The following is a 288,358-nucleotide window of genomic DNA, read 5'->3' as shown; positions in this document are numbered from 1 at the left end:
AAAGACTGTGACACAGATTACTCCAGAGCCACTTGCATACCCATGTTTATTGCAGTCCTACTCACAATAGCCAATTTATAGAAACAGTCAAGATGCCCCGCTACTGACTAATGGATTAAGAAAATGTGGTATTTATACACAATGGAATTTTATGAAATCTTATCATCCACAAGTAAATGGATGGAACTGGAGAACATCATTCAAACGAGGTTAGCCTGGCCCAAAAGACCAAAAATCATATGTTCTCCCTCATATGTGGACATTAGATCAAGAGTAAACACAACAAGGGGATTGGACTTTGATCACATGATAAAGCGAGAGCACACAAGGGAGGTACGAGGATAGGTAAGACACCCAAAAAACTAGATAGCATTTTTGCCCTCAATGCAGAGAAACTAATGCAGGTACCTTAAAGTGACAGAGGCCAATAGGAGAAGGGGACCAGAAACTAGAGAAAAGGTTAGTTCAAGAAGAATTAATTTAGAAGGTAACACACATGTACAGGAAAGCAATGCGAGTCAACTCCCTGTATAGCTATCCTTATCTCAACTAGCAAAAACCCTTGGTCCTTCCTATTATTGCTTATACTCTCTCTTCAACAAAATTAGAGATAAGGGCAAAATAGTTTCTGCCTGGTAGCAAGGGGGTGGGAGGGAAAAGGGAGGGGTAGGTAAGGGAGGGGGTGGGGGAGAGGGGGGAGAAATGACCCAAACATTGTATGCACATATGAATAAAAGAAAAAAATTAAAGAAAAAAAATTTTTAAATAAACTACAAAACTGGATCCGCTGCTCTTGGAGTTCTCTATGCTGCCCCCTAGTCACTGTGATGCTTGCCTCTTAAATCCTTGTGGTAACTAGTAATCCTTTAAGCTCCTCAGTGTCAGGACTACATGCTGAACACTCAGAGACCTACTATATCCTGAATCTGGGCCACACCGGGGTTTCGATACTCTTGTACATTTTCAGCCTCTGGAAATATAGCTCTGCCCAAGGACTGAGGTCAACCCTCTCCACTCCCCACTCCCTTCCTATGCAAGCAGTACAATCTATCCTTTCCCACCCACTTCAACTCCCACCCCTTCGGAAAAACCAACTGCCTTCTATCAGAGATCTGAGTGCGGACACAATGAAGCAGCCTTTTAAGACACAGAAAAGCTATTTATTTCTCTTTTGGGCAACAAACTTGCAGCACACAAGTTTGGCATTACATACTTAAAAATTATGCTTTTATTCCTTTGCTTATTCTTCATTAATGAGAATTAACATGTACTAAGGTCTTATTAAACTATTCTGGTTTGTATATTAGTAGCCAAGTCCCAGAGAAATTAAGGGGCTTCCTCCAGGTCCCAGAATATTCTTGAAAAGAGAATAAGATACTATGTAATGCCTTATCCCTCCCTCTCCCTGCCCCACCCCCAGCCTTCACCTTTCATCTGTCTATAAGCTACTGCATATTTGTGCACAAATTCATAGAGATCCAAACATTGAAAATGCATTGCAACTACAGTATAAACTGGCAGGTTGGAATTTGATTACTAAGTCGATCACAGTCTCTGTGGCTAGTGGAAGCCCCAGTTTCTTCCAAATAACGTAGCCTCAGGCTTTGGAGAGAAAAGAGTCCCTTCTCAAATATGTAACTTAGCCCAAGCTTGAAATTCAGTGGGTACCACCTGACATCAGTGGATAGAAAGTTCTACGAAGTTTAATTGCCTGTCTTCCCCTTTGATGTGTAATCTCCCTCTATATTTTCTTTTCTTTTTTTTTAAGTTTAGCAGCTCAGGGGAGGAATGATGCAAAATGGGGCTTCAGCTGTGGCATTATAATTCTGGCTTTTCCTATCGATCTTCTGGGCTCATTATGTAAGTCCATTTCTTCTGCGGATACAGGAGCAGAAAACAGCTGACTTCTGACTTGTTTCCTGTTACACTCAGTTGTCTAAACATACTCAGACATTCAACAATACATGAACAGGCAGTCATTTGATCTTTCAGCCAAGAAAGTTGTGGCTAGGGATTGCTTGAGAAAACTATATACTTTGATCAAAATAAAATTCAAACTGCAAACCAATATAATTCATTGCCTATAATAAACTGTGTCATAATAAAACTATTAGAGTCATAATAAAACTACCAGCTTCATGAGTCAACAGCTCTGTCTCTTCTCTTTCCCCCTCATCCTCACTCTTGTTCTCATCATCTACTTTAAGAGTGAGCTAACAGTTTCTGTATTTTGAATGTTTTCTTTAAAGATATTCTTTCTATACAAGTTAACATATTGTGTCCCTGAATTTTATTTTCATATCTAAGAGAGAAGTATGTGTATATAGAAAGTCAGACAAGAAAACAGTTATTTGAGTCAGAATATGTCCCTCTGGCTGTTACCACTAAACACATCTGTCTGGCCAGGAGAGCTCAAGATTTCTCCATAGTCTGTCTCTGTCACATTAGTACCTGTGACCCCTGTCTTGGACCACTCATTGTAATTGCAGATTTTAGCCAACTCTAAAACCAGACCCTGAGGTTAAAATCCTAGCTCTATAATTGCAATCTCTTTATCTCCTATGTGTAAGTTACTTTTTTCTCAGTTTCCTCACCTGTAAATTGGAGATTTAAAAGAAAGAAATTATATCTAGAATTGCTAAGAGGTTTGGGCAAATCAGTGAGTATTCCTGAATTTGGAAACTTGTAAGCACTGGATTAAGATTAGTTTTTACTAGCTAGCTTTTTGAGAGATTTCTGTTCTGTTTTACTGAAGACTAAAATACAATTTATAAGGAAAAAAAAAAAAGTACAGTCCTCCCTCCATATCCATAGAGGATTGCTTTCAGGAGTGCCCTGCCTTCAGATCATCAAGTCCCTTAGATAAAATGAAGTAGCAGATGCAAGGTAAACACTATGTAAATAGTTGAATTGCTTAGGGACGAATGACGAGAAAAACTGTATACATACGTGTTCAGTACAGAGGTAACGTTTTCCAAAATATTTTTTATTGGAGGTTGGTTGACTCCCTGGATGGAGAACCTGTGGATACAGAGAACAGACTGTGTTTCTTATTTGGCTCTGTTAGGAATACTAATGGAAAACAGTAATATTCTTTCAGTTTCCTGGATAAACACGGTACCCTTGTTCTGGAGAATATGAGATTCATCTTAAGAAAGTGTTTTTATTCATTTGTGAGTTTTTTGAGACAAGGTCTTGCTATGTAGCCCAGGTTGGCCTCAAACTCATGATCATCCTGCCTCAGTCTCTCAAGGGCTGGGATTACAGGTATGTGCCACCAAGTCTGGCTCAAGTAAGGAGTTTGTTTTGTTTTGTTTCTTGCAGTACTGGGGTTTGAACTCAGGGCCTGCACCTTAGCCACAACACCAGCCCTATTTTTGTGAAGGGTTTTTCAAAATAGGGTCTCATAAACTGTTTCTCCAGGCTGGTTTCGAACCATGATCCTCCTGATTTCTGCCTCCTGAGTAGCTAGAATTACAGGTTGAGCCACAAGTGTCTGGCAAACGTGCAAGTAGTTTTTGAGATCACTATAGCTTCAAAAATTCATCAGATCATCTACATTTCCAACCATTTCTTTATGGTTTGGGAAGAAAAAAGATAGCAGGTAAGAATAATGGACCTAGTTTAAGAAACAAGAAGTTCAAATCTAGACTTTATTTGACTGTATAAAACACCTCAGATTGTTTCCTCATCTAAAGATGAAAGGTGTCCTTTTGAAGAAGGTATCTTGGAAATAATTCTGCTGAAGCACAAATTCATAACATAGACAACTTTAAGTCCTAGATATATGAAGAGTTCAATGGGGCTGGTGGAATGGCTCAAGTGGTAGAGCGCCTACCTAGCAAACATAAGGCCCTGAGTTCAAACCCCAGTACTGCCAAAAATATAAGTAAATAAATAAAGAGTTAAATGTAGAAACAAAACTGTTTATGTGTCAACATGGAGCACAGTTTCACATTTGATATTGGGGTGAGAAACATCTTCATAAAAAAAATTTCAAAAGGGAGAAATTTGGTGGATTATTAAAATATTTTTTAAACTTCTATAAACTAAAAACTTGAGCAGATATAAAGGAAATAGTACAATAGCACTGGTATTTTTGATAGTGTTTCAGGGAAATATGTGTACTATATAAATAATTCTTAAAAAACAATAAAAAAGATGAAAGCACCATTATAGACTGAATAAAGGAATCACTATGTGTGGGTCTTACTTAGATCTTGATTCCAGGAAACAAGCTGCAAAATAACTAGAGGCAGAAGACAACTGGAGATTTTAACACTTGATGTTTAGTGATTATTATTATATTATTATATTTAGTGATTATTATTATTTAAGTAATTATTATTCATTCTTTCAAGGTTGACAATGGTACTATGGTGTGTTTTAAATAGTCCTTATTTTTTAAGATATGTTCTGAGACACAGATGAAACAATATGATACCTGGTATTTCCTTCAAAATTATACAGGGGTGAATGGGTGAACTGAGACTGTAATTGAAGCAAGAGTGGCCATGAGTTGGTAATTGCTAAAGACACAGGTAATGAGATCATTATTTCTGGTTAACAAGAAGGACATGCAGAGTACAATACTGTATTGCAATGTAATACTGTAATACACCATTCAGAGCAGTGTTTTCATAGATACATGGATGTATGAATTCTGTCCATACATGCACCTGTGTGTGTAAAAATTATCTCGGGTGGGACCCAGAAGAGGAATGTGACTAGGGAGTAGTCAGTCCATGGAGACATCAACTCTGTTGCCAATTTTGTATTGCTTAAGCTGAGTAAAACATAAAATAGTGACTGATTGACTGATTATATTATTCTTTCATTTTGTGCATCTTTGTTATCTCTTTATATTCTTAAAAACTATTATTTTGAATTTTTTTAAGTACAAAAACATGTTTTCTAGCAAAAGAGAAAATACAACTAACCATTAGCTATTAGGAAAAATGTTCAATCTTGCTTTTAATAAAAGAAATACAAATTCAGATAAGATACCAGATTGGACTTTCCCCTAGAAAATTGGAAAAAATAAAGCACTATAATCACCATTGTTGGCTAACACAGTGAATTAGATGCACTGCCGAAAATAAAAATTATTCCAAATTTTCTGGAAGGCAAATTGATGTACCAATCAAGACAAAGTAATTCCACTTGTAGGTATTTATTCTGTAGAAATAACCAGAGAGAAACATAAGATTTTTATTATTAAAGGATACTCATTGCAATTATGTTTTACAGGAAAATTGGAAACTTTCAAGCCTAATAATAGAAATCTAGTTGAATATATGACAGCATGTTCGTGAAACAGAGTTCAATACAGGAATAGAAAAATCACATTTCTAGTGACATATAATAAGTGCTTGGCACAGTATTAAATTTTTAAGAGAGATAAAAACTATGCAGATAATGTGATCCCATTTCTATAAACAACAAACAGAATGTGAATGGGGGGCAGGGCAGTCTCCACATGACATTGTGTGTCTCGCCTTCTGAGAGGTAACAAGTCTGGACAGGTCTAAGGAGCTCATGGGTGACCTTTGGGGCTTCTTTCTTTGCTTGAGGAAACAAAGGAACCTCCTAGAAAATAAGTCATTCTAAGCAAAAGGGGATTTGAGGAAAACAAATTAGACTATCAGACAAAGCCTTGGGTGGGAGTTATATAATTCTGAGTCCAAGGATGTCTGGAGCCTGATCTGACTGGCTCAGCCTCCAGAGTCTCAGAGCTGGTCTTGTGAGACAGAAGACTCTATGCAAAAGTAGGAATAGCTTGTAACCAAAAGCCTAGTGACCACTGGAGCACCACACCTTGGCAGCGTGCAAGCGATACAAACATGAAGGGAAGCTTTCTCTGCTGCTTTTCTGTTGGCCTGCTCTCAGCTTGGAGCCTTGAAAGCTTTTAGCATGTCAGGTTCATTCAGTGCAGACAAGCACTGCAGACACTGACCTGGGCCTGTGGTCTGCCAAGTGGGAGCCACCTGGGCAGCTGTATGATACCTTTTAGAAGCCACAGAAATACTCTGGGAGCAGGCAAGAGTTTCAAGGGACTAATGTCCTGTATTTTCAAAAAGCAGTCAAACAGAGGTGACACACTGAAGTGATCTTATATTTAACTCCACACTGGGGTGGGTTAAGGAAGCTTGGATTAACCATATGTGTATAGGTCCAGAAAAATAACCAAAGAAAATAAACCAAAATGTTATTAATTCTTTTTTTATAGGTGATCTCAAGTTCCCTATTTTGTGTGTTGAGTTGTGGTGACCTCAGTCTAAATACTTTACTGCTAAGATTTAGAAACAACTGAGTGTGCCTAAAGAACGTTATGGTGAATGGTAACACCTGTGTATCATGCTTGAAGCCCTGGGTTAGGTCTCTCATACCTCAGAAAAAAAGCAAGAAAAGAAATTTTACTCTAAAGAAAGAGAAGGCATATTTGATTTTATTTCCTACTTCTATCAGGAAAATATTGAATATGATATGTCCATTTCCTTTTAGATCAAGTATTTTATATGACTTTATAATCCTGCGAAATGTTTGTAGTTCCATGATTAAAGACCTTTGACTCATGTAAGAATACAAGCGTACAATAACTTACATTGTACAGGTTAAATTTTGCTCACACAGTATTGTTTAATCACTTGATAGAGTTCACAAGAGTACGCATGAAGACCATTGGTCATATAATAGATTCAACAGCTATAAATGTCTATAGCAATGAAAAACAACAAAAGAATTTACTTAAACTGTGTTTCTCTTTGCAGTAATCTTGTCAATCTCTTGTATACATTGGAAAAGGGTCTGTCTTTATTTTAGCAACTGATACATAAAACTGTAGTCTTCCTTCCTTCTTTGCTTCCTTCCTTCCTTCCTTCCTTCCTTTCTTCCTTCCTTTCTGTTTTCCTTCCTTCCTTCCTTCTTTGCTTCCTTCCTTTCTTTCTTTTCAGTACTGGGGACTGCACTCAGAGTCTCTTGCATGTGCAAGGCACCTGAATTATGCCCTGAGCCCTTTTTGCTTTTAGTTTTTTTTTTCAAATAGGATCTCAAGTTTTTGCCCAGGCCAGCCTCAGACCACGATCCTACCTCCATCCTGAGTAGCTGGTATTACAGGCATGAGTCACCAACTCCCAGAAGAAACCCATTTTATATTTATGAGCTGAACAATGGAAACTATGGTTTTGTATTTATGAGGGAAATATATCTGACTCAACAAGCAGTTTCAAGTGATTACATATGATAAATACATAGAGGTTCTCAATGGGTAAAGATGGATCTCATAAGTTAAAAAATTTGACAAAGGCAACTCAAAAGGGACACTAATAACACACATTTGAAAGATACAAAGCAAAATATTTAAGATATATAAAAATACTCACAATCTATGTCCAGGAGTGCATCATAGTCAGAATCTTTTTACTTTACTAGTGGAGATATTTAACTTTTAAAATATCTGTCAATTATGGAAGAACTGGTCTTTTAATTAAGAGTATTCTTATATCATTCCAAAATTTTTCAATTGGCATAAAATATTTCATTTTTAATATGACAATCAGGTTTGTTTTGGTAGATAATGGTAACTATGTTTCAGTAGTTTCCTTTTATCTCTATTTTACATTTAGCAGTAGGAGGTTCTTAAAGACTTTAAGCATCTATGATATACTCGTGGATTTTCTTCTCTAATTTATTGAAGTAGTGGTTATATTGAAAGGTATCCTGGTTTCAAATCATTCACACCTTCCTAAAATAAATTACTTGGTTGGGTAGCATTCTTTTGAAGGACTTCTGTTGAATTTGTTAATCATTTGTTTAGAAAACTTGCAACTATACTTAGGGAATTTGGCCTATAGGATATTTGTTTGTGTTGCTATACTATCTGTATTGGGGATTAATAATAAATTGGCTTCAGAAAATTAACTGAGATTTTTTTTTCTTTCTCCTATGAATTGGCATAGTTCAAGTAAAATTAGCATTATGTGTTATTCAAATGTTACCATCCACTTGAGCCTGATGCTTTTTTAAGTATTTACATTTCACTCCCTTTTCAAAATGCATATAGAGTTCTTTTTTCTATTCAAGTTTTTATTGATTCTTGATCAAATGCTGCAGATGTATTCAACAAGATAAGTTATGCCAGATTGCTGTAACAAAAATGCTAAGCCTCAGAAGCTTAACACAATGAATGTTTACTTCTGGTTCACAGCACAATCAGAACTGGGGTCAGAAACTTGACAAGGGATGGGTTGGAGAACTGTCCTCTAGCTTACTGGTATGCTACTTGGAATAAGTATCTTCTAAAACTATCAGAAAAGAGAACTAGAGGAATGAGCAGGGTATTTTTAGGTGCAAGTCCCTCAAAGTGGCTTTTATCACTTGTATTCTCACTCCTTAGGCCAGATCTCAATGTCTCAGTCTCAGTCTGAGAAGGAGTGCCTGGGTCCATGAAGAAGATCGGCTATGGTAATATACTTTGTCAGTAAATCATTCAGTTGCTCTGGATTTTCAAATTCATTACCATAGAATTGCATACAGTGGCCATTTACAATCTTTTTTTGGTGAGGGCTGGTACTGGGGTTTGAACTCAGGGCCTCACACTTGCTAGACAGGCTCTCTATCAGTTGAGCTACTCCGCCAGCCCATGATCATTTTAAATTTAATTGCATCCTTATCTCAAATTCTATTTTCTTGGTCATTCTTAATTTTGTATAATTTATTTTACCCTTTTTGCCTTAAGGTGACTTACCTGATAGTCAATCATTGATCTTCATAGAAAATAAGTTTAAAAAAAATTTTTTTTTGTTTTTTGGTGGGACTGGGGTTTGAACTTCTTAATTTATTTTTTGCACTTATATCACAAAACTCTATTCAGCACTATTCTAAGTAAACACTTTGTACCAATAAACAAAAGAGAATCCCTGTTCCCGTGAAATTTACAATCCTATGCATTCTTTCGATGCATTTCATTGTTCTTATATCATACGTTGGATGATTTTTCATTTATCTTTAATCTCATTTTTAATAAAAACTCCTAAGGCCATAAAATTCCTTTCAATGTTAATGTATTTCATAGATTTGAGCATTAATGGTTCTTATCTTTTTTTTGAGAACTTTTTTCTTTCTTATGGTTTTGATTTCTTCTTTGATTTAGGATTTTCTAAAACATAGCACATTTCCATTTCCAAGGAGTTAATTTTTTTGATGATTATATCTTTTTTTAATCTCTATGTGGAATTATTATTAGAAAATGTGGCTCATAAAATCTCTACTTTTTAGGATTTATTAACTTTTTTCTCGTGGCCAAGAATGTGATTGATTTTCCTAAGTGTTCCATTGGTCTAAGCAGAGAATATATGTACTCTGATGCAAGATAGTGTTTCCTACAGCTTGTTGATTACATTATTAAAATAATCTATGTCCTTACTTATAATTTATCTTCTCAATCTATCCACATCTAGAAAAGATATATCAAATTCACTCACTATATTTCTTTAGGGATTGAGCAATAGTTATAGGACCTTTTCATATTTTTATATCTATGTTGTTTTGTGCATAAAACGTGATGCATAAATTAGGAGAGAAGACTTTTTTGAGACCAGTTGAACTGTATTCTCACTTAAATAATGTCTCAGCTCTGTTTAATGTTTTTTATACTTTAACACCTGCATTTTATTTGTTTGTACTAACTGGTATATATTTGTTTATATTTTCCATTTCAATATTTCTTTTCTAATTTGTTTTAGGTGAGTCTCATTTTAAAGTCTTTTTGTAATATGCCATGTTAAAATTTTAGTGAGAACTGATACACTTTATTATATTCTTTATTTTACATATTTTCTTTATATTTTACTAGTCTGTTATTGTTTTCTCCCTCCATTATGCCTTCTGACTAAGTCAAGTTTTTCCTCATTGTTTTTCAAATTTCGTCATTTGGAATTTCTTTTCTTTTAAATACCGATGGTGGTTAAATCAATAATGCAATCTATACTTATCTATTATAATATCAGAATATAACAACATTTCCATCAAATCAGTGATACCTGTTGAAACTATTCCATGAATGAGGAGAGGGAGAGGTAAAGGAGAGTGGTGGAGGGGGTGAATTCAAGGAGAATACATTTGATATATTGTAGAAACTTCTATAAATTTCACAATGTCCCCCCACCCAGCACAACAATAAAAAAAGAGAAAAAAATTCTATATGCTTTATTTATAGCCCCTCAAGAATTACAGTGTTTTTACTTCCTCACTGTCATATGCTCTGCTCTTCCTGTCTTGAATATTTTTATTCTTTGGATGAAAGAATTTCAATATGATAATCAAACTCTCTCTAGGCAGTAAGTGGAGATGTTCACAGGGCTCACCTCTTTTGATTTTTGTTCTCCGTGGTCACCACTGTTGACACACATTGGCTGATTTTCTACTTATTTAATGTCGGACAGTAAATCTAGTCTCTAATTTCAACACGGCCGTAAGTAAAAAGTGTGTGCATTTTTTCTAAGTAAACTTTCCTAAAATTTGGTCTGCTCTATTAATTTGTATACTCAAGTCTCTTGCTATTTAGAGACATTTTCTGTCTCATAATTTATTTTTTTCCTTCCAATTTGCCTCCATCTGAGTTCCAGCAGGAGTCACTCATCTAGAACTAATCCCTTGTTAGGACTCCTGGATCCATCCTCCACTTTTTTTTCCTTTATTAATTCCACCTCTTGGTATTTTGCTCTGTGATCTGACATACTTTCCCTGTAGAATTTCCACTCTACTTATCTACTTCTCAACAGTAAACATAGCCTTAGGAAAACTGTTGGCCTGATAGTTGCTTTGGGTTCCCCCAGCACCCATGCAGGTCAGGATGTAGGATTGTGTGAGCAGTGACAGACCATCAAATGGTGAAGGCAGAGTAGAAATTTTCTGTCTTGGGAAAGCAGCAATCAACCCCTACCCCCTGCCCATGAAGAATAAAGAGAAACACTGGACAGCTATCGATTTGGAGGCATTAACTTTTTCCTGAATTCTCATAGTGTACAGCATTGTGACATTAAACTTTGGACATTAGACTATCTTAACTTTCTTGGAATACTCTGCTTCTGAAGATTCCAGGATTAATGCTTCACTTGCCAAACAGTTATTAAGTGCCTGCTTTTGCCAGGCACTATTTTAGTCACTTGGAAAATGTTGATGAACAAAATCCTTGCTGTATTGACACAATCTAAAGAGGAAAGACAGAAAGTAAAGAAAACAGTGTAGGGACTGGGGATGTAGCTCAGAGGTAGAGCGCTCTCCTATCATGACCAAGTCCCTGAATTCAATCTCCAGCACCACACACACACAAATGTGTATTTGGAGGTGTGATAATTCCCCAGAAGAAAAATAAAGTAACAATGAGCATATGGGATTGGGTGTGTTGTTTAATTTAGGATGGTCATAGAAATCTTCCTTTAGTGGAATCCCGAAAGAAGAAAGGGAGGAGAGTGATATAGGTATTGGAGAAAAAACTTTCAACCAGAAAGAACAATTTATATGATGGAGTGAGTAGTGGGAACTACCAGGAAACTAGCTGGGCCAGAGCAGAATGGTAGGAACAAGGTGGGAAGTAACAAAGGTGAAAGCAGGAAGCAGCTGCAGACCAAGAATGCAAGGTATGCTCTCTACCCAGCACAAAGTAGACTCACCCTGGAGCTCCGTACAAAGAGAGTCTGGCTTAACCAGTCTAAGGTGGGGCCCAGTCATAGAAATCTTTTTAAAAATTTCTCAGATAATTCAGATGTACAATTGGAATTTAGGTCATCTGATGTACAGTTTTATAAAAAAATTTTAAAAAGAATAAAGTATTGTGTGGTAAGAAAAATAAAACTCAAGCCAGGCACTGGTGGCTCATGCCTGTAATCCCACCTACTCAGGAGGCAGAGATCAGGAGCATCTGGGTTCGAAGCCAGCCTGGGCAAACACTTCGTAAGACCTATCTCGAAAAATCCCATCACAAAAAAGGACTGGTGGAATGGCTCAAGGTGTAGACCCTGAGTTCAAGCCCCAATACAGCAAAAAAAAAAAAGAAAGCTCAGAAAAGGAGCTTTCTCCTTTTAGGGGAGGTAATCTGTGGAAGACTCAAATCAAGTGAAAAAATTATTAAATAGCCCCCAAATTGAAAATGATTCAAATGTCTACTAATGAGTGGATAAGCAAATCAATGGAATATTATCCCCCACCCAAAAAAATGAAGGAAATTCTGACAGAGACTACAACATGGATGAATATGCAAAATGAAATAAAATGGATGCAACAGGATTAAATATGGTGTGATTTCACTTACGTGAGGTTCCTAGAATAGCCAAAGTCATAGTGACAGAAAGTAGGGTAGTAGTCACAGGAGGCTGGGTTGACGGGGGTATGGGGAGTCAGTGTGTAATGGGTACAGGGTTTCAGTTTGGGTGATGAACAATTTCTGGAGATGGATGAGGGTAAGGGTTGCATAACAATATGAATGTATTTAATATAACTGAACTCTATACCAAAAATGGATACAATGGTAAATTTTACTTTATATATGTACCTGTATATATAATATATCATCTGTTTTGTATATTTGTTTATTTTTGGTGGGACTGGGGTTTCAACTCAGGGCTTCATGCTAACAAAACAGGCACTCCACGACTTGAGCCACTCCTCAAGTTTTCAATTTATATTATATATACATTCCATATATGAAGTTTACAGAGAATAAATGCAAACTCTGTACTTTTTGTTTTAATGTTGCTGTGAGCCTAAAACTGCTCTTAAAAGTCGCCTTTAAAAAAAAAGAAAAGAAAATATACCTAAAATTTAGGTTGCTGGTGTCCAAAGGTATGCAGCGGAGGACCACAGAGGACAGACATCTGTGTAGGAAGAAGCCTGGGTATTCTAAAACAATTAAGGGAAGGGGAAAACAAATAAAGGAAGGTTGTTATGCAGCTACATGGTCATTCAAGGCTATTTGACATTGTTTGATGAAGATAATGCCAGATCCCTTGTATGAATGAAAAAGAGAGCAGTACTAAAATGTGTTTTCCTGTCAGCCTGCAAAGCCCCCCCTCAGAGGTGTTGACCATGAGGCCTCTGGAGACTTAGCAGTAAGCCTTGACAGCACTAGGCATTGATAATTCCACTATCTGTCTGAGCAGAGCTCCAGCGGGTAGGGGCAGAAAACAAGGTTATTCCGCCACCCCTTCAAAAAGTTCTTGGCTTTTTCTGTCACTCAAGTCATATTCAGTGATAAGAGCAAACACATTTTCATAGGCAAAATGTGCAGTTTAATGTAACATGTGTTCAAGCTTCAAAACTGAAAGCTTCTCTCCAACACCAGCCTGGGTCCACTGGGTTATAGAGACCCCAATCCCTGCCCTTGTTTTTCCTTTCCTCTGCCCTGACTAAGTCACACATCAGCCAGGAGTGAGGAGAGGCCACTGAGGAGGAGGTAAGGAACAGAATATCCTGCTGGACTAAAAGTGGTGTCAGCAGGCACGGGTGAGGCAAATTCTCATGCTGATTCTTCCTCTGATGGGATGATTTCCTGCCTTGAAGATTCTCCCTTCATGGTCAGTCCTCAGACATAAGTAATGTCTCTAATTGTCAGGCTACATATACTGATTCCCTTCACCCCTGCACATCAGCCAGACTCCCTTCCAAACAGTGCTCTTGATCCTGATTCTACAGGGCTGCAAGCTGGCTTCTCCCCACATGGTCCAGGTGTAGTTCACTATGAACCACTCGTCATGCTTGCCCACCACCACCAAAGAAACGGTTTGTTCCCAGTGCATCCTTTCCTTCCTGAACCTTGTGCTGCTCAAGCTGAGGATTCTCTGTGTATTCATGCTCCCCGCTTCAGGAAACACAGATCAACTTCAAGTTCAGTGAGTGGTTGCCTTGAAGCCCCTGTCAAGCTTGGTTTAAGCCGTCATCCCCTCCTCTCACAAGGTATAATCAGGGAAACCCCAAAATATTTCAAGGCTCTCCAAATAATTCTATGCTCTCCTGCCCTCTTCTTTTTTCCTCTCCTCTCCTCCCCTCCTCTCCCCTCCTCTCCCCTCCCCTCCTCTTTTCTCTCTCTCTCTCTCTCTCTCTGTCTCTCTCTCCCCCCTTTAACTTCAATAAGTTTATGCATACAACTGAGTAATGGAGAGGGCTTTGTACAATCAGTTTCATAGGATGGTCTAGCACCTCTTCTGAAAATATCAGGATTCTTAGAAATCACTTTTGTTGTTGGTCCTGTGACTTCAGCCCAAACTAAGATGTTCAAATTCTATTAACATGTTAACACAAATTCTCTCCACATTAAGTAAAATGTATTAGTATTTCATTTTTTAAAAATGATTGACTCAGGTGATATAATTAAAATCATGTTACTATCATTTCTGCCTCCTCTCTTCCCCAATAGTTTTTGTAGCTTAGTAAATGACTGAAAATTGAGAAAAGTAACAGAACACTAATCACGTCATTGTAAAAGAACAAAAACCCCTTTCTCTCTAGCTTGACAAGTTTGTGAACTCTCTCCACTGTCTTAATAAGAAGAAAATGTTGTATTAGTAAATACAAACATAAAGCGTAATTAAATCTTGCTTAACTGGAACATTTTAAATGAGTCTCTTTGCTAAATTGAATGTTCAGGTTAAGCAGCAACTCTTCTGTGTGAATATTTATTATTAAATATCTTCCTTAAGTTTCTCAGCTGCCTTGAATTCCTTTTGGAATTAAGCAGCATATATGTGAAGTCAAATTTAAATAAATGGCATTTTCTGCCTAAGTAGGGATTATAGGAAATTAAATATTTGAAAATTATAAGACATGTTAGGTAGTCCTTGCACCTCTGGCCCTCCTCCTCTGGGCTTATTTCACAGCCCTGGGACTGGGGAGACCCACACCACATAGGAAAGTGAAAAAGTGGGACAGAGGGGCATCATGCCTGAAGAGCTAGGACTCAAATGCTGAGTCTCCAGCCAGGTTCTGCTCTGTGCATGGGAGCACAGGAACTCAATTTGGAAGAGGGGCCTGGATCCCACCTTCTTGTTACAAGGGAGACTGGGCAAATAATATACTAGATAATAATTTGTCTATGCTCCTGTGTTCTTTTGCCCTACCTAGGCTTTTTAATTCCTCAGTGAGGGATTTGGGTAGAAGATGTTGAGGTCTACAAATTTTTGGTAGTGCTCTTTGGATAGATTTTGTGGTAGAATTATAGGAAAGGGGCAGAGTGATTCTGAGAGGCTCATAGGAATGGCAGGGTTTTATAAATTTTGAAGGAGTGAGGGTCTCTGAGTCTGGCATTGCTCAGAGGAGTGACCATCTAAAGAGGTGGCTGCCTGGTGTACATAGGGAGGAGAGGTTATAGGCTGGGATGTCTAGCTTAAACAAAGATGCCTGCATATTGTCTATGATAAAAGTAGAACTTTTGAGCAGAATGGGACCATATAAGTGAGAACAGTGAACATATCTAACAACAAAAAAATACCATCTAAAGATTGGAAGGGTTTTTATGTGCCATGTATCACTCGAGACCACAAAACCTTTGTTAAACTTGATGTACAGTATGTGTAGTCAGAAAAAGGAGTCAGCAAGGTGAGTAAGCCTAGTAGATAGACACTTAGAGTCAGAATTCAGTAGTTAGAACTAGGACATTTGGTACACACTGAGTGTGGGGGCGAAGATTCCTTTGATCCCTGTCTCCAAGTTCAATGGGCCAGGGTCCATGTTTGCTTTCATTCACCATTGAATCCCCAGTCTTGGAACCTGGAAAGTGCATATGAAAGTAGAAATACATAGTTTCCATTAAAATCTGTCACTGTGGGTTGGAGATCACTCAAGCAGTAGAGAGCCTGCCAAGGAAGCACGAGGCCCTGAGTTCAAACCCCAGTACTGTTAAAAAAAAAAATTAGAGTTGTGCCTCGCGATGTTTTTGGTTAGCTCTACCGTGTTCTACATTCATTTCATGGTATTTGAAATAGCACAGTGTTTTAAAATTCATAATTTCAGAACAAACCTGTGACTAACTTAATGTCTTTGGACCTAAAGGTTATAAAAATAGTGATACTTTAATACATCACTTGTTGCCAGGAGAAAGAAATTTTTAGTCTTTAAATAAAGACACTTATGTCATCATAGCAAACATAAATAAATAAAATCTGCCATTGTGTGGCACTGAATACAAGGCCTATTCATTTTCTTCATTTAATTTTCTTATCCTTAAAATGTTAAAGAGTTTTTAATCTCAGAAAGTTGTAGTAGGGGTTAAATAAAAAAAAAGTTCATTAATCAGACCATGCAAGTTTCCTTCCTACCTCTGCACATTCTGTGACACGTTAAGTGTTTGCCTTGTCTGTGACCACTTCTGAAAGCTTCACAGTACAACAGAATCTCACGATTATCCATCTTTTTCTAGGTTTCCCTAGGTGATCATTACTGCTGCAAGGTTCTGAGGTAGATGTCAAAATGGCCACCTGTATGACTATATGGTTATTCTATAGTATGTGAGGTGCCTGTTATTACATCCAATACAGGAGCACCTTATACTGGATGGTGACCAACTAAGCCAATTAGATCCTGTGTCTCGGGGATTTTAAGTACAAGGTATAAGAGTCACTATTAATAGTGGACATAGAAATTCATCCATTTGTTTATATAACATATATGGCACTCATACATTTAGTGGAGTATTTTCCAAATACTCTTCTGGATAATGAGAAAAGGCCAATGAACAAAACAAAGCAATTATTTTCTGTCCTCCTAGTGCTCTCATTCTGGTGGAAGAGGATACAATAAACACATTACATTTAATTGGTTTGAAGATATGCATTTTTTTCCAGTTTCAGATCTCTACAGAAGGAATGCATCTCATAGCTACTGGTATCTTCCAAGAACATTTGTCCAGGTATCACTCATAGAATTGTCTTACTATGGTAACTTAATCATAGCTGTTTATAACTACAGATACAAATTATTTGTAGTTAGTACAAATTATCTGCATTGTTAGTACCATATAGCTATAGTTTAAATACTGTTTAAGATAATTTTAAAAGATGGTATTCTTATATGACTGAAAAAAGAAAAGATATGTAGACTAGCCAGGCTCAGAAACAGAGCAATGTACCATAAATTTCATATTAGGAAGGCAGGTATCACCATTTGAAGAATGACCACAATTCCACATTACTTGCTTTATGGATCTTAAGAAGAAAACATACTCACAAGCAGATGAAGCTAGGCTGCATTTTATTAGTGAGAAATTGTGTGGAAATACAATGACATTGACAACTATTAGTTGAAAAGTGAATCAAAAAATTAAGCTTTAAATGTAAAGATGTATTAGGTATAACTTGACTTATTTTGCTTATATTTTCCTATTTTGTATATGAATGATATATGATTTTTTAAAACCACATCTAAATATGTTTAGAAGAGTACCTTCAATGAGCATAAAATAAAAATTCTAAGTGATAAGCTGTCAATTTTATTTGTCAGAGTTTTTTCTTGAAGGCTGTGCAAAATAATAGCACGTTTCAAGTAATAACATCTCAGAGTCCATGAAATTCAGTAGCTATATAATCTCAGCACTTATATGTAAGTTCTGTAAGGAAAAATAAGAGAGTAGAAGTCAAATTATGTAAATTTTGTATGTGGTGTTCAAAGAAGGCCTTTCCACTTAAGAGAAAGTTAAGCAGAAATTGGAAGAAACTGAGACAGTGAGTATGCAGATATCTAGAGGAGAGCTCTTCCACGTGGCAGGAACTATAAAAGCAAAGTTTCTAGAGAGAGCATGTGTGAATAGTTTCCTGCAGTTGGGACAGCATGAGTGAAGGGGAGAGTGATAGTAGCTGGAGTCAGAGGTAGTGGTGAGGCAACTCATTATGGAAGACCTAGAAGGCAAGGTCCTTGGTCAGGACCTTGGATTTTATTCTTGAAGTGATGGAAAATCACTGAGAATTTTTTAAGACTAAATATTTAACAAATTTAAATGTAAGTGGCAAGTTAGGAGATTATTACAACAATCCACGAAGACATGATGGCAGCTTGCACTAAAATATAAGTGGTGAGGTGATGATTAGATTCTTAGTATTTTAGAGGTACAATTCATAGTCAGTGATGCGTTGTACATGTGATCATAAGAAATAATTAGGTATAGCTATAAGGTTAAATGGTGATAACCCTTATTGAAGTAGGTAAGATTCCAGGAGAATAGAATAAGAGAGAGAATTAATAGAGTACGAATGCAAGCATCTAAGAGAAAAGGTAAATATACAGTCATATGTAAGATTCTTTGGTCAGGGGAGAAACTTGGACTGTAGAAATTCATTTAGGAATCCTCAGAACATGAATGGTACAGTCATCAGACAGAGTGAGGCCATCGTGGAAGTGGGCCATAAAGACTAAAACGAGGAAGATGGACAATGCATTGGGGGTAGAACAGGAGAATATCGAAGCCAAGTACAGAAAATATTTCAAGAAGATTAATTATGTTAAATGTTGCTGAGAAGTAAATCAGGATGAGACCTGAGAACTGACCATTGACTGATGGCATTGACAAGACCCACTTCAGTAAAGAGGTAGAGTAACTGGAAAGTGAAGAGGATGAGACTGAGGGAAGAGATAGTGCAGGTGACTATTTCCAAGGGAAAGATAAACAGGTCAATACTGGAGGAGATGTGAGGTCAAGAGTTTTTTCCTTTCTCAATTTTTTGTATTATGGGAATTATTACAACTTGAGTTGTGGTTGATGATGATGTGGATTATACAGTAAAGAAATTAAAAAGAGAGATGTCCAGGAGTGGGCAAAAAGAGGTGGGAATCTCATGTACAAGTTGACAATTTATGTAGGAGTTGTAGAAAGTCTGTGACTATGGTGCAGCTCAAGTAATACTGGAAGACAACTTTCTACGGGTCTCTCGTGGCTTTGCACAGCTTGCAAGTAGAGGTACTGATTCCTTTGATTTCAAACTTGCTTTTTAAAGATGTTGGAAGAATGAACACCCTTGGTAAATGGACATATTATCTCCTTACAAGGTTTTGAAGATCATGCCAGTGCAGAAGCAGACTCACACTGGCCAGCAGACCAGGTTCAAGGCATTTGTCACCACTGGGGATTACAATGGTCGTGTAGCTCTGGATGCAAAATGCTCTAAGGCGGTAGCCTCTGCCATCCAAGGGGCCATCATCCTGGCCAAGTTCCCATTTGTCCCTGTGTGGACAGCAAGAATGGCAAGCCCCATACTGTCCCATGCAAGGTGACAAGCCACTGCAGATGTGTGCTGACGCTTCATCCCTGCCACCAGACACACCAACATCTCAGCTCCTGTTCCCAAGAAGCTGTTCAATACTGGTAACTGCTACACCTCAGCAAGGAGCTTCACTGCCACCCTGGGCATTGAAGCCACCTTTGATGCTATTTTCAAGACCTACATACAACTCTCTGACCCCTAACCTCTGGAAAGGGACCGTGTTCACCAAGTCTCCCTTATCAGGAATTCACTATCTTGTGAAAACCCACACCAGATTCTGTGTGAGTTTTCCCACACAGAGGGTCCAACTGTGAATACAATAGAGAGCTTTTATATAAGGAAAGTAAAGTGAATTAAAGCAACAAATACACACAGGTCCCTAGTCTTAGGGTTCCTCTCTAGTACATAATCTATGGCATATGCAAGGATCTATCTGAATTCATCTGTGAAAGACACAGGTGTAGGGGAACTGCCAGTAAATATGCTGATGCCTGTTGCTTGCTGTGCAATGAGTTAGAATATTGTTGTCTGTGACCCTGGAGTCTTGTAACTTCTGCTGCCATCTATGAAATTATGTTAGACTAACATGCTAGCTTGCAATAACAGTAAGATCTCAGCCCATTCACAGTCATTGTGTTTGCTCTGTCAAATCATATTGGGCACATATATGAGGATTTTTTATTAAATATAAAGTAAAAACAGTCCACAAATCATTCTCTTTTTTTTCTAGACACTTTCAGCAACTGGTGTGTAAAAGGGTTTGGGTTTATTCAAGGTGAGAATGCTGAAGGGAGATCCTGGTGGGCTTGAAGAATTGAGACAAAGGGTGTGAAATAGAAAAGATGAAGATTGGTTTAACAGTAAGATGCTTGAAATTGAACTTATAGAAGTGACACCATTATGGGCGATTGGTCTCTGTATGGATATTGATATCACTAAGAATGAAGACCAAGGTGGTAGTGGAGAGAAAGGCAGTTGGGATAAAACATCCATGAGTGAGAGGAATGCTGCAGATGACAACAGTGAGGGTGTTGTATAATCTGACAAGGGCGGCCACCACCCCACCTAACATGTACCTTCTTTGAAATTACAAAAATTATCCCTGGGCAAATGCGACCTTGCTCAAATGGAACTTGGAAAATGCTTTCTTTATGTCTTGTGCAAACTAAAAAATGGGGCCCTTCTGTTACAGTCTCATCCAACAGCCTAGTGCATGTCCTACCGCACACCACTATGTGGTAGTCTTTGGTAAGATGGCAAAACCCCCCCAAAGCAGGGGGTTTTTTTGTGGGGGAAGTAATTTTATATTTGTGCTTGTTTTAAGGAAGAGTGTGAGTTTTTTTTTTCTAGAAATGACAAGGGGAAGCGTGGATAAAAACTTCTACACTACCTCAAGACAAAGTGGTCTATGGGTGCAGAAGACAACCCTCATTTGTAAGGACCATAAGGGAAGCAGAGCTCTCAAAAGAAAGTCAGAATGTAGGGAAAGAAACTCAGAAACCAGTTCAAAGACATAACGTGTTTACCTGAAGACACACAATAAGTGCCAAAGGGTAAAATGGGTAGATGGATCTGGGAGGGTGGAAGAGTGGGCAAAAATAGAAACTCATATGCAAATAAGAATTCCAGAGATAATAAAGGATATCTCAAAAGCTTGTGTTGATGATCTCTCAAGGTTTTCTGACTATAGTTACACTGTTTTACATTGTGACTCAAAACACACACACACACACACACCTACATACACATACACAGACCTGTAATAAATTTTTTCTATATGCAATGCAAACTTTATTTTCTACCAGTTCTAATTATTTTCTACCAAGCTAATATTTTCTACTAGTTCTATTTTATCACTGTAATAGCTGATCCTCATGGGGCCCTTTAGGCCAGGAGTAGGAGATAATAAGCAGAAACCCAGAGGTAGAGGTAGAAAAGGAGTAACTGAGGCTTAAGCACCATTTCAACAGCAACTGTTCAATCACCAGAGCCTCTGGGAATGACTAGGATGACTGCTGGATCTTAGAAATACCTCCAGCAAGTCTCCATGAGGCCCATTGTCTAGGATCTTCCTACCTTTTTTTTTAATCCCTTCTTTCCTTCCTTCCTTCCTCCTTCTCTTTCTTCCTTCCTTTGTAGTCTTACAATAAACCTCTCTTATCTAAGGTAGATATAACATACCTGTGACCTTTGACAATAGAAAGGACCTAATATACAATGACAGTAAAGCACAAAACCTCACGTGTATTAGTAGTTCATAAATGGTTAACAAGCACAGTAATGAAATTGGCCTGCTTGAGAATCAGGATTTATTTTCTCTAGAGCAGTGTCTCTAACTTCAATATGCATATGGATCAATTTTATTTATGGACACTAAAATTTGAATTTCATAGGACATTTACATCACAAAATATTTTTTGTTTCACCTTTCAACCATCTAAAAATGAATGGCCATTCAAAAATATTTGTTAAGCTCAATTGGACCTATAGGATGTAGTTTGGTGACTCTGGAGGTTATCAGTTTTGTAAGCCCAGAATCTATTGTACTTTAACATAAACACACCTCCATTTGGGGGAGATGGTGGAGGAAAACTACCCTGCTCCCCACATCTCACAGGAGTCATATCTCAAGCAAAGGGTGTAGGCACATGACCCAAGCTAGGCCAATCATGGATTCTCTCCCAGGAATCTGGCTGTTGGGTGATGTGACCTAAGATTTATGGAGCTAAATTCTCCTATGATATTGCCAAAACAGGAAATAGTTGAGGTCATTCCTTTCTGAAGAATTTTGACCCAATGCCAGGGTACACACATCTCAAGTCATCTATGTATAATCTATGCCAGTTTATTAGCACCTCAACTCCAAACTGGTACTCTTTTGCCAGCTTCATAAAAATGGATCTGGGCCCTTACATTTTTTTTTTCTTTTGCAGCTGATACAACATTAAGTTGCACTAGAGGGTGATGAAATGGCATTGCAAGAAGGAGTTCTCTTCTTGGTACTGGTATGCCAGCTTGGCAAGCTCCAGTGTGGGCAGCTTTCTCAGCACCTGGTTCCTGAAGTATGCACAGTTTCTGCATAGACTTCTGCAGTGTGTGGCAGCCAGCAGTGCCTAGTTCCACCAGCTGTCCCTGGAACGCCCTTTTCATGATTTTGCCAGAGTGGGCTGGTGAGATATATAAACCACTTTCTTCAGCTCATAGGTTTCAAACAAATACTGGACAGTGGATTTCCAGCAAGTTCTACTGGCATGGCATCACAATGAGTTCTCAAGCACCCAGTCAACTATGCCATGCCCTCACCAACATGCTCTCTCAGCAGTGAGGGATGGGAGTTCTTCCTTGAGCATCTACCTGCACCACAAGGGTAGTGGCTACTCCTTGTATCTGATATTCCTGTGCTCTTTAGAGTATAATTCTTATTACCAATTACCAATTGTTGCTGTCATTCTATGCTAGAATTAATAATTCCTTTTTTTTTTTTTTCACCTTGAACCACTCCACCAGCCCTTTCTTACTATTTGCCCAGGCTGGCTTCGAACCAATATCCTCTCGAGTCGCTAGAATTACAGATGTGAGCCACTGGTGCCTGGCCTAATAATTCTTTATGTTGAATATTCTCTGTTCAAATAACTGTGTAGTTTATATGTATCCTATTTGAACTCAGACTGACACATAACCAGGTTAATCCAAAAAGGATTATACCAATTCACTAGTTCATATCACAATGTGTGAGAGTTTTCATTTCCTTAACCCTTTGAATTGGAAGAATTTTAAAGAGCACCCATCTAATGAGAGAAATTACATCTCCTGGAAGCTTTAATAAGGTTTAGCATAGTTTTTCCTGGGCCTCTTTTTTCCGATGTCCTGAAGAAGTCGCCTCACCATGTTCTTCTTTATCAACCAGAGGGCTGGATCCTCTAGGCTTTAGCTGAATTGCCCTGGACACTGGGCCACACAGTGCTTTGAAGCAGTGAGCCACTGTCTTCACAAACAGAAGGTTCTAGGCCTAAGTCTGCTTCCATGTCACACGCTTGCAGCTTCCTATGGCCTAAACTTAAAAACCTCAAATGCACCATTTTTGTTTTCTCATACTTCTTTAGCACACACGTTCTCTCTCCACATATGTATGTATTTATGCTAATAGGCATGCATATGGGTATGTACACATGCATCTCACTGCTATTTTTAGAACAATTAAGAGTAAGATGCAGGTGTCATGTCCCTTTGCACCTAAATATTTCAGTGTGCATAATTTCAAAACAGATAATACCTCCACTGATCATAGTACAATTCATTTTTTTTTAAAAATCAAGGAAATTTAACAGTAATTTTGTTTTGTGACACACAGTCAATATTTAAATTGTCCCATTTCCCCTCTTATCCAGGATCTCATACAGGATCCTGAGTTGCATTTAATCATTATGACTTGCAGTTTCCTTTAATTTGGAGCACTTTCTCAGCCTCACTGTACTTCAAAACATTGATATCTTTGAAGTACACAGGGCAGTTGTTTTATACATTGTTCATGATCATGAGTGTATCTGACATTTCCTTATTACCAGGTGCAGGCTGTGCATTTTTGGCAGAAATGTCACAGAAATGATATTGTATTCTTTTCAGTGCTTTGTAGCATGAGGTACATGATGTTGGTTTGTCTCAATATGGTGATATTGATGATGAACTCTTATTTCATGGAGTTTCTGTCAGTTTCTCCATATAAAGTTATCATTTCTTCCTTTTGTAATTAACAAATAGCATGTGGGGAAATATTTTAGGACTATGTACTTATCCTTCCTTTCCCCAATATTATTTTTAATATCCCCCTTCTCCCACAGTAAGAGCCCTGGTTCCCAACAAAATCCTTAAACACAGAATTTCCACACAAGGCCACTAACAGTAATCCATAAATTTCTGAGTAAACTTCAAGAATTCTTTATAGTTTTTTTTTCCTAGACTGTATCCTATTGAAAACACAGAGAGTACTGTATCCAAAGTTTCTTGAGGTATGTTTTTCTGTGTGGTTATTTTATTGTTTTGGTATATATTTAGGTTTGATGTGTTCTTTTTTTCTCAAACAGTATACTATGAAAACTTTTCTGTATGTTACACTTTTCTTTTAATTCTATTTCATAAAATTCTTTTTAGGTTCATAAAGATCTTCTCACTATTTTTCATAGCTTCAAAACTTTTCATTGCCATTGTGTGGATGTATCATAGCATATTCAACACATTTTCTATGTATGGGCCTTTAGTTCATTTCAATATTTTGCAAATACAGACAATGCTGCAATAAAAAGTATACATATGAATTTTGGTTTTTGAGGGGTAACTTTGGGGTAAATTGCTAGCAGTGGTATTTCTTCATTAAAGCACAAATGTGTAGCTCATTTTTAAAGATGTAGCTAAATTGTCTTTTATGAGGCTTGTACCATTTTGCAGTCCCATGAGCAGTATGTGAACATGTCCTCAGCCAACCTTTGAGGCAAGTTTCTTGCCATCACCTAAAACATCTAGTCTGTTAAAGAAGTCCAAGGAAGGAAGAAAGGACATGCAGACTTCTCATGGTGGTCTCTCACTATGAGTCTCCATAGTGAATGATGACAAATGAACAGTGAAAAATATCAGAAACAGACCAATGTATTTGTTGAGCAAAAAGTAAGTAAGATATTTGAAACCTCAATAGATAAGATGTATTTTTTTAAAAACGTTGTTAGGAAAGTGGTTAATCACTTCTGGAGAGTAGAGATGGGATCCAGAATGTAGTTTGGGCTATTTAGATCAACTCCTGATGGAAATAATTGAAGAGCCTAGAAAAAATGCTAAAAAAAAAATCTTAAAAATATAGATGATATAATGAGTCAGAAAAGAATTGCTAGGCCCAAAATGAAGAAAATAGAACACAGATAATTCCATTAATTCAAATGTACGTTTGCATGAGAGTACTTGCTGATACTTGAAAGACAGAATCTTGGTTTTTAACAGTTTATGGAATGAGGGAAAATGGTATAAAAACTCATAACTCATTCAAAACAGGCATGCCGCCTACAATAAGGTAGAACCCCAGTGAGCTACAACATCAAGGTAAGGGTGAACCAAAGTTAAAACAAACTCTAAAGTAGAACCAAAACCTAAACTCAGATTCTTGAATTGGTTTAATACAGTCTAGTCAGGGAGTGCCCCCATGTGTCTGACAGAAGCAAATATAAATTCTCCCCAGAAAGAGGTACCCTCATCACAGGCCTCAGATAACTTCCACAAAATTTTGCAAATACCATGTCCAACACATAACCAATGATGAAGGGACAAATAAGGACATGCCACTCTGTGACTGAGATCCAACAGAAACAACAAATGGCAGAAACATATGCACAAAGACTTCAAGTATTAGAATTATTGAACAAACGATATAAAGAAATAAATGTTCACTGTTTTTTAAAGAAAGAAAACAAGCTTCAAGATACCATAGAGAACAGAACTAAGGGCCTTCACCTTGAGCCACTCCCACAGGCCCTATTTTTGTGAAGGGTTTTTCGAGATAGGGTCTTGCAGAACAATTTGCCTGGACTGGCTTCAAACCATGATCCTCCAGGATAACAGGTGCCTGGCAAAAGATTTTGTGAAGTTTGTTTAGCATTTACTTACTTATTAATATTTCTTTTGGTGGTACTGGGGTTTGGACTCAGGGCCTCATGCTTGCTAGGCAGGTGCTCTACCACTTGAGCTACTCTGCCAGTCCTTATTTCCATTATTGACTAATTAACTATATCTCCCCGCTGTTTAAGAAGTTGGTCTGTGATGTGTTGTAAGAAAATTTACAAATGCCACAATGTACCCTTACCCAGCACAATAGAAAAACTCAAAAAACATTGAACAAATTAATAGAATATAGTTTTACCTAAAATAGTACCCTTCCATTTCCCTCCCTGACCTTTGTACTATTATCATACAATTAGGTTTTGCATGTGGTAGAAACTTCAGAATATATTGTTATTAGCTTTACTTTAGTTAATTATCATTTAAAAAGTCTTAAATTTACTGATATTAACAGTTTCTATCACTTCATTCCTTTGTATAGTCTAAGTTTGTTTGGTGTAGATATACTACTGCTGGGTGTAGAATTCTAAGTTGTTAGCCATTCATCTATTTCTCACTTTGTTAACTGTCTTGTTTAGTGCATATATTAATTGTGCAAAACAAAGAGCTTCACTATGACATTTTTATACATGCATATAATGTACCTGATCTTGTTCATAACCCCTTTTACTCTCTTGTTCCTTAACCCTGTCCCCTTCTTCTTCTCTTATAGTCCTCTTTCTGCTTTCATGATGCTTAAAAAAAAAAAATCTAGATTCTACATGTGAGAGCAAACGTGAGATCTGTTTTTTGGAGTCTGGCTTATTTCACTTAGGATAGTGACTTCTGGTTCCATCTAGTCTATACACAACATGATTTTGTTCCTTCTTATGGCTGAATAGTGCTCCATTCTATATATCTGTACATTTTCCCTATCAGTTCAGTCATTGGTGGGCACCGAGGGTGGTTCCATACTTGGTTGTTGTGAACAGTGTCACTATAAACATTGGTCAGCAGGTTATCTGTATTGTGTATTGACTTTGATTCCTTTGGGTGTATAACCAGGTATGCATAGCTGGATCATATGTAATTGTATCTTTTGTTATTTGAGGAATCTCTGTATTGATTTCCATAGAGGCTGGACTAATTTACATTTTTACCAAAAGTATGTAGGGTTCCTTTTTCCCTTTATCTTCACCAACATTTATTGTATTTTGTTTTCTTATGATAACCAGTCTGACTAGAATAAGATAGAATCTCAGTGTAGTGTTTTTAAGGCCAAATATTACATGTATATACATATATATTCATATACATACATATATGAAAAATTCTCATGGTTTATGCATGTGTATGAATATACAATATCGTACAAAATAATGGGATTCTTATGAGATTTCCACACATGCATGCAATATACTTGAATCCCATTCACCCCCCCCCCCCCGCCACATTACCTTTCCTTGCTCTGCCCGCCTCTCTAGGTTCTTCCTGGCCAAATAGTGCCCTGTTTTGGTTCATGTCTTTTTAGGTAGTTTTTGTGTGTGTGTGTGTGTTTATGGAACTAGATGAGAGAAAATGTGATATTTGTATTTCTGAGTCTGGCTTATTTCACTTTACATGATTATCTCTAGTTCCACCCATTTTTCTGCAAATGACATAATTTCTTTCTTTTTCATGTCTGAATAATATGCTACTATGTATATATATATCGCATTTTCTTTACCTATACATTTTGTAGTTTAGATTTGCATTTCCCTGATGTTTAGAGATATTTAATATTTTTTCATATATTTTTGGCCATTTGTAATTCTTCTTTTGAGAGGTGTCTGTTAATTCATTTTACCATTTATTGATTGGATCATTTGTTCTTTTGGTGTTTAATTTCATTAAGTTCTTTTTTTGGTGATACTGGGATTTGAACTAAGGGTCTTGTGCTTGCTAGGCAGGTGCTTAAGTTATTTATATATTCTAGATATGAATCTCCTGTCAGATGAATAATTGCAAAAATTTTTTCTCATTCTATAGGCTCTCCCTTTACTCTGTTAATTGTTTCCTTTGACGTGCAGAAGCTTTTTAATTTGATATTCTTGCTATTTTTTTCCTGAGCTATTGGAGTCCTATTCTGAAAGTTGTTGTCTGTGTCTATATCTTCAAATGTTATTCCTGTGTTTTCCTCCAATAGTTTCAAAGTTTCAGGTCTTACATTAAGGTCTTTGATTCATGTTGGATTGATTTTTGTAGAGGGTGAGATTAGGGATTTATTCCAGTCTTGTATATGTGTCTTATACATTTGTTAAAGAGACTATTGCTTTGTTCATAATTGCTTTGACTATTCAGAGTCTTTCCTATGTCCATATGATATTTTTCCTTTAGGATTTTTTCCAGTTTTGTGAAGAATGTCATCGGAATATTGATGGGGATTGCATTTTATCTGTAGATTACTTTCAATAAATTTGCTGTTTTAACAATATTAATTCTGCTGATCTATGAGCCTGCAGATCTTTCCATCTTCTGTCTAGTGTCTTCTATAATTTCTTTCTCAGAATTTTACAGCTTCTCTCAGTCCCATCAAACAAAACAAAACCCCAGTATTTTACAGTTTCCATTGTAGTGGTCTTCAAACTTCTTGGTTAGGTTTATTCTTGGATTTTTTGGTTTTTTTTTTTTGAGGTTTTCATGAATGAGATTATTTTTCTGATTTCTTTCTCAGCATGTTTGTTATTTGTGTATAGAAAACTACTGATTTTGTATGTTGAATTTGTATCTTTCTACTTTATTAAGAGTGCTTATCAGATCTAAGGGTTTTCTGGTAGACTAGGGTGTTTTAAGTACAGGATCATATTCTCTGCAAATAGGATAACTTGACTTCTGATTTTCCTATTTTTTATACCTTTTTCTTTCTTTCTCTTGACTTATTGCTCTGGCTGAAATTTAGAGACTATTTTTAAGAAGTGTATAAAGTGGACACCCTTGTCTAATTCCTGATTTTAGAAGAAATGCTTTCAGTTTTTCTCATTCACTATAATGTTGGCTGTAGGTTTGATATCTATAGCCTTTCTTATGTGAAGATATGATCCATCTATTGTTAGTTTATTCAAGGCTTTTATAATGAAGGGATGTTGAGTATTGTCAAATGTTCTTTTGAACATGTTGAATAATCATGTGATTTTTGTCAATTGTGTTTATGTGCTGTATTCCATTTATTGCTTTTATATATTAAACCATCCTTCCATCTCTGGAATAAAACCAACTTGATCATGGTATGTGATCTTTTTAATGTGTTGTTGAATTTGGTATTTTACTAAGGCCTTCTGCATATATGTTCATCAAGGACATTGGTCTATAGATTTCTTTTTGCTGTTGTTGTTGGGTCCTTATCCAGTTTTGGCATCAAGGTCATTCTGGTTTCACACAATGAGTGTGGAATCATTTCTTTTCTTTCTATTTTATGGAATCCATCTGGTCCTTGGATTTTCTTTTTTTAGAGACTTTTTATTACTGTGTTCAATCTCATTACTTGTCATTGATTTGTGTAGGTTGCCCATATTCTGTAGTTCATTTTTGGCAGAGAACATAGTCTAGAAATTTATCCATTGTTTCTAGGTTTTCTAATCTATTGGAATATATTTTTAAAAATATTCCCTAATGATCCTCTGGATTTCCATGATGTCTCCATTGGAATTACCTTTTTCATTTCTGATTTTATTCATTTAGGTCTTCTCTTTCATTTGGTTAGTTTGGGTAAGTTTTTATCAATCTTGTTTATTTTTTCAAGAAAACAACTGTTTGTTTTGTTCATTTGTTATATTATTAATTTAGTTTTCATTTCATTAATTTCCACATTGATCATTCTTTCCCTCTACTAATTTCTGGCTTGGCTTTTTTTTTAAATTATTTTTCTGTGAACTTCAGGTACATAATTAAGTTACTTATTTAAAGTATCTCTGGTTTTTCTTTTCTTTTTTGTGATATTATTGGCATTTGAACTCAGAGCCTCATGTTTGCTAGGCAGGTCCTATACCACTTGAGCCGTAAGCCCAGTCTGAGATCTCTGATGTTTTAATAATGTTCAGTGTCCAAGTGTTTGTATGTTTGCTATAGTTTCTTTTGCTCTTGACTTCCAGTTTTATTCCATTATGATCATCTGATAAGGCACAAAAATTAAAACTTGTTTTTAGTCTAAAATCTGATCTATCATGAGCCACTAAGAAGAACGTGTATTCTTTAGCTGTTGGATGAAATATTTCTTGGTTTTCTGTTGAGTCCATTTGATCTGTGGTATAGATTAACTCTCAAATTTCTTTGTTGATTTTTGTCTAGATGATTTATCTACTGATGAGAGTGGAGTATTGAAGTCACCACTGTTATTATATCTGGCTCTATCTGTCCTTTTATATAAGTAGTGTTTTAAGAAATTGGGTGCATTAAAGTTCAGTATATATATATATATATATATATATATATATATCTTTACAATCATTGTCATCTTGATTGATTGGTCCCTTTATTAATATGTAGTGGCCTTTTTTGTGTGAGTAAATAATTTCCTCAAGCATATAGAAAGTGTGGAAAATCACATGTGTACAGTTCCATGAATTTTCACAAGCATAAATTATTTTTGAAAAGACTGGAGAAAGGATTTTTTTTCCATTTAGTGCATTCATTTCAAGCAAGGGCCACAGGTATTTGAAGCAGATTACATCATCTGTCAGCTGAGATACAGGCACCTTGGGTCAGGGTTTGGAGCCTTTCCATCATCATGCACCAGCTTCCTTTTCCCACCCACATCTCTTTCTTGTTTATTTATCTAGTCTAGTGAGATTCAATCCTGAGCTCTCAGGATTTTGTACATCTTTCTTCCTCTTCTGTGGGTAGTGTTACTGTTATTATGTTCTTCAGTGCTGGCTTAATGGTCACAAATTGCTTTAGTATATAGCTATCTCAAAATGTCTTTCTTTCTCCTTCAATTTTAAAGGATAATCACTGGACAACTAGTCTTGGTTGGCAGTTATTTTGTTTCAGAACTTGAAATGCATCAGTCCATGCTCTCTTGGCCTTTAGGATTTCTGCTGAAAAGTGTGCTGCTATTCTTCTAGGTTTCCCTTTGCAGGTAACTTGGCCCTTCTCTTTTGCAGCTTTCAGTATTCTTTCTTTGCTCTGTTCTTTTGGTATTTTAATTAGAATATGATGTGAAGAAATTCTTTTCTGTTCATGTTTACTTAGGGTTCTAAAAACTTCCTGTGCTTGGATATTCAAATATTTCCCTAGATTTAGGAAATTTTTTTCTATAGTTTCATGGAATCAGTTTTTCCTACCTTTAGTCTATATCTCTGCTCCCACTTCTACATTAAAGATTCATAGATTTGATCCTTTAATCATGTCCCAGATTTCTCAAAAATTGTGCTCATGACTGTTTGTTTTTCTTCATTGCTATCTGAATAGTAAATTGCTATTATTTACTCCCTGACTTCTGCCTTCTGTTCCATCTAGCCTATTGGTGACACTTTCCATTGAGACCTCCTTCTCAGTACTGGGGTTTGAACTTAGGGGCACTTGCTTGATAGGTGCTATACCACTTGAGCCATACCCCTAGCCCTTTTTGCCTTAGTTATTTTTCAGATAGAATCTCATGCTTTTTTTGTAGAGAGGGTAAATTCAACTATGATTATAAAAGTAAGAACTTTTGTAAATGTTACCATGTACCCCAAGAACAACAATATAGTAATTAAAAAGAAAGAAAAAAAATTTTATAAAAAAAATGAAATTATTACAAAAGAAAAATGAACAAACAAAAAGAATCTCATGCTTTTTGCCTGGGGCCAGCATTGGAATCCTTCTGCCTGATCCTCTTGCTTAGCTGGGATTACAGGCATGTGCTACCACACCCAGCCTTCCGTTTAGTTTTTAGTTAGATTTATTGAGCTTTTAATTTCTAATATTCAGGAAATTTCTAATACATAAGAATTCATTGCTGATTTCTCATCCAAGCCTTGAATTGACTTCTTTACTTCATCAGATTATTTTAGTTTTCCCCAATGATTTTAAAAAATGTACAAGCTATACTCTTAAATTGTTGGCATTTCAATACCTTTGGACTTAGTCTTTGAAATGAAGACTTATGAATTTTTGGAGGAGTCATGTTCACTTGGTTTTTCATATTTTGTGTTTCTATGTCACAATTTGTGAACCTATTGGAATGGATAGGTCTTCTTGTTTTTTATGGGGCTCTTCTTAGTAAGCAGCTTTCCCTTATGGGTTCAATTCTCAGTACAGCTCAGAGAGGAGAAAGAAAATTTCTATAACAGCAACAGCACCAAAACTAACCAGATATAGAAATGAAATTAAAATTAATTAAAGACAACTATTGTGCCAACAATAACCATAGAAAAGAAAGTGTCAAAAATAATATAGAATAAACTATGAAGTTAACCATTAATAATGGTAAAAGTAATAACAATAAAAGAATAAGGTATTGAAGAAGGCAGTGATAGGGAAAAAAGAAAGATGTGAAGTTAAAGAAAAGAAATAAAAAGTAGAAAAACCATGTGAGGCAGAGAAAAGAAAAAGATTAAAAATAGCATCATAAAATAAAGAAAAATATGAAAATTAGAGTAAAAAGAGTAACAAAAAATAAAATCCAAAGATTTTTTAAATAAAATGAAAACAATACTACAAATAATAATGAAAAGTAAAAAATAAGAAACAAACTCAAAGAATTGAAGCTCCTTTCCATGACCTCTGATATTCTGATTTGCCACATCTGGGGGATAGTAGGGTCACAGGTGGAGTCCATTGTATTTCCTTTCTCTTAGCAGTGTACAGGCTGGTGCTGTATGTGGGATAAGGGCTGGGCTGGTCTTGGGTATGTTGTCAGCATCAGGGCTCATTCACTTTAGGAACTTCCCCTCTTTGCATCCCAGGAACCACTGCTAACCCCAGTGAACTTTGTGGTCTGTGGGTTGGACAGTTTCCTACTCACTCAAGAGGCCCTCACTGTCAGTGCACCCCAAGTGGCAAATATCAAAGCCAAGAGGTGTCCTCTAAGTGTGCCAGAGAGGAGAAAACCAAACAGAGCACAGTTTTGCACTGGAGGGGAAGACCCCACTGAACCAGGCACTGTGCTTGCAGGTCTCAATGATTTCAGACCCTGCCCAGCAGCAAACCACCCTGTGGGAGGCAAAGGGCTGTGGGAACACAAAATAACTCAGGAAAAGGAGAAAAAGGCAAAGAATAGATGAGACCAAAAAAGAAGAAATAACATGACCTTAGAAGTAAATTCAATCATTGTTTTGATCACTTTAAATGTAATTATCTAAGTGCTCCAATTAAATGCAGAAACTGTCAGGCTGGGTAGAAAGCAAGACTTGATTATGCCTTGTCTATAAAAGTACACACTTAAATATAGAGACACAGGCTATAAACAAAAAGATCTGCCATGCAAACACTGATCATAAAAAAGCTGGAGTAGCAATATTAATACCAGAAAAAGTAGGTCCCTTGACAAAGAATATTAACAAAGATAAAGGACATTTCGAAATGATTAAAAAAATCGTGTTACCAAAAATACATACAAACCTCAAATGCATATGTAATATAAAGCTTAAAATGCATGAAGCCAAAGCTGATATATATGAAAGTATAAATAAAAACACATGAAAATGGAAGATTCTGAAACTCTTAGTAATTGATAAATCAAGTAGAAAGAGATTTAGCATGAATATAGGACAGCTGAATGCCATTATCAACCAACTTGACCTAATTGATACTTAGAGATTAATATATCAAACCAAGGCAGAATACACATTCTTTTCCAGTGTACACACAACACTTACCAAAATAGATCACAAACTGAGCCAAAAATTAAACCTTTGGGAATTTAAATAAATTGAAAACATATATACAGTGATTCCCACCCCCATCAGTGGTTTCCCTTTCTGGAGTTGCAGTTACACACAGTCAACTATGGTCTGAAACATCAAATGAAAAGTTCCAGAAATAATTCATAAATTTCAAATTGCATACTGTTCTGAGTAGTGTAATGAAATCTACCCCCATGCTGCTCTATCCTGCTCAGAATCTGAATCATTCCTTTGTCCAGCATATCCACACTGTATATGCTACCCACCTATTGATCACTTAGTAGCTGTCTAAGTTTTCAGTTCAACTGTCATGTTATCACAGTGTCTCATTCAAGTAACCCTTACACTACTTTATAATGGTCCAAAAGTGCAAAAGCAGTAATACTGGTAACTCATATATGCCAAAGGGAAACCATTAAGTGTTTCGTTTAAGTGAAAAAGTGAAAGCTCTCAACTTACTAAGGAAAGAAAAAAAAATTGTATGCTGAAGTTGCTAAGATCTATGCTAAGCATGAATTTTTTTTTCCACAAAATTGTGAGGAAAGAAAATGTGTGCTACTTTTGTTGTACCTCAAACTGCAAAAGTTAAGACCACAGCACATATGTGCTTAAGATAAAAACAGCATCATAGATTATTGCACTGGCTATCTGTGGGTTCAAGCATCCACTGCGACTCTTGGAAAGCATCTTCATAGATAAAGGGGACTGGTGCAATTATTAATATTTTTTCTAACAACATGATTAAATTAGAAAACATTAACAGAAATATATAGAAAATCAGAGTTATTTGGAAATTAGACAATAATAAATGTTAAAAATAAATCACAAAAGAAATTAAAATTGAGTAAATATATAAATAGAACAAAAGTTTATGTGATACAGCTGTAGTAGTGCTTGGAAAGAAATAACTTTAAATGACCATACTAGCAAAAACACACTAAAATTAATTAATTTTACATTAAGAAACTAGTTACATTAAGAAACTAGTAAAAGATGAGTCAATAAATAAAAAGCAAATTAGCAGGAAGGAATTAGTAAAGGTAAGAGCAGATGTCAGTGAAATAGAAAAATAATGAGATTACAAGGAAAACTGGTGAATCAAAAGTTGGTCCTTGCTTTCGTCTTTTGGCTTGGAAGAAGCAAAGGTGCAACTTTCTTTGGTCGTCCTGAATCTAGGTTCATCTGACACCAGCCACCTCCACCATGCCGCCAAAATTCAACCCCAACGAGATCAAAGTCGTGTACCTGAAGTGCACTGGTGGCGAGGTGGGCGCCACATCTGCCCTGGCCCCTAAGATCAGTCCCTTGAGTCTGTCTCCAAAAAAGTTGGTGATGACATCGCCAAGGCAACCGGTGATTGGAAGGGTCTGAGGATGCAGTGAAACTGACCACTCAGAACAGACAAGCCCAGACTGAGGTCTGCCTTCTGCCTCTGCCCTGGTCATCAAAGCCCTCAAGGAGCCACCAAGAGACAGAAAGAAACGAGAAATTAAACACAGGAAAAACATCACCTTTGATGAGATTGTCACAGATCATTAGCCAGAGAACTTTCTGGAACGATTAAAGAGATCCTGGGCACTGCACAGTCTGTGGGTTGCAATGTCAATGGCCAGTGGCTTCACCCTCATGACATCAACAGTGGTGCAGTGGTCACAAGATAAAAGGGAGAGCACACAAGGGAGATATGAGGATAGGTAAGACACCTAAAAAATTAGTTAGCATTTGTTGCCCTTAACGCAGAGAAACTAAAGCAGATACCTTAAAAGCAACTGAGGCCAATAGAAGAAGGGGACCAGGAACTAGAGAAAAGGTGAGATCAAAAAGAATTAACCTAGAAGGTAACACACACGCACAGGAAATCAATGTGAGTCAATGCCCTGTATAGCTATCCTTATCTCAACCAGCAAAAACCCTTGTTCCTTCCTATTATGGCTTATACTCTCTCTACAACAAAATTAGAGATAAGGGCAAAATAGTTTCTGCTGGGTATTGAGGGGGTGGGGGGAGAGGGAAGGGGTGGAGTGGGTGGTAAGGGAGGGGGTTGGGGCAGGGGGGAGAAATGACCCAAGTGTTGTATGCACATATGAATAAAAAAAAAAAAAAAACAGTGGTATAGTGGAATGCCCAGCTAGTTACTAAGTACAAAAGAAAATATTTCAATAAATCATCTGGACTTCTTAAAAAAAAAAAGTTGGTCCTTTGAAATGCTCAAAAAAATTGTAATCTACTCTGTAGGCTGAACTAGAAAGAAAGAGAAATTACAAAAATGAAAATGATTAGTATCAGATATAGAGGACGAAAAATCACTACACAGTCAACAGCTATTCAAAGAACCACAAAAAATACATTATGAGCAACTGTAGAACAAATTTGATAATCAGATAAAATAAATTCCATGAACGAGGCAAAGTACCAATCAAATCAAGAATAAATATAGATTCTAAATAGCACTATATTTGTTAAGAAATTGACCAAGCAATTTAGAATGCTTTCACACACAGAAAAACTATGGCCTGGTTGCTCCACTGGTAAATTCTATAAAGCTAAAATAATATTAATAATTAATAATGACAATAATAATAATAATAATACAATTCTACATAAGCCCATTTAGAAAACAGAAGAGGAAGGAACACATCCCAAATCATATGAGAACAGCATTCTCCTTTACACAATCAGATAAAGATATTGCCAGAAAACTATACATAAATTAAAAATATTAAAATATTTAACAAAATATTAGTAAATCAAAAAAGCAGTCATAAAAATAATAACTCATCATGACAAATTAGGATTATTGTCAGGAATGGAAAGCCAGTTTAGTAGTTGAAAATTAGCCACTCAAGTGGTAGAGCAATAGCCTAGCATTTGCCCTAGGTTTATTCCTCATACTGCCAAAAAAAAATAATCAACCAGAATTTCTAAGCCAATGCAATAAGACAAGAAAATGCATACAGATTAGAAAGATAAACTGTTTTAACTCACAGGTGACATGATTATGTATTTATTTTTGAAGAAAATATTAAGGATCCTACAATCTAAAAAGCAATATTAGAATAATAATTTAATTTATCAATGTTGCAGGACACATCAATATACAAATATCAATAAAATACATACTAGCAAGTACTATAAGAATTTTCTTAGAAATATTGTTTATAAAACATGAAATACTAGAGATACATTCAACAAAATATGTGTAAATACTTCATGCTAAAATCAATAAAACATTGTTAAGGGAAATGAAAAGATCTAAATATAAGAAAAAATAAACCATAGTAATGAACTTGAAAACCATATTATTATCATGGCAGTTCTCCCCAATCAAACTATCGGTTTAACTTGGTTCCAGTAAAACATTAAACAGTTCTTAAAAACAGAATTTGGAGGTGGGTGTGGTGGAACATGTCTATAATCTCCACTACTCAGGAAGTGGAAACAGGAAAATAATGAGTTCAAGGCCACCCCAGGCAAAAATGTGAGACCCCCATCTAAACACAAAATAAAAACAAAAGGGCAAAAGGCTGGGGGTGTAGCTCAAGTGGGAGAGTACTTGCCCCTCAAGCCTGAGGCCCTGAGTTTAATCCCCCGTGTTACAAAAAAAAAATATTGGTAAGCTAATTCTAAAATGTACTTGAAGGACTGGAAATGTAGCTCAGTGGTATAGTATTTGCCTATAATGTGCTGGGTTGGATCCCCAGCACCACACAACATAAACAAAATAAAATTTTAATAGAAATGCAAAGACCTAGAATTGCCAAAATAATTTTGAAAAAGAAAAAGAAAATGGAAGGGGTTTCACTTCATGGTTCCAAGATTTAGTATGTATCTAAATTACACAAAATAGAGAGGAATCTGTATGAGCATACATATATTGATTAATGAAAGAAAGAATCCAAAAGGATATTCCTACATATTATGATCAATTGATTTTCAAGCAAGTTCTCAAGGTAGTTCAGTGGAGAAGAAAGTCTGCTTAGGGGATGGTGCTAGAGATACTGAATATCCATGTGAAGCCAAAAATGAGATCTCATCCATTGCTTGCACTATGCACAGAAATTAACTTGAAGCAGATCACAGAAAAGCCTAAAGCAGAAAACTTCTGAAGGAAAAGATAAGTGAAAGTCCTCACGATCTTGGAATAGTCAAAGATATCACCTACACGATACATGTCTCATTGACCAAAACCCAAAAATGAACAATTTAGATTTCATCAAATTTAAAACCTCGCAGGGGACCAAGGGTTCCCACCTGTAATCCTAGCTGCTCAGGAGGCAGAGATCAGGAGACTCTATCCACCTATCCTATCTCAAAACAAAAGCCATCACAAAAAAGGGCTGGTGGAGTGGCTCAAGGGGTAGGCCCCGAGTTCAAACCCCAGTACCCCCCCAAAAAACAAACAAATGAAAACTACCCAAGAACTCTGAAAAGTAAAGAATTAGAGAGGTGACTAGTGCAGGGAGAGTGTACCATGGTTGTTGCTGTTGTAGTTTTTGTGGTTGATTTGTAGTTCCCCCAAGAGACAGTCACAGTTATGATGCAGTGTGAACAGTTAAAACTCCCAGAGAAACCCAGACATATTCTTAGTAAAGGAAAGTTGCTTAGGCCGGTTGGAGAGTGAAGAGGAATCTTGAAAGGGAGGAAGCTGTTTCTGTTTATGAACACTCAAAACACCTCCACCAGTCGCCAGAACCACACATTCACAGAACAGACCTCTAACGGCAGAGCAAAAGCCCAAAGAAATACATTGAGCCTTGGGTCGCCACTCAAAGAAAGTTAAAAGAGGCTAGCCCCTAAACTCATTTAAGTTAATTGCCTACTAAGACAAAAAGTCAGTGCTCTCCAGAAATCCAAATCTATGCATTGTAAGAATCATAATGTCCAGGAAAAAAATCCAAAACTACTCACTATAAAGATACCCAGGTAAATATGATCCATTTTCAGGGGAAATGACTATCAATAGGTGCCAATCCTGAGATTATCAATATATTAGAGTTATCACAAGAACTTTACAGTAGCTTTTATAACTTTCAGCAAGGTAAAGATGAACATACTGAAATGAGTGAAATGAAGACAAACCTCATCAGAGAAATATGTTACATAAAATAATCACATGGAAATAGTAGAATTAAAAACATAAGAAGTAGGGGTACAGTTCGGTGGTAGAGTGTGTGCTTAGTATGTTTGAGGTTCTAGGTGCAATCCCCAGCCCCAGAAAAACAAAATAAACATTAAAACAGAAACAAAATTTGCAATGGATGAGCTCAAAAGCAGAATACAGATGGTGGGGGAAAAGTTAGTGAACTTTGATCTAGAGAAACAAAAAGTTTTCAATTTGAAAGACAGCAAAAATCATTTTTTATATTATTGTTGCACTAGGGGTACATTGAGACATTTACAAAAGTTCTTACAATATATCATGGTTGAATTCACCTCTCCCTCATTCTCCCTCCCCCTATTCCTGGAATAGTTTCAGTAGGTGTCATTCTTCCATTTTCATGCATGAGTACATAGTATTTGTACCATAATTGCCCTCCTACACCCTTTCCTTATACCCTCCCTCCCACACACTGGTACCAACCCCCAGATAGGACATGTTTTACCTTCCTAAAGGGAGCAAAAAATACTTATTTAAAAAAAAAAAAAGTCAGGCTAGCAGAACGGCTTGAGTGGTAAAGCACCTGCCTAGCAAGCTTGATGACCTGAGTTTGATCCCCAGCACCTCCAAAAAATTTAAAGAACAGAGCCTAAGTAACTTCTCAGAAAATATTAAAAGGTCTAATATACATGCAATTGAATTCCAAGAAGTATAAGAAAGAGAGACTGGGACAGAAAAATATAGAGGTCATGTGACCCAAACTTCCAGAATTTCCTGAAAGGCATAAATTGAGAGATTCAAGAAATTGAATCTCACAGAATTCCAAACAGGGTAAGTTAAAGAAAACCATGTGTAGACACAGTATAGGCAAGCCAATAAAAGACCAGGTTTTAAAAAAAAACCTTAAACTGGGTTCCAGTGGCTCATGCCTGTAATGCCAACTACTTAGGAGGCAGAGATCAGGAGCCAGTCCAAGCAAATAGTTTGTGAGACCCTATCTTGGAAACACCCAACACAAAAAAGGTCTGGCAGAGTAGCTCAAGTGGTAGAGCACCTTCCTAGCAAGTGTGAGGCCCTGCGTTCAAACCCCAGTACCATCAATAGTAATAATAATAAAAATAATTAATTAAAAATAAAACTTAAACATGGTCATAGGGAACAGCAGTGATCTGAATGAAGGCCGACTTACCATCAGAAACTGTAAGGGAAGGATGACCGGAACAGCACTTTGCAAAGGGCTGAAATGAAAAACTATCAGTCCAACAGTCTATATCCAGCCCAACACCTTACAGGATTTAAATAAGATACAGAATTGCACACAAAAGAAACTATAAGAATTTGTTGCCAACAACACTGCTCTATAAGCCACTTAAGGAAACAGTCATTGAGATGGAAGCAAATGTTAGGGGGAAATTTGGACTTCAGGATGAAACAGCAAACAGCAGAAATGATAACCAACTGAACAAATAATAATGGTTACTTTTTCCTCTGGGGTGTTTTGTTTTTGTCTGTTTGTTTTTGTGCTAAGGATGGAACCCAGAGCCTTGTGCATGCTGGGTAAGCTAGGTGAGTGCTCTACCACTAAGCCACATCCCTGAACTCTAACATTCATTTAATTATTACTTGTTTTTGCAGTGCTGGGAATGTCTTGGGTGTTTTAACAATATATATGACTTTTTAAAGCAAAAGTTATAATATTGTCATGAGTTACTTTCAATGAATATAGATATAACACATATGGCACCTGCAACATAAAGGATGGTAGGGGAGGGGAAGTAGCCATGTTGTTGAAAGAGTTTTGTATTTTACATAAAGTACTGTTATTGCTGCAATATGAAGCATCCCCCCCAAAATACTCATTTATTGGAGGCTTGGTCCCCAGCTGGCAGTGCTGTTTTTGGATGTTCAGGAAACTTTAGGAGGTAGGACCTAGAAAAGAAAATAGGGAAGGAGGGATAAAGGTGAATGATAGAGGGGGTGAGTTCAACTATGATATATTGTAAATGTCACAATGCACCCCAGTACAACAGTAACAAAAAAATAATAGTAAAAGAAAATAGGTCACTGAGGGCTTAACCTTATTGCTGCAGCTCTCTCTCTCTCTTTCCTGTCAACAACATGTCCTGTTGCTCACTGGGACTATGGACTAAACCACTGAAACTAAAGCTAAACTGAGCTAAAATAAATCCTCCTTTTAAGTTGTCCTGTCAGGTATTTTGTCATAGTGACAGAAATCTCACTTACACAGTAGTGAATACAATGTCAGTTTTAAGTAGTGAAGAAAAAAATACTTTATTTAGCCTGTAATTTTAACTACTCAGGAGGCAGAGATTGGGAGGGATCATGGTTCAAGGTCACCCTTAGCAAAAAGTACATGAAACCTCATCTCAACCAGTAACAGCTGGGCATGGTGGCATGTACCTGTCATCCCAGGAGGAGCACAGTCCAAGCTGTCCTGGTCAAAAAATGAGAGACCCTGTAACTAAAGCAAAAAGGGCTGGGGGGTATGGGTCAAATGGTAGCATGCCTGCCTAGCAATCACAATGCCCTGAGTTTAACACTTAGTACAACCAAAATAAGAAGAAGAATATACTTTAGATATAGTAATCCCTAAATATATAGTAATCTCTAGCTCTATCACAAAAAAATATGAAGAGAAATGTATCTTAAAATCCAATAGAGGTCAGGTAAGTGACTCACACTTGTAATCCTAGGTATTTGGGAGGCTGAGATCAGTAGGGTTGAAATTGAGGCCAGTTTGGGCAAATAGTTCACAAAGCACCATCTCCAAAATAACCAGAGCAAAATAGACTGGAGGAGTGGCTCAAGTGGTACAGAGCCTCCTTTGCAAACATGAAGTCCTAAGTTCAAACCCCTTTTCCACCAAAAAAAAAAATTAAATAAATAAAGAAAAATTTGCCAAATTGTACAAAAGAAACTCACTCACATGCTGCCTATAAGGGATACATTGTAAATGCAAAAACATAATTAAAAAATAGATGGAAAAATGTGCTGTTCAAAGAATAAGCAAACGGTCATATTATCAGATAAACAGTATTTAAGATGAAGCTTATTACTACAGATAAATTTCATAATGGTACAAGGAACAGCTGGTTAGGAAGAAATAAATGTACCTACACCTAATAACAGACCCTCAAAATATGTCAACATATAAAAACTTACAGCATCTTCATGCCATATAATACTACTTAGCAATAAAGACATACAGATTGCAGATAAACATATAAAAATGCTCACCATTACTAGTCAACAGGGAAATGGAAATTAAGCCACAATGCCTACTACCCCACATGTTCTAGTATGGAGAAAGTGATAAAGACCAATCATAGCAAGCATTAGGAAAGACATAAAGCAACTGGAACTCTCCTATAAAATGGTACAGCCACACTGAAAAAATAATTTGATAATTTCTTATAAAATTAAATATACGACTACTAAATGATCCACCAATTCCACTGTCATCAGCTGCCTACACCAAGATAGCACATGAATGATCACAACAGATTTAGTCATAAAACCTAAATCTTGAGCTAACTCAAATGTTCGAAAATGGATGAATAGAAGAAAAATTTATACATGTTAATTAAATATAATACTATTGATCAGAAAGGATTGAGCTACTGATACCTGCAGCATAAATGAATCTCAAAAACATTATGCTGAATGAAAAAAAGCCAGACACAAAAAAGTATATGCAATATAATTCCATTTATTTAGAATTCAGTGTAGGTAAAACTAATTTAAAATGACACGTGTGGTTGCCTGGAGCCAGGAAGTAAGACACGATGGATTTTTTTTGTGTGATAGAAATGTTGTATTTCTTGATTGGGGTGATGACTACACAAATATGCACATTTGTCAAAACTCATTAAACTATGATCTTAAGATAGGTGCATTTATTTTATGTAAATCATCCTCTATAAGGTTGATTTAAGCATGAAAAAAATAAGAGTTCTGTCCTTATAAACTCTAAGTTTGTTTTGGTTTTGTTATTGGGTTAGTTTTTAAGGAAGAAAAGAACCAGGCATAACTCTCCTCTTCCTTCTCTGTTGTCCCACCCAAAATTAATTTTAATCAGTAGTGTAATAAGTGGGAAATAAAACTTCCTTCTCATTATTTTGGGAAAGACAGCCCATGGTGGGGGAGTGGAGGAAGGGGAGTCTATGCTAGGGCTTCCCATTTGAATCTGAATCTATCTTTGATTTATTTGTTATACTCTGAGAAAAAAATTACTTAGTCTTTAGGAGTTCCTTCTTATCATAAAATGCTTATAATACTGACCTTGCTGACTACCAGGATTAAATGACATGAGGTATATAAAGTAACTAGCACAGAGAGGAAATTTGAAAGAAATGGTTTGTCCCTTCTTAAAAGAAACAAGCTCAATTCCAAACATCTTAACAATCCTCTAACACCATTCACATTATGAAATGTGGGGTTGGGGAGCGGGGGTTGTTGTTAAAAAATAAGTGAATATACTTATTCTTAGAAAAAGCGTATGGTTTATTTTAGTTGTTTAAAATAAACAGTTTAAGTCTGTAGGCCCCAGTCTACAGACTTAACACCCATAATGTGTCAAGAACACTTTTGCTCTTAGGGGATCCTGTTGAGGAGCTGTAGAGAATAACTTAGGTGTTCTCAGTTAGTACTACAGATAATCATTATATGAATGTTCTTGAAAAAAATACATATATATACACATACATACATACATGCAGACATATATACATATATACACATATATATTTATACTCATACTCCAAGTAAACCTACACACAATATACAATTTTGTAATAGGACAGCTCTGCCAAGACTGACATCAGACTGGACAACTAATTTAACTAAGATTTTCTTGTCTATAAAACATGAGATCTGAATTGTGGTTCTTTTACACTCTAACAACTTACATTTGCAAATAAAGCCCCTTTCCAATTTTCAGTCATTCACTGTATAAATTATTTGCCATATATATTTATTATGCTTACCACTAATTATGGTTGTACATTATTAAGTGATTATAAGTCTGTAAGTAAATAACAGTTTAGATTATGAATTATTATCTCAAACAAAAAGCTATGATTCATTTATTTTCTCATTAAACAAATTCTAAGTTTACCCTATATACATTAACTCTAAAAAGTTGGTATCAACACAACATTGGTCCTGACACCATGTAATTTATTAGGTGTAGGGCTTGAGGAAGAAGTTTTCTAATTTGGGAAGAAAAAAAAAATCAAATAGGCTAAGTTTACAGAACCTAAGAGACGTCCTTGCCTTACATGTGGAACTAGCATGTAAGACAGATGAAGGAGACATCACCAGTTAGGTAGTATTTAAACCATGAGCCTAAATGTGGAAATAAAGAGAATGAATACAGTAGAAGAAAAGAGATCTCAGGTCCAAATTTTCAGGAAAGAGAAGATTTAGAGATTAGGCATAGGAAGAGAAGGTAATAGAAGAATAAGACAAGATGGGGAACAGAGAATGAAAGGCAAAAGAGTATAGAACACCAAGAAGAAGAAATGGTCAACCATGTCAAATTATTAAAGAAGGATCCATTTGAATTAAATTAATATTCAAATTAAATGAGAGAAGGATCCATTGAGCCTGACAAAACTTAAGTCATCGATGTGCTTGGTAAATGCGGTTTTAGAGAGTTGGTAGAAGCAGAAGAAAAAGTAATGGGGGGTTGGGAAGAAAAGAGTGTGGACAGACAGAAAAAAGTTACAACCAGCTGGGCACCAGTGGCTCACGCCTATAATTCTAGCTACTCAGCAGTCAGGGATCAGGAGGATCCTGGTTCGAAGTCAGCCTAGGCAAATAGTTCATGAGACCCTATCTCGAAAATACCCACCTCAAAAATACCCATCACGAAAAGCGCTGGTGGAGTGCCTCAAGGTAAAGGCCCTGAGTTCAAGCCCCAGTACCACACACACAAAAAAAAGTTGTAACCAGGTGTGGTGACACACATCTGTATTCACAGCACTCAAGAGGCTGAGGCAGAAGGATTTTGAGTTTGAGTCCAGGCTGGGCTACACAGGAGAGGGAGGGAGGGAGGAAGGGAGGAAGGAAGGAATGAGGAAGGCAGGGAGCGAGGAAGGAAGGAAGGAAGGAAGAAGGAAGGAAGGAAGGAAGGAAGAAGGAAGGAAGGAAGGAAACCCCATGTGAGTGATAGTGGATATGAGTGAACCAGGCCTCTTTCTTCATGGCGACTGAAAACTTCAATCTCTACATCCCCTGCAGGAGGTAATTTGGCAATATGATTCACAAGATTTTATGATGCCAGTAACACAGAGGTCCTCAGAGAAGGGTTGAGATTGGTAAAGATGGGTGAGAAGTCTGCCCCTGGGCAAGGAGGTTAGTTACACTTGACTCCATCCCCAGTTCACTGATTGGTGAAACTCAGGCCTTCCCTGCTCCCAGCTAATTCCCAGGTTTACACTCCGTGGTACAGAACTGGCCTTAGGCTTGGGTGTTTGTATGCTGTCTTTGTTTCTCTATTTAACAACTCAGCTTCTTCACAAGCCTCCTTTCACAAGGAGGTGTGTATGGAGCGTGGGGAAAGAGGCTACATCCTTGAAGCACCAGTCTTACACCTTATTTTTTCCTCTTTTTCTCCCCCACCATTGCCTCTGAGGGTTCAAAGTTCCACCCTATTGTGCAGAACATTTTGGCTCTTCCAAATTTCTAATTCCAAAATCATACACAAAACCCTTCCAGGCATCCAGGAGAGTATTCTAAGGCCTATTGTTCTTAGATGGGTCATCAATATCAAAATTTTACTACAGCTTCAGCAATTCCATGACCAGAATTTACCTAAAGAAATGACCAAATACTCATTTCAGTAGCATAACCTCCAAAGCCTTGTAAATTTAAATACTCCACAAGAAGGGTTAATAAATCCTGTGGGTCATCTGGCAGAATATGATAGCTATTGAAATATGATTTAAAAAAACATTGAATATGGGAAAATTTTTACAATACATTTTTTAAAAATACATTGAGAGAGGCTGGGGTGTTGCTCAGTCATAGAGCTCTTGCTTAGCATGTTCAAGACCCTGGGTTCAACCCAGCCCTGCAAAAGTAAATAAATAAATATACTGTGGTACAAAGAATAAAACAACCAAGAAAGGGTAGGCTTTAATCTTCCTTCTCACCAACACTTTATGAAGGAAAAGTACACATATAAGATTACAAAATTTAGGGGCTGGAGATGTAGCTCAGTGGTATAGTGCTTGCCTGGCATGCACAAGGCCCTGAGTTCAACTCCCAGCACCACCAAAAAAGAAAAAAAAAAAAAAAACCTGCCTAGCAAGCATGAGGCCCTGAGTTCAAACTCCAGTACCACAAAAAAAAAAAAAAAGATTACAAAATTTAGTGCAGAAAGTTACAGAATGGAGGGTGACAAGCAGCATTTCTCTCCTTCCTCTGCCTTACTTCCTTCTCCAAGTAAACAATTGCTTATTATACTTACTAATTTTTAAAAAAGCATAAATCTGCATAAACTCACATCCATCTTTAATTTTACACAAGGGAATGCATTTACATTTGCAAGGAAGCAATTTACATTCTTTTATACTATTTTTACTTATGATATATTTTAGACATCTTTCAATATTAGCATACATGTATATACATATCCATTGTTCAGTATGATATAGATAATATTCCATAGTATTACATCATATCAATATATCCTAATTTATTTCACCAGTCCCCTATTTTGGAAACTCTGGATGCCATCTACCCTTCCAAACAATAGCTCCAATTTACACTCCAACACACAATTTTCCCATATTCTCATATCTATGCTGAGCATTATTTATTAAAATTCACCATATAAACTTAAAAAAAATCAATGCAAAAGTGTAAATAAAGGAATTCAAGTACCAGTTAATGAGAATCTACTATGTAAATTTAAAAAATCAAGTCGCAGTTCTGTACTGTGTACCAGAAGATGAAGATGTGGACAACTAACAATAAAAAGAAGAAAGAAGTCGGCATCAGTGGCTTGTACCTGTTAATTCTAGCTGTTTGGGAGCTGGAAGCAGGAGGATAATGGTTCAAGACTAGCCTGGGCAAAAATTTCATGAGATCCCCATCTCAACCAACAACTGGTGTGGTGGTGCACACTTGTCATTCTGGCTACTGGAGGAAGCATAAAATAGAGGATTTTGGCCCACACCAAACTGCATAATTTTTATCTCAAAAATAACCGGAGCAAAAAAAGAGTTGGAGATGTGGCTCAAACTGTAGTGTGCCTACCTAGCAAGAGCAAAGCATTGATTTCAAACCCCAGCACCAACAAAAAAAGAAAAGACAGAGAAGGAAGAGGAGGAGGAGGAGGAGGAGGAGGAGGAGGAGGAGGAGAACCAAACTGAAACTAAAGCCCTCACAGTACAGGTGCCATTTTCCTTGAGATTTAATCATTGTAACAGCTGCCATTGGTTGATGCTTATCATGCACTAGGCCAGGCTGATGTACTTAGATGCAGTTCTTAATTTAATCTCCATAACAATATGAGGTAGATGAGTTTTTCACAGGCATTTTATAGTTGTGAAACCTGAACCTGAGTGCGATTAATTGCTCTTAGCACATACCTTCCATGCACAATTCATTTCATTCTTGTAAAATTTCTGTAAGGTAAGTGCTGTCATTGTCCCTTTTACAGGTGATTAAAAAAAAAAAAAAAAAACAAGGCCCTTAGCATTGAAGTTACTTGTTGAAGGTCACACATGGAGCAGGGGCACAGACGCCAAACACTCTACTCAGAGCCCAGGTCAGTCCTTCACTGATCGGCTGTGGGAGGAAATGGGACACAGGAAGTGCTCTCTCAGAGGACAGAGCTGCAGGAGCTCTGCAGTGTGTGCAATGGACTGGATGAGCCAGGCCGTGGCGCGCCATAATGGAGTCACTCATTGGAGAATGGCCAAGATCAGTGGGAGTGAGGATGGAATTAAGTGAATGGAAATGAGACACGTGGCTGAGGTGAACTAGCGAAGTCTTGATGGCTAATTGGATGCTTCAATCACAGATCTCTCAGTCTTCACCTCTCTAAACTAAAGCGTTTTACTACTTTTACTCTGAGCTGCCAGTCAGCCCTTTATTCCTTTCCTTTTGATTATTTTAGGGGCCTATTTCAGGAAATGCTTCTGTTAGAAATGCAATCATTCCTGTATACTGTGGATTTGAGAAAGGACAATGCTAACGAGCATTACAGTTCAAAGAATACTCTTCCATTCCTCAATGATGCACCAATCAAATGGGACTAGGACAGTGGTTATCAAGTAGATTACAAAGACGGGCATCCTACCCTCCAATTGTCCAATCGACATTGTTCAGTGATCCTACCACTGCTTTCTGCAGCATTGGACTCTGCTGATTATTCCCTCTTTGAAATTCTCTGTCATTAACTCCTGCAATATCACCCTTGCTGATTTTCCTTCTGCCTCTCTGATGTGTCTTTCCATTCCCCTTAAATTTTGTTTCTTCCTCTGATGCTCTTACAGGACTGCATACCCCAGGGTTTGCTCAGGATTCTCCAATTCCCCTCTGTTTGCATACAGTACAGTCTCAGATAAATGAATTTGAAGTTTTCAGTTGTCAGTCTGAAGAAATAAGAGGGCCTAGTACTTTTTACTTATTTTGCTGTTTCTATGTAAGAGAACATAGTTAAGCTTATAACATTCCTGCAGCTCTGGGCTGTAACTCACTTCTGAAAAGTTCACATGGGTCAGCTTTACCTTCTTGCTCTTCTCTGTAGGTCTGATGCTTGGTGCTGCCTCTTTAGCTCTGATGCAGGCTGTGCTCCTTGATTATTTTCAAACATAAGTCTTTAATGACATTATTTTCAGCCAGTATATGTAAAAACTTCACTTGACCCAATCTAACCACCAACAATCTACACAAGTGGCTCCCAAATTTGTTACATATTTGATTACACTGGAGTTCTTTAAAAAATACCGACACCTAGCCCCACTCAGACATACTGATTTAATTGGTATGAGATAAACTTTTTTAAAATAGATGAACTTTTTAAAAATAGGTGTACAGTAGAGCTACTTTAAAATTGTTTCTAGTTTTTTGCAGTCTTATGATAGTATTATTGAAATGGTAATATTCATTAAAATTTTGCCAGCCAAACAGAAACAGAATAAATAATTTCACATAGGTCACAACATACAATTTGGAATAAATTCTATGATTCTGTTAAATGAATTTCCAAGTAGAATAATAACACTCACTACATGTGTGACATCACACTCAAAGAAGGAAAGTAGCAGCAAAAATTACAACATGGAGAATGACATCCAGAAGGGAATAGGAGGCTTCAAATACTGGGTATAGAGAGGGCAGTGGCGAGGTTAGGATTCCAAAGTCAAGAGCATGAAGCTGGGGAGATGGAATTGATGCAAAGAAGCGTGAAGGGATGGAGGTGAGGTTCAAATTGTAGAGTGCTTGCCTACCAAGTAAAGAGGTCTTGCACTCAAACCCAAGTACTGCCAAAAAAAAAAGTGTGAAATCAAGCACAGGTTCTGGGTGACTGCCATGACATACACAAAGAAGAATTCAAGATTTAGGAGTTCATTTTAAAAGTTATTTCTTTGTTTTTATTTAAAGATAATTTTTGTAACAAAGAGTAGAAGCTTACAAATTAAAAATATATTTTTAATATATTTTATATATTAAAAATGCAAAGATAGCCAGGTGTTGGTGGTTCATGCCTGTAATCCTAGCTACTCAGGAGACAGAGATCAGGAGGATCGCAATTCAAAGCCAATCTGGGCAAATAGTTCATGGGACCCTGTCTCAAAAAACCCTTCACAAAAATAGGACTGGTGGAGAGCTCAAGGTGAAGGCCCTGAGTTCAAGCCCAAGTAGCACAAAAAAAAGAAAGAAATGCAAAGGAGAAAAGTTTTAAAATAACTTCTAATCCTCTCACCAAGCAGTAGGCATTAATAGTAGAGGAAAATCCTCCCAACCATCTTTATACACATGTGTGCAGACAGGAACACCTGGGCTGTCACACTGCACTCCTCCATCATTACCATTTCTATAGAACGTATCAGAGACAACTGGACAGATGGATAGGTAGATGGACAGATGAACTTGTGTTACATGGTCTTGTTTTAAAAAGAAATTTTAATTTTATTTAGAATCTGAAAAAATTGAAGGTGTGGTTGAACTTCAAACATGTTTTTATTCACCATAAAATACATTGTTTCCTCTTTTTGAAAAAAACTCTTCGGTTTAAAAAACAATTAATTTTCAAAAAGTCAGTTATCCCAACTAAGTGTTTTGGTTTTTGACAGTTTAAATGGACTCACAGACTTGAAAGATGAAGACTTCAGCATGCTTCATCTGTCTCTCTCAATTTTGCAGGGTTTGAGAGTGTTTTTATCCTTATGTTATCAAGACTTATTGTAGTTATTTGCCTTGGGTATTTTCCAGTGTTCTATAAGAAAGTAGACTAATTTTCAGCTCATGGTGTGCCCTTCTGCCACCACTTATATCCATTCTTCATTTTAAAATTTTGATTTGTTTCTTAATCAACTGGATGTTGTCATCAAATTTCTTTTTCTTTGTAAGAAGAACTCAGTGTGTCATATTCCTTAGGTCTTTCTTCATCATGTAGATTTATTTCTCAGGCTTAGGAATATGTGTTTTTGTTTGTTTGGTTTTGGTTTTGTTTTCTGGGGGGACAGTGTCTTGCTATGTTGCCCTGGTTGGCCTCAAACTCCTGATCCTCTTGCTTCAGCCCCTGAGTGCTGGGATTGCAATCATTCCTCACCCTGCAGAAAATGTTTTTTAGGTCCTACTTTTTAACCTCACAATTTTTTTTTTATATTTTACAATCATCTCTGGCATTGAATAGTGCCATAGAGAAAAATATAACACCAACATTATTTTCTTATTTAGGTGACTATTGGTTTTTCTGCCTAGACATTGGACTGGAATTTGTGGTGACTCTGCCTTTTCATATTCACATCCAAGATGCAAATTCCCACATCACATGTACATAGTCAAGACAGGTCTGGAGGTCTGGAATAATTATTTCAAGACCTCCTGCTCTCAGAGCACCTATGAGATAACCTCACCATGTTTAGTCACTGGCTGCTCCCCTTTTCCTTCCTAAGGTACAATATCATCTTGATGGTAGTAGAGCCCTTACCAAAATGAGATGCATTATCTCTATGTGGGAGAAACAAATGCTCATGCTCCTTTATTCACCACAGAAGTGTTTTGCCTCCATAGATTCCCAGTCACTTCATCTACCCATTCAAGAAAGAAAATTCTTACCAAGGCAAGATCCCACTGAACAATAAGCAGACACTAAAACAATGAAGGACAGGAATGTAAAACAGGTCACGGGGTCACGTTAAGGGGAGGGTAAGAGCAGGAAGGGGAGGGTAAATGAAGAGGGTAAAGGAGGGTGAATATGGTTGAGATACTTTCTATACATGTATCAATATGTAACATGGAAACCTGTTGAAGTCATTTCAAGAAAGGAAGTGAGAGAAAATGGAGAATAATGGAGGTGATAAGCAAAACCAGGGTATAATATATGTATATATGGAAAAGTCACAATGAAACCCTCTTTATAACTATCACATACTAATCAAAATGTTTTTTTAAAAACTGACAAAAATCATACTGATGTACAAAAGAGAAAGTAAGAAAATTCTGTTCATTTTTATACTTCCAAGTTCAGTAAATGGGTGCAGTGCTCATGGTATAATGGTGAGCATAGCTGCCTTCCAAGTACAGAAGGTGGGCCAGACACGTCCCAGGATTGAGCCTGTCTTATCTAAATATTTGATCACACCTTGAGCTTTGGTTATTGCTCTCACTATTCTGGTAGTTAGGAAAAACAATCTTCCAGCAACTTTGAAAAGTTATGGAGTATGATGGCATCATGAAGAATTGCAGATGATCTCCCAGATTCTAGTTTTGCCTTCTAGGTCTCTTGCATTTGGTTTTTATTCTTTATTACAGTTGAGCAAGCCCTGTAGCTCTTCTTGAGTAGTTTGTAGTGATTCTATGCACTCAATAGTCTCTGGAAAGATGTTGATGTAAAGAAGTAATAGGAATAGAAATTATTGTTGTTCAGAGGAGAGTGTTCTTGGAGATTTGTAGTGAGTTCTGTACATAGCAACTGTGGTAGAAAAGATGTATTGCCAGCAAAATGAGTTTTCTAACATCCTTCTTTCTGCTTTGCTGTATAAATGAATGATAGGGTCTGAACAGAATTTTCTTTCTTGAATGAGTAGATGAAGTGCCTAGGAATCTATGGAGGCAAAACACTTCTGTGGTGAATAAAGGAGCATTTGTTTCTTCCACATAGAGATAATGCATCTTATTTTGGTAAGGGCTCTACTACCATCAAGATGATATTGTACCTTAGGAAGGAAAAGGGGAACAGCCAGTGACTAAACATGGCGAGGTTATCTCACAGGTGCTCTGAGCGCAGGAGGTCTTGAAATAATTATTCCAGACCTCCAGACCTGTCTTGACTATGTACATGTGATGTGGGAATTTGCATCTTGGATGTGAATATGAAAAGGCAGAGTCACCACAAATTCTGGTAACCCAGAATCCTAGAAGTACAGCACTTACTAGTGTGCAACTCAGGCTGGGACATATATTTTGTAATTTTGGTTAAGAAGTCTCTCTTCTGTACCTGAGCTACATTGGGGCAGGTGGAGGAGGGGGGCTGCTATTAGGTGGCCCTAGATACCGACCAAATGCTGTACAAGCAGGCACTGACTGGCTTCACATAGCTTGCCTTCATTAATTCTGAGGCTGAAACATCACAAAGTTTTTGCATTAGAATATCTCTCCTGGTGTGCTGGTATTTTGCCTGATAAAGCAGTGCATCAATGTGATTGCTTGAGTTCCTGTTTCATTAGTGATGGATAGAAAAAGAGAAGTTCCCTCTGATGTGGGCAGAGTCTGCCTGTGCTACTCACAGCCTAGAGTGGGGACAAATCCCAGCATTCAGAGCCCCTTAATTTAGTGTAGTGCCAAGATGCCTTTAATTGCCTGTAGTTCTTTTTACCTCTCTGGGGAGTTAGCCTTGGTTGAAGAGAGCTGCCCTGATGAAGAGAAATGGGTCAGCTATGTTGGAACCCTCTTTGAGCTCAGAGGGTAGTCACTAAGATATTAGAAAGTTAATTTCGACCAGAGATGTCAGGCTATAAGCTTGTGGTCTAAAATCAGTCCAGGGCACATTTTCTTTGGTCAATAGTGTTTGCCTATTATGCAATCTTTAAAGATTTTTTTTTCCAATCACCTGTTTTTATTTTTTTTTTATACTTACATGTTTCTAAAAAGAGGGAAATGTCCCATAACAATCCAGATGGCCATCTTCTCTTATAAAATGAAAGACATAATAATCACACTTGGTGCCTGTTTCTAAGGGCAGCATCAGATCCTGAGCTGTTACAGAGAGCTGGGGAGTAGTAACCTCTTGACATATGCCTGGTTCTCCAGCTCATCAGGGTCTCCACCAATTCTAATTATCCTCCAGACACAGAGGCCAGCTGTCACTTCCCACTTATTATCACACCTGAACTTTTGTTTTTCTTAGATGGAGTCAAGAGGAACATGACATACTCCCTACACTCAGCCTCTTGCATAAGCAGAAGCATGCAAGACACATTGAGAGGAACCTGGGGGTCTTTTCTTTGAGTGGGGTTACTCACTGACCATCATACGATGGGGAGTTCTGGGTATCTCAGTTTATCATTTGCTTTAGGTGATAGAAAGGCAAGATAATGGTGCTGGTGTAGTCTGTGATCAGAAGACTTCCAAATTCTTTGTAACCCACCAGAAAGAATCCATGGCAGGACATGTGGGTGTAAAGGGAGGTTATTTATTAAAAGCTAGAGATGAGAAATACAAAGAGAAGTATGGTAGTGCCCAGATGGAAGTCAGAAGTCAAGAGAGCGGTTCTGCTCTTCAAGTGCTTTTAAAACCTATGAGAACCTATGGGAAGGGGAGAATAAGGAGATTCCCACCTAGTAATTAATCACTGGGGAGCAGCATGGGTGGTTCCCAGCCAGGTGAATTGGCTCCTGAGCCAAAGCATGGTTAATCTAAAATGTAGTATTTTTTTCCACAGTCCTGAGCTTTCCCTACTTTAGCCTGCCTCAAGATGAGTCAGGTAGGTCAAGTTTAGGATGCAGATAAATATGTCTGTTCATTTATTGGAAAGGGGGGGGTCCCTCACAAGGGATGTTTACACAGTAGTTGTGTGGATTTATTGCTTAAAGGTAAGAGTGGGAACCTGGGTGGGCGGGGGTGGGGGGAGAGAGAAAAGTCAATGACAATCAGGGGCTATTAGATGTTCTTAATGATTTGCAATCACATAGTTTTCTGATTTTCCTCTCCCAGTTTTATTATCAAATTAGGGTGTGATTTATAGCAAGTTTCCACTTACTCTTCATGTCTGAACTATGCTAATTAGGCTTGTGTGTGAATCTAACCAATGACTCTAGGCTGAGCATCCTTGTGAGGTGTAGTTCAAAAATCATCTGAGCCACTTTGTAATTATGCAGTCATACCGAATACTTTCCATGTATAATATGTTATCTCCCCATTTTCCTTGGTCCAGCTTTCAAGTTACTTATGCTATTTAAAATCATATTAAAATTAATTTTGGAAAGACCAATACATTCCCTTGGTTCAAATTTTAAAAGTTCAAATTTAAAAAGTCAAAAGGGTCTGCAGTGAAATGTCTTCCTTTTTCTCCTGACTGCAATTATCCAGTGCTCTTCATTGATGATAAATAATTTTGCAGTTTCTGTTCTATTAGTCTAGAAATATTTTATGGTAATGATCCTCCATTTTTGCTGGAGGTCATTAAGATGTTTTGAGGGGGGTCCATGAGATCAAAACTATTTTCATACTGATACTAAGATATCATTTGTCATTTTTCACTGTTGAATCAAAAGCAATGGTGGATAATTTTTGATGTGGATCAAGGGTGGCACTGAACTATACTAGTAATCATTTTATTCTTCACTGCCATGCAGAGATGAAAACACTCAAATTTCACTTTAGAATATCCTTGATGAAGCAGGAAAAGTGAATAATTATATTAAATATTGACTTGAGTATCTGTCTTCTGAATATTCTGTCTGATGAAGCAGGAAGTACACAGGAAGCAGAACAGAGCACTTCTGCTGCACACCAAAGTTCTATGGTTGTCTCAAGGAAAATCACTTGTGTCATTGTTTGAGTTGAAAACTCAACCTGCCAAATGGAACAACCTTTCTACATGAAAGAATGACAAGTAACCTATGGTTACATGAATGTTTGGCAAATATCTTTGAAAATGAACAAAGTAAGCACTTGATAATATGAATCGCAAATGATAACATTTGAACTTTTTTTTTTTTTGGCAGTACTAGCATTTGGCTTTGTGCTTGCTAGGCAATCATTCTACCACTTGAGTTACACCTCCAGCTCTTAAAATTTGAGCTTTTAAGTTAAAAAAAAAAAAAAAATATATATATATACATACATATATATGTATATACACACATATATATTCATCATGTGAGTTCATCTGTTTCTCAATGCCTGAAAACTTGTCTGATGAAATTAGTGGTAATATTAAAAATGTAATTTTTTATATTGTAGAATGATATATGTTAACATTTGGAAGATCAAGATACCATAATAAATCAACATTTTTCAGACATCCAAAGCATGATCTGAAAAAATCATTCACAGTTAAAACATTCATTCAAAATGGCTGGCAGAATGGCTCAAGTGGTAAAGCACCTGCCTAGCAAGCTTGAGGCCCTGAGTTCAAACTCCAGCACCACATTAAAAAAAAGAGTTAAAAAAAACCCATTCAAAATGGAAGGAAAACAAATGACCTTTAATGTAACAAAGTATGAATAGTTTATTTCCTTCTTTCTTTTTTTGTTTTTTTTTTTACAATTTTTATCAGTATATATTAGTTGTACAGGGGAGTTTCATTGTGACACTTACGTACATGCTTACAATGTATCTTAATTAGATTCACCCTCTCCATCATTCTCCCTCATTCCCCCTCCTTCTTAGAACAATTTCAACAGGTTTCATTGTTCTATTTTCATACACAAATACAAAGTACATCAACCACTTTCACCCTGAATAGCTCTTTGATAAGATTTCAGAAACTACATGCAACTCACCTTTAAGATACTACTAACAATGCCTGCTAGCAAGAGGAAGGCCCTAAGTTCAACCCCCAATATCTCAAAAAAAAAAAAAAAAAAAAGGACACTACCCACACAATAAAAATACTTTGGATTTCTCATTACTCAGTTGAATACTTTTTTGGTATACAGTGGTCCTGAGATAAAAATTTTTCAAAAATTGAAATTTGAGAGCTATTTGGTGTGAGATCAATATGAAATACCCCTGATGATCTGAAAAGATTTAGAATGGGTCTCTATTTTCCAGCCTAACGGCTGTATAACTTTCTTCATGTACTTCAACCAGAACAATGTGGCACAATAGATTAAAGACAGAAGCTGGCTGAGAATACAGATGTATTATGGTAGTCATTCAAGAAATTTGCAAAAGTGTAACAATATAATATTCTTAGTAATTTTGTTTTGGAAAACTTATTTAGTTATTTTCATAAAATATTATTTGTGTGAAGGTGTAATGAGTTTATTGTTACCATCTTGAAATATTTAAATTTTTCCTGATTTTCAATTTCTTATTTGGAAAATATTAGTAGATATAACCCACACAATGAAAATACTTTGGATTTCTCAATACTCAATTGAGTACTTTTTTGGTATACAGTGGTCCTGAGATAACAATTTTTTAAAAATTGAAATTTGAGAACTATTTGTTTGTGAGGCTATTACCTTCCAAATGGTCTGTCTTTATGCACTTTATTTATTTATTTATTACAAAACACACTATACTCACTCTTCCTGGACCTTGCTTTTCTTAACAATGTGTCTGCAGAATTGTTTCACATCAGGACATAAAGAACTTTCTTGTTCTTGTTATGGCTACATTTTATCTCCTTGTAAAAATTTACCATAAATCTTAAACCAGTACCTTACTGATGAATATGTTAAAAGCTTTTTTTTTCTTCTACACAATCCTTCAGTGAACAACCTAGAACTTACATCATATCACACATGTGTGGTAAGATCCATAGGACAGAAATACAAATGCTGATTAAAGACTAGGTGTACTTGTGATTTTGATATATATTGAAATTTTTATAAGCTCATGCTTTTTTAAAAGTAAAGGTTATAATGCAGCTTTATAAAAATAGGTACATTAATATCATTTATTTCTTATCCTTGGTTTCTAAACCTCCTTAAACTAACCAAGAAAACTGAAGCTCAGGTTGTGGGGGTAACTTATCACTATGTTATAATTCTGAAAACCTTATCATGAGTGAAGTTACGATGAGCAAGGACAAAGTGAAGAGGAATTCTCTAAAGAACTGAGTTCCAGAAAGCCACTTCACTTATGTTGCCCGCCAAGCCAACTCCTCACCTTCTGTAAGGCAAAATCCTACTTGCTTCCTTTCAAAAGACTTCCCACTACACATTTGGCAATAATGCATTGCTCCCTCTTTTGTGCACACCCTTCATTCTTTCCCCATATACCATCCGGCCCTTGTGATTGACCTTGTGTCTTCTGATAAAATGTGGGCTTCTTGGGGGGTCAACCTTGGGTTTTGTCATGCCATCTGGCATGGTGACTCATGATGCTTAATAGATGTTGGTTGAGTGCCTTTGTATCTTGTATAGGGTCTTGCCGCCTGCTGTATTTATGGAAATGTAATGAGAGAACTAAGGTACAAAGTAGAAAGAGGAAGCTAGATAAGCTTGAAAATACGTAAAAGTTTCAGCAAAGACAAGAGGTTTAGATAAAGAAGATAAAAATCACTAAGAATATTACCACTTTGCTTAACACTGGGGGGAGAGCTGGCTCAAATCTCAACATGAATACTTAGATGTTTATAATCTTGGACAGATGATTTAGCTTCTCTAAACTTTAGCTTTCTCTAAACTTCTCTGTAAAGTGGGGATAATAATAATAGCTTCCTGTGTTAGGCAGAATTATAAGCTGCCCTTCCAAACTCCCCTCAACTGGTGTGTATACTCTCTGTGGAATTCCCTCTTCTTGACTGTGGGAGGGACCCATGATGGGATTTTACTGCTAAGACTAGCTTACATTCTGTGACTAAGGTGAAGGGATTTTACAGATGTAATTAAAGTTCCTAATCATTTGACTTTGGGTTCACAAAAGAGGATTAGTTTGGACAGCCTGACCCAATCAGGTAAGCTCTTTAGAGGAGGGTCTAGGGCTTCTCAGGAGGGAGAGATTTCAAGTGAGAGGTTTTCTTGCTCTGCTTGAAGAACTGCTATATTGGGAGAGATGTATGGATAGGGTCATGTCATAAGAGATAGCTAACAGCAAAAACAGACTTCAGTCTTAAAAACAGCAGGAATGGAGTTCTTCCAACAGCCATATGGGCTTGGAACAGGACTCTAACCCTCAGAGGACACCTGACCAAAGACATTGATTACATGTGCGACCCTAAGCAGAGGACACAGTAGTTGTGTGCAGACTCTGACCATAGAAGCTGTGAGATAGCAAGTGTGTGTTGCTTTAAGCACATACTTTGTAGTAGTGACTCATGATGCTATCTGGTATATAGCAATAGAAAACAAATATTCTACCTTATTAGGAAGATTTTTAGTTTATAAGCAACTGATCTTACCTAATTTTAAAGAGAAAGAAGCAGAATTTATTGGAACAAGATTTGGTCTCAGGGTTAGGCTCAGAGTAACTGTGAGGTTATCATTCAGGAAGTCTTGTCTGTGTACTTTGAATACATCTGCTCCCACCCTTCTCACTTGTCCCGTGATTCAGATTCTCCTCAGAGTTTAATTGGCCTCACTTCCAACGCCCTTCAATTCTTTGTCAGGAAGCTTGAGAATGAACAGGTGCTAGGACCATGTGGAATGAAGAAAGGAGCACAGGAAAAGTATGATGCTTTTGATGAAAGGACAAGAAAGAGATCTGGGGCAGACATGCATAAAAGAAGTCCACTTTGCTGCTTCATAGGGCTGTTAAGATATGAGGTAATAAATCTAATGAGATTAGCACAGTTCTGAGTACATAGTAATCACTCAGTGAATTTTAACCACAATTATTAAGCATTCAGGGACCTAAGCTTCATCTAGACAGTAAAACAAATTATGTTCATAAAGATTAAAAGATAAATCTTGGTGAGGAAAAAATTCCCTAACACTCAAGAAGATAGGTCCAAAAGAAGATAGGCTCCAGTGCTGGTAGATACTTAGATGACTTAAATTCATCAGATTAGGACGTTATAGATTCTCAAATGCTATTTGTGGTGATTATTACTATGTATTCAAAACAGCAGCTATGACATAGACTCCTCCAAATTCCAGTGGGTCAGAGATGGAAGCCAACTGATAGTAGCTACACCTCTTCACCTGGTTCTCTTAATGGTAGGCTTACTGTTCTGATTATAATATGCTGGATGTGACTAAGTCCTTTCTACCATGTTTAAATCATAGCTTTAAATTCGAAGCTTTAGAAAACTCATAATATTTGACCCATTCATATGTGACCTTATCCATAAAACTCATAATATCTGGTATTGAGTGATATAGTTGTTTTTGTTTTTAGTACTGGGGGTTAAACCCAGTGCTTTACACACGCTAGGCAGGCGCTCTGCTACTGAGCTACACCTCTTGGTCCCTAGCTGTGTTTTAAATTGAGGCCCTCCTTTTATCTTTTTGTTGAAAAATGCCATTGGTCAGTACACCCATTCTGAGGAAGGACTGTCAGGTATGTCATTTGTAGTCCAGAATATCACTGATAGCTGGACTTAACTTCCATTCCATTCTGTTCTACTCTACAAGTATTTATTGAGCTCCCATTATGTGCAATGAACTGTATTAAGTGCTTTGATAGATTAAAAAATGAATAGATAAGACAGAGCTCCTGACCTTAGGGTATTTTATTATCTCAAAAGAGAGACAAATGTTTCAAGGACCAGACACAATACAGAGCATGATATGACAAGTGCTAAAATAGATATGGAGATGGAAGAAAGCTTTAAATTTCAAGTGTGCTTACCTGGAGTTTTCCTGGTAGGAGTAGAAATTGAGCCCTTCCTAATGATAGGTGCCCCTCTAGGACCAAGAACATTTTATTTGTTTTTATATTCCTAGTGCCTGGCCCAGTCCTGGTCATTAATATGTGCAAGTAAAGATGACTTTATAAATTGTTTAAATTATAGTGAAACACAGCATAACATTTTATATTTTAATCATTTTTATATAGTCAGTTGTATTAAGTACATTCATGTTAAGCACACACACACACACACACACACACACACACACACACATCACTTTTTGTTTCTACATTCATCTATCAATGGGTATTCAGGCCGTTTCCATATTCTGGCAATTGTAAGCACTGTGGATGTGTGTCAATATGGACATGGCTATATCTGTTTGATGAGTTAGAAATTTTGATAGGTCAAGATGGGGCTGAGAGAGGACATTTCAAGCTTAGGCATGAACAAAAAGCCAAGACAGGTGACAATGCATTGGGCTTGCATAGTATGGCTTATTTGTAAGTTTATGGGGGCAAATTGCCTAAAAACAGAAGGGTCAATCGGTAGTCCTCATGAAGGGGACTAAGTATCATACAGGAGATAAACTTTCTCTAAAGTAAGGAGGAATCATTTAGGGAATGAGGCAAGTGAGTAATATTATCAACTCTACACTCCAACAATATAATTGTAGTAGAAAGATATAAATACAGGGTCATAATCTGGCATGGGACAAAGTAGGGCAGTGGCAGAGGAAATAGTAAAAGCAGGGAGGAAAGACATAGTGATATTATAGAGGAACAATCAATGGGATCTGTTGACCAACTGGATATGGGTGGCAGGAAGGGGAAGTTGTTGTTAAATTTGTGCTTGAGAGCACAGTGACATTCTAAATTGATATGAAGAATGCAAAAGGAAGAAGAAGCAGACAAAAGCAATAGCTAGTATTTATTGAGCTCTTACTGTACTGGGTACATCACACAGATTATCTCACTTAATGTTGATAATGGCCCTGGAAAGTTGGGATTATTGAACATGGGTAGAAATGCAGTTTATGTAGATTAAGCTATCACCTTATATCCAGTTAAGTGGTGGAGTTGAGATTCCACCCAGGTCTAACTCCAAGTTTCCAATATCGTTTTTAACTGCCATACTATTTAACTGTCTTCAAATACATAGACTATCCACATGGATTTAATCTCTTAAGAAATTGAAAGTGTCATTCTTGAAGCTCAGGAAAATGCTCATGATAAAGGTTGAATTCAGTTCTTCACACAAAGATGAATTCAAGTGATAATAAGAAAGTATACAAGTTCTCTCGAACTCAATTTCAGAAGCTCACTTTCTAGATAAAATCAATAAGGGTAGATGGACAGATAGACAGAGGGAACTTATTAGGGGAATTGTCTTAAATCATTATGAAAGCTGAGAAGTCTTATAGTAGGCTGTCTGCAAGCTGTGGATCCTGGGATGATGGCATGTGACTCAGTGTGAGTCTAAAAGCCTAAAACTAGGGAGGCCAATGACATAACCCTCAGTCTGAGGCCCAAGGCTTTAGAAGGGGGTATGCCTGGTGATGGTTTCAGTACTGGAGAACAAAGATCAAAAAGCCTAGTGTTCTGGTGTCCAAGGGCAGGAAAAGAAGAGTACACCAGCATCAGGAGAGGGAGGAAGCCGCTTTACCGCTCTATCTGGGTCTATAGCTGATTGCATGGTACCTGTCACATTGAGGGTGGATCTTCTCCACTTAGTCCTCCAACTCAGTATGACATCTCCTTTAGAAATATCCTCACAGGCACACTCAGAAATAATTCTTTGCTAGTTTTTCAGGTTTTTCTTTCTCTTTTTTTTTTTTTTTTGTGGGACTGGGGTTTGAACGCAGGGCTTTGCACTTGCAAACAGGCACTCTATTGCTTGAGCCATACCTTCAGTCTATTTTGTGCTGGTTATTTTGGAGACAGAGTCTGTGAACTATTTGCCTGGGGGCTGGCCTTGAACCACGATCCTCCTGATCTCAGCCTCTCAAGTAGTTAGGATTACAGGCATAAGCCATCAGTGCCTGACTTCCTGATACTTCTGAACTCAGTCAAGTTGACACATGAAATTAATCACCAAACTTATATCAGGTGAGAGGAGAAAAGTTCGAGAAGAATCAATTTAGAAAGTAACACATATGTACATGGAAGCAATACTAGGAATCTCCCTATATAACTATCCTTACCTCAACTAGCAAAAACCCTTGGTCCTCCTTATTAATGTTATACTCTCTTTTCAACAAAATTGAGATAAGGGCAAAACAGTTTCTGCCTGGAAGCAAGGGGGTAGGAAGAGGGAGAGGGAGGGAGTGGGGGGAAAGGGAGGGGGCGGGGAAAAGGGGGGAGTAATGACCCAATCATTGTATCATATGAATAAAGGAAATAAAAATAAATAAATAAATAAATCTACAGTAATTAAAAAAAAGAGAGAGACTTGGATGTGAGAGACAAGAGAACAACCAGAACAAAGAATTGACAGAGAAGGTGCATGAAAAGACAGTTTCCAATAAGAGATTAGTCAGCCCTGTCTAGTGCTTCTAGAATCTTAAGTAGGAAGTAGAGTGTAGCCAGTAGATTTGATATGTAGGAAGTCACTGGAGACTCTACACAGAAGAAAGCACATATGGCAGTGTACATGGATTGATGACTAGGAAGTGGAGAAGTAAAGAAAGTGAATGTGAACTACTTGCTCAAGAAGGTTAGATCTGGTAGTCATGCCTGTAATCCTAGCTACCCAGGAGGCAGAGATCAGGAGGATAATGGTTTGAAGCCCGCCTGGGCAAATAATTCTGTGAGAACCTATCTTAAAAAAAACCCTTCACAAAAAAGGGATGGTGGCATGGCTCAAGGTGCAGGGCCTGAGTTCAAGCCCCAGTACTGAAAAAAAAAAAAAAAAAAAAAGAAAGGATATAGAATTAAGAAAAGGTTTTCATTTTTTGGACTAGAAAGATAGGAGCATGGCTTTTGGCTGCAAATAAACAGCCAGTGGAGAATAACACATTGAAAATATTGGGAAAATGATGAAAACTTGTGGTCTAGAGAGAGGGTGTGAGCAGAACACTGTTGAAAGCATACCTGGAGGAAGAAATAGCGATACTCTTTCCCTTGAGACCAGAGAGTTTGGAAGTTGAAGGAAAGAACTGGAGCAGTTTGCAACCAGATAGAGAAACCACCATGTGAGGCACTGGGATCCACAGGTGGAGGCTGGCCTAGTGACCAGTAAACAGTTGGTCTGGTGAGGATGAGGGAGCCAACTAGGGTCCAGTAAGTAGCTGTCTAGCCTTACTAAAGGCTCCTCTGGTTCGTATTGTTTTACTCTGTAGGGACAGTGATCAAAACTCTGTATCCCTTTCAGACCAATGTTTTCCGACTTCCCTGAAACTCCACAGAGACTCCTGGTTGGGTCTGAGTGCTTTCCAAATCTCCCTAGCAAATGTATGAAGTTTGACCAGTTTTGGCTGTTTTCATCAGTGGTGTGCTGATATTTAGCAGATTCATTTTTCACTGCCCACATATATAAATCCTCCACTTACAGACACTAGGAAAGAGCTACTTTCTTGAAGAGGTCATCATATGAAACTACTGAGAGATGACTGAGATACAGTGGACTATTCCAACTTTGAATTTTAAAATTTTCTTTTTAAAGATATCAAGCCCATTGGGAAATCTCTGGTTTTAAACCTTTCCATTGATTCTAGTTTCTGCAACAGAACCAAGGGCAAGGCATCGCTAGGATAATGTAAAGTAACATACTGGCTCTCCCCTTCCAGTGAAGTTCCATTCAGCATTCTGCATGAACAAAATAATGTTTCATATTTTCCTTTTGTTTTGTTTTTTGTTTTTATTTTTTTCCAGATTTTTTAAAATACAGTTACCTTTATTGTATTTATGTGACAAATTCAATTTCAGATATAGGTATTAGCAATTGGAACCATGCCTCAGTTACCTCTCTCATGAAAGATAATGTAGGAATGTTATAACAAATATTTAGTTAAAAAACTGAAAAGGGCTTTGAAGACATAAAAGTGTAATATAAATGCTAAATAAAGATAATATATTCTGAACAGCAGGCTTCTTTGAAATAGGGTCTTTGAATTCCATTAGCGCTCTCTGTTTACATGCGTTTAGAAGGATGTTACCATGGACATGCCTGTGATATATACCTGTGGCTTTGTTACCAGCTGGGAAAAGGGGAAATAGAATAGAAATGCCAGAATTTGCTGAGTGCTGGTGGCTCACGCCTGTAATCCTAGGTACTCAGGAGGCTGAGATCAGGAGGATCATGGTTTGAAGTCAGCCCTGGCAAATAGTTCCATGAGACCCTATTTCAGAGGAAAAAAAAAAAAAGAAATGCAATAATTCATAAAAAAATTTCTTTGTTATGTAATAAATGTTTACTGTACACTCACTATTTGCAGGTACAGTTCTGGATGTGAGGAATACCACAGGGAACAAGACAGGTAAAAGGTCTAGTAAAAGGACCGCAAGAGGCATTTATCAAAAAGAATACAAATGGCCAACAGGGACATAAAACTCTCAACAAAACTAATCACTAGGGAAATGCAAGTTACCACCACAATGAGCTATTACTCCACACCTGTTTAGATGGCCATTATCAAAAAGATGACAGGTAAGTGTGGACAAAGATGTGGAGTATACCCGTGTATGCTGCTGGTGGGGATGTAAATGGATAAACCCAATATGTAAAATAGTATGGCGGTTCCTCAGAAAACTAAAAATAAAACTACCATATGATACAGTAATCCTACATCTGGGTATATATCCAAAGGATTGAAATCAGTATGTCAAAGAGGTATCTACTCTCCCATGATTACTGTGGCACTATTCACAGCCAAGTTATGGAATTAACTTGTGCCCATGCACCCATGAATGGATAATATATACATACAATGCAATACTACTCAGCCTTAAAAAATAGGATTAGCAGAGTGGCTCAAGTAGTAGAATGCCTGCCTAGAAAGTATGAGGCCTGGAGTTCAAATCCCAGTGCTGCTAAAAAAAAAAAAAAAAAGGAAAATATGTCATTTAAGACAACATAGATGAAACTGGACACATTATACTAAGTGAAATAAGTCACCTGGAAGACAAATACCAAATGTTCTTTTATATGTGGAATCTCAAGCAATCAAACCCGTAGAAGTGGAGTACAGAATGGTGGGCATCAGAGCATGGAATGGAGGGAATGTGGAGTTGCTGGTCAAAGGGTATGATGTTTCAGTTAGACAGGAGGAATACCTGACATATATCTGAAGTGATGGAGATGTTAATTAGCTCGACTCACACATTTCACATTGTAAACAAATATCATACTATCATTTCATGTCCTTTTGTGGTAGACAGCTTTTTGTTGCTGTGACAAAACACCTGAGAAAACAACTTAAAAGAGGAAAGGTTTACTTTTGCTCAGTTTCAGAGGTGTCAGCCCATGGCAGGCTGGCTCTGCTGCTTTGGGCATGAGGTAAGGCGGAATCTGGTAGGTGCATGTGGTGGATGAGACTGCTCGCCCCATGGTAGTCAGGAAGTAGAGAGACAGAGGAAGAGGTGGGGGACAAGGTATACCCTTCAGGCTGGGCGCTGGTGACTCATACTAGCAATCCTAGCTACTTAGGAGGCAGAGATCAGGAGGAACACCATTTGAGGCCAGTCAGGGTAACAAAAGGAAGACCCTATCTCAAAAATATCCAACACACAAAAGGGCTGGTAGAGTGGCTCAAGTGGTAGAGCACCTGCTTAGCAAACATGAGGCCTTGTGGTCAAACCCCAGTACCACAAATTTAACAAAAAAGATATACCTTTCAAAAAATCACCCTCCAATGAGCTACTTCCTCCAATCAGGCTCCATCTTTCACAGTTTCTAACACCTCCCAATAGTTCATTCAATAATGAATCCATCAATGGATTAATCCATTGATTACATCAGAGCCTTCATGATCCAATCACTTCCCAGAAGCCTCACCTTTGAACACTGCCTTCAGAGTATGTTTCAAATCCAAACCATAACACTTCTAGATATATACAATTATAAATTTGTTAGTAGCCAGTAAAAATAATTTAAAAAAAAAAGGCAAAAGACTGTACTCAGAAGCTGACATTTAGCCAGGCGCTGGTGGCTCGTAACTATAATCCTAGCTACTCAAGAGGTTGAGATCAGGAGAAACACGGTTTGAAGCCAGCAGGGGGAAACAGTACTGCAACTCTATATAGAAAAAACCCATCACACAAAAGGGCTGGCAGAGTGGCACAAAGTGTGGGTTCTGAGTTCAAACCTCTGCACCGCAAAAAAAAAGAAGCAGCTATGACCGCCAAGGAGTTCTTTTATCCACTAAATTCTCCTGACAACTCCTTGAGCTAGGTACTGTTCATATCCCCATTGTACAGTTGTAGAAATGGAGGCAAGAAAAGTTCAGTACCTTGTCTACAATCACACATTAGAAAGTACTGAAGTTGAGATATGAATCTTAAAGTCTGGCCTGTATCCTCTACTAATGAGAAAAAAAATGATTGGGTACTATTGGTTTGACTAAAGTGACCATATAACTTGGTCCCCTATAATTTTGTAAGGCCAAAATGACTGAGTCATACTTATTGCTTTGGGTCTTTAATTTTTATATTCAATTTTAAAAACTCCTCAATTTTCTGTAAGTGGTGGAGAATTATTGTGGGGATACCAGAGAAGACAGGAATTCTGTTATGCAGGCAGCTTCCTGATGGCAGAGTGGCCAGGCCTCTTACAAGGCAAGAGTGATGTTTGAGAATTAGAGGTCACATGGAGTCCAGAGCAACTCTACTGCTCTGTTCCTCCTGCCAGCTACTTTCTGCTCTACCCTCTGGTTTCTCCCTATGCATGGTTTATCTATACCTCCTATATTCCTCCTCTTCCCTCTCACTCTCCCTCTCTCTCTTCCTTCTTTCCCTCCCCCTGTTTTGAGATAGGGTCTCACTCTTTGGCCCAGGCTGGTCTTGAACTTCGGATTTTCCTACCTCCAGATCTACTTGCCTCTGCCTCTTGAGTGCTAGGATTATAGCAGTGTGCCACCACACATGCATCTACCTTTGTTTCCCTATGAATCATTAAGCTTTTGTCATCCCTGTCAACTAACTTTATTTCCAGGATCTCCGTTCCTATGGCCAAGTGTGAGGACATGATTGGCCATTCACACAGGCAAACCTCCCTGCTGACTCATAGGCTACCCCTGCTACTCCAGTCAGTTCTTGGCTTAAATGCACACTCCTGAACCAATTGGCTGTGGCCTGGAGGTCAGTTCAAATGGAAAGAGTATTTTAGAGCTAGGTTCTAAGGGAATTAGGGGATATTGTCACAGCTGTGTTCTGAAGTTTGACTTGTCCCTGCTAATATTATATAGTTATCAGGCTTTTGGATTTAGATTTTTAAGTGAGTGTGTTATGAAAAGTAAAAAAACAGTATTTCTTTTAAATTTAGAAGTCAGTTTACAGCCCTATATTATTCCACTCTTTTAAATGTCAGTAATACTTTGATTTCTACTATCTTTGTATCTAAATGAAATAATAAATATTCATGTCTATCTAGAGGCTTTTATATATTTAATTTTCTCAAGCTGTTTATAATATGGTACATATAATTGTTTCCTTTTTATTTATTTATTTATTGCACTACTAGGGTTTGAACTCAGGGCCTCAAGCTTGCTGGTCAGGTGCTGTACCACTTGAATATAATTGTTTCCTTACTTGATAAACAATGCACCCCTTTTCTTTTATCCTCAGAATTTCCTCCCTTTCTTCCTCCCTTCCTTCCTTCTTTCCTCCCTTCTTCCCTCCCTCTGTCCTTTTCTTCCTCCCTCCCTCCCTTCCTTCTTTTCTTCTTTCCCTCTCCTTTCCTTCCTTTTTCTAGACAGGATCTTGGTATGTAGATGTAGCCCAGGCTGGCCTCAACCCCAAGATTCTCCTGCCTTGGCCTCCTTACTGAAGGAATTATACGTGTGTTCCATCACTAACTTACCCTCAATATTTCAGTTACATTTCACTGTCACAAGCTCTGTACTTAGATGTGTCACAAGAAAGAGAATCAGAATTAAAACTAAACTACCTATATCTACTTTTCAGTGTTATCTAGAACACTGACAGGAATGATCACTCTTACAAATATCAATAATAAGAATCTTGGCCAAATCAATGTTAACACCATTGTTATACTTGGAAAAACATGGAGTACACAGTTACGTAGGCTACAAAATTCAGTAACTGGACTCATACTTAAAAGTAAAATAACACATTAAAAAGAATGATTTTAAGTACTGGTCATTTAGACAATTTTTCTAGAAAGATTCGTTTACTTTAAGACTTGTTACCAAGAGCACACATTGCAACATGGGGTCCTGGGTTAGGAAAGCAGTTTGTGGCTATGAAACAGATCAAATCTAACTAGCCATTGGGGAATGGAATCTATGGCCTTTATCTCATTAGTACAAGCTTAAGCCAAATGAATGAGCTATTCATTGATAATGCTCTTTTTTTTTTTTTTTTTTTTTTTTTTTTGAGACAGGGCCTTGCTGTATAGCCCAGGCTAGTTTCAAATATGCAATTCGGCCTCAGCCGAAGTCCCATTGATAATATTCTGATACCTAGCAGAGGGATAAATCTTCACTCCTTACTTAAAATCCCTTTCTCGGTCCTATGGTATTTGTACTAACATGTGACACAGTGGGAGGGGGAGGGAAAGACATGATTTTCAAAGAGATCAGAAATCAATTACTCTGTTTTCCTTGTCAGACTAGGGAAAGAATTGGGGTTCTAAAACATGAGGTGACCTGCTACATGGTTCCTGGTGGTGGTGGCAGAACTAACTAGATCAGAGTCCAACCTTCTTGGGTTTTACTCCTGGGCACTTTTAATTTGTGGATCATGGCGATCACAGGATGGAATACGGTCAGAGGTTCTGAATGACCTTCATCTGGGGGCTGATGAGCAGCCTCAAAAAGACTAAAGAGTGAGTATGGTGATTTCTTAAAACAGTCTCCATATAAGATGACATTAGGGTCGGCATATTTAGGAATGGAGTAATCTGAAATCATTTTGGGGGTGTGACAGCTTTGGCATAAATAAATAACTACAGAGAACAATAAAAGAGGGAGCTAATTCCTTAGTATGAGATGTGAAGGAAGTCGTAGTTCTGGGTGTGGAAGATGGATTTGCTATTCACGTGTGGTGGGGTGGAGGCAGGGTAGGATGAGAAAGGGGGAAGAGGGAGAGAGAATGATGAGATTAAATGATACTGGAAAGAAAAGTACTCATCATGAATCATTAACCAGCACTGAATGGGGGAAGGTGACGGTATGAGTAAAGAAGCTTCTACTAGTATATTACCATTTCAGGAACAGAAGGTAAAAGGTCTTGTCAAAAGTACCTATTTAGCAGGGTGCCAGTGGTTCATGCCTGTAATCCTAGCTATTCAGGGGAATTGAGGTTCAAAGCCAGTCTGGGGAAATAGTTTGGAAGACCCTATCTTAAAAAAAACCCCATCATGAAAAAGGGCTGGTGCAGTGTCTCAAGGTGTAGGCCCTGAGTTCAAGCCCCAGTTCTGCAAAAAAAAAAAAAAAGGTACACATTTATATGAAGAATTCAATGATGTTGTCAACATTCTAATGGTGTATTCTGCCTCTGTCTCAAATGTTGGTAAAAAGGATTCTTTGTAAAAAGAAAAAAAATTGGTAGCTTGATAGCAGCCTATAAAGTCATTATTCTTATAGGTGATCACTGTCAGAATCATATCTTGGGAACAACTGAGTTGAAATTTTAATGATGATATCTGGAGCAGAAAGACAATATATTATAGAATGCCTCAAACTATCCTTATTTGTTTTTAAATTTTTTTGGCTGTACTGAGGTTTTGAACTCAGGGACTTGCTTGTTAGGCAAGTGCTCTACCACTTGAGCCACACCCCCCAGCCCTTTTGCTTTAGTTTATTTTTCAGATAAGGTTTTGCACTTTTGCTCTGTCTGGCCTTGGAGTTCCTGCTTCTGCCTCCTGCATAGCAGGAATTATAGAGATGTACCACCATACCCCACCCAAGTCATCTTTATTTTTGTTGGTGAACCTCAGTCAGTGCAAGTTTTCAAACCTTGTTCTCTAAACCCTTGGGCCTTTATCTGGCATTCTCTGATTGTTTCCTCTTTTTAGACATCTTCTGGGAACAGGGGGAATCATACATCCTGGATGCATGTTCTTCACAAGTCACCTTAACCATCACTTCAGGGAAACACGAACTATAATATATACTACGATAACATTTAGCACAGCAGAATATAATGCCCAATTTACTACGGTCTCTCTCACCTGACTGAATTTCTTATGGCGAAGGCCTAGTTTTGATCATCTGTTTATCACCCCCACCTTGCTTAGAAAGGCAGGTAGGCCATTCATACATATTTACAGACTGTCGAACCAACAGCTCTAAAAATACACAGTAGAAATAATACCAGTAGTTACACAGAGTTAATAAATCTCACTTTTCTTTTTTTGGCAGTACTGGGGTTTGAACTCAGGACTGGGCCTCATGCTTGCTAGGCAAGTACTTGAGCCATGGCCCCCAACCCTCCAGAGAGAATAAATCTAAGATGAATTTTTAGAAAGAGAAATCTAAAATTAATTTTTGTTTCTTTTGGGGCAAAATCTGAGTTTAACACAAACTCATGGCCGTCCTTTCTTTCTCCTGTAGTTTGTCTTTGGCCATTTTGCTGCTTATTATTCAAGAGCTAGGAAGAAAAGGAGAGAAGTTGAAAATTCTAGCTGTTAATAAACTGCTTGAGAGCAGTGCTGGAAAAGGCTCGATGTAGTGGGCGAAGTCAGGGGTAACTGGTGGCTGGGATTATCTGCAGCTCTCACTAATTCAGCATTCCCTCCTTCCCACTCCTGAACCAAAGCCTGCATAAGCATATTCTACACGCTCATTTCAGTTTTGCAGGGTTTGTACCTTTGTTCCGAAGTACAGGTCAAGCCATAGGCCTTGATTTTTGGTTTGGAGAATTTGATCACTATACCAACAGAAGAAATAGTTGGGTGGTCTCTTCTTCTCTAGGGTAATTTCATGGTCCTGAGGAAAGAATTTAACAGTTTATTTTCTGAAACTGGTTCAAGGAACATTCCTTAAGTGAAAAAATTCAATCAAGAATAATATTACATTTTGGAAGAAGGATTTTTAATACAAAATTTCCATCTGTGATATATTTAAATTCTAGGCCTCAGGCAACAATTTCAGAAAAAGGCCTCCTTTACCCTTTATTAGATACAAAATAAATATTCCACTCTGGGGGTGGAGGCTTCTCCTTACCTTCCCACCTCTGCAAAGTAGAAGACTTGCTTCACCATTTCTAAAATCACAAGTGCTACTTTTTTTTTTCTCGCACAGGAAACTCTCCTATTGGCCTCACAATATTTATCACAACTTTAATTACTTGAATTATTTTGTCCGTATTCGTATGCAGGGGAAAAGGACAATGGTGAGCTGCCTAAGAAGACAAGACTGCAGTCAATAAGCAGAAAGCTGTCAATATTGAAATACAATACTCTCTTGATCTAGTTTGGACGCGTTGACAAAGGCAGGTTTTGCTCTTTAGGACGGCTCAGCCATCTTGACTGAGTACATTAAGAGGGTAGTCCCGGACCTGCTTATTGCTAAAGTACTTTAACGGTGATTTTTAAGTTCAGGTAGGACTCTGAGAGCATCTCTCACAACAGAGGCCTAACCTGTCAAGAAGCTGTCAATTACAGATCCACACCTAGGAAGCGGGAAGGACGTGTGAGTTTTATTTGCCTACTTTATTATGCATTCTTCTAGTCCTGAGAGAGGGAGAGATTGAACTCCGTAAAAGCTTCAAACTTTCTTATTTTTCATGACCTGTAGCATGTATTAAACCTTTGGGTAGCGTTGGTGGAAGACTGAGAGGCCCACTCTTTAATGGCTGAATGCATGCATTTAGCAGCACGCAGTGGATTATCTGCTCGGAGAAGAATTGCCTTGAAAAAAGTAAAGTGAAAAACAGACAAAGAAATCGATAAACCCTACGTCTTTCCCATTTGTTTGCACTGTTCTTGAACCAGCTCCGAACCGGTGACAAGGAGAGCGAAAAGATGCACCTGAAACAGTATCTGCGGGCAGCCGCATTTGCCGAGTGGCTTGATTGCTGCTTTCCAGCGGCGAAGGCGCAGCAGCAGTAACAGGGAAGCCAGCGCGAGCCTCCCCGGCAGCGGCGGCGGCGGCGGCGGCACCGGCACCAGCGCAGTTTCCCCTCTCCCCAGCCCTGACTCTACGCGCACATGCGCACTGCGCCCGCAGCCCTGGACCATTTGTCAGGACTACTCGTGAGACGGAGAAAAAAAAAAGAGAAAATTTGGGGGTAAGAAGCGGTTGATCGGATCTAATCTCTAATTAATCTGAAGATTTGTCCGTGCCAGAGCCATTCATTTATTTTTCTGGGGGAGGATGAAAGTTAAGAGGTCTGGAGAGGGAAGGAAGCGCACCCTCGTCTTGTGAAACAGATCAGGGGAGGGGAAGGACAGAAGGGGTTTCTCCCCCACTTCTCTGCGCCTCTGGGAAACAGGAGAAAACTTAATCCCGGGGAAAAAAGTGGGCGAGTGACTCGGAAACGGCTGGAGGGGGAGTCTCTGGGCATCTCACTCTCAAGTAGTGAGTGCGAGTGTGAAAGAGGAACAAAAGAGAGAGAAAAGAGAAAGGAAAAAATGGGGGGAGGAGAGACTTGTATTTTTTCTTTGCGCGCACACGGGGAAGGGTGTGGGGGGCCGTGCGGAAGGGAGCCGGGGCGAGGCGGCCGCGTCGGGCTCTCCCCGGCGCGCAGGCGGCGGGATGCGTGTGGGCCCCCTCCCCCGCGCCCCCCGAGCTTGTCACTTTGGTCGCTTTCATGACACCGGGCGCGGGGTGGGGGAGCGCGGCGGCGCCGGGGCTCCGCCGGGGTGCGTGTCCGGGTGGGCGCCGCGGAGCCGCAAGCCCGGGCGGCGAGCGCGGCCGCCGAGGCAGGGGCGCCGGCGGGGGGCGCGGGGGCGGCCGGGGCCGCGGATCGGTGCGGCGGGAGGCGCGAGCCCCGCGCGCCGCCCCTGCGGCCCCCTCCGCCCGTGTGGCCTTTGTGCCGGGCGCGCACCGGAGAGCGAGCGAGCGAGCGCGAGAAGTACAAGTACGGGAGACCGAGGCAGTGGGAAAAGAGGCCGGGCCACTTTCTCCCCGCTCGGGCTGCGGAGAATGGACTGGTTGAATGTGCAGGCGCGTCTCCCGGCGTGTGCTGTGTGTGCGCGGCGGAAAGGCCTCCCCGACTCCCACCGCGCACACGCACACTCACACGCACGCACACACACGGACCCGCGGCGGGGCTCGGCGGCCGAGAGTTTGCGTTTGCTTCCTCGCCGCCTCCCCCTTTCCGACCGAGTGTGTGAGAATTTCATATAGATCAGCTCCAATTTCCGCCATTTTGGGAAAGTTGCACAAAAATAAACCCTCCGGTTTATTTCTGCCCGAGGCAGGAAAGTGCTTCGGGAAGCGAGGCGGCGCGGGCCCGCGGCGGCCGTCTCCGCGCGGGGAAGGGCGCGGGCCGCGGGCCGGGGCCGGGAGCCCGCGCCGTCGCGGCGTTCGCCCCGCGCCGTGCCGTGCCGTGCCGTGCCGCGCCGGCGGGGTGCGGGCGCGGGCGTGTGTCGGGCGGCGGCGGCGGTGGCGGTGGCCACGGCGGGGCTGCGGTGGGGTGGGGTGAGGGGGGGAGGGAGGCGCGGGGCTGCCTTTCCTGCAACTTGTTTACGCCTGCCTTATATTGGGGAGGCGAGCGGGGCCGGGGTCGGGCCGCCGCCCGCCTCGCGCCGCGTGCGTGTGCCGTTCCGGAATAATGGGCTTTGCACACTCGCGTCCTGGGCCCGGCGGGCCGTCCTCGCGCCGCGGCGGCGGGGCGGGGGGAAGTAGAGGCCGGCGGGGGTGGGGATCGGGAAGCGCAGGAGCGGAGGCATCCGCCGCGCGCCCCGCGAGCCGGTGGGGGGCGGAGGAGGAGGAAAACTTGAGAGCCCTGGCAGGGGAGGGGGCGCGGTGGCACGGGCGGGGGCAGGGCGCAACTTCGGGACTGGTGGTAAAACTTTAATTACCTTTCAAAAAAATAAAGGGGCCCTATGATTTCAAACACCTCGTTCTGGCCAGAACACGGCCCACAGCGCGACCGTGAGAGAAAGTTTAAACGCAGGCGGTTTCCTCCCCGCCTTTCCCGCGAAGGGGTGGGGGTGTCTGTTTGTCCGGCTGCGCTCAGAGAGAGGCCGGGGGACCGAGCCGCACTCCCCCGGTCGCGTGGAGCAGGGCTCTCGCCCCACCCTTCCACGGGGAGACGGAGGTAAACGTCGCTTCGGTTTCCCTTCTCAGTCCCCCTGCCGCCACCACCCCGCTTCCTTTTCCTCCCCCCTCCCCGCCGATTTTTTTTTTTTTTGAGGGGACCCGAAAAACGGAGCCTTTTTCCTTATGCAACTTCCTCGGGCGCCGTGAGCACGGCCTCCCCACCCCTCTGCATCCCTTGGCCCGCTCCTTTGCCACCTCGGGGCCACCGCCAGAAAAATGCCTTCGAGAGCATACAAAGTGCATAGAAACAAAAATAGATTTTTAATTGTTCCAAGTTAAGGGAAACTGAGATGAGAAATAAGAATTTGGGGTTGGGGGTCGTCGGCTGGGGCGAGTGCGTCGAATTTTCATACTGATTTTCTTAGATCGTTGTTGTGATGTCTTTATGGATGTTGGGATCCCGGGAATCTCTGTACTGGCTATCTCGGTCGCGTGGATTTTTGCGCAAGTTTTTAGAAAAACACTGACTCGAGTAGAGAGCATTTCTCCGGAAAGTTTCAAGTGCAGCAAAATAGCGAACGTGCAAAACTGGCCAAGGGGAGACCTCTAGTGGTTAAACGCATCTTAAGTTCGCAAGGCCGAGAGCAAAGTTTGGCCTTTACTTGTAGCTACGTAGTCCGTTCAGACGTGGAAGTAATTAGGGGACCTGAGCGAGCAGCCAGATGTTGTGTGAAAGGGATGCTGATCAGAAAGTTTGGTAAATCCGAGAACAGTGAATTCTGAGCATTCAGGCCCCGTAGTTTCCGTCCTTCATTGCTTCTGTGAGAAAAAAACCACTCTGCTTATATTCTGGAATTTGAGGTTGGGCACTCCCTGCATAGTAAGCAATTGTTTTTGTGTTTACAGTTCACAGTTGTCAGAGTCTTTGATCAAGTTTTCAATCACGAGGCACAGCAAATGATTTAATTTTGAGTGTTAATAAATACAAAATAAAGTATGTTTTAAAACTTTGAAAAATGAAAAACATTTGAGATTTGCCTTTAATGTGAGCTGATCATTTTATTATTGATAAACATATCTTAAGGCTAGTATTTAATTTCTTAGCGATATAGTTGCATATATATACATATATGTACGTATGTATCTATGTACATATATGTATAGTCATAAAATAAGTAGTCCCTCAGTCATAAGAGCATAATTTTCTTTCACTGGGTAAAAAATTATTTCTGAATACTTTGTGTAATGTGTGATTTAAAATTCTTAAATATATAGGTAAAAACTGCTTACAAAGTTTTTTTTTTTTTGCTAGAGTTTTCTGTAAGGTATCTTTAATTTTAATGATAAAAAATGAGGGAAATTAAAGTGATTCCTGTACTACTTTTACCTGCCTGTCATACATTGAGGTTTTTTTTTCTTTTTTTTCTTTTTTGGGGCAGGCGCTCACTCTGTAGCCCAGGCTGGCCTTGAACTTACCATCATCCTGCCTTAGCCTCCTGAGTGCTGGTATTAAGCACTCTCAGCTACAGTGAGAGATTTTATGGGGTGAATTTAGGATATGGGTATGAGATGAATGATAAATCAATTTCCCTTCATTCAGAACTAGTTTGTTTTATTTTAGTATACAGAGTGATATGGTATGAAATTGTACACGTCAGTGTTTGAGAATGTAAATTTAATAATTGTGGATTTTGGATATGAAGGCTTTTTTATGACAGTACTTTGATTTTTACCTTTCCTCTTTTAAAATCTATGCTAGATCCTTAAAGAGAAGTCTTGGGGGTACAAAACAGTTGTGAAGACCACCAGACAGTTCTGTCTTTTGTCACCACCACAAGGTAAGTTTGGCTTTTGAAGATAAATTGCCTGATATACTTGAGCTGATAAAAGCTGCATTTGGAAATCAGGAAGGAGAGTGTGGGACAGGATTAGCAGAAAAACATGTTTGTGGGGGCTGCTTTGAAGGCCTGAACATATTGACACTATGTATGATGGAGGGTTAAATGAAAGACTAGGAAAAGTGAGACTGTCCTGGCTTACTTATTAGATTCTTAGTATTTTAGCATCTGTTTTCTATCAAAAGCAAATTGTATTATTCTTTGGAATTGAAAAAGTGAGAAAACTGCAATAAAGCAATTGTAAATAAATGTATCTTATGTAGGTATACAGTGATAAGGAAGATTCTGGAACTTTAAATATCTTTGCGGTCATGGTAAAGTTTTTGTAATTAAAATGAGAGATTTGGGGTATTTAAATAACATTTAAGGGATTCCTATGGGTTAAATCGAGAAGGGCCACATAGCAGGTCATAAGGGTGTACTTGCTTCCAGTGCATTAGCATAGACTTCTCAACTGGTGAACATATCTCAACAGGGAGTCCAGCTGTTGTCCAGTAATCTTTTTCTCATTTTGGAGGGTACTAGCTTACCTCCAAGTAATCTAGGACCTACTTTTTGGACAGAGTTCATTCTCAGACAGAGAGAGGGACAGTTATGTTCGGGGTAGGACATTTCAGGACCTGTGTACCACTTACTGCTTTCTATTATTTATGCCTTTTTTCTTTTGTCATTCCTTTTCTTCTGCTTGTTTTCCTACCTTTTCTTTGTTGAGTATAAAAGGGTTGTTTGGCAAAAACAAAAGGAAATGGAAATTAGCTTTCCTTTTATGAAGAGGACTAATTGTCCTGTTTGGGTCAGGTGTGGTCTAGAAGTCCAACTGAATAATATCCAGTATAAACATGATTGTTTATAGTGGCTTATTGTCATTTTCTGCTTGTTGATTGTCTTGAATAGTGTAATTAGCAAAACAAATAGATGTGGCTCATGCAGACAAGTGAGTAGATGGCACAGCAGAGACAGTGGGAAGACTGACTGGAAGACCACACAGACAGCAGTAGGGTTCAAGCAGAGTAGTGGCTGTTCTCGAGGATGGTGAGTTTCATTATTAGGCATGTCGAGTTGAAGGCAGTGTTTTTTTAATTCATTCAGGAAGTCCTTGTGGCTGAGGATAGAATGCTGGAATGAGAATCAGATGATTGAATTTTGTCACTTTACATTCTTTGCCTGGAATTTCTGTTCATCTGTCAGTCTGTCTTCTCTCTGCAGTGCTTGGAATTGAACTCAGGGCCTTAACTTTGGTAGGCAAGCACTCTACCATTTGAGCCATGCCCCCAGTCAGCCAGGGTTTCTCCACCTGGAAAATAGGAACAAAAACACTTTTCTTGGTTCTTTTTTTTTTTTTGAATAAGATTTTGAGAACTGTAAAGAATTCCTCATGTGTGTGGTGGTCATATTATCATTTTAACTTAGCCAGGCTTTGTAGTGCTAGATTGTCTAGGGCAGAACATGGTGATTTCATTCCTGACTAAAATGTTTAGATTGGATTCTGGGGTATGTATTATATATACTATCAAAACATCTCCACTGGTATTTCTTTTCTTGAGAAAAAGGTAATTTATCTTTGACAATAGTGGCTCCTTGGGGGGAGGGACCATGTTCTAACCTGGTGCTAGATACAAAGCCCAAAAGATATCCAGGTGAATCATATATAACTAGATGTGTTAAATGAAAGAAATATATGAAAATGATGTCTAATTGTGGAGATGGGAAGGTGATAAGTAGAAGAGTTGGTGTGAGGGGAATTCAGGTGCTGTAATTAATATTTTGGTTGAGTGAGTCTGCCGGGAAAAGAGTATGAAAAAATAGGTAACTGGGGTAGTTAGTGGTGGATTTAAAGTAGCTGGGGAGTGGACAGAAAATGATTCCTGGGAATGACTGGATTTAGGGAAAGGTCCACATGGGGCTTTTCCCATCTGGTTTTTTAGACTCTGTTCCTGCTGTGTGCTAATTATAGCCAACAATCTGAAATCTAAATAGAAAAAAATCACAAGTACTATTTGTCATTGTTTTCCATTTGATGATACCAAACATGACAAAATAAACCCTGACATGTTCTAGTTTTATTTCATATCTCTTATAGATTATCTAATCATTGTTCGAAGAATCCAAAAACCCAGTAGTGGAGGAAGGAAGAAATACATGCACCATTTAATTACTCTTTGAATATTTGAGAGTTGGTTCTTGAATAATTTCCATTGGTTGGTTTTTTTTTTTGGTGGTGGTGGTACTGGGGTTTTGAACTCATGGCGTTGTACTTGGTAAGCAGGCACTCTACTTATTGTTACATTTCCAACCCTTGTTATTTTATTTTTAAGAACCATGTGCTATTTCATCCAACACTATAGTAAATGTATTTATAATGGGAGAATATATAAGATTAGTTATTTTATGTGGTGTGGCACAAGGGTACCCTTGGAGTCCCAAGGATGGTAACTGAGTAATTCTTCCAGCAGTGTTTCTAGTTACTAAACCAGTTTTTTTTTTGTTTTGTTTTGTTTTTAGACACCATTACGTAGCTCAGGCTGATCTCAAACTCCCGATCCTCCTGAGTGCTGGAATTACAGGCACGAGACACCACACCTGGCTACTTAATCAGTTTTTAATGAGCTCTACAGTCTTAACTCCAAAAGAGTAGGTCTTTGCTCTTGTGGAATTCCCTGAATCCTTACCTCATGAGTAGACACAGCTCTGAGCTCTGCTAATAATATTAAAAACAATTGTGCATTGTAACAGTAGAAAAGAATTGTAATCATGGAAGGCAGGGAGCCAGGAAATGATGGTGTATAATGGTGTACATAGGGCACAGTACAGTGCATTCCATTAAATGCTTAGCCTTCGGAAGTGAGTAAGTTGCTTTCCAGCCTCTATCAAGGAGCACCTGATCTTTGTATCTAGCAAGGGTGATGGATTGGGCTCACTTTCTCTTTGACCATTGTATTCATAAGGTGAATTTCTGGTGAAGGTCTGCTCTATCACTGTCCATACTTACTACTGTTTTGAGACTCATTCTTCACAAGGATTTGGGGTGATTATGATATAGGTGAGGATCCTGTATTTAGAGAGAATTACTTATAATGTGCATGTGTCTTAAAGTTTAAGGGATCTATAAATGATTATATTTTGTAAAGGGCTTTCTATCCAATGGGAATATTCTCAGGAGTTTCTCTTTACTGCATTAAATTATTTCCTTGACACATGCAGATATTAGTCAGTAGTGGGAGATTATGAACTGGTTTGTATTGATTGTAGCTGTTATACAACAAGTAGATGAAAGATGTCAGGAACAGTTATATGTAACTAAATTTGATTTATGAGGTTTAGAAAATCCCCATCTAGGAGATAGGATAGTTTGGAAGAAAGAACAAGGATGTTTGAGAAGAACTTGAGTGAGGTTCGGTGATCTTGGATAGGAGAACTTTTTCTGATGAGACCAAGTTTCTTCCTCAGAAGTGGACTCGAAATTGAGACCTTGGGTAGTGAGTCTAAGGATTACATACATATTATATGTAATACAGTAAAATGCCTTCTATATCTCTTCTTTCTTTCATATACTATAAGCCAGTGTTTTCTGTTCAGTCAACATATTTATGGAGCATTTATTTTATGTAAATCAATATTGGGGAGTGCTTTATATAACCAACACTTAGATCAGTGTTGAATGAATAGATGTGTTGCAGCTACAAAAAAATAGAGAATCAAGCCTTGGCCTCAGTGTGTTCATAATCTAGTGGGTGATGAGCCATTCACCTGTAATGGTAATTTACAAAGCAAAGCCATGGCTCCGTGTGAACGAATGGTAGTGATCAAGTTGTAGGTACCATGGTGGTACCTCTGGATGTGGTATTAAACATGTTCCCGAGGTAAGGACAGGCACAGGAGCCCTGTGCAAGCACGACACTTGAGGTGATAATTTTAGTTCCACTTGTGCATTGTACATTGAGTATCTTCTGAATGCCAGAAATTAAGTTTTATGTTTTTATTCATTTATTTATTTATCAAAAAAAATCCTTTAGTGAGTACCTTCTCATGCCCAAGTATTGTTTTAGATACTGAATATTATCTTACTACTTTCACTAGCCTTGAATATCTAGTATGTTATTTCTTATTTATTTATTTATTGTAATCCCAGGCTAGCTTCAGAGTCACTGTGTAGCCCAGTCTGGTCTCAAAATTGTCATCCTCCTGCTTCAGCCTCCCAAGTGCTGGGATTAGAAGCCTGTACCACCACATATCTCTTCTAAAGCAAACTAGTGCTCAGAGATACTTAGTAACTTGTCTAAATTAATATAGTGCAGTTTGAAAAGGGTGGGACTGGGAAAAATGATACTGTTTTGTTTTACCTTCAGGTTTCTGGTTTTCAAAACAGTAATTCCTACAGTATTTCAAAGAAAATGTATTTCTAGTTTAATATATTTGCTCTTACACACTTACACAGCAACGGACAAGTATAGGAAAACTTGATGTGAAGAAAACTATTATCTTTTTACGGTTTCTTTTCTCTTTTTTAAACCAAGAATTTAGAAAGTTATTAAGTTATACTGAAAAGAACACCTTGGCCTGGTTCGTGCCCTTGAAATGACACTCATTGTCAGTAACAGTTAATCAGAAAGAATGGGGGCTGGAGATGTGGCTCAGCGAATGGGGGCTGGAGATGTGGCTCAGTGGTAGAGCACTCGCCCAGCATGTGTAAGGTTGTGGGTTTGATCCCCAGCATTGCAAAAAAGTATAAGAATGGGATCCAAGTTTTTACCAAAGTAGACTCAAAAGATGATGGAACTTACTCAGAAGCCAAGACTGTAGTAAGAATAAAGAAAAATAAGAAATATAGAAATAATAGTGGGGAGAAGCTGGGAGATGCAGTATTCTAGAATCAAAATAAAAGTTAAAATGGACAATGGCTAAGAAGATTCTTGATAGCAGTTTTTTAAAAAATTTTAAAAATTTTTATTTTTTGTAGTACTGGGGTTTGAACTCAGGGCCTATACCTTGAGCCACTCTACTGGCCCTTTTTTGTGATAGATTTTTTTTGAGATAAGGTTTCATGAACTATTTCCCAGGCTGGCTTCAAACTACCATCCTCCTGATCTCTGCCTCCTGAGTAGCTAGGATTGCAGGTATGAGCCACAGGCACCTGACTCAATAGCAGGTCTTTAATTACTCATGCTGCACTCGAGCAGGTCATGCCCCATATTTTCAGGTGTTGGGTAGTTCTGTGTTGCAGTGGATATTAGGGATCTCTGAGTTATGTTGCCTTAAACAGATCTTTAGTGTGACTTGAAAGGGTGCTGCCACATGCAGTGATTATAGGGTCGTGGACTGCTTTCTCCTTTGGTGAAACTCTGGTTTTTTTTTTTTTTAGCACCTACTGTGTGTCGGGCTTCTCCTAGGTGGGATCATGGCTTTATGTTATGTATAATTTTATGAAAATAAACTAGTTCATTTTCTAGAACATTTTGAATAGGGTAATTTAGGCACCAAAATCAGTTATTTTGCCCCATCTGTTACTCTGTAGTGAATTGAAATTTCTGTGTGGTAAATCTGGTCTGTTGTTAAATAATGTAAATAATTCACTGTTCGGCGTGGGCTTATTTAGTGGAGTTGAGACTTAGCTGTTCAGTCTATTGATAAAGAGCTTGGCTACGAATGGTTAGAAAGATAAGCCTAGAGGCATGACTTCTATGAGAGAAAGAAAATTTGGTCAAATCTAATTTATTACATGTGAAAGAGAAATCAAGTGTGAATTTTTAAATTTTATCTCTGCTTGGTAAAAAAATGAAACAGAGTAAGAAGATACCACTTTTAGCATTTAAAAAAATTATGAGGTGAAAAAAAAGAACAAGGCACTACTTTTAGTTTTTTTCTTTTTAAACTTAAGTTCATGCATATGTAGCAAAAGCATAGAAATATCTGTCAGGCAGGTTCTTGTTCTTTTTCTGGCCTTTGAATCTCTCTAATGGGTGTAAAATTTCTATTATTAGTGTTCTAGTGTACTATGTTGTTAACACTTTTAAGGACATTTCTGCCTCAAGTTGAGATATCTAGTAGTCCACACATTCAAATGAAAGCATTTGATGAGAGTGTATTAAATAGTCATAGGCCCGTTAATGTCAGTTAACATGATTTCACTTTCTGAGTACATTTTTTTTTTTCTTGAAAGGCATTTTTCATTTTCTGTTCCTCCTTTAGAGGAAGTAACTAGGTTAGGCCACAGAATCTCAAATTCTTCATCCTTACAGTAACAAACGAGGGGCAGGAAGTTGAGATTTTGTAAAGGTTGCCTTTGGTGACTACTTCTTTGCATATAGTCTCCATGACAGAACAGAGAGCCAATCAGATAAACCATTGCTATGTTAAAAATAGGATTGTTCTCAATTTGCTCCAAGAAGGGGGGAGGGGAGAATGAGGAGGAGTGATGGTGGGGATGGGTTTCATAGGGTACATTGTGTGCATATATAGAAACATTACAATGAAACCCCTTTGTACAACAAATATATGCTAGTAAAATGAAAAGTAATAGGATTGTTCTCACTAAAATATGACCAGTAGGGAATGTGGGAGTGTTAAGAAAGTATCAGTAAGATGGAAACATTCTAATAACTGATTTCATATTTAAAGGCAGCATGCATTACTTGACACTCAGGTTTCTTGTCCAAGGACAATTGAGAATAGAAGACTCAGGTTCTCAGGGATTTGCTCTTGATGGTACTAAGGTTTCAGTTCTCACATTGAAATAATCTGGAGTTTTGCTGCCTAAAATCTATGAACTTGGGCCCTGAGGGCAAAATTTCACATCTCTTCACAACAGATCTCAATTCCAATATGCGTGCAGTTCAGAGTTCTTATCAGGCAGGGTGAGTAGAATATCAAAGCTGGTATCTGTCATGCTTGATTTGAAAGGAAAATTTTTCTTTGTAGCAATAAGTGTTTGTTGAGAGATGCTTTAAGTGTGAGTTTAGATTTTTCTCTTATCCTTATTGAATAAGCCTGTTGAAGAGGTTTGAATTTAACTTCTTTTGATGTATTCTTCACTGACGATTAAATAAGCAGAGTTTTCTTGAAGCAGTAATCTAATGCTTCTGCCAAAGAGCCAAATAGATACTTAGCAGCTCAGTTGTTAGTTGAGAGTTTTCACTGAGGAATTTGAGGTAGATGGACACACGAATCTTTCTCTGATTTCCTGTCTCCCCAATCCTCCCCTCTACTACTAGTCTGTTGCATTCCTTCTCCCCTTCTCTTTTTTGCTTTTTGTGGTGTTGGGAGTTAAACTTAGGGCCTCACACATGCTAGACAAGAGCTCTGCCACTAGGGTACATCCCCAGCTGTCCTCTCTTTATTTTTATTATTTTTATTTATTTATTTTTTTTGGTGAGACTGGGGTTTGACCTCAGGGCTTTGCACTTGCAAAGCAGGCACTACCATTTGAGCCACACCTCTAGTCCCCCTTCTCTTTTATTCATTCATTAGATAAACTTTATTGATATCTAGTATGAATCTTCATAAGGGATACAAAAAAGAGTAAATCAAGGTCTCCTTAAACCTGCTATAGGTAGATGATCTTGACACAGTGTGATAGGTATTACGCTCAGAGTGTAATACCTATCCTGGCTCACACAGAGAAAGACTGTCCTTGTAGTCACTCAAGTTGCCTCTGGGCAGGATCCATAGCTTTCATCTCTGTCTTTCTGCTACCCTCCCCAGTACTTAGGATTGAACCCAGGGCCCCTATCACTTGTATTCCCCCTGTGCTTTTGTTTTTATTTTTTTGTTTTCAAGATTGGGTCTCATTAACTTTGCCCAGACTGGCCTTGAACTTGCAATCCTCCTTCCTCTGCTTCCCGAGTAGCTGGGATTACAGGTGCTTACCACCACACCTGACTCAGCAGTCCCTTTCTTACTGGCTTCTTGCTGCAGGATGTGCCATACTTTCTGTTCATCAGTAACAGCTCTCTTGAAAGCAGGTCTTAGAACTGTCACTGGATAGGAGGTGAGGGGGTTCCCTCAGCTTCTTAGTTTGCTTACAAAATCAAAGTATTTGAGATCCACACATGAAAATCATTTCAAGGTGTCTCACATACAAAAACAAAGGTGGAAGTCTTAGCAAGGATTTATTTTAGTACTACAGAATAAAGTAGGGAGAATGGCAGGGGTGGGGGATATTTTCCTGCTCCCCAGGTAGTAAATGAGAGTAGACTCAAGATGGTGGTTCTTATCTGTGGCCTTTATACTTTCTGAGGTGGAAAATCCCCATGTTTACGTCTAGTAGTCCCTAATCATTAGACTGGTTCTGGGTGGAGAAGATGGGTGCTGTTTATTATTTTGAAACATGGAGATGTATTCTAGAGCTGCCCAAAACACAGGGGCAATAGGTGAGTTTTAGGACTTTCTTTTGCCAGACATGCCCTCCAGTTTTCTGGCTGCCTACTTGAGGAGCCTTCTAGCTTCTTAACATCTTGAAGGGGAAGGCACATGAGGATAGCACTTGTCTGTCCCCGTCCTTTAACTTAACAGCTAAAATGAGATGATGGAAGGGGAGCTTGCTGCACCTGGTTCTGGTGCTTTTAATATTAGGTAATAATATAATTTCCCTTTCTCCTAACCTAACTATCCTGCCTCAGAAGCTCTGTTGGTATGTGAAGAAGTTTTGTTTCCGCAGTACAAATGTCACAGTAATGTTGCCAATGGCCTGCTTTGGGGTACTTTTTCAGAAATTATGTCCATATTTCATTCATTTATTAAAACGTTTTCTTAGGGAGGACTCAGCAAAGCTAACAGCAACAGACCTTGCATTTGGGAGATGGTAGAAAGACTTCCAAACCCATGCTGAAATCTACTTGTCTATGAAATGAGTCTTAGTACTGTTCTTTACTGCCACTCCCACCCCATCTCTGGACTCCTGGACAATTGCATGGAGCTTTGTGATGCCGTGGCATTGCCTTTGCGGTTATCGTCCCCTGTCCTGCACTACTGCAGACACTTGGCAGCCTAGTGCTTGGAGGGCACAGGGTCATAGCGAACAGCTTCTTTTCTTTCCTTGCAAATTACCGTAGCTCTTGGGGACTGACTGTCCACTGTTCAAAGCTCTCCAACTTGTGAAATGTTTTTTTTAAAAATAGTTCTTATATCTCTGGGAAGTAGATATTCCTATCCATTTCACAGCTGAGGGAGCTAAGGCTCAAGAGAGGGTTGGTGCCATGCCTGAGATACTGTACAGCTGGTAAATTGTGAGACTGAGAGCTTGTTTGGAGGTTCGAGCAGGGGAGCGCAGCTACTCGTATACCCTTGACCGAAGAAAGGTCCTCCTATATCGGGATGGTCGTCCTCTTCGACCGAGTGCGCAGCTTAGGGAGGGATGCATCTGGAGCGGTGAGGGAGGAAGGGGACACCCGCCTAGCCAACCAGATGAGCCGAATCAACCCTGGCGATCAATGAGGTGACAGATGTTGCAGCCAGCTCAGATCCAGTAAATTGTGAGATTGAGACTTAAATCCACATACTCTGGCTTCAGAGCCTTTGCTTTTCAAAATTATATTAATTCTGTTAATTTCTGCTGACTAAAACACATATTAGGCACTGTGTTGGGAAGTAAAAGTCTGTTTCTTCGTAGAGTGACCTCTATTTTCTTATCTGTAAAATGAGGGTAATAGTCTTTATCCATCTTAAAGAGAGTTGTGAGGATCAAATAGGCCAATATTGGTGAGTTCCTTTACAGTGACAGAGCATTGAAAAACCCCCTGTGCCCCAGGGTCCCTTTTAATGTGTGCCAGGTTCACTGGCCATGTGTTGCCAGAGGTGGGAGTTCTCCCAGTAAAGGCTGTGTTCTCTGGTATCATGGAGGGGGTGGGTAAAAGGAGGTCACCAGAGAGAAGATTTGAGAATTTTAGGGAGCTCTTAGGATGTGGGGGGCTATATCTTTCTCAGGATCACTTTCTCAAGTCTGGACTTAAAGGACTATGGCCTCTGACACCGTTCTTAGACACTACAAATGCCAACCCGTGGATGCAGGCTGAGAGCCAGACCAGAAGTTTGAGCCTAACTTGAAGATGAATAACCTTTACCTTTCTTTCATTATATTTCCTGTAGTTATTTTCCATAGTGAACGTTCTGTGGAACCTGTACTTTGATAATAATCACGAGGCTAGTGAGTATGGGAGACCCTGTGAGGCAGCACCGTACCGCACTGCTATAGATGTGCACTGTACCTCTCCCTAAGGCCACAAGGAAATCACAATAGCTCTTTCATCACAGAATCTTTTATCTTGGGACATGAGTAAATGGCTTCTTAAAAATTGTGTTTTAGGAAGCAGACCTTGGGAAACATTGTCCTAGTCTTTAGTCTTGTTTAAGTGCAGTCAGATGAGTGTGTTGGCAACATGACCACCTGTGGGCTCCAGGTAGGGGTGGACTTCAGGTTCACCTCCCTCCCCTTCTACTACTCCCCCTTCCCCACTACTGTGGAAGGGTTGCCTGGTGAAGAGACTGGTAGCCTTTGTGGACCTATGTAAATATGAAGAATTATGTTTAACAATAAAATACTTAGTTTTAATGCAGTGATCTTGACATCTTTTGATGTGGGTTTGAACACAGGTAGCTTTCTACTGTGGATCCTACTGAGATGAAATGAAGAGAACTGAAAAAAGCCATTGTTAAATTTTTTTCTATGATCTCTGAGTAGCTCTCACAAACTCAAATTGTTGCTAAGCTAGATAATTATAGTAAGTTAATATTTTGTTGACTGCTTCCTACATGATAGCTAAGGTATTACCTGGCTTATCTAATCTTCACCATTATTCAATGAAGAAAGATTCCATTACTCTTCCATAGGTAGGAAAATTGAGACTTTAAAGAACCGTCATAGAGTCAAACTTTAGAGAGTGAAATGAAGAGGAGGAAAGGAAAGAAGTAGTTTATGGACGGGCGAGGGATGAGAAGGAATTGTAAGAGTATGACAAGTCTGAAGGATAAGCCATGAAATACTTTGATTTGTTCCTATAAAAGGACAACAAGAAACCCAGTGGGCAGGGATAGGGATGCTTAGAGCAGTTTGTATACTGAGTTGATAAAATGATTAGCAGTGGAGAGAGTCTTTTAGTCTTATTACTGAAGAATGGTGGTTTCTATAAGATAAACAAAAGATCTTCAGTTACTGGTCTTTAAGTAGATATAACAACAGAGCAGAGCATTGGGTTCCTGTAGTAGACAGTAGCTTTTCTCATTGCATCCTTATACTTCTGCATAGTTGCCATTGTTGTTTGGTTCGTGATTTTAGAGTTAGTATTCCTGACTCACTCTTTGTATAAGATGCATTGCATTCTTAAGCAAAAACTGAAAAGTTTAGTCCATCGACAGCAGGCACTGATAACGCAGACCTATTATCTTCTGCCTTTGTGGTAATATCTACCTCCATTTATTCTGTGCTCCTAACCATACATCTCTGAACCTTAATTTTGAAATTGTAGCTGTCAACTACAAAGCTATAAAATTAAACTCTAAACAAAGCAAGTATAATAATGATTAAAGCGGTTTAGCTGGTCTTAATGAACATCAACTTAGCATTCTTCTAAGTATGATTTTTGAGAACAATGGAATGGTCAGAGCAGGAATGGCCAGGCTATCCACAGTACCCTTTTTCAGCAATCCCTGTTTTTCCCCTTATCTGCTGTCCCAGATTGTGGGTTATAGTCTGGGACTGTTCTTTACTTTCTGCTGCACATCCTAGGTTGGGGTGCCTATCTTCAGAGGACTATTATCTTCTCTGCATCTCAGTTCAGACAGGCCCTTCACTTTGAGCTTGCTGCATGAAAGGAATCGGTGTCCCCTACTCTGCTCTTTTCTTTTATCGGCAGTAGCAGATAGGAGCAAAGAAGTGGTTTGAAGGAAGGATTATGAAGAACACACAAACATTGTTTATCTCTAGTCAAAAGTAGATTCTTGACATTTGTAAGGCGTATGTCCCCATCCAATTGCAATTCTAAACTTGAAGAATTAGCATAGGGCAAATTCCTGTAAAATTACTGAAGTATTACTGAAACTATAAATGATCTAGACCTCTTAACATGCTGATCAATTTTTGTACTGTCTGGAGTACTTATTGAAACATGGTCGCACATTTTTCTACTTATTTCCTTTTGGAGCATTTGGTAGTTTTGTTCACACAGTGTGTCTGAGTCATCATTGCATTTGACATTTCAGTCTTTAATTTATCCGAAAGTTCTGTTTTGTGGCTAGGGCCTATTGCTTTCATAAACATTTCCATACACCCCTCATTCTGTGATCAACACTAGATTCATCTTGCAGTTAATGTTGTTTGTTTCACTTCTTAAAAAGAAACAGCTTTATCACTTTATTTACAGAGTTCACAGAACTAAGACTAAGTACTATGACTAAGAGCACACCTGGACCTTGGCCAGGACAGACGATGTGTCCTTATCCCCCAGTTTTACAGATTGTGTGATTCAGATCAGGTCTCTGCAAAAGGACACATTATTAAATGTCACTAGAACTTCAGATATCACTCAGGAATGACAGGAACCATAAATATCAGTATGGGAATGCATACCTTGGTTGTGAAGGAGTGAGCCCTGTACCTCCTCTCACCCATCTGTTGTGCTGAGACATTTGCACTTATAGTTAACATTCATTAGTTAACTTTCCCAGGAGCTTTGCAGAAGTTAGATTCCCTTTGCAACTTCTAGGCTATAGTTTTAGTTATTGACATCAATAACAAATATTTTCATTGGAAGACATACCTTCTTATTTATTTATTTATTGCAGTACTGAGGCTTGAACTCAAGGCCTTCACCTTGAGCCACTCCACCAGCCCTAATTTTGTGAAGGATTTTTCGAGTTAGGTTCTCATGGAACTGTTTGCCCGGGCTGGCTTCAAACCACAATCTTCCTGATCTCTGTCTCCTGAGTAGCTTGGATTATAGGCGTGAGCCACCAGTGTCTGGCAAATATGGAGTGTCTTTTTTTTTTTTTTTTTATTGGAAATACTGGGGTTTGAACTTAGGGCCTTACACTTGCAAAGTAGGCGCTCTACCACTTGAGCCATACCCTCAACCCTAGACATACTTTTTAAAATATACTTTTTGATTGTTGTTTTGAGACAGGGTCTCACTGTGTAGCCCATGCTGGCTTTGAACTTGTGATCCTTCCTTCTCAGCTTCTTGAATGCTGAGAATACAAGCATGTGACACTATGCTTAGCTCTGTAATACACTTGTACATAAACATAAAACAGGGTTCAAAAGCTCATAATTTGTAATTAAATATATATATTACTTGAACATTCCATAGGTACACAAGAGTATACAGAGAGAAGACTCATTCATTCTCATGGTTGACTTTTAGCAAACCATCGTCCCTTGGACACAGTCAGAGCTACCAGTTTCTGATACATGTTTCCAGAGATAGTTGATGTATTCTCAAGCAATGTACATTTTTTTGTATAGACCCCCTTTTGGGATAGCACACAGTTTTTGTACCTTGCATAAATTTAGTAGTGTTAATAGCATTTTGGAGTTGTTTCTGTGTCAGAGTATAAAGAGTTTCCTTATTGTGTTTTACCTTAGCATTATGTAGCACCATTGGACTTACTGCAGTTGTTCTCCACTGATGGACATTTGGTCTGTTTACAATTTTTTATTCATATGTGCAAGTGGCTATCAAGTAATTTTGTAGGACTAGAATACTGAATTGGAATATATGGTCTTGAGTACTGAATCTCCATTGTGGTCATTCTAATTTATAATGCCCCTATCAAAGAATATGAGATCCTGCTTCACCTTTGTCTGATAACATAAGATTTTTTTGTATGTGCATTGTTAAATCCAGGGCCTGTGCATGCTGAGCACCTGCTGTACCATTGAGCTATACCACCTTACCCTTAACATAGGATGTTTGAAGGCAAGGTGTTAACTAGTGGGCTGGGAGTATAGCTTAGTGGAAGGACATTTGCCTACCATGCACAAGACCCTGGGTTAAAAAAGGTATTGACTAGTTTTATTACCACCTAATGAAAGTGGTACATGGTAGCCTGGAGCTGAGCTGCCAGGGACCTGTTTACATGAGAAACTGAGGAGTTCCATCCACTAGATAGAATATCTCAAGGGAGGGTCAAGTTGCACAGCTTTAGTTTGGAGACAAGGAAATGGTGTGGGAGAGAGATAGGAGGTAACTATGAGGATGGTGCTATTTAGCCTGCGCCCTAGCCCTTCTTTTGGAGGCTTAGGTCAAAAAGATTGTAATAAAAGTGAGCTAAAAGCTGAAGTGAATTATTTCTCAAAAGGGACTTTGGGAGTATAGCACATTTGTATTGGTGACTGCGCTAATGGCCCCCAACTTTGGCAGAATCATCAGTCCCTTGTGAAACATCCACAGTGGTTATTTGTAGGGATGTGGTGGGCATTGGAACCCTGATTTTAGCCATGGTCAGCCAGGTCGTGTATATTTGTGAGAATCCAAAACTGCATTGGTGCATTTGGTGTATCTCTGAACCCAAAAGCTGCTGCATCCGACATGGTAGAGGCTGGAGACGAAGAGCACTAAGAGATGAGGAGGAAAACTCTGAATCTTTCCAGGTAGCACAGAGGACCCATCAGTCAGGTGCACTTTTAAGATAGTTCCTTAGGAGATCTCAGCACCATTTAATAAGAGATTTGGAGTGGGATTTTCTGCAGAATAAGTACTATTTGTGACTTACGCTATGACTGTTATCTACCTGTTTCTTTTGTGGCCTGTGGAATACAAGTTACACATGGGATTTGGGAATAGTATCAGGTGGTGATTGCAAGAATAAAACAAAATTGCTTAAGTCTCAGGAAGATGATTTGTTGAAATGAAAGGACTTTGTATGTTTGCATGCAGGGGTACACACACGTAGAGGATGAAACAAGGGAGGAGGGCTTGGGAGTATGATTCTTATTCATAGAAGCTTTTGTTAAAATAATATTGTTGCTGATTATTCTACCTGATTAATAATAAATCAGCTTAATTTATTGTCATTCAGCTTAATTTAGTGAAGTCATTCAGACTTCTTGTGACAGTGAAAAGTAGCCAGTGGCTTCAAAGTTAGATGTTTGGAAAGATAATGTAGTAAATTTTTTGTGCTATAATATTTGATACAAAGTATCCACAAATCATAGAGTGAAAAAATGGATAAAAACAGTTTTTGCAAATTTTAGATCTGTGCTTATACACTTTGTAACATTATTAATGTTTTGTATAGCAGAGCCATATTCCCTATCTCCTAAAGCATGTAATAAACATTTACTGGGTGTTTTGTACAGCGCTCACCTTTAGATTTCTCCTTCTAGATACAGACAAGATTTTATTACTGTGAATTGTCTCGTGTGTTTTTTAAGTAGGAAAAGACCAGTCATTCTGGTTTTACCCACTTTATCCGGCAGGGGGAATATTACTGTATCATGAAAACATCACTATTCCTACATCTCTTAGTAGGAAGTCAGTTTCATTTTGATCTTCATTCATTTAGTGAGGGAAGATGGATACAGAACTTAAGTGCAAATCTTAATTCTTTTCATATTTTCCAATTTCTTAGGTTAATTCTTTCTCAGACCTATTTTGAGGATTAAATATTCATGATAGTGAAATCTAATTTTTAAAATTCAGACTGTGTACATTTTGAAATGCCTAGTATTTGATATTTCTCTTCAAAGGGAAAAGAAAGGAAGAAAGAACAGTGAAGCACTTAGAAATTTCCAACAGGAGATAGTTATCATTAAAAGAAACACAAGTTTTTTTTTTTCTTCCTATTGATGATCTAAAATGGACACTGCACTTAAAAATCTTGAGCCCATCGTGGTGGCACTCCGCTGTAGTAATACTAGCACTTGGGAGGCTGAGGCAGGAGGATTGTGAGTTCAAGGCCAGCTGAATTGAGTTTCAGTCCACCCTGGATTGTATACCCAAGACCCTGTCTCAAAACACAAAAACAAAGCAACAAAAAAAAGATTTTTTTCAAAGCGAGATGTACTGTGAATTACCACACACTTCCCACATCTGGACATTTCTTCAGTTGCCAGTCTTATTACACAATGTCACCCTGTTGATCAGTTCATAGCAAATTTTCACATCATGTCTTTGCATCTGTCCATTTCAGTTTGTATCACTGAAATACAAGGAAGAATTCCCTCTTTAAAAGTATAAACTAAGACAGACATGGGTGGCACACATCTGTAATTCTAGCACTGACAAGGCTGAGGTTCCCTGGACTACAAAAAATAACTATATACATATATGTATATGTGTGTATATATATAAATAAAATGAAAGCATATGCTATCATCATCATCATCTCCTTTTAAAAAGCAGGATTGTTTCTGATACCATCAATAGACAATTGGTATTCATATTCCCCCTTCTATCAAAATATGTATGTATATTTATTTGCTTATTTTTTGCAGGTGCTCTACACCATAAGCCACAAGAGCCCTTTTTTGCTTTTTTTTTTCCAGATAGGGTCTCATGATTTTTCCACGGGTCAGCATCAGATCGTAGTCATGCTGTCTCTGCTTCCTGAGTACCTGGGATTGCAGGGATGCACCACTGTACCCTGCTCTTTTCTTTTTTTTTAAATAGTGTAAGTCAAAGTCACATTTATACTAGATGTATGAATTATGACTTTGTGATTGGTTACCATGTCTCTTAAGTCTCTTTTAACCTGAGTTTTAAATTTCTTTTTGTTTTTCAGTTCTTGCAATTTCTTTTCAAAAAAATTTTATCATTTTTGCATTTACTCACATGTGTACACATTGTGTGGGTCACCTCCCCCCACCTCCCATTGCAATTTCTTTTTTATGGAGAAAAGCACATTTTTAATGCTGTAAACAGTGACTTTCAGACTTTTGCTCTCAAATTTCTTTATAAGTAAAAATAATAGGAAGCACACTCATTGTGGCAGCAATAGACTAAAAAAGGTGGAACGAGCCAGAGATACCATGGTCTCTGTGCAAGGATGACACACAAATTGGTGAAGAGTTCCATCAACAGAAAAAAATAACTCAAATAGGTATTGTTTTCTAGGTTTATAAACATAATATGCGTATACTGATATTTATTAGAAATTGATCATTTTACTATTTATTTAAAGTAACAATAAACCCTGCACATAATATACATAAGCATAATGTTTATGAAACAATGATAGCTTCACAGTATAAAAATGAGAGAAATAGCATTGTTTCTCAGATTTGCAAATCTATCTTAGTATCTAGATTAATAGGCGATAGCTAGATTCTTTGTTTTCTTTATCATTTTTACATTTACTTACCTGTATACATTGTTTGGGCCACCTCCTCCTCCTCCCACCCCTCACCCCCACATGATAGCTAGATTCTTAGGTCTGTTTCTGCATTAAGTCGTGGCAATATGGGTTTTTTGGTTTGGCTTTTTTTTTTTTTTTTGCAGTATTGGCCTTCACCTTGAGCCCTATTTTTGTGAACAGCTTTTTGAGATAAGGTTTCGAGGAACTGTTTGCCTGGGCTGACTTTGAACCACAATCCTCCTTATCTCTGCCTTCTTAGTAGCTAGGATTACAGGCGTGAACCACCAGTGCCTGGCTCAATATGCTGTTTTTGTTGAAGTATATGGAGAAAATCTGGGTTCATGTAGAAATGGGACTAGAAAAGAATGTTTTACTAGTCTTCTCAATAATAGTGTACGTTCTTCTTTGGTACCAACCCACACTCAAAGATGGTAGTTTCTTAAAGGTGAGTTGAATGTGCAGTTTGAAACCTTCTCAGTGAACGTTTCACACTCTGTAGCATCAGAATTAATAAGTCTGCCTGGCAGTTTGAATGGATCCCTTCTCTGTATGCAGTTTCAGAACATCATCTGTTGGTCATTTCAAAAATGCTGCTTCATTGAATTGTGCAGTCTACCCAATGTTGACATGTTTCATTGTGAGATATTTTAAATATCACAGTCATGTTCACCACTATCCCTTCATCTTAGTAAACCCTTAGCTGTTGGGAAACCATCAAGTTCATGGTTGTGGATACAAGTTTTCCAGAATCCCAATTTTACCCCAAATGCTCAAATTTTACTGTTCGCAATAAGTACTGTCAACATTTTCGTGATGTGACAGGCTCACTTCATTTATTTCTCAAAAAATATTTGTCAAGAGTCCAAACTCAAATAGGCATAGTTTTACATATTTAACAGTTCGTTAAATAAAAGGTGGCGTTCCATGCCAAGATCAGCTAGTTTTGCTTGTATTTGAAACAGTTCAAGTGCTTGTTTTCTTTTCCAAGTAATGAGTTGTTTCCCATGTATCCTCAAAAGGTATTCGCTGTTGCTTGTTTTGAATATCATTATGAACTCACAGACTTAAACTCATTTGATGTGTGTCAATTCTCTACAGCTAGTCGGTGGACTATTTCACCTTGTTTTGATCAGCAGCAACCTTCTTCAAGTTGATTCTTGAGTTTGTTGTACATGACCTCTGCTGTCTTTGAAAGTTTCTTGCTTTCTTCTTTGGCAAGGTGCTCCAGGCTCATTGTGGATGTTTCTTGCTACTGAGCAGAAATCAGTTTCCTCTCTGGGGAGGTTTGGGAGAAGTGGTATTTAGATATCAAAATCTCAGCTCCAGGATGCTCGTTATCATCAACTGGTGATTGTTTCTAGACTTTTTCAGTGGAGGACGTTGGGAAATATACATATTTTTAAAGTGAAAACACTTTGTATATTCATTCTGATACTTCCCATTCAAACTTGGGATCCACTGATGTTTCGTTGGTAGGCTAAGACGCCCACATAATTGCTTATTTCTTTTGTCTTATGTGGATGGCAGTCTTAGAGCAGTGTCAGTATTACCACCATGATGTGATTATAGAAACTGTTTTGCAATTAAAAATGTGAAAATGAAAGCAGTGACAGTTTAGCTTGCCAAATTGATTATCTTACTATTGATGTTTGCTACACATTTTATGACTGTTTTCCTGTTTCTTAGAACAACAGTTTGGCTGATATTTCAACTGAATTGAGTAAATTTTACTTGCTTTCTCAAAGACTCAAAACACATTGTGCATTTGTTGTATTACTGGATCAAATATGTAATTGTTGAAGTTGATGTAGATGTTAGTCACTAATGGACTAAAGTTCCTCTTGTTTTTTTGATATCAAAATGGTGGCTTTTCTGTTTATCAATATTTTACTCAGTATTCCCACCCTTTCTGTGATTTTGCTTTTTGAGATTTCAGTTACCTGAGGTCAACAGCAGTCCAAAAATATTGAATGGAAAAGTCCAGTAGTGATTAATTTATAAATTTTAAATGGTGTTCTGGATAGTGTGATGAAATCTTGTATTTTCCTGCTCCATTCTGCCCAGGACATGACTCCTTCTTTGGTCCAGCATATCCATGCTGTATACACTACCCACTTCTTAGTCACTTGATTGCTTTGTTAGTTACCAGATCCATTATCTAGTAATCATAGTGCTTGTATTCAAGTAACACTTACGTAACTTTATAATGGCCCCCAGATGCAAGGGTAGTGATACTGACAATTTGAATATACCAAAGAGAAGTCTCAATTTGTTTCCTTTAAGTGAAGAGGTAAAAAATTTCACCTTAATAAGAAAAGAAAAAGAATCATATGATGAGGTTGCTGAGATCTACAGTAAGTTATTGTTAATCTCTTACTGTACCTGATTTATAAATTAAACTTCATTGTAGGTATATATGTTTGTGAAAAAAAAACATAGTATAGGGCTGGGAATGTAGCTCATGATAGAGTGCTTGCCTAGCATGCATGAGGCTCTGGGTTCAATTCCCAGTACCACAAAGCAAAACAAAACAGTACACATAGGATTTAATACAGTCTGTGTTTTCAGTTATCCATTGGAGTCTTGGAACATATTCCCAAGAATATGAATTCATTCTTTGTTCATATCTACTCTTTTTTTTTTTTTTTTTTTTTTTCTTTTTTTTTAGTATTGGGACTTGACCTCAGGGTCTTCATTTTGAGCCACTCCACCAGCCCTATTTTTGTGAAGGGTTTTTTGAGATAGGGTCTTGAGAAACTATTTGCCCGGGCTGGCTTCGAACCATGATCCTCCTGATCTCTGTCTTGTGAGTAGGTAGGATTATAGGCGTGAGCCACTGGCACCTGGCTGCTACTCTCTTTTCAATGTCTTAAAATATAGTGAAAAGAAGGGAGGGAGGGAAAGGAAGAAAGAAAAACTTCAGAGGGCAAGAAATTCAGTTCATATAGCATCATGAAGTTTTGTTTGAAGTGAATGTGCTGTGTTTCAGTGAATTCCTTTTTTTTTTGAAAGAGTAGTGAAAGTTTGCTATAATATTTTTAAACTACTTTTAAATCTATAATTTGCTAGGGATTACACTATGAAAAATATTAATGATACGTATATAAATGTATGTATGCATAGATAGTTTTGTGTGTTTTTTTTTTTGCTGCGCTGGGAATTGAACCCAGGGCCTCAGACATGCTAGACAAGCACTCCAGTGCTCATCTATATCCCCGACCCTTGTAATAGACATTTTTGAAGCAGTTGTTTTTAGATCTACGAATACAGGATAGTGTGATCAAGAAGATTATGTACTTAAGGGAAACAGAAGTCATGATCACTAAATTAACCACTGATTTGCATGTGAACCATTTAGTGGTATTCCTTTTTTTTCCCTCTTTCAGGTTAAAAAATAAATCATGACTGAATCTGCTTCTAGCACAAGTGGTCAGGAGTTTGATGTATTTAGTGTTATGGACTGGAAAGATGGAGTGGGTACATTACCAGGAAGTGACTTAAAGGTAAGTTATCTTTATTCCATAAAATTATGTGCTGTGTGCATCTGCAAATGTGATTATTTAAAAATGGATACATACATGAAATAAGAATTAAAGACATTAAGCACAATGCTTCAGGTCTTGTATAATGCTTGGACCTCTACAATAAACTTGTAAATCCATTTGAAATGCTGGCAGGTTGGCAGAAGCTTTTGTCAGGCACTTGAGTTGAGGGCTAAGGTGTAGTGCGGCATGTGCTTATTTTGCAGAAATTGATCTGCAGCTTCCAGGAGGGTCGCTTCAGTTTTGGCTGATAGATGCAGAAACGCAGACTTAGAAGTCCTAGCTTTGTGGATTTTGTACTAATGGGCTTTGTAACTTTGAGTGAAAAAAACAGAACAAAACCAAAAAACCCAACACATTTCCTATTTAGAAACTTGATAAAATAATGTCAAAATAGTGAATAATCGGGACTGTCTACCTCCTTTAAATTGTGGATTTTTTGTGTAGTCACCTGTTCAGAAGAAAGGCCTTCCTGTAACTCAGATTATTTTTGTGTGGTTGGGAACTCTCTTCAAGATCGGCAGTCTGCTCCTTGTGTATAACTTGCCTTGTCCCTTGTTCCAGGCCCCCAATCCCACTCCAGGACCACGCCTGCTGCCCCCACGAAATGTGGTTGTGCAGGCACCATCTGGAGAGACAGCTGACCTCACTTCTCATCTCTAATTTGCTTTGCTCTGATCCTATCTCTGAGACCTTGAACCTACCTGTGGCCTTTTAGACTTTGTGTTTGCACTCAATCCCTCACGTGTTTGAACTTCGGATCTCCCTAACAGGCTGTCACTTGGCCTGCCGCTCCACTGCTCCATGTTCTGGGCTGTCTGAAATCGAAATTTCTTCCCCCTCACATAGGCTTCTTGGAATCTAATCCCTTTTGGTGGCTGTGTGATAAGTATCTTAGTAGCCAAACCTGCCCTCATGCATCCTCAGTAGTGTGATTTGGACAAAGTGTTGTTGAGATTTTAGTTGAGTTTGGTTTAATTAAGTGCAATGTGCCAGCATACCTAAATTTAGTGAAATCTGAAATTTTTTTTTAAATGGGCACCAAGATACAGGTAGGAGTATTTAGTTCTAGTGTTCTACAGAAAATAGGGTAACTGTAGTCTAGGGCAATGTATGATATATTTGAGAATAACTGAAAAGGAAGATTCCAAGGGTAACCAACACATAGAAATACTAGTTACCCTGATCTGAGCACTGCAGTTTGTATACATGTATGTAACTAGCACACTGTACCCCATGAATGCTCACAGATAGTATGTACCGAGGTAAAATCATAAAAAAAAGAAATTTGGGTCTTTAGTTTTAGTTTGCCTGACCTTGAACAAATCAGTTAATCCTTTTGGGTAATAAAGTAAGGAATAGAGTGAATCCTGACATTCTCCAGTTGTCCATCTGGATAAGAAAATGATGGAGATAGATGGCTGAAAGTTTTTGAGGGAGAAAAACCTGATTTCTCAACCTCTGATAATGTCAGTCGTATATTAGCTGCCTGAGCTTTGTCAAATTATTTGATATCCCTAAATTTTGGAAGTCTTATCTGTGAAATGGGGCTATAAAGTGGTTTTGAGGATTTCATGAAATATATATGTAAATATTTTACAAATTGTATACTTTCTGGTTTTGCAATGCTTTATATAAGCTGCCTCTTATTGCTCCACTCCCTTTTTTTCTTATACAGTTTTATACCTTTTCTTCTCAGCAGCTCTTTTAGAAAAATGTTAGGTAGCTGATGAAATCTATAACTTTCATTTAGTTAGCTTCTGACAATAGAGTGAAATTTCCATCGCAAGAAATTTAGATTGCTTTAGGTTTTCTAAGCAATGAATTTCAGAAATTAACCTGTTTTATTAAGGCAATCAGGTAGTTATATCATTTGGTGAGTATTATGATCTGAATTATTTGATAAGACTTTTAGACTCATGTACTTACTGAGGGAATTACCACATGTTCAGTCTACTTCATGAACTGTAGACAGTTTGATACTCAATTAAAATGAAGTAAAAATTATTTTTCACATTTACAATCCCTTTTATCTGAGTCAGGGCCTATCCTGTTGATTTTATGGCTTAAGATATCTAATTCACTTGTTCCTTACATTAAAAAAATCTTTGTTGCTTAGGAGATTGAGAAATTAATTTTTCACAAAATTAATTTTAGCCACGCTGCCAGTCCTTTTGCTTTTAGGATTATTATTATTATTTTTTTCAGATAGCATCTCAAGCTTTTGCCCAAGTGCCCTTAGACTGTGACCCTCCACCTCCTGAATAGCTGGGATTATAGCTGTGTACCACCATGCTTGGCTTGTTTTTGAGAAGGTCTCACCAACTTTTCCCGGGCTGGCCTTAAACCATGATTCTCCTGTTGCTGCCTCCTGAGTAGCTGGGGTTGCCATGAGTCTTCTGCTTTTTCATAGGTATAGGCTTGTGGGTCTCCTAAGAGTCAGTGCCTAAGACACCCAGCTGAAGTTCATTGAGCTGTTACAGCCGGCCAACACACAGAGGTCAATTTCTCGTCATGGGAATAGGTTCTTTATGCTTAGATTCTGTGAAAGGCTCATGATTGCTAGACAGTCAGGTTATGTCACTTTTCTGCCTCAACTCCTTGACTGATTGCTGGTGTTTTTCACAGCCAAGTACAAGCCTCTGAGGCTTTTCACAGGAGTTTTTAGTGCTCTGGCTCCCAGTTTTCCTTTGGCTCCCCTCTGTATGTTTTCTACTTACCCCAAACCACTAGTCAAAGACTTTTACCTTGGCCCCTTAATATTCTTCCCTGTTGCTGTACTTCCCTTCCCCTTTTCACACCGGGTTGGTTAAGTAACCCTACTTATTCAATAAAGCACAAACGTCATCTTTGGATGCAGGAGTGGAAAGATTAGAAAACTTACTGTCTCTGGTCAGCACTTTATCTGCATCTGATTTATTGATCCTTATTTAGCTCTTTGAGGTAGTGTCTGTCCCTCTCATCAGGTTACAGATGGGGAACCTGAGGTTCAGAGTGGTTATTTCATTTGCTCACGTCAAGCAGTTATTAGCAGAACTGTCTTATTACCAGGCTTCTCTGACGTTAACACTAATTTTCATAACACTAGTACACAGCTGTCTACAAAGACAGAACATCTTCATACTGAAGAGATACAAGGAGAGTGGTACAGATTTGGAGAAGGTAAAAACTTATTTTGGCTAGAGGGAGCAGGAAGCCTTTGAAAAATAGATATGATTTGGGCTTTACCTGAAAATAGGCAGAAGTTCCATAGACTTCTGGTGGGCAGCACCTAAACTGAGGAAGGCCAGAGAAGAGCTTCTAGAACGGGGAGTAGCTTCAGCAGGTCAGTGGTAGGGAAGCCTAATCAAGCAGTTGAAACTCTACGTTTGACTCATTTGTTCTTTTTAAAATGCAGATAAGAGTTGTTGTAGGTCGGGGTAGCTACAAGGATAGGCAGTCACTAAGTGGTAGTGGAATGGTGCTCTACAGGGCTCCTGTGCCTGAGCGGTTTCTCTTCCTGAACTTGTAATGATGTCTGAAACCTACCCAGAGAGAATTATGGATTTAGTCTGTCAGAATTCCTCAGTAAAATGCAGATACTTTTCTGAGAGCGAAAGCATCTCATCTAGTAAAATAATTGCTATTTAGCTGAGAGCAAGACCCTGCAACAGCAAGGCAGAAACCCAGTAATAAAACTCATCACACTCTCGAATGCACACTTTTGCCTTGTCTTTTTTTTTTTGCAGTACTGGGGCTTGAACTTAGGACCTTCACCTTGAGTCACTCCACCAGCCCAATTTTTTGTAATAGGGTTTGTTCGAGATAGGATCTCTGGAACTATTTGCCTAGGCTGGCTTTGAAACATGATCCTCTTGATTGCTGCCTCCTGAGTAGCTGGGATTATAGGCGTGAGCCACCAGTACCCAGCTAAATTTTTGTTTTTGGTGGTATGAGGTTTGAACTCAGGGCCTCACACTTGGTAGGCAGGTGCTCTTACCGCTTAAGCCACTCCTCCAGCTTGCCTTGTCTTGATTAATATTTAAAACAGCTAGTTACCAGGCAGCTTTGCCTTTAAAACAATTCAGATTTTAACAAGGAAAGTAAGAAATAAACCCATTTTCTGCTTCGGGAGCAGGAAATATTTCTTTTTTCCTCAGTTCTCCCTTCTTTTATCCTGTTATATTAAAGTCCTTTCCTGGTAAATTTTGCTGTTTTACTGCAAAAAAGGAAAGTAATAAAATGAAAATAACCTTAGCAGTGGCTTTTTTTTGGTGGTTTCAGGGTTTGAACTCGGGTTTAAGCTTGCTAGGCAGGCGCTTCTCAGCCTCAGCCACGCTTCTAGCCTTTAGAAGTATCTTTTAATGATTTATTATAAAGAACAAGCAAATTAGGCAAAAGAGACTTTTACCCTATAAGCAAAAATAAAAGAATTGAATCAATTAAAGATAGGTCAAACCAAGCCAAATAAATAAAAACCTTTGTCGCTGTATATATTCCAAACATAATTGTTTTTTCATTGACTCTGGATGTATCCACATACAGAAAAAGTTAACATGTTCACTGTCATGTTTGTTTTGCATAATAAATTCCTTTTGTAAAGTTTATAATTTGTATGTTCTTTTGAAAAGAAACATTTGACAAATTTTCATACTGTGTGTAGCTCTCTAGGTTGAAAGAACTGAAAATTAAAAGACAAAAATGAAGTTTCAGGGCTGATATAGTGGAAGTGATAGAGCGCCTGCCTAGCAAGCTTGAGGCCCTGAGTTCAAACCCAAGTGCCACCCAAAAAAAAAAAAAAATGAGGTTTCCATTAGCCATTCCTGGAAACATTACTAATTTCAGAACCTGAGTGTCCAGTTGGGGAATAAAAGTTAGAAAATGCATCAGTCTTTATGGAATTCCATCACTGAGACTTCAGTAATATTAGCAGTACTAAAACCTTTTCTGCCTAGCATTTTCTTTTATAGTGGTATTATGGAAAACACAGTAAATCCAAATTGAAAAGCCACAGGAAAATTTGATTTCTAGGTCTCTTTGCATACAGTGGAATACTTTGGTTATTAATTTTTGAGATCAGTAACTTGGTTAGGAGCAGCTGTGCTATACTTTTTTAGGGTTTATAGGATCTGCTTTTGAGGATATGGTGAAATCTATGATCTCCAAGATACACGTACACATGCTATAATTTTGTTTATTTTATGCATCAAGCTTTGGAGTCTGTCCAGGCATCTATGGCTTAAAGTTGTTTACTGTGTTCCAAAGTGACATTGCATTTCTACTTTGTATTGACTGTGGGTCAGTACAGACAATTAATGTTAGAAGAAAGAAAAGGTGACTGAGAATAAATGTTGTATGGTGGGGAATGTTATCTTTTAACTTGAAAAGTATTTGAGCCAAACACTTCCAAATGTCGAAAGTGTGCGTCTTTTACTTGGAGATTCCACTCAGTGTTTCTCTCTTTCTTGGTGTGTAATGCAGGGTGGTTTTCAGCATGACAGCAGTTTGGGACCTTCATTCACAGCACCTTTCTTTTTTCATGTAAATGTTTGATGCTTCTTCTCACATTTTGCATTTGTAAAATAAGTATTCATTAGTATAGATTGTAGCATGTAATAAAAGTAAGATTACTCCCCTGAACTGAGTTATCAAGTTTATGCCTAGTTTGTTTTAGAAAAATCTGAATTCGGAGTTGATTTTCTATGACATTCTTTAATATCATTAATTAATAATTATAGTGATGGCTTGTTTTTTCTACTCTTGCCCAGTAGATGGTACTGTCAGCCTTATTTTGAAATATTGTATTTTCAGAATTGATCATTAAGAATTTTTTTTTTTTTTAGTTTAAGGTTTCTTTTTCTAAAACATAGTTTTAGATAATTTTACTTCTTTTCCATCTAATTATTGTTTACTACTTTCTTGACCGACATGGCACTTTAGGTGTATTACACACGTTATCTAGGAATTTGTCTCTGGTATATATACATTCCTCAACTACTTCACCTCATTCAGTCTAGAAAATACTTAGTAATTGTAGACCATACGTGTAGAAAATTGTTGAAGGTACTCTTACCTGACAGAAAGAATAATCATTGATAGGTTTTTCTGTGTAAGATTTTTTTTGACTTGGAATCTGAATGTAATTTAATTTGATAAAATAATTCTGTTGGCATGTTGACCAAACAGATTTCTTAGGTAGAGAAATAGATGACTTGCTGAAAGACTATATATTTACAGTGAGAGATCTAAAATGTTTATTGTCCTTTGAACTTTGAGCTTTCTACCTTTTCATTTGTTACAATTGGCAAATCCCTACTATCATTCTGTTTTATGGGAACCGGAAGAAATACAGAAAACTTTTTGGTTCATGAATTCACAAATGGGAGATTAAGCCTGGGTGTTTCAGAGGGAGCACATTGGAAGTGGTTAAGGCTTGTATACACAGTTCAGCCCAGTGGTTGCAGAAATATGCTTTGTTTGAAGCTTGTCATAAGATGAGAGGAAACTTGATGTTAGGAATGGGAATGTCCATGAAATCAAAACACCCTTACTTCTTTTTTTTTTTTTTTTTTACCACCCTTATGTCTTAGTGATAAAATTGGCCTGTAGCTAGACTTGTTCAGCTCTCACAGATTTTTCTCCATTATCTCCCAGTTGTTTTAAAGACAAAAGGTGAAGATAATGCAGAATTTTAAATGGCAGTGAAAGAATGCAGAAAAGTAGGTAGGGGAGGGGGAGTGTCAGGTGGCTCACACATTCTCAGACTGGAATATGAGAAGGACAGACCTAGACTGAACTACGTGAGCTTGGGTGAGATAAGTTGATTCCTGAAAAGAGAGTAATCCTCCTTTTATTTACTTGTATTATTAACTGAACAATCATGTGGAATTAAAAAACACAAGTGTTAGTAAAAAGTGCATCTGAAATGACAGTAGAAGTAAAATACAAGTTCCTGGTGACTTCGTAGGACAGCCCAGCTTTCGTGGTACCGTTGCTTTGCTCTGTTCTCCTTTCCCTAATACCAAAATTAGAAAAATACAAAGGTCTCAATATTGGCAGAAGGCTTATCCAAGATAAGCCTTGAGATTAATTTTGAGCACATGGTTAATTTGCTTGAAGACTACTTCAATAAATAAATAAATAAAATAAATACTGGCCTGTGCGCTTCTGTAAATTCTGTCCCTTTCTTCTCTGTTGTTGCTAGTTTCGGGTTAATGAGTTTGGAGCCCTGGAGGTTATTACAGATGAGAGTGAGATGGAAAGTGTTAAAAAAGCAACCGCTACCACCACTTGGATGGTACCAACTGCTCAAGAAGGTAGGAGTGAATCCATCTGCATTTTGTTTCTTCATATTGAAAGATTTGAAGTAAAAATAGCTTAAGGTTTTATAATAGGCAGGAACTTTGAAAGTCCTGGATGATTTTTTTTGTCTCATGTTCTTAGGTAAATTTCTATAATGAAACTGATAGGAGCCAGCTTTTATATTTTAAAATAACTATAAACTGTCTTCTTTCCTAATGCCAGATCTGTTAATAGCACAAGGTTAGTTGGAAATTATCAAGTAAATCCAAGTTGTAATCACCTACCCAGTTGACTTAGCCAAAAGCCTGCCACTTTTTTCTTATCTACTCCGATGGTTGTAACTAACACCTATATGCTGATGACTCCTAAATCTATCTCCAGCCCCGACCTCTCCCCCGAGCTCCAGGCCCGTATTTCCACCTGCCTACTGGACATCTCCACCTGGATGTCCCACAGGTACCTCAAACTCCACATGTCTGAAATGCAGTTCATTTTCTATTTCTTTCTCCCCCCCACCCAACCTGCTCTTTCTTCTGTGACCCATATTTCAGTTGATGGTAGCACCATCCACCCAGTGGACAAGCAAGAAATACAGGAGTCATCCTGAATTTGTTCTTCCCATCCCCACATCCTGTTCCTAAATGCACTTGGTTTTTATTTCCTAAATATGTCTCAGATCTGGCCTTTTCTATTGTCACTGCTACTGCCTTAATTTAGGCCCTTACCAACTCTTACCTGAACTATTGCAGATGTCTCTTAAATAATCACTTTATTTCTAACTTCAACCCCTTCCAACTTACCTTGCACCCTAAAGTCAGAGGAACTTATGTAGACTGCTTATCTGACACTTTGCTGGTTTCTCTTTGCCTCTTCAGCAAAATACTCAAAGGTCTGGGTGACCTGCACCCACCTGCTTGCTTTGTCTCTTTACTCTATCCCCTTCTTTGTGTGTTGTGTCCCGGCAGTGCCAGCAGCACGGAATTATGTGTGATTTTCCCAACTCATCTTGTGGTCTCATCCTTCCTTGCTTTTGCTCATGCTATTTTTTTTTTTTCATGGCTCAAATGCCATTTCTCTCTTTGTCCATTTCTCTTTGGCCACCAAAACCCTGTTGAAGTTTTGTATCAAAAAATCCTTCCCTGACCTCACCCACGCTGAATGAATCACTTCTTTCTCTGCACAACTTCGGAAACTTGTCCGTGTTTCTATTTTTGCATGCGTTACCTTTTATTATAAATACTGGTTTTCTTGCCTGTCTTCTCTTCTAGACTGTGAGCTGTCTTGGGCAAGGTCTGTACTGTCATTACCAGTGTCTGGCGTAAATTGGTGCCTAATAAATGTTTGCTGAATGAATGATTAGTCTAGTAATTCAGGCAAATATGTGAGTTTCTAAATGTTTTGTATAATTACAATTCAGGAAATCTGCATTAAATTAGAGATGTTGATTTAGTCAGTTAAGTCAGAATCACTTATCAAAAGGTTATAAACGTGAAATAACATACATTTTCCTCTTCTGCTCCCCCCTTTTATTGAGACAGGATTGTGCTATGTCACTTAAACTCAGGATCTTCCTGTCTCAGTCCTGGGTTATGGGATAACAGGTGTGAACCACCATACCCAGGTTAGATGACACTTTCAGTTTTGTCAAAGATTTATGTATAGATTAAAAGTCTATGGATCAATAGTTTCATCTTCTGAATTTAGTAACTAATGAACTTTCTTCATTTTACTTTGACTCTGTAGAAAAGCCTTGTACAAGCTTTAACTCATACTTTCTGTAGATTTTTTTTGGTTATAGAAATGACTTGAGTGATTTCCTGCCACGCCCATTCTCTCTCCCTCTCAGTTTTTATAGATTAATAATTCATTCATTCAACAAACATTATTCTTTATGTGTAGCTAACAAAGCTATTAGAAAAGAAAGTTTAAATGTATTTCAGAATGCCTTCTGACATGGTTTTAATGCTTGTCTTTCTTCATGTTTAGTCTTTTCAGAGAAGACTGGGGTGCCATTCAGGTTGAAGGATCCAATGAAAGTAGATGGGCTTCAATTCTGTGAGAACTGTTGTCAGTATGGCAATGTAGATGAGTGTCTTTCTGGAGGAAACTATTGCAGCCAGAATTGTGCCCGCCATGTCAAAGACAAGTAGGTTTTTGCCCTGTTCCATCTATAAAATGAGTTTTAGAGTCTAAGATCATGGTATCTTAGGATAAGAGGATTAAATATATCTGATGTCTGTTGTCCACTCTGTTTTTCAGACTTTCCCTTGTAGAGACATATAGGCTTTGGCCCCTTCTTTGGACCTGGTGACTTCTGTCATGCCCGGTCTGAGTTGTGCTGCTAATGTTCTGTGCATAATTCAAGCTCTGCCACTGTTTTCATCCTTATGTTTACATGTATTTGATTGCTCCCCAGCTAAGAGTATTTAGATGTTTCTGGTCTATGTGCACATTTTGATGATACTGATACTTATGGCAAGATTTTGGGAGATCTTAGGTAACTCAGTTAAAACTCCATATGTGATCAGCGGTTAGCTGAACGGAAATGGCTGTGGTGGATGTTGTAGTGAGTCATGCTCGGAGGATCTCATGCAGCAGATTGAGGACATCTGTTGTGATGGCAGTGGTATGCAACCTTCTCATTTGGGGACTATCTGACAAGTGTCCCCCTTACCAGCGAGAAGGTGTAACTCTTGGATATAACTGCATACTACAATTAAATGATCCAACATTCGTATTTTAGTAGAGTTTTCCCTATATTTTAATCATCACAACATTGGGAATTGTCTGCTTTTGTTGGCCAGCTGATGCTTTACGAAGTTGTAAAGTTGGCTTTTTCTACTGGATTTGCCATTCTTAAAATTGCTAGATTCTTGCTTTAGAGTTTCCCTGAAGACAAGTATCTCTAAATAATTGATTCTTTTTATTAGTATGGATGGTAGATATGGCAGACAAATAGTTAAAAACTTGCTAAAACTTATTTCACATATATTACTGGCCCCCTTTTGAAATGAACATATAAGGTAGTTCATACTTTCTGCCTTGACATATATTCTTTGTAACAGAGGTTTAAGTTTATTTCCTGTATAGAATATTCTAATGCCTGTGACTTTTTCCTGGTTATTAAATATTGTTCCTTTAGAGAGTGACTTTTTAAAAATAATTTTTGCATCGATAATCAACATGTAGATGTTTGATAGGTATTGTTTCCTGTCACTGTTTTGGGGTTGTAAATACAACAGAGATCAGAAAGAAGAAAGGGACATAGGAGAAGACAATGAGGAAGAGGATCCTAAGTGTAGCCGGAAGAAAAAACCAAAATTATCTATGAAGGCCGACCCCAAGGAGGATGGAGAAGAGAGAGAAGATGAAATGGTTAGTACTGCTTACGTACCCACCTGGAAGCTCAGGAATGCTTCTTGAGTGGGTAGCATCGTGGTGCAAGCTCTGATCTGCAGTCAGTTGCATGAGTTCAGATGCTGGTTCTAGGACTGTTTCTGTCAGCTGTGCCTTGCTGTCCTCATCTCATAATGGGAATAATACATGATAACACCCTTCCCTTAGCATAAAGAAGTGAGGAGATGTTCTGGAATTTACTACTAGGCTAAGAGGCAACAGCAAAATTTTCAGTTTTGTAGATGAAGCTTAAATTCCTCTCACCAGCAAAATCTCAATTCCAGTTTAGTAAATTGCAGACTGATCTCATAAAACTATGTAAATGGGTGGAAAATGAGTACATTTGAGGAAAGATCATTCAAAATGTGCTAATTAAGAAATAAAGATCTTCTCCCTAAAGTTTGTGATAATAGTTCTCTATGGATAGAGAACTTTGAGGTCTTGAAGCATTTCACTTAAGATCAATATTGAACAATTGTTATTTGCTAGTCTCTATTCTATGAGCTGGGAATATCAAGGGAATAAAACAGGTACAGAGGATGGTCTGTCCTCATAGAGATATGTTGTTCTAGCTAAGGGGACACATAAACAAAATCAGCTGGAGAAATGTTAGCTTATTTTAAGTGATATGTTGAGAATTAAAATAGGATACTATATTGGCTGGCTACTCTGAATTGGATTTTCAGGGAGGCTTTCCAAAATCAAGTGACACAAACACTTATCTGAATAACAAGGAGGCACCAGCCCTTTCCAAAGGAGCCCTCTGGACATCAGAACTTTTGGAGAGAGTCATAAGAACATGTGAAGCATGTTCTGTTGGGGAAAATACACAAAAGACAATATGGTAGAGCACTGAGTGTTGGGGAGAGTGGAGTGAGAAGAAGTTGAAGAGGTTTATGTGGTCCAGGTCAGGCAGGGCTTTATGATAAATCAGAGTCATGGTTTTCATTATTTTCTGAGTATAATAGGAAATAACTGGAAGCTTTTGATATATGTGAGAAAGTATTAAATCAGAAACCATTTGGAAGTTCCTTTTAATAAACTAAGAATGTCATGTATAATAGAAGTCAGTGGATTTGAGATTGATCTTGGAGGTAGCAATGTCATGGTGTATGAAGGAAAGAGAGAAATCATGGATTCTAAAAATCTTAAGATTTTTTGGATGAACAAAAGCCTGGAATGGAAAGGACAGGATAGAACAGAGTCAGGAGTCTTTGGGGTCTTTTGAGTTTCAGATAGCTCTTACCCACCTTTTGAAATTAATACAGAAGATAATTTCTACTTTCTACCTAACAGATATCCTATGTAAATATTCTTCTCCACATACAGTATTCTAATGCCTGTGAATTTCTCCTGGTGATTAAATGTAGATGTTGATTATCAAACCCAGCTGAAAATGCTAAATAGGTAGTTGGATACAAACCTATGGAATCAGAGACAGGGAGCTGGAGATGGAGGTTGGGAGTATTTGGCATAGAAATGACCTTTAAAAGTCAAGGACTAAATAAAGAAGGGAAGGGATTAGATTGGCAGTGAAGATATATCAGTAGAGGGGCCTGAGAAAGGGCCCAGTGGGGTCTGAGGAAAACCAGAAGAGTGATCGTGAAGCTCAGAGCTAAGAAGCTAACAGCTAAGAAGCTAGCAGAAACTGTTTTGAGTAGGAGGGAGCAGGGTCCATGTTCTTCCAGGGTGTAGTTCTAGGAAACTCTCTTTTCTAATGACCTCAGGCCAAAAGCAACACAGTTCTCAAATGAACTGTATTCTTACTTTCTTTACAAAGTGAAATTGAAGAAAAGGAACACAACAAAAAAAGCTTCCTGACAGCCCCTAACTTTTCATTGTTGGCAATTTCATGAACTTTTAAAGCTCTCACTTTCCTTTCTTACTGTAGGAGAACAAACAAGACGTAAGAATCCTGAGAGGTTCTCAGAGAGCCCGGAGGAAAAGACGAGGGGATTCAGCTGTCCTAAAGCAGGGTGAGCTATTGAAAGAAAAATTGTACTTGCAACTTGGTGAAATAGAAGTTTTAGCCTTTGTTGTTCTGCACACTGTCACAGTTCAAGTGTTGTTTTGAGTTTTTCTTAGATTCAGTTTTATTAATAAAAACGAAGTCTTTGAGAAAGTAGCTAAGGAAAGAAATGGATTCAGGGTAAGTATAGGTACACCTTCTGTTCATTTGTTTATCCATTGGGTAGGTGGTTCCTGCTTTTAAACCTTTTACCAGAACATCTGTTCTTACTCATTTCCCAAGATAGTAGGTTTTTCATGTTTTCTCTCAGACTACAACCTCCTGACATGGTACATTTTGGTTTTTTTTTTGCATTGTTCCTCAGGCAGCATTTTATTCTCATGAGGAATCCAGCTTTACGATCTTTCCCTTTAATTTTTGCTAGATGAACTCATCTGTTACTTATAAGATGTGGACCTTGGGTCATTTCCACAGAGTCCTCTGTGTCTTCCACTCTGCTTTACACCCATGACCTGCCGCATCTGCCCTGCCAGGCCTTGGTTTAGGTCACTCTGCATTGCACCGTCCTGCTTCTGACTTGTGCAGTCACACACTCCCTGCAAGTCAGGTCAACTAACCAAGGGCTCCTGCTAGTACCTGGAGACATTCTTCGATCTGTTAATCCTTCAAAAAGTGGTGGGAATATTTCCATGTGGCCCAAGCACACAACATAACTTTTTTGTCTTTTCAGAAATACCTTGTTTTCTATCACTGAGATTATAAGGAGTCTGAGTTAGTCTATGTCAGAGTGTTGTATTTTTCCCCAACCATTCTCCCCTTTCCCTTTAATGTCTACATGAAATTCCAGACCTCTGGTCTTCCAGAACCTTGTTCCTCCACTCATTATTTTTTCCCTTAACTGTTCAGTATTTTTCCTCTTTGTGGACTGACTTTTGCCTTTTCCTATGCATCCCTCAGGTACTTTCCCCAAACCTTGCTACCAATTAAGCTGTTGTTTTCCTTCCCTCATTCCTAGTGTTTTGTCAAACTAATCCAAAATAACTGATAATTACTACCTCTTTTTTTTTAAGACAGTGTCTCAAAATCATTTGAGAGCCTCCTAAGTGCTGGAATTACAGTTGTGTGCCACCACCCCTAACTTGCCTCCCTATTTTTTATCACTTATGTATTATTTTTGCTCCTAAAACTTGGGCTCTTTCTACACTGATTTTTTTTTTTTTCCTCTACCTTTCCACGATTAGCAGTCGTTCCATAAGCACTTAGCATGTTGGCCTTTTCTCAGTCCTCAATTTCTTATGTCTTAGGAGAACTTTTTTGAACATCTTGCTTTTGCAAGCTGTCATTTCCTATAGCTTCCATGCCACTGTTTTAGCTTGGCTTTCTGCTAGCCTTTTTCATTTATTCTAACTGTGGATCCCACAGTTCACTTCTGAGCTCTAGTTTCTTTGGAAGAGGAGCCAGGAAAAGAGACACCAGCTATAGAAGTAGGAGAAGAGCCAGGCATAGTAGTAGCTGGGAAAGTGAGAGCTCACATAATACATCATTGATTTCCTAGATTTGTAAATCCCGTCGTTCAGTCTTACTTGCCTTTCAGGTTTGCCTTCTAAAGGCAAGAAAGCTTGGTGCTGGGCATCCTACCTGGAGGAGGAGAAAGCTGTGGCAGTGCCCACGAAACTGTTCAAGGAGGTATGGACCCTTCCCAAAGCACTGTGTGAAAGGATGAAGAAGTGGGGAACTGTTCTCAATTAGTATGCCACTTCCAGACTGCTTAAGAAATGTGACTTGGGATAATTTTTCAAACTTCTGCCTTACGTGTGTGTATTGCATAGGAGGGTACCTCTGTAGGCAGTTAGCATTAACGCACACACACCTTACCTAGGCAGCACATGTGGGCACATGCATGCACACACACGCATGATATTTTCTCTTAACATCTACTGGGCTTTCACTCATTATTTTGGGCAGGAATACTAATACTTTTACTGAAAGTTAACAGAAAAAGAGAAACCAGCATGAAGTTTCATGTCAACATCATAGTCTTGAGAGAATAGAAATGAGTTACTAAGATTTACTTTCTTTAGCGATAATACATGTAAAATAGGTTACTATATTGTATTAGTGATAATAGAAATATTTTATCATAAGTAATTTAATATCAGGCAAAGTTCTGAGTAGGAGCTGATGCCCCTGAACTAATCAGGGCTCAGTAAACTCTTTCTGTAAAGGACTAGTAAATATTTTAGGCTTTTCAGGGCATCTGGTATCTTTCACAACAGTGCAACTTGCTTTTGTAGCATGACTAAATATGTAAATGAGTGGGAGTAGCTGTATTCCAATAAAACTTTATTTACAGGCTATAGTTTGCCAACCCTTGGTTTAAGTTATTTAGTTATATTTCATCATGATGCATAATAAAGCTGCATGGGAATCTTTTTATGTATAAATGAATATAAGGTGTTTTTTAAAAGTAGTGAATAATTTTGTTTGAATGGATATGTCTGCACTGAGAATATTTAACATAGAATAGTAATTACATAGGAACTTAGTCTAGATAATTATTTTCTATCACTTTGGTCCTTTACAGAACAGACTTGTTCACATTTTTTTAAAAACTGAAAATGCTGCTAATTACTTGAATCAGTAATACATTCATTTGATTCAAAATGTAAAAGGACTAAAAGGACTAATAGTATATGTCCTTCATATCCCTGCCACCCTAAGTGCCTGCTTTGCCTCTCGCCACGTGACCACTGTTACCAGTTCCTGTAGTTCCTTCCTAGCCAATTCTATGTAATATAAGCAAGCTTCACATACAAATCCTCCCCTCTCTCTCTGAACCTGTGGCAACATATGACCCATGCTTTCTTAACTCGACAATTTGGAGATTAGTCCCTTTCAGTTTATCAATCTCTTCATCATTTTCATATCAATGCATGTATTCTTATGTCTGTTCCATAAATATTTAAGTTGCTCTATTGATTGACACATACACATATATTTTCAAATCTTTTGCTATAGGCTCTAGTGAGTAACTCGCCATTTTGCATTATGTGTGAGTTTCTCTGTTGGGTAATTTCCAGTTGCTGAGTCAAAGAGGATGTTCAGTTTTTTATGGGTACTATGAAATTGGTGGTGATCAGACCAGTTTTCATTCCTACTAGTGATGCATGCACATAAGTTTTCTCAAAACCTTATAGTATCATCAATCCTTTCGACCTTTACCAGATAGGTGAAATATATTTTAGTGTAATTTCACTTTGTGTTGCTATAAATATTAAATATACAGAAGACCAAGACTGTAAATCACTAGAATTCCTTTCTATGACTTGTTTATAGCCTTTGTCTATTTTCATTGGATTAGTCATTGATCCTTTTGGAGTTTTAGTGGTAATTTTTATATTTGGTTAAGGAGTCTTAAGACTCTTGTCACATTTTTTGCCAGGCCTCTGGGTCAATACTGATACTACTGTCATTTTATATTGTAGCACCAGTCCTTTCCATATAACAAAAATGGATTCAAGGTTGGCATGAAGTTAGAAGGCGTGGACCCAGAGCATCAGTCCGTGTACTGTGTCCTCACTGTGGCTGAGGTAAGCTCTACCTGATCTTTATTTTTAGAATGAAGTGGTGATCACAGGGTTTAAATAATGGGAAAAACTGCCTTTGGTTGAGCACTTACTTCGTGCAAGGTATGGTGCTTAGTGTTCCATGTATGTTATCTCACCTGACGTTTCTATCCTGTGCTGGTCATGACTTTTTCATCTCTGTTCTATAGACAAGGGAGCTAAGTAAGGCTCAGCAAGGTGAAGTGATACATACAAGGCCACATGACTTCAGGACAGTAGAACTAGCATTTGAACCCAGGTCTATCTAACTTGATAGACTTTGCCATATTAAAAAGGAACAAATAGACCAACAGATGATTTTTTTTTTTTCCTCCTGTGCTAGCCTACCTTGTTTCTTCCCTTGATCCATGGTTCACAGCTTTTAAAAATTCCCTCTAAAGGAGTAAGATGGTCTTGGGTACTAGTTGTAGTTATTATAGTGTTCCTTCAGAGATTCTGAATTTGTGAGAAACTTGGCTCCTGCAGAACACATAGCCTATGACAGCTCAATGCTGGTGATTACTGTGACCTGAAGCACACTGCATGCCAGGTGCTAGTGAAGTGTCTTCCATCTCTTAATTCATGTTAGTATTCAAAGCAGTAGACTTTTGAGATAGAGGCCATTCCCCCATCGTTTTTTTTTTTTTTTTTGGTGGTACTAGGGTTTGAACTCAGGGCCTTGTGCTTGCTAGGCAGGTGCTCTACCACTTTGTGACATGCTTCCAGTCCTTTTTGCTCTAGTTATTTTTCAGATAAGGTCTCTTTTATACCCAGGCCCTTCTAGACCATGATCATTCTATTTATGTAGCTAGGGTGACAAGTGCATGCCACTGTGCCCAGCTTTTTTATTGGTTGAGATGGTATCTCACAAGACAGCACTCCTCCCCTCCCCACCCTTTTGCCCCCCAGCCTGGATTACTATCCTCCTGATCTCCACCTCTCAAATAACTAGGATTACAAATGTGAGCCACCACAACTTTCAGATGGGAACACCCAAGGCACTGAGAGCTAAAGTAACTTGTAGCTTGTATTAATGTAATACTTAGCGAATGAGAAAAGCTGGATTCTTTTACTCATATTAGAAAGCCAGTGTGGGACCGTTTTGCAGAATGAGTAATGGAAGTAATGGGACTGCCAGGTATAGGAGGAGGAAGACAGTTGGAAAAGGCTGTTGTTAAGAATGGGAGAGGGAGTTAGTCTGGCGGGAGCCTTCCTGTGCGGCAGGGGGAGCCCAGCATTCATGGACAGTTGATTCTCATGAGTTTATTCTTGCTATTAGAGATAGTTATGTTCCACATATGAGTGCATTGGGAGCCACTGCTCCTAGGGAAAATACAGAGTTAGGTTCCTGTGAGTCTGAAGTCACAATCTTTTTGTGAACTGATCAATACATACCCTGGCTTTCTGTGTGTTTCTTTTTGATGAGTCCTTATTTAGTATATGTTTCACAAGTAGGCAGAGTCACAAAGATGGAATGTGTGAATAGCAAATATTGACTGTCATTTTTTCTTTACCAGTACTATTCATAAGATTGCATACAAGGTGCATATTTAGGATATGGAATTTTGCTAGACAAATGGTTTGGGGAAGGACATCATGGGAAAAACTTTAAAAAATTTGGCAAGAAAATGTTTTTAAGAGATTGCCATTGAAGGGAACGGGGGCTGCTGGGAAAAAATGGATCAATATGAGATTTTAGAGTTTTCACTGAGATTGAAGAAGACATATTTCAGGAGTATCTGGGTTAGCAAACTGGGAGAATAGCAGCTGTCTTCCCAGGGTTGACCTTTTTAATGTAGGGCTTGAGAGGCAGAACAGTTCTTGATGGGGACCAGGTCCATGGGAACAAGGGTCTGAGATGAAGAGAAAATGAAGGGTGCAGAGAAACCTGGGTTCTGGATGAGTCATCCATATGGATAAGGAGAGTCCTTAGGATGGGGAAGAAGAATAATCTGGGACTAAGTGTCTGGTAAGTGAGGGGATGCTTGGGAGGGCAGCACTCTGAATGACAAGGGTCGTACGGCTCAATGATACAAGCCTTGGAGGAGCACAGTGGAGGAGCCAGGTGTGGCTTGAGATCGTGGCCCTCTCCTTCAAGTCTGTGGGATGGAGAGTTGGAAGAATTGACTTGAGGGATGAGCTAGGTGAGTCCCTGGGCAAGATGGTTGAGGAGGTGGGAAATTGTTTGCCAAAGACATAGCATTCCAGACAGCAAGAGGTGTGTTAGAGAGACCCTGGGAGAACATAGGAAGGTGATGAAGGAGCAGAAACTCAAAGCTATAAGTGAGTAAGAGGCTCCTAGGCATGGACCAAGACAGCAGTGTACAGGGCAGGGTAGAGAAGCAGTCCCTGAGCTCTGCTGGCCATGGAGTGGATGTAGGGTTGGGGACAGCTCTTCCCCTTCCTGAGAGATTGAACTTCCCAGTCCCAGATCTAGAGAGACTCCAGTTTCCCAGGAAAGAATCAGCTTGGGTGTAAATTTTATATATGTAATATACTGATACATTCTAACTGAAAAGCTACTAATGTATAAAATAATATATGAAAAGATCATTGTTCCCTTTTTGTCCCTCTCTTTTCACTCCCACTTCCCAGGACAAATCTTGGTCAATATATTGGCAAATAGTCTTCAAGATATTCAGTTTACATATATATGCATATATAAATATATATAAATATGTTTATATTTTTATGTGTCTGTACCTCAACATATATACTTAAGTATACACATGGACTTCCATATACATAATTTTCTCAACTGACTTGTCCCTTATAATTTGTTCTGCCACTTGAATTTTAACAGTATGTTTTAGAGGTATATCTGTGACAGTAACTGTTCAGTTCCCTCATTATTTTGGGTTTAATTTTGCTGGCTCTGCGCTCTTTATCTCAAGCTTTTTGTGCAGGGTTCTGCAGAGCAGGTGTTCCTGGAGTGGGTAGAGGTCTTGTGGCAGGTCCACTGGGAACACATCTGCTTGTGCCAGTGGGAAGAGCCCGAAGATGCTGAATCTTGTCTTTAGGAGCCCAAGACAGACCATGACCCAACTCAAGTTCCATAAACCCACAGTGTCCCCAAGTGGGACCCTGCAGACAGATGTACAGCATTTGTTACACAAGAGTGAGTCCTTATTAGTATTCTGGGAAATCTGTCTCACCTAAGTATGAACTCAAAACCGCTTTTATTTCTCCCATCACCGCCGCTGGGGAGAGCAGAACCAGGTGGCTTCTGTGTCTGCACAGCCTTGATACACAGCATTCAGTATAGGGTATAGCCTTCACTCTAGGTCTTGCAGGAGCTGGGTGCCATTTGCTGGTCTGGCTGTGTCCTTAGCGGCTCACTATGGTGACTTCTCCTACAGCTGGGGAATGGAGAGAACAATTGTTCTTCACCCATATCCACATGCTCCTGAAGTAACTAGGGGTGTTGCTAGAAGACCACAGCTTACCTCTTTACAGTATTGCCTTTAAATTGTGTGAATTGTTTACTTCTTTGTGTTGCTGTTGACGAGTGTGGTCTGCTGAACATAGGCAGTGCCATACCCGTTATCTATATTAATTTATTTTTGCATATGTACACAGATATCAAAAATACTATGTTTTCTTTTAGTTACTCAACCTGCTTCCCTATTCAGGTCTGTGGATACCGGATAAAGCTTCACTTTGATGGATATCCTGATTGTTATGACTTCTGGGTAAATGCAGATGCTATGGATCTTCACCCCGTTGGATGGTGTGAGAAAACTGGCCATAAACTCCATCCTCCAAAAGGTTTTGTTGCTTTTTGTCTCATATTTTAAATTCAGAAATAACTCATTTCCTTAGATGTTAATTTGGAATTTTTAAGAATTCAGGCTTTCTGCTAATTCAGTTAGGCCCAAATTCAAGCCTATTATTCTTGATGAAAAATAAGTTTATTAAAGTGAGAGAAATTGGCTGGGAGTGTGGCACAAGTGGTAGAATGCTTGCCCAGCAACCAAAAGTCCTGAGTTCAAACTCTGGTGCCACCAAAACAAAACAAAACAAAAAAGTGAAAGAAATAAAAGTAGAATCCAATATAAGAGAATATATCGATATCCTTATTTGCATATAAAATAACACCTGCATGATAATGATACTTAACTCTGTCTATAAATATCCTAATAGGAAATTGGAAAGAAAAATCTAGTACTAAATATAGGCTTAAGTTGGAGTTGAACTAGTAGCAATTAATTACTTATGATCGAGTTCTTTTTTGCTGTGCTGGGATTTGAACCCAAGGTCTCGAGCATGCTGGGCAAGTGCTCTACCACTAACTTACTCCTCATCCAATTGAGTTCTTATATTACAGTCTGCCAATGATTTTGTGTATTTTGTGTTTATATAAAATTCCAAGAAAAACATATCTTTTTCAGTCCATCCCCTATGTAGTTAATAAGATCATATTTGCTTCTTTTCAGCTATTACATTCTGTTATTATTTACTTAATGTTGAAAATTCAAGTTACTAATTTGGCCTATCTTGTTTTTTTTCATGGTGGTTGGGATGGAACCCGGGGACCTACCTGCACATGCTCTGCAAGCACCCTACCACTGAACTATACCCCAGTCCCAAGGGCAGTGTTTTTAATAGACTAATCATTTCTTGGATTTTAGTAAAATATTAATGATTGAATGGTATCCTCAAATAACAAAAGGGTTAAAAGGATTAAACAAAACCACCTAGGAATAAGACATTAAGAGAAAATCTTGAAAGCTTTTAGTTTTATAAATTAACCTCTATGTATGGTGAATTATTAGCTGGTCTTTTCTTCCTGCTTTCTGGACTTTAATGAAAATGAAAGAGCACATTAGCAGATAAAGTAAAAAAATGCTCAGTTTCCACTTTTAAGAAAATGTTGACTATAATGAAATTGTGAAAATTGGGGCAATATTATTTCTCTTACTATAATTTGCTAGTCTTCCTATATAAACTTTGCATTGCCATTTTTGTGGTGATAGGCTAAAAAGGTTTTTACCTGCTTTTCTTACAGTTTTTTTCCAACTTCCCACTTGATCCAAAGTGGGATAAGAGAGGTAAAAATAAAGAACTTGATTCCTCCAGCTCACTAGTCCATACTGGTGAGGAATCCTAACTAAATACCCATGGCAACAGCCTGGTGATGAAAAGTGCATCTGGGTATAAGTGTTTGCTTTCATATTTCTTTCCTTTATATCTTTAGAATTGAAAAAAATTAATAAAATTTGTTTGAAAATAAACATATTCTGTCTAAAAATGCATAGTTAAGAATTCTGAGTTAAATTTTGTTTATTGAAGAAATCATTTGATTGCTTGGTTTGGGCAGGCTGGTATTACAGATAAAAGTGGGCCTGGAAAACTAAGTGTAAAAAATTTTGATATTTTACAGAGTTTGTTCATATATGCTTTTGCTCTAGGATATAAAGAAGAAGAATTTAATTGGCAGACCTATCTTAAGACATGCAAAGCCCAAGCTGCTCCTAAGTCATTATTTGAAAATCAGAATATAGTAAGTACATTACTTTCAAAGGAAGTGGTTTTTGAGTGTCTCATAGGACAAATTACAAGTGACAACAAGGAACTATGATACTTTTTATTGCCTTGATAAATAGACTTCTCATATCGTAATTAAACTTTAAAATTACTTTGCAGTCTTTATGAGTAAATATCTATCTTGCAGTCATATTGTAGTTGTCGTTATTGGATGGTAGAGGACAACATAGTACAAAATCCAGTACGGGGAGCAGATTATGAGAAGCCTATGAGAACAGGCTGAGTTTGGCATGTCCCCAGCTGCAGAAGGGATGAAGGCAAAATGCAGCACAGCTGCTTTTCCTAAGTTGCATATGCTCAGAGAAGTAGGAACGCAGGTTTCTTTTGTTACAATATCACGCCTCTCCCTGAGAACTGTTGCTCCACCTCCTTGTTTACCACTAGGTATAAAAGACCCCCTAAAGGAGAACACGGGTTTTTTGATGGGATTTTGATTGGGTGCTTGTGGGCTGCTTGTGAAGCTGCTGCTGCTGCTGCCGCTGCTCCCCTGCTGCCCTGCTGCTGCTGCTGAGTTAAGCTAGAGATTAGAGGAAACATGGGACAGTCAAATCTGAGCACCAAGACATCAAGAAAGCTAAAGAGAGAACATGGGACAGTGCAAGTCTGAGGGCCAGGACTTTGAGAGAGATTAAAGAAATCATGGGATAGAGCGAGTGTAAGAAAAGAGACTTTAAAGAATCTCGAGAAAAGAAGTACTGTTTTAAAGAAAGACTTTAGAAGTAAGGCCTTAAAAAATAAGAGAAAAGAAGCAAAGCAAAAGAAAAGTTAATAGAGAAAAGAAGTAATGACGCTGTTGTGTGTCTCCATCCCAGTGCCCAGCACACCTGGCCCCAACTTTATGCGTGTCTGTCCTTTCTGAGTCTCCAATTGCTCCCAGTTAGGTCAGTAGGACCAGGAGCATGGGAAAGTGCTCTACAATCCAGGTGTAATTTGCAATTACGATGCATAAAAGTTAAGTTGATTGAGATATTTTATTGTTACCATCATTGAATTAGGTGTGTTGTTCGCATGGGATTCACACAGTGAGATGAGCACAGCCCTGGATGAGCTTATAGGCAGAAGGTCACTGGACACTGATATACCTTTCCTCCAAGTTGTAGCTTTGCTTACTGTGCAGCAGAAACGAAGACTGGATGTGTGTGTTTTCTGCTTCTTGACCTGTAGTTCTGCTTTCCATTTCATGTTTTGTTGGCATCTCTGAGAGGACTGATAAATTATGCTCTCTCTTGCACAAGTCCTGATCAGATTAGAACAGGGGAAAACAAGTGGAAGACTAAAATGCCGTCTTTACAACAGATAAGGATGAGGTTGGAAGACATACAGGACCTCTCGCTGCAGGAAAATGAGCTTATTGATTCTGAGCCCTAGAATCCAAGGGATTTATTGTCCATACCCCACGACCAGGGAGCATTGGACCTTCAAGGAGCAGAGTAGAAGCCATGCACCCTGAAGCTCAGCTTCCCCTTGAGAATATAAGCAGTTCCTCCTTTCCAAGTTCACCCAAGTAAGGGTGAACTTCCAAGTTTCCAAGTAAGGGAACAGAGGAACAGTAATATCACTAGCAGGGTGCCCTACAAATGGAAGTAAATAGCACGAATGGGGACAATCCTTCCATTTGGGGAAATAATATCAACCAGTTGGTTTGAGGACATAAATCTAATGGATGCAATGTTCTCTGATTAAATTAAACGTAAACCAAGTTGAATTACAAATCTGAAGAAGTGTGAATGCGTGTTTAGGAAACTGATAAAGATAATGAGCCAGGTTATTATTTTATAGTATCTTAATAGGAAGGATAGCTTAATTGCTTAAATGCCTTGTCAGTAGGTGTTCTCTACAAGACTTGCCCCAAGAAGAAGGTCAGGTAGAAACCCAGCAGCCTGCTGTTGCTGCTCCTAGTTTCCTAATCCTTGTCAGGTTCTCGGATGACAACCAGGGACTGGTTAGTTGCCTGAAACTGTCCTCTTGTATTCTGTGCACAGCTAGCATACAACTTAATCTTAGGGTGTGTTTTGGTAGATGAGAGGCAGTTTTCTTATTTCTAGATTCTCTACCTTAGAATAGTCAAATATTTATGGCCAAAACTGGTTAAAATGGTGGTAATTTTTCTGTGTATTGTTTGTTTGCTCCTTTGATTCACACTGAATTTCTAATATTTGCAGATATATGACTATCTACATTTTTGCAGTGATAGCTGTGTCATTACAATAAAATGAAAGATAACATTTGTTTAACATAGAATATACCCATATACTTCAGACTGAATGAAAGGGATTTTTTAGAAGGGGAGAGATAACTTATAGTGTGTTGTGAGTGACACAATTGATAACTGAGTACCCTACTCTGAGATTAGGATATTTTTCCCCACAAAAGAGTGTAAGGGATATTTAGGTATTATTGGCTCTCAAGCAGTAACTCTTAACGAACTTCAGTTTCAAGTCCGACATGGTTGGTAATCTGTGGATTCCCTTTAAGTATCAACTCTTTTGAAAGGCAATACATATTAACAGCCAGTTCCTCTGCTGCTGCTGTAGATAAAAAGTATCTGTAGTGTTAAGTAAAAGATGTAATAATTTGCAGTATATGAAGATGACCTACTTTCTGTGGAATACTCTTGAGAAAACTGCTCAGAAGTGGGAGTGAATTTGTACTGACTCATGAACATTTTTAACTTGATTAAGTGCATATTTTGTGTGAAATTACTTTCATTGTTAAGTCTGTAATCAAGGAAAAGAAAGCCAAAATGTGAGCTCTGTGGTGAATAAAATTTGCCTACCTATTGTCTTCTAACCAAGGTACCAAAACATGTTAAAATGAATTATTTTCAACCTCTGCCACCCTGTGAATGTTTTAGTTTGAGGCTCAGATAGTTAATTGGGTGTCGTCACAGAGCTTTTTAAAAAAAATTTTTTTTTTATTGCTGCTTGTTGGAAAGAGACCCTGCTGTGAAATTCACACAGGATTTTTAGATTATGTGAATAGAGAGACGGATGCCTTGCCTTGGAGCAGGGGGTGCAGAGTGTGCCGAGCTTGCTGTTAAGTGTGTGCTTATCTCTAATTAAATCTGCATGTTTCCATAGACAGTGATCCCATCAGGCTTTCGAGTTGGAATGAAGCTTGAGGCTGTAGACAAAAAGAATCCTGCATTCATCTGTGTTGCTACGGTAACAGACATGGTGGACAATCGTTTCCTGGTACATTTTGACAACTGGGATGAGAGCTATGACTATTGGTGAGACAGTTTCTATTAATGTGTGCCTTTTTTAAAAAAAATTTAATCTTTATCCAGGTAAACTAGATACACAGTTAAAATCAGTAACAATGCAAAGCTTGTAACAAAAAAATAACAGCGCTCTGCCCATTCTTTTCTGCTTCAGAATTTTAAGTATTTGCCTGTTCCATATTATGTATTTTTAAATGACATCTTTGAATGCTACTTTGTGATTTGTATCATAGTTGACTTCCCACCATGGAATGGAAATTTACACATCCAACACATTCCCAGTGCATCCTCTCATGCATGTGCACTCAGACTCACACGTTCCCCCTCACTTTGAGTGCATTTTACCATTTTTTTAGGAATTTTATTTTAGTCTCTCATATTTTCATACCCAGTAGCAAACTTAACCATTCTTTATATCTGAGTACAAGTGTATAAGCTGACAAATACTGTTTTTTAATTCACATCATTTTTAAGTATACTGCCCAAAGTAGTAAGAGGTACAGCTCAAGTGATAGAATACCTCCTTAGCAAGTGGGAGGTCCAAACCTAAGTTCAAACCCCAGTATTGAAAAAAAAAAGCAACATGCTATAAAATTATATAATAAACCCATCAGGGTTTTTTATTTCTTTTTCAGAGCTGGGGATTGAACTCAGAACCTTGCCCATGCTGGGCAAGTGCTCGTTCACTGGGCTATAACCCTACCTCAAACCATCAAAGTTTGATTAAATAGTTGAAGTAAGGATTGTTCATACCTGACTCAGGTTCATTGATTACTAAAATTCAGTTTCTGGGTGAAAGGCATTTCTGAAGTATTTGGGTCCATCCAGAGAACATGTGAAGTGACAGTATTTTAGAGAAGTGACAGATGTGTTTGTAAAATGTGGCTAATGTATCAAGTGATACTAATTTATGAAACATAGTTAAATTTCTAGGAAACTCATTTCTTGACCCTATGTTTTAGTGTGTATATATTTCAATATTCAACAGACCCATTAGTAATTCCTGTTACTCTTCAAACTAAATTCTTAGATACTTGTCAGTCTTACTTGCACTGTTTTAAAAGGTGGAAACAGTGAATTGAAATTCATTTGGTATTCAGATTTTTTAAATGCTTTCTATCATATGTATACCTTTTATGGATTTTTGTTAAATGTAGACAAGTTGTTTCATGATTGCGTTACACAGAGTTAAGTCCTTTAGAATATTTCTGTTGTTTTCCCCATCTTTTTTCTTCACAGCATAATTTTCCCTCACAGAATGTCTTTGTATTCAATTTGTAATAAAATTTTTTATTGCAGTATAGGAATATACAAAAATAATGATGAAGTTACCCTGTGAAGCCTACACTCAGCATCAGTTTGCATCTAGTATTTTCTCTGTATGCTACTCCTAAAATTTCAACCCTAAGACTGTTTTGAAGCCAATTCCAGATAACATCTCATTTCATGTGTGACTAGTGTGTACCTCCTAAAAATGAGAATTATTTTTCCTTTTTAAAGTTTAGCTGTATTATCACTAACAACCTTAAAACATTTTTCTCGGTTGTGTTAGTGGTTGGACTTTTTTAAAAAAAATGATCTTAGATCCAAATAAGGTATACATTTTGTGATTGCTTTGATGTTGTTCTTGATCTCTTTTAATTTCTAGAACTCAGTTCCTCTGTTTTTAATTTTCAGCATTTATTGAAGAAACCAGGTTGGTTGTCCTGCCAAGTTGCTCACAGACTGGGTTGGCCGATTGAATTCCCATTATATCTTATTCTTTTGTTTCCTTTATTTCCTGTAAACTGGTGTTTTTTCTTAGATTTAAAATAGGAGTAGGTGAGTAGAAGACTTTAAATTTAGAAATAGTCTGATATATCCTAGGGCAGACATGTTCCTTTCCTCCTGGGTTTGGGTTGTGATGATGGCAGTAACCAGTGTGATGACCTGGGTTTAGTCTTATTAGTAATAAATTATATGAAATCAGTTACTGGAATGTGTTGAAATGAAAGTGGCTTTTTTTTTTAATTGGTTGGGTTTTTGTTTTTTGGGTTTTTTTGCAATGCTGGGGACGAAATCCAAGGTCTCAGACATACTAGGCAAGTGCTTTACCACTGATTTACATTTTGTTTTTAAAGTTCTGATTCCTTTGGGGTGGATTTTCTTTTAAAGCTTTTGTGTAATTTTTAAAAATGTGTGACTATTGGTTTATTTTTATGGTCTTGTAAATATTACAGTGTTTTAAAGGCATAAATGGCTTTAAAGTTAGTTGTATTTTTGCCTTTTAAAATATTCTTTTGAAAAAAAATGAGGAAGTGTGAAAGAATTTGACACACTCATTTCTCTTTGATGTCAAATGCTTAAAAAAGATCCTGGGTTCTTTCTGAGAAAGAGCAAAGAAAAAACTTGATCTCTCATAACTGATTTTGTATTTTTAGGAGCACAGATTAATATCATATTTTGAAAGGAGTGTACCTTGAGAATTATACTTGTTACTGATATGAAATCCTATTTTGTTAATTCTCAGAAAAAGAATACAGTGTGTTCTTTTCCTCAAATGCAATTAAAGCACATTGAAAATTGCTAAACTGCTCTAGCATTTCTCCAGTTTTATTAAACATTATGTTCTTTGTTCTTCGTATTTGGATATGGGTTTTATCTGCATAAATTACTTATGTGTGTAATTAAGGTTACAGATTAGCTTGCCTTTCTCCATTTAAAATAGTTTTGAAATGAGATTTTTAAAAACTTGAACTAGATAGTGACTATTGCTTTTTACATTCATAGAGATTGGAAAACATGTATCTGTTTGTGTATATTTGTGGTACTTCATGTTTAATTGCACTAAAGCATTCCTCCTAAAGAGGAAATGATAAAAATGTATGTAGGATTGAAGAAGTAGGTTTGTTATTTGTTTGGGGTTTTTTTTTTTTGGTTTTTGGTGGTGCTCTGGGTTGAGTCCAGGGCCTTGTGCATTGAACCACACCTCAAACTTTTTGTTTGTTTGGTTGGTTTTTTTTGACACAGGGTCTCACTAATTTTGCCCAGGCTGGCATCAAACTCAAGATCCTCCTGCCTCCACCTTCCACATAGCTGGAATTATAGCCATGTTCCACCATGCCCAGCTAGAAGTATTTTTTTTTAATTAAAGGAAAATAGTAGAATAAAAATTTATTTCCCTCTGTGTTTCTTTTGAGCTAGTTGATAGTTGCTTAATTTTATTCCTCTGACAGTCATTAGACCTAAGGAAAAATCCTAAGTATTACAGAATATTGGAACTAGAAAGGATCTTTGAAGATCCAGTAAGGAAAGAGAGGACCTGAGGGTACTGCATTCCGCCTTCCCACTGCACACACAGCCTTTTTCTCTTGTATTTTTCTGTTGCAGGGGACTGGGCTCTGGGGAAACACATAATGAGAACAGTCCCCCCCCTTTGCCCTCCAACAGCACTGGAGTTTGAACTCTGGGCCTCATGCTTGCTAGGCTTGGTAGGTATGCACTTTACCACTTGAGCCACTCCACCAGCAGAATCTTCCTTTTGAGAGACATTACTTTCATGTGACCTCATCTTTGGGGATCCAGGAAATCATAACAATGTGATGTAGTCACTTGCTCAGTGCAAAGACCCAAATGAGTGAACTTGCAGCTTCAAGCAGCTTTGGTTCCATTTCAGTTTGGTGTTTAGTGAGTAAGGGCAAAGACCAGCAATGAGCTGATCTGTGAAAAAGAAAAGTCTAGAGTTAGTAATTTAGACAAACCTCAGGCAGATCTTTGCCTTATTGTCTTTAAGTGCACTGCAGACTGTTTTCATAAATGGATCTCTTTTGTATAGTTATAAATTGAGAGTAATAGTAGTTGTGTCTCCTTAAAGTAAGAGGAAAATAGCTGGGCCAGCCTATAATCCTAGCTACTTGGGAGACTGAGATCTGGAGGATCTTGGTTCAAAGGCATTCACAGCATATACTTCCCAAGACCCCATCTCCAAAATAACTAGAGCAAAATGGACTGGAGGCATGGCTCAAGTGATAGAGTGCCTGCTTTGTAAGTGCAAAGCCCTGAGTTCAAATCCCAGAACATACTGAGGTGTTTGCAGCGAAGTTATTAACTTAGATCGGTGTTAAGGTTAAGTTGGGTTTAATTGGGGAAGCACTGGGTATCTAAGCAGGTTTAGCTTTAGCCTTGAGGGCCTGTGATCTGGGGTAGGAAACAAACACAAATGGCTGGGTGGTAGTTTATGCTTAGTGCTTAATTATTAGAAGGAACCACTTGCTGTCTGCTGTGGTGCATGGAGTAAAGGATTGGTTCAACCTCAGTGGAGGGTTCACGGGGGAGGCTTGGGGGAGGCATGAATTTGAGTTAGTCCATGAAGGAAGAAAGGCATTGGTACATAGGTGTTAGGATAGTGTTCCTGGCCAAGGGAAGCACTGGCTTGTGTTTTGATCCAGGGGTAGCATGAGTATGTGGAACTCTTCTGGGCTTTAGTTGCCCTATTTCTAGAAGGGACTAATAGTAATGATCCCAGCCTGTCATGTGTTGTGAGTATTAAAATAAAAGTTTGAGCAGTAGAAACTTGAAGAGATGGTTCTAAGAGTCATCAAGTAGAGAAGTTTGGTGCAGAAGGAAGAGAAGAGGACTGTTTCTTGAAGCAGAATGTACTTCCCAGGAGGGTTTCTTGCAGGTAGAGTGTTTTGAGCTTGGTTTTTAAGCAGGAGGAAGGTCTCAGATCACTGCAAAGGGCGGGGAGGAGTGGAAATATCTGAGATTGGATTATTGATGGCACCAATAATCTTGCATCTTTTTCAGCTTGGAGAAAAGGAAGAAATAGAAAGTTTGGCCCCAGGGTAGTGAGATGTCATACCTTCATCTTTTTCAAGTGGCTACGTTAGAGATTATAAACTTGAAGCAAATTAAACAGTTACTGTGGACTTGATCTTGAGTTAGGGATGGCAAGGAGAACCAGGTGGCTCAGCTTGATGAGGTTTGAGATTTGAGGTTAGTAGTAAAGCAGAGAGTAATTGAAGCCCTAAAGAGTTCATATAATGGGAGTTGTGAGAATCCTGTACAGAGTCATGCTGTGGGGTGAGGGAGTGGAAGAGGCCAAATATCCTGTATTTCTTCATGAACCTCAACCATTATTGCTTGAAGTGAAGAGACTGACATTTTCCTTATGTAAGCTCAGTGCAGTGTTCTTACTTGACTCTGCCTAGATCTGTGGGGCCCTGCATGTGTGCGTTAGTTTTGTTTAGCTTTTGGCTGTGATTGACAAAACTGGGATCTCTTCAACCCCGAGTGCTTGGTGCAAACACTTAACCTCTTAGTATTTCCATAAAATGATCTTCATGTCTGCTCACTTTATAATGTATATCATAACCATGGTTTTTCATGAATTGTTTACTTGGTTTATGACCCTTTCAAAATCTACCAGTCTTGGTCTGATTGAATCTTTGCAGGCTTCATGAAGAACAATTTGCACTTGCACTGCGTTGCAAAAGAAAATAATCCCTGCACTTTCTGTCTTTATGGCAGCCAGATTCACTTGGAGAATATATCAATAGGAAAAGGAAAAACAGAAGAATAATTTGCAATGGACTTTTGTGATATACACAAACACATGAAATATGAAAATAGGTACAGCGATCAGTGGTTTGCTAAATTTTCACCATTTGTTGTTCATAGTTATATTTCTTTTTGGTTACATTTCTGCCTTTGAACACTAGATGGGACTAGGGGATGACTTGTTTTACAGTGGCAACAGAATGGAGTTCCTAGCCTTCCAACTTGTGAATGAAGTGTTTACTACAGGGTATAAATAAACTAGATAAAAAGGGCTGTTTTTTCTTTGTTGGGATGGCTTCCTTGTTTATTTTAAATGGCAACTTTGATAAATGTTTAGATATTACTGAAACCTTATGTAAGATTCAGGTACTACAGGAATGAGTGTCTGTAGTATCCCAGAGTGTTTTCCTTAATTGCAATTTATAGAGAAATCCAATGAAATCAAAAAGAGTAATAGTTAATGTTCTTGTGTTCAAATAATTACCATGAGTCTGGCAGATGATTATAAAAACTACCCTATAGTTTTATTAATTGAGAGGGAAAAATTAAACAAGTATCATGATTTTTTTGAGCATTTTTTATTCTTTGTTTTGGTCATTTTTTTTTTTTTTTTTTTTGAGACAGGGTCTTGCTCTGCAGCTCAGGCTGACCTGGAACTTACTATGTAACCCAGACTGTCCTCAAACTCTTGATCCTCCTGCCTCAGCTTATTGAATGCTGGGAATATGGGCATGCACCATCGTGCCTAGCTATTTTTTCATTCTTAATGAAACCATATCTGAACCTTCCCTAAGAGAAAGACAATGCATTAATGAATAATAAATCATGACCAAAATGATTACTTAAGAAAAGATTCTGGTAGCTAAAAATAGACCACCATCATCCTGTCTATCCAAGTTAGAATGATACATTTTACAAATTGTGTAATAAAACATCTTATGAAAATTTAAATTGCAAGAAATGTAGTGATTGTCATATGAACTTGGCATTTCCCTAGCTGTGCCTGTTTTCTTTTCATATTCCCCAAACAATGACATACATCTCTGTAACTGAATATGTAGTTTGGAGGAGGGAGGGCATGGGATAACGAGTAAATACAGGAGGAATTTCCTACTGAAGTAAAAACCAACATTAAATAGTGATCACATCAACTTACTAGTGTTACTATACTGGGGTATGCTCTTGGAAAGTTTGATTGGGAAGGTGGTGACAATATGCTAATCTCATTCACTTAGGACATGCATTAGAAAGTTCGTTTTTCAGTACTCATTAGACTTTCATTCACTAGAAATGCCAACCACATTTATTGCCCTACCTTTCTACTTTTCATCACATCTGGATGAGTCCGTTGAGCAAGTGCTCAACAGAGGCAAGCTAAAGTAGGGAAAGTTCAGGACTCATAGAAAAAAAAAGTACATCTTGGATTATCCATGCTTTGACTCAGGAACCTCCCTCACCTGGCCAGGAACCACCCATGCTCTCCCCACTCATTGATTATTGAATGAGAATCACCTGGTTCTCCCCCTCCCATAGGTTTTCGAAGCACCTGAAGAGCAGAAACATGCTCTCTTGGCTTCTGGCTTCCACCTGGGCCCCACCATGCTTTCCTTTGTATTTCCCTTCCCTAACTTTTAATAAACTCCCTTTATACCCACATGTGCTGCCATGGATTCTTTCTGGTGGGATACAAAGAATTTGGAAGTCTTCTGATCAGAGACTGTACCAGTACCGTTAACGCTACCACTTGAGTCATGCCCTTTGCCCTTTTATTTTGTGCTTTTGTTTCTGAGACAGGGTCTTGCTGACTTTGCCTGGACTGGCCTCAAACTCATGATCCTACTACCCCTGCCTCCCAAGTAGCTGGTATTATAGGCATGAGCTACCATGCCTGGCTTCTATGCACTCTTAAAACAACTCTGGTCAGGTTTTTGCCCTTTTGCACCCCAGCTCCACCCTTACAGCTCTTGTCAGGGATACTGATCACATTTACATTTGACAAAGCCAGTGATAACTTCTTGTTTCTTCCCTTTGATCTGTCAGCAGCCTTTAACTCAGTTGATTTCATTCTTACTCTTTCCTTTCTCTTATTTGTAGTCATCCTACTTGGACTTTGTCTTCTGCTCTACTCAGCTGTATTGATTCAGCTCTGCCCATGGTATTAAATGCCATCCCAAATGCCGACAACTCCCAAATTTGTATTTTGGGCCTTCATTTTGCACTCAGTGTTCAGACTTTTATGCTTATTACCTACTTAAAATCTTTTCCTGTTTGTCAAACATGTCAGTAACAGGTATCTTCATTTACCACTTGGTGTGCTAGAGCCTGTGCTTGCAGTCTTCCTCTTCCTTCCCAGAAAATGGCAACCACATTCTTGCTGCCCATGCTGGAGCCTTGTGATGTCTTGACTTCTTCTGTTCACTCATACCCTATGTTAAGAGTGTCAGTAAATCCTTTTGGATCTACCTTTAGAATACATATCTAAACCATGATCACTTATTATTGTTACTACCACCCCTATGGTCCAGGCCACCAGGATCAATTCGCAGTATACTTCTAAATAAATATCTCTCCATTTGCTCCCAATATGGCTTACTGTCTCCTAGCAGTCAGAATAATTACTTTAAAACATAATTCAGATGAAGCTACTTCTCTGCCTAAAACCCTCCACAGTATTGTTCTGCTTCATGCCAAGTAAAATCTCAGACGTTATTCTGGCCTAAAGGTCTTTCCTTCCTTTATGATATCATGTCCTCTTGTCTTTGGCTTTCCCAATCTGTTTCTTCCATTCCTGACACAGTTTTGCAAGGTTCCCCTTCACACCTTTTGTACTTGCTGTATCCTCTGCCTAAAATTGTTTTCCTTCATATATTTGAGTAGCTCAGTTCTTTCTTTAGATCTTTCACTTCTTTATACAAATGGTGCTTTATTTGACAAACTGTCTTTTTTTTTTTTTTGATGTTATTGGGGTTTGAACTTAGGGCTTCATGCTTGTAGGCAGGTACTCTACCACTTAAGCCATGCCTCCAGCTCAAGATGCTGTCTCTTTTTTAAAAGACAGGATCACCTTATGCAGGCTGGACTGGCCTGGAACTCAGTCCTTCTGCCTCAACCTCCAGAGTGCCTCCATACTTGGTGAAAGGCTGTCTTGAGTAGGCTATAGAAAGGAGCACATTTGCACTCATATGATCTGCTCCTTTGCTTCATTTCTTTTGTCTGCATATCATCTTATCACCAAAGTACATGTATAATTAGCCCTTGGTATCCGTCAGTTCCCCATTAGCAGATATAACCAAGCATGGATCAGAAACATAGTTAGGTCTATAATGGTTGCATCCATACTGAACATGTACAGACTTTCAAAACACTTATCCCCATTAACAGTGTGGTATAGCAACTATACAGTGTTGACATTATGCTAGATACTATAAGTAATCTAGAGATGGTTTATTATACACGGAAGGGTGTCCATAGAGGTTTATGCAAATGATACTCCTTTTATATAAGGGAGCATCCTCTAATTTTGGTATCTACAGGGATTCTGGACCCAGTCCCCTGAAGATACAGACGGACAGTTGCATTCTATTTTTTTCCTCTCCCTGCTGTGCAGGAAGTGCCATGAAAGCAGGAACTTTGTATCTGCTTTATTTGCTGCAGTTTCCCAGGGTCTGTCCCAGTGCCTGGTATATCATTGTCACTCAGTATTTGAATGAGTTAGTGTTGTAAAGAAGAACATATAGAACAAGTATGGTTAAGAACAAGGAATCAGAGCACTCACTAGATTTGCATTTTGCTAGAAAGGCTCTGGTAAAACATATGCTTGGCTGTAATAAAGGTGACAGAGAGAAGGAGGGGTAAGGAAAAGAAGCACCTTGTTTTAATACCTGGTCTCTGCCATTCTGATGAGTGATAGAAATAGTGGGTTGATTTTTGAGAGTGACTGAGCTTCCTGCTTTTGCACATGTGCCCTTAGAGATGCTGAAGTAATTTTAGCTTGCCTGTGTATGCAGTCCAACTTTATTTTTCCACATGATGTTTATGAATGGAAATTCTGAATTTTAATGTTGCTATACTATACTCTTGGTATAGTTAAAGTTTCAGAATATAACAAAATTTGCAAGAGAAAGAAAATTGCATGGTGTCAAATCTGTGCGACATTCATCTAATGAAAATTTACTGTTGGTGTATGTATTGGAAGAGTTGAGAGATTCTTTGGTTTACCAACTTTTTTCAAATTAGATTGTAATAAACAAAACTCTGTAATGTGTTCATGACCTGTAATTAATCTTTTTTTTAAAACTTTTACTAGTATTTGTGAGTTTAACTGTTAATTACAGACTTCTTAACTTATCTGACCTACAGGTGTGAAGCATCTAGTCCACATATTCATCCAGTTGGTTGGTGTAAAGAACATAGACGAACCCTTGTTACTCCACCAGGTTTGTGTTTATTGTGTGTCAAATATTATTCATGTACTTCCAAGAGTCAGCAAATGTTTTCTGTAAAGAATCAGATAGTAAATTCTTTAAATTTTGTGTATCACCACTGCTCAACTCAATTGTGCAAAAGCAGCCGTAGGTAACGTGAACAAACGAATGTGGTTGTGTAACACTTTATTTACAAAAGTTTGCAGCTGGCTGCAGATGGTAGTTTACTGACTCCTGATGTATCTTCAAGTGTGTTGAGCATTGCCTTTCTTTATATCAGAGCCTCAAATTTTGTCTTCTTTGGAAAAGCAAATTCTGTCTTAAAAGACTTTATATTTTTCAACTTGAGATTCATTTCTAGATTACTTGTATTAGGATAGAATTAAAGATAATGTCGAATCACATGCATGCATCGTTAAGCGTGGACAAGTACATAAAATGGATATGGGGTCATGGCATTGTGAATGAGGTGTGGACTGTGTATGTCAGGCTCACTTCTGACAGAAAGAAGCAAGATGCTCACATTCAAGTGAGAACTTGAGGCTTTACATTTTTTACTTAGAGTTCATGCATTCATTTTTGTTGTGATTCCTGGTTCCAAAACAGGTTTTTTAGCTTATGCTAGTGATATCACTCTGTTCTCTGAAGTTTTCCTTTGCTTCTGCTCTGCCTATGGCCATAGAGCATTCTCAACTTACTCGCTTCTTCCTTCACAGGGAACCGTGTAACTGCTGATAAATGGTGTCCTTGTTGTATGTCATTTTGACTTTATTTTGGTGTGCTAAAGAACAGATTCTGCATTGTCATCATAATCAAGACTGTGTTTTTGAGTCTGTTACTGTTGAAGGTGTTGTGTGTGTTATGGTCCCCAGTGTTAGAAAAGGCAGAGTCATCAGTTCACACAAAGCCTTACTCCTCAGGAGGTGGTTGTTCAGTGGCCACATTTTTGAGTAAAGCAGGCCTACATCACAGGGAAAGGGTGAGTCCTTGACTTCCCAGTAGCTGTTTTGTGGATGGAGCACACAGCATGTAAGAGCAAAGGCTCAGCTTGTAGCTTTAGATGCTAGTTTCATTCCATTCAACAGCTAGTTTCATTTTAAGGTTTGTCACCAATTCCTCACTCTGATCATTTACTCACTTGGGGGCAAGTACTCCAAAGTTTCCTAGCACATTAAAGGGAGGAAAGGAAAGCCTGTGACCTGACTAATGTGAAGACCTGTTTTGAACATGAAAGAGACATATGCCACAGAATGTTAAAAACAAGTTATTAATGGTTCAATGGCCCAAATGTGGTGCAACTGGGAGAGTTCTGTGTTCAGTGCCCACTCCCCACCCATGTCCTGTGACTTACAAAATATAAGAGGCTGGTAATTGCATAGTGATTCTTTGTCACTGTCACCATCCTAAACTATTGTGATGGTTCTTGGATTTCCCTGTTTGATAGCAATCCTTTTTCCCACACTATTGTTTTTGGTGGTAATCAAAGGCCTGGTAAGTGAATAACAGGTTCCTAGTGATGTCCCTGGAAAGGGACGTTGTAAGTCATTATTACTGACTTCTACTGAGGTTAAAAGAAGTGACCTGTCTCCTTTTGTAGACTTTTGTAATTTAGTAAAAATACTGCTTTTTGGCAAGTTTAAAAAAATACAAATTGCATGTGAAAAGTTGCCAAATATATAACAATGTGATTTTTTTTTTTGGCTGTACTGGGGTTTGAACTCAGGGCCTCACACTTGCTGGGCAGGCACTATACCTTGTGATGGGTATTTTTATTTTTTATGTATTTTACCACAATTTAGAAATGTAAAAATAACAATAACATCAAAAATTATCTCGCCAAATTATGAGATTCATTTACTGTGGATGTTTTACTGTTAGTTGTTGCTCCTTAAAAAAAAAAAAAAAAAGCAACCCATGTTCCTTTTTCTCTAAGTACACCTTCCTGGCTCATCTTACCTCCCATTTAAAAATATGAACCTAACACCTGGTTTCCTTGGACAGCTGTTTGTTCTTCACCACCTTTGCAATGTTGTGGACTCTTCATCCAAACATATTCATGTTTTCTCTAAACATGCCTGTCTTTATTCTTTTTCTGAAATTAAAATCTTCACCTTTTATTTTTCTTTTGAAGTTTCCAAAATATACATTAATACATGCTTGATTTTTAGTTGAGAGTGAAAATAGAAATAACACAGTTGTCTCTTCAGTTTGTCACTAGCTTTTCCTCCTGTATGTATACACACTTGCATACATATACGTCATTTTCACTTAGTGGAGAGTTCTGATTAAAATTGCTTAAATTTTGCAAGATATGTCCCTTAAAAATGTTGCATATTCAAACATTTTTTTGAGACAACTTCAAATGTAGAAAAGTTTGAAGAACAGTACAAACCCTTACTTGACTTTAGGGATTCATTCAGGTTTGTCAGTCGTCCCAAACATGTTATTGATAGCAAAGGGATCAGGCACTGAACTCGACTACAGACCCCTCTACTCTTTCTCAAATTGGCCATTTTCAACTTTTATGATCTTGTTATGTTTGAGAATTTCAGATTAGCCATTTTGTAAACTGTTACTTACTTTGAGTATGATCAGAACCAGGGTATGTATTTTTAGCAGGAAGATCCCTGAAACAGTGCTGTGTTCTCAATTGCATCTCCTCAGGTGGTACATTTCAGTCTGTCTTTTTAACATTAGTAGATCAAGGTATTTGCCAAGTTTCCTCACTAATGCAGTTACTTTCTTCTCTGTAAATAATAGGTGTTTTCCAGAGAAATACTTTGAGATTATGTGAGCTATCCCATAGCTCATCTCAGTGTCATTCACTAGTTTAGCGTCCGTTGATGTTACTAGTTCAAACTAGTTTAAACTAATTAAAATAGTTAGTTTGCACCAATTGTTGTTCTAATGGTTGATAAATAATTTCCTTATTCCATCACTGTTTGTCTGTAATTAAATGATATTTTCTACAAAGAATAGATTTCTGATTTTCCCATTTATTCATTCAGTTATTTTATTTCAGTGTGGACCTACAGAGCACTGTTTTGATCAGTGAGTAACATTTATTTTCATGTCAGGTTTTGTAAAAATTTTAGCAAGCAGGAGCTTCTTTAAGCTGATTGCTGTGTCCTTTTGACTTCTTTTTCTCATCTTTAGAGAACTTCCTGCTCTCTGACAGAGCTAGGCTTGCCATTTGCTCATCTTGATACAACCCTATGATCAGCCACTTCTCTGTGGATCCATGGTTCCTTTTAGTAGAGAATGATACTTAGAGACTAAGATGTGATTACTGAGTGATCAGTAGGAACATTTCTTTTTTTTATTTTTTCAGTTTCTTTTTTTTTTTTTTATTATTCATATGTGCATACAAGGCTTGGTTCATTTCTTCCCCCTGCCCCCACCCCCTCCCTTACCACCCACTCCACCCCCTCCCTCTACCCCACCAAAACCCAGCAGAAACTATTTTGCCCTTATCTCTAATTTTGTTGTAGAGAGAGTATAAGCAATAATAGGAAGGAACAAGGGTTTTTGCTGGTTGAGATAAGGATAGCTATACAGGGCATTGACTCACATTGATTTCCTGTGCGTGGGTGTTACCTTCTAGGTTAATTCTTTTTGATCTAACCTTTTCTCTAGTACCTGTTCCCCTTTTCCTATTGGCCTCAGTTGCTTTAAGGTATCTGCTTTAGTTTCTCTGCGTTAAGGGCAACAAATGCTAGCTAGTTTTTTAGGTGTCTTACCTATCCTCACCCCTTCCTTGTGTGCTCTCGCTTTTATCATGTGCTCATAGTCCAATCCCCTTGTTGTGTTTGCCCTTGATCTAATGTCCACATATGAGGGAGAACATATGATTTTTGGTCTTTTGGGCCAGGCTAACCTCACTCAGAATGATGTTCTCCAATTCCATCCATTTACCAGCGAATGATAACATTTCGTTCTTCTTCATGACTGCATAAAATTCCATTGTGTATAGATACCACATTTTCTTAATCCATTCGTCAGTGCTGGGGCATCTTGGCTGTTTCCATAACTTGGCTATTGTGAATAGTGCCGCAGTAAACATGGATGTGCAGGTGCCTCTGGAGTAACAGTCTTTTGGGTATATCCCCAAGAGTGGTATTGCTGGATCAAATGATAGATCGATGTCTAGCTTTTTAAGTAGCCTCCAAATTTCCACATTTCTTGCTATTGGGGCATTGCTGCTTCCAGGCCTCTCAGTGGAAATAGGAAATGTGTATGTGTGACACACACAAACATATGCACACAAAAATGTTATACATACATATATATAAATACAAGAAATTATATTTATTTCTCTTATCTGTATCTGTGCATTAAAACCATGAATTTGTACCATTAGCTCTGATTCAGATCCAGTACCATTGGCTTCATTCTAGTTTCCCTCTGACCATATTTACACCTCTCTCTTCATTCAGGGAGCAACATGACTTCCATTATTTCTAATATATTTGCATATTTTCTGAGTCCCCTTTTATATAGCAAATTTCCTACCCTGCCCCGGACCACCATTAATGCCTGCTCATGCCTACCTAATGGATTTTGGACTCTAGAGGAAGCAGAAGGCTGTGGGAAAGAAGAAATGATAGTTATTTTCACACATTCTATTAATGTTATTCATGGTTTGGATCTGTTTCTTTGTTCAGCCTAACAATATGAGGAGATACTTGGAATATTTTACTTATTAGTATGTATAAGTCTCTGTATTCTTTTTAACAAATACTTTTTATTTCATTAAAAATAATAAATCATGATCAAGATGAGAACAAAAGCATTATTACAAGTAGTTGTGAATGTGTGGCCAGTTTCAAGCTGTTATGTAGAATGTTAGTTCCTAGATTGTAATGGTAACAGTGTTTCATAATTTTTGTAAGACAGTTTGCTATTCTGAGTATCATTTTCATAGGATCTCATAGGGCTTTTATTTTTCTTTGTTTCTTAGGTTATTCAACTGTGAAACATTTTTCTTGGGATAAATACTTAGAAGAAACCAATTCTTTACCTGCTCCTGCAAGAGCTTTCAAAGTGGTGAGTTAATGCATTTTATACTATTTGACTAATTTGTGTTGATGATATAATTTATTCATTGAGTTTTAAGAACAGAAAAAAGATGGTACTGTAAATCTGAATAAGAATGAGAAGGAAAAAGAGGCCGAATAAGATTTTTTAAACTGGTATTTTTGTTATTGGCAAATAAAATACTTTCATTTTAGACTTTAAAGACTTCTTGGAAAAAATGCTTCTTGAGAATCTGTGGGATAAGTTGTCAAAATTCTAGAGCAAATTTCTGTTTTTCCAGCTAGATAATCTGAAAGAACAAAATCAGAGAGAAAACTGTTTTCAAACAAAAATTTGTAATTCTTTTATATTTGTTTATGGCAAGCTGAGATGCTGTTTTTGATTTTACTGTTATAAATCAGTTTAATTCCTAAAATGTAATCTGCTTTTAGTATAGTATCTCTCTAAACGCAGGGTCATTGTGTCTTGCATATAACTTAGAAAGATTCAAAGTAAACCTCATTTCTGTGCAAATGAAGAATAAGGAATTAAATGTATTTTTTATTTTTTCATCTCAAATTACAATAAAATTCTGTGACAGTGATTCTCTTCATGTAATGTGATTTTGTTCTTCAAATTCTTGATGTTGTATTTTTGAGCCCAAAATTACTAATTCTATCATTAAAACCCAAGCAGTTTACAAATAGAAGTATATAACTTAAAGTATATAATTTTATATTTATCATTTTATGATTTATATTTTAAAGAAAACAGGTATATTAGATATTTTTTAAAGCTGGACGTGGTATAATATCTGTAATTCCAGTATTGTGGAGGCTGAGGCAGGAGGATCATGAGTTCACTGCCAGCCTGTGCTGCATAGCGAGATCCTGTCTCAAAAATAAAATTAAGCCAGGCACCGGTGGCTAATGCCTAAAATCCTAGCTACTCAGGAGGATCTCGGTTAGAAGCCATCCCATGCAAATAGTTCATGAGGCCCTATCTTGAAAAAACTCATCACCAAAAAAGACTACTGGAGCAGATCAAAGTGTTGATCCTGAGTTCAAGCCCCAGTACTGCAAAAAAAAAAAAAAAAAAAAAAATTGAAAAAAATAAAAATAATAGTAATTATAAAAACATGACATATTCGACTTATGATAAACAATACTTTCTTCAAATGATACTTTCATGTTCAAATTGCTAGAGCTTTTAATAATAGAATCAATTAGTAGGAGGTTCAAATATACATTCAAAGAACATCAGGAATTTTTAAGAGCAAAAGCATATTACATGAAGAGAAACTCTTCATGAAGAATTTCTATGATAGTAAACCGAGGACTTAAGAGAAGAATATTTATTAATTTTTTTTATCTGCTTTGAGTCTAATGCTGTGCAGAGCTCCACTGAACCTTGCTTTTAGCTGGATAAATTTGTAGTAGGATCAGCCTACATGTCTAGTGTCACCAGAGGAAAAACTAAGATTTCTCTAGTTGTACCTTTTAGGTGTTTGCATTGTTTTCTATCCTTTACATAACACTGACACTTAATTTTTAGATCCACACTTTTATTGCACCCATTTTCCAGAAGAGGGACTGGAAGCTTAGAAAATATAAGTAATTTGCCTAACACCATACCAAGCAATCACCTTGCCTTCTGCTGCCTGTAACTTACTCAGAGGTTGACTTATTTCTGCAGAGTATTGTGATGTCTTGTCCTATGAGAGCTGTTCACCTTGTTTGTTTTGGTGCTCATTTTCTTTTTCTAAGTTTTCTTCTGCTTTTTTGCCTTCATTGCCAATGCTAATCTTGGTGTCTTGTCTCAGCCACTTTAATGTTCTTCATAAAAATGAATTTCATGCTTATTGATTTTTGCTACAATACCTTTAACCAATAAGAAAAAGTTCATCCCTGTGGCTAATCAAATAACTGCAGTGTCTTTATGTCAGCTTTTTTATTAGTTCCCTTAAGTATGTGTTGAGATTTTTTTTTGTGTGTGTGATAGGAAGGTACATGGCATCCAGAGCCAGTCTGGTAACTTGAGAGTTTGAAATGCTGGTTGCCCTAAATAGCTCATCTGTTTCTTACTGTTCTTTGTAACATACAGACCACCTGTTCTTCCTCTAAATGTCACTGTATAACATATTTCTGTTATGGCAGAAACCTCCTCATGGATTCCAGAAAAAAATGAAACTTGAGGTTGTAGATAAGAGAAACCCTGTGTTTATTAGAGTAGCAACTGTGGCAGACACGGATGATCACCGGATAAAGGTGAGTGTTGTCTATTGTCTGTTGTGGCTTGGCTTTGGCTTTTGTTACAAGATGTCCCTTGGAAACGTCAGTAGAATTTAACTTGACCCCTGTGATTAAATACTCAAATATACAAAGTGCCTATAACTCAGCATTCATCCACATTTTTCCTTAAATCTTTCTAAGATGTTTTCTCTTTAATCATGAGTGAAAACTTAATGCTCTGAGTATGTATTTGGAGATACAATACATTAAGGTAAGAGCTATTTGGAGTGAAATGTAATACTTCATTCTTCGATAGCATGCTCTTTTTTAAAAAAATTAAGAATTTTTCAGAAGAGTTTCCTGTGTTTGTGTGTGTGTGTGTGTGTGTGTGTGTGTGTGTGTGTGTGTGTGTGTTTCTGGGGTTATAACTCCAGGCTTTGTGCTTGTTAGCCAGACACTCTGCTTCTTGAGCCACACCTCCAGCCCTGTCTTTTACTATAGTACAAGTAAAGATAGTTTTATAAATAAAAGTAGATCTTTATTAGAATTGGATTAATGAAATTCAAATACCTCTCGTAAAGTAAGCAAGCATGTAGGAAGATGGTTTCAGTTGGTCATGTCCAAGTGTGATACACACAAGTGTAGGGAAAGAGGAGTCCCCAGGTTTCATCGGTTTCTGGCTTCAGTACTCACTTCCCTCACAATCTAGAACAACACTTGTCCTATTGACTTCCTAGGATTGTTTAAAATTTCCATTAGGAATAATAATAGTTATAATAACAGCAAGGCATTGCTGTTCTTGGCATTTTGAAAGGTTAGCAATGTTCTCACATCACCTGACATTTGTAATAATTGCAGTGTGGTATATGTTTGTTTTCATTGCTGTTTTGTTGATGAGGCAGAGACTCAGAAAGATTAAATGAACTACTCTTCATTTCTGGCAGTGGCAGAGCCAAGTCTTAGCTGTAGGACTCTTAGTGTATGCTCCTTTAAAAACAAATTCTCAGCTATCTCTAATGGATGGTGTATAAAGAATAAACTTTACAATCACTCGAAAAACTGTTCAAATGTGGTGGTGCACACCTGTAATCCTGGTACATGGAAGGTGAGTCAGGGGGATCAGGAAGTCGAGGCCCCAGCTACATATCAAGACCCAGCCTCAAAAAAAATGATCAAATTATGTGATATTTGGAACTGGAGGTGTGGCTTAAGTGGTAGAGCACCTGCTTTGCAAGCATGAAGCCTTGAGTTTAAATCCCACCAATAAATAAATATGTATAATGTAACACAATTCAAGAACTACCAATTCCCATAAATTTGAAAGCCTCTGTACAGTGTTTGAGGGCTTTGGGGTTGTACAGATGTGGGATCAAATTCTGGTTTCTTCAGTTAGCAGCTCAGTAACTTTGGAGGAGTGAGAAACTTGACTTTACAATGTGATATTTGGACAATTTTATTAAAAAATTCCGGGTCTATCTTAACCATTTTTAAGTGCATTTTCTTACTTAGTATACTTGGCTATAATCTAAATCATAAAGCAATCCAAGAATTTTAGAGCTGGAAGTAGTTTCTAAAATAATATAAATTCACAATAAAAGGAATACAGGATTAAGCACAAAACTGTTTTTTTGTCAGATTGCTCAGAATTTAAGAAAAGTAACTATTTTCAGTTTGGTTGCATGGAAAGTTCATGTGCACATAACAGCTGGGAGGAATACAAAGCATCTCAGCCATTCTGAAGAGCCCTCGGCCATCAGAATCTTAGATGTTTATCCTTTGGAATCTCAGTCCTAGTTACTTATGTTAGGGGAATACCAAAAGGAATATGCAAGGACAAAAACTCAGGGGAAAATACAGCAGTGCTGGTTGTGGTAGTTAACATTGGAAAACAAGCATAGTAGCCCATGGGCAAAATAAATTACTGTATATCCATGTAATGTTAAAATTAAATATTTCAGAAGAATATTTAATACTGACAGGTGAAACATTCAGGTTTAGTGTTATGTACAATATTTACTGTTTTTCAAAAGAACAGATGTGTAAGTAATTCTTTAACGAAACATACCTGTGTAATAAGAGTGTTGACACTATAAATCATTAGGTTTTTCTTGTTAACTGTTTGGTTTTAGGAATATACATTACTTTATGATAAAAAATTTTAGAATAACTCTGATTTGACATATAAGAAGTTTTTGTCCCACAGAGGCCAAATACTCTAAAATAAGCAGTTTAGTTATTAAGGGGAAATCTTCAGACTACAACCTAGCTTGTTGCTATAGCTGAATTGTCTTTCTAAAACAACATCCTGGTCAGTCCTGGATACCCATAGAGGAGCTGGCTGTGGCCTGTGTGGTGGTCACATTACTGTAATTACTGGAATGTGTCATGGCTGAAGGTAACCTCAGCAGTTGAATATCTTGATGTTCTTGATCTACAGTAAGCAGGGACAATGACTTGGGTTCAGATTCATCAGAGGCCTTTGAAAATATAAAACCCCCAACAACAGGAGTTTTTCTAATAATATGGGAGATGATAGAGCAAGGAGGCTGATTTCTCCTTTTTTAGGAAGGAAGAAGAGGAAAATAAACTACGGAATTAGTATAACTTTGTATTTTAAGTTTATCAGGGATAAAAATCAACTTTTTTTTTTTTGGTGGTACTTGGGTTTGAGCTTGCCAAACAGATGTTCTGCCTACCTCATGAGCCACTCAGCCAGCCATAAAATCAACCCTTAAGTTAATTAAACCCAACTTTTTTTGTGTATGTGTGGTACTGGGGTTTGAACTCAAGGCCTCACTTGGTAGGCAAGATCTCTCCCACTTGAACCATAATTGTCTTACTAAATAATAAATAAATCTTACATAAATCTCCCACCTAGCTGAGATGACAGGTATGTACCACCACAACCACTGTTTTGATTGACATGGGAGTTCTCTAGCTTTTGTCCTCATTGGCCTCGAACTGCTGTCCTTTTGATCTCTATATCCCAAGTTGCTGGGATTATAGGAGGACCCACTGCCACCAGCCTAAAACCTAATTTTTAAGTTACACAATATGTATAATATTTAGCACCTTGATCAATTACAATAAAAAATTTAAAATTTTTAATATATTTTATTAGATGTTGTTGAAGAAAAATGACCAGAATGTTTTTGCTCTCATCTTTATGTTTCTGGTGACCATTAGAACATAACAGTTGATACTGTCCTTGCTTCATCCATCCTCAGTCCGCAGGCTGACACCCCAGGGAAGAACCGTCAGTTCTTTTAGTTGTTGCTTAGGACTGCAGCTTCTGTTTTCTGAAATATTACTTAGTAGTTCCTGATTCATCAGTTTTAAATATGGCTTATTTTTTTTCCTTTAATGGTAGTTAAGGATTTAGATCTTACCATTCTTATTTTTCCTTTCAGAAAAATGTTGATTTGGTTTTGTTTTCACTTTTCCCTCTTCCATGTCCTTATTATTATGAGTAAGTAAATCTTGTTCACTGGCTTTTTCTCCTGTAATTTCTTCATAGTTTTTTTGTTTTAATTATCTTCCTATTAGATTTTTACAAATGGTTTTGGTAGATCTGATGTGTTTGAGGCAAACACTCAAGTGTATTTTTCAACAATCTGTCTCTGTCTCTCTTGAACTCTTTTTCTCACAGCTCAGCAGGCACTTGTTCTGGTCTGAGAGACTGGACTCAGCCTGGGACAGAGCTTTCATCCTGAGACTCCTCTGCTGACAGACTAGGTTGTATTTCATTTTCCTCAAAAACACAAGTATAATCACGCACTTTGTGTGACTGGTGTACATCTTGCTGAAACATGTTGTTTTTGTATCTTCCTAGCATATTTTTTCACTCCGTGCATGTCTAAAAATGTCAGTACACTGGCTTTACATTTGTTTCCCACTGTGAATAGGTGAGGTGTTCCAGGTAGAACACCATTTCTCTGTAGACAGTACTGCCTTCTCACACCTGGCATTGCTTTTGCACATCTGTGGCCATTCTCATTCCATCTCTTGGGCCACATGCCTTTTGTCTCCAGAAGCTCTTAGGACAGCTCTCTATCCTTGCTGTTCTGCTGTTTTATGGTGTCTTGTTCTGAGGCTCTTTTCATCTATCATGCTGAGTGTCTTTTCCCTATGTTCTCTGAATATTGCTTTGGTGACTTCCTCTTCTCTTTGTTTTCTTCCTGGAAGTCCTGCTACTCTGGTATTGACTATTGGACTGACCCTCTTTTTTTGTTTCTTGTGCATCCCTGATTTTTTAAAAAATTATTTGCTTAGAGATACCTACTTATTTTCCTAAACCTCATATTGCATTTTTCATTACATCTATGACTTTTGTGTGTGTGTGTGTGTGTGGTGGAGGGGGCTATTTGTTTTTTTGTTTTGTTTTATTTTTTGATCCTCCTGCCTCAGTTTCTTGAGTGCCAGGATTACAAGTGTACACCACCATACTCAGCAATACCTATGTTTGTTTTTTGGTTTTTAATTTTTGAGAATTTTTTTCTTACTTTCTAGTCCTTTTAAAATTAGTATTTTTTATTTTCTGAGTCAGTATGGCTCATCTCACATGGTAGGTGATCCTTGGTTGTCTGTTCATGGTAAAAAAAAAAAAAAGGTACCAAACATGAGTCATTTTGATGGGTACATTTACAGTTGTCCCCCCCGTATCTGGGGGGTTATATGCCAAGATTCCAATGGATACCTAGAACAGCATATAGTATGGAGCTCTATACAAGCTCTGTTTTTTTCCTATACACGCATAACCTGTGATAATATAATTTATAAATTAGGTATATTAAGAAAATAACAAAAATAATAAAGTTGAACAATTTTAATGGTATATTATAATAAAAGCTATGAATATAATTTCTTCCTTTTTATCAAAACATGGAAATTTCCACTTAATGTTTTCAGACCACAGTTGACTTCAGGTAACTGAAGGCAAAAACATGGATGAGGGAGGAATACTGTATTGACTCGTGGGTTTTACTACTACGTAGAAAAACAAAGAGGTAGCCTTCTCACAGGGAGATCTCCATTTGTCAGCATTGGGGTCTTTTTTCTCCAGAGCCTTTCAGTTTCTGCCAGTCTGCTCTCTAGGGAAGGCTGAATGAATCTGGAGGCCTCCATGTGAGACTTTCCATTCAGCATGTCACCATGTCCCTTTGTCCTGGAGTTCAGAGCCCAGTGATTATGTCTTGAATTCAAACCTCTGCCTTTTGTAGGGTTGCTGAAGAGGGCCTTACCTAGGTGGGTGGGATGGAGGAATGGACCTGCCTGGTGGTCTAACTTCTCTGTATTCAGACTTTGAACCAACCCTGCTACTTTTGAGAGTAGGGGCCTCCTCATCCACATGCAGCTCCACATTGAGTCCTTAAGTCCTGCAGGTGAGTGGATTTGCTTCGGGTTCTTATTCCTCTCTGTAGGCACCTGAACATCTGGCCACCAATTCTCCTAAGTAGGTCAATACCCCTTCGCCTGCCCTTGCTTCTCCAGAACGTCATTGTCGTTTCCCAACTATTACTTTCCTGTTCTGTTTGTCCTATGTGTTGGTAACTTTTCAAATATAATGCTAATACAAGAAGACAGCAGAGTAAGTGATAAATGTGTTCTAAAATGTGCTTTACTGAGTTGTCTTTCACATGAGGAAAATAACCAGCCATATCCTTTTTATGAAGAAATAGTTTCCTTTCTAAAAATATTAACTGCCTCAATCTTAAAATTGTCAGTAACACATATGACATTTTTATAAAGGGTCCAAATTATACTTCCAATTGAAAAATGTATCTTGTTCCTAAACTATAATTTTAAACCATCAAGTTGTTCTGCACTTTGATCTGTAATACTGTCTATTTTCTTTAGAAATTCAACTGAGTTCAGCATTGTTGCTGAGGTTTTATATGATCATATTTATAATGGGACAGTATCATAAATGATTTTGTATTTCCTTGCCCTTTTGTGTTTATAAAATCTTAAAATATTTCATATTAAATGTTTATGCATCTTTTCCCCTCCTTTGTTAGGTACTTGGGTTCATTTCAAAATATTACCCAGCAGAAGCAAAACTGTTGCTTAACATTACTAGAGTATGGGGTTTTGTTAAAAACTCCTAATATAATATGGACAGAAGTTATAAAAGAGTCTCAAAAGATAAAATGAAACTATATACACTTTAATAAAATTGTTATTTGAGCTTCCAGAGTAAGAATATTGATTAGGATTAATAATTTTTTTGTGTGTGTCTACATAATTTGATGCTGTATTTTTAAGTGCATTTGGTACTGCAAATTTTATTATCTGCTTATTAGCCCAGTTTGTAGACAGTAGTGTTTGAGTTATATTAATCCTCCAGAGGTTAGTTATTCTTACCTTGTCAGACTAAGATGTAAGTCTAGGTGAAAGCTAGGAAAGGATATAGTGTGTTATCACCATACAGTAGCTTTTAAAAAAAACAAACTTTTTTTTTTTTTTTTGCCTTGCTGGGGATCAAACATTGGGCCTTGCACATGCTGGGTCTGTGCTCTAGCACTAAAGTGTCCCCCAGCTACACAAACATTTTTTATAGTTACACCTGGGGAAAATTGAAAAGGAACCCTTAAAGTCTATGATGATAACAAGATTTCTGGATATTATAATGTTCTAGTTAGTACTAGAGGATCTTAATCCCAAGTGCACACCAGAGCTACTCAGAAGATGACAGATGGGCAGAATGTACCTATGGCTTGAGAACCTCCTGGGTGGGGCTCAGCCTTTTATTTTTCTCTTTCTTTGTTTTTTTTCCCAATATTTACAGATAATTGTGGTGTGTATGTAGGATGGAGAACCATTGTCTTGTGAAGATTAAAGTTTGCTTACTGCAGACAGCTCAGTTTTACTACATTTAGATGTTTATCGATAATAAAGGGAGCATCAGTCATGTGAACATTGAGTCCAGCGTAAAAGAAGAGGAATGGGATAGATAGCGAGATCAGAAAACACTGGAGTTCATATTTGTAATAAACGGAAATGATCACTTACTCCAATGAGCTGAAAATTAGAATGCTTAAAACTTTCATATTATAAATAAATAAATACTTTCATGTTATAAAACATGATTAAGCATTGGTAGCATCAATGTCGTAAATTTGTATTTTCAGCAAATTATCATGAATGTCATCAATGTTATTTGAAGATTTTTTTGATCATTGGAAAGGAAAGGATCTTTTTTTTCTCTAAGTGATGTTTCATATTCAATGTGTGTGAATGATGAATGATTTTGTTTCTGATTCTTGAATTCTTGGCTTGGTTACACATCCTAACTGTGAGTCAGCTGGGCAATTAATCTTTCTCTCTTCTCTTCTTTAAGATAACATCCATGATTTCTTCCAGGTTGGAATTCTTTGGGGCTTTGATTCTAGAAATAGTGATTTCTAAGCTAGAGAAAGTGAATTCGTTGCAAAGGATGTTATTTTGAGCCATATATTTGCACTTATAATATTTGTATTTATCTTCTTTATTCTATGCAGCATAATTTAATGTTTCCTGAAAGTGGACAGTTTTATTACTTCTAGTTGTTTTCTACTATAAAATGAGTTATTGGGATGATCAGTTCATGGCTAATGTATTTTAAATGTTGATTATTATTGTCAAATAGCTCTCCAGAAATATCTCACCAATTAACACTCCTACTAACCATCTATACTCATTTATTCTCATACTTGCCAGCTCTAAACATCATCAAAATATCTTGGCAGGCTGATAGGAGGAGTTGCATTTTGTGATAGGTTTTTAGTTACAGGTGAAATTGATTATTTCTCTATGTTCGCCAACCATCAATATTTATTTTCTTTGTTTATTTTTAGCCAGGTTCTTAATATATATGTAGCCCAGGCTGGCCCCAAACTCAGCCTCACAAGTGCTGAACTTAGAGACGTGCCCCACCACACCTGCCTCAAATTTATTTCCTTGATAATGAGCCATTTATGTTTATTTGCTGACTTTCTGTAGGGTTTTTATATTTTTTTATATTGATATATGATGTTTAGTAAGTTAAGGAATAAAATGCCTTGTCACCTATGCAACAAATGTATTTTTTGGGTTTCTTGTGGGTCTTCTCTGAAGTTTTAAGTTTTTATATAACCAAATTGGTCGGTCTTGTCCATTATGGGTTTGGGTTTGAGTTTGGTCTCTTGCCATAATTACAAATAAGCTTATCACTCATTCTTCTGGAATGTTTATTGTTCAGCTTCTAATGTTTGAATTTTTTATCCATTTGATATCTATTGTCTTGTAAAGACTGAGAGATTCATAGACTTTCAAAAAGAAATCTAATTGGCAAACTTGATTCAAAAGTAAAATGTATAAGGCATTTTTAGTATCTTCCTTTCATTTTAAAAGGTTAAAAATTATGCAGTATCTAAAAGATAGGTAACTGATACCTAGTAACACTGACGGAAAGACCAACTGTCCGTTCATATGATCATCAGTAAAAGATGTTAGCACTGACCACTTTGTGACTTATCTTTGAGAGATATTAGAGTTATTTGTAAGAGGGATATTTTGGATGTGTTTGTTCTTAGGCATTGAATTTTTTTTTTTTTTCGGAGTTTTACTTTGCTTGAAAGGTCTTTCTCTCTGCTCTTCCCTCCCATCTGCTTTTCTTCCCTTCCCTGAGTTTTTAGTTACTCAGCAGAATTTATTGGGTATTTGGGTGTTGATCATATGGCGATGTTCTAACACAGTTCCTATACTCAAATTGCTCTTGGTACTGAAAAATATTCATAACATATCTGAAAAACTGTTGACCCAAGAGTACTTTGGCAAGGCTTTTATTGATGGTTAGGTAATTTGTTGAAGGTATTCAGAATTGCCTTTTACCTCATACTGTGAGTGAGGTGTTTTAAATAATTGAAATGATTTATTGGATATTAAACCTCTGTGTTAAGTTAGAAGAGAATGCAAATGATTGTGTTGTGGACATAATTTTTACATAGGAATTTTGTGACTGTTCATGTCCCTCTGTTATCCAGGTTCACTTCGATGGCTGGAATGGTTGTTATGACTACTGGATAGATGCAGATTCTCCTGATATTCACCCTGTAGGCTGGTGTTCCAAAACTGGACATCCTCTTCAGCCTCCTTTGAGTAAGAGACACAAGAATAACTTGATAAAATGTTTTCATTTTCTTATGTAGGTAGCATGCTTAATTTTTCTTATCCCCTACCTCTTCTTTCTCTTTACTGTGTGTTTCTTCTCTGTGTAATCCTTTTCATTATATTTTTAAATGCCATAGTCATAAAAATATTTAAAAAAACTTATCACTTGAAAAAGTAAAGTATATATAGACATTCTTTTACCTTTATTTAGAGGTAAATGATGCCTTTAAAAATTAGTACTGAATTTTGGAAGGTAATTTCTCTACCAAAATTTAATGTATCAATTTCAGTATCTTAGTGACATTATATTGTAGCTTTACAACCTGTTACTACTAGGATAAACTGTAAAAGAGAGCTTCCTTTATATTATGCCTGCACATGAACCTACAACTATCTCAATAGAAACTTCAATTAAATTTAATTTTTAAAAAGATACACTGAGAACTTATACTGTGATCTCAATTTTAGAGAATATATATCCTGTAGAAAAAAAGTATAGGAAATACAGTAACATATCATCTGGTTTAAAAAAAAAAAATAGTGTTCTTTCCCTGTGTAATGACTTCATTTCCAGATGCTATACATACACTGTGTAAGAGTGCAACAATATGTATTCATAGTATTCATTGCAGCAAATATAAAACAAAAAAACTTGAAAACAAATATTGATTAAATAAATTATGGTGCACCATAGTGTAGTTACTATGCAGCAATCAGAAAGAATATTAATATTGCCACAGAAGATATTATAAAACAAGTCAAGAACCAAAGGAGAATACTTGAAAAAGTACATCTATATTGTACCTTTTATGTGGCAAAATGTTTTTTAAAATCCTGAACTTAACACATGTGTCTAACAAATATAGGTATGTACCTGAATGCTCAGTGCTGCATCCAGGAGCATACACCACCTACCTGAGCAGGATGAGGAAGGGTCTAAAATGTAGGGAACAGCCTGCTTGTGATTTGTAACCATTACTCCATATTCCATTGTGTAGTTTATGTTTTCACATTGTGTGAATATTCTTAGGACAATTTGTTACTTTCTTGATGAAAAAATTCTTTAAATCTGTCTTATTTATTCAGGTTTAGGTATGTCTGTAATTTGTGACATTTTGAAAGAGGGTTAGACCAAAGTTTACCATTTCACTATTGAAGAAGGAAATTGTGGAAACAAAGTCATAGAGAAAAACCTTTAAAAGTAGAGACATTTAAGATACTTTTAATTTTTATAGGACCACCTTATTTTTCTGTTTATATGTATTGATTCAAAATTTGGATTTTTAGGGATTTTTTTCTCATAGTCTGATCCCAGACATTTAACTCTTACTGCCCTCTGCTTAACTCTCCCCCCCGCCCCCTTTTATTTGTCATAGGTGCCATAGAATTAATGGAATCTGCAGATCAAGGTGGATGCCCAAATCTAGGGTGTAAAGGGATTGGCCATTTTAAGAGAGCAAGGCACCTGGGTCCTCAAAGGTATGTGCTTGCTACCATTCACATGAGGATTGTGTACAGGGTCACGTATCGGGTACTTGTTCCCCATATCTCTATAAGATGATTTCCTTGTACATAAACAGATGTGAACTAATTTTATATTCAGATCCATAAGAAATGTGGTTACCATGGAGACCATGTGAAAATAAAGTATATATCTAAAGTTAAATCTTCCTGAGAGAAAATGCGTTAATGGCTTAAAATAGATTTACTCTAGCTATTTAGCTTTTCTTGGCAACCTGACTAGTTTTACAGATACATAGCTTCTGAAATAGTTATTTTGGGTTGACCATCAGTGATTAACGATTAATGAAGAAGGAAGGCTCTATTGAAATTACTTGTGATTAGATGACTTCATAGTTTGAATAATGAAGGAGTAGATTATTGAAGTTAGCAGTGATGATCACAAAAAAAGGCACAAGTATAGTCAAATACAAGAATATGAATGGTAAGGAAAATGATTTTTCAATATTTTTCTCTTATTCTTAATTTAAAAATGAAACAAATCTGTATATTTAAATTTGATGTACTACTTAGGTGATTTGGGGATCTTTGTAGACATTTAAAAAATAATACTTAAATGCCAACAAATTCTGTGATTTAATTGGGATTCTTAAGGGACAAGATGATACCATTCAGCTATGTGTTAAAGTAATAATATGTTAATATGTGTTGTAAACACATTAATTAGATTGCCCTCTAAGAAAAGTGATTTCTTGTTTATCTAGTTTTATAGGTTGTGAATCTAGATCTTTTAAAATTCTGAAATTTCAATACCTGTTCTCCAAGAGTTAATAGGAATTGCAAAATTGGTGTAATTATTTTCCTCTGTATGTAGTTTCATCCTTCTTTCATCGCTGCAACCTCAGACCTGCTTATCTTCCTTTTGCAACATTCCTCCCTAGTTTTTTAAGAGGTTCAGTATGTTCCAGAATAAAAAATCCAAGTATAGACAGTATGGTGATTCCATTTGCAAATATCCATTTAAAAATCCTTTTTGTTGCTTCTATGGCTGCCAAAGAAAAGTTATAGAATTAATTTAAACAGTTAAAATGCTATATCTTAGAAGTTATTAAATTTTGCCTAGTAAAGACAGCTGTGGTTTACTTCTCAAATGCTGGGAAAATCTAAATGCAAGAACTATGTCATTAGCGTGCCTAATTTCCATGGTATATTCAGAAACTCTTTGGTTCAGTAAATATTTCTGAGAAGCAACTTTTTCAGTAAGAACAACTAACACTTACTGAGCATTTTTTTTATGCTATGTTAAGAATTGCTCTAATTGCTATACAAGAATTAGATAGGTTTCAGAACAACCCTAGGATACAGAACTGTAGTCCTGGAGAGATTTAGCAACTTGTCTTACCTAATACCTGGTGGGGGGGGGGTGCTGGTTTCTGTTTTGTCTTGTTTTTTTAAGTGTATATTAATTGTACAAAGGAGTTTCATTGTGATATTTCCATATGTACATACAGTATACTTTGATCAAATTCACTCCCTCTTTCCCCCCTTTAAACAACTTTTAACAGGTTACATTATTCTGTTTTCATACATGTGTATGAAGTACTTCCATCATTTGCACCCCCTACTTCACCATCTCCTTTCACCCTCCTGGTTCCTCCCCCAAAACTGTACCCCCTCCCCCATTTTGCACTCATGCTATAAGGTGTAGCTCCTACATATAAGAGAGAACATGTGATATTCTCCACAAATGAGAGAGAAAATGGGATATTTGTCTTTCTCAATGTGGCTAATTTCACTTAGCATGGTAATCTCTTATTCCATTCGTTTTCCTATAAATGATACAATTTCATTCCTCTTTCTGACTGAGTAATAATCCATTCTTTCTGTGTGTGTGTACACACATACATACACACACCACGTTATGGGTGAGATTCATGGACTTGTTCATGGAGAAATGTGGTAATCTCTCCTAATGTAATCAGAGCCATGCCAGAGAAGTACTCCTTTCCCTGGAGGATAAGCAGAAGTACTTCTTATGGCTGAAATGACAAGCATTGATGAAGAAGCCATATTCATTTCTTTGTCCCATACAGGGCATAGCTAGCAGATTCTGTGCCATGGGCAGAGGACTGTAGTTTACAGAACTGCTGGCAGGTTCCAGCTTCTGCCCAAATGCTGTGAGTGCTGTCTGTGTTTGTCCGTCCCAGTCATTGAACCAGGTTTTCTTAGACTCCCTGGCTAGACTGTCCTATTTTCAACCCTCAGCTCTCTCTTTCAGGCAGGACATTAATCCTTAGCAGGAACATCCAGTTTTCCATTGCATTAGTAGACTTGTGGAATAGCTTATTGCATCATGGATATTCTCTGAAAGGTTCATTTCACTGGCACTTATTTCTGTCCTTGCTAAGAATGCTGTGTTTAGGAAAACATAATGAAAAAAATCTCTTTGGATTAATTTACTGAGAAACTGAATAAATCAAAACATGCATTCTTTGCTTAGATAACAAGGAAAGTTACTCTTTTAGCTAGAAGAGTTAGCTTTATTATCACATAAGCAAAAGACTGTTTTGACTGGCATTTGTTATAACTGTCTCTGAAGATTACAAATTGAATTTGATCTAAGAAGTGTGAGAAACCATGCATGCATCTTCATCATGAAGTTTGAGAACCTGACCTTTTTACGTTGGAATATAAATGATCACTGAGGGAGTTGGATATGGATATGGTATTCTCATCTCAGGGATATTCAATAACCAGAGTGCTTAGTCATGACTAGCAAGAGAGGATTAATACGGGTTGCAATGTGGTGTTTCCCTTTGTCAGTTCATTCATTTGGCCTACTGAGAGGTAAAAGAATGGTAGAGGAGTTAAAAGAGAATTAAAGTTATATAGTAGATATGCTATATATCTAGTGCCTTCAGAAGTATATCTGTTCTATATAAAATTTGATCTTGGAAAAATTAGACAAGATAATGTGACAGAGTATTTCTGACAACCTCCAAAGGGTATTTATGAAATCTGTAGAATGTTTTACAAATTAGTAACTCTGAATGCATACTTGCAAACTGTAAGCCTCATGTTAAATCAACATGAATCCATCGAACACATACTGGTACAGGGCTTGCTTTGTTACCCTGCTGAGTTAGGTATACAGAGGAGAGGGTCCCTACTTCTAAGGAGGCTGCTTAGAAATGTGTAAATGTGGCACCACTGGCTTTTTCTGAGGGAAATGGTATCTTCACAAATGAGGCATGTTATGGAGCTCTTAGTGCTGTGGTTTATTTTTCCTGATGCTCTTTTGTACAAGAGGGGGGTCACATGTCACTCTTCTCCTTTTCAAGTAATATGCAGGGTGCACTGATGACTTCCTGTGTTCCAGTGCTAGTCTAAGCCCTCATTTGTGACCTCATTTCATCCTTGAAGCAGTCTAAAAATTAGGCACTGTTTGCAGATGAGGAGAGGTTTGAGGGCTGAGTCAGTGCCCGGGATCATATACTGGCAGGAGTAGCATGCAACACAGCCCTGAATGGCCTTTATATCTCTACTTTTAACTGCAAGGCTTGCATGTAGTGCACTGTCATCTGATAGAGCGTGTCTCATGTTTTTTGTCAGAATTGAGTGTGAGGATGGCTATGTGATCCCTTAAACTGGAGATCTTGCCTAATTGCTTATGTAAATAGAGTTATGGTTAAGAGTTTTAAAAATGGCATTGGAGAGCAATGGATAAAGTGGTCCTTTCTCCTTATCTAATGAACTTGACCAATGTTTTCTGGAAATACTGCCTCCTAAGAGGGGCCAGTGGGGCAAATGTTTGTTTAAATGGCTACTATGGAGTAATTTGCTAATAGAATAGGATACAATCTAATAGTTTTTACAGGAGAGAACAGTGTAATTGTACATGAGTATCCTGCTCTCTGAAGAATTGCTTAATAGTAAAAATGTGTGTGTGTGTATATCCATGATGGAATACTCACACTGTGATGAATCAAACCTTACTCAAGTTTGATTCAGTCACACATGGAAATCTAGAAATTATCATAATCCAAATGAGCACTGTCTCTTTGTGTAGAGGTTTAATCAGCACCAATGAATTTTTAAAATTCATAAGCAGTTTTAAAAGTTAATCACTTCACATTTATGCATAATAGAAGAAATACTGAACAGAAAAATCAACATTTCTAAGGTGATACAAATCATATATCTTTTGTGCTGTTATAAGTGACAGACCCAGAAGTGATCCTAACTCCTTGAAAAAACTGATTACCTATGAATTTCACTATCCTAATAATTCTTAAGGGATAGTTAATGGGAGAGGATGAGATAGTTAAATACTTGGCTTATGTCTGTAGGTTGGCTTGCTTTGAAGATATCAGATGAACATTATTATTTTTTGTTTGTTTTGCTTTGGTTTTTTTGGCTGCACTGGGCTTTGAACTCAGGGCCTCACACTTGCTAGGCAGGCACTCTTACCATCTGAGCCACTCCTCCAGCAGATAAGCATTTTTTTACAAAGCTCTCTTCCCTTGAGCTGATACTTCACTTTTCTGTGTCAGCATCCCTACTTGTAAAATGAGTGATAGTGGTATCTGATTACTAGGAGTGATGTGCTAAAGGAGTTAATTCATATGGAGGGGAGGGCTTGGGAAAGTGCCTGGCACATAATAAGTGTGCAGTACATATGAGGTGTATGCACTATAGAAGGCAGTCATCTGCTCTCTTGTTCTCAGATCGATTTCATCATCATGAATTAGGAAAAGGAAATTCTTCAATATTGCAGGTTGCCATATACCCTGATTGTATGGCAATTAAGAGACAACCATTGTTCATGATCCACCTTCACCAGGAACTAATTGCATAATATATCACAAGTCTTCCTTGAAGCCTTGGTTTCTACATGCATAGAATGAATTTTTGAACAGTAACTACTTCCCAGAGTTGTGAGAATTAAAATGAGGTAAGGCCAAGAATGTACATAGCTGGGTAATAAACTCAGTGCACCCCTCATTTTGTAAATGAAGTGACAACCTCAACAGGTTTATATTGAGTCGAGGACAAAGTAGCAGAGCTCCTTCAGAACATGATTCCCTGATGTCTACTAGCATCTTGCCCATGCTGCTGTTGTTGCTTCAACATACTTTGTTTGGTTTTTGGAATCCCTTTTTTTTTTTTAATCACTTTCCTCTTCAAGAGCCAGCTGGATTTCCCCTCTAACTTATGTAGGTATGAGAATGGGAGGCTTGCAAACCCTTGTAACTTTTCTTGGGGCTCAGAAGAACAGAGGGGATTATAGTATAAAAGCTGTAGCTGAATCATCATGGGCCTCCCTTGGAAGATTGTCTCTATTTATCGTTAGTAAATTTCTACTGAGGGCTATGGCGGTTTTCCTATTGTAGATTGCGAGTTTGAAATTCCTTTCCAGCTTGGACAGTCTGTTTTCAGAAAATAAATAAATAAATAAAGGAAATATTTAGACTACAAGACTTCTGCACAGCAGTCTTGGCTTTCTCTGAGCTATCAAGTTTATATAAGATGATTTAGAGAGACGTTCTTTTCTTCATTCAACAAAATGATGATGAAGTGCTACCCTCATACAGTTATAATATAATTGTCTACACTGCAACTGTACCAGTGGTGTTCAGTTGGGAACCCAGCCCATCTGAGAATGCTACAGCCTTCCCAGTGTTGGAAGTTGATAGTATTAAGAAGAGGACCTGTTATGGTTTGTTTTTTGCATTTTTCCTGCCAGATCACATTCCAAGGTAAATGCATACACCATTTTTCACTCATCACAAAGCCATGAGTTTAATGCTGAATGAACTTGACGATGCTGGTTGGGCTGCTCTAGGATAGCTGCTGTGCTATACTCTTTATCAAAAGGACCCAAAACATTATCTTTGGATTTTTTTTTTGTCATTACAAAATTCAAGTAGATAACTTTTCAGTAAAATCACAATGATACAAGGAACACAGAACAGAATAAAATCAAAGATGACTAAGATCCAGGGCTAAGATAATTTATTGCCTTTGCCAGAACAGAGGATCAAGTTTGGCAAGAGAAGCTAATTGTGTTTTTTAAATTGCTCTGTATACTTGCTGTTTTTTTTTTAAATCTTGGGTGTCGGGGGTGGTTCATTGGAAATAAGTTTGGTTTAAAACGTGTGTTATGAGGTAACTCTGGGATGCCTGAGTAGAAATGTTCAGTAGACATTTGTACCCTGAAATCATTGATGCCTGAAATCAGCATCAGGGTTAACAAGGTACGCCCTCCCTTAAGGTAGCTGCAAGGCAGTGAGGCTGTTTCCCTTCTTTGTCAGTTGCAGTATAGGCAGAAGAGCCAAAAATATACCCACTTGGGTGCTGCTATCTGGGTTTTCCTTCTTGAGGAGTGGTGTGAAGGCAGGGCAGACTTAGTGTTTACAGTCTCTGTGAAGAATATAAGAGGCCTGGAAGTTGTGGGAAGCCTGAAACCTGTGGACACATGGTGTGTCCCCAGCAGCCCCATCCTGTGCAGATGGTTTCTGAGGTGACGTGCTGGGTATAACTGGCTTCCTGCCCAAGCCTGATTGTGTTGCCTTCCTGCTAAGCTATCAGGTACCCTTCCCATAAGTTTCTTTCTGCTCAGAACTTACTGGTTTTGGTCATTTGTATCCGTGAATTCTGAGTAGCACTAGTGTCCCAAGAAGGATCCCAGGAAGGGCTGGGGATGGGTTTTCCTTCACATTATTAGTAAATGAATAAAATTAAGTGAAATGTTATGCCTGTTCTAAGTAAGATGAGGGGTGCTCATTTTGCTGAGCTACATAAATTGCGATGAGACCATGGGCAAACAATATTTCTACTTGAATGTCTAAATAAACATTCCACAATTACTGATATTGCTTCCCAGTCTACTCCCTAGTCATTCTTATCTCCAGAAAAATAAATGGTGTCTGTATTATCTCCAGTTTTTCAACCAGAACACTAAAGACCATTCTCAGACCCTTTATATCATGTACCATGTTCTGTCCATCCACAGGTCATTGTGGAATCTCAGAAGATACTTTTCCTCTACTTCAACCACATACATCCAAGTCACCATCTTACCTTTTACTCTTAAATACTTACCTTGCTCCAGTGCTGTCCCCTTGAAATCTCTCTACAAAGCATCCTGAATGATCTTTTTACTTATTTTCTTGGGCTTTTATTTATTTATTTATTTTTCGGGGCAGAGTCACACTACGTAGCTCAGGCTGGCCTCTAACTCATGATCCTTGGGCTTCAGCCCAAGTTCTGGGATTACATGTATGTGCCACCAGGCTCCTCTAAATCTGAGTATCCTTTCTAAAAAGCAAGTATTTATCGTTCCTGAATGTGAAGATCTCATTGACTTCAAATAGTACCTGAAGTAAAAATATGAACTCCTCACTGAGGCCTACTGGTCCCTGCGTGATACTTCCTCTGCCTCAACCCTCTCTCTAGCCAAGCTAGAAAATGAAACAGCCTGGGACTTCACTGGGCCTGGGGGAGCCCCTTTGGAAACAGATTGGCTCTCTCTCCCATCTCTGTCTGTCCCCCCTGCCCCATTGTATCTTAAACCTTTCTTTCTTGGAGCTGATTATTCCCAGGTCCTCCCCATGAACAATACAAAGATAACCCTTCCATGACCATTGGTCAGTTCCAAAGATTGCAACAGACGTATTTTTTTCAGAATATACTTAAATTATGTTTTAAAGATACATTTCATACTACATATTAATAAAGATATATAACATGCTCAGTTCAATTTTGGAATTTTATATTCTACAGCCTGACATTTTGATAGTAAGAAGTAAGTATAGTCTAATGGAAGTGTTTTCTTTTTCTTTTAATCTGTCAGCGCTGCCAACTGTCCCTATTCAGAAATCAACTTGAATAAAGACCGCATTTTTCCAGATCGTTTAAGTGGTGAGATGCCTCCAGCAAGTCCATTTCCAAAACCTAAAAGAACAGACGCAATTGAAAGCTCTTCACCTCCTGAAATCAGGTAATTAAAGCGATGATATTCACGTTGTTTAGAAGTACTCTGATTGAAGGGGTTGTCTGTCTTAGATGTTTTATTTTCTTCTATGGCAATGTTTTTCTTGTGGATTGTTGAATGTATTTGATTTAATGTGAAATGAAGGTTGAGATCAGTACTTCAAAGCTCCCTGTCTTATATACTGACTCACATTTTCCCAAGATTACATCCTTTCTGCCTTGCTGTTGGATGCTTTTTCCAAATCTTAACTTGAAATCAGCTGTGGTGGTCTGCATCCTTAACCCCAGCTAATCAGAGGGTTGAAGCAGGGTGACTGCTTGAGCCCCAGAGTTTGAGATGAGCCTAGGCAACATAGTGAGATCCCATCTCAAAAAAAAAAAAAAAAAAGAGTCAAACCTTAATTATAAACTTTCCAGGCTGGAAACAGTGTCTTTTTCCAGTGCATTTCCTTCTTTTCAAGAAAATCTGAGCCTGTTACATAACTAGTTACATTGTATTTGGCTTTTGTGTGTGTGTGTGTGTGCATTTTAATAATTTCATATTGTGTTTGGTTATGAAGAAAATGGTTGAAGGTGTCCATGTCTAACTCATGGGAAGATGCTGACAGCTACAGTGCTCTGCCTCTGGCCTGGGATTAAGCAGGAGTCCATAGTGGCAGAAGTCCACTTGTCACAGTGTGGAGAGGACTTGATCCCTCTCCAAGGAAACCCTGAACCCTTCCTTATTCTTTAGCTTATTTGCTTTAATTGCATCTTCCAACTCTCACTTTCTGCATCACCTTTGTCCACAGCCAGGCTTCAAAGTATAGGATACTGGAAAAAGCTACCATGTAGATTTGTGACTAGTTATATAGAACTCTGCTTTTCTTCTCACATAACCAAAAAATAATGTCACTTCCACCTTGGAAAAATCAACAGTACACCAAAAGGTTAGAATAAAAATGATTATGCACTTTCTGCTTGGTTAAAAAGAAATTAGTTCCTAAAAATCTAAAGGTATTAAGTAATGTCATTTTCATGAAAAGCGTCTGTTATTCCTGGTAGTAAAGTAAAACTTTTCTAAAGATAAATTTATTACTGATATATTAAAAAACATTTATCACTGATAGTATATGAGAATGGTTCCTGTTTCTTTTAGATATTTTTTTCAGTAAATACTATCCATGGGGCAGTCCTTTTTCTGTTTATGACCTTCCTAGTTGTAGCATAATATACACAAGCCAATGAGGGATGCTAAAACATTGGATATAGAAATGTGATGAACTAAACTTTCAGTTTTTTCTCTCTATCTAACTTTGACTCTTTGCATTATACTGTCATTCCCCAAGCACAGCCTTCTAGCCTCTTACTATGGCCTTTTCCTCCACGGAGGAGCATGATAACTTGGCAAATAAAAGCACAGAGCACTGATGGGTTTTAAATCTTAGTTTCTCTACCTGCTAGGTATGACCTTTGATGAGTTAATCAGTTTTTGGTTTAGATCTCATAGTTTATGAGGGTTATATGAGATGAAAATTGTAAATGTAATGCTTTTAGAATAGTGACTAAATAAGTAATAAGCCCATAATAAATGTTAGTTTTTAATAATGTTGCTGAAAGAATAATAGGTTCCTTATTTGTTTCATACCATAGGCGTGTTCTTTATCCAAGATACTTGGAACCATAAGTGTTCCCGATTTGGAAATTCTTTTTTTAATTTTTTTTGACTGTTTACATAGACATTACAAGTTAGCCATCCCTAATTTGAAATGCTCCAAAATTGTTGAAGAAATTTCTGATTTTGGAACATTTTGCATTTCATATTTTTTGAATTAGAGATGTTCAACCTGTATTTCTTTCCTTCCTTAAGAGTAGAAAAGTGGCTGGCCATTTTCTTTAATATTCCAAGGTTAAACTTTGAATAGGTAACTCAGATAAGATTCTTATAATGTACAGTTATGTTCCTCTTCTTTTCTCATAATCGTTTGTTTACCTGGATGCAATTTCCTACTCATGTTTTAGCAAATTTTCTTTGCATTGTTCTTAATAACTTGCTAAAATTTGGTTGCCATTCTCTACTTTTTTTTTTTTTAATGCACTTGGCTACATACAATAGAGACAACCGCACTCCCGAAAATAAACACAGGAATTTGATTGTAAGTGGTTTATTTGGGGGGGTGAAGAGAGCATCAATAGGGGAGTGAGGGAGTGAGACATAGGAGAAGGAAAGCAGTCAGAAGAAGTATAGTTGTAACACCAGTTACCACAGTGGACAGCAGGAACACAAACTTGCTGGGACACATATCAGAACCAGCCCAGAATAGGGATGAGGGAGCTGAACTGTTCACACACTTACTTCCTTCTGAATACTGCAGGAAAGCAATGCAGGTAGGACAGGTGAGCATTGGGTCCATGTGTGCTGAAGTGGGAACTTGAGACCAGAGACCGTGGTTAATAAACCATATCCTATTACCAACCCACCTATTCCAAATGGCAGACAGTCCCCAAAATACAGCATGTACTTTTGCTCCAGGAGCTGAAATAATATGGCCAAGAATAAACAGTGCAAGGCACATGTATATTCTTTTCATACAGTAGCAGGCCACCTACTCAAGACAAGCCTGTGTGCAACTAATGCTCCATAGTAGTAGTTCGCAAACTTGGCTTCGTGTGAGACCCCTGCAGCCTCTTTAAAATTCAGATTTGGAGACCTGTCCCAGCCCACCAGAATCTTCCAAGGTAAAGCCTTGGACTCTGCATTTTAAAAATTAATTTGAGAGTATAACTCCCTGCTTAAACTTTTAGTGACTTCCTTTTACTTAAGGATTAAGACCTTAATTCTTACTGCAACCTACAGAATTTTGTATTATCTGACCCTTGCCTAACTCTTCAGCTTTATCTTTTTCAACCAAATGGTTCAACCACTCTGATCCTGAAACCTCCTTTTCCCTCTACCTAGGACCTCTCTCTGCCTTCTAGCTAATCTTTCATCTTTCAGGTTACAGATTTATTGTCTTTTCCTCAGGGAAGCTTTGACCACCCCTCCCCCAAAGACTGTAGATCACGTTGAGCACTCTGCTTTTGTATCACACATCCTGATGCTATCAAAGTTGTGTAAACACTTCCTCAGAGTCTGTGTACTTTGCTTGATGATAAGCTTCACAAAGGCAGAGGCCATGGCCTATCTGATCATGAGTTACCATATCTTGCATATAATGGTGGCCTTGAATCATCCATCAGTCTTGAAAGTAGACGTGCCAGTTTTATGGCCTAAGAAGCAGTAGCTTTACAACCTTCTTTTTGTTCACTTAAAACTCCTACATTTTCACCTTTGTAAGATTACCTTACCAGGTATCTAAAGAGTGATTACTAAATGATGAGATAAATTCCCCAAATATAGACCTAAACTCTTATAGGGCGATGCTCCCATCTGTTGTTTACTTCCTGGCCCACATAAAGATACTACAGAAGAAGCAGCATGTTTGTGGCACACCGAGGATATGGGCCAGGCCGCCTCCCAGTGACTAGCGAGGGTTGCATGGGAATCAATATTCTGGAGTTCTGGTACCAAGAGATTTAGGGCATTGTCTTTGAGAAGTCCTGGCCCTTACTCAGATGGCTCCCCCTTGAGCCTTTTTGTAGGTGTGCCAATGCTTGGACCTGTTTTTCTATGGAAATTGGTCAAATGGATGTGAGCAAATTCCCAGTGCCTGCATAGGTAGAAACATGACTACCCAGTCCTTTTCCACCTGCCCATTCAACCATGAGAGTTAGGAGTCTGTATTGTGCCTAGTGCTTTCTATGAGATGACGTCCTTGCTCAGGACAGCGCAGCTCATTGCTGCCCTCAGAGCACCCCTGGCAGCAAGATGGTAGCTTTTCCTGGGTCTCTACATATCTATAGCTGACAAAAAGAATGTGTTTGTGTGTGTGTCTCTCTGTGGGTCTCAAACTTACATTCACTTTGAATACTGCAATGCTTATTAAAATATGACTTTTGAGCCACCATTCCTAGGGATTCTAAGTCAGGAAGTAGAAAGTGATCGTGTGTTGGACTTTGAAAGTGAATATTAAATATAAACACCCATCAGAATGAAAACATCCGACATCTATCCTATGTAATCTTATTCTTGTGAAATCTATCCTCAGCAGTTTGTACTTGTGTTCTAAATTAGGGTTAGATGCTATCTCTACTAAAAATCACTTAATGTTTTCAGTTCTCATGTTTAAGACTGCTTAGACATTACCACAGAAACACAATAAAGCATCTTTAAAATGCTTGCCAAATGCTTGTATTACCTCGTAAGGCAAATGCCCACTGCTAAAGTAGTCTGATGAAATAATCCAGTCCATTCAGTTCATTATAGGCCATTAAAATGGCTTCTTGGTTGTAGGACCCGTGTTTCCATTCTGAGAATTACATAGTGCCTGGTGCAGGAATTGCTACCATCAATCTAATTTATATTTTTCACACAAATTCAATTTGGCTAGTCACATCACAAGCCCATTTATACCCTACTTAACAGATGGGAAAATGAGCTAACATAAAATACGAATCTATAAGCAGATACACATCTACTTACTTTGCAAAACTATCACACCAGGCAGAATAAAATTAATTTAGGGCTAAAGTTCTAAAAGATTACAAAAGTTAATTAGTAGTTGTGAGGAACATGGTTTTGCCTCCTGAGGTTTTCTGGGCCTGAGGGTTTGGTGTGGGAGATAAGAAGAAGTCATTTCATTTACAAGGCATTCCTTGGCTTTGCAAAACTTCCCTCCCTTCTGTCCTTGGGCTGCAAGGTATAAATTAGGAACTGAGGAAGTTTTGTAATATTCCAACCCTTGGAAATCTGAGTATAATCTGTGAAGCTGTTTGTGTGCACCAGAGAGAAGATTAGTGTTAAAACCCTCACAGTTCTCGTGCCGACCGCTGTGATAACCAAGGCAACCATTCAAAGTGTAAGGAAAAGAGTGGTGTTGTTAGATGACTGAGAAGTTGTTGGGACAATATTGTAACAGGATCTTATTTTATCTCCTTGAATATCACTAATTCCTACTCCGGAGACTCTTGTATTTGGAGTAAAAAAGCAATGACATCTGTTCTCCTTTCTACAGCAAAAAAAAGTACCACAGCCTCATTGTTCCTCTGCTGTGCCATCCTTCTCTCCCAGAGCGCACCTTACTTCATTTCATGGGAGGATTGATTCATTAACTGCTGAATGCGTTTCTCTGGAGAATTTTTCCATGGTATCTTGATAATACCTGGTCGATTCACTCATTGTATTTCTTCATGTTATTATTCCAACATATTATTATGTTCTTTGAGTAGCATATGGAACATAGCTTACTAGGCTTATTAATCAACATGTCTTCTTTTTGGTCATTAAAGAGTAACCCATGTTTACCTCTTCTGGGCCATGTTTATGAAACATGACTAAGTAAAATTATTGCTATCGTACCACTTCCAAGGAAATTTAATTTTAAAAACTCCTTGTTCTAAAATTCTTTTCTGAATTTCTTTGAATGTGGTGACCCCCCTAGTCCTGAAGGTTGTCATTTGTAGGAGGCATTTTGAAGGCAGGTTTGGCATTTCTCGAAACCTCCTAAAAAGTGCTTCCTGAGATTGTCTACCTCTAGTCTTTTACCTCAGCCCAGGAATTCAAACAAACAACAACAACAAAAACTTCTGAGTGCATGCAAAGAGACATCCCTTTGACGTTCAAAACAGAAAAAACAACTTTTTTTTTTTAATGGCTTGCTCTGGCATTCATGGTGTTCCCATTTGTTAGTGGGGGTACCAGGTCCTCCTCAATCCTAACAGTCCCCTTGTGAGAGTAGAAGATGCCGCTTTGGAAAGAGAAGGGTGGGGTTATGTGCTAGCTTTCCATCACTGTGAGAGATAACTAAGATAATTAACTTGGACGAGTTTATTTTGGTTTGTGGGTTCAGAGTTTTCCATCCAAAGTCATTTGGCCCTGTTGCTTTTGTAGCAGCGGCAGCACAGTGGACATCCTGGCAGGTATGTGTAGCAAAGAAGAGCTGCTCACCTCATGGTAACTGGAAGGCAAAAAGTGAGAGGAAGGGGATGGGTACCACTGTCCCTGCAAGGACACACCCTCAGTGACCTAACTTTCACGTGGCCCCACCTCCTAAAGGTTCCACCACCTCCCAATAGCACCAGGGGCTAGAGACTAAGTCTTTAACTCACAGGCATTTGCGGGACATTTTAAAACATTCTAGCCAAACTAAGGAGTGCGCCTCTTGTACTTGGGCTATGTAGGTTAGCTATGTGTCTGATGTTGGGCCCACAGTAACTGAAGTTCAAGCTTCCTCACCTATGTGGCATGTTTCTGCCAACGTTCATTTTCTCCTGCCTCCTCTTACACTGGATTTAGAAAGGTGGCTGAAATTAATACATCCTTGAATTCATGGAAATTGTTTTGTTACTTAGTATATTTTCAATGTTGTTTTTAGCAGACTGGCATTGGTTGACCCATAATTGGTTAGGGATTGTTTTTAAATGAAAGAATTAACAAACTTGAAGAAATACAGCTGTATGTATTCAAACGCCATCCTGTTCCTAAGCATTACTCTACTTGTGTTTGTTTCCTAATAATTTACCACAAGGCATAATTAGAGTAAGATAGTAAGACATCTAAAATGTGACACATAATTACAGAGAAAAAGAGAATGCTGACTCACAAAGAATACGCTTTTCCATCTGAGAGATTCCACTATCTTAATTAAAAGCCAGGGAGTTTTTTTGAGTAAGATTTTACTTTGATAGTATTACAGTTTAAGCTAAAGAAATGTTAAGCTGGTTCTTGAAAATGCTAAAATCCCAAGAGAAATTGCTATATTTGGAGCACTTTTCTGGGTGCCTTTCCCTTTGCTAGTTCATTTAATCTTTATAATGCCTTAGGTGTTACAGGTTCTGTGTTACGTCCCTGTCCTACACATGCAGAACCTGTCTTGGTCACAGACCACACTAGGCAGAACCTGGCTTATAACCCAGGCAGTCTGACCATTAATCTAAAAGCTGTTTTAATACTTGAAGAAAATAGCCCAGATAGGACTATAGTTCAAGCCTTGCCAGGGCAAAAAGCAAAAGAAACTATCTGAAAACTAACTAAAGCAGAAAGTGCTAGGGGTGTGGCTCAAGTAACAGATTGTGTGCCCAGCAAGTGCAAGGCCCTGAGTTCAAACCACACACACAAAAAAGAAAGAACGAACGAAGAAATGTCAACAGATGCTTTTATCCTAACACATAGCAAGTTGGTAAGTAGTAACAGCTGCCCTGTGTCATACCCCGGCGTATAGGCCAAGCACGTCCTATACTTTATTCAGCCCTCAAGTTGCCTTCTGAGGAATGATTATCATTAGTTTGTAGGTGATACACCTGAGAATTTGGGAAGTTAATTCAGCTAGTTTTGAAGGTTGTATAAAACTAGTAAGTAGCAGAGCTGAAATTTGAACCAGGTCTGCTACTTCCAAGGGCCACACATGTAGTGACTGTCCTTGGGCTGTTTAGACTCACTCTCATGCTTGAGCAGCCCGGGCCTCTGCCTGAGTGAAACCTGACAAACAAAAGTGTTGACCAAGGAGAGCAGGTCAAGAAGCTTCTGTGTCAAACAGTATTTTGATACTAAAATTTAGCGTAAAATATTTCTGGTGTTTTTTTTTTTTTAATATCTGTCAAAAAGCATATCTTGTACTATGCTCCAGAGTATATCGTTATATTATCCCATAGTTTTCACATTCCAATATCATCATATTTTTTATGTAATTGGAAGGCCGTAGCTAGGTAGAATAACTTTTCACTAAGGAAGTTGAAAACTAGAACAAAGGTTTCATTGGGAAGAAATCCTCATAGTACCTATTCAACCAGAAATAGGGTAATGGAATTTCCAGCCTCCTGGAAGAGAGAAATTATGGTTGCTCAATTGACAAACCAATGTTCATCATATATAAAATTCAAAACAAATAAGAATGTGAGTCAGATTCTTCATTCCTGACCTTTTCAATGCAGGGCAATTTGAAAACAAGATTAGGGCACAGGAAAGCATGCTTCTTTAACTTCAGATAACGAGGATACATTATTTTAAAAAGCATAAATACGGACATTGAAGAGTCGTTGAATCTAATTATGGAGATTGGTATCAGGAAGATGTGGTTCTATACTTGCCATGTGAATCTGAGCTTAAGTTCCTTATGTTTCAGTGACTATAGTAACAGAACCTTGCTCCAAGGAGTGTTGTAGAATTTTGGCCAAAAAGTCTTTAGCTCATAGTATGTGCTTAAAAATGCTGACTTTTCTTATTAGTATGGACCACTTCTGCGTGTCTGGATGCGCTTTTAGGACTCTGCTCACTTTGGTGGTCTGTTCACCATTTGTTTCACAATACCTGTTCTAACAGACTTCAAGATTCCCCACTCCACGTCCCCACTCTCTAGCCCCAGGAAATGGCCAGCATGTGGAACACTGGGTGTCTTGTCACTTGTTTGATTTTAAGGAATTTGCAGAATCAATCAGAAATAAACCATTTAATAAACTTTTTCTTGTTGCGTCTTCCATGTGAACTGTGTTTGGTAAAATAAGTGTCTGTGTTTATTTATTCCCGGGTTTATATGGGTCTGATTTAATAAAATGTTATGAGTTAAAACTGGGAAAATGAAAACTGACTGTGCTCTTATAAGGAAGAAACATAATAAAAAGGCACAAAACTTCCATTTTGCTTCTCTTTTGGGATTTTTTTTTGGCAAACCTGAGCATAAGAAAACTTTTGGGTCAAAGGTTTTATTTTCCTTTTTCTGTCTCTTTTCCTGGAAAATGGTCTTTTTCTTACATTTCAGTAAATAAGTAATTGGCATTACATTTGGACATAAGAATATAAAGGAACTTCTCTTATGCTGAAGTCTGACTTCATTTTAGCAGAATGTACTTTAGGAATAACATGCTTTATTAAAACCACAAAAGGATAACTGTTGATTATCAGTGGTTGATTCTAATCATGGAAGCATACTGATACAGAAAAGTCTAAGACTTAATTTTAGCTTTTGTTCTCACTTACAATCACTCGTCAAAGTTTCTAGGAAAAGCACTCTCAATAACTATAATTGGGAGTTTACTTTCTTTGACTTTGGAAATGCCAGTTTAAAATTGTATCACTTCAATGTGTGATTTTTTTTTCCCTAATATTAACATAGCCACCTACAAGAAACTTTTTAAATTGGCCACAATACTTAACTGCGCTACAATTTGTGGACTCAAAGAATGTTATTTCTAGTTTAATATAAATAAGTTTGGAAGTTCATAAGTTAATTTTAGCACATAGTAGGTTGATTTTAACTTACTGTAATTACCAAGTATGACTTTAAAACTGTTTTTACAGAAAAGACAAAATTTTTTAGCAGCACCTCAAATAATGTTCTTTGTCTAGTTATCAGTGATATTCTTACATTTATTTTGACTACTGTTCATCCCCTCACATTCCTTGGACTAAGTAGGAACTTCTGTAGCCATTGAAATGACCTCATGCTAAATTAAACATACTAAGGATGCTCTAAAATGGAATGGATTCATTAAAGTCTTAATTCAGAGCTTTCTCAAATTCTCAGAAAAATGTTTGTATTGCACAACAGCAGTGATTCTTCCCCATCCTCAAATAAGTGCAAATAGTTTTCAGCAACTGACAAGTTATTTTTAGTATGGTAACTAAGCCAGGGAGATCAAGTTCAAATGAAGTTTCACATTATTCTTTCTAAAAAAATAGTGAACATTTACTATATGCTTACTCTGTTAGCATCATTGTGTTAAATTGTTATTTCAGATGGAGAATAAATTAATGCCTTTGTAATTAAAACTATAGAACTCCTTTATATTTCATTGGGTTATTTTGTTTCATATATATTTGCCTTATTCTTAAAGCTTAATAGTAAAATTATGGTGTGGGCCAAAGTATTACAAAGCAGTCAACAACTGTGTGTCCAGCCCTGTATCCTACACAGAGGGGATTGCACTGTGAGCTTTATTTTGAAACTTCAAAAATGGAATGAATTAGGCTGAAATTTCTTAAATCCCTAAAATCCAGAGGGTTGTTTGCCCTTTGAACCTCAGGTCCTCTGTCAGAACATGACTGGTTCTTTTTTTCTCTGAAATCCAGATCTTAAAAAAGCCTAAGTAGTGTGTATCTAGCTTCTTATTTTAAAAGAACCATTTTTGTCCCTGATTTAAGGGATAAAGCTCTGAATTAAGATTTTAATAATGTATTCCTTTATGGAACATGCCTGGCATATTTAGTGTTAGTAGTATTCATTGCTTTGTGGTAGAATTGCATATCCTCTCTAATATGTTAGTGATACTTTTTTTTTTGTGGCACTGGGGGTGTCACGCTTGCTAGGCACACACTTTACCACTTGAGCCACTCCACTAGCCCTGTTTTGTGTTGGGATTTTTAGAGATAGGATCTCAAGAACTATTTCCCCAAGCTGGCTTCAAACCATGATCCTCCTGATCTCTGCCTCCTGAATAGCTAGGATTACAGGCGCCATTTGTTTTTAAATTAAGAAAAAGTTAATGTGCAGTTCTGAACCATTTTTTCAAATTCTTCTCTTACTAAATATTGAAACACCTATTTTCCTCAGAGACCAGCATGCTGATGATGTCAAAGAAGACACTGAAGAAAGAACAGAAAGTGAAGTGAGGACATCACATGAAGCCAGAGGTAGCTATAATCTCAAAAATGGATGGTTATTACTATTAATATTCAATAATCAAAAATTTAAGAACAGGGTTTGAGGAGTGGCTCAAGTGGTAGAAGTGTCTGCCTAGCAAGTGTAAGATCCTGAGTTTAAACCCCAGCACCACTACCAAAAAAAAAAAAAAAAAAAAACAACTTCAGATTGAGGGATGTAGCTCACTGATAAAATGCTTGCCTAGCAGGCATGAGCCCTGGATTTGATCCCATGTACCACAAAATAAGCAAATGAATGAATAAAAACTGGAACATAGCAGTCACGTGTATATTAAAGATAAACTTTATTTAGTGAGTTTATTCCTAATTGAGGGCAATAAAAATTTATTGTGCATGATTAATATAGCATGTAATTCATGATGGTGTGGCGCTCATCTGTGGCCAGTGTTGAGTCTCTTTCATTTATTGGTACAATGCTGTATATAAAGGTTGGTGAGGCGTTCTCTTTGGTCCCTGGGGTACATTTCCTTTCATATTGTTGGTGTTTGCTTTATATGCTTAAAGTAATTCGGAATATGTTCTGAAATCCATACAGAATAAAGTTGTAATCTCATACCACAAAATGAAAAATCGCTTCAAAAAATGTTTTTAGTTGTGCTGGAGAAAGTAATCAGTGAGCAATGAGTTCATAATGACTGTGAGTCATAGTATGTGTTTGACTTACAATTCACATATAACTATATCATTATTATTTTTTACAAGAAATTGCCAATGTGGTTATAAGTTTAATGATTGTTCTTGGAGACTTTGCTTTTCATGTGCATTTTTTGCCTAGGTAAGATTTCAGAATGGCACCTAATTTGCCTGCAGTGATCCATTCTATAAGTGCTGCTTTGGTTTCCATATCTGATTGTCATAAAGCTGTAATTAATGGGTAAATTGAAATCTGTGTTCACTGCTGCCTTCAACATCCTTAGTGGTGTTTAATGTAGCATTTCGCATAGATCCTACAGACAGCCAGTCTTTAATCCTTCCTCTGTTACTTGCTAGCTGTGTGACCTTAGACATGTCATTGAACACCTCTCAGAACTTGTTTCTTTTTTAAAAATAGTTTTATTACATTTTTGAACTAGCATACATTAATAATATGAGGGGTTTCATTGTAATAATTCCATCCATGTGTACAGTGTGCTTTGAACAAGTTCTCCCCCTCCAGTGTAATCCCATTCCCCTCTCCCTCCTCCCTCCTTTTGCAAACAGTGTTTGGTGGTTCCATTCTGCTGCCTTCATATGTACATATGTAGAGTACTTCCATCCTTGTCTCCCTCAGCATCCTTTACTTTCTCCCCTTCCCCTCCTCCTGATCACCCCAACAGTCTACCTTTCACATTCATGTCAAAAAGCCAAATATTAGCGTGTTTTCACTCACTTGGGAAACGTGACCTAAAATAATGATGTGATGATAACGAGCTTTTGTTTCTTAACTCTCTGGAGGGATGATGTCGTCATCAGCCCTTCATAAAGTTATAATAAGGATTAAGAGCAATGGCAGATTTACTTTCTTAGAACAGTGCCTGCCAGAGAATAGGTGCAGCGTCTTTGATTACTGATATTCAGAGCCAGGTGCTGGTGGCTCACACCTATAATCTTAGCTACTCAGGAGGCAGAGATCAGGAGGATCGCAGGTCAAAGCCAGCCCAGACAAATAGTTTGTGAGACTGTCTCCTGAAAATACCCAACACACACCCACACACACACAAAGGGCTGATGGAGTGGCTCGAGACATGGGCCCTGAGTTCAAGCCCCAGTACCGCAAAACAAACAAGCAAGCAAACAAAAAAAAAAACAGAAAAATATTAAATTATGAAGGGTTTGTTACCAAGGCTTTGTTTAGTTTTTACACAGAGGCTTTGTTAGTGGTGGTTACCAGAAGATCGAGTGTGACCTTCATTCAGGTCTCGGCTCTACTACATCCTAGCCGTATGGTCTGGCACCCACACCACTGTTGAGCCTCAGGTTTACCTGTGCCAGTGGCTGAAGTATTCTGTATCGTTCATTAGTAGGAGTAGTATTGTGGACTAATTTTTTTTTGTACCAGCATTGACAGCTCAGATTTTGCAATAAAGTTTTCTAGACTCTGAACTTTTTAAGGACTAATAGTATATTAATGCTTCCATTGAACTTGGTAGCCTGTTTAGTGTTTTATTTGCTGAACCAGTTTTGATTGGTTTTTTTTCTGAACATTGTCCATTTAATGTAGAATTTCACATTTATTAGCATTTGATATTAATAGTGTGCTCTTTTCAGGGAAATTTTTAATGTTATTTTTCCTGATTTGAATTACCTGAGTTTTGTTTTCTAATTCTTTGCAAAGAAAAATTGCTAGAATTTATATATGATTATTAAGTTGTTAGTTTTCTAAGTCATTTATTATTTTCCTTACCTGTAAAACCTATAATTCAATATGCATATTTTACTTACTATCTATTTAATTGGTGGAAAGGAGCCTCATAAAATAAGTTGTTTTGCTGGGTGTGGTAGTGTTCCCATGTAATCTCAGCACTTGGGAGGCTAAGGTAGGAGGATTTTGAGATCAAGGCCAGCATAGGCTACATCTCAAGACTTTGTCTCAAAAAAAAAAGCACTGTTTTGAGAATTCATTTTGTCCTTTACTATCACATCCAGCTTTAGCCTCCTAAATGAATTTAACAATTTTACTTCTTTCACATATTTTTGAAACATTTTGAATAAGATTATTCCAAGCCTACAGTTCATGCCTTAATCTCTAGTTGGGAGGCAGAGATCAGGAGGATCACAGTTTGAGGCCAGCCCCATCTCAGTAAACTGGGTTGAGCACATGTCATCACAGCTGTGCAGTGGGCTGTAGGTAGGAGGATTGCAGTGTGAGGTTAGCCCTGGTGAAAATGTGAGAATGTACCTGAAAATAACCAAAGCAAAAAAAAAAAAAAAATGTGTGGGGATGGTGGAGGCCTGGCTCAGTAGAGTACTCTCCTAGCAAGCAGGCACCAGGGCCTTAGTTCAAACACCTGTAAAAGAAAAATAAAGAAAGGGAAGTAGAAAATTAATCCGTAGCAAAATCAATGGTTTTTTTCCCAGAATCATTTTGTCAAGGAGAGATTTCCATTTCATTTCTTGACTCACTGCCCAATAGTTTAGTGCTTATTTTCACCTAAACTCCACACAGGCAAGGAAGCTTCCTTCCGCTGGGGCAGTTTCTGAAGAGGGAGGCTGTTCTGAATTACCAGCACTCAACAGGCAGGAGAGTGAATGCCTGAGTTGCAAAGGGTAATTGAGTGTATCCACTCTACCTACCCAGCAAGTACTTTGGCTTCTGTTTTTCCTTTAAGAAAAATCAGACAGAAAAGAAACAAAATACCATTTCATGCATGTGGGATGAGACCAGCCCAATTCAGTTCAATCTTTTGGTTTTGAAAAATGAGGTTTGAACTCAGGGCCTTGCACTTGTTGGGCAGGTGCTCTACCACTTGAACCATGCTGCCAGCTGTAGTTTTGAAAAGTAAACCTGGCTCTTCACTTCAGTCTTCTTTCATGGTATTTGACTGGGACATAATGGAAACATTTTTTAAATTTTTTATTAGGATATATTTATTACACGGGGGGGGATTCATAGTGACAATTCCTATTAGACTTATATTGTGCATTATTTACATTGCCCCATCATCCCTCCCCCTCAGCTCCCTCCCTGCCCCACTTACAGCAATTACAAGAGGTTTCTTAGTTCTGTTTTGGACTTAATGATTGATTATGTCTTGATTTTTTTTTTTTTAACTCAGATCTGTTTTAGATCCAAAAGCTTCCTTCAGTTATAGCTTTGATTATTACTTTTGCCTCACTTGTCTTTCTTGACTGGAACTATCTGTTTTTCTTGGATTAGAGTCAGGGGTTGATATTCAAAATATTTAACAACTAGTTTGGCAGCTCACATTGCACAGGATGGTTGAGCAATGATCTCATGCTGGATCCTGAGGATTCCTGCTGTGGTGGACCTTTCCTGGACAGGCCGAGTCTGGGGGAGCCCCACAGTGTCCAGCTGTGGAGAGGTGGGGAGTGACTATTACCAACTAATGTGGAAGTACTTGATATTTTAACTAATTCATTTTTCATGCTCTAGACTTGTTTCTCAAATTACTTAAACTCTTACTCTGTTGAGTCTATGGTCACTGCCTTTAACATGGATTTTAAAAGCAATGTTGTATTTTCCTATAATTTCCTACATTGTTTTGTTCTTCTGTTTTCATATCCTGGTTTTTTGTTTGTCTGTCTGTTTTTATTTTGTTTGATAGAGGTTCTTTCCCCTGTGGTTCATACTAAAGTCATGAAACTCTTCTTTCAGTAAATCAGTGCTTCTCCCCTGATGTGTACTTTTTATTAGGGGCCCTATGGTGATTATTTTCTATTTGATCATTTTTGAATCCAGAGAAACCTTTCTTTGTGTTTTGTGGAGAACACTTTATGTTTATTACTCCCACTTGGGACCTGGCAGAATTCTCTCATACTGAAGGCTGTGCTCCATCCTGGGTCTATCTCTTGAGCCTCCTGATCCTCTGCAGTGTTCCTTCACAGTTCCATTCCTCCTTGGCAGAGCAATCCTTCCAAATCTAGCCTGGCTGGGTGCCATTGAGGAAGGACACGAGAGAGACAAAGCCCCTTGCAGCATGGCCGCACTTAGCACAGAGGAATCTGAGAAGCAGCCTCCCTCAGTCTCTTTTCAGTGCCAGTCAGACTTAAGACTCAGTAAGTCCACGAGGACTTGTTTGGAGTCTTGCAACAAATTGATTTTAAACGAGAAACTTCTCCCTTAAAAAAGGTTCCTGCCCCCTTATTTCTTCAGTTAATTGAGTTTAATCCAGAATATATAATTATGAGCCCTTTTTCATAGTACCTTTTGTGTTACTAAATTTGACCTTTGGGGGCTTTTACCTGAAAGGATAAGTAGCTCATTCTTACTGTTGGTGGAGGGCCCATTCATAAAGGTTTCTTTAAATTGGCTTTCAAACTTAAATTTTTATATTCCTGGGGAAGCTCTTGTTTTCTCTCCTGGAAGCATTCTCTCTTAGGGTGGCTTATATGGAGAAAGAGTTGAACATTATTTTCTAATGCACTAGATTCTCATTAGAAAAACCAGGCTTTGTTTTTTGCCTTGGTAGCAGTTGTCAGTTTGTGATTTTGTTGGTTTGTTAACCTTGAAATGATCCTCAAATATTTTTTCATGCCTGAATTTAAGTATCCTGAAAGTTAATTGTATCAGTATTCCTTGATGCTTTGAATCCATTTATTTTACCCACTATATGGGTCATCCTTTTATATTCAGTCACCAGTTAGTAACCCCATTAAAAAATTGCTAACAAATGTACCCCATTTCTCCTGGCTTTTTTTTTTTTTTCTTTCACATTAAGAACATGTTTTATAGATTGAAATATTAGCCTAGATGGGTTATTGACTCATTTTCACTTTTGCCATTTTATATCCAATACACTATTGGTTATGTACCTTTCTTTCAAGATAGTGAAGTGCAAAGTGCTTTCTTTATTGTCATGTGTTATCCCTACAATAATACTGTTGAGTTGATTTAGCCAATATTAAAGAGCCAGTCAGTAACAAAGTTGGGATTTGAATGCAGGTTTATCCAACTCTGAGACTCAGCCTCTTGGTCATAACCCTCTATTTTCAGGAGGCTTCCTGCCCCTGTTTCTTGGGCATGTTAGGGTTAGGTGTCAGTTTCCTGACCTTAGTGATAGCTCTCTGTAGCATTGTTTTGACACTAAATGACACAAGGCACTTGGAGAGTCTGGTTTCATTTTTGTCCCTGATGTAAATGAACAGAAATGAGTCAAAACAAACCAAATGGGGAGGGTGAGAAAAGAGTTTGACCAGGTAATATTGGTCAGTTTTCATTTGAGGAAGATTCAAAATTACAGGAAACTTTTTAAGAGTATTTTCATGTAAAAGAAAAAAAAAAGTATTTTCATGCAGCTAGATGGGATGAAAGAAGGGCAATAAGAAATTGATCACTAGTAAAATGCCAGAGAAAGAAATGTCTTCCAGAGCAAAAAGTTGTGGTGTTCTCCGAAGCATATTGTGTACCTCCCCTACCTTACTCTTGACGCTCAGCCAGCTACTGGAGCCTAAAGTCTATTTTCATTTATTGTAGTCTGTATCATGTTAAAATTAAAATCTTGCCAGGCATGGTTACACTTGAAGGTTGAGGCAGGAGGATCACAAACTCAGGGCAGCCTGGGCTAACTAGAAAGACCCTGTTTCAAAAAAACAAAGTAAATAAAAATCTGCACTTTTCTGTGTAATTCAAGGAATCAAATACAGATTTGCTCACCTGGGGTTGCTTTCTTAATTCCTTTGAACAGGAATCAATGACTTTGGGCACAGAAGAATCAGCAAAAGCAAAGAAAGTCTTAAAAGTAAAGGATGCAAAGTTAGTAGTAGGAGTGGAGTAGTATACATGTTAAGGACTATTTATAGTATGAGGTTCACAGATATGCAGAAGCCACTACAAGTATGAGAGCTTTTGACTCTTAAGTCATTTATTTATAGTGACTCAGTTATTTTTCTTAGAAAAAAAAGTAGGATCATTAGAAATGATCTGTGAATTATTAACTTTTAGCAAGAAGTAAATGAAGATACGGTGATAGAATGAAAGTGCCAAGTGTTAATGGAAGGTAAACAGTTATAAGATAGGATGGAGGATGGATTTGGAAAAGACACTGTGTGTTGCGTGATCAGAATACGAATTATAAAGTAAGCTCAGTTGGATTGCTATAGTGTGGAATTGGAAATCTTACCATTTTATATAAGTCTGTTTTGTAAAGTATACACAAGTATTTATTTCAGATAATTGCTAAACTCTTGGGAATATCTGAGATCAAAAGAATGTTTTTAAGTTGACCACACATTCACTTTTTTCAGTGCTGGAGATTGAACCCAGGGTCTTGTGCATTCTGGGCAAGCACTCGGAACCAAGCTGCATTCCCATCTTACCCTATATCTTGCTATACAAAAATGTCTTGAACTCTGGGTGATTTAAAAAATTAATAAAAGCAAAGTGGTGCTGGTTTATAATTTGGTTCATAATAGATATTCAGTAAAACCTTGAGAGCAAATGAAATCATGGAGGGAGAGATCATAACAGCTTAAAAATGTTCAAAGATTTGAAATGCTTCATATGGAGTGGCAGGAGAATTTTTCTGTATGCGTGCAATGAGGAAGATCCAAGACCAGTAGGTATTAGCTCTAGTAAGATAGATTTTTGATATGGCATAGTGACTTTCTAACATCCAGAGCAATTTTAACATTCAGATTAGGGTAATTTAAGAGAAAAATTATTAGAAAAACCACAACAGAACAGTACGAAATAAGATCTTTAAAAAAAAAAAAAGGTGCCAATACAGCAGTGTCAGAAAACATCAGAGTCATAGGAATAAATTTAACAAAAGATGTCTGAGATCTCTATGTGAAAATGACAAAACATTAGTGAGAGCTAGTAAAGAAGACAAGGGAATGGAGCGATACACTATGTTCATGTTTTGGAAGACTTAATATTGCAAAAAGTAATTTCTCTCTGAATTTATCTGCAATCAGTGGACAGCCTAGTTGAAATCTTAGCATATATGTTACAGACTGACTTTCAGATTTACATGGAAGCACCAAGGAATAAAGCAGTCAAGGGAATCTTGAAGAATACTGTAGTACAGACAGCAGGACACTTTCAGAGTGGTAATAACTGAAGTTGTGAGTAGGGTTAGAGGCCAGGGGCACAAAGTAGATAATCTAGAAATGTATATTTACGTTTATGTTAAAACTAACACTGCATTACAGTGGGGAAAGTATTTTTTAAAATAAATTGGGTTAGAAATCCCTGTGAATAAAATGTATTGTTCCTTACCTCATAAACACACAAAAATAAATTTCTTTTTTTTTTTTTTTTTCATTTTTCTTTTATTATTCATATGTGCATACAAGGCTTGGTTCATTTCTCCCCCCTGCCCCCACCCCCTCCCTTACCACCCACTCCACCCCCTCCCGCTCCCCCCCTCAATACCCCGCAGAAACTATTTTGCCCTTATCTCTAATTTTGTTGTAGAGAGAGTATAAGCAATAATAGGAAGGAACAAGGGGTTTTGCTGGTTGAGATAAGGATAGCTATACAGGGCATTGGCTCACATTGACAAAAATAAATTTCTGATGGGTTGTAGATCTAAGTGTGAGATCCAGAACATAAAGAAAAGATAGCACCTTTCATGACCTTGGGGGTAAGCAGATATTTCTTCAGTGGACATATAAAGCATTTACCATAAAAGGAAAAATTACTAAATTAAATAGTATTGCAGTTAACAACTTATGGTTTTGGGAGGTTTTTTTTGAACTCAGGGCCTCATGCTTGCTAGGCAGGTGCTCTACCACTCGATCCACTGTACCAGCCACAACTTCTGTTTTTCAGAGACCTTATTAAGAGACTTAACAGGAAGACACAGAGTGGGAGAGGTGTTTGCAATGCATATTTCTAACAACCCTGATGTATTTAGATAAATCAGCAGGAAAGCTCAGTGGAAAAGTGGACATAAAATGTGAATACGCATTGCACAGAAGAGGCTTGTAAGTCTATGGACCATAAACTTAAGAGATCACTAATTTTAGTTGTCATCAAATGCAGTTACAACCACCATACTTCCACCATAATGCCTGAAGTGAAAATGGCAGTGCCAAGCGCTGGTGAGGATGGTAGCCAACATGCTTGTTGGTGGTGTATATTATACAACTCTTTTGGAAAACTGGCAGATATGCTGAACTTTCATCAACACAATTACCGTGACCTTAGCTTTGCTCTTTGTAATGAATATACGTATATTAAAAGGTATACATAGGTTTTCAAAAGGGCATGCACAGTAATGTTTACAGTAGCTAGAAACTGAAAACATCTCAAACACCCATCAGCTCCAAATTAATTATAAAATACTCTGTGAATAATTATAGACTATTATATGAGAAACCATACAATAAAGAGAAAGTGAAGTATAGCTGTAGGCAGCAATGTGAATGAGTGTCACAAACATGCTGTTGAGAGAAAGAAGACAGCACTGGTTCTATTTAAATACAATTCCAAAATAGGGTGAATGAACTGATGCTGTTCTAGTATGAAAATGGCCAGCCTTGATGGGGAGCAGTGATTAGAAGGGGTGTACTGTTCATACTCTGTTTTTGATCCAGCTGTTGGTTACATGGGTGTGTTCATTTTATAAATATTCAGTGAACTATATACTTCTGATTTGCACACTTGTCTCTAAGTCTTACTCTCCAAGAAAAAAAGTAAGCTTACTTGAATATATTCTTAGAAATACAGAAGTCTAAACTAGGTAGCCATTTGGCAAGGATTTGTGATGGAATTGAAGTATCCTTGTAGCTAACCTGGGTGTAAGGGAAGAATAAATGTAGATGAAGTGCCTTTTGTTTGTGAAGCTGTGAGTAAGTAGTTTCCAGAAAAGCAGTGTGTTCTGAAGGATCACCAGGAGGTAATCCTTGACAAGCTCTGGGTCAGAGTTCCAAGGGTAAAGGTCATTTGCTACAGAATGGCTGTTTTAAGAAAGCAGCAAACTAGGTTTAGGTTTCAAGATCTCAAACATAAATAGAATAGTTTTAAGTTTTAATTTTGATCTGCAGAAATAAAGAATGACAAAGTATTAACCTTTCTGCTGGGTTTTTGGGTTTTTTTTTTTTTTTATCATTTTTACATTTACTCACGTGTATACATTGTTTGCCACTGCTCCCCTTCCAGACAGAACCTGTTCTACCCTCTTGTTCTCTGATTTTTGTTGAAGAGAAAACATAAAAAGATAATGAGAAAGACACAGCGTTTTTGCTAATTTGAGATAAAGATAGCTATACAGAGAGATTCCTAGCATTGTTTCCATGCACTTGTATATTGCAACCCACATTGGTTCATCTCTACCAACCTCCTCACTACTTCCTGGTCCCCTTTCCATAGTGGCTTCTGCCAGTTTAAGATTACTTTATTTGCTCCTCTACAGTGAGCACATCAATCACATTCAAGTTTCAGGTTTCCTTCCCTTTCCCTATTTCTGCCATGTACATTCTCCCCTTAGTGTGTTACCCGTGTCCAATAATATTCTGCATTTGTTTGGGGTCTATAATCCACATATGAGGGAGAACATATGATTTTTGGCCCTCTGAGTCTGGCTAACTTCTCTTAAGATGATGTTCTCCAGTTCCATCCATTTACTTGTGAATGACAAAATTTCATTCTTCTTTGTGGCTGAGTAAAATTCCATTGTGTATAAATACCACATTTTCTTAATCCATTCGTCAGTAGTGGGGCATCTTGGCTGTTTCCATAGCTTGGCTATTGTGAATAGTGCTGTCTGCTGTTTTATTTTTATGGCAGTCATTTCTTACCTCCTTTTAAAAAAAGTTAGGTTGACTATTTCAAAGGTCAGTGTGAATAGTTAATTGGAAGAATAAAGCAAGGTGAGACAGAGGGAGAGAAGTGCAGGACTGATGTGGTAAGCACACTTGCTGTGCTGGAGCCTGCACACTGGCAACTCTTACCTTTATGGAATCCAAAGCACGATGGGGAACAAACACAGTTTCCTAAGGTGAGAGTTCTTTTCCTTGCCACTAAAACCCTGAGGCACATTTCTTATCTGAAGCATTAAGAGTCAACATTGAACAACTTAATGAAGCATGTCTTTAGTAATAGGTGCTACAGCAAACATGCAAGTTGAATGTACAGGTTGTTTCTGATGGTGACCTTCAATAAAGACAGTATAATCATTACTCAGTGAGTATTATGTTGAAAGGAACCAACACTTTAACTACCCGCTCTTCCCTCAATCTCATGTTTCAGGAGAATATAATACTGCTTTTCAGAGAGTGATTTCTCATTTGTTTCAACCAGGAGCCCGTGAAGAACCTACCGTACAGCAGGCACAGCGCCGGTCAGCTGTCTTTCTATCCTTTAAGTCCCCAATTCCGTGTCTGCCCCTGCGCTGGGAGCAGCAAAGCAAACTTCTTCCAACTGTGGCCGGAATCCCTGCTAGTAAAGTTTCCAAATGGAGCACAGATGAGGTAGGTTTTATTTTTAGTCTTCTCAGGCACCAGTGGTACTGGCTTCAAAAGTGGTAGAAGCGTTGTGTTTAGGTATGGTTGTAGTATATCTTTCTGTGTACCTGTCTTGTCTTGGTGTCTCTCTCTCTCTCTCTCCCTCCCTCTGTGTCTGTTTCTCTCTCCCTTTGTCTCTGTCTCTCTTTTTCTCATTCCTGAAAGAGAAGAAATTATTCTGAGAAAAATACCAAAACACTTTGGTTAAATATTTTGAGCCTGGAGCATTTAAATTTTGACTGTTTTTTTTTAATTGAGAATTGTATTTTATTTTTGTCAGGTATCAGAATTCATACAGAGCTTACCTGGGTGTGAAGAACATGGAAAGGTATTTAAAGATGAAGTAAGTGTTCCACTATGTTGCAATATGTTACCTGATAGGATCAAAGCACTGAAATGCAGGAATGGGGAAGTGTATAGACTTGGCAGAATCAGGAAGAGATGTATGTTGAAGCTCACAGATTGATATGTAGCTGCATGATAGGCAGCACTACCCAGTTGTATAAAAATGTCTTAATAGAAGATGAGATCAATGGAATGAGTGTGAGTACGATCATTACTATGCCCTGGGCAGTAGCACCAGACTTATTATAAAAACCCCACAAAACTTAATAACATGAACTTACATCCAGGGTGAGGACTGCCGAGAATTGAGCCACTGGCTGCCAGCCTCATTGGACTGTTAGATATAATTTATCTCTTAGATGGATGCCTGCTAAAATGCACAAGATCTGGTTTTCAGCATCCATTTTCTGATTTATCTTCTTACTGCAGAGATGTGTTATCTTCTTTCTAGCTGATCTTTAGTTGTCAGTTGTGCAGATTTTGACTTTCTTTCCCAAACACCTGAGACCCATGTGTCTATGTAGACCATGCTCCGTGAACTTTCTATCCCCAAATAAACTAAGATCCACACACAGAGCTATTGCTTTTTCTTTGAAAGAATTGTTACTGGAACCAGTGATGCTCCAGGGAGGAGATCTGCAAAAGGAAGGAGGCCTCCACCTGGCCCTGGGGGTACCGAGTTTGTGGTATTGTCACAAAAAAGAATTTTTGGACATTCTGAGATAGAAACCAAGAAAGTTAATTAGTAAAGCAAAACAAAGAGAGAAATATAGTACCCAGCTCAGACATGGGTGTGGGCACATCTGATAACAGGTACAAAGAGGCTGTAACATCCAGAGAATTTATGGTGAAAAAGTAGGTTGGGGGTTTGGGCCAAATTTACCTTAGGAAGAGTGTTCCTCTTTGTTTTGATGCCTAGTATCATTATTGATGTTAATTCAGTTTTATCAGTTGGGTCCAGAGGTTTCAGGATTTGTCTTCTTAATAAATTTAAGTCATTATGATACAGATGCCTGAACATCCTTTTAAGCAAAGGATGGTTTCTGCCAGACACTGCCTTTAAAGACAGGTGTCCATCCTTGAGGTGAATAGTTTTTCTTTTTTAATTTTTTTGTAAACACTTTTTGTGCCTATCGGAGTTATTTTCCCAGATGTTTTTTTTTTTTGTTGTTGTTTTTCCAGAATAAGGTTTTTTTTAAAGAAATCCTTGCTCAGTTCCTAGAGCACACTAATTATGTGGGAAAGGTTAGAGGAGAGAACTGCTCTTTTTTCTTTCTTTTTTGTCTTTTTTTACTAAATATTGCAGCTTATTTAAGGGGTGTAAAGCTTGAAGCAAAGAAAATAGTGCTGTGTACTTTTAATCAAGCCATTTATTAATACAGTGTTTCTCTCTGAATTCCTGGCAGCTGTTTCCCATGTCTGGCTTCCCCTGAACTATCCTGCCTCAAAATCATGTTAGTTTTGAAAATAAATTTATAATACATTTATTTTATAATTTCTGTTTATTTATTTTTGGTGGTACTGGGGTTTGAACTCAGAGGCCTTGCGCTTGTTAGGCAGGCGCTCTTCCATTTGAGGCACTCGCCTGTCCTTTTCTGTGTTGCATGTTTTCGAGGCAGGGTCTTGTGAACGATTTGCCTAGGCTGGCTTCAAACCATGATCCTCCTGATCTCTGCCTCCTGAACAGCTAGGAAGGCAGTCACGAGTCTGTTGATAGCAAGATATTCCATGTAGGTTTTTTCTATTAAAGTAAGATTTAAGTTCAAATTCAAAATGAATTTGAAAGGTGTATTTCTTTGAATATTTTTGTTTTTATTCATGGCGTATTGTCTTTGAGACACTCCTCAGGTACCAGTATCCTCAGAGCCAAACCTTTCTTTGTAGGAGTGGGACAGTTAACATTCCAAATGTATCATTCATCCATGTGTCCATTTACTCCTTTTTTCTTACATCTGGTGAGCATTTGTTAATCCTACTTTGCATATGTTACTCTGAAATGCTTTGGTGGAAAGGATGTTCAAAATTATAAAAAGTAGGCCTTGCTCTGAAGCATCTCACAAGGTCATGGGCATCACTTTTGAGTCCCAGAAATAAACCATAACAAATCTAACTAAAGTCTTGTAAGTCATCTATAAAATACATTGTACAGCTGTTAAGATAAACTATTTTTGGAAACTGTCCTTGATGTCTTTCTTATATACTTCACATCTCACCTGTTGAAAATCCTGTTGGGTGTATTTTTAAAACAAAGAATCCGACTCTCTCTTGCCTTCCACAGCTGCCACCCTGGTTTGAGCTACCACTGTCTCTCACGTGGCTTCATTTAGTAGCCTCCTAACAGGTCTCTCTACTTCTGAGTTGCTCCTCTGCAGTCTGTACCCAGCAGGGTCAGAGTGATCCTGCTGAAGCTGGAGTAGTCCCAACAGGGGCCTACAGTTCTGCTACCTCTTTAACTCTCTCTGCTCCTGGCCACTTTGTTAACACTGCCTCTCACTTCCCGACACCAGCCTCCTTGCTCTCCTTCAGATTGTCCTGGCATGCTTGGCCCTTCCTTCTGTCTGGAACGCTCTTCCTCCCCATGTTCACATGACTCACTCCCTCTCCTCAGATGCCAAGTTTTAACTAGTCATGCCCTGACTGTCCTATTTGAAATTGCCATTTGCCACCACACGTGCATCCCAACCTGGGCTGCCCTCTCATCTCCCCAGCCAACTGTTCTCTCCTAGCAGTAATTGCCTTCCAGCTTCCCAATTAATTTGCTTGCTTATTATGTTTATTGCTTATAGTCTGCCTCCCACTACAGAGTGCAAAGTCCACAAAGAGTTTTTGCTTGCTTACTTATTTTATCTGCTTTATTCTTTGCTATATGCCCAGGCCCAAGAAGAATGTTTGGAATTAATATTTAGTATGCTATTTTTTTGTAGTGAATATACTCTTACCTTTATCTTCTGAGAAAAGACTTATTCAAAGAGTGTGTCACTGCAATTTACAGAACTAAAGCATTGGAAAAGAACCCAGAGTGCACCACGGAGGAGCAGTAAAACAAAAGAAGGAGCTCCCAGGCTCCACATCTCTCTTCCTGGGCCTGGGCCTTTTAACAAAACACTTAATCTCTGGATTTGCGTTACAAAAGCAAACTAAAAAGTAAGCCTAGTAATACATCACAGCATCTCCATTGTTCTTAGAATGCAGTTTCTTAAATTTTTATCTCCTTCCAGTTCAGCCTTGTCCTGTGCTGCCTGCGCATCAGACCAGCTGTGTGTAATACGTGCGATGACACTAGCTTCAAGACCTTTTTCTTTCTAGTGTAACCTTATAAATAATAATCTACCAAAACTTCATCTTCAGGTCTCACACATAATTTCAAATCCTAGCCTCTCAGTTCTCTGATTGTTCCTTTTCTTCAGTCACTAGTCTCCTTTTTAAACTCTTGCATGCAGCCTAAGGAGACAGGGTGGCTGCTGCAAGCCTTCAGTAGGATCCAAAGTTGTAATAAACCCATCAGACTTTTTTGTTGAGGGCCTAGAAGGCTCTCTCAACTGTCCCTTCCGCTGGGGTCTGCTGTGGTGAGTGAATTGGTCACAGGTCTGCCTGTCCTGTTGGTCTTGCCTTGTCAGAGGATGTCTGTCACTTGAGGCCCAAGTCAATGTTTGCAAAAGGCAAGAGACCCCTCCTCATGCCTGCCATGCAGCTGTGTTGCACTTGGAGGTTAACATTAAAATGTCTCCACCTGGTAGAGTGGCTAAAGCGGGGAGAGCTCCTGCCTAGCAAGCATGCAGCCCTGAGTTCAAACCCTAGTGCTGCAAAAAACCCCTCACCTTCTAGCTTTCTGTAGCAGGGATGCTTCTTCCACATGACTATTGCTTGAAGTTGTAGAAGATGACTCTAGTTCTTAATGATTGAGTATACTGCACAGGCAATTTAGATTTAAAACCTTTTTTTAAGATTAAAAAAAAACTTATAGAGAATCTATGTAGTCAATGTTGCCCTGAAACCTGCAGTCCTCTTGCCTGGCCTCTGAGTGCTGGGATTACAGGCATGTATCACCATGTCCAGAATTTTTTCTGTTTGTTTTTTTTTAAGAGGAGAGAAGGAATATCTTAAGAAACAGCTTAATGATAAGCTTCATTATCAGCCTTTATCTAGTGAACCCTTTGCATAACTCAGAACTGTCTGATTTGCAGGGCTAGCATAACAAAGTTTATACCGCTGAACTAAACAGCAGAAATGTTTTGTCTCACAGTTCTGAATGCTGGAAGGCTAAAGGTCAAGGTGTGGATAGGGTTGCTTCCTTCTAACAGCTGTGAGGCAGTAATCTCCCTGTTGGCCTGAATAGATTATACAGCCCTCTCTGTATTCCCACTACATGAGTTTGTATCTGTTTCTGAATTTCCCCTTTTTTTGTGAATACCAGTCATATTTGATCAGGAGCCTACGTTAGTGTGACCTTGTCTTAACCAGTTATATCTGCAATGACTCTATTTCCAAATAAGATCACATTCTGAGGGACTGGAGTTTGGGATAGATAAATTTGTGGAAGATGCAACGCCAGAACACAAGACATTGATGTCATAGTTTCTAATGTACTCTGAGACAGAAAACCAAAGTATGTTTTACTTTTTGTGCAAAGTGGAAAAGCTGAAAGAGAAGTGCATTGCCCCATTGTTCACCACACTAACCCAGGAGTCATCATGTTTATCATTGAACCGAAAAGTACTCTATTCTGTAGAAGCATAGGCATTTGTCTTAGAAAAGGCCCAGAGAGAAGGAATCCTTCTCACAGTTAACCAAGGATCAGAGGGAACAGCATAGAGTATGTGACTCTTAATACCGGCCACACAGTCTTCCAGTTGTTCTGTTGATTTGCTTTTCTTCTGTATATAAAGATTAATTGTGGCCATGCTAGAAATAAAATTTATCTTTCTCTTTTTTTTTTCCTTTATTGGGAGACTAACTTAAAAAATTGTTAGCGTGTAGCCGATTCCTTGCCTGAATTCTTTTGTTTGTGCCACAAACATTTGTATGACTGTTATCTTGTCTAATTTAAAAAACCTACCATGATTTGAACTGCATATAGATTTTCCTGTATTCTTCTTGACTCAGCACCTAATTTACAGTAATCACAGGAAGATCTGTCTATCTTCCATTTTCCTGTGGCTTAATTTTCCTAGTCCACATTTGGATGTGTTGTTTTATGGGTACATGTATCAGGAAATGTTGCACACATGAACTGTGTGTGCTTTCTTAGCATTGCTATGTAGAAATCAGCAGATAAGTTACCTTGACTATTTTGCATAATACTATACAAATTAATCCACATTCTTTTTCTTTCTTCCCCTTATTTTAGCAAATTGATGGAGAAGCATTTCTACTTATGACCCAAACAGACATTGTTAAAATCATGAGCATTAAGCTGGGCCCTGCTCTCAAAATTTTCAATTCTATTCTGATGTTCAAAGCTGCAGAGAAGAATTCTCACAATGAACTTTGAAGATGGCGAATTCTGAGCACTACCAGCTTTCTGCTTTAAGGCTCATGTTTTATTCAAAGCACAAGGACCATTCAGACTCCTAAGTGAGAAGTCACCAAAACTCAAAAGAGCAACACTATCGGATTATTTATATTCCTCAAGAGACAATATATGAGTTCTTATGAAAGTGCTTGAGCTTTTAACCAGGTACTGTCTAACAACAGTCATCTTTTGGTTCTGTTCACTGAGCTAAATTTATCTTTGTAAATCTTTTTGAGGATGGGGGGGTGGGGGAAAGGGGGCTTCATTAATTATTTATGGATGGGGTGGGGCAGAGTAAGAACTTTTGGCATTTTGTAAACATTGTTGAATTCTCTTTCATGTACACTGTTTCTTTTTCAGTACTTTCAGAAACTTTTTTATATAATTGAATTTCAACTTAAACCAAATTAGTCAAAGGCTGGCTAGGTTTAGCCAGTGGGACTATTATCTGTATTACTCATTTGTGCCATATTTTGAATTGCAACATTATGCTAAGTATAACTTTGCAAGTCACGATATTGCCTAACTGCTTGTCATCAATTGTGAGGCTGAATAGTTGTAAAAATTACTTTTCTTTGAATCAGTGTTTTTACTTTTGCACGCATTAGGAAATGTTAAACAAATTACTTTTCACCAGCATCTTTACTATAATTACCAAAAACATGTATATAAAAGAATGGAGTTGAAAAATAAAATATATCAACATAAATAAGTGAGGTGGTACATTTGAGTGGCATCACTGTCATACATCTTGGTACCCATGTACATACATACAGGAGGCCCGTGGCTGCCGAGGAATGTGCACTTACATTCCGATGGATATTTGTTCCTAAGGGTCTTGAACTAGTTATAAGATTATCTTTAGCTTCTAATTGCCATTAAAGTAATTGTGACGCTTTACAGAGATGAAGGGCTCATTCTGTTGATGGAAATGCTAATCCTTAAAGAGCTTCATCGTCTTGCAGTGTTGTCCGCATCCAAAGTGGATCGATTTTACTGCACAAGTGAGGTGTGTGGGAGCAACAGCAGTGGACACAAATCCTCATTGCTCACAGGTCAGGGAAATGAGTCCCAAAGCCATTACTCAAGAATCTTCATTCTGGAAGAATTCCTTTTTTTCTATAAAATGCTTTGCCTTGTTATATAAGAATTTGCATGCACTGTAAATGAAAACCCGTGATTATCTGTCAACTGATAGCTGTCAGTGTTTCTTTTTAAGCATGTGATTCTAAGGGACAAGATAAATTATTCTGTTAGTGTTCTGATGTACTTTCTGATTCCAGGATTACACATACATTCAAGGACTGTTTTTAAAATAGAAAGTGGGTTTGATAGCATGCTACCTGAGTTGTGAGGAAAGTCTCTCCTCTTTCCTTAGTTGCTCCATTTTTTTCTGGTGTAGGAATTCCTTTGATGTGCCATGCTGGCAGTCTGTTAGCAGTCCTTTGCATTTGCCATGATTCAAGGAAAAATTTCTGTGCATGAATCTACTAAGTAAGTTTTCCTTGTTGCTTGCCAGATGGTCTAGGCAGAACAGGCGCGGGACCAGTGTCAAGCACACGGGCATTGAGAGAGCTATGCAAAAACTCAGTGGCAGGCACACTTGCCTGGCATTCCTAAGGCCCTGGGTCTGTTCCCTAGCATATCCGCGCCCCCCCCAAAAAAAAGAAAACACCAACAGCGGTCTAATGAACCTGTAGGATTTAGTATTGTTTGTCAGTTTACTTTCCAGAAGATGTGCTTAGTGACAAAAAATTCAAAAATTATATTGCTAGGTCAAGTAGGATTTGTCCATGTTGGAATTTTTCCTTCCTAGTTTAAAGCTTACCTTATAATAAAAGAAACTTTTTGGTGGTACTGGGGTTTGAACTCAGGGCTTACTGCTTGCTAGGCAGGTAATGAAAGGAACTTTTAAGTTTTCTTTGAAACATCTGCTCTTATACAGGCATGATGGAACAGGACAATTTTAAAGGAAAAATAAGAGCCCTGATGGTAAGGAATCCCTGAAATAAGAGAAGCACGCTTAAGTAAATGAAGAATGACATTATACCATTTACAGGAAATGGAACTGGAGGTCATCATGTTAAGCAAAACAACCACACTCAGAAAGACAATTACTGCATGTTTTCTCTAATCTGTAAAATTTAGATTAAAAAAAGAAGAAGAAAGGAAGTAGAAGGGGAGCTATTTTGGAAGAGAAAGGAGATAAGTGGAAGGGAGAAGGAGGGACAAAAGATTATAAATGGGGAGGAGTGAATATGATCAAAGTCCATTATGTACATGTATGAAGATCTCATAATGAAACCTATTACTTCTTATAGTTAATACATGCTAATAAAAACTAAGAAATGTGAAAGTAGGTATCCAGATGGATGTGCTAATATCTACATAACATTATGAATGGATTTAATACCCCCAAACTGTATACTTAAAAATGGAAGGAAGGTAAAAAAAAAGACAGACTTAGGGTAAAACAAAAGGCAGGGGTGGGAAATGAGGACCTTGATAGGACCTTCCCATTCAAAAGGCATTTTTTAAAACTTTAAAACATTGTACAATCCAAATGAAACCTGCCTGCAGGGTGATATTTACCACAGGCTACCATTTGTGACATCTACATTCAGTGGTCTCAGCCCTCAAAGAAACTAGGGTATGTTACCAGTGGGAATGCTGAGCTAGGCACTGGGGATAGATGTCCTGTTGGAAAAAACAGTAACATGGACACGGATCCTCCCTCAAGCTCAGCACATGTCTTCACAATGTTTGGAGCAAACTTCCTTGCAGTTTCCCTGCTGATCTGCCCCCATCACTCCATCCAGCCTTAGAGGAGCTGCCATTCAAGGTCAACCCCAGAGAATGTATACCTGTAAGGAAAGGAATCTTTAAGAATTTGGTAGATTCATTTGGGGGAAGACAGCTTGTGAAATTATTTTTTTTTAATTGGGATGAGATAATTTGGAGAAATAAAGGAAGATTTGTAAAGAAGTAAATTCATACTCTAGTGAAAGGAAATAAATAAAACTTTTTGGGGGGCAGTACTGGGGTTTAAACTCAGGGCCTCACACTTACTATGCCGACACCCCACCACTTGAGCCACTTCATCAGCCCAAAATATGATAGTTTTAAGGGGCACTTTAAACTAGTCTGTAGTTTTTCTTGTGGAATTCTTTAGAAGACAGTAAGAGCGACTGAGTCTTAGTCTTGTTAGACTCCGAAAGTTATGAACAGAAATTTAACATGGGACATAGAGCAGTAGCCATTGGGATTGCACACGAGTCTGAGTGACTTGGGATGGAAGCAATAGAAGATGAAGACAGGCCACAGGTAGCAGAGCTGAGCCAGCAAGATCAGCCAGCAGGGAGGAGACAGGTTTGCAGAAGCAAAGCATCTCAGGCTAGGCGGTCATCTGGGGTTAGAGGAATTGTGCCCCTTCTTAAAATGTTCAATTTCAAAATGTTTTCAAGCAGTGTTTAGACAAAAGAGGCTACCCACAGGCCACGTATGTGCAGTAACTGGGCTTTCAAAAGTGAACACCCTAGGGATAGGGTCCTGGCTCAAGTGAAACAGCACTTGTCTAGCATATACAAGGCCCTAAGTTCAAATCCTAGTACTGCCAAAATACCAAGTGGGGACCTTGAGTTAAGTTGAAGGTCATACCCAAACCCAAAGAATATTTAGTGTCTTTTAAAAACTAAGGCACCCTTGAAAGTATAACTTTGACCATGGAATTTCTAAGAACTCAGATCAAATTAAGAGCCCTTTACTTAAGTGGTATTTTATTGCAGAATTTCACAAAGAACTTAAGTAAGTGTAAAGATAGAAAGCATTGAAATTCATTAGCATATTTTATACGAAATGATTTTGTAATTCCTACCTCTACCACAATCCTAAATGAAAATGATTTTTTATAAAGCTTCAGTTGTCCCAGAGTTAAATTCTGATACATAATTGGCTAGTATTGAGTGACTGGGCCTTGAAATCCTACTTCCTTTTCCTTTTCTTTCAAAGAAGGAAAATAGGGACTCTGCATATCAAAGATCAAGGTCTGGAGGAAATTGAGGGTTTGGGACAGTCTTCTTGGGTACTCAATCCCAAACACTTGAAAGGCAGCCACTAGAGCAGCTACAGCTGTGACACAGTCATCCACCTTGGTGAGCTTCTCTTTGTCCAAATATAAAGAAAACTCGCAAACGTCGATGTTGAAGGGGTTTTTAACTTCCAACACAGGTGTGGCCACTTGCACCTGAAGGAGAGAATGGAGTCACTACTCCATGATAGGTCACATAATAAATAATAATCTGCCTGAACTTAAGTACAATATTGCATAAGTGAGGTTTTTGCAAGTCAGCATATCTGTAAATATGATAAAACATACTTCAAAATAGACCACTGTCCTGCTTATAAATAAATTATCATACGAAAATGCAAAATGGCAAACCAATGGCTATTAACGGTGTGCGTACGTACCTTGTCATTCACAACAACAAAAAGGTTAGGATCATCCCCAAAAACATCTGGGAGGAGTAGACATGTGGCTGTCATCTTCATGTCTGTCAAAGTAAATATGTTTACAGGCCAGGTAAAAATGGGTTTTTAGCAACTGTAAACAAAGCCAGTGTTAAAACATGGATTTTAAAAATTGTTACCTTTTACAGAAAACAAGCTACCCTTCTTAGATAGTGTTTCACAACCTTTTTTAACCAACATCTAATAAAACCCAAACGTCATGTTTGTTCTCCAGGTCACTGCCAGGAGAGACAAGAGTTCTGTATTTTATGTCCATCTGCTAGGATGATTTTTATCATGTTTTACCTTGTGATTTGTGTTATAAAATTAACAGGGTCCTAGCACTCCAAATACAATTTTACAATATTGAGTGTACTTTTTAAATCTATATCCTTCCCACCAGTTGTTTCACTGAACTTTACATATTACCAAAACAGAGACCTTCTAAAGTATCCTGTATTATACAGATAGCTGAGACCAGCTCACCCCACCCCTGGTTTACCAACATTTCAACATGTCTTCATCAGTGTACTGTCTCAGTTTTTCTTGCAATGCAACATTGATTGGATTATCCACCACTGAAAGAGAAGTCAGTATATTTTCTGAATAAGATTCCAAAATATGCCTTGTTTTCTTATAAATATCTGTTCTTGTAAGAAGCTGGAATTCTCTGAACATCTAATAAAAGAAAAAAGCAACAGATACATCAGGTCACAAGAGAAGCTAATACATATAAGAAAGTAAATAACCTGAATTAAGTTTTGAATGCTGGTTATACATACTAGATATTTTAGTAGCTTTAGAGAAGTAAAGACTTAGGATGAGGGAGGAGAAAAGAATAAAAAGTTGGAATAAATGGAAAAGATCAATAATGGACATGGCAAAACCTATAGAACTAAACCTTTAGGAAAAGCTGGGCATGGTGTCACTTCTGTAATCCCAGCTATTTGGGAGGTAGAGGTAGGAGGATCATGAGTTCAAGGCCAGCCCAGGCAGTTAGTGAAACCCTGTCTCAAAAAGTACAAACAAAAGGGCTGGGGCAACTCAAGTGGTAGAGCACTTGACTAGCATACACAAGGTACTGGGTTCAGTCTCCCCCCTCCTCTCCCACTCCCCCCTCAAAAAAAAAAAAAAAAACTTTCAGGAAAACTCTACTCTGTTTCATGAAGTACTTTCTAATTCTAAAATTGAAAATAAAGCCAATTGGAATTAAAACTTTAGATACAGAGTCAACTAAATGAAGATTACAAAGTATATGTATATGTTGGCTATTTAGGTTACCCAAATGGGATTCTAGGACCATACATTTATTTCTTCATATAAATATGTTTTGGCAGTGTACAACAAGATACAAACAAGAAAACTATTGAATTTTAAGAAGCAACCATTGAAAAATACTTAATGATAAAAAACAACCTAAGAGCAAAAAAGTGCTGTGATGCTTAAGCTTCATTGTCAACTTGATTCAGTTAAGAAAAGCCTAGCAGATCAGTAAAGCATGCGTCTGGATACGGCCATGACGGCATTGCCAGAGACAGTTAAAATGAAGGGTTATGACCTAATGAGTAAATTAATCCCTCTATGGATTCATGCTATGGTGGCATTATGGGGAGGTGGTGAAAGGTAGGAGGTGGGACCAAATGGAAGGATGGGTCAGTGGTGGGCATTTCCTCCTGGGGCTCTATCTGTCCTGACCTCTTCCTATATTCCTTGTCTCTATTTCAGGGCTGCCATGCCTCCTCTGCTCTACCATGCCATGGATTAACACTTGTGAAAACAAAAGCCAAAATAAATCTTTTTCTTTTCTTTGGCTTATGTCAGACATTTTGTCAGCAATGATAAAAGTCACAATACAACTGCCAAGTCAATCCTTGATGGAAGCCCTTTACTCCAAACAACCTTTTCCTGTCCCTTCCTAAATTCTCCAGCCTACCCAGGGAATTCTAACTCTACCATCCTGCGCAGTGGCATTACCAGATCGTTAGTCATCCGCACTAATATAAATCAGTGTAGTCATTGCTTTCCCTAACCTGCAAAGAATAGTTAGGTACTGTCCACCAGGCCTCATGGTTCCTTGGGTATTTATTTAGATCATAATTTGCCCAAAGATTAGGTCTGAAAATTTTCAGAAAGCTGGAATTCATGCCCTCATAATGGCACACTAGCCCTGTATAAGGCAGCTCTCTGTGGACTGCTAATCTAGCATAATACCTGTAGAAGAACATGCTTCTCTCTTTAGGTAGACAGGACATAAAACATGAAGAAGGTAGAACAAGCCTAGGAATTATCTTAAGTAGTTATTTTGAAATAATACCAAGTTTAAAGTAAAGTTGTGAAAATATAGAACTCACAAATGCCCTTCATGCAAATTCCCCCAAATGCTGATCCACTTGAAAATAAGCTATAAACCTGATGCCCCATCACCCATTAACTCTTTGTTGTGCATTTCCTAAGTACCAAAGATACTCAAAATCAGGAAATCTAATCCATGGGTCTCATTCAAATTTGCCAGTTGTTCCTATCATGACCCTTCTAGGTCCAGCATCTAATCCAGGATCACATTTGAGATTTAAATGCCACATCTCTGCCTGGAAGCAGTGTGTGTGTGGTGATGGTGGTGGGGGTGGCCCAAACAATGCATACACATGTGGGTAAATGTAAAAATACAAACAATAAAAAAAAAATAAAGCTTGGTGAGGGAAAAATAAATAAATAAATGCCGCATCTCAAGTTTAGTCTCCAGTCTGAAGCCGCTTCTTGGTTTCCTGGACATTATTGACAAGTGGTGGCCAATTATTACATAAAACATTCCTCCACCTACATTTGTATGACATTTCCTCAGGATTTATGCATTTGGGAGAAGAATGTTTGCGTTTCTTACATCAGGAAGCATAAGGAGGTAATTGGTCCCCACATTGGAGATACTAACTTTTATCACTTGGCTAAATTGGGATCTGCTCAGGTTTCTCCACTGTAAGCTGATTTATACTATGTTGTATTTTATGGGGAGATAACCTTCAGTTTATGTAAATGTCTTGTTTCTCATATAACTTTTATCCTCCAGATACAGTGTCCATTCATGATCCTTGCCTCAATCAAGTATCATTGTGGTCATTGCCATACAGCAATTTTCTTATTCCATGCTTTCTAAATTTATTACGTGGCTTGCTACTATAGGGTAGGTCTTCTCATCTTCCACACTTACTTACTTATTCATTTATTTATATCACCACAGACTAATAAATTCCTATTTCACTCAAATGGTTACAAATCTGATCCTTAACTTATGTATGTAATTTTGCAGTCTGTTCAACTTGTTCAATTCGGTCAGTGGGAGCAGCTTTAAGCTGATTTCTATGTCCTTCTGACGTACCTTATTAGTCTGTGAGCACTTCCTTAATTTCTGGCATTATACAATATTTCAGGGTCATTTTGTATTTTTTCTTAAAATGTTTGCTTCAGCCCTGGGGTCAGCCATTTCTCCAAGAACCCTGTTCCTTGGAGAATAGCATTTAGAAACTAAAATTTCAGTCCAAAGTGTGCTCCTGTATTACAGAGGTGTAATTACTCTAGGCTTTCTCATAGAACAAAGCTAAGAAATCATTTTTTATATATTGTGACAGTGTCAGAATCAAAATGGAGTCACTGTGCCAATACCTTACAAAAGATAAAACCAGCAGGGTACAAAGAAGGGAATCTCATGCATGGATTCCTGATAACAAGAACTGTCACAAAACCCTGTGTCAGAACCACAGCCTGACCCAGAGGCCACACAACGTCACACAAAAAATACCTCTGCAGGAACATCTTTCTATCAGCTGCCTGCCGAACCTTGAACTGATGAGACTTTCATACTGACCTTGTAGACAAGGATTATTCTTTCAAAAGTAATTTATATACTCCTCCTCATTTTGCCTTTAAAATCTTCTTGCCTTTACATTCTTCATCACACACACAGTTACCACAGCACATGTATTTCCATTGCAGTGTCTCTTCTCAAATTCATTATCTTTGGAGAATCTCTCTCCATTTGTCATTTAGGTTGATAATATAAAGACCAACATACAGACACACAGCAGTTGTAAGTGTTTGTATGTCTGTATATAAATACCAAAAACCATGAGTTCCTACTGATATTTTGAATTCCAATCTAACACTACAAGGCTTTTCTAACCTTCCTCTTTCCATATCTACCTCTTTAATCATGAGAAACTGGCTCTCCTCAGTTATTTACCTATTACCACAAAGTCCCACACATTACTAATATTACTCCTCCTTTCTTTTCCTTCTCTTCCTCCTTCTCCTCCTCCTTCTCCCTTCTTCCTTCTTTTTACCAAAAATTGAACTCCAGGCCTCAAGCTTGCCAGGCAAGTACTCACCAGTTAAACTTAAGCCTTTCTCCCAGTCCCTTGCTTTTGGTTTTTCTTTTCTTTTTTTTTCCGGCTGTACTTGGGTTTGAACTCGGGGCCTTGTGCTTACTAGGAAGGTGCTCTACCACTTGAGCCACTCCATCAGTGGCACTCTACCTCTTGAGCCACTCCTCTATTCCTGCTTTTGGTTTTTCAGATAGGGTCTCACACTTTTGCCCAGTCCAGTCTCAGACCATGCTCTTCTACCACCACCTCCTCAGTAACTAGGACTACAGCTGTGTCCCTCCACACCCGGCTTGTTTTGGAGATAAGATCTAACTTTTGCCTGGCTGGCCTTGTCTGTAATCCCCTTATCCCTGCCTCCCAAGTATCTGGGATTACATGGGCCACCATGCCTTACCCCATCCCTTTTTCTTTTGTTACTCAGATTGAATAATACCTATTGGTCTATCTCCAAGTTCACAGACTCTTTCTTCATGCTTTCCACAATGCTGTTAAACCGGTTCATTGATGTATTCATTCAAATGCATGTTCTTTACAGTTCTAAATTCAGCTTGGTTCCTTTATTACTTACTCAGTTTCTCTGATGAGACTTTCCACAGATAGGATGCCCAGCATCCACTGGGATTCCTATGCTCTTCACCACCCTGAAGCAACTGGCTTGATAGAGTGATGGAGTGGCCCTTTGAAGACTTGGTTACAGCATCACTTATGTGACAATACTTGCTGGACTGGGACAAGGTTCTTCAGAGCTGTGTATACCCTAAATCTGCACCTGACATATGGGGCTGAGTTTTCCCTGGGACTCACAGGTAGAATCAAGAGGTCCATAGCAACCAGAGCAGCACTGCTGTTACCTTGTGATCCACGAGCAGACAGTTTGAATGAAATTTTCCCTTTAATGGGTATTAAATTTTGGTCTGGCAGGTGGTTAAGTTACTGGGTGTTCCTTCTGGTCTTGTCGGTGTTGATTTTATCATTTGTTTGGGTGGGTCTATTTTGGGTTTTGCCCTTAGTGACACAGCAAAATTAAGGCTAAGGCATGCATGCTTCTCATGAGGCATGAACTTCCTGAAGTGTCAAGTGTATGCCCGAGGGGTTCAGCAAGGTCTCTCCACTCTGGCCAGAATTCTTACTTATCAACACTGTGTGCCCTCTCATATCAGCTCTCATCATGTCAGCCTCTCTCCCTAAGGCTTTGTGGAGTCCCATCCTACAGAGTCCAGCCATGGCCAAAGACTCTGGGAAATCTGTGTGTGCTTCTCCCACCAGCCCTTCCCTCCAGTACCCTGCTCTACAAATGACAGCTGCTTCATCATTCCCAGGTTCAACCTCTTCCTACTCAGCCTCAGAAGCCCACCATATTGTGCTTGGCTTCCACCTTTCTGTGTGATGATCTGGAATGTAACTCTGTAGCAGAGAGCCAAGGTACACCTTCTGTGCTTCCTGTTAACTAATGCTTGGAAGCAGTTGCCTCATCTATTTTTTTTTTCTAGCTTTCTCCATTTTTGTAGTGGGAAGAACAGTCCAGTACCAGTTATTCCATTGTAGCCAAAAGCAAAACTCAATCTTAAAAAAAATTTTTTTGACACTATCATTTTATTTTTATGAATTTCCCTTAAGTTTTGTCTTTTCAATTTTTGTTTTGCTGTTGTTGTTGAGACAGAGTCTCACTGTGTTGCCCAGACTGCCCACAAACTCTTGGGCTCAAGCAGTGAATCCCCTTGCCTCAGTCTTCCAAGTGGCTGAGACTATAGACACATACCACCTCATGGAGCTTTCACTTTAAGTTTTAAGAGAGTGAAATACTTTCTCAGGAAGAGCAAAACTGCAGCATCTCAAAGTGCTTATTAGAAAATGTGAGTAAATATTTAAATTTGGTTTTAATATTTTTCTCCTCTCTCCTCAACTGCCTCCTACTAGACTTATGCAATATTCAGTGGATCCCAGTGATAAAGAGCTAGTTGATAGTGTTTTGAGCTAATAAAATGAAATTTTAAATTTTGGAATTTTCTGTTGAAACAGTTTTTTGATGGAAAGAGACTAATGCTTACAGGAGGTGGCGGTGAGTCCAAGATAACTGCCAGGAGGACTGCCTCCGCCACAGGTTGCTTGTCTTCCTAAGCAACTGGATTCACAGCTATCTAAGCTCTGAGCAGTTTCACAGTAACAGAAAGCATTGAGGGTGGCTTGAACAGGGGCAACTGGTCAACCGTAGGGATGGTTTAGAGTGGTAATTGTAACTAAGGTCAAATTTACTTTATAAAAAGCATAACAAAGGTTTTTATAAATTGTAAATCCTAGCTAAACAGGGATGAGTTAGGGCTATATTTCCTGGAAAACCCAAAAATGTTTGTTCTTTTGTTTAAAACAATAGACAACTCCATTCAGTAAGTACAGTCATTATCAAAACCATACTCAAATCCATATTTTGGACATAAAAGATGAAAAGGTCGAGAGAATACAGTAGGAAAAGACACACAAATGCCACAGTATGAGAAGGTGACAAAACCTTAAATCTCAAATCTTCTTTCCTGCTCACTCAGGCCATGATGGACCTCAGACTTACTGTCACTTATGGTTCTTTGAAAGGCTACCTAGCCATAGTTCATCTTTGTAATTGCTAAACTTTTGTAGGCTGCACTCCAGTGAAGACCCTAAGGCTCTAACATAGTGACCAAAGCAGCCTTGTTAACCATCCACTAATTCTTTTCGGCATTCAAAAAAATCTGTAGTGTTTTTGTGTCACATGCGGTACTTGGCTAGACATCTAGGGAACTACTGATATTTAATACATGCTCCTATGTTTGAAGAGTTTATAGACTATCAGTTTGACAGATTTTTTTTTTTTGTTATAACACTGTTTTGCAAATCTGTGCCAATCTGGCATTACTTTCATATCTAATGGCCACAGGCTATGGGCTGTGAATGTTTCTAGCAACTCAAATATTAAGAAACAAACAAGCAAAAATCAAAGTAAGGTTGCTGAAGGGATTACATTAAGTATCCCATGTAAAGGCCTGAGAACATACATGGTAAGCATTTAGATGTTTACTAATGACATAATTAAAATAATTCTTACAGGCAAATTCTTATTTCAGTTTTTTTTCATGGAAAATGAAAAACATATCAAATGTTTCATCTGCAACATGGTTAGTTGAACCACAATTATTCCATGAAATGCATTCTCGGGTAAAAACTTTGATGAATTTTTTGTTAAACTCACACTGTAATGATGAGGCCCTTGAATGGTCTCTTTAAATAAACTCAATGGAAGGTATTTTATCTACCCATTAAACGTCATGATATTTTTTAAGGTCACTTCATGAAATTGTTTGGGATCATAAAAGAAAGAATAATGTTGCATACTAAGAGTTCTTTAATTATAACCATCTTAATGGTCTAAATGCATGCAAAGAGGAAATGACTCACATGTTAGGGAGCCTAAATAAAGATTCCCCCAATCTCTACAATATATTCAGTGACAGACAAATCTAATTCTGAAGGCCACAAGTGTCTATTTCCTGAACAGGACAACAGGAGTTATCATATTCTTACCCAAAGAACTGAAGTTCTTATCCAAAGGTAAGAACTCACATCCTATTGAGGTTCATACCCTGTATCTTGCTATGCTGTCCCATTAGTACTCCAGAAGAAAAAAGGAAAAAACCAGTTTGATAGAGTGAACAGAGTGTTATAAGTGAATCAGATACCTGGTAAGGGCACTTCAAGAAAGGAAACATTTTAAGAATGTCCTTCAGAGGCGTTCTGCTGCCAATCAACTTTCTTCTTATTTCCAAAGTCTGGCTCATCCTCTTGTCAATTTCTCTCCAGTCCTTTTCTGTTTTCACATACTCTTGCTGGAACCAGTTAATATGTTCATCTACCTCAGAATCTAAACAAACAGATTCTTCCTGCCAAATATTTTCAAAATATCAGTGAATTTCATGATTCAAGTGGCAGTTTGATACTACATGAAAACTTGAGTTACAGGCTGCTATTGCAGTCTTAATAATGCACTCCTAAAATGAACAATACCATGTCTAATTGTACTTGGCCTTGAATTGGTTAACCAAGGAAGGGCTTTTAATGGAAGCAGATTAGACCGTTACCTACAATGGAATTATCTATGCTCTTGACAGACCTAAAAGAGTTCCTAAAATTCCTACTTACCCATTTGGAAGGAAATTTAGGGTTACCCAGAAGGTTCACACCTAACAAAAATGCTATTTAGATTTTAGAAGACAAAATGTCAAGAATAGATAAAACTTTTTAAAGCTCAGGTTTTACTATTGTTATTCTTTCCTTTTTTTTTTTTTTTGTTTTTAAATGTCTTTTTATACAGTGGAGCCAGTCGTATAGTCCAAAATTAAGAGAATAACAGTAGATTTTTTGTGTATGTCGGATTCTAAATCTTCAAATTATCCATTGTGTTCACCATAGGTTAGGTATACTGGATGGGATGGGAGCAGCCAAGAAATACTTCACATACTCTTGTTGAAAAATCTAAGACAATCAGCTTTAAGGAAAAAGAAAATCCTTCAAAAAAAGTAGTTGAGAAGAACTCAGCTGAACTGCACTTGAATGAAAGCCAACTATCTAGTTGACTGGAATGTGAATAAATGTCACCTATAAATGATTAAAAGATGGTAAGGAGTCTAAAATGCTCCTACCTCAAAGCTTTTAGAAGCACATTAGAAAAGCTTTGAGCAGACACACTTTCTGTCAGTGCAGGGTGACTAGAAGGCATAGATCAAGTGAATGAATTCCTAGGAAAATATAATTTATCAAAGCAGATTAAAATGAAATCCCTACAATTTTACAACAAATTAATTAGAAGATAAAACTCTTCCCACAAAGAAAAAGCAAGAACTGAGGGTTTTGAAAATAAATTTGCTTACTTTTCAAAACTGGGTGTTCTAAATTTATGCCAGTTCAGTTGAGGGGGAAAAAAAAGTATCTTCACATTCTATGACAACTCTGTGACACTGACCCTTGAATCTGGAAAAACAGTGTAAAAGAAGTACAGGATGCTCTCATTCATGAACAAAGTTTCAAATACTAGGAACAGGAAAACCTCACTTGGATTTTTAGCCCTGAAGTTCACTGTTCGTTTGACATCAGTGAAGGAATTGTATTAAACTAAAAAGAAATGTAATTGGCCCTTATATTTCATATACTAGCATATGGAAATCTTAGTTTTGGAGCCACTATTATAGAAAAGTTAGGAGCAGAAAAAAAGTAGGTTTTTTTTTTTTTGAGTCACATCCCCAAACTAAAAAGTAGATATTGAGAAATGTGCTGTAGTAACAGCTCTATGATTCACTTGCATTATCTAAATGTGTGAATATCACATATTGCATTAACCAATTTGACATGTCAAACATGATCATTTCAAGTAATGCAGAAAAAGCACCTTGTACATCCCTTTATTCAATATCCTTTTATGTCTATGATTAAATAAACAAGAAAAAACTTGTCAAAATAAAATGAGAACTTTCAAAAATTTATGAAGTTAGCTACTAAAAATGTAGAGCTAACGTCACTTTTAATGGTGAATTTTAAAAGGTTTCTCTTTAAAATAAGAGATAAGAGGCTCTGTTGTTCTCTCATCCAGCCATCTGCTATAGGCCTCACAAGGGTAGTAAGATAAGAAAAAGTAATACAAGAAACAAAAATTGGAAAGATAGAAACAAAATTGTCATTATTCGTAAGTCATGTGATTGTTTACAAGGAAACGCAAATGGATGCACACTTTATTATAACTGAGAGTTTTTCATAACCACTGAATAAAAAAAGCCAATATATAGATATATGCTAAGAAACAGAAAATGTAATTTTTTTTTTTTTTGAGACAGTGTCTTGCTATGTAGCCCAGCTTGGCCTCAAAATCATGATCCTCCTGCCTCAGACCCTCCAGTACTGGGATTATAGGCATGGGTCACCACTCCTGGTAAGAAAATGTAATTTTTTATATTTGGCAAAAAACACCTTTAATGTACCTGGAAATAAACTAGCAAATGATATGTAAGACCTTAATGAAGAAAGCTCTAAAGTCTCTGGGAAACATTACTGAGATCTAAATAAATGGATAGGCATACCATGACCACGGTTAGAAAAACTCAGTATTATAAGGAAGTCATACTTCTCCAAATGGAGCTATAAATTCAACAATATTTGTATCAAAATCCAACTATCAAAATCCAAAATTTTTTTAACAACTTGACAAACTGATTCCAAAACGTATATGAAAAAATTAAAGTTCAAGAGTAACCAAGATACTTCTTAAAAGAATAATAAGGTAGGAATGGGAAAGTTTCAAGACATTTTACAGCTATGGAGTAAAGAAAGCTGGTGTTCATGCAGGGATAGATAAGTAGAGCTTGAAGACACAGTCATGGAAACAAAAGAGATAGCATTGGAGGTCCCCAGGGAAGAGAAAGACTGTTTATAAACAGCACATGAAATTGTTTTATCCATAAAGGGGGAAATCCTACATGGTTTAGGAACTTCAATACCAAAGGCAAAACTTTAAGATATTTTAAAGAAAATTTAAGAATATTTCTTATCACTTCAATGCAGGAAAAATTCCCTAAAAGCACTAATCCTAAGAGAAACGATTGAAAAATCTAAGTACATGAAGATGACAAACTTATCTTTGTCAAAGGACATCAAAAAGAAATTTAAAAGGCAAGGCACAATGTAAGATAAGATATTTACAGTAGAAATAATTGGTAAAGCAGTAGAATACAGAATATAGAAAGGGTTCTTGCAAATAAGAAAAAGGCCCATCGAAAAATAGGCAAAAGACATGAACAGACCTTTTACAGTGGAGGAAATGCAAACATTTTATAAATATAGGAAAAGATGATCAACTCATAAATAATTTTAATGAAAAGCAGAACCTAATAAAATACCAGTTTATTCTGAATCTGATAAATGCTGCTCAGGGGACTCAAGTGGCTACAATCATCTAAGGAAACAATTTAGCCCTGTCTTACAAAGATGAATATTTGCATATCCCATGAGCCAGCAGTTTTACTCCTATGCATAAATCCTTGAAAACAAAGCTTTCACATATGTGCCAAGGCACACATCCAAGAATGATAACAGCAGCGTGGTTTATAACAGCCCAAACTGGAAACAAATCAAATGTTGGTTGACAGGAGAATAGCCAGATAAACTGTGGTTCCCTGTCACAATAGATTATTAAGCCAATGGGAAAATGAATAAACTACACAGTTGAATTTAACAGCCTGGATGAATCCCGAAGGCATTACATTGAGTGAAAAAAAGGAAATCATCGAAGATAATATGTACTTTTCATATCCATTTGTAACCTCAAAAATAAGCTACACAGTACTGTAGATTCCTTAAGAATTCACACACAGGTAACAAAATCAGTTGAAAATTCAGAGGAGAGGGTACCTCTGGAGGTCAGTGATGTTGGAAAGGGGGGTGGGGAGGGGATGGGAACCCAGGCTGACACAATGGTATCAGCAGTGATCTAATTCTAGTGCTGAGTATTGAGCTCCCAGTTCATTTTGTCTAATAAATAACATGGGTGCCATAAATAATTACACATTCTTCTGTATATCTCGAATGCATATAATAATTTTAAAAATCAAAACAAAATATCCTATTCGTTAAAAAAAGAAAAAAATAATAAATTTTAATTATATAAACAGCTTTCCACTACTGAAATATAATGGAAAATCTATAATTGCTGAAACTGACATTTATAGAATACTCTATACATAGTTTACTGCCTCCCCCTAAACCCTACCCAACCATGAAACTAAAGTTTCTTGGAAGCTGCTACCTGTCCTGACTGTAGGACTACCAGGGTTCATGGGATACATTACAGATTGAAGAGCCCTTCCTTATTAGAAAGCTGTATCAGATTTTAAAATTCTCAAAATTCTCTCCCTTTTAGGGATTTATATATTGTCAGATGTACTAATAATGATTTATGTGCTGTCAGAGCTGTTCCTCGCTTTATTAATGAGCACATGGCAATCCTCAAAGGGGAAGCAATGTTACCACCACAGAGATGGCAGGTGTGGGGGTTCCAGTTACTGCAGCCTCCACTTCTGTAAGAAGAAAGATGATTTCCTTCTGATATATGTTGAAATGAAGGAACTAGTGGATTAGCAGTGCCTGAATCTCGCAGAACTGCAGCTGCAACAGTCTGTTCTGAGGTGCCTGTCACAAGAGCGATGCGGGACATGCTGAAGAAGGAAAAAAGGGTAAAGAGATGAAGCAGGGAGGAGATCACTCCTGGCTACGGAATACCTGGAAGGAAAATGTAGGAGTCATCTGTGGGTTTTGTGACCTCAAGGCATCAACTAACCGTTCTTTACCATACCGATAAACATGCAGTGGTCTCTACTTCAACACCATAGTAATCTACCACTCCTAGATGGTTGGAATAGCAGAGCTCAGCTCTAACCAATTTTGAGTCAAAATTGACAGAACAGAAATAAGGAGACTAATATTTCTAAATTTATTTTGACAGAAAATTAGGGTTGGTTTTGAAGTAGTAAGACACAGCATGATTAAAAATGTAGTTATACCTTTTTTTCTCCCAGAAATGAATAAACTCAGTTTGATTTTTATTAAACATAATTTTGCAGAACACCCCACAATCTGAATAAATTTGCAAAGAAAGTATCTCGTTATGAAGATTTAATAAATCTTATATAACTACACTATCAAAAAGTCAGGCATGACTGGTGGCTGTAATTGACTATAACCCCACTCTGGAGGTAAAGGCAGGAGGATAGTGAGTTCCAAGCCGGCCTGAGCTACATAGCAAGACCATAACTCAATAAAACCGGAAAGCAAAAAGAAAGGCTCTGTGTAAGTAAAGGTCCTGAACCTAAGATTTGAAGACTAAAGCTTCTGACCACTATCAGCAAAAAACGGTCATGCCCCTTGCTAACTATGGTGTTCTGTACAGTGTTGTCTCACTTATTCTCTCATTCTTCCAAGGCTGTGTGTATCTGAACCATCCAGTATGGCAGCCACTAGCCACTGTGTCTTCTGATCAATTTAAATGTGGCTAGACCAATTGAAGATGTGTGCTGGAAATACTGGATATCAAATGTTTAATATCCAAAAGGGGAATAATAATTAATTTTTGTAATGATTACATGTTGAAATGATAAAATTATGGGTATATTGGGTTAAGTAAAACATACTATTAATGTTAATTCCATTTGCTTCTTTTCACTTTTTTTAATGAGACCACAAGGATATTAAAAATTGCATGTGTTTTGTATTACACTTCTATTGAACAATGCAGTGTTGGATGCTAGGGCTTTCTTCATATCAAATTCCAGTCATCTCTGTTTTCAATCTTACTGTCATCAAGTAGACTTTGGAAATGATGTTTGCCCCAAGGAACTCGAACATTCTCTTAGTTTAACATGCAGGCACGTGTCTCGTCAATCAGCAGGCAGAGTCTGCTCCTTGCAATCTTGCTCCATGTTTCCAAGTGCACAGCTGACTTGTAAAACTCTGCAGTATTAGTAAATTTGCCACCTGCTGATGGTAGTAATTTAATTCTATCCAGAACACAATTAATCGTCACCATTTTTCTTGATTTTTGCTGTCCTGTTCAGTTTTGAACCATGAGAGAAACATCTGTGGAAAAGGCTATAAAAATAATTAGAATTTGTGCAATAAATCATTACATGTCAGTTGCCAAAAGCAAAATCCAAAGGAACTTAGTAAATATCCTTACCATTTGACCATGTAGGCAGGTTTTGCAAAACTATCAATTCCATCTTATTTCTAAGCCAAAGAAAGTAACACAAAACACTATGTCTACTTCTACTGAATAAACAGGAAAGTACAATATTTTAAAGAGAGAAATGAATAATAATTTACCATTCATAATTTAATACCTGCCTGTTAATTAATTTATTTAGCAAATGTTTAGAAAGCTTTAAGATTTTTAAAAAATATATTAAATCCCTGCATCACTCTCCAGCACATCAGGAAGGTTAAAAAAAGAGGCAAAAATTAACCTCTCTAAAAACTGCCACAGTGTTTCAGCATGTGTTTGATAGGAAATTTCCTTCAGAATGGCACAAAATGTTTATTTTATGTCTTCCATGTTTCTGACTCTGAGATGTGTCCTTAAAATTAAGGTCAATCTATTTCTAGATTGAAAGCCTGGAAGGAATCTCCAAATGTATTAGTAAGAAAAATGAAAACTGCTTGTTTTTACATAAGCAAGATGATTTTTCCACATGACACTATTTCTCACAAACCTCCCAGCCTGGCAATAGTGTTGAGGACGCAGACTGTGAGACCCCCGCGGGAGCCGGGCGGGCCAGCCAACACCTCAGAAATGCCTCCTTCAGTTAATGAAGCTGGCACATGAGACAGAAGAGTCCCAGAGAAGCATCCAAAGCCTGATAAACTGCTCAGAGTTCCTGACACTATTCAGGCTGGGCAAGACCATGCTGCGGTACCTCTCAATCCCCAGACCTTGTGACAACGAAAGTTCATCATGCATGTGACATGTCCACCTTGGGGTCCTGTTCCTCGTCTCCTTGCCCTAGAACATGACTCCATCATCTGCAGTGCTCTTTGTTATCTCTGAAAGGGGAGAGAAGCAATGGGGACTTGTGGAATGGATATTCAATGTGCGTGTCACTCCTGCTCATGTTTCATTGCTCAAAGCCAGTCATGTGGCCTCACCTAACTTCAAAGGAGTAGAGAATTACAATTCCGTTGCTTTTCAGGAGCAAAAACACTGGTTAAGCTGGTTATAACTGCATCATCCACATTCTTCTACTTCAGGGTTTCTTGTGCTGAGAGACTGTATCTTGCCTTATAGCTTTAGCCAGTTTAAGACAGAGTTACCTGTTAGTTCTAGATAAAGACATATTAATTGAGACACTAGAACACCAAATTCCCAAACTAAAAAACAGGTTCCTACATGAATTTTTTAAAATTTCAAATACAAAGAGGCATTTGACCCTTACCAGAACTGCCTGCTCACTCCTAGAGGTATAAGTCTGCTTTGCTAATAATCACTCTTTGCTATTTTCCCACTCTTTGTGATTCTTTTGCTGTGCCTAAGGCAGCCTCCTAATCTTAGATGTTGCATTCGAAGAACTGATGAACATCTGTTAACATTTGGTGCCATGACTCAGATCCACTAACAGAGTGTCCTTGTCCTCAGACAATACTAACAACTTCTCCCTGACACCTTTTCTCTCCTGGATATAGTGGTCACTTGATTTTGTGATAACTGTAGTTCAGTTGGTCCAGCAATGGAAATACCATAGTCTTAGAGCTATCTCCACCCAAACCTAATCATCTTCCCTGAATCCTGACAGAAAGCAAGACACTTGACCCTGAATATCCCCCATCTTCATCCCCCATCACCCAGCTCAGTGTCATCAGGGTGTTACTGTCCATACCCCAGAAAGAATACTACATCCTGAGCTCCTGAGGGGGGAATGCTAGCATAGGAGTTAGGTAGACAAGAACAGGAATGAGGAAATGTCCTGGACTACACATTCAATTCTAAAAACCCAGATGGCCCACACCCTGGGCCAACGATTAAGAAAGTGGCCCTGTATCCTCCTTTTGAAGCACACTTCCCAAATCTGGGCATGTGCCTTGAAGGTGTAACGTATGACCTTCCACTGGCAGTGCTAAACCAGGAAGAGCAAAGAAGATGCAATGCACAGGGCCTGTCTTCACCTCCTCAAAAGCACAAGCAAATGATTGCGCACAACCAGGCAGCTACTGTGCATCCCCATTGGGGGGTGGTGGCAACTAAAGGGAGTCCGCAGGCTGAAATGAAAGAACATTAGACAATAATTAAAATCCATATGAAAAAAAATAAAGAGCACAGAACAGGTCATCACCTAGGTAAGAATAAGAGAGAGGGTAAATGGATTTTCTGTTTATAACTCGTCCTTTACCCTCTCCTACTTAAGGATAATTTCAAAGACTACTTTTAAATCTGTGTTGATAAAACATATATAAATATATATAATTTGGGGTACAATAATAGCACAAAAGTCAGGAGGACAGTTGTATAGATGCAAATTTTATATGCTATCATAATTAAGTTGGTATTAATCTAAACTAGATTATTATAATTAGTGGGTCAGTTATCCTCAGGGTGACCACAGGACAATAATTCAAAAACATAGTAAAAGAAGGAACAAGGGGAATTAACATGGTACATTAAAAAATATCTGCTTAGTACAAAAAAAGGCAGTAATAGAGGACTACAAGAATAGAAATGGCTTTCAGGAAACAAACAGCAAAATAAGCATAAATCTTGCTTTATTAGTAGTTACATTGAGCATCTGGCAACTTGATTTTTTAAAATGATCAAACTACAAGTTGTTTCAAAGAGACAAATAGCTTTTTGTCTTTTTAAAAAATCTTTTTTAAAGGCACAGATAGGTTGAAAGTAAAGATGAAAAAAGACATACCATTACAAGTACTATCCAAAGGCAAGAACGAATGGCTATTCTATCACAGAAAAATCAGCATTAAGAAAAAAATGTTCCTAGGAACAAAGGAAGAAGTCATATAAAGGAAAGCTATAACAATTACCCACTTGCATAACTTACAACAGACCCCTTAAAATCATGAAGAAAAACTGACAGAATTGAAGGAAAACACAGACCATTCCATATTAATAGACAGACTTCCATATTCCACTTTCAAATAATGAATAGAACTACTAGAGAGTTGATAAACAAGGAATGAGAAAACTTGAACTGTTGCTCTTAGAGAAGATGGCATAGATTTTAGGAACTTGGAATTGAAAATAACAAGTGTATCATAAAACAAAGACCTCTTAGCAAGTTCAAAAGTGATTGTGGGCTGTACTACCAGAAGTAATCTACAGATTCAATGTAATCCCCATCAAAATCCAATGTTATTCTTCACAGAAATAGAATTATCAGTTCTAAAATTCATTTGGAAGCACAACAGACCCCGAATGGCTAAAGTAATCCTAAACAAAAGAGCAGTGCTGGAGGTATCATAATATCTGACTTCAAATTGTACTACAGAGTAATGGTAACAAAAAGAGCATGGTCCTGGCACAAAAAGAGACATATAGACCAAAGGAATAGAATAGCAGATCCAGAAATGAGCCCTCACAGTTACAGCCATCTGAGTTTTGACAAAGGCACCAAAAACCTGTGATGAAGAAAACCTACATTGGAAAAAAGATAGTCTGTTCAAAAAATGGTACTGGGAAAATGGACATCCACATGTAGAAGACTTAAACTAGACTCCTGTCTCTCACCCTGCACAAAAATCAATTCCAAATGAACAAAAGATCATAATGTAAGACTAGAAACTTTGAAAGTACTAGAAGGAAACCTTTGAAGATGTAGGTAGAGGTATATGCCTCTCTACCTCTCTCTACAGAGGGAGTTCCCTGACACAGCACATCCTCCACTGGCAACAAAAAAATGTCTCCACACTAAGCCCTAGAAATACTAAGTAGCAAACATAAAATAATACAAGGCAATGTGAAATAACCTAGGAAGAGAGCAACAGATTAATAGAATAGAAAGAATTCACAGGACATACCCAAGCTTATTTGAGAATTTAATGTATAATAAAAGTGAAACCACAAACCAATTACAAAAGGATGGATTGTTTAGTAATCAGTGGTGGGAAACTGGCCCCTTATTATATGCAGCCTTTATTTAATATACAAATATGGACTCAGATGACTTAAAAATCTAAACATGAGCTAGGCGTGGTGATTCACTCCTGTAATCCCAGCACTTTCTAGGCTAAAGTAGGATTGTGGGTTTGAGGCAAACCTGGGCTCCATAACAAGACCCTGTCTCAAAAAAAGATCGAAACATGAAAACTGAAATTATAAATTTAGAAGAAATAGTAGGAGAGTATCTTTGTGACATAAGCATCGGAAAGACCATGTCCTATAGATTAACAAGAAAGACACTAACCATTAAAAAATGGACAATGGATCTAAAGAGGCAGAGTTCTAGAAGAAACACAAAGAGCTAACAAACATGAAGAAATGCTGACTCATTAGTTTTTCAGGAAAATGTAAATCACAAGAATGGCACACTTTCTACCTGTTAGATTTGGCAAAGTATTGAAGGCTGGATAAAGCCAAGAGTTGGCAGGAACACAGAGAGAGGCACCGCTGTGGGAGAGAGACAGCAGTCATTCTGGAAGTGGCTAGTTGACTGAAGCACACGCACACTTGGTGTCCTGTCAGCACACTCACAACTCCAGAACCAGATTTGTGTAACGGTGTTCTCCATGGTGCAATTTGTGTAACGGTGTTCTTCATGGTGCAGTTTGTCGTGGGGAGGAACAGAACTTGAAGCAAGGAGAACTCTAATGGTTTCAATCAAAGGGCTAGAGATGCACATAGAAGCATGAATAAATCTTAAGGAGCATTAGTAAAACACACGAGACACAGAGTTCCATTTACAGTAAATCAAATACTCAAAGCCCAAAGGGCAGAATACATCCTGGAATACTTGCAAACAACACGATACACATGAAATTCTTTAGAATGGTTGCAAAAGGGCAAAGGGGAGGAGAAAGACAGATGGCAACAGATAGAAGTTAGCCAGGCTCAAAAAGACAAAGGCCACATGTTTTCTCTCATATGTGGAATATAGACCTACTATAAATACAGCTATATTATGAAAAACAGGTCACATACAAGAGGTGGAGGGTAAAAGAAGGAAGTTCAGAAGGTGAATATGGGTTATGTACTCTTTATATAAGAATTAATACAGAATTTTTAAACCTGTTGAAATCACCATAAAAAGGGGACTAAGGTAGAAAGGAGAAAAATAGAGGGAATGAACCAGTTTGGGTTATAATACATACATACATGGAAATGCCACAATGAAACACCCCGTATAGATATCCTGAACAAACAAAAATGTCATCTTTTTTATCTTTTTTTTTTACAAAATTGGAGAATAGGAGGGCAGAACAGGTCCTGTCTGGGGGGTTGGTACCAGTGGGAGGGGGAGGACGTGAGGAAGGGGATAGGAGGGTGAATATGGTGCAAATACTATGTGTACATGTATGTAAGTGGAAAAATGAGACGTGATGAAACTATTCCCAAATGGGGAGTAGGGGGGATAAAGGAGAATGATGGAGTGAATTCAACTGTGATATATTGTAAGCACTTTCTTAAATGTCACAATGTATCCCCAGTACAACAGTAATAAATTTATAAAAAGGAATAAATGAAACAAGAGAGGGGCAACGATAATAAGCCATGAAGTGAGGAGCTTGATTCAATGAACTTTAATTAACATCTGAGGTTTTTTCATGAAATTTGCTACAGCATGATATTGTATGCTGCCACATGGTTCCATGCGACGCCTATGAGATTTAAAACCAGTGTTTTCATCACTTAAGCAAGATAATGCCAGCAACTTACAAAATTACTGAAATTAAATCTACTAATTTGCAAATCTAATTATACCTTTTTTTATAAATACTTAATGAAGTGTATAGTAAAAGACAATTAAGAAAAGGAAACATTTATCAACTCATGCATGGGCTCAATTATTTGGGCCAAATTATTTGGACCTATTTGCTCACTTGTGGTGTATTATCATTGCTAGGCCTTTGTCTCGTTCTCATTTATTCCTTTTTCACATTAAAAGACAGATGTATAAGAAGTGGATGGCACAGCTGCTGTGTTGAGTGCAGGATCAAATAAGCAGCTCAAGGCGGGGGCTTGATGTTGCAAAGGCTTTCTAAACTTTGAAAAAGCCAGCATTTGCAGGATTGGATCAGAGAAAAATTTAGGATTTGGGCAGGGGTACCCACCCAAACAACAAGTGCATATCTTGTTGGGTTATCTGTTGAAGAAATCCACTTTCCTTCCTTGAGACATCTACCTTCAATTCTTCCATCCTACCACCAAGAGAAAAGGAAGAGCCAAAACAAGACCAAGCAAAACAAATAAATTTCTTCCCCTCCAATCTCCCATCCCAAGATCTTCCTTCACTTAGCCAATCTGTCCTCCTGCCTTTGAATGCACTAACAGCCTCCTGCTTCAAAGCCATATCATCATTCTCCACCTCTGCAGTGCATGAAGTAATTTTTTTACACAATGGAAACATTGTTCCCAGTCAAGGAATTTCAAGAGCTGTGAGAGCTATTTAAGGGTATCTTAATCCAAATATCTTTGATTTTCAGAAATCTCAAAGAAATTAAAAAGGAGCTGTGGGAAGAAGGTCAAATGGAGATGGAAAGCAACTCAGGCCACCAATCTGAAGGATAAAATTGCAACGTGTGGGAGGTCCCCGATCCTCACTCTTCGAGATGGTTATTGCATCCACTTCATCGCCATGGAAGATACCAAATAAGTAAACAGGTTATTTCTGTAATGTTCTAGTAAAAAAATTTTCTCCGTTCTTTAAAAGCTTTTAAGAGCCAAAAAATTTTCTCCGTCCTTTAACATGAGTTCATAAACAGGGAGGCCACAGACTTTAAAGAATCAGCAATTTGATAGTCTATTTGTAAAGGGAAGGAAAACAAATCCTTCCAATTAGATTTGTCTTGAAAAATGTCTCTTTTCAGTTGTGAACAATGACCAATCTTTTGTTTAGTCTGGTTGGCAGGAAGGTAAAAACTAAAGTCTAGCTGGGCACAGCAGCTAATACCTGAAATCCCAGCTGCTGGAAAGATAAGATTGGGAGGATTGTGGTTTTAGGCCAGCCTCAGCTAAAAGTTAATGATATTCCATCTCAATAAAACAAGCCAGATGTGGTGTTGTACTTCTGTAATCCCAGCTAGCTACACAGGAGGCATAGGTAGGAGGATTGTGGTTTAAGGTTGTCCCTGGGCAAAAATGTGATACCCTATCTGAAAAATAACTAAAGTAGAAAAAAAAAAAAAAAAGGCTGGGGATGTGCCTCAAGTAGTAGAGGACTTGCCTGGCAAGTGCAAGGTCTTGAGTTCAAACCCAAGTAGCAAAGTAACACCTCCCCACAATACGTTCAGTTCCATGTTCTCTTTTGAGGCAAAGGCCCCTGTATGGCCCTTTGCAGGATCCATCCTAGGATTAAGGCACATCTGAGAGACAAGCCATGAAGACTACAGCTCTTACGAGAGCCAAAATGTTTTGAGAAGGAACGAAGAGTGTACAAACTGGCTCAAAGATGCAGCCTCAACAAAAGAGAAAAGTCTCAGCTTCGACTGTCCCTCGGGGGTGACCTCTGGTCCCATGGACTTAACCCCTGAGTTTCAGTGCTGGGGTCAGTGCTGATAGTCCAGCTTTACCACTCCTGGGCTCCAATGAGTTTTGGTGGCACATGCATTGCAGGAAAAGAGGGAAAATAGAATTGTAAAATTTTAAGGCACTTATAAAAGAACTTCATTTTTAGTATACTGAAAATCAGGGTTTTTTTTTTTTTTGAGAAAAGCAATTTACACATAATTTAATAATATACCTTTCCAAAGTGACTTTTTAAGAATATAAAAGATATTTTAAAACAAATATACTTCTGTCACATGATTTTAATTTATTTCTTTGCTTTCTTTCAGATTTGATGAGTCAGTGTCTTGCTATGTAGCTCAGGCTAGCCTGAAACTTGGAATCTTCCTGCCTCAACCTCCTGAGTGCTGGGATTTTAGGTGTGCACCACCACTCCCAGCATGATTGTAGTTTCTAAAAAGTTGCATCACTAAATTTGGGATACCTTTTAGTAGTCTTGTCTTTTTTTTTTGTCAAAGAACAAATATAGAATTACATTATCTTAAATGACCTTGTGTTTCAAAGTCTCATTGGAAATTGTAAAGCGATATTTAAAGTATATACCTTTATCCAGAATTCTGCATTATGCATGATGTTGGAACGAATGCTTTACAAAACATGTTAAAATATGCCTACCCCCTAATAAAACTGAGGTGATCAAATACTTTGCTCTATTAATACCAAATAAATATAATAGAAGAAAAATAAAATCAAATATTTACATCATGTGTACTCACTAGTAAAATATGTTTATGGCAAAGAGTTGGAGTTATATTCATGTGGATTAAGGTGGAAAATAGAATTGGGACAGAAGAGTTATAGCTTCTACACTTTGTAGTTTGGACATGTTTCCTAAGGAGGTCAACCTACATAATTAGCAACAGAAATTTGTTTCTGGGGCTATGTTGAGTTCTGAGGTAGGATCCTTACAGAATCTCTGACAACTAAGACCTGATGGCCTCCCCATGGTGTAGGAAGAATCACCAGGCTTTGCTTGGCCCTCAGCCTAAAGCTCCTCACAGCCATAGCCAGCTTGGGATGGAAAGACATCTGCATCAGTGGGTGGGAGAAGCCAGTACGGAGCTCTCTATCCACACATAAGGACTGCTGCCTGTTTGAAGCCCTGAGACTGGAGGCCACGTAAGCACTGTAATATGTGCATTTAAAAAGCTCTGGGCTGGCAGTATAGCTCATCATGAAAGAGCTTGCCTAGCACTTGCAAGACCCTGAGTTCTACCGCCAGCAGTGGGAAAGAAGGAAGGAAGGGAGGAAGGGAGGAAGGGAGGAAGGGAGGAATGGAGGGAGGGAGGAAGGGAGGGAGGAAGGGAGGGAGGGAGGAAGGGAGGGAGGGAGGAAGGGAGGGAGGGAGGAAGGGAGGGAGGGAGGAAGGGAGGGAGGAAGGAAAGCTGACTCTGTAGCAGTACATCAAGAACTCAAAAAAAAAAAAAAAAGAACATAGGTTCACTATGGAATGAAAGGAAGGGAAATAATTCAAGGACCCAGAACTTAAGGATTTTCCAGGTTCTTTGAAGGCTGTGAAAAAACGACCCTGAGCTGTTCAATGACATTCTTGTCTCAAACTGTTTATGGAAGCTGTCTTTTGGAAACATCACCCACATTATTTGCCATGCAAACCATTGCTTTTACTGGTTCCTGACCACACCTCAGAATTTAAGCTATCTTATTTTGTTTTTAATAATTTTAAGTGCTATTTTTATTAACCCTTAGTCGATCCGTCAAAGTTGTTGGAACATTTAAGACTTACTTTTATCTGGAGAATTTTAACTTCATCAAGTCTATTATCAACAGGAGGTTTCCTTGTCTGGCCTCTTCGGTGTCCAAATTTGCACTTATTTCTCATAACTTGTTCATCATCTTCTATGGGTCTTCGAACATATTTAAAGCGATCTTTGAGGGCTCGTTTCCATAAAAACTACATAAAACAGAAACAGTCCAATTAATCTTTAAGGAGATTAAAACAATGCTATATAAACAAGAAAATCTTCACTTGTCTATTATCCTTGGGCTTGAAATTATTTTCATATCACAGTTACAGAAGTAATAAATCTGCTTATCCTTACAACAATCTTGTGACATTGTGGATTATACAAATTATAATCCTAAATTATAGCTAAGGAAAAGGAGTCAGAGCAATGAACTCTATTTCCTCATGAGCAAATGGGAATGCCACTGAGATAGCTTTAGTCAAGGGTTTGGCATCTAGTAGTCACCATTACTGGTTTCATAGTACAAGTCCTGATCGGAGTTATTTCCTGCCCTTCAGTGGCCTAAATTGGGAAGGCCCAGGCTCTAGAACTAATTCTAGTGACTCTCAACAAGTAACCCCTTTAGCCTTAGTTTCCTTCAACTATCAAATGGAATAATACAATCTGTCTTATCAACTGCACTGGGTTTTGAAGAGTCAAATGAAGGAAGATATTTATTTATAAGCTCAAGTGCTGTTCATAAAGCTGGCAAGGAATGCTGCAGGTGAAAGCTGGATTTGGCTTCCATGCTGATTAAGCTCCTGGGAACGTGTGACTCAGAAATGCTTCATCACCTCCCACAGGCCCGTGGACTTTGTCATTGCTGTTTTACAACAGCACAGAAATAATAGATGGCTTACATTTGTCCTAGCCTTGAAACATGAACTCTTACAAATGCATTTGTTTCTTGTGTTTCCTATAGCCCTGAAGGGCCTCTAGCCCTCCTGAGCCTTGTGGGAGCTGTTATGGCTATCATCAACTAGGACACTACTAAATTACCAGCTGCTTCTGCCTTGCCCCTCCCACCTCTCTTTATTAACTGTTAGGAACAATAACAGCAAAAAGGACCAACCAAATACAATCTTCTGCATGAATATTCAATCGATGAGGGTTTACTAAGCACTTGCTGTATGCCTGGTACTGTGAATTACTCATGCATTTGCCTTAGGTATACAAACTTATTAGAACATATTTGTTTTATAGAATAATCATCCTCTTCCCCATACTTTTCCAGCTAAAGAAGATATTCATGAAAAACCTATCACATCTAGCTCTCCTAATCACTATGAAATTTTTTTTCTTTAAAGTAGCCCTGATATTATGGCCTCCTGTACACATGAAGCAATCCATGGTATCATGAGCAGATCTTTGCCCACTGTTTTAAACCCAAATCATTAACCCATAGTAATCATGAAGAAACATTCAGACAAATGAAGAGTGTGGACAATCTTATATGATAACTGGGCTAGACTTGACCAAAAAGTAAATATCAGGAAAAACAAAACAGGGCAAAGAGACTGTGCCAGACAGAAACTGAAGAGACATAATAACCAAATGCAATGCATAATCCATGATTAGGATTTATAGGAAGAAAGGAAGGGAGGAAAGAAGGAAGGAAGGAAGGAAGGAAGGAAGGAAGGAAGGAAGGAAGGAAGGAAGGGGACTTCAATGATTTTACATTCACAAATACTGGCACTCATTTTTTTTGTTTAAATTGGAACTAAGTGCAGCAAAAATACATTTTCAGAAAGATACTTGAGGTGGTAAGATATAAGAAGACAGCTATCTTATTTAATCATACCAATGTGTATGCAGATGGAAAATAGAGATATAGGGAATAATAGTATATCTTTATGTACTCATAGTTTCCCACAATTGTTCCTTAAATCATATAGTTCTAATGTTGTGAACACTCAAATTATAACCTTAAGTATTTTAAGTGTATAGCACAATGGTGTTATATACATTCAGTAGTTGTACAGTGAAGAGCTTAGTCTTTTAAACTCAAAAGACAGGAAGGTACCAACAGCTAAGTTTACATTGAGCAGCAGTTCTCAGCCCCGATGTATCCCAGAATCATTTTGGAAACTCTTAAAACTACTAGTGCCAGGGCTCCATCCTCAGATCCATTAAAGCAGAATTTCAGGTATCCTAATGTGCACCCAGAGCTTAGAGCTGCCGGCCAGAACATCTGTAGGATCCACTGTGATCAGGGCAGTAGAGATGGGAGAAGGACCTCAAAGGGTATAATCGGAGGTCAAGAAACCCTTAACAGATGACAGCCAAGATAGAGGAGCATCATGGGCTTTTCCTTCTGTACACTGCATCTCCTAAAAACCCTTCCTGGAGACTAACCATGACACATGGACTCCCAAACTGCTTTAACGAGAATACACAACGGAACAGACAAAGACAAAGGAATACAAGGTAAAAGAGTTATAGAGGGTATCACAAAGAGTCGAGAGAGAAAGAGAGGAGAGAGGAGAGCAGATGGGAAGAGAGGGGAGAGAGAGAATGTAAAGAAAGAAGCAGGGACTGATAATGAAGAGACAGAGACAGACCCAAAGGGAAAACACTCAGCCCAAATGGACAGTGCTAAGCCATTATTTTTAAGATGGACTGAGATTACCAGGATGTTGGGCCCACATGATCACTTACAAAGCCACAGCCGTCCTCATCCAGGAAAGGGTGGGCCTGCAGCAGAGCATGGATCACATCATTGTACTGCTGGGTAGTAGGATACCTGTTTGTCACAAGGAAGATTTATTTCACTTCGAGGAGCCCACATTCAAGATGAGTCTAAATTATGCTCACTTTTTTCCAAGTCTTTCTATATAACCAAATAGATATTCAAATATTGGGCATATTGGACTTCTATCCACTATGTCATCCAAGATCTGAAGGGACTCGATTCCAAATGAATGTACTCCGCTCCAAAAACAGCAGGTCTTAGTACTCACAGCGAGCCTTCCAGGTACTTCGTCATGTCAGCCTGGAGAAACTCAATGACCCTTATCCTCATGCTGTGATCGGGACACTTCTGCTCTGCTAACATGCATTTCACATCATAGGGAAACTCTGGCAAAACGTAGGACTTGGTCCATTGTAATGCTTTATTCCTTGCTAGAACGTGTTTCACGTTTCTTCTGCAAAATAAAAACAAATGAAGAGCAAAATTCTTTTTCAAGTATATATGCAATTCATTAGTTCTTTCCACCTTAAGAATTTATGGCATAAACCACTTTCCTGAGGTCTAAATATATGAAGTCATCAATCCATCCTCCATCCATTTATTTAACTGCAAATGTCTGAAGGCTTATTAGATGTCCCTGTTCTCTTTCCCTTTGCACACAAATATACTAGTATCTTGAAAAAAGTGTCATTATAAAATAGATTTTAGGCTGAGCGCTGGTGGCTCTCTCCTATAATCCTAGCTACTTAGGAGGCAGAGATCGGGAGGATCGGGATTCAAAGACAGCCAGGCAAGTATTTTGCAAGACCCTATCTTGAAAATCCCATCAGGCAAAAAAAAAAAAAAAAAAAGGCTGGTGGAGTGGCTTAAGGTGTAGGCCCCGAGTTCAAACCCCAGTACACCCCCTACACACACACAAAATAGATTTTAGAATAAAGCCTGAAGTTGGAAAAAATGTTAACCGATGTTATCTTAAAAATGTAATACATAATGCAAAGCTCAAAACTGAACAAGATAGCTAACAGAAAACAAGAAATTGCAATTCTGCAAAGCAATAAAACTTACAGTAAATTAGTCTTGGTACCTAAATAAGGAAAATTTTCTAATCTATTTTTCTGCTGTTTATAGTGAAATACAATAAACACCTAATGTAGTTTGTCACTGGCTATTTTAATAAGGTAAGTTTAGTCTCTAAATTAAAAATAGTTATCAGATATGCTGATTCAACTCATTGAAATTTCTAAACAAGTGAAAGAAAACTGTAATATAAGCAGCTTAGCAGCCAAAATGGACTCTGAAGGTTGTTGCACAAAAATTATTAACCACAAATTTACTCAAATTAACTGAACACATTACATGGGTGAATTTTATATCATACAGATTGAACATCAATAAAGTTATTTGTAAAATTAAGCATCAGAATCACTTTAAAACTTTAAACTTGGCTGATGTTGAGTATGTGAAAAGACTCTTAAGTAACATTTACAAGCAACCATTAATCAAAGGCATGTGGTGATGTCTTTCACTAACAGGATTAACTGAGATGCAAGTGAAGGAAGAGTGGCAGGCCAAGTACAAGACAACAGAGGTATTTCCTGAATTACCCTAAGTAGATTAATTTTTTGACATGATGGAGTTCTTAGTAGTTCAAACAAAATTCAAATGAGTTTTCAAAGTCCAAACTTCTTTTAGCATTTTAGGTCATCCTTTAGAAGAATATGAGAGCTATAGTGGAAGACAAGGAATAAAGCAAGCAGGAGAAAGTACTTTCATTTCTCTTTATGATAAGCTCCCTCGCCTTCCCCCCCTTTGGCAGTCACTGTATCAGCAGTGGAAAAATGTCCTGGCTACAATGAGCTCACTGATAATTGAATACTGAATTTAATATAGCAACAGACAATTCTCAGACATATATCTCTCTTCAGCCCAAACTATTTCCCAGCATAGCTCTGTCTCATTATATCCGTTCCTTCAACCAGTACTTATTGGGAATCAGGTATATGCCAGCTACTCTTGTCCAATCCCTATTTTCTTCTGTAATCTATGGTCATGTTTCTTCCACAGACACATTATCTCTTCCTTATCTACTGAGACCAAGGGTTACAAGGGAAAGGCAAGTTTTGTTGGCTGTGTTTTGTGCCTTCCCAGGGTTTTAAGAAGGCAATGTGACTAGGCAGATGTCAAACATAGTTTCAGTATATTTTAGTATGTTTTAGCACCTATCCCCTTTTCCCTGGTGAATTTCAAGTTAGCTACATGTTCCAGGCTACAGGCTTTTGAGGTTTCTTTCATTTACATCACACCACATCAACAGATAATTTCAAAATCCTAATGCTGTAAAATTGGGTTTCATTCAATTTTTTGCCTTTCTGTTGTACATATGTTAACATATATCTTTTCTCCATTGGGGTAGAGACCATAATACATGGAGTTTTTTCTATGAAATACCCAGAATGTAATAGGTACACAAGATCTATTGAAGATGGATACTCCATCATGCTCTAACGAGTAATTAGGCAAGGTTAGAGGTACCAATTTTTCCTTTTCTTTACATTAAGACAATATTGCAGATATTCTGGAAGTGACTATAATCCAAACTATGCTAGCTAGTACAAGTTGAAATGAGAATTACACAAGAAAAGCAACTCATTAGAAATTAAAAATACATTCTAATTTGAAAGCAAGTAACTGCCAGCACAAATATTTCCCACCTGTAAAACTATCTTTGCATTGGAATAAAAAAAAACTTTACTGGGATGTTAAAATTATTCATAAGACTTTAGTAAGCAAGAGTTGGGCAGAGCACCAGCAGAAGTCATCCTAAAATTAAGTGCAAGGACACAAAGGACTCCCTAATTAGGAATACATTAATATTTCTGTTCTTACTTAAGAGTCAAGGCTCACTGATGAAATTACCACCACAAACAACAAATCTCTAATTCAATCGATTTCAATCCTTGGTGCATATAAAATCAACCAGAAAGATTCAAAAGCATGTTATTGCCTAGGACTGATCCCAGTCGAAGTGAATCAGAGTCTACTGTTTATTAAATACTTGGTTCAGATGAGTAATAAAGAAGTTTATATTTGTAATAAAATAAAATATAATAATGTTAAGCCAACAGTTTCACAGTTTGGTGATCTCGTTATTACAGTTAAAATTTTTTACTGAGTTTTGGCAGATGACAACTGTATATATTAATGGATACAAAGTGATACTGTGGTACTATACTACAGTATATGTATGTGTGTATATATATATATATATATATCTCCAATGTGCCATCATTAAATCAAGCTATCACCTCAAATTCTAATCATTTATTTCTCCAGTCTAATTGAGACACTGTACCTTTTGATTATGCAATATTTCTTAAAATGATGACTCATTCTTGTTAAATAGCTTATCATTGACTCTCCAACTTGACTAACTACAATAAGAATAAAAAATCATTCACTTCCTCCACAGACAGTATGGCCCAGTGGGGTTCACATGGGATAAGGAAGATGGTCCTGATAGAACAGGTTCGGTTGAGTACCTGCTTTCTAAGGAAAAATCTGAACAGAAGATTGAGCATTGGTAGGGAGTAGAAGAGACAGACAACTATTTCTTTATATAGTGTGTGTAGTGCTACTTAGCAGAGTTGATGCACAGTGATTTTTGTTGAAAGAATGGAGAGGTAAACTGAAAGGAATAGTTGTCTAAGCAGAGTATGATTTGCTCTGGCAAAACTTTGGACATTTCAGTAGTTCCTTATCACATTCACTACTCCAATAATCTAACTCCCTATTTAAACTCCAAAAATGTCCTCCAGATCACCCTCATCCTGCTATTCCTTAACTTTGTTATTTGAACCTCTTCCCCATCACTTTACTGAGGCTGCTTCCCCACAGGTCAGTGATTTCCTAATTTGCAAGTCAAGGGCCTCTTGACTTTGGCCTTTTCCAAGACTTTCCATACTGCACTTAGCAATGTTAGATCTCATCACAGACTGAATTGGTCAACACTGTGATCTCCGACTTACAGACTCTACACTGTGGAAAAATAAATTTCTCTTATTTAAGCCACCCAGTCTATGATATTTTGCTATGGCTGACTAGAATAGCATTCTAATTTCCTTGTTTCTTTTACTGTACCCCTTTCTCTTAGCAATTGAAGCTTAGTACCTTGACACCTTTTATCTTCATTCCTTACTCTTAGGTGTGAGGAAAATTTCTCTTTTTATCTCTTGTATTTGTCTACTTCTCACTATGGTTCATGCATCTACACTAATCCACGGATTCACCCCATAACTTTAAGAGTCTAAAACAGAGTTCTGCTTCTGGAATAACCTAGTAAGCTCACACTATACTGGTTCTTCCACAAACATTAACCATAAACACTGACAAAATGATTAAAAACTTAACTGAAAACGCTAAAGAGCAGAGAAAGTAAGTAGAGTCTAAACTGAAGATTACACTTGGAAGAGGAAGATATTGGGTGAATTTTCCTTTTTATGGTGTTAGGTCTGAGGGCAGGCCTCAAGTGGTGGGGCTAAAACTCAAATAGAAAATCTGGAGTCTTTCTGGACTACAGAACAAGTGGACAGTGTTTAAAGTAACCACATCTGTGAACAAGGAGAGGAGCATCCCAGAAAAGAAAGTGCTAATGAAGAGAAGCTCTAAATTCTACATACAAACTGTCAGATCTGAATAATCCTGAAATAAGCAAGTGAATAGCCCAATTAAAGGTAAAAGAACTAACTAAACAAATTTAAACTGACACCAATAGACAGAGGGTTTTTGTCTGTTTGTTTGCTTATTAAGTCCAAATAAATTTGTTGCTAACTAAAACATACAACACTTTTTGGATGAATAGAACAGATTCAAATATCTCTATGTTGTAACATTTACAATGTGAAGTACACAATCTAAAATTATATAACAAAAAGGAAAAATGTGACCAATTTTCTAGAGTAAAGATGATTAATAGTGCTTGAAGCTGAGATATCCTGATTTTGGTGTTTTAAAACAGCAGGTTTTAGCAGAGAAATATAAATTACTAAAAGGAATCACAAAGAAGTTTAGAAGATAAAAATACAAAATTTGAAGTTAAAAAATGTACTAGCTGGAATTAGCAGCAGAATGTAGCAAAAAAAAAAAAAGGAGTGGGTTTTGAAAATGGATCAGAAGAAACAACTTAAAATGCAAAATAAGTTGAAAAAAAGATTTTAGGTTCTAGGCCCTAATTTCTGGTCTGATTGAATAATGGTGGTATGTTTTGTCAACTCAGAGCTGACTATTGAGAGGTATGACTGGTTACAACACTCAGACGTCATCCTTCTCTCATTAGAGAATACTTCAAAACCTATATCAAACAAACTGGAAAATCTACAAAGAATGGATAGTTTTCTAGACGAATTTGACCAACCAAAATTAAACTGAGAAGATATAAACCACTTACATAGATCGGTAACAGGCAGTGAAATTGAAGCAGTAATGAGTCTCCCAACAAAGAAAGCCCAAGACCCAGTGGATTCCTTGCTGATTTCACCAGACCTTTAAAGAAGAACTAATACCAACGCTCCTCAAACTTTTCCATGAAATGAAAGGTGAAGGAACACTATCTAACCCATTCAATGAAGCAAGTATTACACTCATTTCAAAATCAGACAAGGACACAACAAAAAAAGAAAATTGTAAACCAATCACTTTAATGAACAGAGATGTAAAATTTTTCAATAAAGTACTAGCAAACCAAATTGAACATCAACAAAAAGATCATACACAGTGATCTTTTTCATTCCAGGGATGCAAAGATGGTTCATTCCAGGGATGCAGAGAGTTCAACATATAAGAATCAGTAAATGTAATACAGCACATTAATAGAAGGAAGGACAAAAAGCATCTTTACAAGAAAAATTATAAATCACTAAAGAAAGAAATTGAAGAAGACATCAGAAGATGGAAAGCTCTCCCATGCTCATGTATTATAAGAATTTATACCATGAAAATGGCTATACTACCAAAAGCAATCCCTACCAAAATTCCAATGACATTCCTCACAGAGATTTAAAAAAAAAAAAATCAATCCTGAAGTTCACATGGAAGCACAAAAGACCTCGAATATCCAAGGCAATACTGAGCAAAATGAGCAACACTGGAGATATCACAATACCTGATTTCAGACTACAAAGCCATAGTAATAAAAACAGAATGGTACTGGCACAAAAACAGACACAAAGACCAATGGAACAGAATAGAAGACTCAGACATAAATTCACGCAGCTACAGCCATCTGTGTTTTGACAAAGGAGTCCAAAACATACATTGGAGAAAAGACAGCCTCTTCAATAAATGGTGTTGGGAAAACTGGATATCTGCGTGTAGAAGAATGAAACTAGATCCCTGTCTTTCACCTTGTACTAGTATCAACTCAAAGTGGATCAAAGATCTTAATGTAAGACCTGAAACTTTGAAACTACCACAGGAAATAGGGAAAACACTGGAAAATATAGCATACGCAATAATTTCCTGAAGAGAACTATAATAGCTCAGCAAGTAAGAGAAAGGATTGACAAATGGGACTAGATGAAATTAAAAAGCTTCCACACAATAAAAGAAGTGGTCTTTAAATTGAAGAGGCTGCCCACAGAAAGGGGAAAATCTTTGCCAGCTATACATCTGACAAGGAAATAATATCCAGAATAGGGGAGCTCAAAAAACTAAACTCCCTAAGAATCAGTGACCCAATGAAGAAATGGGTGAATGAACCAAACAGACATTTTTCAAAGGAAGAAGTACAAATGGCTAATAAGAAATGCTCAACATCCCTGGCCATAAAAGAAATTTAAATCTAACCCATGTTAAGATTTCACTTCATTCCTGTTAGAATGGCTACCATCAAGAACACAAACAACAACAAATGTTGGCAAGGATGCAGGGAAAGAAGAATCCTCATACACTGTGATGGGAACGTAAATTAGTAGAAAACAGTATGAAGGCTTCTCAAAAAACCAAAAACAGACTACCATTCAATCCAGTGATACTATTCTTGGGCATATATCTGAAGGAATTAAGTCAAGAGACAGTAGAGATACTTTCACACCTATGTTTATTGCAGTACTATTCACAATAACAAAGCTATGGAAACAGCCCAGATGTCCTACAACTGATGAATGGATTAGAAAAGTGTGATGTGTGTATATATATATATATATATATATGTATATATACACACAATAGAATATTATTCAATCATATAGAAAAATGAAACTATGTCATTGCAGGTAAATGGACAGAACTGAAGATCATCATGTTAAGCAAAATAAGTCTGGTTCAGAAAGACAAAGGTCCCATGTTTTCTCTCATATGTGGAAGATAGGTCCAAAAGATAAATGTATACACAAATATAAGCATGATTATACATATACAAATCTCTATCTATCTATCTATCTATCCATCTATCTTTAACATGTTTCCAATAGTGGGACTCTTTGAAGAGACTAGTGGGAGGAAGGAGAGGAAAAGAGAAAGACAGAGAGTGAAAAATACTGAAATACACTACATCTGTGAAGGAAGAAGGCATAAAGAAGGGCACTAAAAGTTGTTGAATCAGAGATGGGAGAGAAGGGTAGGGAAGAGTAACACAGGGGATTAAATTGATTAAAGTACAATATATTCACTGGTGAAACACCATGGCAAAACCCCTTTAAACAATGAACATACACTCATACACTTAACCAGTGAAGGACAGGAATGTAAAACAGGTCCTGTCAAGAGGAAGGTATTGAGGGAGGGGAAGAGGAAATGGATGGAGAGAATAAAGGAAGGAGAATATGGTCAATGTACTTTATATATGTGTATGAAAATAGAACATTGAAACCCAATGAAATAATTTTAAGTATGGGAGAAGGGGATGAGGGAGAATGATGGTGTGGATGTATCAAACCAAAACACATTGTATGCATATATGGAAATGTCACAAGATACCCTCCTGTACAACTGATACATGCTAATAAAAATGTTAAGACAAACAAAAAAAACAAATCCAAGTCGATCTAGTTACAAAAAGGAGAAGAGCTCTTTCTCTGTAACTTGAGCCTCTCAGATTCCTGTAGGGCTCCTTCTGGAACTGTGTATCTTTGTGATGATGATAAAATGTATGTGGAGAAGGTGTACCCATAAACAACTGTCCTAGACAGAAGATAACCAAGAAGTACAAAGACCACACAGAGCTGGAAAAGAAGCATAATTCACGGATATTTGGCTATTGCTGGCTTCCACATTTGCCCAGATTCTATGGCAAATTTTACCCTGATGTGAGGAACACCTAGACTATCACTTAAACTGTTGCCTTTTGAAGAAATTTATTCTGAAGAACCACTCACAGGTTGTTCTCTCTCTGTCCTTTCTCCTGTGACTGGAATCTCTGGACTTCTCACCTATGGGCAATTTGCAGCCCATATATTGATGAATCCAGCATTTCTAGAGACAATTCTTAGTTTTGTTCAGAATTTCAAATATCATCTTAGGTACTGAAAGAGTACTTGGAACCAATGTGAAAATGTAACTTTGAGTTTCAAAGTTCCATATTTTAAAGTCCAAGTGTATGAGAGAGATGCAACTTTACATTCAATACCAGGCCACACTGAATGTCTGCCTTTTGTAATTCATCATACACTATATGCATAATTTATTTATTGGTTTACTTTGATGGTGCTGGGGTTTGAACTCAGGACTTCAGGCTTGCTAGGCAAACGCTGTACCACTTGAGCCACACCTCCAGCCCTTTTTTCTGTTGGTATTTTTGAGATAGGTTCTTGTGAACTATTTGCCTGTGCTGACTTTGAACCATGTTCCTCCTGATCTCTGCCTCCTGAGTAGCTAGGATTACAGCATGAGTCACCTGTGTCCTGCTGTAAATTTCTTTCATCAATTGCATCTTCCGAATCTGGTTGGTATCTGGTCTCCCTAAGAGAAGAGTTACTGCTTCCTACTTGTGAGGGCAACTCTGAGTCAACCCTGTGCTTTATTTATCATTCCTTTGGGCTCCTAGGGGCTGATTTGTTAATATGTTTGTATATAAAACTTTACATTTGGAAGCAAAAACCTGAATCTGTTCTTTGCAGTTAAACCCCATTTGCAGCTATTGACTGCAGTGCATTTATTCCCATGAAGGTGGATGGTACTGCTTTGGGGAGAAAGTCAACTCTTCAACCTCCTGGTTTTCTCGATGAGAAAAAAAAATACTCAATAGTGTCTAACTCTTTAACATTTCAAATGTGAATTCCTCAAATTTAATGAGTAGGACAATTCACAGTATGGTCCAATTTTGTATACTGTACTCTCTTATTACCAGATAATGACAGAGTCAGACAAGATATAAACCTTACCTAATCTCAAATACCCACCTGGTGTCAGCACTTGGTTCTTTCCCACACAGTGCCCTGTACTCCCCTCATTCTTCTAGAGTTATCTTAAGCCCTCCCTATGTGGATTGTTCTCCCTACTCTCTTTATCCCAACAGTGGCCTTCCCTGCCTGAATTCTCCCCACGGCCTGGTGCAACATCAGCTTTGTGAACACTCAACTATTCTTGTCTCCTTGTCTGTCTTGATTTCCCAATTGTAGCAGAGCTCCCTCAAAATTAGAAATTAAAAAAAATTCTACAGGACATATGCTGTAGGTGGAGACATCCCCTACAGAAGCCCTGGTCCCTGGCACCATGAGAGAACAGACCCCTCCCCCCAAAGCCAGACTTGTGACTTTTATGACTACCTCCCAGCTCAACTCACTGGGACCCACAGCTAAATCTCCATATGATACTTCCTGGCTTTCATTGCATCCTTTATATAAATTGCAATGCTGCTAGGTGGAAGTAGAGACAGACTGAGAAAGCCTGTCTCCTTCATTCCCCAGTGACGCCTCCTGGAGGTGTTATTTGGATAGATGCAATCAGAGTTTTCTCTTGTAGTGCTCACTGTCCCTGGCTGAAAGGGGGAATAGAGATTGTTTCTGTAGCTGCAAAACCTGGTTTTGTTTCAGGACTCTTCTTTCCCTTTGAACCAATGTCAGTGGCCCTTTGCTCCTTGTAAAAAAAAAAAAAAATGGAAAAAAGAATGTTTTGAAGAATATAGACCAAAAGTTTGTTCCCCTGGTGACTTCTCAACCGTGCCATGCTTCCTTCTCCATTTTCCTTGTTGTTAAGTGGCTTTCTCATAAGTCAATTTGGGGCTGTTTTTGGGCTATTTAAGGTTCTTCTTGAACTGTCTGTCTGACAAGGAAGCTGGATTCTTTGTGCTTTGGCCTATTTTTTGGCATCAATTTGTAGAGATGTTAGGTGAAACAGAGAACCTGTATATTTGGAGATCTCAGTTGTGGTTTGCATGAGAATGGAAAGCACTAATTCTGTTTTGGAATTCCATAGAGAAATTGTGATTATGATTTAAAGAAAGATGACTTCATCATTGGGCTACGGCATAGCACATGTAACAGAACTGTTCTCTGAGCTGATGGAACTGTTTCCTAGAAGTAACTGGTTTTTTTGTGTTGTTTTGCGTTGCTTTTTTTTTTTTTTTCTGGTGAATTCACTTTCTAGTGCTGTGTACTTACATTGATATATTTTTGTTTTGTCTTGCTTCATTTTGTTTGTTTGGAGGTTTTGGCACTCTCTGCTTTTTCTTTTATGCTAAGAAAACCTATTATTCAAAATTACGTACAGGATTGTTAGTTCTGGCTAGAATGCAGACATAAAAAAATTAGGTTTTATCTTACATCAACATAAATGCTTTTTGTTTTTTCAAAAATTAAGGGCAGGAGGGTAAAACAGGTCCTTCCTAGGTGTTGGTACCAGCAAGGGGGGAAGATACAAAGAAAGGTTGAAGGAGGAAGGATATAGTAGAAATATTATGTACTCATGTATGAAGATGAAAACATGAGGCCCATTGAAACTATTCCAAGAATTGGGGAGGGAGGATAAAGGAGTATAATGGAGGAGATGAACTCAACTATGATATACTGTAAGAACTTTTGTAAATGTACAATGAACCCCCAGTATAACAATAATATGCTAATAACATTTTTTTAAATTAGGTTTTAGACTGTTTGGGACTAGAGAAATCAAACGGCAAAGATTTCCATAAAAACCAAGGTACTGCTATTAAGATTTGCTTCAAGGCTTGTAAGGTTTGTAAATCTTAAAATTCAGTCAAGAAGCAAGTGAACTGTTTCAGTTTACAATAATTATAATTTGGATTTAACTGTCAGTTTATAGTTGTGGTAAGTTTATATTACCATGTTGCTTGGTCTTATGACTAAAATTTTAACATAAATAGATTTCAGAAAATAGGTTAATTTAAATGTATTCATATGATTTTTTTTAAAAGGTGCTTTAGTGATAAAGAAACTCAGGGGAAAGTTCTGAAGGCAAGCTCCCTCTCCTGGCCAGGCCCGGATTTCACAGATGTGCTAGTGTGGTATGCTGTAACCTTGAGGTAGTATGATAAGTTGTAACCTTGTGCTAGTATGATATTTTGTAATCTCCTAGGGAGAGGCTAACTGCCACCTCTGCTTTTGTCCTTCCCGTTTGCTTGCTTCTGCATTCTGAGGCATAAAAACTCTGCAGCCTTGAGCTGCTGGGCTGGTGCCATTTTTGGAGAGATCCAGGGTGCTGGCCCACTAGCATAATAAATCTTCCTTTCCTCCAACCACCTGGGTTTGAGTCTTGTTCTCGATGGTCCGACATTCTTCCTGCAACATTAGGACTGGCAGAGTGGCACAAGTGATAGAACACCTGCCTAGCAAGCATGAAGCCCTGAATTCAAATCTTAATACCACAACAACAAAAAAAGTGTCTTCAGAACTATTAACGTACAATTTACCTGTAGTACTAGGCAATCATGATATTTTAATTTTCTGTATCTCAAGTACGGTGATTTTATGGGTTTTTCCTTTTGTAAAGACTTAAAGTATTGACTGTACTTGTCTGTCATCCTAAATTTCATGAGTAATCTAAAAATAACCATTAAAAAGTGAATTAGTTAAATATAAAATATACATGCTTATAAACATATATCCTAGAGATAAGGCATCTGAGTTATTTGAAAATAAGTTAAAATACTTCTAAGTATGAGTTCAAATACTCTTACTTTCTTAAAATCTGTGAAAAGATAATAAATTTAGGCCTATTCAATGTGTTTATAAACTGCTACTTCTAAAAATATTTTGTGAAATACCATCATAATAAGCTTGAGAACAACTCTTCCAAAGGCACAATAAGTATATATGAAAATAAATACTTTACTTAAAGTACATTTTCATATAATATAGGACAAAATTTTGAAGGGAATTAACTTTAAGAAATAAAATTTTAAACGATTAATAGTAATTTTTGTCTGTTTGTTTATTTATTCACATGTGCATACATTGTTTGGATCATTTCTCCACCCTGCCTCCTCCCCCACCCTTCAATAGTAATGTTTGTCCATCAATTTAAAATATCCCAGAGCCTACAATTTATGGAAAGGCAAGTTAATATTTGAGTTGTAAAATAGCCACCATATATTTTAGAGAGCAGTCAGCTTTAGAAAACCATGTTTCTCTTTTACTGTAAAGGCCCATTAATGAGGGCATATTAAGTAGAATTAATAAGAGCAATTTACCTAGCCTTGTAATGAAATTTATTTATGCAACTTGACACCAGCAGACTTAATAAAGGTTAAAAAGACTCTGCAATAGGTGGGTGGCTGATGTTTTCCTATCTAGTTCTTACTTAGATTAGATTCTTAGAAATATAGTTCTTTTTTAAAAAAGAAGTTTGCCAGGTTTAAAAACAAAAATCTTGGGCTTTTGACATTCCAGTTATGTGATGTTTTTAATCAATGTGTAATGCTTACATCCACATATGGCATCCATTGTTTGCCTGAGTACAGATATAAATATATAAGTATCCGTTGGCTGACAAACTTTTGAAAATATGCAAATGAGGCTATGGACTAAGGGTGGACATAGATTGAGTTCTAAAGGATTTATAAATGTTGTTTACAACATATCAGAAAAACGCATATTATCATAATTCTAAAATCAAGAAATCTAATTTTATTTGATCATTCTTTTCCTTACTTCAAGCCTAAAACAGGCTGAAAAAATATGACAGATAATTTTACAAAGTATTGGTAGCATATATGTGCAATATTTTGGCATTTGCCCTCCAAGGTCAGCCACGATTCAAGGGGACACTGAAACTCTGGTGAGTTACCTGTCCTCTTGATCAGCAAGGCTGTGGGGACTCCAGAGATTGGGCTGTAAACCACACATTTTGCAAAGAGAAGGGTCATTGGAGAACGGGATGAATGTAGATTGCAAGGGAAGCCACGTGACCAGTGAGACTCTGTCCCATCCTAGCAGATGACAAAAAGGGGTCCTCACAAGGTCCTACAGGTAACTCCTGTGGAGCCTCAACTGACCTTAACAACAGAAGGAAGGTTGAGTCGGCCACCTACTTGATCTTAAACATCCAACAGGAAAGTATAGCTAAATGATTGATAACAACATAAAATTTTTATATTCTGATCTACAATTTGTGATGGTACTTCTACCTTTGGAAATAAGCATCTGGCTTTTTTTACTTAAATGCTCTCAGATGCCCTTGATGAAATCTACACACCAATTTAGCACTAGATAGCCAAGCAACCAAGTGATACAATGCCCTAAATCCTTCAAGACTGAGGACTAGACAAGAAAATGGGGAACTGTAATAGAACTCCCTCAGAATTAAGATGCTTTAAAATAATTGTCTTCTTCAGTTTCAACTCCACACATCATGCAGGGAGCAGAGATAGCTCCCCAGAAGCACTGGTGCCTAAAGCCAGGAAGGTATATAATAAGAATCAAAATGCCAGAATTGAAACCTTTATGACTTATCTCCCAGCTTAACCCACTGACACTCTCAAATCTTCATATGCATGTGTTCTGGCTTTTGCTCCATCTTCTGTACATATTATAATACTGCTATGGGGAAGGCAGGGACAGATTGAGAATGATCCCTCATTCCCAGTTTTGGAACTATTTTCCAATTTTATGTATTCTATGTCATTTTTCTATCAATATACCTAAGAGGCCAGACCCAAAGCCAGATCCTTATGGTTTGGGATTCTGATGAAACGATGTCCTTGTTGAGTGGAGCAGCTTGTTACAAAAATGTTATAGAAAGGTTTAGGAATTTATATCCAAGAGAGATAATATTAAATATAAAATTATATGATAGATAAAAAAAGATTTCCTTTAGTTCTATAAATTTGTGGTTATGTACACAAAATGGCCATCTTTCAAACAAGAGAATTCTCCTCTATTAAAACAGCCCATTCACTACATGGGACAATCAAATAGTATGGCACTAAAATAAGACAATGAAAAGAAGTGCCAGATCACCAAGCCCTAAGTCTTCACATCTGAGGCACCATCAAAGATAGGACTCCTACCTCTGGCAAAGAGAATGTAGTGACAAATACCAAGATTTCCAAGGACTGAACTGAAACATTGTGTTCAACAACTGACATTCCATTGCATTTTATTCTTCTCTGCATCCAAGCCTGCAAACTTTATACACTGAGATCAGTGTAGATTGGATGGTCAGTTATAGCTTTTTAATTTTTTTATTTTTATTATTTATTTATTTATTTTATTATTCATATGTACATACAATGCTTGGATCATTTCTCTCCCCTGCCCCCATCCCCTTCCTTACCACCCACAGTCAGTTATAACTTTATATTATCAACTATGATGCTAAATGGCATGGGATCTCAGAAACTTCTCGAAGCTTAAGTATTTTTGGAATATAGAAGAAAAGGAGGAATCTGGAAGAGGCTTAGACATGTATTTGAGGAATACACTGTCATCTTACTCTAGTACAGAAAATGATGATCTGAAACATCTTCAAAATATTTTACACATTCTACCAAGATGCAAATTAAGCAGAAATGTCATTTCTGTAATAATTCCAGCAACCTTGATAAGAGTTTCTACTGTTGAGAAAACAAAATGAACAAGAAGTTTTGAAAAGCCTAATCTGAATCCAGAAACACTATGTCCATATGTGTACCTCCTGTCCTTCTTTCCTTCCTTCCCTTTTTTTGTTTTGTCTAGAGAAGGTCTTGCTTTATAGCACAGGCTGGCTTGGAACTCACTATGTAACCCAGGCCAGCTTCTAACTGCTATTCCTCCTGCCTCAGCCTCCTGAGTGCTGGGATGTTTCACCTTTTCTATAAGTGGTGACATTAATATGAACGAGATAGAGGCAGATTGAGAATCTCTCTCCCTAGTTTTGGTCAAAACTATAAATAAATTCACTTTCCATGTCTCTGTGTATTACATCATTTTTCTCTTAATGCGGGCAAGTGCTGTGTCACAGCCAGGTCTCATGGTTGGAGCTCTAGTGACAGTATGAGGAGGCACATTCTGGGTAGGAGCTATAGCACTGGTAGAACACTTGCCAATACAGACGAGGCTGAGGATTACCGGGTTCAATCTTCAGCAAGGCAACAAGAAGAGGAAAGACACACATGTGCCAATGAATGAATAAGGTGAGATGCCATCTCTGAAAACATTAAACACTGTTACTGCCAGGCATGCATAAGCCATGGAAGAAAAGCTGTTTTGTTATTGCAACTGATGGCATCCACCACTGATTCAGAAAGTGCCCTTCATTCTTAGAATATTGATATTTGCTTTTAATATATATTTCATAGTCTAGGCATTCACATCTGTCTGTCACCCTGCGGGAGTTCCAGAGGAATTTAGTTTCTGCAAGGCATGTGTAAACTCAAAGTCAAACACAAAGGGGAGGGAGATCTGAACAGTATCAGACACTGTACAGACACATCTCACAACCCTTTTCCTTGGCTGTCAATGTGAAATTGAAGGACTCAGAAGTCTCTGGGGCCCCAAGTAATCAAGAAAAGAAACAATAAGTACATAAATCTTTTATATCCTCTCATTCCCCAATTCCTCCTAGGATTTGGCAGAAATGTAAATTTCAGAAATTTGGCATTTGTCTTCAACCCTTCCACTTACAACTGTGACATTCACACAAACAGACCTCACAGAACTATCATGTCCAAGTACCTCTCTTCTTGTTCCTTCCTCACTCACATATAAGAAAAAGTAACGAGACATGGTCTACTCATTGTTTAAATAACGAGTACTTGTTTCAGTACCACTATTGTGTAGCGCAGAAGTGTTGAACTGTCAGTGCAGAACTGAATGGATCTAGGGCAACTTTCTTTTTATCCACCTTCACACTACTGGACTTTTGGATCCTGACCTTGCAGAGAATAGCATATATTCTCAGAAAATCTTTTTTCTTTTTCCTGATGGGGGAGGATTGAAAGGAGGGAAATGGAAAAGCCACTATTCAAATCTGGCCATGAGTGCTAGTTTTATGACTCATTGTAACAAAGCCTTCGTTGACTTGCTCTTTTCCCAACCTTACGTTGTATAGGATATGTTCACCAGTCCCTCTGCCATGCAGCATCATAAACATTAAAGCCTTCCATGTGTAAGCATTCAGTAACCTGATTTATCTTTGACTGTTACAGTGGGCAAGAATATTCAGTGGCTACTGAGAAATGTAGAGAACTGGGCCTTTGGACAGAAATAGAAAGGTGTTCTCACCATTGGTAAGCTGTTGTTCAGGCTTATTCCCATTGGGTGTTTGCTTATATGGAATGCTAATATGTAAAGCAGTGAGAAGAAGTCCTGACTTTATCAGAATCTTTGTTTTTGGTTTTTTGTTTTAATCCTACTAAGTTCTATTGAACAAGATGTTCAACATATCCTTCACAATACTATTTCTATTCTCTTCCTCTCTCTCTCTTTCTCTCTCTCTCTCTCTCTCTCTCTCTCTGTCTCTGAGATCAGAGGCATGAACCCCTATGCCCAGTTTTTGTTGTAATTTTCTCATTTTTGATGATGGCACTACGAGCATCCAGTTACATAAGTCAGAATACAAGAAAAAACATACCATCTCTCCCATTAGCAGGACTATTAAGTTCTGTTGGCTTTATATTTAAATACTCATATTATTACCATCTTAGTTATTTAGACTTTCTCTGTCTCTTGCTTAAACTTTCGTCTGGTGTTTTGGTGGCTCTTCTTCCTCTCCTCATTTATTCCAATCCATTCTCTATCTCACTGTCACCAAGAAAGTGATGAAAGCTATGTGGAGATGATCAAATCACTCCATTGGTGGGGGGGTCTGGGGAGAGAAATGGCCCAAACAATGTATGCACATATGAATAAATAAATAAGGGGAAAAAAATCCACCCCATTGCCTGAATCTCTGATTATTTCCTACAACCTATAGTGGTTGTTCTTAACTATCATAGTACATTAGAATTATTTGTGGAAATTTAAAAAAAAAAAAGAAAACCCAGTTTTGGTTGGTCTAGTGCCTTGCAACTCAAAGTGGAGCTCTCGAGCAGCACTGGCACTGAGCCATGTACAATCTCAGGCCCCATACTTCAACTCCCAAATCAGAATCTGAATTTTACCAGCATTCTTGGTTGATAACAGCTTGTGTACATTAGACTTTGAGAAGTACCAGTCTAGGGTACTGGAAGTTTTTTCATTTAGTCCTCCAGGTGAATCTAATGTGAATCAAAGTTAAGAAGTGTTGCCCTCCTCATTAGAAGCATAGAAGCCACTTGTTTACCTCTCTAACCATATCTCTTTCCATTTCCAACTTCACCATTTTCTCTGCCCCATCCCTCATCTTCCAGAAATGCTAACTTACTTCAAACAGAATCCTCTATGCTGATTCAAGCATTGAGCATTTGCACATACTGTGAATGTCTTCTTCTCCTGTCCTACTTTCTTCCAATGTACTTCTGGTTATCTTTCAAAATCCTCCCTCAGAATTTGTGAACCTTCCCTGCGTGGCCATCTACACACTCTGTTAAAGTCTGATTTCTCCAGCCTCTGTGCTACTTTTGGTGCATTGCTATTTCTGCATATCTTTCTCAATATTGCAGTAATGCACATAAGCAAAGACTAAATTGTCCATTCCAACCCAGGTCTAAATAATCTCTTGTTCATGTTATATATTCAATAACTTTGGGACTGAATGAAAACAGAATATAGGTTAGACTCAAGCTTCATTTGGATCTCTGAAGACTTCATATAAGATTGAATGGGAATTGCTACAAGTCAAGTTATTTGTTAGTCCAGACAGCCCAATTTCCCCAGATTCTGCTGTTCTTGTTTGGTGGGGCACTCAGATGGCCTAAACTGAAGGAAAGCTTAGACGAGATCTGGCACGTTCAGGGTGCTATGGTCATAGACTGAAGGAAAGCTTAGTTCTATCTCAGGGAGCCAATTGAACCCTCCTGTCCACACACACACACACACACACACACCCCACTCCATCGCACACCTCCCCCCACACACTCTATTCCCCTTTCCTTTCTTTACATTATTGGTCTTCATAGCACTGAAACAAATCCATCATGTACTGTTATTTTTGTTACTTATCTCCCTCATTAGAATGCAAACTCTGTGAGTAGGAGACTTGGTCTGTTCTGCTCCCTGCTATATCCTCAGTGTCTACAGAACTGCCTGCCACATAATAAATGCTCAATAAATATTGCTCTACTGAATGAATGAATAATTAAATCCTGACTTAGGTCAGAAATCTTTAAATCAGTATTTCCTAAGGCATTTTCTGTGACATTAATAAATGTGACACAAAGAAAGAGTTCTGAGTTAAATAGGCAAGTGGGTTTTTCTTACTCTAGGACTTCTTAAACCTTTACTACATTAATGTACACTGAGAATGTCCAATCAAGGTATAAGTTAGTATGCAGTACATCCTATCAGACTTTTAGTTCTATGGTCCTATGGATCCATGTGATAGGAAATGCTGGGATCCTACACTTAACTTGGAAATCCTCATTGCTCTATTGACTTGGGTTTGAGTATCTAAATGTGACAGTGGGTCACCATTGTGGTCTCTCTTGCCCCCCTCTGTGGTAATTGGGCTTTGTACAGATTCTTAAAGCACCTCTCCTCCTCTCATTGTACGTACTGGTTGGTTGGTTCACACCACTTGTTTCTGCTTTGTTTTCTGCCACAACTATCAACAGATGTCCTAGGCCTGCTGGGAGAACTGAAGCATCTCCTCTTCTGGCCTGGAGCCTAAGCCCTGGGAGGGCTTCCGGGCCCTGCTGGCTGCCTGCAGTTCCTGGCGCAAACCCTGTTTTTCTACACTGGAGGCACTTGTTAGAACCGAGAACAAAAATTTTTGAGTCTTGTTGGACCCTGTGCTTTGGTGATTGGATAATGAAAAGAATAGCTAAAATTTATGAACTCCTATTGTGTATTAGGCCCTAAGAAATTTTTATATGTTGATTCACTGTTCTTTTCATTTTACAGATGGAAAGTGAGGTCAACTGGGGTTGGAGAGTCAACTAGTGCATAGCAAAGGTAGGATTCAAAATTAAGCTTTTATCTACTTGCTTATCCTGCCTCCTCTGACTTACCTGGCCATTCTTGGGTTGGTGTTCTGGTCTAATATCTACATCTGCCCCTCTCGTAGCCCATCTGCCTCACAGAGCTGTAAGTGAACCATCATATATGTGGCAGTGAGTCTCAAGAAAGTACTTTTCACCTGATGTCTTTCCACCAGGTTTTTTCATTCTCTATTATGGTCTTACAGATTAGACCCAATTGAGATGAGATCAAAGAAAATGCTTGATAGACCTGTTTCTTCATATTGTGAACATTAGTTGATCATCTACTGTGTCAGGTACTACAATGGTAAGACTTGTCCTTGACACCATCACCTCCCAGAGCCCGTGGCTAGTAGAGGACATAGATATGTATGAATTGAAAAGGCCAATCTTAGGTTAGGGGTGTAGCTCAATGGTAGGGTGCTTGCCTAGTATATGTGAAGCCCTGGGTTCAACCCCCAGCACTGAACTAAAGAAAATGTTACTGAGAAGACTTATCACTCGTCTGTTTGCAATTCGTACTTAGAGAGCTTTAACTAGGCTGGCATATTTCATTGAGCCTTAGGATGCACATACAAATGTGTTGCCCCTAGTCTGAGCTACATGTGTGAAACTGACTGGAAAAAACACATTGAAGTGCTGAACACCCATTCATATTTGTCTTACTGGGTAGAGACAGAAGTATGAGCTTATTCTATATTATTTCATAGCAGTAGCCAGACCCAGGGAAAAATTATCATTGAAATGATTTTTAAATATACATGACATCATGACTAATTTATAATTATGCCCCAAGGCAGAAGCAAAACATCTGCAGACATATACTTAAAGTTCAAGTGAAGTGTCTTTAAAGTAACAGGTAGGAAACCTCTACCAGTTTACCTGATTTCATGCCTTATTAGGTACTAAAAGAGAAGCAAAGTTTCTAAGAGGGAGATAAAAAAGAAATACTGCTGCAGGAAAAAAAAACAAAACAGCTATTCCCAAAGGATCATCAATACATGATGAGGATGGGATCTAATGATCCTTGCATCCAGAAAGGCATCATTCAGTAAAGAGCATAGAGTCACCTGTCACTAAAAAAACTTCATGGCACCACAGCACCAAAATGTTCCTTTGGGGACACCAAATCCACCCATCAGGACACTGATGCCTCATTTTCACTACTGCCAAAGACTTTTCAAGAGCCAAAGTCAGGTGAGTTTCCAGCCTCTAGAAGCTTCCTTTTCTTTTTGTCTGCAAATAATATGGATGGAAAGTGTTCCTTTCACAGAACATAGGAGGGGAAAAAATCACATGAATAGTAACTGCCAGTATGTATGATGTGGTGATGGTTGCCAGGCACTTTAATATGTTATTCCATTGGATCTTATGGATTACATATACCATGGTGGGTATTTCCATTCCATGTGGATACAGACAGAGCATTTGGTGGGCAAATGGAGGAGTCAGGAACTGAACCCCAAAGCCATCCCTTCCTACCTCTTGAAAACAGTTGGGATCATAAAAGCCCTGTGGGCAAACACCTTCAGCTTTCTGGCCTGTTATGAGTGAATGGTTTCTGAGCTCCTAAAGTTTGGCTTTGCTTAAAAAAAACCAACATATTTATCATGGATTGTCTCAAATGACATTGGTCTAAAATGACATTGATGTTATTTAAATACTTAACCTATCCCATGAAAATATACATTCAGTCTTTCTTTGGATTATGCCTCCTCAGTTCAATTTTTAAAATATGATTGAAACTCTAAGTGCCAGAGGCTGAGTTAAGTGCTGAGTTTAAAGCAGCAAAAAGGCATAGGTTTTGTCCTCATGGTGCTTACAGTCCAAGGAGGGCATATAGACTTTAATCAAAGTCATTGTCAATTTTTACAAGCAGAGCAGGAGATATGTAGAGGATACTGTATAGAAAATAAGGGCTCCTCACTTTGCCTGATGTCACTGGAAGCTTTTGAGAGATGGATTTTGAGCAGAGTCTTAAAGGATGAGCAGGTCTCAGGTTGGTGAGGAAGGCAGAAACATAGCCTGACATAGGAGTCATGCAAGGGGCCCTTAATGCACAACTGTGGAATGCATAGTGCCCTGAACAAAGGGCAGGAGGAAAAGATCCAGGGTGGCGCCAATGATTTTAACTCACATGGCCTGATGGTAGAACTGCTGACTGACATAGGATATTGTGCAGAGAGAGAATCTTCTGTCCCACCCCAATTCACAGCCCTGGGTGAAGGACAGGACCAGATGGAAATCCCTTATCTATCCCTTGTCTCACAGAGCCAACTGCCTAGGAGGTGATACCCAACCCATATAGGGCTGTTTCTCTCCCCCAGATACATGAACAAAGAAACTGAAAGGTTAGGTCAGTTGACAGGGAGGACTGATGTTGTTTTCAGGAAGATTTTCCTTTGGAATTGGTGCTGTGGCATGCGGTGTATGCCAGCCATCAGAGTAACCATGATCGGTAGGATAAATCCATCCTCATAGGGAGATGCACAGGAAGGAGAGAGATAAGGCAAACAAATGGAGATGGAAAGGGCAATCACAATCATATGACCTTGCAAGAAAAGCAGGAATAGCTCAGCCCCCTGGCTTCTAACACCAGGTCCTTGGAAACTTCTGTGCTCTGCCCTTGGATTCTGTGAAATGTTTTTTTTACAAGAAACTCTTCTTGACATTTGAGTGGATTTTACTTCTTATGCTCAAATAATTGGATACAAAGGCAGGTAAGATAAGCTCATTTTTAGAAATAATTCTAAGGTTCTTGTGTAGAGATGGGCAATAGGTGGTAAAATATACAAGCCCATGGCTTTGGAGAATCTGTGACTAACTAAAGATATGGGGGCATGACTTCCAGACATTTCCATTTCTCTCAATTTCTTTCCTTCCTTCTTTCTCCCTTTTTCTTTCTTTCTCCTTTTTTCTTCCTTCCCTCCTTCCTTCCTTCCTTCCTTCTCTTTCCTCCCTCCCTCCCTCCTTCCTTCTTTCCTGGTACTGGGGTTTGAACTCAGGACTTCATGTTTACTAGACAGGCACTCCACCGATTGTGATTTACGCCACACTTCCAGCATTTCTCCCACTTTCTAAGCCACTCTTTTTTTTTTTTTTTTGCTCCCCCTTGTCAGGTGCTATGAAGCATGAGAAATGTGATGAAGCACAGTTATATAAAAAAACAGAAATAACACTCTTGTGTTGCCAGGATGGTAACACAATTATGGGAGTCTGATAGTTGAGAAAGAGAAAAGACATGCAGGTAGGGAGAGAAAGTAAGTCCTACGGAAAGTGAACTGGAGAAATGGCTGTGCATAAGCCTTCCCTGTGTTTCCACTCCACCCGGCACCAGGCAGGCATGTATATTGCAATGCTCGTAAGAGCACCATGAGAAAGGGCTATTATTCGTGTCTTGCAGAGGAGGATCTGAGACTGTGGTTCTAGGATGAGAACCATGGGACTAATCATTCCCCCTTCCTCTACTCATTCTTCAGTAGTAATGAAGGTGGATGCATTCAGCTTGCATGTTGGAGTGGGTAGTTGAAAACTCATGGCTTACTTCACCCACCTGGAGCTACTCAAAGAAAAGTTCTAGCAATCAAAATGCACTGGTGGGCAGAAAGGAGAGAAGAAAGCCACCTTAAAACCTATTTGCATTTTCTGAACCATGGTTCAAGCCAGGAAAACCAATGGAGCTGATTTCCTGCCTAGGATGCCTCCTTCCACCTTCTTGCTCACCATCCCAAACAGGAGTCATGGCATGAAGGGACCTGGGCCCTAACACTGGGAAACTGTGTTTGGAAAACTAGCTAGAAAACACTTACTTCTATAAATCTGTTTCACTCATTCACAAAAAAGCCCTTACAGGACTGCTATGGGCACTGAGTGAGATGATTGGGTAGAAGGTGTGTGAAAACTGATTACTTCCTTCCTTGGCTGTTGCTGATTACTACCTCTGTGTGCTGACAGTCTCTCTTGTGGATGACGGTATCCCTAAGGAAATGCATTTGCTCCATGGTGACTGGAGATGATATGTACCACATGTGATGGATGCATAGATCTCCTGGTCCTGGTGGCCATAAAAGGCTCAGGAGGTGGCTGAAACTCTTATCTATGATTCCCCGCCACTGGCTTTGTCTAATCACCACATTCCTACATGTGGTTCTCTAGGTCTACAGTTTTCCTTTGTTTCAATGGAACACAGACACTGAACTATATTACACCATACAAAATACAGTAATGGAACACAAAGGAACCAAAACAGCGCTTCTGCTTGGAACAGTTAAAATTCAAAACAAGGCATATTCTATAGAACTTTATTCATGGAATAAATTCCATCCTTTTGTGCCCACTGCAGAATATGCTGGGAAGATAATGAAGGAGAAATATTCTTTTTTTTCCTGAAGAATGTGTATTTCAAAGAGGTGAACATCATTTTTAAACTTTATTTTTTCAATACGAAAAGCAGAAAACTTAATTTTCAGCTCTTACTGAATACTTTAGCACTTCACACACACACACACACACACACAAACACACACAAAAATTTTCTTCCAGAAAATAAAAAATTTCAAATGATAATGCATTTAAATATATGAAATTTCATTAAAAATAGAGAAAAATATTATCATCTGGCTTTAAAATATCTTAAAGTTGACACCTTACCTCCGTTTCAATACTCTTTTGTCAGTTAGCCCATTGTCATGATTTTCAGCTGGATGGAAAGATGGTATCTGATCTTCACAGATAGCTGGACTAGAGGGCTGTTCATCCCTGTAACCAAAACAGCGGATTTGGCTCAGAGCACCTTAATAGGAACCATAACCATTGATCTCACAGTGACTCTGAGCATGGAGGTTAGCCCACAGTAAGCACTATGGTTGGCATCCATGTCCAAGTTCACATGTGAGTCATGACTAAAAGAACTAAAAGGTTCCTATATGCTAGGAAGTAGATTGATGCCATTCATGATGCTCTTTTCACCACTCTGGCATCTTTTTAAATGGTGTTAAGATTATCATTCCCTTTATGAAATGGTGATAATGGAAAATACCTTTCTTAGTTAATATTCTTATTTAACAAACTAAAATGGTCAGCTGCGCCAGATCCCTCCTCCACTCCTGCTGCTTTGGAGGAACATTTATTACCTACAAAATCTTTTCATCTTAGAACACTCCCTTATTTTCCAACTGAAGCCCTGAAGGGAAGTTAACTTACTCCTGGTTACAGGCTGCTCAGCAGGTAATGGCAGAATTCATTCTTGGTTTTCCTGATTTCCTGTCTCTCCATTTTTCTACCAAATTCACAAGAACAACTACAAAGTAGGTGCAAACACTCCCGCCAACTGCATATTCCTATCATTTGCTTAGTTGTGAATTGACTGTCAAGTATCCTATCCAGATATGAACCAAAAATTCTTTGCAAAATAACATACCAGGCAACTATTGACCATTGGATGGGATTTTACCCAAGTTGAAACCTGTCTTCTGTCTCTAATCTAATCTAATCTAAAATGCCATTAAGAAAGACCAAAATCATCATTTATGCGATCTACTTCATTTTGTAGTTGAAGAAGCTGAAGCTTAAAGTTCAAACAAATGTCCAGGTTACATGAGTGGCAAATATAATAGACATTTGAATCAGGTGCTTTGATACTTAGCTTCAGGTTTCTTTCTTATACTAAGACTCCTGCCTTTATCAAGCATTTTCTACAAGGATTCAATTAAATAGTATATTTTACACCTCTCTACAATCATTCTCAGTTGGCAGTATATTTTTCACGTGACAATATATGTGACAATAAGCAAATATAGTCAACAAGCATTGTCCTCTCACATGTGATTATGATTTTGCACCAGAATAATTTAACCCAAATGTAAGACAACACTGTCCTTACAATTAGTCACCTGCTTGCTTCTAGAGTGACAAGTTCCCATCCATAAACTGTACAACCAGTGTTCCCAGCCTTGGGTATATTTGGAACTATTTTTCTTAACCAGCTTCATCAATAACAAAGGCTTATTTTGGTCTAAGAGAGGGAGGTGAGATTTGCTTAAAGACTATGATACTCCTAACATCAGTGTGCATTAACAAGGAGGTAGGTACTATATTGCTTACACAATGCGCAGATGAAGAAACAGGAATGCCAACATTTAATCCATCCAAGTCAGTGGTAGAACGAGGAATGAAGCCCAGATTTCCTGGCAGTCCAGACAGTTTTCATTTACTAGTGAACATTATAAACTGATTTGTAGTGGAAACAAGCTGCCTGTTTCTTTAAGCTGTGCCCAAGGCAACATCAAGATTCCAGTCAACTAAGAGGGACTTCCAGCCAGCGAGTTCTAGTCATCCAAAAATGCCCGGAAATTACTTTGCAATGTCTTTGAAGTTCACACCCTCATTTTACTAGAAAGGAGTAAAAACTTACAATGGGAACTTCACAAAAGTCACATGTCCATGGCTATGTCAAAACAGTGTTTAGGAGAAATGGTTCAACTGGAAGAATTTCCATTTCAGTAGAAGACTAGCCCTTCTTGGCTACCTGCCCTCACTGTACCATGTCCCAAATATTTGATGTCAGACATCAAATTACTTAAGGCAATGTATTCCTTATCAAAGAGAAAATACACATTATTCCAGCTACAGTTTCAAAAAAAGGTAAAAATAGAATGGTTATGATTAAACATCACAGTCTTATTTTTAAAGGAATGAATAATTAGCCCATAACAAATACTTAACCTTAAATCTTGCAAAAGGTCTTGACTACGGAAACATCAGATCAGAATGTCTAATAAGATCCTGCAAGGATTTAATTAAATAGTATTTTTATGCAAGGATTTTTAATGGGATTTGTAAAATGAGATTTTTAATTTGATGAATACTGTTATCATTCCCATTCCTTGCAGAAGTTGGTGGTAAAATACAAACAAATAAAACTATTTCCAAACCTCAAAGCTTTTATCTAACACCACGAATTTTTCCATATGATTACTGTGGAGCGCTATCAACATTCATTATTCTAAGGATAACTGTTACAGGACCGAGAAACTCACTCTGGCAGAGGTGGTTAGCAAATTATATCATGAAGGCCTAGAGAGGAGAGCAGAGATGACTTTCTATAGGGAGTCCTAAGCAGATAAAAACATAAATAATAAATAAACAAGTTTTGGAGAAAACAAAGGAGCAGTCACGTATCTGTGAATGTTTTGAATGCAAAACCTGAGCTGCAGAAGTACATTTCCTTTTCTGAACATTCACCCCCATTACTTGTTCCACAACATTTTACATAGGAACTCCCTGCTGATAGGACTTCCCTAATAATTGGGGTCAATACTTAAAACAATATATAAAACAATGTATCTTAATTCATACAATTTTGAAAAGAGTGCCCTCTACTCAGATATTAGAAATACTTGTACAAACAATCCAACTGAAAATGGTTACAGTTTTCAAAGAGTTTTAAATTCCAACTGTGATGCTCCAACCACCCTTGGGAGTGCAGAAAGTAAAAACTAAGGCTATCCTGAGCACACTCACTCTCGGGCTGCCTCAGTTCGGGTGAGCAGGGCTGTCTCTCTGGAGCTTCCAGAAGACTGTCTTTGACTGTTCTGCTTGTATTTTTTAATTAAATCCATCAAAACAGCCTGGTGCCCAATTTTCTTTACCAGTTGCTGAACCATCCGATCATTGAGTGCTAGAAGAGCAGCTCCACTTACTTCTTCCTCTGGGAAAAAGAAAAAAAAAGAGTAATTTCTACATGGCTTCCCAGTGAAACACAGGCACCCTAAACAGGTAAAACTATTTCTGGTGTTAAAACTTGTCTTCTAGCCGTCACAAAATTATTGGTATTTTGACATAGATAGAACGCTAATATTGCATAATTTCAAATTAATGTCTGCTGCTACAATGTGCCAGAAATAGGGAGTCACAAAAAAAACCTTTTTGTTTACACATTAATGCCCTCCCCCATTCAGTTGTTTTTATAAGGCCAAAAAAAAAAACTTCTTGAGAATTTATTCTCATTAATACCACCTAGTCAATACATGCCACTTATAAATCCACCATTGAATAAAACACAACCTGGATTCTTCAAGGCAGAAGCAATAAAATGGGTGTATCAAATGTGTGTTTTGGATAACCTTGAAGACGTTGAATTCTTGAAATATTATATTCTCCAGCAGATACTAGGTAAAATAAACTCTACCGGGCAATAAAGAAATGAAAAGTTTTTTGTTCCAACAATTTCACATGCATGTTCACATACACAAACAGTAAGCACAAAAGTAACATTGCTACCAGAGGAGAGTCACAGGATCTAGGCTGCTGAAATAACATTTTTGAAGTAAAAACAACTCACCTTGAAACCTAGGAATTAGGTCTCCTAAGTTTTTCTCCACCAACCAACTGCAGACTTGATCAACTGACCAGGTTTCCATTGCTGTTGCTTGTAAATGACACACCTGCAGAGTAAAAGGTCAGAGAACGATTCACTAGTGTATTTTTTTTTTATTGTTCTTTGATTTTTGAAAAACAATCAGCTCTATCCTCTGCTAAACACCTTTTGACTCTCAACACATAGATATTTAAAAATCAATATTTTTATAGTACACATTTAAAAGTTTCTAATAAAATACTCATTAAAAAAAAAAAGCAAAACAAACTGATTTCCACTATTGCCTCATCTCATTTCTTAAATTTCTTCATCTTCTCCTACTTTTTTTCCACTGGCATCCCTCAGCTTTATTCACAGAGAGCCAGAGCCTACAATGGTGCCCAATCCTGTACCATTAACACCCAGGTTTCTTCACAAAGAAAAGAAAGGTGTGAAATCATCAGGAAGTGGTTGACATTTACAAAAGGGGTGGGCAGAGGAGAAAGGGAGAAAGGATCAGCTAAAAGCCTGACAGAGATACTTAGTAAACCAGCATGGGTTAACCCTTTACTGCTCTCAGCTAGGAGAGTTTTAACTACTTTTCATAGCTCTGGTTTAGCAAGAAGAGGAAAGTAGAAGCCAACTTTCTCAGAAGACTCTGAATGTGTCTGTTCTAATGATAGGTAGCAGTTAGACATAAGTGGCAGCCACAAGAGGAGACAGGGATATTATTTTAATAAATATTTAAAGGCCAGACTCTGACATTGGAACAAGGACAGCCAAAACAGCTATCCCCCTTATCTCCTTTTAGATGCTGAGTTACAGAAACAGGGAGACAAAGAGGAGCTACCTGCTTCTGCTTTACAGTTTGAGAGTTTAACAAGCTGCAAGGATCCTTGGATGAGTAAGGAGAAATGAAAGGGAAGTTCTAAAGCATCCTATTGTCTATGATTTGGGTGGGATGTGGGTGTGTGATTTGGGAGGATGAGCTCTCCCTGTTTTAACAGCCATCTCACCCACTCAGCTCTCCAGTACAGGACTAGGCATGGAGACCACCATTTTGAGTCTACTCCCATTTCCTGCACAGAGAACAGGGTATTTCTCTCTCTTTCTCTCTCTCTCTCTCTCTCTCTCTCTCTCTCTCTTTCTCTCTTTCTCTCTCTCTCTCCTCCTGCTCCCTGACCCTATTGCTCACACTCTAGAGACAAATTGCTTTTAGTCTGTTGAAAGTGTATTCTTTTCCTAATAAACTTTACAGTTACTTTCACTGAATCTTTGTGTCTTGCTTGAATTCTCCTGCCAGACATAAGCACAGAGGTAACTTTTAAGACCATTTTTCTGGTAAAACTTCCTTAAACATTATTCTTTCATATTCCACTCAATTGTAGAACTTTTTTGAACACTATTATGATTAGTAAGATAAACTAGCAATATTGATTAATTTTTTTTACTTAGTTGGGCAGATTCAAAATTGGAAAATATTTAAATATGTTAGTAATTGTCTAAGTGAAACAAGCACACACAGAGTTTGCATGGTATGTTCATTTTTTTTTTTTTTAATCTTGGCGGTACTGGGGTTTGAACTCAGGACTTCCTGCTTGGTAGGCAGATGCTCTACCATTTGAGCTACTCCCACAGCTCACAAGTCGGTTATTTTTGGATGCTGCTATTCAGCAAACACCTAGTCTACCAACTTCAATACCAATTTCCATGATTTTTTTCCTATTTCCTTACATATATAAGCATATATGACATAAAAAACAGATATAAACTTTATAGTTCAACCAAAGGGACTTCTAAGTGCTTGGGTAGAAACTGGAAAACTCAAACACTTTAATCTTTTAACATTATATGCTATTTTGACTTTAAATATAAATCCTCCTGTTTACTTGTATAGTATAATACTGACTACATAAAGACAGGAAAAAGCTATTCTTGGTGGAATGAAATCACAAGGAAAGATAAAAATATTTATTAGACAAGGGATTTAAATTTTATTGCTAGAAGTTCTAAAAATAAGTATTCTTGTATTTTTCATTTTTGTCTATCGAAGTAAGTTACAATTACCAACATCGTGATGAAAAGACAGAATGGGAAAAAATGTTTATTTTCATACTTGACAATCTCACAATAACAGCCTTCAAAAATAATTTCCTAGGGAACAAATATACTTCAAAGTAATAAGCCACATACTCATAAGAATTCACAAACACTGAGTTGAAAATTTGAAAATAAGGGTTAAATATAGAAGACCGTCTTTTGAATTACAGCAGTGGATTTAATTTGCTATGACAAACAGTAGCCACACAACTCTTCCCCTAGGCTAAGCAGCAATAGCAGGGTGTGAAAAGTCATTATTTGCGAGACTTTGGTGTAAATTAAAAATCACACCTTTCTGTCACACTTCTGGTTTCCTTCTGAAGAGTAGGATTCAGAAAAAAATCGAAAAGTGAGGGGAAAAAAAAGAGAAAACAATTCTCTAAACAACAAGATTAAAAGGTATGCAGAGTAGAAGATACTGCTTTGCAGTCAGTCATTGATGGATAGAAGGGAATTTGAAAATAAAATTGATACTTGGAACCTTTCATGTATTTTTAATTTACAGGTTTTTACTTCTATTCTGTTTCTGGAAAAAACAAAACAGTTATCAAATTATAACCTCATACAAACATAATAAAATACAAAAACAGTAGTTCTTGCCCATAGTTCTTCTGAATATTAAATAAAATAATATTATTGCCTGGGCAATATAACATCTTTAAGTAAGAACCTTACAACTTCCTCTTATGTGAATAATGGATACACATTATTTATGATTTTCTACAGTATGAAGGAATAAATGATACATCAAATGAGAAAAGATGTATCTGCTGGGTTTACTCTGAATTTCAGAAACATCTGAAAAGATTTCAAAATGTGAGGACAAGTATTATCGCTAAATATTTTAAGACATAATAAGAAAAAAGAAAATTAATGATAACATTAATATGTGTGAATGCTGTAGCCAAACCATTCTCATTTGATTAAGTTATGCTTCAATGCAAGAAATTTGTATTAAATATTAAAGGGCTTTATCCAATTAAAGCCAGGAAGAGGTAAGACTTTAGGTAAAGCACCCTAAATATGAGCAAGTTCTATTTAATAAATTTGTTAAAACTCCAAAGGAAGATAATAGGGCAAACTGCTGTGAGCATGATTTAGAATCTTCAGGACCAATGTAACATGAAAACATCAACCGCAAAGAAACACTGTCTAAGAAAATATGAGAACATTTTGTCACTTTTCTTCCTGTTTGTACTTTTATTTTCATTTTTCTGACTATGAAAAGATTCCTCAGGGCTTTGCTGACAGTGGGTATACTCTCCTGAATCAAGGCTTCATTTGGCCTGGGAAAAAGCATCTCCCATCGTGACTGCACAAAACACTTAGCCAAAGTCACGTCCTGTGGGTGAAAAAGAAAGAAAACTGAGGTACAAAAATCGGGATGTGGCTGTCATATGGTAGTGTTTCTGGGCAATTGTGCTCGGTAGCAGTCTTTCTAGGACACCAGGCAGTGGCACCATCTACAGTGGAGTTCAGCATCTCATCCACTCAAGAGTGATGTTCATCTCAACTATCTCCAGACCAGGGGGACTGGAAACTGGAAAAGTCAGCTAAAATACTTTGCCTACTTTAGTTACCAAGATGTTTACTGCCCAGATAGCTCCTAGTTGGGTGAATGGTGATACACTAAAGTTAGAAGCCTCACCAGGAAAACAAGACACATGCATAAGCAGAATTTAATAGATAGCCAATCATGGTAGGTGCCTCAGGAAGCACTGTGGGGCTGGATTTTCTCCACTGTCTGCAGAGAATGAATAAATCTTGATTTGGAATGAAAGGGAGACAGACTAGGAGACAGGGCCCGAGGATCAGTGAGAAGCTTGGAATATTGAGCTAAGTGTTTATAGATGGACTTGAAATTGGGAGAGCCACTGAACTGAGAGTGAGTTCCATACTTTCAAAAGCTTATTTAGGCAGATAAATTACAGGCAAGCATTCTTTCTTGAAGTAAATGTTGCATCTGATGAAGAGTTTAGTCTCTATTAAGAACTCCTATAAACATCGATTTTCCTTCATTTTAAAAGCAATATTTATGCTAATCTCTCAAACACTTATGGAAATAAAACCTTAATTGTTTTTCTATATGCCCTGACCAGAAAAGCTGTGAGAGGTACAAAGTTATCAGACACTGTGTAAATGAAACATGCACACCCAAAGGGGCTGTCAGTATCCACTAAGTGAAGCCACGTGAAATCGTCATTTTTGTACACAAGGAGGTCTATGATTTAAGGAGGCTGTGAGCATAGCTCACCCGTAGATCACTTGGCTAGCATGCACAAGGCCCTGGGTTGGATAATCATCACTGTTGAAAAAAAAGGGAAAAAAAGAGAGAGAGAGAGTCTACTATCAGTAGACTTATGGTTGAAGCTGTCGATTAATGTCTTGATTTTGTGAAAACTATTAAATCTTTGTGGATTCTTTTCTCCAGCAACACTTATCAGGGGTGTCTATAATTCACACCATTCCCACAAAATTTAAGGAAGAGAAGTGGTAAGTACAATCACAGTAACTTAATTTTTTTGCTGTTTACATTTACAAAGAAAGTTTATCTGGGAGCTTAGCTAAAATAATGAATCAAAACATCTGTGAGGCAGAGTCCCAAGTCCTTTGGAATGTTTCAGTCCCAAGCGTCTGAGACATTTCGCCTTTGAATCAAACATATAGTTCATCCTTGCTTGACTGTCAAAGATGAGACCCTCATCTCAGAGATCCTCCTGGATCTTGCCAGCGATGGGGACTGAGAGCTCTGTTACATTTCATCAAAGACTGGATATGTGACTAAGAACTGACGGCTTTAAGTTGTCAATTATCTTAGAATTAATTTATAAATTCCAATTAAAATTCATATGGTTTACTTACTGTGGTTCTAGTTTTCTTTCTTGTCTTTTAAAGATTGAACACCTTTATTAACCAGTTTGACATACTTGGTATTTATTATATATTCCACTCACTGGTGTAAAATACATTTCAATTCTTTTTGGTTCTTGTTTTTATCTGGAAAAATGAGAAGTAGCAATACTTACAGAAGGACTTGCACATCCAGATATTAAACAGTATTATGCAAGTATCATAAAAATAAAACTACAATAATAGAACAAAAGGAACAGAGAAGACTCAGAAATGTACATGCAACATTGTTAAGAAGATTTTATTTTATTCATATGTGCATACAATGTTTGGGTCATATCTCCCCCCTTCCCCCTGACCCCTCCCTACCCCCCCTTTACCCACCCAACCCCTTGCTACCAGGCAGAAACTATTTTGCCCTTATCTCTAGTTTTGTTGAAGAGAGAGTATAAACAATAATAGGAAGGAACAAGGGTTTTTGCTAGTTGAGATAACTGTAGCTATACAGGGAGTTGACTCGCATTGATTTCCTGTACATATGTGTTACCTTCTAAGTTAACTCTTCTTGAACTAACCTTTTCTCTAGTTCCTGGTCCCCTTCTCCTATTGGCCTCAGTTGCTTTAAAGTATCTGCTTTAGTTTCTCTCTGTTGAGGGCAACAAATGCTATCTAGTTTTTTGGGTGTCTTACCTATCCTCATATCTCCCTTGTGTGCTCTCGCTTGATATGTGATCGAAGTCCAATCCCCTTGTTGTGTTTGCCCTTGATCTAATGTCCACATATGAGGGAGAACATACAATTTTTGGTCTTTTGGGCCAGGCTAACCTCACTCAGAAGAATGTTCTCCAGTTCCATCCATTTACCTGCGAATGATAACATTTTATTCTTCTTCATGGCTGCATAAAATTCCATTGTGTATAGATACCACATTTTCTTTTTTTTTTTTTTTTCATTTTTCTTTTATTATTCATATGTGCATACAAGGCTTGGTTCATTTCTCCCCCCTGCCCCCACCCCCTCCCTTACCACCCACTCCACCCCCTCCCGCTCCCCCCCCTCAATACCCAGCAGAAACTATTTTGCCCTTATCTCTAATTTTGTTGTAGAGAGAGTATAAGCAATAATAGGAAGGAACAAGGGTTTTTCCTGGTTGAGATAAGGATAGCTATACAGGGCATTGACTCACATTGATTTCCTGTGCGTGGGTGTTACTTTCTAGGTTAATTCTTTTTGATCTAACCTTTTCTCTAGTACCTGTTCCCCTTTTCCTATTGGCCTCAGTTGCTTTAAGGTATCTGCTTTAGTTTCTCTGCATTAAGGGCAACAAATGCTAGCTAGTTTTTTAGGTGTCTTACCTATCCTCACCCCTCCCTTGTGTGCTCTCGCTTTTATCATGTGCTCATAGTCCAATCCCCTTGTTGTGTTTGCCCTTGATCTAATGTCCACATATGAGGGAGAACATACGAGTTTTGGTCTTTTGGGCCAGGCTAACCTCACTCAGAATGATGTTCTCCAGTTCCATCCATTTACCAGCGAATGATAACATTTCATTCTTCTTCATGGCTGCATAGAATTCCATTGTGTATAGATACCACATTTTCTTAATCCATTCGTCTGTGCTGGGGCATCTTGGCTGTTTCCATAACTTGGCTATTGTGAATAGTGCCGCAATAAACATGGATGTGCAGGTGCCTCTGGAGTAACAGTCTTTTGGGTATATCCCCAAGAGTGGTATTGCTGGATCAAATGGTAGATCGATGTCCAGCTTTTTAAGTAGCCTCCAAATTTTTTTCCAGAGTGGTTGTACTAGTCTACATTCCCACCAACAGTGTAAGAGGGTCATTTTCTTAATCCATTCGTCAGTGGTGGGGCATCTTGGCTGTTTCTGTAACTTGGCTACTGTGAATAGTGCCGCAATCAACATGGGTGTGCAGGTGCCTCTGGAGTAACCTGTGTCACAGTCTTTTGGTTATATCCCCAAGATATGCTGAATCATATGGTAAATCAATGTTTAGATTTTTAAGTAGCTTCCAAATTTTTTTCCAGAGTGGTTGTACTAGTCTACATTCCCACCAGCAGTGTAAGAGGGTTCCTTTTTCCCCCGCATTCTCGCCAACACCTGTTGGTGGTATTGCTAATGATGGCTATTCTAACAGGGGTGAGGTGGAATCTTAGTGTGGTTTTAATTTGCATTTCCTTTATTGCTAGAGATGGTGAGCATTTTTTCATGTGTTTTTTGGCCATTTGAATTTCTTCTTTTGAGAAATTTCTGTTTAGTTCACTTGCCCATTTCTTTATTGGTTCATTAATTTTGGGAGAATTCAATTTTTTGAGTTCCCTATATATTCTGGTTATCAGTCCTTTGATGTGTAGCTGGCAAATATTTTCTCCCACTCTGTGGGTGTTCTCTTCAGTTTAGAGACCATTTCTTTTGTTGAGCACAAGCTTTTTAGTTTTATGAGGTCCCATTTATCTATGCTATCTCTTAGTTGCTGAGCTGCTGGGGTTTCGTTGAGAAAGTTCTTACCTATACCTACTAACTCCAGAGTATTTCCTACTCTTTCCTGTACCAACTTTAGAGTTTGGGGTCTGATATTAAGATCCTGTTAAGAAGATTTTTAAAAATCAATGGTAAGAGAAATTATTTTGTTGGAACAATAGCTCCTATAGCCTGTAAAATAATTTCCTTAAGTAAGCTAAACATTTAAATATAAAAATTGATTAAAATAAGATTACATAAAAGCAAAAGTTGGATAGCTTAGACTACAAAAATATGTGTATACACGTACTATATTCCTTAAAACCAATAAAAGCATAAATACTCTAATAGAAAAATAGGAATAGGCAATTCATGAGCAAAATTTAAAATCTAATAATATACCACAGTCTTTATAATAAAAATAATTAAGTGCCATTTCATTTACTCTATTGGAAAATGTGAAAATAAAAATAAGATTAGCAAAAGTTCAAGGTCCAATGTTCTGCATATTGCTAAGGGGAATGTAGCTTTTCTGTCATGTTATTTCTATTTTATTGATGAAAATCCTGAAGTTTTCAGAGGTAACTCATCTAAAGTTCCATAGCCTATGAAGGGAAAGGTGACTTTGAATTATATATATATATATAAAATGTATTTTACACAGTACTCTCTCCCTCCTCCCAGTGATTCCCCCTCCCAGGTCTTCCTGCTTTTATATTCAACTCCCGTTATTGTTACTGCTATCATTTTATACCTAGATTCTACAGACATGTGGTATTTGGCTTTTTGAGTCTGAATTATTCTACTCAACTTTATGGTCTCCAGTGCTATTCATTTTTCTGCAAACAACATAATTCCATTTTTCTTTATGGCTGCATAATATTCCAATGTATGTATATACACCTGTATATATATACATATATAGACTGTATGTGTATATAGATTGTATGTGTAAATATACAGTATGTATGAATACATATGTGTGTGTGTGTGTGTATATATATACACCACATTTTCTTTATCCTTTCATTGGTTGTTGGACACTTAAGCTGATTCCACAGCTTGCATATGAATAGTGCTGTGATAAGCATGAGTGCACGGGTATATCCCTTGTACATTGATTTATACTCCTTCACATATATTCCCAAGAATGGTGTAGTAGGGTCATAGGGTAGTTCTACTTTTAGCTTTTCAGTGTGTCACCATATAAATTTCCATAGTGGTTGCGCTAGTTTACATTCAGTTTTCCCCACATCCTCACCAGCATTTGTTTTTTGTTTTGTTTTTTTCCTGACTGGTGAGACACTTTTTAATTTGATGCAGTCTTGCTTGTTGATTCTTGCTACTATTTCCTGTGCAATTGGAGTCTTATTGAAAAATATAATTGCCTACACCTATATCTTCAAGTTTTTTCCTATGTTCTCGTGTAGCAGTTTCAGTTTTAGGTCTAACATCAAGATCTGTGATCCATTTGAATTGATTTTGGTACAGAGTGAGTGATAGGGTACACTTTCAGTCTTCCACATGTAGATAAGCAGTTTTCCCAGCTCTATTTGTTGAAGAGGATGCTTTTCTCCAGTACATGCTTTTGAATCTTTGTCAAAACTCAGATGGTGGTACTGTGTGGTTTTCCCCACTTAGTACAAAGCAGGTTATAGATTTTTCATATACAGCCTTTTTTATGTTGAGGTATGTTCTTTTTATTCCTAGTTTCTTCAGTTTTGTTTTAATTATAAAAGTGTGTTGAATTTTGTGACAGGATTTTCTGTCTATCATCTGTTGAGATGATTGTGTGCTTTTTGCCCTTGACTCTGTTTGTGTGCTGTATTATGGGCTTTTAAAAAAACTATTTTTATTAGCATTCGTTAATAATAAGGGGGTTTTACTGTGATAATTCCATTGATGCATATGGTACTTGGAAGAAGATCACTCCTCCTGTTCTTTTTATGCCTCTCCTGCATTACATTTATTTGATTTGAACACACTGAACCATTCTTGCATCCATGGAATGAAGCCAACTTTATCATGAGGTATTATTGAATTAGGTTTGCATGTATTTAGTCAGAATTTTTGCATTTATGTTCGTCAAGGAAACTGATCCATAATGTTCTGTTTTTGTTGTGTCCTCATTGGGTTTGGCATCAGAGTAATACTGGCTTCATAAAATGAATTTGGTAGTGTTCCTTCCTATTTTGCATTATGAAATAGTTTGAGGGGTATTGGTGTTAATTCTTCCTTAAAGTTCTGGTAGAATTTGGCAGTGAATCCATCCAGTCTTGAGCTCCTCTTTGTTGGGATACTCTTTATTATTGCTTCAATCCCATTACTTGTTATTGCTTATTTAAGTGATAAATATACTCTTGGTTCAATTTTGATAGGTTAAATTTATCTAGAAATTTATGCATTTGTTCCAGATTTTTCAGTTCATTAGAATAAAGAATTTTGAAGTATTCCCTAATGATCCTTTGAATTTTATTAGTATTTGTTATGATATCCCCTTTCTTATTAATTATATTAATTTGGTCTTTCCCTCCTTCTTCTAATTAGTTTGGCTAAGGGTTTATCAATCTTATTTACCTTTTCTAAGAACTAACTTTTGTTTCATTGATTCTTTGTTTTGTTTTTATTTTTAGTCTTCATTTCACTAATTTCTGCTCCAAAGCTTTATTACTTCTTTCTACCTACTAATTTTCAATTTGACTTGTTCTTGTTTTTCTATGAACTTGAGGTGAAACATTAGATTATTTATTTGAGATCTCTCTCTCCCTCCTCCCTCACTTCTTTTTTGGGTGTAGACACTCATACTGATAAACTTCCCTCTTAACCCTGTCTTTGCTGTGTCCCAAAGGTTTTGGTAAGTTGTTTCTCATTTTCATTAGATTCAGTTTCCCTCTTCCTTCTTTCTCTTTTTTTTAATTTTATTTTTATTTTGAGGTACTAGGGTTTGAATTCAGGGCCTCAAGCTTGTCAGGCAGTCACTCTACCTCTTGAGCCACAACACCAGCATCCACCCCCCAACACCTTATTTCCTTGGTGGCTCACTGGCCATTCAATAATTTATTGTGCAGTCTCCACATTTCTGAATATTTTCTATGGCTTCATTTGCTGTTCATTTCTAGTTTTATTCCATCGTGTTCTAATAGAACGCAGTCCATTATTTCAATTTTCTTATATTTATTATGACTTGCTTTATGTCCTAACATGTGATCTATTTTGGAGATGTTCCATAGGCTGTGGAGAAGAATGTATATTGTGTAGCTGTTGGATAAAATATTCTGAAAATATCTGTTAAGTCCATTTGATCTATAATGTTGTTTAATTCTATGATTTCTTTGCTGTTGTTTTTTAAATCTGGGTGGATGACCTATTGGTGAGAGTGGAATATTGAAGTCTCCCACTATTATTGCGTTGGGTCTATCTGTCTTTGTAAGTTAGTAGTGATTGTCTAGTGAAATAGTATGTGCCAACATTTGGTACATATATCTTAAAAACTGTTATCATATTTTTTTATTTTTTGTTTGTTTTTGTTTGGTGAGGCTGGGTTTTCAACCTAGGGCTTCATGCTTACAAAGTAAGTACTCTACCATTTGAGCCACACATCCAGTCCATTTTGCTCTGGTTATTTTGGATGTGGGGTCTTGGGAAGTATTTGCTGGGGTTGGTCTTGAACCATGATCTTCCAGATCTCAGCCTCCCAGGTAGCTATGATTATAGATGTGAGCCACTCGCACCACTAGATTGTTGTAATATGAAGTGGTCTTTTTTCTCTTTTGACCAATTTTGGTTTGAACTCTGTTTTATCAGATGGAGGTATTTTCCTTATGCCTGCTTCTGGGGTTTATTTGCATAGAAAATCTTTTTCCATCCTTTCATCCTAAGCCCTCCTATGCTTTGTCACTGTGATTCATGTTTTTTAATATAACAAATAGTTGGGTCTTGCTTTTTAATCCAACCCACCATTCTATGTCTTTTGTTTGAAGAATTGAGACTATTAGCATTCGGTATTAATATTGAAAGGTATGTTGTATTTCTTGTCTTTTGCTGTTTTTGTGATGTTTGCTTCTTTTCTAATCCTCATTTGCTAATCCTCTCATTTAGGAGATTTGTTCTTTCCTGTATTTCTCTGGTTTTGCTTATCTTCCTATTCTGTGTGTAGGATTCCTTGGAATATCTTCTGCGATGCTGGGTTAGTTAGTGGTCATAAATTCCTTTAATTTTTGTTTATCATAGTTTTTATTTGTCCTTCAAGTATGAAGGATAATTTTGGTGGAAATATTAATCTAGGTTGACATCTATCATTCCATGCCATCCTTACTTTCAGAGTTTGAGAATTCTGCTGTCTTGCCAGGAGCTGGTGGCTCAAGACTGTAATCCTAGATACTCAGGAGGCAGAGATAAGAAGGATCGCAGTTCAAAGCCAGCCCAGACAAATAGTTGCATGACCCTATCTCAAAAAACCCATCGGAAAAAAAGGGCTGGTGGAGTGGCTCAAGGTGTAGGTGCTGATTTCAAGTCCCAGTACCACAAGAAAAAAAAAAAAAGAATTCTGCTATCCTTCTGATGGGTTTGCCTTTGTATGTGACTTTGTATTTTAACTATAATATATTTAAAGGAGTTTTTTTTTTTTCTTTTTCTTTTTCCTGAGCTTGCCTTCTTGGTGTTCTAAAAGCCTCCTGTAACCCTCTCTCATTTTGGGAAAGTTTTCTGCTTTTATTTTATTTAAAATGCTATCTATAACTTTAGATTTTAGTTTTTTTAATGTTTGTGATCAGTAGGTTTGGTCTTGATGTTATGTTTATATTTTCTTAGTATGTTTTTTCTTTGTTATTGTCCAAATGATCTAATTCTTTTACTTTATCTTCAATCCCTGATACTCTGTATTTTCTTCTTGTTCCACACTCTGAGCAGAACTTGCCACTGAGCTTTTTGTTTGGGTTATTGAGCTTTTCATTTCCAGGATTTCAACTTGATTGTCTTTTAGGATTTCATTATCTGTGTTGATTTTTCTCTTTCTATCCAGAAGTCTTCCTTATTTCATTCATGTTTATTTGAATTCATTTTGAGTTCAATCAGCTGTTTATTTGTATCCTTTTCAAATTCATTCAACTGCTTAGATATAACCTCTACTTTTGCCGACCATTCGCACCCTATTTTTTTTAGTTCACTACTTGAAATGTCATCTGATTCACTATTGTTCAAGTCCTTTATTGAGAAATTGTTGACTTTGAGGGAACTTATCTTTTTTTTCATATTACTTGTGTTTCTCCATTGGGATTTCTATAGCTGAGGCCAAGTTTTTAGTTGGAATTATCAATTTTCTGCATCCTTTCAATTGGAGTTTTTGCAATGCTTAGGTAAGATTGAACAGTGGCTGGGTTATAGTGAATTTTCTTGTCACTAGGTTGGGGGGGTGTGGTTCAGTAGTCAAATATTCACCCACAGTGCTCAACTGACCCCCAACTTCACTCAAGGAGAGGAAACTTAGTGGCAGAAACAATCACAATTGATACCCACTATGAGAGAGAAAGAAGAAAGAGAAAAGTAGAAAAATAAACAGACAAACAAACAAAACAGAAACACAGGTGACAAAGAAGGATCATGGACAGTAGAATAGAGATAGAATAAAAACAAGTCATAGAACTGCTCTAATTAAAGATGGAAGAGCTGGGTGGGGTGGCTCATGCCTGTAATCCTAGCTGCTCAGTAGGCAGAGATCAGGAGGATTGCAGTTTGAAGCCAGCCTAGGCAAATAGCTCATGAGACCTTACTCAAAAAAACCCATTGCAAAAAAGGGCTGGTGGAGTGGCTCAAGGTATAGGCCCTAAGCTCAAACACCAGTACCCCCCCCAAAAAAAAGATAGGAAGAAAGTAGATATGGAGGAGGAGATATGACAAGAGAGGGCAGAGAAGTGGGTTTAACATTTAATATAGAAAGGTGAATGTTGTGACTCAGATATAATGACTCAAAAAATGAAGAGAGAAAAAGCAGAACTAAGAAGAAAGCAAGAAAGATAACAAAAATACTCAAATTAAGAATATAAAAATAAAAACAAACTAAAAAAGACAGTGAATTAAAAATACAGTGCTTTCAGTTGCTGTCCAGCACAGCTGTTTTTCCCCCCCTCAAAGTCTGAGCAAGTTAGTCCAATAGATGGCAGTGTAGTTGGAGGCTTAACTCAGTGATATAGTGGCTATCACAGTCTGAGCTCCTTTCCCAGCATGGGGTAATAGACTTGGGGATCTGGTAACAATATCCAGTAATGGCTTCTGGGGTCTGGGCTCTCAATCCCCCCAGACCCCACTCACTTTCCACGTAGCGTGAGGCATCCTTCTTCTCCTAACCAACCTCCCTTCCCACCCTAGCCCTGACAACTCAATCTGCCCTCTGTACAGTAGGAATTCCTGTAATGCAGTTGGTGTGGTCTCCCCAGTTTCCTTACAGCTTGCTGTTTGCAGTTTTACTCACTGACTCTTTCCCCATTGCCTTACAGTCCATGCATGAACCTGCACCTCAGGGTCTGTATCATGTTGCATGCTGGCCAGAGCCAGTTTATCAGCTGCTGATAGAATCAATTATACTATGTCACCAGTACTGTCTTCCTTAGTAACCCTGCAGGGAGTTGGTGTGAGAACAGCTATTCATAAGATGTGTCTGTGAGGAGAAATGTCAGGTGATGTCACTCAGCTGCCGTCTTCTCATTCCCCCTGTAGCTGTTGGCAACTCTTGAAGGAAGAAGGTCCTGTGAAGTAGGATAAAACTCATGCATGCATATGTATACAATAATATATCTTTCAATACACTTAATTCTACATTGATTTACTTTTTTTTTAACGCCTAGGAGAATTGCTACAAATCAGAAAAACATTTGCTATAGCAACCTAAAGGCAGAGATGATAATACATATATTAGAATTCAGGTGTCGAATCAAAAGTGAAAGACTCAAAGCTCTGTATGTCTGAAAGCTCTAGTGTCTTGGGGTTTTTGCTTTCCTGGTAACTATATCCTTGAATTAAAATGCACGATCATTTGTATAGCATAGAAATGGCTTAATTAATTCCTATTGCATAAATTAATGCGTGCATGATAGTTCAGGTGATAATTACTTGTTTTATAGCTCTGAATGGTGACAAGAACTTACATTATTAAAATATTACAGTTATTGAACTGTTTCTTTGGAGCACACCTGTAAGAATGCATGACAGGTGATTTCTTCATCCCGTTATAATGTTCAGCTGGTGGAGTCAAGCTGGTCTGTCTTAATCTTCTATACTATCTGTTGGTTTGACTTTGTAGGTGTCTTCAGGAAGAGTGGGACACAAGGTGATGGGTTTTCTTAATGTATTGTGGCTAAATCACAGATGAGAGTTGCAGGGACAAAAAAGCATGGCACCCTGTGGTTCTCCTGCAAGACTGGTACAGGATGAATGACACATGCCTATGATTCTGCCAGCCCTGGCTCCATCTGGAGACAGGCCAGGATGTTCAAACTTATTATTGATACAAAGTTACTCTTTTTAAAAAAAATTGTCCAAAAAATTTTGGCAGGGTATCATCCATTATTAAATCTGAGTTGTGTTTTTGATATGTGTGTGTGTGTGTGTGTGTGTGTGTGTGTGTGTGTGTGTGAGAGAGAGAGAGAGAGGTGAATAAATGAACAAGCAGTGAACAAGTGAAGATAGGAGAGTAAGGAGGAGAGGAAATGCTTACCGTAAACTGTAACAAATAAATGAAAAACAATAATACTGGATATAAAGATTGTAAGAACTGCAATAAAATATACCTTTTTTTCCCTTTTTGATTCTTTCTTTCTTTCTTTCTCTTTTTTGGTAGTACTGTAGTTTGAACTTATGCTTGCTAGGCAGGCACTCCATTTGAACCTACTTGCCCTCCTCCATCACCAGACCTTTTCACTTTTAGTTATTTTTCAGATAGGGTCTCATCTCTTTGTCCAGGCTGGCCTCAGACTTCATTCTTCTCAATTTCTGCTTCTCAAGTAGTTGGGATTACAGACATGAGTCCTTGTGCCTGGGCCTCCTTTTTTAGAATATTTCATTGTAGACAAATTTTTAAAAAACTCTTTACATTTTTATCTTACTTCTTATCTCCTTACTTCTACCACTCTTAGATTACATTTGTTAACAAATATGGCACACCAGGATAAAGAGAGATAAAAGGAAGAAAAATAAGATTTTCATAAATTAGGTCTTTTACAAAGTTTAAAATATGAAAAAAAATCAGCATTTCCATAAGCAGGATGAAATTAACTTGTCATTTCAAATTTCTTGGTACTTAAACCCAGCTTGAAAGATGCTTGGGTACTCAGGTCAGAGGCTGAGGAGAGATACCTGAGGGCACTGACCAGCCTGCTGCGAATCCATCCGACCTCACTGTCTGCTGCTCCTGTCTCCTTTCCCACACAGTTGCTCAATCCTGCAGTGGCTTCTTTCCAGCAGCTTGTTCTCTTCCGAGCAGTTTCCATCCACTGTTGCAGAAGTACTTATGATTTCAAGGCAGCCCCCTTCTCTCCAGAAATGGGTTTTAGTGAAGCCGTCAGCCTGCATTTCTGGTGCAGCCTGTGGGCAGACCCAGCTTAGAGGAGTGAGAGCTGCTGCTGAAGGATGTAAGGTTTCTGTCACCTCTGCTTCTTTCTGTGTTGAATTCAGAATTTTATTTTGAAAAATGCATTTTTCCAACTTAACTAACATAAAAGTCAGCTGGGGATGCTTCCTGAAAACATTGACTGCCAAGCCCTCTCCCAAAAGATTCAGTTGATTTGGGAAGAATCTCAAATAAATATTCCTAAGTATTGCCAGGGATTCTTGTTCTCAGCCTCATTTGAGAAGTAATTGAAAGATTCATTATGATTAATTTCCAGTTTATAAGGCCTAACATGTCAAAGTTTTCAAACCATCCCAAAGCACCATTATGCACAAATTATACCTCTGAGAAAATTTTATAGCACTTTGTAAAACTGACCAAGTATACACTACTGAATAAAGTAGTTATATTGTATTTACAAAGATTTTTATTTTGAAGGGATTGCTTTTATTTATTTTTATTGTTGTGCTGGATGTGGGTACATTGTGGCATTTACAGAGGTTCTTACAATGTATCAAATATTTCATATTTGTATTCACCTCCTCCACTGCTCTCTTTCATCTCCCCCTACTTTGATTCCTGGAACAGTTTCATCAGGTATCATTTTTGCATTTACATACATGTGTACACATTATTTGCACCACATTCATCTTTCTACTCCTTTTCCTGCCACCTCCTCCCTCCCATGGGTACTAATGCTGCCCGCCCCCCAAGAACCTGCTCCACCTTCCTGTTCTCCAATTTTGTAGAAGAAAAGACATAAAAGATAATAAGAGAAACATGATATTTTTTGCAGTTTGAGATAAAGATAGTTACACAGGGAGAGTCCTTGTATTGTTTGCACACATATATGTATTACAGCCCCAACTGGCTCATCTCTACCAGTCCTCTTCACTCCTTTCTAGTCTCCTTCCCATGGTGGCCTTGGCCAGTTTAAGATTTCTGTATTCATTCCTGGACACCAAACACATCAGCCACATCCAAGTTTTTGGTTTTCTTCCCTTTCACAGTCTCCCCTTAGTGTGACCCATGTCCCATAATATTGCTGCATTTGTTTTAGGTCTGTAATCCACATATGAGGGAGAACATGTGATTTTTGACCTTCTGAGCCTTGCTAACTTTGCTTAACATGATGTTCTCCAGTTCCATCCATTTACCTGCAAATAACAAAATTTCATTCTTCTTTGTGGCTGAGTAAAATTCCATTGTGTATAAATAAACCACATTTTCTTAATCCATTCGTCGGTAATGGGGCATCTTGGCTGGCTGTTTTCATAGCTTGGCTATTGTGAATAGTGCTGCAATAAACATGGGTGTGCAGGTGCCTTTGTTGTAACATGACTCACATTCCTTCAAGTATATCCTTAGGAGTGGAATTACTGGACCATATTGCAGATCTATTTATAGCTTTTTAAGGAGCCTCCATGCTGTTTTCCATAGTAGCTGTATTAACTTACATTTCCACCAGCAGTTGAGGGTTCCTTCCTCTCCCCCACCCCTCAACCCAGCATCCTCGCCAACACCTGTTGTTGGTGGTGTTTTTGATGATAGCTATTGTAACAGGAGTGAGGTGAAATCTTGGTGTGGTTTTGATTTGCATTTCCTTCATGGCCAGGGATGGTGAGCATTTTTTATGTGTTTTTTAGTCATTTAGACTTCTTCCTTTGAAAAAGTTCTGTTTGGTTCAGTTGCCCATTTCTTTATTGGGTCATTGATTTTTTTAGGAGTTTAATTTTTTGAGCTCCCTGTATATTCTGGTTATCAGTTCCTTGTCTGATGTATGGTTAGCAAAGATATTCTCCTATTCTGTGGTCTCTTCGAGTTAAAAACCATTTCTTTTGTTGTGCAGAAGTTATTTAATTTCATGTAGTCCTGTTCGTCAGTCCTTTCTCTTAGTTGCTGAGCTGCTTGTGTTCTACTGAGGAAGTCCATGCCTACACCTATTGCTTCCAATGTATTCCCTCCTCTTTCCTGTACTACCTTTAAGGTCCTTAATCCACTTTGAGTTGATACTTCTACAAGGTGACAAGCATGGATCTAGTTTCTGTTTTCTGCAGTTGGATATCCCGTTTTCCCAGCAACATTTGTTGAAGAGGCTGTATTTTCTCCATTGTATGTTTTTGGCACCTTTGTTAAAAATTAGGTGAGTGTAGCTGCGTGAATTCATATCAGGGTCCTCTATTCTGTTCCTCTGGTCTTCATATCTGTTTTTGTGCCTGTACCATGCTGTTTTACTACTCTGTAGTATAGTTTGAAGTCAAGTATCTTATGATATCTCCAACATTGCTCTTTTTGCTCAGTATTGCCTTGTCTCTTTGCAGTCTTTTGTTTCCAAATGAACGTTAGGGTAGATTTTTCAATCTCTGTGATGAATGTCATTGGGATTTTGATGGGAATTGTGTTGAACATGTAGATTGCTTTTGGTAGTATAGACATTTTTACTATGTTGCTTCTGCCAATTCATGAGCACAGGAGATCTTTCCACCTTCTGTAGTCTTCTTTGGTTTCTTTCTTCAATGGTTCATTTGTAGTTGTCCTTGTAGAGGTCATTTACATCCTTTGTTAAGGTTATTCCTAGATATTTAAAAATTTTTGAGGCTATTGTAAATGGAATGGTTTTCCTGTATTCTTTCTCAATCATTTCATTGTTGGTGTGTAGAAAGGCTACTGATTTTTGAAAGTTGATTTTGTATCCTGTTATACAAAGATTTTTAAAAAGCTAAGCATATAAAATAAATGTAGTAACCTGATTTTAAAGTTTTTTAAAAAAAAAGTCATAAAATGTACATAAAAACCCATATAATTTACCATTTTAACCCTTTTTGAGTGTACAATTCAGTAGCAATAGGTAAATTCATGTTATTGCACAACCATCACTTCTGTCCATTTTTAGAACTTTTTTGTCATGCCACACTGAAACTCTATACTCAAATAATCCTTTTGATATCCATCTGTAATCCCCAGCCTCTGGTGACCAATATTACACTTTCTGTTTCTTACAGAGTTGACTGTTCTAGATACTTCATCTAAGTGGAATCATACATCTGTCCTTTTGTGTCTAGCTTATTTCACTTAGCATAATTTCTTCAAGGCTCCTCATGTGGTATTTGTATCAGACTCTTCTTCTTTTAAATTTCCGAATAATATCCCATTGCATGAACTGAGCATAGTGGTTCATACCTATAATCCAAACTAGTATGGAGGCAGAAGGATCACAAGTTTGAGGCTGGGTAAAATTAGCAAGATCCTATCTCAAAAAACACCAAAATACAAAGAAAAGGGCTGTGAGTATAGCTCAAGTGATAGAGTACTTGCCTAGCACAAGTGAGGTCCTGGGTTCAATTCTCAGTAATATAAAACACACAAAAAACTCCCCAATACGTGCATATACCACATTTTGTTTGTTTTTCAATTTATCTGCCAACAGACTTTGGGTTGTATCCACCTTTTGGCTCTTGTGAATAATGCTGGTATGAACACAGGTGTGGAAATATCTGCGTCTCCCTTAGTTATCTGATTTTGCTGGTTATAAACTCAGAAGAATTGTTCACCATATTCTGATTTCCTGCTGCATCACTAGCATAATAGGAACCTACATGGTAAAATATAGATGTGGTAATATCCTCTTTTTCCTAGATGAAGAAAGAGAATTTCAGAAACATTATGTGATTTGACGCATAGCTAGTGGAATAAAGATGCTCCTTTTATCAGGCTCAGTAAAGCAAGTAAAAGGAGTTGCATTTAATGATACCAGCCAAGAAGGCACTTTCATCCTAACACAAACCAGAAACCCTTAAAGGATGACAAGTATGTCTTTTCATCTTGTATTCTGTATGTTGAGCAGTACAGCACTTACAGGCCATCAAAGGTTACTGAATTAAAATTCCAAGCGCAGATACACAGACAATTACTATGTGAATATGCTTTGAAGGAAACTGTATATAAAATTCTATGTTCAGGACTTGCCTTATCCCACAGGTGCCTGGCCCCAGTGCTTCTGCACCTGCATGCCTCCAACCTGTGGGCAGTTGTGGGAACTGAATCCACTTCTTGGCTATAGTTCAAGCCTCTTCCAGATGACCAGAGACTCAAACAACCTCAGTCACCCCATCATAGACTTAAAAAAACTTTCTCGGCATATAGTGATATGAAAAAAGTTTGAAAAGCACAAAGCTAGCTGACAAAATGGAGCTTGAGAAATCCAGGAGAGGATGCACACAGCAGTTGTTTGATTCTCACCTCTTGCTACATATAAATTCCTAGAGGAATGTTAAAAAATAAACTGGTACCCATTGTCCACACCAGTTCAGCGCAGTGAGAATTTCCAGAGAGTAGATCACAGGCACTCGTATGTTTCAAAAGTCATTCTAGGTAATGCTAGTACGCAGTTAGGACTCAGAACCACTGGGACTAAGCAAGGTGGGCAGCAAAACAGACATCCAGAAACAAAGGTTTTGTCATGGAAATGCTTCCATCTTGAGCCTCCTCTTGAACTGTATGCAATCAGTTAAGGAAGGTGCCCTGAGGTCACATAGGTGAATTTATGAGCAGACAGTGCTGGGCAGTTATTGCTCTTTTTTTTTTTTTTAGTAGTCACCAAATTTTTATTCCATTCTTATTCTACACATTCAAACCAAGATAAAAAAAAACAGATAGTTTAACAACTGTACAACCTTCTAGATTTATAACAGTGTTGAAATGTTATGAAGTCACTTTCAAAATCAGAATGAAACACATTTCATAGTGTTCTTACTAACCTATCTTTATGGCTATAATACTTATCTACACTAAATAGAATTGTCATAAAAAGAGCAACATATCTGTCTGTAAAATTTGAAAACAAGGCTATTAAAAGGTAATTTTGATTAATATGATGAAAGAAACATAAAATGGAAGAATAAACCTCTCACTCAGTATTAAATTGAGTTCTTGGTTCTTTGAAGTCCAAGAAAGAGCTGATTTCATGCCGACCACCATGCAGCAGTGGTTGGTAAATAATATGTTCTTTTGCCTAAAGAGACCAGAAAAGGAACCCTCCAAAATGAGCAAGACACAGTGGGGAGATGCTCTTACACAGTGTAGTTAGTCCTCACAGTTCACACCAAGAGGAGGACACATACGGGGATCACACTGGGTTTTGTGATTTCCCCAGTTGACCTTCACCCTAACAACTAAGCACTATTGCCAAATCTCAAAGGTCGACTTCACTGGTAGAAACTTCTTCAGGGAAAACCCTATTTTTTTTTTCAGTGAACACCAGGTATTTATTAATTTTATGGTTTTAACAGAGGACATGGGTTTTTATTTATTTTCCCTATTTTTTTTTATTTTATTGTTGTGCTGGGTGAGGGTCATTGTAGCATTCACAAAGGTTCTTACAACGTATCAACTATATCATATTTGAATTCACCTCCTCCACCTCTCTCCTCTATCCCCCGCCCCCAGAGGTGTTGCTCTGTATGTGTGTGTCTGGGCCATTCCCATCCTGCACTTCTCCCTCCTCACTGCCATCCCTCCCCAGGGTGGGTTGTAGACTCATTGCTACTGGGGAGACACATGGCAGTGGCAGTGTGGAAACCAGAAATGACTGTGGGTGTTTCTAATATTTTTAAAAACAAAAACCTGAGCTCTAAGGGAAGCTTAGGTACTTCTCGGTCTAAGATGGTTCTGGTGAAACACAAAGAGAGGAGAACTTTTACAGACTACAGGAGGAGACCTCTGAGGGAGAAGCACCTTAGTCTTCCTGGAGCTCTGCCAAAGGGGCAGCAGTGCCAAGGGAGCGTTGTTGAGCTTGATTCACACAAGGTGAAATCCTGGAGGCCTTGGTCAACCTTTCTGTGCTTAAGCACAGCCCTAATGTAGTAGTGGGGACAGGCTCTGGACCTAAGTACCATGCCAGTAGAGATTGTGGATATTGTGATGGAAAACTACACATCCAATGATCATAGGCCAGATTGTCCCTCATCCCCACCCTCCACTCCCAATGCTTCAGCAATGACCATGTCAAGGACTTCATGACCCAGCCCTAGGGAGTAGACATGGGAACCCACTCTTTCTCCTCACTCTGGCAGTATTGGGGCTCACAGTCTCATATTAAATTCCTGTAAAATATTAATGTCTTGTGCTCTTGAGATTTATATCTGTGTGCTGAAATTTTTAAAAAATTAAGTCATAAAATGTTAAGAAAAGCCAGAGGTGACAAACTATGCTTTTATATGACATTCATCACATGGAAATAAATTGCCTATATTCCTATGGTTTCCCCATTAGATTGAGTTCTTGGAGGGCAAGGACTCATTCTTATCTAACATTATATTTCCTATACATAGTTCTATGCCTGGTACAGAGGAAACCATCAATGGGTGATGGGGGTGGAGGTAGTAGAGGAAGCTCAAAGCAGAAAGGGGTCAGCAAATCTCACCACAGTGACAATTTTAATCATTACTAAACCTACAACTGTAGATCTGAAAAGTAGACAAGTCTTATAGTTGGAGAATTATTTTTCTCTATTCATAATTCATAAGACTATTACTCCCTCATACAAACACTATAGAATGTTTCACAATGAATTGTGATATGTGGTATTCTATTACTTATATAGTATAAGTTGTGATGCAGAACAATGTTGATGATTAAAATGCTAAAGAAAATAACACAAATTTATTTCCATAGATTTCCTTTAAGGTCCTGAATACTAAAGAGATTCCTTTTCCTTTGAGCCCATCAGAAGAATGGTATTGTGTTGGAGTTCTAAGCACTTAGAATATTAACTCACAACTCAAAGAGGTGGACAGTGCAAACGGTCAGTGGGGTGGGGACCACCCAGAAGTTCCAGAGCAAGAAGACGTTTCATGCTGCTGGTCATGCCTGGGATGTGACCACCTGCTGCATTTATGGGTGGGGCTACCCCTCATGCACACTCCTAGGACCCTTCCCAATCAGCTTGGGACTGGATGACGCCTCAGTAAATGTCTATTGCAAAAGTTGTGTGAGCAAATAAATTCAGTCTTGCTCAAAAAAGTCATATTAACGGCTTTTGATCAAGAAAAATACACATAGGGTGAATGCTAAGACATTAACGAATATTTAAAATTGATGGGCTAATCACTGCAAATTTCCAAAAAAGGTAAATTGAATCCAGGGGAAGATTTTTGGTATTTTATTCTTCAATTTGGCCTTTAGTCATGTTTTGTTAAGTAGACAAGAAAACAAAAATTTCAAAGACCTTAGAAGTTATGAATATGAATGTAATATATTTTAATTTCACTTATGCCTATAAGAATAACACTTTCAGTATATAAAATGGGGAAAATAAATAAAATACAAAGAAAAATACTTAAACTCTGTGACATATATTTTAACATAGAGAAGACTATACTACACAGTTATACTTATCTTTTACTTCTATCTCTTTACCTTATATCCAGAGGATTTTTCTGGGCTCAGGGCAGGGCTCAAATGGTAGAATGCCTGCTTAGCAAGCACAAAATAGGCTCTGAGTTTAAACCAACTGCTGAGTTGAGGGGGAAGATTTTCCTGTATCATTCAACTTTTTAAATATAATTTTTAATGGATAACACTTCAATTCATAGAAGTAAATTTCATTGGACTGCCCTCAAATGTTAAGTGTTTAAAAATTGTTTCTGGCTGTGTGTAGGACTTGTATTGTTATTAAAAATAATGCTATGATGACCACATTTTTCATAGGTGGTTCAAAAATTTTTTTCCTTCTTCAATCAAGAATGTTTAGTCAAAAGTTAGGAACAATTATAAGGTTTTTCACATGCTTTTTGTCAAGTGGATTTCTGAAAAGGATGTTCCCAAAATATCCTACATGGCATCATAAACTAACAAGACACCAAGAACTTTCTGCACTGGTGGGAGTGTTCTATGGCTTCATTATCCAGTTTCCCAGTGCCTAGCTACAAAATCATTGAGCATTTAAATGTGGGTAATATAATGGAGGGAATAATTTTTAACCTAATTTAATTTAAATTCAAATCGTGGTGACATTCAGCTAAATATAGCAGACAGTACAGGGAGACAGTCTCTGTGTCACTAAAGCTTTAATTTCATGGGCTGTATAACAGAACTTGTCAATGTCCCATAGCCTAACAGAATATGGACAAGCCTTTTCTAGGGTCTGGGGATCTATATGGCAACTCAAGCCTTTGAGTCCCAGGCCAGGATAAGCTTGGAAACTGAGCAGTGTTAACAATGGACTGTTAGTACTTGGTACACAATATCCTTGAGTGATTGGAGGGGTACTACAGACACCTCAGAGGCACAGGTTCTACTTGGACTTTTACAGACTCCAAGCAGGATTAAATTCAGCCATCTCTAGTGGCAGCAAGCTAATTAACATATCCTTCACTCTTTTCTTATACTGCTTCATTTTTCCAGCATTTCTTTGTACCCAAATTCTTCTTAAGAAACCAAAACTAAGAGTGTTTCTAGTTCCAAAACCACACCAACCCACTGCTGCAATTCGATGCACTAGGTCCTGGATGCATGCACTTTAAGAGTTCAAGAATCAGAGATAGACAGCTGAGGTTCAGAACTTGACTTTTCCCCTCTCTGGATGTATGATTTTGGACAAATTACGTAACGTAAGCCTTAGTGTCCTTATCTATAAAAAGAAAAATAATAACTGTTCCTGGCCCATAAGTCTATGGTAGCACCAAAGAGCAATTTTCAAAGGCTGACACATAGCATTAATTGATGTCTTATTTTATTGTTTCTTTTAGCAATGGTGCAAAATGAAAGGAAACCTAATATTATTTGCGAATGGAGCTAACTTTGTGTATGAAAAACTAGAATATCTTTCAAGGTGGTTCTTGAGAAAAAAATTGGTCGGTGGGAAGGTAGAGAACTTTAGTAGATGTGGTACCAACTTCAGGTTGTTTCTGTGTGACCAGCACAACAGGCACTTGCTGTGCCAAATGTCTGATAGGCAAAGACTGTCCTGGCTGAGAGCTCCAGGAAGGGCAGTGCAGTGAGTTTCCTGAACCACAGAGTCTGAGGGCTTAGCTCTGCATCATCCAACCCGCTTCCCACACCAGCTTCAATTTCAGAAATCTCTAGGGCTACCTACCCTGCTGGCTACCAGCTGGCTACAAATTTGGGTATTTCCATAACCACCCTTGAATCCTGTAATAGAAAGACTCAGTGAAAGTGCTATACTTATGATTAAGTTTTTTTATGGCAAAGGGATGCAAATTAAAATCATCCAAAAGTAGAGATAGGGCAGGACAATCTGAGGGATTTCTGAGTGCAAAGCTCTGTCACCCTCAGACATGGCCTCCTTAGGGTATTGAAGTGTAACAGTATTCAAAGGGCAATTTAACCACCGAAGCTTCAGTGTCCTGAGGGTTTTAAAGGTCTTATCATCATCCTTGATCAATTACAACAAAGATATTCCTATTGCTTGAGAAAGTAATAGAAAGTTTAGAAGTTATCTTTCAGGAACAAATGCCAGACAATTCTTTTTGTGTGTGTGATGAGACAATTAGATTGAAATTTAGGAGGGCCATGAGATCTTCAGTCACTGGGGGTGGGGTAGAGCATACTGTGTGTACCCAGTGTCCTCACTCTCCCTGCCCACTCTTAAGGCTTGGTTCTCAAAGCCTAAAAGAAAAAAATAAACATAAGAAGGACTCTATCACAACCACAGCAGACCACAGTTGCCACACTCTTTAAAAACTCCCCCAAAAGGTTGAGCTAACCCAACCCAGAGGCAGGACAAGGCGTGGGTGGTGGTAAGAACCTTCTGTATATTCCACAACCTAATTTGCACTTGAACTTTTCTACAGCTAAGGAAAGAAAACAGACAAGTGAGGAACAGAAGGAGCAGAGAACAAACTCAAAACCTTCCCTTTCCCCTGACTTCTTTGCAAGAAACAAGCACCTGCATCTAAAATCTATCATTTCTGTACTCCTACTGGGTCAAGCTAAGTCAACAAGGCGACTTGCCTTGGTATGACACCAGGATTCACTTTTCCTGTTGGGTCTAGGAGCCACGGAAGCACAAGAAAGGATTCTTACTCAATTTTTGCCTACAATGTGGATTATGCAGGCTGCTTAGGAGTTTTGTTTTACTCTGTGAAAGCTGCTAGGAAAGAGAAACTGTCCAAAATGGATTTGTCATTTTGGCATAAAGTCCTTGAGGATTAGACAACCTTAACTCTCTGCCTTGATTACTGATGATCATCGAGGATTTAAATTTCAAGCTAAAAATGGAAAGGATTTGATTTAAATTTCAGATTAACAAGCGCTTCACATTGTCCTCCCAGCAATGCATTGTGAACAAAAAGTAAATGAGGTCATCAAGGATGTCGGGTTGAATGCAAGAATAAATGTCACCTATCTGGTTGGATTTCTATTCAACAGTGACTTCTTAGGAAGAAATTACTTCAAAAAACAAGACTGGCTGAAAGGTGACATTTGGCCTTTGGGAAATGCTAGACTTTTTTTTTTTTTTTTATTAAATCTCAACCCTGAAGTAGAACCACTTGATTTCTATCACCATGGAAGCTGACTTCTTCAGTAGATGGTTAACCTAGTGTTTGCGGTGCAAAAATCAACTTTACTTTGAAAATTAATTTTATGGGACATTACTCTGTAATATAAGCTAATTGCTTTCACAATAAAGACCACATGATTTCCTTTTTTAAAAGTAGGGTTTTTCATCCTTTAACATTTTCTTTACCTCTCCCACCTCCCATAGTCCCCTCAGACAGACTCACTAATACAATTTTGTTCTCTCTCTCTCACTATATATATATATATATATATATATATATATATACACATACACACATATATATGTAGATATGTGATCATATATGTATTTACATATACATTTAACTTATATGTCTAGCTTCCACATATGAAGGAAAACATGTGACCTTTGACCTTTGACCCTGGCTTATTTCACTTAACATGAAGTTCTTCAGTTTCATCCATTTACCTGCAAACAAATAACCCATCTATATGTGAATATAAAATAATGCACTGTACAGTAAGCTGTTGAATGTTAGGGGAGTGTGGTGTTAGAGAAAGAGTAAGTACTGGAGGAGGGAGTAATTTGATTAAAGCACCATATATACAGACTTGAAGTACCAAGGCAAATCCCCCTTGGACTATCAATGTACACTTTAAAAAAACTGAAGGGCAGGAGGAAAAAAATAGGTCTTTTTCAGGGGTGGGTACCAATGGAAGGGGGTGGGCACAAGGAAAGGGGGAATGAGGGTGAATATGTTGGGTGTATTTTGTATTCATATAAGAAAATAGAAGAACGAAACCTATTAGAATTGTTCTAGGAAAGTGGGGAGGAGGGAATAGGGAGAATGATGGAGGGGGTAAATCTAAGATATATTGTAAGGACGTATGTAAATATCACAATGTATCCTCCTGCAAAACTATTACATGCTTATAAAATAATTTTTTAAAAAGTAGAGTTTGAGCTGGGTGCTGGTGGCTCACACCTGTAATCCTAGCTACTCTGGAGGCAGATATCAGGAAGATTGCTGTCTGAGGCTAGTACAAGCAAATAGTCTGTGAGACCCTATCTTGAAAATACCCAACACAAAAAGGAATCGGTGGTGTGGCTCTAGTGGTGGAGTGCTGGCCAGCAAGTGTGAGGCCCTGAATTCAAACCCCCTATTAAAAAAAAAAACAGTAGTGTTTGAGGATGCCAGTATAGCTCAATGGTAGGGTGCTGCCTAACATGGGTGAGGTCCTGGGCTCCATCCCCAGCACCACAATAAATAAATTGATAATTAACAAAGTTTAGGGTGGGTGGTCAATCTTCCTATACACCTCTGCAATATGACCACAATTCTATGTACCATAATTTCTCTGAAGTAAATTTTGTTGTTTAATTATATTTGGATACAAAAATGATATGTCTCTTGCAGTGGTTTGAATGTAAGTCATCCTTACCAAAATTTATGCTGAGATATAATTGCTATTGTGGCCTATTCAAAGATAGTACCTTTACGAGATGGTTACTTAAGAGGGAACAATGTCTTTTATTTATTTATTTATTTATTTATTTGTTGATTTATGTAAGTTTTGCAGATCTGGGAATTGAACCCAGGGCCTCTCACCCACCCTTTGGGATCAATGTACTTCTCATGGGAGTGAGTTCTGGATCTCAGGACGGGGTTAGCTTCTGTGAGAGGCTGCCCTGTGTTTTGTCTCCTCTGCCCTCTTGCCCTTCTGTTTCCTGCCATAAATTGAAGCAGTATGGAGCCAACACCAGAAGCCTAGCAGAGACCAGTACTAGACTCTCTGACATTCTGAAACCCAGAACTGTGAGTCAAGATAAACTTCAACTGTTTGTAAATCATCTAGTCAAAGGTAGTTTGTTATAGCAACAGAAATCCATCAAAATACCTACATTTCTAGAGAATCTTCAGGAAAGAAACCTTTCATTTTGGGATTGCAATTGTGTGAATTTTAAATCACTGAATGTATAAGATAGATAATGTTTTCTGGCTGTCAACTGTGTCAGTCAGGTTTTCATTACTATGACAGATCCCTGAGATTAGTCGACTTGTGAAGGGAAAGGTTTATTTTGGCTGAGAGTTTTGGAGATCCATGAGTGGTATTCCTGTTGCTTTGGGCCTAGGACAAGGTCCACATCATGACAGGAATACACAGCAAAGCAAATCTGCTCACCTTGTGATCAGGAAGTGAATAAGAGTGACAAGGAAGGGCCAGGATCCCACAATCCCCTTCAAGAATGCACCCTCAAGGACCCAAGATCTGCCACTGGGCCCCACTCCCCAAATTTTCCACCATGTTCTAATGACACTACGCTGGGGACCAAGTCCCGACACACAGGCCTTTAGGGGGCATTCAGCATCTTAGCTGTAGCACATGTGACAAACCCATGTGACAAATACTTTTCTGTTTTTTAATAACTGCAATGTTTTATATTTATTTCAATCTCTTAAAATTATAAATGCTTTCACTTAAAGATCCAAACAATTTTAAATGAAATGTAAAGAGTTCTTATTCCCAGTCCTGTTTCTATCAAGTTTCCTTCTTCAGAATTAACTCTTTATTTAGCCTTTCATTATTTCTATGTGCAAGTATGAGAAAATAAATATATATTCTTGTTTTTTCACTTTGTTAATGAAAGTGAGCCAAATACACTGTCATCTAGCTCTTTAGAAAATGAGTTTGTTTCCTTATCAGAGCCCAGAAGCTTGTTTATTCATTCATCTGTTCTGATGGCGGTTCTGGAGTGCACAAGAGTGCTCTACCACTTGAGTCCTGCCTCCAGCCATTTTTGCTTTAGGATTTTTTTCAAATAGGGTTTCAGGTTTTTGTCCATCCTGGCCTTGGATTGTGATCCTCCTACTATGTGTAACTGGGGTCACAGGCATGTGCCTCTATGTCTGGTTTGTTTGTTGAGATAGAATCTTGCTAACTTATTTCCCAGGCTGACATCAGATTATGATCTTCCAAATCTCTGCCTCCTGAGTAGCTGGGATTACAGGTGTGAGTCATTGTGCTTGGCCTGTTTAGGCTTTTTTTTGTTGTGTTCATTACTATGAGATATGTAGGAAAGTGGTTCCTCACCCTCATCATTCCTTGCCATTGGATGTTGCAAAATTAGGAGATTTTTGGCCACTCTTCTAGTTAGCTGAAGTTTACGTTTGTTTCACTTATGGGTAAAGTTACCCATTTCTTTGTGCAGTGACTGTTGGTAAACACAGATGTACAATTCCCAAGAGATTTTTGTTGAGGAAAAGTCATGAATACTCAGGATGCACAGATTCCAGTAAGGTACTGCAGATGCTTGACTCATTTATCCTATAAGGCCATCTACTTCTGCTAAAGATATGCCACCTTTCAACTAATCTAAAATTTTTACTTTATTCTGGAGGATTTCAGTTCCAGGCCAGCCCAGGCAAAAAAGTTTGTGAGACCCCATCTCAGTGGAAAAAAAGCTGGGGGTGATGACATGGGACAGTCATCCCAGCTGTGGTAAGAAGCCTAAAATAGGGGCATCTTGGTCCAGGCTGCCTGGGCAAGAAGCCAAAAGGCTTGAGGGGTGGCTCAAGTGGTGGAGTACCTGCCTGGCAAATCCTAAACCCCAAGTTCAAAAATTTTACTTTATCACTTAAATTAAACATGTTATGTGCTCTTTTTGGCTTGGGAGGATTACAATAGCTTTACCTTGCCTTTTGGGCATCATTTGCTTTTTTAGGAGGCATACTGTATTTTCACAAAATGAAGAGCAGGGAAACACTCAGCAGAGCACACAATGATTTAAATACAACTAACAATAATGCAGAACTGACTGAGCTTTTCACATCCACTGAGCTGTCAAATGTGCATGTGAGGATTAAAATTTTTGTTTTTGAAATAGCTTTTGGCTTTTTTCATTTATTTATTTATTGACCTGGTTTGGTCAAAACAATATGTAATAAATCTGTGACTGTCCAGGTGTGGTGGTACACACTTGTAATCCTTGCTACTTGGGAGGCAAAGAAAAGGAGGATCATGGTTCAAGGCCAGCCAAGGCAAAAAGTTAGAGAACACATCTCAACAAATAAGCTTGGCATGGTAGGCATGCCAGTGATCCTAGCTGTGCAGGAGGCATACAGTAGATAGAAGGATCGTGGTCCATGACTGGTCCCAGGCAAAAATGCAAGATCCTATAATAAAAATAACTAAAAGGGTTAGGGACATGGCTCAAGTGGTAAATTACTTACCTAGCAAGCATAAGGCCCTGAATTCAAACCCCAGCATTGCTTAAAAGTAAAACAAATCTGTAAGAAAGGTGGGTTTACTGTATCTTCAAGATCCATTACATTTATTTTTATAAGACGTTCACAAATCTCTTTTAGTTTGCTTGACTCTGGTCTGCCCAGTATCAAAGAGGTTTTCTTTTGGTTTGTTTTTAAAAAAGAAAATTTTATTAGAGATAAGGGCAAAATGGTTTCTGCCTGGTAGCGAGGGGGTGGCGGGGAGAAATGACCCAAACACTGTATGCACATATAAATAAAAGAAAGAAAAAAACCTGAATGTCCCAGGCCAGGCAGATGCTGGGCTTGGATCATACACTCCACTTCTTAGATTTTTCTTGAGCTCACTCAGTTCCTAAAAATCTAATCTGCACCTTCCTGTGCTCTGTGATTACAAGCCAGGTTATGGCAGCAAATTTATTTTCACTCAGTTTTTGCCTTTGTAGCAGCTGGTTAGATTTTAAGCAGACTATATACTTGTGAAATTTTGAAACTATATTAATAATGGTGTCTTTCATTAATAAATATTCAGACACATTTCAGTGAAAAAAATAAAAAGGAAATTTTGTCAGGGTTTAATTGATATACTGTACAGTATGTACTTTTAAAAAAGCACAATATGATAGCTTTTGATGCACACATATCCTTCTATCTACATTGGTATACTCATGAAATCGTCTTTGTCACCTTGAAAGTTGCATGTTCTAGATTACTACCAAATCTGCATAGCAAACTTGACCTTAGATGTAAGACTGTCCTTGAAAAGACGCGAGAACTGCGTGGGAAGTCAACCTACCACTCACTGCTTCTTCTGCCCCACAGGGGGGAATGGGTCCTGCCACACCACTGTGGTCCAAGCTTCAATACTTATGATTATTTCACAAATTGAAGACTAGTTTTTCTTTGAATTGTGATGCTTATACAATTTTTCTAAACTCTTTGAAATTACAATAAATTTTGAGAGTAAATGGACAAATTATAGCTCTAACCTGGATAGTCAAATTGACAAATCAAATTTCTATTTTGGCTTTATCATAGAAATCTGGAAACATCTAAGTATTTATTTGATTAGTTTAAGAAGCTGCTAACGGGAAAGGTATATATGTATATTACACATATAATAAACCTAACAACATTGTATATGATGCTATAAAATGTAGTTTTCATACAACCTATATAACTTGCCTATATGTAATCACATTATCTACTGGCAGAGCTAAGTTTTATTGTGTATAGTATTTACATCATTCAGCTCTAATGTAGGACTGTTTTTTTACAAGTGCTTTTTACAAACCAATTCCAAGTTTCCTTGCTGAGCTTGAATACAATAATTTGATTTTGTACTGTGCTCAAACATTGTGGCCAGTTTTGAACCTTGTAGCATCTTCTTTAATGATATAATTTTTCTCTTAAATTTCTTTTCATTGATTTGAAGTCTAGATTTTTAAGTACAAGGTGACTGTTAGATTGAATACAAAATGTCAACAGTCAAAAAAAGTTATAAGAAAGATTTCCACCTGGACCATGATCTAAAGTTTACAAAACTACATTCTTCCCAAGTGTTACAAAGGAAAGAGACATTTGAAACAAGGTAAGTTAGTTGCTGGCTAAGAAGTTAAAGGGTAAAGCAGTTATTCTCAGTATTTGAAAATATTTGAAATACATGTGTTTACATCTAACTATGTAGTAAAGGTGTTTGTTTTTATTTGTATTTAAGAATAATGATAATAGTAACAAAACTGGCATTTACTGAGGAACTTGTATGTTTCAAATAGTGTGCAAAGTGATTTATAGCCATTTGTATCATTTATCTGTGTAGTGTGATTGTGTTCATTTTGTAGCTGAGATGTAGCAATGTAGTCAAACAACCTAGATCTAATGTCCACATATGAGGGACAACATACGATTTTTGGTCTTTTGGGCCAGGCTAACCTCACTCAGAATGATGTTCTCCAATTCCATCCATTTACCAGCTAATGATAACATTTCGTTCTTCTTCATGGCTGCATAAAATTCCATTGTGTATAGATACCACATTTTCTTAATCCATTCGTCAGTGGTGGGGCATCTTGGCTGTTTCCATAACTTGGCTATTGTGAATAGTGCCACAATAAACATGGGTGTGCAGGTGCCTCTGGAGTAACCTGTGTCACAGTCTTTTGGGTATAGATATGATAAAAGCGAGAGCACACAAGGGAGGGGTGAGGATAGGTAAGACACCTAAAAAACTAGCTAGTATTTGTTGCCCTTAATGCAGAGAAACTAAAGCAGATACCTTAAAAGCAACTGAGGCCAATAGGAAAAGGGGAACAGGTACTAGAGAAAAGGTTAGATCAAAAAGAATTAACCTAGAAGGTAACACCCACGCACAGGAAATCAATGTGAGTCAATGCCCTGTATAGCTATCCTTATCTCAACCAGCAAAAACCCTTGTCCCTTCATGTTATTGCTTATACTCTCTCTACAACAAAATTAGAAATAAGGGCAAAATAGTTTCAGCTGGGTATTGGGGGGGGAAGGGAGGGGGCGGAGTGGGTGGTAAGGGAGGGGGTGGGGGCAGGGGGGGAGAAATGAACCAAGCCTTGTATGCACATATGAATAATAAAAGAAAAAGGGAAAAAAAAAAAAGAACAACCTAATAGCAAATAAGTGTTGGTTTTTGAGCCCAAGGTGAACCCTCCAATATCCATCACCAAAACATTTAATTGTTTGATTTTAGTTATACTTTTAAAATATTCAAAATTAGTGGTGTGATGTATCTAGTACAGATTCTTAAATGAATGTACTGATTTCAATTCTCCAGATCTTTGTATAGAAATTATTTATGAATAGCAAATGTTTAATAAAGCAAATGTTTATTTAATAGCAAAACATTTGCAACTGCTTTGTTTTAAAAGTCATGTTGCAGTATTTTCAATTAAATATTGTAGATTACATGGGTGTGTTAATCTCTGTAGACCAGTCTATGTTTTTTTTTTATAATAGCTTGACCTAGGACTAAAAGTTATACCAAAGTACTGTTTCCCTACCCTAAAAAAATTAGAGTTAAGTAAAAAACAAGAAAATGATCTTTTAAAGTCATCTGAATTATTAAGCTTAGTTTATATTATGAAATGCTTCTGATTGCTTGTCTATTTCATTGGATGAAGATATTGGTTTTATGTCATTTGCATGATCAATCATTTTAGCCTATTACTCTTAACTAGTTTTTGTGCATTTTGTGATTTTTTTCTTTTGATTGTACATTATTTTGAGATTTTTCCTTTGTATAAACCTGATATGGATATGAACAAGAAATTCACCAACAGAAACTTTAGCTATTTTTATACCATAGTCAGTCAAATATTGCCTTATTTTATTCAGTCTTGCTAATAATAAAAAACAAAAAACTGAAACAGAATTTAAAGAAAAAATTATATAATTCAAACTTAGCCAGTGGGGGGAATTTCATAGTTCTCCAAATCATATCTAAATTTAATCTATAAATGTAGATTAGATTTATAGGAGTGAGAAGCAAGGAGAGGCATAAGAAGGACCAAGTTTGACTAGTGCTATTATAGGGAAGAACAGTGTAAGGGTGGGAGGTGGAGGTGAGAGATGGTCAGAGAAAGGGGAGAGAGAGAGAAAGAGACAGAGAGAGAGAGAGAGAGACAGAGACAGAAGTGAGTACTTGGAAACTTATCTCAGTTCTCACAGTAGTGGCACAGTTACTAACAGTCAGTATGTCCCACTATCCAAGTAAAAAACCACACACTTATAGCCACAGGTTGATTTCAGTTTTGAGGGGCCAATTTTGCTCTGAACTTCTCCTCTCTTTTATAGTACACAGACTAGTTTTGGACCTGAGAAGAATATGACATGCCCCCTGATATATTCACTGTGGGTTGACCAGGTGGCAAGCTAGCTGTGTCCAGGGCCTTCTTCTCTTAATAGTAAATACCAAAGCTCAGCTTCTAAGAGTGTGTGTGGGGGGGAGGGGGAGTTGGCCTACTGGCTTCCCATGGTGCGGGTATGACATAAACAGTTCCTTCAAAGTCCCTTTTCTATTAGCTACTCTTGCACTCACCCTATAAAAAGGCACAGTATAGGAAGAACCAGGTGCCTGTCTAGGAGTGTAAACTCATGCTGCAGACATTGGTGTAGTGCGCAGGCTCAGCACACCTTCAGTGGAGGATAGAAGAGCAGAAGGAAGATGCCTGCATTTTCTTCTCTTTCTGACCTTGACTTTGGAAGTTTTCTCTTCCCAAACACAGCTTTTTCCTTAGTCCACAGTGTAGGATACTGTGAAATTTTTCTGGAGTCCTGGTGCACCACTGCTAATGACCCCAGCTTACATAACAAGCACAGGTAATATGTCTCAAAGTGTCTTAATAAAATATCCATACAGTCAAAGAGGAAACATCTAGAACTAGCTAGAAGAGATGGCAAAATGTTAGACAGGTGAATAATCATGGATATCTGTCGGAGCAGAGGAAAAAAATTCTATCATTTAAAACTGTACCTTACATCAATCCAAAAAAAAAAAAAAAAAAAACCTAAGGCTGGCAGCATGGCTCAAATGGTAAGTACCTGCCTCTTAAGTGTGAGGCTCTGAGTTCAAATCCCCATGCCACCAACCCCCCCCAAAAAAAACAAAACTCAACTTGTTTATGAAGAGTTCATAATAACGTATCACAGTGGATGCTATGGTTTGAATGTATTCTTCAAAATTCGTATATTTGAAATAGTCCCCAATATAATAGGTTTGGGAGGTAGGGCCTTATGGGAGATGTTTAGGTAATGAGGTCTCCACCCTCATGGATGAATTAATGCTGCCATGACAAGGACTTGTGAGAGAGTTGGTTCGTCTTCTTCTGCCCTCTGTCATGTGAGGACGCAGTTTATCCCTCTCTTGTCCTTTCTCCTTTTGTTACATGAGGATGCAGTAAGACAGTCCACACCACACGATGGTGCCCTCATCTTGGGCTTCCCAGCCTGCAGAACTGGAAGAGAATAAATTTCTGTTCTTTATGAGTTGCCCTGTATCAGGTATTGTTATCTGTACAAATTGGACAGAAACAGTGGACATCTGACTGCCTGGACTTCCTTCTCTCTCCCTATTTGTAGCACCACCTCAAGTGTTGGGGCACACTTCCTTTCTTCTATTGCATCCCCTTGGTGGGCTGTCAATCAAGATGTTCCAGAGGCTCTTTTTCAGAAATTTGAATATTGATCATAGGCTAGGAACAGCTGCAGCTGTTCTGTTCTGTTGCTCTTCTGAAGAGCATGTTCTGCTATTGAAACCTCACTTTGATTCTCTTTGGTACCCCAAAACTATTCAATAAATTTCTTTTTTTAACTTAATGATCTTTATTTTCCAAGTGGCCAACAAGTAATCCTGATTAATAATACAAAAGAAATATTATTTATGCTAAATTAAAAGGCAGAGTAGAAAAATTTCCATACTTCTATGAACATAAATTTGAAATTTTTCTTGTTGTTTGTTTCTGGAATAAAGACTGAAAAGGAAAATGTTACTATTTCTCATCTGTCCCTGAGATACAAGATGAAGTTTAATTTTCTCCTTTCTACATTTTCTTTTTCTTTCTTGTTTTTATTTATTTATTTATTTATTTATTTATTTATTTATTGCAATACTGGGACTTGAACTCAGGGTGTTGTGCTAGCTAAGCAAGTGCTCTACCACTTGAGACACACTTCTAGTGCCCTCTTCTACATTTTCAACAATATTTATTGTCTTTTATTTATTGGTTCATTTGTTTATAATAATTTAAATTTTTGGCAGTACTGGGGATTGAGTATAGGGTTTTATATTTGTCATATTCCCAGTCCCTTTGCTTTTTAGTTTGTTTTTTCAGGTAAGGTCTCATGCTTTTGCCTGGGGCCAGCTTCAGAGAATGATCCTCCAACCTCTGCCTCCAAAGTCACTGAGATTACAGGTGTATACCGCCATACTTGGCTTATTATTTTTTTAAAAATAGTTTCAGAGGGAAATCATAATACTTAATAAATCCAATATATAACCATCAAATCCAGTTATTCACCATTTCTCTGAACCTGTAGTAAGAAACTCAGTCATCACTCCTACCAAATACATCAACACCAGCAGTAACAAGAAACAGTAAAGAAGCTTTCAGAATAAATGTAGATATTACCTGTCTTCATTCTTCAACTCCTTCTTATTATAGCCTTTATGCAATAGCATCTAAAGCTTATTGAGGTGAAATTTTTCCCAGGAGCAGAGGGCCTCACTTCCTTGTCTAGTGTTGAGCTATTTATCAAATATTATTTAATGCCTACCATGCACCAAGTACCGTTCTACTGGTAATGCAATGAACCATACATTGGCCAACTTTTCAAAAGAGGGCCAGACAAAAAATATTTCAGTTCTACTGTTGTATTTTTTTTAAAAAATCCTTCTTTAGACAATATGTCAGCAAATGGATATGGATGTGTTTCAATAAAACTTTATTTATAAAAATAAGAAGTAGGCCAGATTTGGTTCACTGGCAGTAAAATATGCCAACTTCTCAGTCATAGAGGCAAAGTTTCTGTCCTGCTAAAACTTGCTTTTAGGACAAGAGAAAACAAATGCTCATAGAAGAGCAAACAAGATATTTTGCATAGTGATAAAAGCTACTAGATAGTCCATGGATGGCCTGGGTGAAAAATCTCAGAAGAACAGGCTGCAGGCTGAGCCTCAAGCAGTGACTTGTAGGATAGCATCCAGAGCTAGTCTGAAAAAGCAGGATCCCTGTGCTCAAATAGGGAAGTCACAGTTCCTTAGCCAGATGAGTAGGGTGCTGCAGTATAAAGGAACAGTCTTGGGTCAACAGCATGTTGTTAGCTGTGGCGTGACCTATGCTCCTCCATGGCCTGGGGTACCTCAAGGATTCTACAAAGCAGCCTCATGACACACAGGCATTTGTCAAACAGTCTTCATTGAGTCATACACCATAGAAGTAAAGAGCAGCCTCCTGCCTCACTTGTTCCTTCCATACAATCCCAGAATCTTCATCTTGCTTCAAAATTCCCCACAAGTGAAAGGGCATAAGAATAAGAGAGGACAAACTCTTGACAGTTGTGGCTTCACCAGAATCCCTCACTCCCTTGCTATGCTGGTGAGCTGAGCTGGATAAAGGGAAAGGAGACATATAATCTGAGTGCTGACTTTGTTCCTTTTTTTCTGGGCCCACCAGACCCTGCTGAGTCCTTCAGACATAAACTTCCTCAAAGCAGAAGACACCTGAAAAGACAAAACGAAGGGGAAGAGAACACTGAAACTTCTACTTATGGTGCCAATGCTGTATACTTCACACATATTATTTCACTTAATCTTCACAGCCTCTTTGCAAGACAAGGTGCTCCACCCCCAGCCTTTTTTTTTTTTTTGCAATATTGGGAATTAATCCCAGGGCCTTGCACTTGCTAAGTGACTGCTGTACCACCTCAGCTGCACCCCCAGCCCTTTTGTTTTTATTCTAATAACTTTGCCTGGACTGCCTCTGCTTCCTGACTAACTGGGATTACAGATGTGTACCACCATGTCCAGCTCCATTTTTTTGGGTTAAGAAATAGACTTGGCGAAGGTTTAATAACTTGCAAAATGTCACATAATTACTGAATATAGAACTAGGATTTGAACTGAGATTTTTACTAAATTTTTGGTTCTTTTGGCTATTGAAAATAGTGACTGGTATTTGCCCTATATCCTTTTAGAAACCGTGAGGCTCAACAAACCTTAATAATTTCCCCAAAGTCCAAAATTTGGGGAAACCAAGGTCTCTAGTCTATGTTACACACACATGTGCACACATGCACACACATGGGCACAATAGATATACCATTAATTATGTAATTAAAATTTAAAATTCATCTACTGCTACTTGTAAGTTCTTTGTTCTTATGTAGTCTCATGAATCATATTGTGTGACACTTGATTTTGGATTTCTTATTTATGATCCTAGATAAAAGAGTAGGTAACCACTAAATTCTCATCAGATAAATGACTAAAAAAGTTTTAATTGGCTTGTAAATATGAAATAGAAGATAGATTTCAAATAATGATTCCTTTCTTGTATAAATTAGGCTATTAACTTTGTTCCTGGTAAGTTGGAAGTATATTTTAATTGGCCTGTATAATTTAGTTTTATGGGGTGATTTGATTTAAGGGAAAATATTTCATGCCTTTGACAAAGATGAATAAAACTTCTATTCAAAAGACAATTTGTAGCTTCACCAAACTTGTAAGATGTGTAGTAAAAGTGTGGAAATAACAGAGATCCTTACCTGGCAGTATTTTCTACCAGGCAGACACCAGGTATAATAACTAAGAATGGGCACAAAAGTCATAAATGCTTAGGTTTGATTCAGGCTCCTTCATTTACTAGCTATGTAATCTCAAGAAAGGTACTTAATATTTCTATGCTTAGTTTTCCCACCTATAAAATAGCATAAAGGACACAAATTTTTTTAGGATGATTGTAGTGATTAACTGAGATGGTGCTATAGAGCCATGAGGAATTAAGCTGTTGAATGGTGACAGGCATCCAGTGAGATGAGACCTTAGTGAATGCTGGTGATTTTTAGTTCTAAGGCATGTTTTCTGGGAACATGGTGAGAAGAGACTGAAATATTCTGACAGCATGTCAGAATTCAGTTGTGTGAATTCCTATAGAGAATGAATTCTCTATAGCAGATCGCAAATTCTTTGGAATTTGGAATATTTGGGGTGCATACTTATGTTTGCTTCTGCAAAAATATAACTATGATTATTGGGAATCTCAGCCTAGGCATCTCCGTCTTCTATGAGAACAGTTGTGTGGAAAGTGCTAGACTAATGTGAGTGGTGGTTAGAAGATGTTTCTGCTGTCGAAGAATTTGAAAATACACCATGATTGGAAATGTTTTGAAATTTTTCATCATGAGAAGGGAATAATAAATCTATTTTAATGTGTGTTGTTTCTATATTTTATCACTAGATCCAACTTGCAGTGTTCAGACCTCCCATTTATTTTCAAGGTATTAAGTGATCCCAAGTAGGAATGAGAGAAACTATTGTCTCACAACTTTTCTGTGATAACACTCTCTATTCAGATCTAGCACTGGACTTGAAGAGAAGAATTGATATTTCAGTTAGGTCAAAGGTCACTCTCTGTCAACTGCCAAGAGAAGGGCACTACTGCCCTTTTGGTAATCTATTAAAGAAAAACACTCTCTGAGAGCACATTGGTGAGTACAACACACTAAACAGAAGGTCTTGATGAAAAATAAGCTTCTCACACTTCCTTTGGAGTAGAACCCTAAATAGGCCTTGGATTGTATAATGAACTTCATGGAATGTGTGTAAATCTGCACATACAGGGGATGGCAGAAGTGATATGAGTGCCAACTGGGGTACATATCTGTAATCTTTCCAGCCTCTCCCATGTCTACAGGTGAAGATCAAATGTCTCGAAATACTTTTTCCTCTCTATTTTATGACAAATCACTTGTTTGGTTTCCCTTAATTATGTGAATGTAGTACAAATTGGGAGGGTGAGAAAGCTGCCATAGAGACTTTAATAACTCTCAAAATTGTTGCTGAAGTTTTGTTCAGCAAAGCTAGTCCCAGGGAAGTATAGATCAATCAGCAAGTTGGTGCCCACAGCCATCTTCCTAGTATCAAAGTTCTTGGGACAAGAAACAGAAGCCAATTTTAGCAGACTCAGCAGAAAAAGAGTTTATTAAAAAGATATTCAGAAACTCACAGACATATTGGTAATCCTGGAGAACCAAGGTCAAGACTAAGCCTCCAGAAAATAAGTCATGAACCAAACAAATGGAACTATATTTTTAAAAAACATATACCTCATTTTGTAGATTTAATTTTGAAACCATGTAGATACATTGCACAACTATGAAACAAAATTAAACTTTAAAAAAGCCATTCCTAAAAACTAATAGCAAAATGAAACCAAGGAACGCAACAGTATATCAGTAGGTGGCATAATCATCATTTTAAATGATTTAAAAAACCATTGCTTTGACAACATGCTACTAGTGGATATCCCTAAGCACAAGAAAGAAAGAAAGAAATAGAAAAAGAAGAAATTGTAGTCTGTTTTCAGTAATTATGCCTTTGGTGGTAGTATTGGTATTTTTTGAGACTAATTGTGTGTTAAGTAGATAATTATGTTGATTAAGAAAGTGGGATTTTGTTAAAAGAGTAGACAAAAATGCAAGACTGAAAAAGTTAAGTAAAATTTCTCTAATTGCAATTTCTACTTGGAAATACCAATATGAAGTCAAGATTTATTTTTATCTACATATATTATTTTAATATTTTAATCACAAAAAAATCACAATGAACACTTCTAAAAACCAGATTATTATTTCTAAATAATATTTCCAAAGGGCCTAGTTCTCCTGGGAGAAATGACTGATGCTTGGCATAGGACAAGAAGTGAACAAGGCCACACAAAGGTATCTTGTGATACTAAAAGTTGAAGGAGCTATTTACAAATTATTGTTGTCATGTTAGAAGGAATCAGAAATCAATTCAAAAATGCTCCCAGTGAACAAAGATGGGACAATTTAAATATTAATATGAGTGATTCCCATAATGGATTGAAACATGGACTCATAATGATACAAAATTCACCTGTGGGGCCAACATTGGAAGATGCTCAGTGAACAACTATAATTTTTAAAACTGGTAAATTAGAGAATAACCACTACAACAAAATCAAATATTCATCCTGTCTCAGAGTTCTGGAGGCTCAAGGACATGGTCACGACATGGTGGATGGGAATGGAGGAAGCACATGTAGGGCAAACATGTAATTGCCTCTTGAACCTGGAGCAGAGAGAGCCGGGTGGGGCAAACTCAAGCTTTTATAAAACCTTCTTGGGAGAACTACCCAGGGGTTCCCCTAGACCTGCCTTCTGAAGGCACACCCAATGACCTAAGGACCTCCCACTAGGCTCCACCTCCAAAAGTCTCCACTACTTCCCAACAGTGCCATCATGGAGGCCAAACCTTTAATTGCAAGGCACCTTTGGGAGATACAAATCATATCCAAACTTTTAGCGTTCTATGTCCCAACTTACTTCTTGACCATTATATCCATCCTAGTCTGAGTGAGGTATTTCTGTATATTTCTCTGTGTATTTTCTTCTCTTATCATTGTTGTTATTCTTTGGTTCATAAGAACTCATATGTTGCGTGAAGTACACCCAACAGCATTTTGAACTTCCCTTCATTGCATTGCTTAATATTTTTGGCCAGATTTCAACTTTTTTTGTGTTAGAATTAGTACACCTGCTTTCCCTATGATGACTTTCATCTCATATTTTTGGTTATCCTGTTGTTTTGTATGTTATAGATCATTTTGTCTTTATAATTTTTTTGTGAACAAATCTAAAAAGTTGAATTTGTTGCTTCTTTGGCTTTATTAACAAAAGTCACTCTCATGGCATTTTGAAACTTACTCACCACACAAACTGTATGGCCTCAGTGAGTGACTTTTTAATATCTGGATCAAAGCCATGCTGTGGGGAGCAGTGTTCCCTCCAGTTCTACTCCTGCAGAATCTCAATCTCTCCTTTTCTTGTATGTCACCAACACCCTTGAGAGTAAGAAAACATGCAGAAGCAAAGTCACTTTAGAGGAGTTGAGGACCTAGATTGTTAACAAGGGAAAATATTTAAAAATGAGAATAAACAGGAAGGACACTGCCTGCGACCACCTGGGGGATGCTGGTCTTTCCACTACACCTGTTTGTTCCATCCTTAGCCTGTTCATCACCTAGGTCCTAGGAGGGACCTCAGCATAACGAGAAAGGCAAGAACAAAAGTCCAAGCTCGGCAGTGTCTGGCACTGGGGAGAGTCACACATCCAAGCAGTGGGCAGAACTCTGCAATAACAAGCCAGATCTCCTTGGGGGGCAGGGAAGAAAGGGAAAAATGCTTTCTAGAAATGACCTGCGTTCCATTTATAAGCAGCTTGGTTAAAGTTACTTTAAGAAGCCCTGATAATGAATCCTGCTTTAATTTCTGGATTGTCAGGAAATTTAAAATTGATATTAGCTGACTAACAGGGGTAAAACTTGATTTAAACCAGCCCTCAGGGCAGAAATACCATCTATGTCTGGCTCAAAGAGCATGATTTATGAGGCTCTATACTTGCTTTTAAAAACAGGATAGAATTTGTCTATAAGATAACTGCTCAAAAATCTGTCCTTCCAGACACTTCCTTTCTTGGATAGCTTAGTGATAACAGCTGTGGTAGGGAACAGTGGCATGGCTGTGTGTAGCCGTAAGTCTGGGCTATGGTGGTTTTCAAGCATTCCTAGGAAAGGAAAGAAAGAGGGTGGAGTCTAAATAATGAGCAGGGGTGCCTCATTCCACCTGGCTAGGGTGCTTTGTATATAAGTTTAATAGACTTTGTTTCCCCTCAGACGTGGATGAAGGCGAATTAATCAGTATGATCACTCCTCTTCCTCCGCTGGCCAGATGCAGCCTACTTCCTGAAAACATGACCATTTGGGCGAATTTCTTTTTTTTTTGCTGTATCTCCTCTGATCCTTGAAACTGGAAAGGATCCAGCTGTGCTCTTGCTAGTAACTTTTTCACTTCAACGGGTGTCTTTCATCTTAAAGAAAAGTAGCACTTTGGCTCCTTCGGTATCTGAAGCTCTGGAGTTTTCTCACCCCTGCATTTTCTCTATGTAGTGTTTTCACTTCTTTCCTTATGATTCTTAATCTCCTTGTTCAACCCCAGCTGTTTTCAGCATTCCTTGCACCTGTTTGTGAGGTAGGAAAAAGTTAGTTTTTCTTAGTTTCATTTAAAAAAACAATGTGATTTGTGCTGAGGCTGTAACTCAGTGGTAGAGCCTGTGCTTAGTATGCATGTGGTTCAATCCCCAGCACCTAAAGAAAAAAAAAATGTGATGTGCTGCCCACTTTTCTTTAAGCTCTGTGATGAATCCCAGAGAAAGAAGGAAGAATTTTGGATTATGCCACAATTTGTGCACTGGAAGTTCAGTAGCAACATTTCCACATTAAGTGTTTTGTTTGAAGTCATTCTCCTTGAACTACAATATCCAGCTAATAGCCATCGGTAACTCACTTAACCTCAGGACTCCATTCATCCTCCTGAGAAGATTAAATACCTGTGAGCCATTAGATCTTAGTACAGTGAGGTTTTGAATAATAGCCCTAATATTTTATCATGACTTGATATATATGCTTATGAATTTATCTTACTTTAAGGGTATTTTTCTGTACATTGAATAATTTTTTGATGTATGTCAGTCTATAAAAACATGAACCCTAGTAATGAGGAAACAACAGATAGTGAGAATGAACCTGTACAGAATAAGAAGTGTAATGTAACCATATGGTCCTGTTCGTAGTATCCTAATTGGGCTGTTTTAATGTAATAATAGATGTGTTCCATGAATCAGGTACCACATTAGGCTTGTATATCTTTTATCTCTTCTATGGCAGTTTTAACTTGCACATTATTTTTTCTTTTATGGGTGAGTAAACTAAATAACCAAGTAACCAGCCTAAGCTCACATACCTATCTAATCTATGGTGCAGAGCCAGTGTTCTACTAA

At 37.9% G+C, this 288,358-nt stretch overlaps 2 protein-coding genes and 2 pseudogenes across 11 annotated transcripts; 3 read left to right on the top strand and 1 right to left on the bottom strand.

Moving 5' to 3' along the window:
* The first annotated feature begins 18,998 nt into the window (after positions 1-18,998).
* On the top strand, positions 18,999-19,555 carry LOC109699557 (small ribosomal subunit protein uS5 pseudogene; annotated as a pseudogene).
* Positions 19,556-34,804: 15,249 nt separating this feature from the next.
* Positions 34,805-35,818, top strand: LOC109699556 (large ribosomal subunit protein uL11 pseudogene; annotated as a pseudogene).
* Positions 35,819-72,232: 36,414 nt separating this feature from the next.
* Positions 72,233-186,239, top strand: L3mbtl3 (L3MBTL histone methyl-lysine binding protein 3). 8 transcript variants are annotated; one of them, XM_074074886.1, is made up of 24 exons: positions 72,233-72,359; positions 76,038-76,116; positions 78,679-78,807; positions 96,846-96,962; positions 104,185-104,296; positions 104,664-104,738; positions 106,269-106,428; positions 107,483-107,657; positions 109,570-109,654; positions 111,242-111,333; positions 113,133-113,237; positions 116,885-117,020; positions 118,664-118,755; positions 121,880-122,031; positions 131,920-131,996; positions 136,945-137,030; positions 139,157-139,267; positions 148,234-148,348; positions 149,737-149,839; positions 157,677-157,823; positions 168,439-168,518; positions 179,455-179,624; positions 179,938-180,000; positions 185,350-186,239. In XM_074074886.1, the coding sequence occupies exons 4-24, from the start codon at positions 96,861-96,863 to the stop codon at positions 185,491-185,493; spliced, it is 2,382 nt and encodes a 793-aa protein (XP_073930987.1). In that variant the 5' UTR covers positions 72,233-72,359; positions 76,038-76,116; positions 78,679-78,807; positions 96,846-96,860; the 3' UTR covers positions 185,494-186,239. The 8 variants fall into 8 exon arrangements, with proteins under 8 accessions (XP_073930987.1, XP_020039915.1, XP_020039914.2 ...); XM_074074895.1 differs by lacking the exon at positions 72,233-72,359 and adding an exon at positions 74,077-74,336; XM_020184326.2 differs by lacking the exon at positions 78,679-78,807 and having other exon boundaries at positions 107,525-107,657.
* A 3,011-nt stretch (positions 186,240-189,250) lies between these two features.
* Positions 189,251-244,389, bottom strand: Samd3 (sterile alpha motif domain containing 3). 3 transcript variants are annotated; one of them, XM_020184329.2, is made up of 11 exons: positions 244,305-244,389; positions 243,948-244,050; positions 243,128-243,314; positions 240,257-240,364; positions 216,389-216,574; positions 216,087-216,171; positions 213,428-213,595; positions 198,104-198,304; positions 190,527-190,698; positions 189,982-190,064; positions 189,251-189,757 (listed from the first exon to the last, which is right to left on the bottom strand). In XM_020184329.2, the coding sequence occupies exons 2-11, from the start codon at positions 244,024-244,026 to the stop codon at positions 189,467-189,469; spliced, it is 1,560 nt and encodes a 519-aa protein (XP_020039918.1). In that variant the 5' UTR covers positions 244,027-244,050; positions 244,305-244,389; the 3' UTR covers positions 189,251-189,466. The 3 variants fall into 3 exon arrangements, 2 of the variants coding, with proteins under 2 accessions (XP_020039918.1, XP_073931047.1); XR_012448288.1 differs by lacking the exons at positions 189,251-189,757; positions 189,982-190,064; positions 190,527-190,698; positions 198,104-198,304 and adding exons at positions 202,205-205,001; positions 205,104-205,277 and having other exon boundaries at positions 243,948-244,343; XM_074074946.1 differs by lacking the exons at positions 189,251-189,757; positions 189,982-190,064; positions 190,527-190,698; positions 198,104-198,304 and adding an exon at positions 202,205-205,277 and having other exon boundaries at positions 243,948-244,343.
* Positions 244,390-288,358: the final 43,969 nt, after the last annotated feature.

Source organism: Castor canadensis, chromosome 1 (genome assembly GCF_047511655.1).
Source record: "Castor canadensis chromosome 1, mCasCan1.hap1v2, whole genome shotgun sequence".
Lineage (NCBI taxonomy): Eukaryota > Metazoa > Chordata > Mammalia > Rodentia > Castoridae > Castor > Castor canadensis.
This window is presented reverse-complemented; position numbering and strand designations above follow the sequence as displayed.

Bases quoted from the DNA above. Each gene is read 5' to 3' on its own strand.
- L3mbtl3 (XM_020184323.2), top strand. From the start codon at position 96,861: ATGACTGAATCTGCTTCTAGCACAAGTGGTCAGGAGTTTGATGTATTT. The intron at 139,268-148,233 runs GTGAGTGTTGTC...TCTGTTATCCAG, and splicing joins CGGATGATCACCGGATAAAG to GTTCACTTCGATGGCTGGAA. The intron at 149,840-157,676 runs GTATGTGCTTGC...TTAATCTGTCAG, and splicing joins AGGCACCTGGGTCCTCAAAG to CGCTGCCAACTGTCCCTATT.
- Samd3 (XM_020184329.2), bottom strand. From the start codon at position 244,026: ATGGAAACCTGGTCAGTTGATCAAGTCTGCAGTTGGTTGGTGGAGAAA. The intron at 190,065-190,526 runs GTTGGTAAACCA...TTACTTTGACAG, and splicing joins TGATGAAGACATGTTGAAAT to ACATGAAGATGACAGCCACA. The intron at 189,758-189,981 runs GTACGTACGCAC...TCTCTCCTTCAG, and splicing joins TTGTTGTTGTGAATGACAAG to GTGCAAGTGGCCACACCTGT.